Source organism: Gopherus evgoodei, chromosome 1, assembly GCF_007399415.2.
Source record: "Gopherus evgoodei ecotype Sinaloan lineage chromosome 1, rGopEvg1_v1.p, whole genome shotgun sequence".
Taxonomy (NCBI): domain Eukaryota; kingdom Metazoa; phylum Chordata; order Testudines; family Testudinidae; genus Gopherus; species Gopherus evgoodei.
The window spans coordinates 114,379,880-114,668,237 of NC_044322.1; the positions used below are offsets into that span (position 1 = coordinate 114,379,880).

The window sequence follows — 288,358 nt, forward strand, 5'->3', positions numbered from 1 at the left end:
ATAGTGAATCCAGTCCCAGAACCAGAACTGGAGAAGCAACCAGCACCAGAACCATTGCCAGCACTGACTCCAGCACTTGCAAACCCATCTACAACTCCAACGCCAGAGGGCACCAGTGGGCCTGAACTGGCAGAAGCAGTAGACAACCCTACCCCAGAGACTCAGCCACAGCCTGAAATATCACATAGTGCACCAGCGGAGAGCAGTTCACAATCAACAAAAACAACCCCATCACCTACCTCGCTTCCACAGGGACCAAGCCCAAGTCCACAGTCTAAGGAGGAACTGACGTCTCCAGCATCAAGAGAACAGTTCCAGGCTGAGCAGGAAGCAGATGACAGCCTTCAGAAAGCTTGGGTGGCAGCACGGAGCACCCCACTGCCTCTCAACTCTTCTAACCAATCCTGGTTTGTTGTAGAACAAGGACTTTTACACAAGGAGACTCTTTCTGGTGGACACCAGGAAGACTGGCGCCCTCAAAGACAGTTGGTAGTTCCAACTAAGTACCGGGTAATACTCTTGAGCTTATCCCATGATCATCCCAGTGGTCATTCTGGGTGAACAGAACCAAAGACCAGTTGGGGAGGTCTTTCCACTGCGAGGGAATGGGCAAGGATGTTGCTAATTATGTCCGGTCTTGTGAGGTGTGCCAACAAGTGGGAAAGCCCCAAGACCAGGTCAAAGCCCCTCTTCAACCACTCCCCATAACTGAAGTCCCATTTCAGCAAATAGCTGTGGATATTCTGGGTCCTTTCCCAAAAAAGACCCCCAGAGGAAAGCAGTACATACTGACTTTCATGGATTTTCCTACCCGATGGCCAGAAGCAGTAGCTCTAAGCAACACCAGGGCTAAAACTGTGTGCCAGGCCTTAGCAGACATTTTTGCCAGGGTAGGTTGGCCCTCCAACATCCTTATAGACTCGGGAACTAATTTCCTGGGAGGGACCAAGAAAAATCTGTGGGAAGCTCATGGGGTGAATCACTTTGGTTGCCACCCCTTACCACCATCAAACCAATGGCTTGGTGGAGAGGTTTAATGGAACTTTGGGGACCATGATATGTAAATTTGTAAATGAACACTTCAATGATTGGGACCTAGTGTTGCAGCAGTTGCTTTTTGCCTGCAGGGCTGTACCACATCCCAGTTTAGGGTTTTCACCATTCGAACTTGTGTATGGCCATGAGGTTAAGGGACCATTACAGTCAGTGAAGCAGCAATGGGAGGGGTTTACGCCTTCTCCAGGGACTAATATTCTAGACTTTGTAAGCAACCTACAAAGAACCCTCCGAAACTCTTTAGCCCTTGCTAAAGAAAACCTAAAGGATGCTCAGGAAGAGCAAAAGGCCTGGTATGATAAACATACCAGAGAGCATTCCTTCAAAGTAGGGGACCAGGTTATGGTCTTAAAGGCGCTACAGGCCCATAAGATGGAAGCATCATGGGAAGGGCCATTCACGGTCCAGGAGCGCCTGGGAGATGTTAACTACTTCATAGCATTTCCCAATTCCTCCCTAAAGCCTAAAGTGTACCATGTTAATTTTCTCAAGCCCTTCTATTTCACAAACTTAAAGGTTTGTCAGTTTAAAGCCCAGGGAGAAGATGACGCTGAGAGGCCTGAAGGTGTCTACTATGAAGGAAAGAGTGACAGTGGTGTGGAAGAGGTGACCCTCTCCACAACCTTGGAACGTCTGCAGCGGCAACAGATCAAGAAGCTGTGCACTAGCTTCGCCCCATTATTCTCAGCCACCCCAGGACGGACTGAACGGGCCTACTACTCCATTGACACAGGTAATGCCCACCCAGTTAGAACCCCAACGTAGCGAGTGTCTCCTCATGCCCAAGCTGCTATAGAATGGGAGATCCAAAGCATGCTACAGATGGGTATAATCCACCCCTCTAACAGTGCTTGGGCATCTCCAGTGGTTCTGGTACTCAAACCAGATGGGGAAATATGCTTTTGCGTGGACTACTGTAAGCTAAATGCTGTAACTCGTCCTGACAACTATCTAATGCCACACACCAATGAACTACTGGAGAAATTGGGACGTGCCCAGTTCATCTCTACATTAGACTTAACCAAGGGGTACTGGCAACTACCGCTAGTTGAACCCGCCAAGGAAAGGTCAGCCTTCATCAGCCATGCAGGGGTGTATGAATTTAATGTGCTTCCCTTCGGGCTGCGAAATGCACCCGCCACCTTCCAAAGACTTGTAGATGGTCTTCTAGCAGAATTGGGAGAATCTGCAGTTGCCTACCTTGATGATGTGGCCATTTTTTCTGATTCATGGACAGAACACCTGGAGCATCTGGAAAAAGTCTTCAAGCACATCAGGCAGGCAGGACTAACTGTTAAGGCTAAAAAGTGTCAAATAGGCCAAAACAGAGTGACTTATCTTGGACACCAGGTGGGTCAAGGAATGATAAATCCCCTACAGGTCAAGGTGGATGCTATCCAAAAGTGGCCTGTCTCAAAGTCAAAGAAACAGGTCCAATCCTTCTTAGGCTTGGCCGGATATTATAGGTGTTTTGTACCCACTACAGTCAAATGCAGTTAAGTGGACTGATGAGTGTCAGAAGGCCTTTAATCAGCTTAAGGCGACACTCATGTCTGACCCTGTGCTAAGGGCCCCAGACTTTGACAAACCATTCCTAGTAACCACAGATGCATCTGAGCGTGGTGTAGGAGCAGTTTTAATGCAGGAAGGATCAGATCAAGAATTCCATCCTGTCGTGTTTCTCAGCAAGAAACTGTCTGAGAGGGAAAGCCACTGGTCAATCAGTGAAAAAAAATGCTATGCCATTGTGTATGCCCTAGAAAAGCTATGCCCATACATTTGGGGACGACGGTTCCAGCCAGAAACCAACCATGCTGTGCTAAAGTGGCTTCATACTGCCTAGGGAAACAACAAAAAACTTATTTGATGGAGTTTAGCTCTCCAAAATTTTGATCTTGAAATTCAGCACATTTCAGGAGCTTCTAACAAAGTAGCTGATGCACTCTCCCGTGAAAGTTTCCCAGAGTTAACCGGTTAAATTGTCCTTAAAATGTGAAAAATCTTGTCGTTTTACATAATTAGCAGTATATGTAAAGGCGCATGTGTTTTATTAATCTGTTTATTCTAAAGTTCTAGGAAGAAATCACCGCCAGTGTGTTTCCACACTGTCTGAGATTTGGGGTGTGTGTCATAAACATATGGTTAAGGGTTAATGCCTCTTTTACCTGTAAAGGGTTAAAAAGTTCACCTAGCTTAGCTAACACCTGACCAGAGGAACCAATTGGGGAACAAGATGTTTCAAAAGGAAGGAGGGAAGTTTTCCTTTGTTGAGAGTTTCAGTTTCAGTCAGAGTGAAAAAGATCAAGGAACCAGCCTCTTATCAGAGTAGTAAGTTTATTTTCTTTGTAACTTGTCTTGGTATCATTAGGGAATTACCAAAATTGGGTATTTGGGTATTTTTCTGTGTAACTAAATTTGTGCCCAGGGGAACATCCTCTGTGTTTTAAATCTGTTGTCTGTGAGAGTAGCTGGTATGCTAATCTCTCCCAGAGGGTTTTATTTTACCTTTCTTTTCTTTAATTAAAAGCTTTTTTCTTAATACCTGATTGATTTTTCCTTGTTTTTTAGATCCAAGGGGGTTGGATCTGGATCCACCAGGAGTTGGTGGGAGAAAGGGAGCAGGATGGTTAATTTCTCCTTGTTTTAAGATCCAAGAGGTTTGGATGTGTGTTCACCAGGGAATTGGTGAAGTCCCTCAAGACTACCCAGGGAAAAAGGTGGTACTTAGGGGTGGTGGCGGTGATACCAGATCTAAGATAGTAATTAACCTTAGAAGTGTCCCCACATCTGTACCCTAAAGTTCAGAGTGGGGAAGGAACCCTGACAGGAAAATATAGTCCTTACTTTACATATACGATGGGGTCTAAATTAGCTGTTACCACTCAAGAAAGAGAACTTGGAGTCGTGGATAGTTCTCTGAAATCATCCACTTAATGTGCAGTGGCTGTCAAAAAAGCAAACAGGATGTTGGGAATCATCAAGAAAGGGATAGATAATAAGACAGAAAATATATTGCTTCTATGTAAATCCACGGTACGCTCACACCATGAATACTGCATGGAGATGTGGTCGCCGCATCTTAAAAAGGATATATTGGAATTGGAAAAGGTTCAGAAAAGGGAAACAAAAATGATTAGGGGTATACAATGGCTTCCGCATGAGAAGAGATTAATGAGACTGGGACTTTTCAGCTTGGAAAAGAGGCAACTAAGGGGGGGATATGATAGAGGTCTGTAAAATCATGAGTGGTAAAGAGAAAGTAAATAAGGAAGTGTTATTTACTCCTCCTCATAATACAAGAACAAGGGGCCACGAAATGAAATTAATAGGTAGTAGGTTTAAAACAAACACAAGAAAGTATTTTTTCACACAACGCACTGTCAACCTCTGGAACTCCTTGCCAGAGGGTGTTGTGAAGGCCAATACTATAACAAGGTTCAAAAGGGAGCTAGATAGATTCATGGAAGATAGGTCCATCAATGGCTATTAGCCAGGATGGGCAGGAATGGTGGCCCTAGCCTTTGTTTGCCAGAAGCTGGGATTGGATGACAGGTTATCATCAAGTGATCCATGCCCTATCTGTTCATTCCCTTTGGGGCACCTGCCATTGGCCAGTGTCAGAGGACAGCATACTGGGCTAGATGGACCTTTGGTCTGATCCAGTATGGCCGTTCTTATATAATCACACAGTGCCTATTCACAATATTGCTTAAGTGACAGGTATTATATTTTAAGCTGTCCTCAGTTTCATATTAATACTTTAAATCAGAGCAACTTTCAGATAGAGCAGTATTAAAGTTTTTGGTCATTTTCTATGCTGTTCATGCTTTTATCACAATACTCTGAAATCCCTATACAACTGCTCACATAGGATGCCTATTAAAGTATATTTTCTTCTCATTACATCAGCACATATACTTGATATACAAGAATGACAATGATCTATGGAAAGCATGTTTTGAATAAAACTGCAGTTATATCAGTGATAAGTTTGTGTTGGCAAAAGAGGGATCTGTTTTCTCTCTGCAGGAAAAACACTTCTGATTCAATAGTGGACTTTAGTTGAATTATTTCTTTGGACAAAAACAATGAGGAGTCTCATGGCACCTTACAGAATAACAAATTTATTTGGGCATAAGCTTTCGTGGGTAAAAAATACCACTTCTTGAGATCTGAAGAAAGAAGCTTTTTGCCCACACAAGTTTATGCCCAAATACATCTGTTATTCTTTAAGGTACCATTGGACTTCTTGTTGTTTTTGTGGCTACAGACTAACACCACTACCCCTCTGATACTTGGCACCTTCTTTAGACAGAAACTATCATGCTCAGCGTAGAAGGTTACAAAGCCACAATTTAAAAATGCTCCTTTTAATGCAAAATGTAATCTTAAAAAGTTATAAAATACTTTCAAACAACAGATCTTTTATTTGGCCTTTGTGATGCCCTACATGTTCAAGTCAGTTAACCAAATCAGACAATCCCCTATCATTAAAGATGATATCATAAAAATGTGACTCCTGGGAAACTTACTTGCATATAAGACTTTAAATCTAAGCCCTGATATAGTCTGAGTAGCACTGGTGTTTGCTTAGCACAATTTAGTGGTTTCTGAGACAAAGCCAGCATTCCCAAGACTCAAGTTAATAAAGCAGATGAAGTCATGCATTCTGGATGCTTCAGGAAGAAGAGGGAAATAAAAGAGAATCTGTATTAACAAAAAGATGTTTTCCTGTTAATTTAATGTATTAAAAACATACGTAGAGTTATCAGTCAAATAATAATATTTTGGGGGCTTAAGCTGTTGTAAATGAGAGGATCTTAGAGGAGCAGGTTGTATCCCTATCCATAGATTCCAGTGAGCCTTCCAGAAGTAGTGTTAAATTATTGCAGAATTAATACAAGATCAGAACAATAGACTTCTGTGACTGGCAATATTATCAGTGATATGGTGCAGTGTGGTTCAAAGAGAGAGGTGTGTCCCAGTAAATTATGTACATAATTCCAAAAGACCTAATGACTACCACAGCAGTGACATTTTATAATAAATACTAACATAATAATTGGAGACATACCAATCTCCTAGAACTGGAAGGGACCTTGAAAGGTCATTCAGTCCAGGCCCCTCCCTTCACTAGCAGGACCAAGTACTGATTTTTGCCCCAGATCCCTAAGTAGCCCCTCAGCGATTCAACTCCCAACCCCGGATTTAGCAGGCCAATGCTCAAATCACAGAGCTATCCCTCCCACCCGTTCTTTTGAAAAAAGACAGAACTATTTCTTCATTACTATTTAGTATCCTGATCCCTGCTGAAGAACATGTTATCTGTACACATACACAGTCAGCAGAAACAGAGACTCAAACCATCTGGGCACTACTTTGCTATGTCATCTGGTCTGGGAGCATACTGGATGGGGGAGAGGTGCAGAAGATCTATTAGCAGTAATACATCACAGAAGGCCAAGCTTGGGGTAGCAGATTAGGAAAACAGATATCTGTGGCCAAGATTTTTTTTTAAAGCAGCTAATGATTATGGATGCTTCACTTTTTGGGTTCCCAGTGCATGACTGCTAAAAGGGGCATGATTTTCAGAAAGTCACATATTAGACTTCCCAGAGACTGCATAATTATAATGTCTTTCCCCTCATCCCTTCTGTCCCCTACTCCTTCCATTTGTTAGACTATAAGTTCTTTGTAATACAGATGTAGACAGATTCCTTGCCCCAAACTGTCTATATCTGTATTACATGTTAATGAGTAGGCCCCTACCAAATTCATGTCCACGAAAAATGCATCATGAACCATGAAATCTGGTCTCTCCAGTGAAATCTGGTCTCTTCTGTGCTTTTACTCTAATGGGACTTAGGGTGACCAGACAGCAAATGTGAAAAACCAGGGGGTGGGGGGTAATAGAAGCCTATATAAGAAAAAGACCCAAAAATCGGGACTGTCCCTATAAAATCGGGACATCTGATCACCCTAATGGGAGTTGGATTGAGCCCTAGATGCCTCGAAATTCTATAGCTGCCTCAATCAGGTTTCTTGTCTATTATCTAAACATAACACTGCTTCTCCTAATGCTTAATCTCCATTATTTTTATTGCCCTCTTTGTGACCTTTCCCCTGTACTATGATCCACCAAAAATTGAGCAGAAGGCTCCAGGTGAGGTTCTGCAGGGCCATAATGATGATCATAATCTGATCTGAAACTTCAGCCCAGGATTTTATTCCAGGTCACGAAAGCAGAGGAAACAATTCAGCTCTAGCTTTCCTTGCTTCCAATTTTAGTTCTTAGTCACTTTTTTTTTTTGCATTCAATGTACACACTCAATAATGTATTCAAATGCAAATGAATAATCACTGTTTTTACAGAAGTCATTAATCCCCTGTAAGTACACTCCTGCATGAATCTATTAATTCTCATTTCCCAAGTTTTCAGAGTTAAAATAAATGTTTGATGTAATATGTGCTACCTACTCCATTTTAATTAAACAACCTTCAACTGCCTAAGTTGGTGAAATATTTAATTAGCCAATAGCACATTCAGTCCTCAAGGAGAAAGTTTTTAGACTTGTCTGACACATGCTGAAACAGTGTGAACAATCATCTAAGGTTTTCAGCTGCCACTAAATGTCCCATTTGCAACACAACCAGCTTTTCCTTCTTCACTGCAGAGTGTCATTCCACCACTGCCAGTGAATGAAAACACCTCCCGGCCTCCTGTTTGAAATCTACACACATACAACAAGAGGGAGACTGGATGATTCAGGGCATTTATATATACCCCCTCACAAGCACAGATTTGGTCTGGATCTAAAGTGAAAGAATACTGTTATGGCTGAGTGGCAGGTGCTCAGTGGCTTATGTGGATAGTCAATGGTCTCAGTGCAGTTCCTCATGGACATGTCCACACCACAGAACCATCAAAACTGGTGCTTTTGTTGGCAACTTCAGCAAACCAACCATGCAGTGAAGGGGAATGATTTCCCTTTTATCTCATGATTCCATAATTTTTACAGTGTTTATTATTTAAGACAGCTCATTAGAGGCAGAGTTCACATACAGAATCCCTGTGTGATTGGAATACTATAGCTCAGACACAGTGCTATTATATCAGTCTTGCACAGTTGGAACTTGTCATGGTATAATTCCTCACTCTGAACCTTAGCGTCCAAAAGATGGGGTACCAGCATGAATTCCTCTAAGCGCAATTACCTGCTTAGTACTTGTAGCGCTGCCACCAACCAGGAATTCCAGTGCCTGGTACACTCTGGTCCCCCCAAAACCTTGTCCAGGGACCCCCAAGACCCAGACCCTCTGGATCTTAACACAAGGAAAGTAAACCCTTTCCCCCACCGTTTCCTCTCCCAGACTTCCCCTCCCTGGGTTACCCTGGAAGATCACTGTGATTCAAACTCCTTGAATCTTAAAACAGAGAGGAAAATTCACCTTCCCCCCTCCTTCTCTCTTCCCCTCCCAGACTCTCTCTGAGAGAGAAAGTAATCCTAACAGAGAAAAATTAACCTCTCTCCCCCTTCCCTCCTTTCTCCCCACCAGTTCCCTGGTGGATCCAGACCCAGTCTCCTGGAGTCTCACCAGAATAAAAAAAATAATCAGGTTCTTAAACAAGAAAAGCTTTTAATTAAAGAACAAACAGTAAAAATTATCTTTGTAAATTTAAAATGGAATAGGTACAGGGTCTTTCAGCTATAGACACTGGGAATACCCTCCCAGCCTAAGTACATATCAAAATCCTTTCAGCAAAATACAAACCCGAACTCCTTCCAGCCAATACACATTTGAACTCCTTCCAGCCAAATACACATTTGCAAATAAAGAAAACAACCATAAGCCTAACTCGCTTTATCTACTTAGTGCTCACTATTCTGAACTTATAAGAGACTGTATCAGAGAGATTGGAGAGAAACCTGGTTGCACTTCTGGTCCCTCTGAGCCCCCAGAGTGAGCAACAACCAAAAACTAACAGCACACACACAAACTTCCCTCCCTCAAGATTTGAAAGTATCCTGTCCCCTGATTGGTCCTCTCGTCAGGTGACAGCCTGGCTCACTGATCTTGTTAACCCTTTACAGGCAAAAGAGATATGAAATACTTCTGTTCCATAAACTCTTAACTATCCGTTAATGACAGGACTGTATTCAAAAGGTAGCAAGAACCTAAGGAAATCTAAACCGACAAATCGTTTGTCTGATCTGAGGCTTGTAGTCCAGAAGAGGAGACTTACTATTCCTTAGAATTTCATTGCTAGCAGAAAGTTGGAGTCCTTTGCCCAGCACAAACGCACCTTGTATTATCTGAGACTGAGTCTAGCAAGGCTGCTGGTGAAAATTATAAGTCAAAGAAAAACTTAGAACAAGAGAACTGAACAATTTAATAATTGAATGGTTCTGAAAAGGCCACAGGATTCCTGAATCAGAAAAAACTTGAAACTTAAACAGCACACAAACAGTTAATGTCAAGGTAACCATGAAATCGGCTTTAAGATGATCTTCTTCGCAAATTTGTGACCAAAGATCTGTGAATTTTATCCTTCCATGAGTGTTGAAATACACTTGTGATAGTTTGGGAACTGCATATATGCAACTCAGTCAGCTATTCTAGCAGTTTAGAGGCTTACGTTTCCTCTCCTTCCTCTGAAGGTAGGCCTCAAACTCCTAGAGGTAAGTGCCTGAACTTTTTCTGACGTCAGACAAAGGTCGCGTGAACATTGAACTGTATTAGGGTCTGATCAAAAGCCCATTGAGGTCAGTGGGAATTTTTCTATTAATTATAGTGTGCTTTGGTTCAGGCCATTAGAAAAAATACAAAATAAATTGTTAATGCTTAGTGTGCAATGACTTAAGACTCTTTGTAAAGGCTGTGATAAATTCAGCTCTCCATCTACATCTAAGCCTACTGTCCATTAAATACTGCAATATTAATGAAGTCCAATACAAACTGTCAATTAAGGGATATAAACCCATAGTACTAGATGTGTAATACAGCAGTAAGTGCAAAGTGGTAGTTACAAGTCTAGCAAGCACATCTTCAAAATATAAAGTAAACTCTTACGTGCTAAACTGCATAATGTGTGATAGGAAATACAAAGCATAGTTACAAAAGTAATAAACAGATTTATGGTTTAGGAGTTTAGTGTTTTCACTTGCATAATAGTAACAAAAAAACATTGCCAGACTTGCACTGCACACATATTTGGTATTAAACAATAGGGCAACATTCTGAAAGGATACAGTATTTTCATTCAGTGCTCTCATTTTCATTGAGCTCAGTTACATAGTTTGTTAGCCTAGTGAATGACTCTCTAATCACATAAAACAAGATTGTCATTGCGTCACTTTTAAAAACTTGTTTAAACTTATTGACTTCAGCTGGAACAAGCCAGAAGGGTGGGAGGGCATCTCCATTTTTCACTTCCATCCAGAGCAACAGAGAGTTTGTCTGTCACTAGTAAGGCTTCTTAGACGTTGAGAGGTAATGCAGGTTGAAATTTTTGGAAGCACCAGTCCTGATCCTCACTCTTTCCCCTTCCAAGAATATGTTACAAGGCTGAAGAGCAGACACAAACCAGTTCCCCAGAGACAAAAGGCTAGCCAACGCCTCAACCAAGTGTCAACAAAATCAAATGGACCATCACCTGATTAAGTGGCCATTCTTTGGCAGGAAAGAGGATGTGGGCAAAAATCTACATCTTGTTAAAGGAACAGCTGAGGGTTCCTGTCCACACAGACTTCCCATCTCCTGAAACTCAGTTGAAGATGATGCTCAAAGAAGAGAAAACGCTATAGATGGGGGAGCAGACTCTCCCTCTTTCTCTACTCATGGCATTGACAATACTTGAACAAAAAAAGCAGCATTGGAATGGGGGAGGGATTCTGACAAAGGAATTCAGCCAGTAAGACTGCTGTGTAACATGGTGAGAGAGACCTTTGCTTTGAATTCACTTAGCTTGTTAAGTACTAGTTGCATTTTACTTTTTTTCCTGTAACCAATTCTGATTTTTGCGCCTTATTACTTGTAGTCACTTAAAATCTATCTTTTGTAGTTAATAAATTTGTTTTGTTGTTTTACTTAAACCAGTGTCTTTGAAGTGTTTGGGAAACTCCATTCGGGATAACAGGATTTGTGCAAATCATCTTCTATTAATAAAATGACAGACTTCATATGAGCTTATACTGTCTGAGAGAGAGCTGGGCAGCACAAGACATACATTTCTGGGGGAATGTCTGGGACTGGGCATTTGCTGGTGTTGCAGAGTAATTCATGAGTGGCTGGCTACAGCACTCATAATACAGATGGGAGTAATTTACATGCTGGAGGCTATATGTGAGTGGATCAGGAGTGGTCATTCTCACAGCAGAGCAGTGTAAAGGCACCTCAAGTTGGAGAACTGAGGGGGACACAGCTTTTCATCAGTCCAGATTGTACCCTGGGCAATGTCACACATACAGATTCTGGTAATGTAGTACATTATAAACTGAACTTTTGAAGATGAGCTGGCCAGTGAGGCCACTATACTGTCCTCATTCAAGTCCCTCCTTAACACACTTTTCTTCAAAGATGACTACAAGAAGTTAGTCAATTAAGCCATATTATATATATATATTTAAAAACCTTATCCCCTCAGAGAAATTCATCAAGCCTTCCACCATCACCTTTCAAATCCAACAGTCTATCCCCACGATTGGTTCTCCTGGACCTCACTGAGATTGTTCCAAGCAGATTCTTCATCGGTTATTCTTTAGACCAAAAATGGGGGTGATAGGCAGATTCTGCTCTGGCTGTAGAGTGGCTGTTGGGTAGCTCCTGGGTGGCCACTAGGGGGGGCTGGATGGTCAGCTGGAGTGTAGATGGAAAGAACAGATGCCTTGGTGAGTGTGTGTTGGGGGCTGGCTGGGAAATCCTGTTTTCTGTGGAGATGGGAAGAGCTGATGTGTAGAAAGGAAGGTCCAAGTTCTTTCAAATTGTCAAACCCTTTAAATTTGGGGTTTGGGGTGGGGCAGGGCATGAGAGATGAGCTGCAAAATTACTACTCAGTTCAACAGGACCTCTTTCCTGCTCCTCCATGCACTTCTGGAACAGCTAACAGGGAGCAATATGTAGGGGCTATATGATGCCCTCCAAATATACTTCTGGTAGCGTAGTAATGTCTCTCTAGAGCAGCTACCATAGCACAGCCTCTGTGGCCACAACTGCAACATGGCAACTACCTGTGCGAGCGGCAGACAGTTCAGAGCTAGCTTCAGAGAGTGCAAGAAATTGCAATAAAGAAAGCCAGCCTTTGAGGTTTGGGGCAGGCCTCTGAAACTTTTCAAATGTACATTGGTTCTGTCTACTGTGATTGCACTGTTGTGTGCAGGAGGAGGGCTAAGGATTCTGGGAAGGGTTAGAAAGCTCATTCTGAAATATATCAAAACTTAACTAAATCATTTAAATAAATAAAAAGTATCTGTGTACTGGGGACAGAAAGAGTCCTTAGGTGTCCCCAGCTTCCTGCTGCAGAAGTAGAATAGACCTGCTGCATGCACTTTTCAATTCTACTTCTCTGTATATATCCAGTTTGCGTCCCCACAGCTATCATTGCAAAGAAAAAGGCTAGACTTTTCAAAATGAAATGCAATATTCCCCTCCTTGGACCTCATAGGCCAGTCCTGTTAACAATGGTTTTGTGCAGTCATTTTTTAATTCTCCTCTGGCTCATCAGCATGACCATAAGTATAGCTACATTCAGCTGGGTTGGTACATTACTAACAGCATATCTGTCACTATCATCCCTTCACTACATTTCATTTCAATGGCTTCTTGGTGGATTCTTTTGTCTGTTCTCTATCTATACTGCAGGGTATATAGTAATTATTTTGTACTCTTCCTTTTGGTTTGCATTGTTCTTTCCTTTTGTATGTGGGTTGATATATTTTTAATCACAGGGTTGTGTTTACAGTTTCAGCCTTTGGAATGGAGGTTTATTTTTTCTGCATTAACAGACACTATAATTATAATAATCCCAATGTACTGTCATTTTACAATAACACAATGGTTTTCAAGTTATTTATATACCAGTACAATGCCTACACTTCGGTCAGGCTAACTTTGCATCAATTTGCTTCAAGCAAAATCATGTCGCTTCCTGAAAATGGCTACTGCTGAACCCCAACTTTCACGGGGGCTGCTCTTCTGCTGACAATTACAAAGAAAAACACCCTCTCTCCAAACACATGCAGTCAATTTTCAAACATGGCTCCATTTTTGGGTGCCCAATCTGAGACAATTTGGGTCTGATATTCAGAGGTACTGAGCACCTGCAGTTCCCACTTCCAGCTTCAGCTGGCATTGTGGCTGCTTAGCTCTTCTGAAGTTCAGCTCCAAGGTATCCGACATTGACACTCAAATATTGAGGCATCTAAAATCACTTTCCAAGAGATTACTTGGGTTATGAGAAGTGGTGGGTAGGGACAAAACAGACTTGATGTGTGACAGGAGCGTGGATCAATGCTGCTTTCTTACTGTCACATCTGCTGGCTCAGTGCAGCTGCTCAGCTCTCCACTCCCTGCTGTACCTGAAGCAAAGCAGCAGAGTGCCAGGCACAGAAGCCATTCCGGTTCTGCACAATACACATCTGGAGGAGCAGAACATTGATCAAAGGCAACGAAACAGTAGGGTAAGAATCCAAAGACCATAAGGTCGGAGATCGAAGAAGGGTCAAGATCAAAGGAGAAAGTAAAGGATTGGGTGGGTTTAAGAACCACAGAAAAGGAAGAAGTGGGGGCAGGAGAAAAGAAGGTAAGGGACAAAATATGAGAGAAGAGAGAGCAAAAAGGACAAGCCGCCAGTGGGGGGGAGTGAAAAAGGACAGACACACATGGTAAGGAATGGAGTATAGTAGGGGTTGGCAACCTCTGGCACGCAGCTCGCCAGGGTAAGCACCCTGGTGGGCCAGGCCAGCTTGTTTACCTGCTGCATTGGCAGGTTTGGTGGACTGCAGCTCCCACTGGCTGTGGTTCGCCATCCCAGGCCAATGGGGGTGGCAGGAAGTGCTGAGGAACGTACTGGCTGTGGCTTCCCGCTGCCCCCATTGGCCTGGGATGGCGAACAGCAGCCAGTGGGAGCCGCGGTACACCGAACCTGCCAATGAATCAGGTAAACAAACTGCTTACCCTGGCGAGCTGTGTGCCAGAGGTTGCCGATCCCTGGAGTATAGGGTGGGTAAGAAAGAAGGGAGCTCAACCACCTAGAATGAAGACCCAGTGTCAGACTCTGTGGATTTGCTTTAGAGAAAGAATAGCAGATTTCAGTCTCCAGTGCCATGAAATCTAGCACAAAGCATTAAATATGAAAATACATTGAATGTCTGTGTGAGGTGTGCCCTTGTTTTTCTTCCTATGCTTTTAAAAGTTTAAATATCTATATCTACATCTATAGACATAATTAAACATTTTGGTTTTAGAAGTTTAGAGACTTCAGAAGTTGTGTTTGTTTTTTAATTCTGTTAAGGCTGGGGAGTGGTACATATGGCCACTATGGCCTGGTCTACACAGGGAGTGGGGGAGAGGGTAGGAAATTGATCTAAGTTATGCAATTTCAGCTATGTGAATAACGTAGCTGAAATTTGATGTACTTAGATCATTTCACTGCAGTGAGTTGACAGCTGCCACTTGCCTGTTGACTCTGCCTGTGCCTCTCTCTTGTGGAGTACAGGAATCGACGGGAGAGTGCTCGGGGGTCGATTTATCGCGTCTAGACTAGATGCCATAAATCAACCCCTGCTGGATCATTGCTGCCTGCCATTCCGGGGGATAGTATAGACATACCTTAGAAATCAGTACTTTCACCTCATCAGAAGTTACTATACTTCCTGCATGTTATTAAGAGGATAAACACTGGCTTCCCTACTCTTTTGGAGTTACATGGCTAACATTACTTAAAAAATTATTTGTTTTAGTGGCTGGTACAGTTTGCCTTTCTTTGTACTAATGGGATGAACCATGCAGATTCATTAGAACAGCAGCAAAGTACTTGTTCTTCCAATAGAGCAACAGAAACTGGAAAAAACATCTTTGATTTGTATTTTTCAAAATATTGCTCATTAAAGTTGTGAAACTGTCTCAAATACACTTACCTCCCATTGGGCCTGTATTCAATAAAACCTTCAACTTTAGGCACACAAAATATCCCAGGTTTTCCACAAAATATCAATGGAGTTGTGCTAATTTGCAGGAAACTAGTATGCTTGCCAGAGGGAGACGTGTGTAGGCACATTTTGGGATTGGGACTGGATATAAAAATGTGCACATTCATTCATGGACACTTAAAACCCAAGGTACTGTTATAATATTGAAACAAATTTGAGAGGTTACCATGGTCTAGATAATCAATATGGTCACAAGACTTGGGTTGGGATTATTAAACCTAGACACTCTGGATGGTCAGAATCTTCTCCCATTACCACAACAGGATGCCCTAATTTCCATCAACGGATTAACTAGATTTGTAGTATCTGTGCTATATTGCATTAGGAATTTAAGTAAAAACTGGACCACAAATTTCCCTGAAACCGTTATGAATTCCACGGTACAAGGTTTTCAAGGACACAGGCTGGAAAAAATTAGCAAGTCCAGCCTATGTTAGCTATTACTGGGAAAAGTGACTCAGTATCTTACCAACTCAAATTCACAGAGTAGCCCAACAATGGGAATATTGGCACCAGATGCTGATCTAATGGGGACAAAGAGTTGAAAATAACTGATTAACGATCTTCCTACAGTACATAACATTTCTGCTGGAGGTTGATCCAGTAATTTCTATGAACTACTCCTGCCTCTTATGGAGCGAAGTCCTGTCAGCATCATCTTGGATATAAACAGGCTTGGAAGAATTTTATTTTAGTTTTTTTATAATGCTTATTTTTAACCTTTTTTTTCAATTTATCAATTTAAATGCTCACAGTTGCACAAAATTAAGGGTTTTAAGCTTTTAAATTGTTTTTATTGATTTTAATTTGCACAGTTACGGGAAAATATGGGAGGGTCAGACAATGGGGCAGTCGGACTACTTAATGAAAATGGACACTGAGATCCAGAAAGTTAAGGGTCTATAACCATTAAAACACAAATTGTCAACATCACATTTCAAAATATATAAAGTAAATATCCTTAAGTCAAACTCTAATAACTTCTCAAGCAGCATTTTCTTACTTTGTCTAGCTGTATACTTTGATTATTATCAATGGAATTAGCCTTTGTTGGTTTGTGTGCGTATAGTGAAACTGATGTTTACCGACATTTACTGTTAAAAATCTAATCTTAGATAAATAACAGACAAACTGCATTAAAAGAAATGTCAAGGGTGGGATAAAATAAAACAAAGAAGCCCTCAGTTAAAGAGGGAAATTGATAAATTAGTACATTTAAAGAGGGTAACTTTTTCTGATTAGGTATTATAGATCATATGATAATTTTCCCGAAAAAAGGAATTTTATCTCTTTTATTCAGTTCACATTTGCTCCCTAATTTGTTATCTTTGCTCAAGGTAGAGAGCAAATTCCTGTCCACATTAAGGAAATTCATACTAGTGGAACTAGATGTGCTGTTGCAGCTCAAACTGGGGCTTACAACAGCGTAGCATCATCTGTTAACATCAAAGCAAATCCCACTTTGTGCTGGAGCGAAGCAGCTGTATTAAGGACTTACAGCAATGCAACAACATTGATATTGATAAAATAGTGTGACTTTTTTCAACATGGCCTGAATGTCTGCTTTCTCTCATGCAGCTCTTATGTGTAGAACCTATTTCTAAGCCCTCCTCTCTCACTTATGCAAGGTTTATAAACTACTTTCATATATATTTAAATGAAAATAAGCAAAACTCTTCCATGAAACCCACAGGATATTTACACTACTCTACCGAGGGCCCACCTGCTCACATTGTCTTAACCTCTGTATCCCCAGTCCCAACCTATCAGTGTTGCTGTCTCCTGTTTTCATCTCAGCTAAGACCCAAATACTGCAAGGATGTGAATAGTTCTCACTATTCCACTCTAGGAGTTCTTCATAGCACTAATTACTACTGTGCTGAACTCAACGCTGGAAATTAAAATTTAAAATAAAATCTATTAGTGTGGTCCATTATTCTCCACTACACCTTCAATTACATTGAGGAGACTTATTCTAGTGGGTGTTAAGAGGACTGGCTAATTTCTAAGAGGATCCTGACCTGACATGCTGTGAAGGAGAGAAAATTCTGGCTGTTCAGAAACAAAAGTGGGTTGCAACTGTTTCCTGGAGTGAGACCTAAATAGCCTATCTTCTCCTCTTCTGAGAACTATCACCATTCCTGTATCTTGACATGAACACTGACATCACTTCTTCGGGCCTAGAACCCTCACATCCAGTGAATGGAGTTAGTGGTCACTGTCAGAATAGGGGATAAGGGAACAAGATTTACCTTGTAGACAGCAGAATAAATCACTTGAGAGGCAGATCTAATTCTCCTCTAAGAGTGCATAGGTAACAATAGGTTTGGAATTTGACATATTAATTTCCAAACCACATTGATATGGAAATATCACCACAATATCAGATGTCAAAGTCCACATACTAGACTTGTTCAAGCAAAGAGAAAAAAAATATTTCTTACCTGTAGTTTTTCTCTCAAATAACAGAAGTATCCATTGATATGGACATCCACTGTTGGGTTATAATCTGCCTGTTAGTATAAAAATCATACCTTTGTCTACCTTTTTAACCTCTTATTCTTATAGCTAACACTTAATATCATCATAACTGAAAGAAATTACACCAACAAAAATCTATTTTTCCAATTTGTTATGAATCAATTTTCTGTGGTAAAATCAGCTTCCTCTTCTATATGTGTGGGTATTTCACACAGCAACGGGAGAGAAAACCCATTTTAATATAAAGAAAAACAATTTTAAAATCACAAAAATTGTCAAGAGGTCTCCAGGGCAAGTGTGGTACCTGAAACTATTACTTAAACAGAAAAAAAAAAAAGACTATATTTCATGTCCTGTCCCTTTCTGTCCACAAACTGCACTCTTCGTTGGATTTTAAATCAGATGTAGTTCTAGATCTGAATGTACATGCTGCCTGGTTCTACTAATCAGCAGTGAGGGAATTAACCTACTGTTTTTGTAATATGCTCATTTCACAGGATTCTGCATGTATCAGATATCATTACTGTACAATGTAGCTCATCTATTAAGTAAATATTGGATTGAGATTTGCTACACAGCAATATACATTTCTGAAGTTCTCAGTGCACAATTGTGTTGTTACCTAAAATACTCCTCTACAGAACAGTAACAAGCAATGAAGCTAGGGTAACAATTCTGACTCTCCTCTCCCTCCAACAAAGCCTTTAGCCTTTTTAATGGAACAAGTCAGCTGTAACAGTAATCAGGACTGTGCATGAAGAGGGAAAAAAAATCTATTTATATGGAATTTTTCACTTGAGACACCTAATAATTTTTAAAGGTATATAAGAATTTACAGTTCCTGCTGTAGTTTAAGAGCTTGAGTTACTTCTGCAAATCAATACACCTTTCAGTCATCTTAAATAGTTTTACCAACAATAGTAAGCACTGTGAAATGAGTAGTTTAATTATGAACAACAATTTAGTGTGCACCAGTAGGATCTATGCAGACCAATTAATATGTAACATATTAATGCACTTTAAAAGATAAGGAACGTAGGCCATATTTGGATTTACACCTGGGTAACTTTGGTAGGCTCAATGTTCACGTCAGCATTTCGAAAGAATGCTTGAAGAAACTTTTTGGTACGTAGGCAAAAGACTACTAGGATAAGGCCACTGACTTGCCCTAAACACCATCCTCAATTCTTAAGACTACTTTGCAAGTGTCATAATTAATCTCCTGTCACAAGAATATGCTGAAATGAGTGAATGCTGACTAGCCATTAATTATTTCATCAATCAAGACATTATATCGAGAACCTAAGTAGAAGTTTGCCTACCAGCTCCTTATCATATGGCATCTTCTTGTGTCCTGTTTTTGAGAGATACCAGTTTGCTGTTAGCAACAAATAGGGTTGACACATACACGCTAGAATGGAATCTTCAATGCAACTCCAAGATTAAGGTGACAGGTCACTGGTTCACAAGGAGATATAACCAACATGCTGGAACTCCTAATTGGACAAGAGTGTCCGCTGGGATGGAGCAGAGGAATCAATGACCCCTACAAAAGATGCCAACTATGCAGACAGAAGGGGGGCCTCTCTCCCATCAACACAACACCCAAAGTGGTGTCCCACTCTCCTCTTCCTTGGACGGGCCACACAAAGGAAGAGAGAACACTGGCTGAGATCAGCCTAAAGGGCAGCTAAGAGAGAGGAAAGATCAAGCCCATCACATGTGAAAGCTTAAATTACATCTTATAATTGATGAAGATAGCAGTAAATATTAACCTGTCCCAAGCTAAAACCAATCATGTGAGACTTCGAGAAAGTGTGAAAATCTTTCTGTAGAGCAATTCGAGGATCTCAAATTCTCTAACACCCACTAGTGCATGGGTCTCTTTTTGTGTTACTGTTCCCCAAATTAGAGACTAAACTCATGAATCTGTTACTGAAACAGAAAGATCTCTGGATTAAACCAGTATCATTCTAAAACTGCTATAAAACTGGTAATTCAGAAATCACAGTGTCTGTGTCAGACTGCCAGAAAGATGCAGGCATTGTGGGGAGATAAATACATTAAACAAGACAAGCTTACTGTAATCTTTGTGAACAGTGAAGCTTAATGGGAGAAAAGTAGCCAAAAGAAAGCTATAAAGAAATTATTTTAAGAGTACTTCCCTAAAATCAAGGCAGGCAACAGTCCTTGTCTCTAGCAGACACTGAGATAAACTGCTCAAGCCAAAGGGAAGAACTTCTCCACTTAACCTTCCTATAAAATTTGAAGAGGACTGTTTTCCTCAAATTGCTCATTGCAGTTTGATTTAATTGCTAACTGCAGTAATTGGCAAGCCAGATAAATTGAACCATTGACTACTTATTGATTAAATCTCAATTGTAACCTCAACTTGTACCTTTGTAAATTAAGTGAGCAACACTATAAGCGAACTTAACTAGTAATATATTTCACTTAAATTTACATTTGTGTTATAACTGCTTGCTTAACCCTTGTAGCAAATTTATAAAATATACACTGAATTGGCTTATTATGCAAAAATTCAACCTAAGTAACAAAGTAACCTACCTAGGAGAAAAAAGGTAAAATAATTAAAAATAATTCCTGAGTCCATCCTATATTTTCATTACTTAAAACAATGCTCTGTTTCTACAGAAATCATACCCCTGTAGTGTGCATTCCTCCACTGTGTAGAAAAGCCCTAAATTTAATTATAAACTAAAATTTACAAACACTGACTTGTACACATTGATAAAGGGGTAAAAACTAGATGGACCAGGGATTGAAAATGACATAGAAATCCTTTCAAGTTTAGGTTATTGGTCCAACCTAGATCAGTAGTGAACAGAAATCATAACCAGTAACTATCCAGTTGCTTTTGCCAAGCAAGTTGCTAGTCTAAATTCCAAAAAACCAGTTACTAGGATATCTGTTTTTGGGTAAACAGACTCATTTTTAGGAGCAGAAACCATTTTTTGTTTTTTCCAAAATTGTTTTTCCTATAATTATATAAAAAGTTAGCCCTTTCTGAAGCCTTTTTGGTACCAATGGAGACGAGTGGGAAGGCATCATTGGTAATTTGATGTAGACGGTGCCATTTTAGAGAAGTGTTTGGACAGCCCGGTCTTTCACAATCAGTACCGAGGGTCTGCTAGAGCTGTTTTTCTGAAGTGCTCTGGGATCTCCCTGCTCCGACGATACCAGAGGCAGAATCTTTCACCTCCATGACACTGAGTCAAGTTGAATCCTCCCACACTTAGACTTAGGAGATTGGGACCTCTTGGAAACCAGTTCCTGTGGTGGGAGACAAGAGTTCTTCTGAAACTTCCCTGGGTCCTCCAAGGCCATCCCCTTCTTAAGGGAGACCTTAGCTGAGGTTGAAGGGGCCCCAGATCTGTCCAGAGACAGATGTACTGAAGTGTAGGGAGTGCTCCATCACCAGCAGCTTCAATTTGGTCTCCCGATTCTTCAATGCTCTAGATTTGAGAGCCAGCCAAAAATTACACTTCTGGGAGATATGGGACTCTCCCAAGCAGTGGTTACACTTAGAGTGGCTGTCAGTGATTTGGATAGCCTCCCGGCAAGAGATGCACTGTTTGAAATCTGGCAAGCCAGGCATGCCCAGCCAGGCCAAATAAGCTTCCCAGAAAAAAAGGATAGGAAAAAAACATCTCAAATCTCTTACTGCTATGTAATTAATTTTAGACTGACAACACTAAACTAAACTAACTAAAGAAAAACATGCTGAGGGACACATGAGGTGGACACGCCACAGCTCCATTTCAGGGTAAGGTAGCAGAGAAAGAACTGAGGGTGGTTTTCCCTCACAGCCCTATATACCCTTGGAGTGAAGCACAAGATTGTATAGAATGCATGCCTGGGCTGAATGGAGGCTGCTAACAAAAAATTTCCAATCAAGGCTCAAGGTACATGTGAAACTGAAGTGCAGCACCAACAGGGACACTACTTGATGAATAGGCATTACTGAACCATTGTAGAATGCAAAAAATCAATAGCATATATTGCTATACCAAGTCATAAATTATACAAGATGAACAGCATAAGGCAAAGGGGTGGCGGTGTAGCACTAGATTTAAAAAATTTGTGAGAGAAAATTTCTGAGTGGAAAAGACCATTCAACAGAACATAAATTCTAAAATCATAAGACTACAAATATGCCACACTAGATCATACTAGACCGTTGACACTCAAATATACAAAGGGCAGGATTTGACTATTTTTTATTGTGTTTGTAGAGCACTAGCACAATGGGGTCCTGGTCAATGACCAGGGCTCCCTAGGTGCTATTACAAAACAAATAAATAATAAAAGAAAAGAAGCAGCTAATCAAAAAGATCATAGTGAGGAAATTAGAATCCTTTAACTATTACAGCATTTAGATACAGCAGTGTACTTTAACGGATTCAGAGAAGATGTGCATATGACTAAATTAAAAAAAAAGTGAAAGGCAAGAACATTAAATGGCAGCACCAATAAAATTGGTTGAAATAATTAAAAATAGAATAAATGCACTTAGAAAAATCTGATATTTGGAAAAGCCAGAATAATTATGTAAAGAAAAATTATGTCTTTCTAATCTACTAAAATTCTTTAAGCCCTGTTAATGAAAAAAGGAGCTGAAGAACAAGTGGATTAATTTCTTTAATCTTAAAAAAAAAACCAAAAAAAAAACCCCAATAACCTCTGAGAAGAGGCTGTTATGGGAACTAAGCAGTCATGGAGTGACAGATAATGGTTATGTCAGGGAGCAGAAACTGGCTGAGAAACAGAAATAGTTTCCAATTATTCCTAAAATAGATATTCTAACGGTAGAATATCCCAGCAATCTTTATTAGGACCGGTATTGTTTAGTATAATCATTAAAAACTTGCAGAAGACACAAAATTATTTATATCAGTCCAGACTACAAGAGACTGAGGAACTGCAGAGGGACCCAACAAACCAACATAATTAAATTCAGCACTGACAAAGGCAAGCTAAAACTCATTAGAAAGAATAATATGAGCTACTCATATAACATTGCTGGCTTATAAATTAACTGTAACCACTCAGGAAAAAGACCTGTCCTCTCACTGTAGGCAGCTCAATGAACACCTCTGCTCAATACACAGCAGCAGTCAAAACCAAGCAATGTTAGGATGTATAAAGATTGGGATAGAAAACACCACCAAGACTGTGATGGCGTTATATAAACTTGTGGTATCCCCTCATTTAAAGTAAAGTATTCAGTTAGATCGCCATATAAAAGGAATCCAGAAAAGGGTGAAGAAAAAAACCTTAATTTGGTATGGAAATTCCTATGTTCCTAATGTTTGGCCACTGCCTGGAGAGGTCAGTACACAAATTAGGACTCTTTATGATAGCAAGGTGACTATACAGATCTGGGTCACTCAATCAGTGGTGCCACTACAGAGTTGTCCTACAGAAAGTCAAGCAGATGTCTGATTTTTACTAATTGCTTCATTTTTTCAATAGAATCTATCTAAAAGGGGAGAGAGGAAGGGAGAGAGAGAGCGTGAGCGTGCACACACAGGCATGATAAGAAAACAATAGGCTTGTAAAACTTCCAAAACAGTGTCTGCCCCTCAACATAAGAATGGCCATACTAGGTCAGACCAAAGGTCTATCCTGCCCAGTATCCTGTCTTCTGACAGTGGCCAATGCCAGGTGTTTCAAAGGGAAAGAACAGAACAGAAAATCATCAAGTGATTCATCCCCTGCTGCTCATTCCCAGCTTCTGAGAAAGCTGCTAGGGACACCATACCTGCTCATCCTGGCTAACAGCCATTGAGGGACCTATCCTCCATTAATTTATCTTGTTCTTTTTTTAACCCTCTTTAAAAGCCTTTCTTACACTGGGTTTTCAGCCACCTGTGCAAGTGCATAGCAAAGATGATTTAAATCAAAGTAAATCATGCTGCACTGGTATAATTCCTGTTCACATTACAGAGTCTCAGCCAGTGGCTGAATTCCCAGGGTAAACAAGGAATCGGTATTTCAATGACAGATAAAACAACAAATAAAACAAAAGGTGAAGGCCTTAGGAAATGGCTTCCTTTTGCATTTTCATTAAAGCAGTTTATGGTCTTCCTCATCATAGTAATCAATAGTGAAAACATTAGAGTATATCTCATTACCTAGTATGTTGCTAATTTTTTTTTCTTCTTAGATCAAATTCAAAAAACACAAATTCCATATTTACACTATTTTACCTTACTAAACCAACACCATGACTATCACTCAAGGATAAATCCAGTACTCCATCTTGACATAATATCTTTTTTATTACAATATCCAAAAAACTGGGTATGCAAGAATTTGAGATCTCAAGATCTCTTCTTCAATCTCAGGAATGTGCCATCTCAAGACTGTATATTTAAACCATAAAGGAGTTTAAATGTAAAGAAAAGAGGAAATGCATTTTCATCATAAACATTCTGTGTGTCTCCTACTACCAATCCCACCAATCCGTAAACCCTGAAGATTTTCTCTATAAAGCAAATATATATATATCTATATATAGAATAGTGTTGGTAGCCCGCCCACCCTACCCCAAGATCAGTTTTTATTAATCTTCTGTATTAGTGTCAACAATCAGCTACAGATACATATTACTTTGAGAATTAAATACATAATTGTTTAATTCAAACAAGCAGAAGGGCAAGAGGAAAAAGCATTATGTGGATGGCACATTTGGTTGTAGATTACCAAAACATTCAGCCTTTACAATTCAATGATTCTTTCTCTAGCAATCAATGTAAAAAAGAAAATTCCTCTCTGTTGCAATTACAGACCAAAATACACTAGATAGTTTTCTTTTACTACAATCTTACCATAGTAGATTAAGAAGTACTATTACAAAATGCTTTAATTAGTGTACTCTTTATAAAGAGTTAAAGAGGCAATGTAATAGCAGAGTACAGTGTAAAGAGTGCTTCTAGGAACTAGGAATTTTTGTAATATACTACTTGGTAAGCAAAATAGCTACAGAACTCACTGCCACAACTGTTATGTCTACTATATCTCACTTAATTAGCTGCAGCTTCAGTGCATTCAAACTGTGCCCGATGTCTCTCAAATGAACAGTTCTGTCCGCATGAGCAATTTGAACAGATTAACACTGTTCTGAATTGAAAACACCTCTCGTTTATTGGAATTAACTATGTAAACGTACACAGAAGAGGGGAGTTTAGAACTCAGGCATGAAAGTGAGTGCTTACAACCCCATTGAAGTGAAATTTTCAACCTGAGGGGAGGTCATCTGAGATTAACAGAACCAAAAAGATAAAATAGGCAAACAAAACAAAACCAAACCAAAAAAGGACAACAACAACCAACAGAGCAAACACTTTGGAAAGAGCCCATTCTTTAAGCCTGCTTCAGGGAGCAGATTGCTCTGCTCTATAAAAGTGAATTAGGACCTAAGGCTTGAAAGTTATATGAGGCCTAGGCGGCATAGTCTATCTTCAACGTCACTGAAGTGCTTTCACAAGATATAACTTTTCCCCGTGTTCACTGGTGAAGATGGGAGCTTTTTTGTAGTGTTCCACCAATTCATCCATTGAATGAAATCGACGCTGGCCAATACAATAGACATTGTCCACGAGCTGCACCTTGAAATGTTTGTTCTTCCCTGATGCCTTTAGAGATACTGAGAAGTCACTGGGCTGTTGAAAGAGAGAAAGAAAAAAATAATTATTGCAAAGTGGTCAACAAGAAAACACAAATTTGTGGTTTAAGGAGCAAACTGTGATATAAAGTAACTACAATATACTCTACTCTTTGTACAATAGTATGGTGCTTTAGCTACTTAAGAAATCCAAATATCTATTATTCAATAAATAAATTCCTCCCATTATTAATATGTGCAGTTAATGGAAAGCTCCCCAGCTACAAAGAATGACAAGACCAGAAAAAGACTTGTGTCATGTATGGTTTTTTCTATTGATAAACTCTTCCTAAAATCAATATTCTTATTACAATATTGCTTGGCTGAGGTAAGGCACAGAAGGGAAAATTCCCACGACTTTTAAAAATCATGACCACAAGAGGGCCTTTCTTGCTTGCTCTGTGTTACAAAAGAAAAAACTTTCCACTCTTTAACTTTGTTAAAAAATATATGAGGAACAGCTCTCGTTTATTTTCGTTTTAAGAAAGTAGTATAGGACATAGAATACACATTTACAATACAAATCACCCAAATATAAGACTAACCACATACAGTGAAATTCAATTTTTTTTAAAAATTATTTGAAAGATAAAACAGAACTATTCCATTTACTATTTTTGACATCTAGCAACTTTTTCCATGTACCAGCACATTGATTGCTTTTGTACATAGCACTAAAGTGAACATAAATAAAAGGCTGCAAATGTTGTCCATGTCTACAACATTTCCCCCTGCTCGCATGTGGTTTGGCCACTCCTTCATCCTACTGTCACTCTATTTTAAAAAAAGAGTCAACTTCCAATTTGTAGTTTTTATTTTATTAAACGTTCATTAAATTTAATACTAATTCTCACTTTAAATTCTTCCCAGTAGTTTTGGACCCAACTGTTGAAGCTGGGCTCTTCTGTAGTATAAATATTTAATAATGATAGCAACATTTATATAAATCAAAAGTTACGTAGTGAATGTCCACTTGACTATACCTCTAAGATCTGATCTACGCTACAGAGTTAGATCGATGCAAGACAGTTTACTTTGACATAATTATGGAAGAGTCCACATTTAAATTTTGCTCTCGCTGACGTAACTGCCCCCTAAATTCCACAATAACATTAATTTATTCCATTGTCACGAAAAACCATTTATTCCCATTTACTCCCACACAAAAAAAGAACTATGGCTATTTTAACTGAAAATTCATATTGGCATCATGAGAGATTATTTTTGACAGTCACTACTTCTGTGGATGAGTTTTCACTATGCTCTCCAGACAGCCCAACTCCACTCCCCGGGACTTTGCTCCTGCGATGCTGTCCAAGCAGCCCGGTTCAGGCCATCCCTCTGTCTGTCTGCATGTGTCAAAGAAATTTGGAGGACAGGAGTGCAGAGCTTGTAGATGGTTTTACATCTCATTTCCCTGGATCCAAGGGCTTCAGCTACTGCACTATTTCCCAGCCAGTCTAACTTGCCAGTTGAGCTGTGCAGAGAATGGTAATTCAGTTTCATTGAGGATTTTGATATTTCACAATTTAGTTTTGTTCCAATTAGGAATGAAAACCAATATTTTCTAAATTCTCTACTAAAGAGTCCTCAAATGTGGTCTGCTGAGGAGCTGGGCAGGGAAGCTGGCAGGGTTCTGGAGGATCGCTGCCTGGATTCAACCGGAACTTTGCTGAAATTGAACCATCTCAGTGAAACGTTTAGCTTTTAATGTCCACAAATTCTGATGAACAATATTTCATTGGAATTTTGCAAACTAGCTCTATTTGCCAGCATAAATTCTTAGATTCCATTCCCGTTCTCTTTCTCCCCCAACCCCCACCACCACTCCCTGGCTGTAAATTGTATGTTAGCCCTGGCTCTAACCCCCTCCTGCCAGAGCTCAAAGGAACAGTGCAGAGTGTTCACTGTAATCTGATTAACTCCCCCTAGTGAGGAAAACTGGAAGACAAGAGGCAGCTGCAGACTAGTCTTGACCAAGAAGGGAAATTGAATACAAAGTATCAGGAGCTTGCCCACAAAAGCCAGATGCTGTGGAACTGCAGAGTCCATGGGCCTTAACTGAGATGAATAGGGAAGTTCACAGTTTTCAGAGCTATTGTTGCAGGCTCTCTGCACTGCATTGGTTTCAAATCTGTTCATGATTTCAAAGATCATCTTCATAATCATAAGAACTAGAACCATTCACTTAAAAAAAAAAAAAGAGCTGAGACTGGAGCACGATTTTGCAGCAAGGGATGAATTCTGCAGAAAATTCTGTGACTGCCGAATCACAGAAGTGTCAAACGGCACTGGCAATGGATAGCATGCCACCAATTTTACTTTAAATACGAAAGCTAACACCACAGGCTTGTAGGAAACAATTGAGTAGGGCTAGCATGGAAGAGAGTAATAGAACACCAGCTTGTGAGAGTCTGAGAAACAAGACCAAACCTTAATACTGAAGTCCTTCTAATTCTTTCTTCTGTAGGGAACACCTAGGGAAAACTCATTTAAAAATACTACCAGAAAAAAATCACTATAATAACTGAAGACACAGGTATAAGCAGAATGCCAGAATATGGAACTGAAAAAGCTACGTCATGTCTGAAACAAAACCAACAACTAAGCTAAACCTTTTGAGCCTTGTGGAGATTTAGTGCCCTCCTATTGGGTGCAGTGTTGTTATCAGAGCCTCAAAGCTATGATCTCAAGTATACATGTCAAAGCTCTTTACAAAGGTAGGTAAGTATTGTTAACTTTATAAAGATGAACAGAGAGGTTATGACAGGGAGTCAGTGGCAGAGCTCAGAACAGAACCTATGCCCTGTGATTGTCAGTCCTGCGCCTGAGCCACTGGCCCACACTTGCTACCATGTCATGTAGCCACACAAACTCCAGTATGTTATTGCACTATTACCACATTGTTTTGCTTTTTCTGACACTTGAAATACAGTTCTGATTGAATATTCAATGTTTCATATTTTTTCCAGTCCCAAAGTTGCTAATTCGATTTTTGTATAATAGAAGAATTTAGCATTGCTTATTTTTCAGCACAGCATGTTGTGAAGTTGCACCCTTTTGATGAACTCATAGTCTTAAAACTGTGGAACAGCCTGTATAACTCTCTTGTGAGAGCTATCATCCGGTACAAAGAGATGGAAGAGCTTGAACAGCTGTTGCAAAAAATTTGAAACCCCTTTATTGGCCTCAAATTAGCGAGTAACAAGAATACTAGAAGAATCTGTGAAAATAATTGGACTCGTATTTATTTTGGTTCCTTCTCACTGCAAATATACAAGTTAAATATTCAGAACATGTTTTAAAAAATACCTATGTAAACTATTGCTCTTTAAACTTAATCTTGCCATGCTACAGTGTGGTGGTTGAATGTGGTGGTTGAACTGGTTCCCTGCTGTCCTTGGATTTGTTCCAAGTTTGTTTATTTTTAAAACTGTTTTTAGGCCATTCTCTTTCAGCTTCTGGCAGATTTTCTCTCTTCTCCCACTTGAATTAACTGCTACATTTAGATGGATTGCATGCAAACTTCTCTTGCATAAAAGCCTCAGAAGTTACATACACTCCCTAAAAGCACATTTCAAGTAAATCGGAGTCTCTAGAACCTAAAAGGTTGTCTGGTGATTCTGCAGCAGGATTATACAGCATAGCACCATGGCAGGGAGCCTGTGAGTGTTTCTCCCCCATCAGGGATTTACCTGAATTTCCCCATCACCCCCCCCCACCCTCACAGAGGTGGTCAACAGTACACACTTTAAAAACATAAACAATAGATGATAAAACATTGGTACCTGAAAAAGCATAATAGGTTTGAAAAGCATGAACAGGGACTAGCTTCCTCACATAGCTGTTGTTTTTTTATGAGAAGGTTGGTGCATTTGTTTTGGCGATGTTGGCCAATCTAATAATTTCAAATTATGATTTGAAAGCAAGTTCTGAATGAGCTCTCCCCTGACAGCTAATGATGAGCTCGAGGGTGGGGTTGCAGGAAGGCTTCAGGACCAGACTATATTTACATGAACACACTTACTCTGCCTAGGTATCTAGCAGACAGAGCTATCTTGCCCAAATGATCGATTTTGCCTGGTGCTGGGTTACAAATCACTTTAGTATTGAATGTGGGGGTAATGAAATGTTATCCTTATTGTATGAGTAAAGGCCAGAAGGACTGCACTTAGCCTGTCCTGAATGAGGGGTCACCCACCTTCAATTGAACTGCACTTGCTAAGCAGTGGGTTTGGATGGCAGATCCCAGTGGGGGGCGAGGGGGAGAGAGAGAAGGGGTGGGGACAGGTACTTTACTTGGTGGTGGGGGCTCTCCCTAAGAATCATAGGCACCATTTGACCTACTCTTCTCCCCTATTTAAAGACAGAGCTGATTACACTTGATAGAGAGGTTTTTTTTGTTTTTTTTTGTTTGTTTTTTTTTAAAGTGAGCACTACAGCTGAAATCACAGATAATCAGGTGTAAGTGCTTAGACCTGCTGGGGGACTGTTTCAGTGGAAGAGACAGCCCAGCCTCTAGCAGTGAGGTTCTCCCACTGAGAGCTGTGTGGAACCTCAAGGGACCGACTTGCAGAGGTCACAGTGGCAGGTGGCAGCAGAAGCTGATGGTGCAGCACCACTGGTGACTGAGCTAGTGGCGAGCAGCTGGGGGAATGAGCCAAGTGCCTTTTCCCCCACTACTGACCAAGGTGGGAGGTGAACTCACATAAAAGAACCTCTGAACTCTGGGTCTCCACTGACCAAGGATAACAACTTTGAGTGGAATGCAGTGGAGGGAAAAGGGAGAGGCATGTTAAAGGAACATTTGTTTATTGGACTATGTTATCATGATTTTGCTCCAGAATGCCAGCATTGTGACTGGGAAACTTATATAAATATACATTTCCTAATAGGCCAAGATTTGTAAAATGCATTATTTGCCAAGATCATTATCTCACATTGTCACTATCTCAAGAGACTGTTATGTTGGGTAGTTTCTATATTAAACATTTTTATTATTATATTACAATTAATTTTTAGATAAACAGCCATACTGGGTCAGACCAGGGGTCCCACTAGCACAGTATCCTGTCTTCCGACAGTGACCAATGCCAGTATTTCAAAGGAAATGAACAGAACAGGCAACCATTGAGTGATCCATCCCCTGCTGTCCACTCTCAGCTTCTGGCAAACAAAGGCTAGGGACACTAGGAGTATGGTGTTGCATCTGTGACCATCCTGGACCTATCCTTTATGAACTTAACTAGTTCTTTTTAGAACTCTGTTATAATTTTGGCCTTCACAACTTCCCTGGCAAAAAGTTCCACAAGTTGACTGTGCATTGTAGGAAGAAGTACTTCCTTTTCTTTGTTTTAAAATTGCTACCTGTTAATTTCATTAGATGACCCCTACTACTTGTGCTATGTGAAAGAGTAAATAACATTTCCTTATTCTCTTTCTCCACACCAGTCAAGATTTTATAAACCTCTATCATATCCCCTCTTAGTTGTCTCTTTTCCAAGATGAAAAGTCCCAGTCTTTTTAATCTCTCCTCATATGGAATCTGTTCCATGCTCCTAATCATTTTAGTTGTCCTTCTCTTCACATTTTCCAGTACATCTTTTTTTGAGATGAGGTGACCAGAACTGCACCCAATATTCAAGATGTGGGGGTACCATGGATTTATATAGTAAAAGTGGAGGAGCCTAGTTTGCCAAACTGAGCAGCAAAGCCAATGCTGGCAAACTATGTGAAAAGGAAGCAAAATACCAAGCTTCTGGACTAAATTGACATACAGAAAAAGCCTTATAAGCCAGTCACAGTCAAAGCCAATTTTAGAAGTACTTAATGAGGCCGTTAAGAATGTTGGAGACACAACACAGTTTATGCGAACAAACATGGCGGTCACATCATACTTTCTATTTAAGCAAGAGATATCACACACTACAAAATGGAGGCTAATGTTAAGTACATCGTCACTCGTTAATCCTGAAGTCGGACAATGGTTCCTAACAAAACTGGCAAATGCTCACCATTTTTCTGCAAAAAACTCAACTGACTGGTTAGAAGCATACTGTGCAACAGTGGAAGACTAAGCAGCTGAAAAAGTGAAGAACTCTCTCACCATATTAAAAAAATGTGCATATATGGCTGATGAATGCACCGATTCAAATAGGCATCAAATATTAAGTCATTGACTGCAACCATTATTACTGACTTTGGAAAGTATCTACTGAGATGGGACAGATCTAAATTAGTGAGGCTGGGGGACTACTTAAGTTCAGAGAGGACTATTGCCATTCTCTCTCATAAGGAGGGCTTTGGAGTGGAGCCCGGAGCTGGAGCGCAGAGCAGCTCCGGAGCAGTGCAGCTGCAGGTTTTTGCCTGGAGCTAGAGCAGAGCCGGAGCACAGCTCCAAAGCCCTGCTCATAAGGCTCCTGTTACAATGCCATCCAGGTATCTGCTATAATAGTAGTAGATCTTTGTCCAGCAATCAAAGCTAAACTTGGATCAATCAGAGAGATATCCATTGAAAACATACTCGAAAAAGCAAAGACTTCAGTCCAGAAGTTGACTTGCATATCTACAACAGCGACTTCTGGATTGTACTCAATCTCTATATAGCTTTTACAGATGCCTGTCTTATAAAACACTGACAGCTGAGTGGAGTGAGGCACTACCAGCAATAGGGCTGCTATGTGACCAGGACAGAACAGAGAATTTGAACACACAGTGGAATATCTTATGATGAATGAATGTAGATTTGACTTCAAATTCTTCTTTATCATGACTAGTGTTTCTACCCAATCTTTGTGCTGTTTCTGGGGATGAAAGAAGTAGGAACTCATCTCTTGCTACTTCCAGTCAAAACAGTTACAGTTAAGCATTCTTTTTCCTCATTGAATAGAATTTTGTGCAATTATAGAATCATAGGACTGGAGGGGACCTTGAGAGGTCATCTAGTCCAGTACTCTGCACTCATGGCATCCCTACACCATCCCTGACAGGTGTTTGTCTAACCCGCTCTTAAAAATCTCTAATGATGGAGATTCCACAACCTCTGTAGGCAATTTATTCCAGTGCTTAACCACCCTGACAGTTAGGAAGTTTTTCCTAATATCCAACCTAAACCTCCCTTGCTGCAGTTTAAGCCCATTGCTTCTTGTCCTATCCTCAGAGGTTAAGAAGAACAATTCATCTCCCTCTTTCTTGTAACAACCATTTATGTACTTGAAAACTATTATGTCCCCTCAGAGTACTCAGTCTTTTCTTTTCCAGACTAAACAAATCCAATGTTTTTCAATCTTCCTTCATAGGTCATGTTTTCCAGACCTTTAATTATTTCTGTTGCTCTTCTCTGGACTTTCTCCAATTTGTCCACATTTTTCCTGAAATGTGGTGTCCAGAACTGGACACAATACTCCAGCTGAGGCCTACTCAGAGTGGAGAAGAGTGGAAGAATTACTTCTTGTGTCTTGTTTACAACACTCCTGCTAATACATCCCAGAACGATGTTTTCTTTTTTTTGCAACAGTGTTATACTGTTGACTCATAGCTTGGGATCCACTATGACCCCCAGATCCTTTTCTGCAGTACTCCTTCCTTGGCAGTCACTGGGAGTACTTTGCATTTGTCCTTACTGAATTTCATCCTATTTACTTCAGAACATTTCTCCAGTTTGTCCAGATCATTTTGAATTTTAGCCCTATCCCTTCCAAAGCACTTGAAATCCCTCCCAGCTTGGTATCGTCCACAAACTTTATAAGTGGACTCTCTGGGCCATTATCTAAATGAGTGGTTCTCAAACTTTTGTACTGGTGAAACCTTTCACATATCAAGCCTCTGAGTGCGAACCCCCTTATAAATTAAAAACACATTTTTCTATATTTAACACCATTATAAATGCTGGAGGCAAAGCAAGGTTTGGGGTGGAGGCAGACAGCTCGTAACCCCCCATGTAATAACCTTGCGACCCCCTGAGGGGTCCCAACTCGCAGTTTGAGAATCCCTGATCTAAATCATTGATGAAGATACTGAACAGAACCAGACCCAGAATGGATTCGTGTGGGACCCCACTCGTTATGCCCTTCCAGCATGACTGTGAACCACTGATAACTACTCTCTGGGAATGGTTTTCCAACCAGTTTTGCACCCATCTTATAGTAGCTCCGTCTAGGTTGCATTTCCCTAGTTTGTTTATGAGGTCATGCGAGACTCTATCAAAAGCTTTACTAAAGTCAAGATATACCATGTCTACCACCTCCCCCCTATCCATAAGGCTTGTTACCTTGTTAAAAGAAAGCTATCAGGTTGTTAAAAGAAAGCTATCAGGTTACCTATCACCTTCTTATCTTCTAGATGTTTGCAAATTGATTGCTTAATTTTTTGCTCCATTATCTTCTCAGGTACAGAAATTAAGCTGACCGGTCTATAATTCCCCGGGTTGTCCTTATTTCCATTTTCATAGATTGACACTATATTTGACCTTTTCCAGTCTTCCGGAATCTCTCCTGTCTTCCATGACTTTTCAAAGATAATTTCTAATGGCTCAGATATCTCCTCAGTTAGCTCTTGAAATTTTAGGATGCATTTCATCAGGCCTTGTGACTTGAAGACATCTAATTTGTCTAAGTAATTTTTAACTTATTCTTTCCCTAAAGTAGCCTCTGATCTTACCTCATTTTCACTGACATTCACTATGTTAGGGCATGTCATCACTGGCAACGTTAAAGCGCTGCTGTAGCAGTGCTGCAACATGGCTGTGTAATCACAGCATAGTGCAGGGAGAGAGTTCTCCCAGGGCTATAAAACCCCCACCCCCATGAGGGGAGTAGCTACTGTCAACACTGGCGCTTTACGGTGATAAAACTTGCAGCGCTCAGGGGGGTGTTTTTTCACCCCCCTGAGCAAGAAAGTTGCAAGACAAGCCCTTAGACATCCAATCGCCACCAAACTTCATGGTGAAAACTGAAACAACGAAGTCATTAAGCACCTCTACCATTTCTACATTTTCTGTTATTGTTTTTTCCCTGTCATTGAGTAATGGGCCTACCCTGACCTTAGTCTTCCTCTTGCTTCTAATATATCTGTAGAATGTTTTCTTGTTACCCTTTATGTCTTTAGCTAAATGTGATCTTGTTTTGTGCATTGGCCTTTCTAATTTTGTCCCTACATATCTGTGTTAATTGTTTATATTCATCCTTTGTAATTTGACCGAGTTTCCATTTTTTGTAGGATGCTTTTTTGATTTTTAGATCATTGAAGATATCCTGGTCAAGCCAGGGTGGTCTCTTGCCATACTTCCTATCTTTCCTATGCAGTGGGATAGTTTGCTCTTGTGCCCTTAATAATGTCTCTTTGAAAAACTGCCAAATGTCTTCAATTGTTTTTCCTTTAGACTTGCTTTCCATGGCATCTTATCTATCAACTCCGAGTTAGCTAAAGTCTGCCTTTTTGAAATCCATTGTCTTTATTGTTCTGTTCTCCCTCCTACCATTTCTTAGAATCACGAAATCTACCATTTCATGATCACTTTCACCCAAGCTGCCTTCCACTTGCAAATTTTCAACTATTTCCTCTCTATTTGTCAAAATCAAATCTAGAACACCCTTCCTTTCCCCTAGTACCTTTCTCCACCTTCTGAAATAAAAAATTGTCTCCAATATATTCCAAGAACTTGTTGGATAATTTGTGCCCTGCTGTGTTATTTTCTCAACAGATGTCTGAGTAGCTGAAGTCCTCCATCACCATCAAATCTTGTGCTTTGAATGTTTTTGTTAGTTGTTTAAAAAAAGCCAAATCCACCTCTTCTTCCTGGTTAGGTGGCCTGAAATAGACCTCTACCATGACATAACTCTTGTTTTTTATCCCTATTATCTTCACCCAGAGACTTTTAACAAGTCTGTCTCCTATTTCCATCTCAACCTCGGTCCAAGTATAGACATTTTTAATATATAAGGCAATACTCTCTTCTTTTTCCCTGCCTGTCCTTCCTGAGCAAGCTGTACCCTTCATACCAATATTCCAGTCATGTGTATTATCCCACCAAGACTCTGTGATGCCAGCTATGTCAGAGTTTATTTACTACCATTTTGAGTTCTTCCGGCTTATTCCCCATACCTCTCACATTAGTTGCCTTCTTATCATAAAGGACTGGAAGCATCGGACACACGAGAAGTCACCAAAGATGAACGCACTGCATTCGAGAAGTTCGTTAACAGAGTTGTGGGAAATTACAACAAGAAACCAAGAAGGATTTTGATGTTGTGCTTCATAATAGGCCTGAGAAGCCAACTTTAATTTGTGACGATTTTAAAACATGAGTTAAAATCTAAAAATGGTCATGAAACATTTTTCAGTTTTTACTATGGTGCCATACAGCCCACTTTCACCCTCATGGTCTCACTTCTCTTGGGCCATCTCTGCCCTGTAAATTTGAACATCCCCCCTAATTTCAATTTCTGGGGAAAACACTGGCTCCAGTTATGATGGAAGAGAATTACAGAGTCTAACTGTAAATTACTAAAAGGGAAAATTGAAGATTAAAACCACATATTTACAGATTTTCAGTCCAAAATGCACTATTTCTTAAAACTGTGTTGGATTCCTGTGTGAAATTGCTGTTATCTATAGCAGTGCTTAAAGTGGAGAGAGAGGCGGATCACAAAGGGTGGCAGATCCAGCAAAAAATTAAAAATTGAGCCAAGTCAGCAAAGGATGCTAGCACCCTTTCCAAAGCTGCTGCTTCCAACTTATGATAAACCTCCAACTCTTTTCAGACCACCTTTAAGTACTGATCTATGGGATGACAGAGAGGTGGCTGGTGCCCAAAGTAAGTGAGGAGACTGCAGTTAGAAAGCTGTTCCCCCATCCCTATTTTTCTCCACTGCAGGTTGAACCTATTTTCAAAAGTAAAAAACAGGGACTTTTTTCCAACCCAATGGAATATGATTGTATTTAATGTTAAAAAGCAACCATAGACCTGAGACTAAGGCTTATTCACCAAGATTCTTTCTGAAATATACTCGTCTCCACATAGGCTAATGGGTCTCATGAATGCAGATTACAGTCAGAAATGTAACTACCTTGTTACTATATTAGCTCATACGTTTTGGGAGTGCTCCTATATCACAAATTTCTGGTATGAGTTGGTTCACTGGCCCAATCTGACTCTAGATGCTAAGTTGGAGTTATACCACCTTCAATTTTGTTCTTGGATATATTCCTGATACCTGAAGGTTATGTGGTAACAAGATCGCATCATTCTAACATGCAGCTTTGGTCACTAAAAAATGAATCCTGCAGAAATGTTTGGAAGGCATCAAACACCGATGACTGGCTCACCTTTCAGATAACAAATGACTGGGATTCCGCAGAAGGGGAATGCCCAAAACATACTAAGGAGTTTGGGCTGACTTTTTAGGGGTCTATAATTAATGTAGACTCTGAAGATAGATACGCTGCTTCCCCCCCCCCCCCTTTACCGTAACCCTCTTTACTTAGTTTTTGTATTATGAAGAATCTGGTATTTTGGTGCAGTTGGAAACATTCATAAATTATAAACATTAAAAAAAAGCTGGGACTTTTTTGTGGGGATTGCCACAGGAAGCATTTCAGTGGAGTATAAGGGAAGATGATGGGGAAGTAGGAAGAAAAAGGGATCTCATCTTCCTATTCCCCCTTTCAGAATGAAAGGGAAATGATTACTAACTTTTACATAACTGTTGTTCTTTGAAATGTGTTGCACATGTCCATTCCATGTTTGGTGACTCCCATGCAGTACCATAGGAGATGAGATCAGAGTTCATGGACATGCTGACCACAACATGGCTCGACCAAACCTGGCATCATCTCTAGCTTTCTGGGTGATGGTGTAGTGGGAAGAAAATGTATGTACTGATGACCAAGTCACCTCTCTGCAGATGTCCTGGATCAGCACCTGGACCTCATAGAATGGGCCATCACTATAGCCAGTGGTGGGACTCCTGTCTGCTTGTAGCATGTGTGAATGCATTGTGTGATCCAGGATGAGATCTGCTCAGCCAAAATAGGAAGGCCTTTCATCTTGTCTGCTACTGCCACAAACAGCTACGTAGCTCTATGGTATAGTTTTATCTATACCATACAGCTAACGTCCATTGTGTGGAGACGTTGCTCTTCCCTGTTTGTGTGCAGTTTCGGGGTGGGGGTGGGGGGAACGGCAAAAAAATAGCCTGATTATTAGGGCCCTACCAAATTCACAGTCCATTTTGGTCAATTTCACGGTCATAGGATTTTAAAAATAGTAGATTTCATGATTTCAGATATTAACATCTGAAATTTCATGGTGTTTTAACAGTAGGGGTCCTGACCCAAAAGAGGATTGTGGGGGACTCGCAAAGTTATTGTAGGACGGTTGCAGTATTGCAAAGTTTATTTCTGCGCTGCTGCTTATGGGAGAGCTGCTTTCAGAGCTGGGCTGCCAGGGAGCAGAGGTTGCTGGCCAAGAGCCCAGCTTTGAAGGCAATGCCGCTGCCAGCAGCAGGGCAGAAGTACGGGTGGCATGGTATGGTATTGTCCCCTTTACTTTTGCGCTGCTGCCTTCAGCCAGCAATTGCCGCTCTCTGGCTGCCCAGCTCTGAAGGCAGCAGTGTAGAAGTAAGAGTGGCAATACTGTGACCCCCTAGAATAACCTTGCAATTCCCCCCCTTCCCCTTTTGGGTCAGGACCCCCAGTTTGGGAAATACTGATCTCCCATATGAAATCTGTATAGTACAAAGTAAAAGCACACAAAAGATCAGATTTCATGGGGAGAGACCAGATTTCACGGTCCATGACACTTTTTCACAGCTGTGAATTTGGTAAGGCCCTACTAATTATTGTGAAACCGCAAAATCACCTTTTTTTGAGGAATGCAGGCTGCAACTTGTCCTTAAAGAAATTGTGTATGGGGGTTCTGATGAAAGGGCCTTGATCTTGGAGACTCTCCTGGCCAAAGTGATTGCCATCAGAAAGGCCATCTTTCAGGAAAGGTACAACAGGGGGCATGTTGTTAGTGGCTCTAACGGGGGCCCCATGAGTTTTGACAAGACCCGGTGAATGGGTTCCCGAATCTGAAGGCACAGTCTTTCTAGAACCTTGAGAAAATGAACAGACATCTCATTTGAGAAAACCAATGGGTGAATGGGTTCCCGAATCTGAAGGCACAGTCTTTCTAGAACCTTGAGAAAATGAACAGACATCTCATTTGAGAAAACCAATCAGCCATTCATGGAATACTGAAATCACTGCCAGGTGTACTTTAACTGATGAAATTGCCAGACCTTGCTGTTTCAGATGTAGTAAATAGCCCAAAACAGCTGGCAGAGATGACCGTGAGGGCAAGAGACCTTGCTGGGAAGACCAAATGGAAAAGTGCTACCACTTGGCAAGGCATGTAGAGCTTTGGAAGAGAGCTTCCTGATACCTTGCAGAACCTCGTGGACTTGTTCCGAACAGGCCAACTTCTCAGGATTTAGCCATGGAGCTGTCAGGTGGAGGGTGTTGAGGTTTGGGGAGTATTCGACTGTGGTCCTGCGATATCAGGTCCGAGAGGAGAGGTAGAAGCATGAGAGTCGATACTGAAAGCATAGCGAACTAGTGTTGATGGGGCCAGCCTAGTGCTATGAGAATGACTCGTGTTCTGTCTCACTTGATCTCCAGTAGGAGCTTATGCACTAGAGCAGGGGTTCTCAAAGTAGGGGTCAGGATCCCTCAGGGGGTCACGAGGTTATTATACAGGGGTCGCAAGCTGTCAACCTCACCCCAAACCCCGCTTTGCCTCCAGCATTTATAATGGTGTTAAATATATTAAAAGTGTTTTAATTTATCGGGGGGGGGGGTCGCACTCAGAGGCTTGCTATGTGAAAGGGGTCACCAGTACAATAGTTTGAGAACTACTGCACTAGAGGAATGGAGGGGAAGGTGTAGAACAGGTGTCCAGTCCAACGGAGCAGGACAGCGTCTGTGAGTAAGCCCGGGCTATGGTCTTCAGGGAGCAGAACTGGTGACATTTCCTGTTCTGCCTGGTGACAAACAGGTCTACCTGTGAAGTCCCCCACCACTGGAAACTGACCTTTATTATATCAGACTGAAGGGACCACTTGTGGGGACTTGTGCTGAGGTGATCTGCCAGCTCATTCCAGACTCCCCAGAAGGTGAGAAGCTTCTAAGTGGAACGAGTGCAGAACTCCCATAGTGGATAGCTTCCTCACATAGGGAACAGAGAGCTCCTCCCTGCCTGCTGGGTTAGAAAATAGCTTGTGACCACTAGAACATTCTTGCTCATGTTGTGGGTCAAGAACACCTGACAGGTCAGGCGGACTTCACTTAGCTCCCTGACATTTATATTTAAGGAGAGCTACTCCTGGGACCACAGGCCCTGTGTGCTGAGAAGCATCCAAACCTAGGGATAATGAGGTCTGGTGTTTTGTGAAAGGGACGCCTGAGTGGATTAAGAGAGGATCCCTCCACCAGTTAAGGGAAGCGAGGACTGGGGCAGAAACTGTGAGCACCGAGTACAGGTGATGGCGACTGGGTGAGTACACTGAGGTCAGCCAAGCGTAAAGAGATCTGAGGCACAGCCTCACATGCTGCTCTACTTATGTGAATGCATCCATGAGGCCTAAAAGTCCAAGGTAAGAATGGATTATGATTACCAGGTGGGCCTTGACTTGGGCTATTAATTACACCATTGTCTGGAAGCAGGCTTCTGAGAGAAAAGCCCTGCCTGTGAGGAATCAAGCACTGCTCCGATAAACTCTATCTTTTGTACAGGGACAAGGGTAGACTTCTGCTCATTTATAAGTGGGTCTAGCACCTGAAAGGTCGACTATATGGTGTTGGATAATGGCCTCCACCTGGGCCTGAGCCTGGACTTTGACCAGCCAGTTATCGAGGTATGGGTAGACTTGTACCCCTTTTTTCTCAGGAAGGCTGCCACTACTGCCATGCATTTTCTGAAAATGCTTGTGGCTGCTGCAAGGCCGAACCCTAAATTGATAGTGAATCTGATTTACAATGAACCTGAGAAACCTCCTGTGACCTTGGAAAATTGTGATGTGAAAAAAAGCATCTCTTGAGTCGAGGGTGGCATACCAGTCCCCTGAAACTAGGGAGGGGATGATGGAGGCCACGGAGACCATGCAGAAGTCAGCTTTTTGAGATAACCATCGAGATGGCGCAAGTCTAAAATGGGTCAGAGAGCCACCTTGGCCTTTGGAATTAGGAAATACTGGGAGTAAAATCCCTTCCCCCTCTTAAATCCTGAGGAACCTCCTTCACAGCTCTCACTTGGAGGAGTTGCACCTCCTGCACCAGAAATTGCTCATGAGAAGGGTATCTGAAGAGGGATGAGGAGGGAAGGAACGTGTGGGGAGTGGAAATAAACTAGAGTGTATAACCCTTTTGTACAGTGTACAGCGCCCAGCACTCCATGGTGATAACAGACCATGCCATGCCAAAGTGGGAAAGGCAGTTCGAAAATAAAAGGGGGACAGGATCCAGTGGCATGGGAACTGGTATAATGACCTCTGGCATCCCATCAAAAGTTCCCTTTGGCTGCTCCCACATATCTGAGCAGGCCAGGTAGAGACACTGAGGTAGACGGGGGCAGCTGCCTGTGTACAAAATACCTGCTTTGTTTCTTTTGCAAGTCCTGACGAGGAAGTGGAGCTGAGAAACGGCTGGAGTGCTGAGGCCTGAAGTGCTTTGTTGAAGGCTTCAGGCTGTAAAGACCCAGGATTTAAGGGTGGCTGAGTCTTTCAGGCCATGAAGCTTCACATCTGTTTGCTCTGAGAAGAGTGAAGTGTCTTCGAGTGGAAGGCCCTGAATCTATTGCTGAATCTATGTTAGCAGTCATGAGAATTGGAATCAAAAGCATCTTGCATAACTACTGCAAAAGCTAGGCATCTAGCCACCGAGTCTGCTGTGTCCAGAGCAGCCTGTAGGAAAATCCTGGCTACAGACTTCCCCTCCTCTGCTAGAGAAGAGAACTACTGCCTGAATTCCTGGGGAAGCGAGTCTTTGAATTTGAACATAATGTCCCACACAATGAAATCGTACCTCCCCAGCAAAGCATGCTGGTTGGAGATGCTGAGCTGTAGAATCCCTGTAGAATAAATATTTCTACCAAAAAGGTCTAGTCTCTGCGTCTTTTGCCTTGGGGGTCACTGCTTGTAGCCCTTGTCTGTCCCTCTTGTAGGCCACTGAGCCACCAGGAACTCTGGAGGGAGAAGGAGTACAAGTACTTATACCCATGAGAGGGATCAAAATACTTCTTTTTTGGCTCTTTTTGAGGTGGAAGGCAAGTAAGATGGGGTTTTCCACAGACCTTTAACTGGCCCATGGTGGCCTTTTTGAGAGGGAGAGCCACCTTTGATAGGGTTGCCACAGTCAAAATATTGACCAGGCTGTGGGAGGGCTTTTTAACTACCTCCATTTCCAGCAAGAGGTTCGAAGGTCATTCTTTTCAAGAGCTCCTGATGAGCTTTGAAGTCAGCATGGGGAGGTGACATGCCCACCCCTGACACTGCCTCATCTGGAGATGAGGATGAGGAGTTCTGCACTAGCAGGGGCGATCTTCTTCTTCTTCTGCTCTGATCCAATCCTGAGGATTGGTACCGGGTTTGGTACCGGAGTCCATATCCGGTGCTGCTCGATAGGATGGAGGTGCTCTCCTCTCTGAGACCACCGAGTATTAGCGCCTGGAAGGGAGCCCTTGCACTGGGGGGAAAAACCCAGAGTTTCCAAAATGGCCATTGCATCTACATAGGTGAATGCCCACTGTGCCAAGCATTCTGTTGTATCCCTGCACACGGATCCACAACTGGATAAGTTGATGTGCGTGTGGGGGCGTACTGAGAACATTCCTTGGCTGGGGATATGATTCCACTTCTGAGTCCGATAATGAGACTTCCTCCAGGGACCACTTGGTCCTGGGGAATGCTGAGAAGTCGGGAAGACCTGTGTTGAAAACAGCAGGAACGGTTTCCCCCTTAACAGTATCAAACGAGAGTTCAGGGCAACATGTTCCATTCTGCTCCCTGGCACCGACGTCGCTGACTCTTGTACTGCCATCATTACCAGTACCAAAAGCACCCACAAGTCCCTGGCTGCAACAAACACCTCCGAAGTAGACAGCACCCCCCACATTTGACTTTCTTCAGAGTTGGGGAATACCCCTTCTCAGCCAACAGCTTCTTATATTTTTTCTTTGGCACTGGTGATAGGTGAATGGTGAAGAGACTCTCATGGTGAGAGGAGCACTCTGCATCAAGGCCATCATACTTGGTGCTGAGTCTGACCGAACTGGCTATGATGAGGCATAGGTTTACTGCAGGAGGCACATAGCTTGAAAGCTAGGGACCGAGGCATGTTCGGTACCAGGAGCAGATGAAAGACTCCACTAACATGGTGAAAATGCTAACTATGTACAACAAGTTCACAACTGTCCAAATTAGAAATAAAGAACTGGGACAAAAGAAACAAAGGGAAGGCAGTAAACTAAGACCACAGAGAAGAGTCTTCCACTGAGGAGAGCTTGCTGAAGAAGAGCAGTTCCAGCAACCATCATGGGCGGAAAAAAGAAACTGAGGTTTGGCTGGACCCCTTATGAGCGCACGGCACCAGAGAGTACTAGGGCTGACCCGACGGTACCACTGAGAGAAAAATTTCTGGTGACTGCTCAAAGTGAGCCCACACCTAACGTGAATGGACACTGCAAGCACTCAAAGAAATAAGGTACACTCACTGTAAAGGGCAGGGTGGGGAAAAAATTACACTTGTACCTCTCTAACTCATTCTACTGGTCTTTCAAGCTCCCAGTTTCTCCCCAGCTAGTCTAGGTCTTAGATCTCGATGGCCAAGACTACAACAGGGTTCAAAAAAGAAGTAGATAAAATCATAGAGGATGGGTCCATCAATGGCTATTAGCCAGGATGGGCAGAAATGGTGTCCCTAGCCTCTGTTTGCTAGATGCTGGGAATGGATGACAGGGGATGGATCACTTGATGGTACCTGTTCTGTTCATTCCCTCTGGGGCACCTGGCATTGGCCACTGTCGGAAGACAGGATACTGGGCTAGATGGACCTCTGGTCTGACCCAGTATGGTCGTTCTTATGTTCAATCTTCCTTCACTGTCTCATCCCGCCCCTCCACTCTCACCTATCATCCATAAGTTCATTCACCAATTTATCTATTCAATATCTTCATCAATGACTTAGATGTTGGCATAGAAAGTACGCTTATTAAGTTTGCAGACGATACCCAATTGGGAGGGATTGCAACTGCTTTGGAGGACAGGGTCAAAGTTCAAAATGATCTGGACAAATTGGAGAAATGGTCTGAGGTAAACCAGATGAAGTTCAATAAAGACAAATGCAAAGTGCTCCACTTAGGAAGGAACAATCAGTTTCACACATACAGAATAGGAAGAAACTGTCTAGGAAGGAGTATGGCAGAAAGATCTAGGAGTCATAGTGGACCACAAGCTAAATGTGAATCAACAGTGTGATACTGTTGCAAAAAAAGCAAACGTGATTCTGGGATGCATTAACAGGTGTGCTGTAAACAAGACATGAGAAGTCATTCTTCCGCTCTACTCTGCGCAGGTTAGGCCTCAACTGGAGTATGGTGTCCAGTTCTGGGCACTGCATTTCAAGAAAGATGTGGAGAAATTGGAGATAGTCCAGAGAAGAGCAACAAGAATGATTAAAGGTCATGAGAACATGACCTATGAAGGAAGGCTGAAAGAATTGGGTTTGTTTTGTTTGGAAAAGAGAAGACTGAGAGGGGACATGATAGCAGTTTTCAGGTATCTAAAAGGGTGTCATCAGGAGGAGGGAGAAAACTTGTTCACCTTAGCCTCTAATGATAGAACAAGAGGCAATGGGCTTAAACTGCAGCAAGGGAGATTTCGGTTGGACATTAGGAAAAAGTTCCTGTCAGGGTGGTTGAACACTGGAATAAATTGCCTAGGGAGGTTGTGGAATCTCCATCTCTGGAGATATTTAAAAGTAGGTTAGATAAATGTCTATCAGGAATGGTCTAGACAGTATTTGGTCCTGCCATGAGGGCAGGGGACTGGACTCTATGACTTCTCGAGGTCCCTTCCAGTTCTAAAGTCTATGAATCTATGAATCTGCCCCATTGACGCACGCATGAAACTCTCCATGCATTGAGGCTCCTGCTCCTGCCCCACATCCACCATCACCAGGATCAAAGGCCCTCATTACAAATACTGCTTCTCCATATGAAGCAGCAACAATGACGACAGGAACTATTGCGGCAACTTACAACACGTGCAAGGAACTGTATATTCTATCTCATTGGCTCTCAACCTTTCCAGACTACTGTACCCCTTTCAAGAGTCTGATTTGTCTTCTGTACCTCCAAGTTTTACCCCACTTACAAAATTTGACATAAAAATACAAAGTGTCACAGCATACTATTACTGAAAAATTGTGTACTTTTTCATTTTTACCATATAATTATAAATTAAATCAATTGGAACATAAATATTGTACTTACATTTCAGTGCATAGAATATAGAGCAGTATGAACAGATCATTGTCTATGAAATTATAGTTTTATTGACTTCGCTAGTGCTTTTTATGTAGCCTATTTTGTAAAACTAGGCAAATATCTAGATGAGCTGATGTACTCCTGGAAGATCTCTGAGTACCCCCAGGGATACACATACCCCTGGTTTAGAAACACTGTTCTACCTCTGCAGGGGTGGAATTAATCTGATTAGCTCTACGGATCCATATGGTTGCATATGATGGAATTTTTGCACAATTTTCTTTTTAAAACCACTGACTTATGTATTTCACATGGTAGGGAAAGTCCGCTTAAAAACAGGAAGCTTGAAAGAGATGATACTTTATCTATTTCCCTGTCAAAAACATTTATGCACCCTTGTTTACTATATGGTTTCTAGAATTTATTAACACAATAGCAGTAGTCAAGAATGTGTTAGAACTTATATAAAAGAATGATACAAGCAATAACATGTAAAAAGATTTTTTAAATAAATTTTATTATAATAAGATACAGGCAACAAGATAAAAAATTAAGGAAGGTCAAATTTGGAATGAAATAACTGAGGGCTTGTCTACATTGGCAAGTTTCTGTGCAGTTAAGAGCTTTTTGTGCTCAAACTGCAGATGCGTACATGCTACCAAGCCACTTTGTGCGCAGAAACGCCTCAGTTGCAGCGCTGCCGAAAAACCCAAAAAAACAAAACACAACCCACCTCGAGGAGAGTCGTATGGCTATTTGCGCTGAGTCTCCAGTGCTCTATTGTCAGTGTGAACACTTGATTGCTTTCTGTGCTGTAACTGGCCCCAGAGCTGTCCCATAATGCCTCAAATGACCGCTCTGATCGTTGTTTTGAACTCAGCTGCCCTGGAGACATGCGCTCCTCCCCTTAGAAAGCACCATTACTGACAGCCATTGTGTGCTGTGCTGATCTGCTCCAGGACACTAAGCAAAACATTAATGTGGAATGCTCGTGCTGTTGAACACAGAGAGAGTGTGAGTGTGAGAGAGAGACCGAGCGCACGCGTGCTGTGCAGAGAGTCCAGGGAGAAAGGTGGGGGGTGATATCAGGGTTTCCCCCTCCCCTTGCCTAAGGACTGGTTGTTTCCTGCTGCTGTCTGAACTTACAAGACAGCATGCTGACACGCTTTGTGCCCCAAAACACATTGTCTCTCTCCCCCCCTCCACACACACACACTCCCCCCTCCCAACTTCAGTTGAAAAGCAGCCGGCAATGTAGGATGCCCATGGAACAATGGGATTGGGAAACCTGCACCATGTAACATTGTGCCTGCCCCATGAGGCACTGCAAACCCTTCCCAAAGCACCCTGCGGCCAGTTGCACAGTGGGATAGCTATCACAATGCACTGCTGTCTTTGCTGTTGCAAGAGCTGCTAATGTGGATGCGCTCCAGCGTCACAAGGAGCACAGCGTGCACACGCAACAGCTGTTTAATTCCAGCATTTTAATAAAAGTGGTATAACTTATCAGTGCAGACATACCCTAAACCTAATGCCTAACAAAAACATAATTCCTAAATGATACTAAACCAAAGGCAGACACACACATCCCAACTACCAAAGTATAGTGTTCTCTGTTTAGAGAAATGTAGTATCTGCAAGACCAGATTGAAGCATTTTGATTAAAGAGACTAGGATTGAAGAGAGAATGGAAATGTCAATTCAGAAGAAGCCTGAACCTAAACTTTCTGTGTAGCGTTGTAGCAATCATGTTTTTGTTGAAGAGCTGAGTAAATTCCATGGGGCACTGACTTACAGCTGACTAACTATACCTTGACCGAGTCTTGGTACGCCCCACAAGAGACAATTTTACTGCAGAGCGTGAGACTCACCATTTGGCAACCATTTTATCAAATATGAGGTCATTAAATAAAAAGGCTTATGTATTTTCTATATTCCAGATAGAAGTCAAAGAGTCTTTTTAGATCTAGGCAACAAAAAAGAGCTGTAATACAGTGGTCATTATGGGGCAGCATGTAGCCACGTTAGTAAACGTTGCAAAAGTGTTTCTGTTTAGCAATATTTTCAAACTGTTGTAAAATCCATATGAACAGTCAGATCAGCCTGAAAACTGGTATGCTGGTTCAGGGTCTGGGATAGAATTTGTGGTGCACAGCTGGGGCTAGATATTCCTGACATACAGCCCCCAACCCAATTTACATCTTTTTAAAAAAAATTACTTTTCTATAATACTTTGTTGTGTAGAGATAATTTTTACCTTATGGGCAGAATCCATATAAAATAGATAAAGACCTACAAAATATTCATCACCCTAGAGTATTGATCACTGAGGACTGGGAGCCAGAATACCATGAGCTTCAAGTTCTCTTCTTTCAATGACTGCTGTTAATATTTCTGTGAACTTCATAGCTTTTATTAACTAAGGCCTCATATCCTCACGACAGCAACAGGCAACTATTATTCCCCCCATTTTGCCAATAAGTTAACGGACAGGCTGCGCAAAGTCATGTCTAGAAAATCTGAGAAAAGAAACAGAAATGAACAGTCCCAGAGAGGTAGAGTTAAGTTGTGAAGCAGCACATTTTGATGGGTTTCCCCCAGAGAAGGAACTAAAACTCAGTAATCTACCAGGGGAAAACCGTAGGTTGTGAGGCCTGAAACCTACACAGATAATCATTCTGCAAGATATCATCGGTATGTCATCAATACTATTGTTTATGAAATGAGAATTATAGGGCATGGAAATACATGTCAGTCCTCACTTCTTCTAACCTCAGTAAGAATAAAGCAGCAAATGTGTTTCAGAAAATAAAACAATATTTTGTGAAAGTTTAATAAAAAAACGAAAGAAAAAAGTTGAAGCAATTTTTAAAAACTATTTTCTTGCCTTTAAATTGTCATTCCCTTGACACCAACAATCTTACCGGTAGAAACAAGGTATGCTAGCAAATCTCAACTTAAAGTACACCACTGAGTTAAAAAAACAAACTCCAGTAAACTCAAGAATAAATTTATACTTACTATAGGATATTTCTGCTAATCCTGGAAACACTCTCTCAGAAAAGAGCTGAGTAACAAGAGCTGTGTTCAGAAGTGACTATGATTGCAACCTGGCCATTCTACATCAACTTTTTTGGGGGGGGGGGAGGGGGGAAGGGCAGACTTTTGACTCCATTTTAAGAGCTGGATTTAAATTGACCTTCACCTGGCCAGCATATTATTGCATGTGAAATACAAAATGTACTTCAACAGAAGCATGAAGAACTAAAATATTCTCAATTTCTACAAGCTACCGAAAAACTTGTTCATAAGCCAAATTTTTTTTTTTAGTAAAAAAGGGAAGCACCAGAGATGGGGGTTGGCTTATGAATGAGTATAGAGTGGGAGAGGTGGGACACAGCCCCTCTCTCCAACAGAGGGAGCAAGGAGAGGCAGCACAGCCAGCACAACCAGAAGGGAAGAGGCAAGGCCAGAGTCTCTCCGCTTCTGGCCACGCTGCTCTCCCCCCAGCCTCCAAAGTAGCTGCAGCTCTGGGGCTGGCAGACTGCAGCCATGCTGCTCGGCTCCACCGCCCAGAGCAGGCTGTGGCCATGTCACTGGCCCAGCCTGCTGGAACAGGCTGTGTCTGCACTGCCTGCTCTGGCCCACTGGAGCAGGCTGTGGCACGCTGCCCAGTCTGCCGGAGCAGCTCCAGCCAGGTCAGAGACATCCTCCCCTGGCCCTCCCCAGATAAGGTGGAAGGGATGGGATAGAGAGAGTGTGAGGGTCCCAGGCTAGGGGTGGGGTCATGTGGGGGGTGGTCACAAGGGTTACTCCCCTGAGCCCCAGCTTCTCCCCCCTGCCAAAAAATTTCCTCACCAGTTGCTATCCCGGCCTGTCAGGGTAAGCAGCTGGCACGCTGGGACATTTTGTTTACTTAGGTTTACCTCTGTGCCTGCCAACGCTCGAGGTAAACAAACCATCTCGGATCATCATCAGCTTATCCTGAGGGCCCGGAAGCCAAAGTTTGCTGACCCCTAAATTATAGGGTTGGCTTCTGAACAGGTTATACAATTTTTATCCATCTGGGGGGGGCGGGGGGAGGGTCAGCTTATAAACGAACTATCTTATGATCGAGTATATAAGGCAATTTTAGATTTTTTAATAGTAACTAATGAAAAGCCACAATTTGTCAACTAGTACTTACACTAACATTAGAGTGACCAGATGTCCCGACTGTATAGGGACAGTCCAGATTTTTGGGTCTTTTTCTTATATAGGCTCCTCTTACCCTCTACTTCCGTCCCAATTTTTCACATTTGCTGTCTGGTCACCCTAACTAACATGTACTATTGTTCTGTGAAGTCATTTTACAGAACCTAAACAACACAGAAACAGTTATCATCAGATTAACAGGTAATATGAAAAATAATTTTAGTCAGAAATTCTATGTACTACAATTACTACAACTGATCTAATGCTCCAATAGCTGGGCCTATTTAAGGTATATATTCTCAGATAAAAAACTATACTAAGCTCTAGCCTCTACACAGTTTTTTATATTGCTTTAACTTTTAACTATACTGGTTTCAAAGTAATGATCATAATAACTCATAGTATGGATGCAATTATACTGGCATAAAGGTGCTTTAATACTGGGACCCTAAATTTATGGGAATTTATAAGTACTTTTAGAGTGCTATACTGTATCCACCTTATGGGATTGTATTTATGCTGGTTTCAGATTGATACAGTTACGGCATACATAAATAGTATGTATATAAACCCTAAGACAGAGTTAGGCTGATGCCATGCAATAATCATATGATAATGATTAAGGCTTTTTAGTATTAGTAGTCCCAGATTAGATAACATTTATTTTTAAAAGACACATTGAGGGATTTTAACTACATTTTTTTCTTGTCATGATGTCACTATAAGGCAGAGTTCATGTTGTTTGAGTGATTTAACTATGTATTTCCATAGGTTAGCATATTTGGAACACATTTAAGTGTAACCTTTTTCTGAATTTCCTGCATTTGTAATGCTTAGTTTGACATAATTACAACATCCCGCTGATGTCACTGTGGCTCAACTTAAGAGTTTCTTGACTCTGTCTGCAGCTTATTAAAATCCTAAAAATTAGATAAAAAATCTTTAATTACAACCTAATTTCCTTTATTAAAACCTAATTTCTTCAAATATAACCTATACATAAGATTTCAAGAAATTTTAACTATATGGAAGGTTTGAAGATATTATTTCATTATTAAGATCACTCAAGACAAAGATAAGCCTGCTACAGATGCTAAATTTGTTAAAGGACCCATTTTAAATTCATTTTTATACAGGAACTCCTCACTTAACGTTGTAGTTATGTGCCAGAAAAATGTGACTTTAAGCGAAACAATGTTAAGCGAATCCAATTTCCCCATAAGAATTAATGTAAATGAGGGGGTTAGGTTCCAGAGAATTTTTTTCACCAGACAAAAGACTATACACACACACACACACACACACACACACACACACACACACACACACACACACACACACACACACTATAAGTTTTAAACAAACAATTTACAAACAAACTGGTACACAGTGATGATGACTGTGAAGCTTGGTGGAGGTGGAGGAGTCAGAGGGTGGAATATTTCCCAGGGAATGCCTTACTGCTAAATGAACTAGCAATTGACTGAGCCCTCAAGGGTTAACTATCACAGCACTCTACAAGGCAGTAGGAAAGGAGGGAGGGCAGACAGATACAAGAGAAAAAATGCGCATTTCCCCTTTAAGTAGCTGACCCCAGGCTTAAGTACACTGCCTTGTTAATGAAATCAGCTTGCTGAGACCTGAGTTTCACAGCTACTGCCTAGAAGCTCCATCCGTCGTGTGTCCCCCCTGCTCTATGGAAAATGGGGTAAGCGAGATGCAAGAGCGGGGGGGAGACACCCTGAAATTAGCCCTCCTCTTCCCCCTCTCCCCATACAGCACACAGGAGTCTCTGGGAGCAGCTCCAAGGCAGAGAGCAGGAGCAGCACATGGCAGTGGGGGGAAGGGACAGCTGCTGCACAATGAACTTAGGGGAGGGGGGGAGCTGATAGGGGGAGTTGATAAGGGGGCTGCTGGTGCACCCTGGTTCCAAGCCCCCAGTAGCTAACTGCAATGGGCTGCTCTTCCTGCAAGCAGTGAACAAAACAGGCAACGTTACAAGGGAGCATTTCACAGCTTTAAACGAGCATGTTCCATAACTGATCAGCAACTTAACATCGAAAAGTTAACCGGGACAACTTTAAAGTGAGGAGTTCCTGTACTCAGACTAAGTGTGGTAAATTTGGGGAGCATATGCTGTATTTTTCATACCTAACAAGAGAATCCCTGCTTTAAGTTCAAAATGGAATTCAGTCTTTACTAGGGAATTATGACTTGTGACTCCACAACAGTACACAAACTAGTTCACAATTGTTGTGTTTCATTCCAAAGATGGTTGCACCTCAGTAGTGAATGAAGTGACCCCAGTATACAGCAAAAATATCACTTTGTAAAGTTTGTAAATTGCTTACTTCTTTTGGATAGACACTCACTGTACTAATGTAAGGTAATTATTCATTACCATCATTGCTACTTCAAACACTATATACCATGTGACAGTTTATTTATATAAAGCACATAATAAAAATTCAAGTGTCGAATGTCACTTACCGAAGATTCACTATCTCTAACAAGGAAGTCCCCTTCCACTCCCCTCTCATTTAGGGCACATTCTGCTTGATGCCGGGTAACATTCCCATAATACCACTCTCTTCCAGCAAACCGTCCTGTAGAAGATGGCCCCGTATAGCTTATCGGAGGTGGATGGGAAGTGTTAATGGCAGGACCATCACTTAAGATTACTACATAGTTTTTAGGAACAAGACCAATTTGCCCTCGGGAATTTTTACATTTCCACCATTCTGGGTCATTTTCTGGTTTTTCAATGACTTCCATTGTTTCCCCCTTTTCAAAATTGAGCTCTTCTTCTGTGACGGAGCTGAATGGATACAGTGTCTGAACAACATGAAGTAGTTTCAAGCTCTGACCATTACTCATGGATGCACCTTTCCTTAAACTTAGAAAACTTGGGGAATCTGCAGTTGCTTCCTCAACTTCCTCCACCACATAGTTCGAAGGAAACCAGCCAATCTGTCCATTGTAGCTACCTCTCCACCAGCCATCACTGCACTTTTCCATAACAATGACTCGGGATCCTTTAACAAGGGATAGCTCATCCTCCCTCTCTGCCACATAGGCAAATTTAACATAGGCTGGGATGTTAAGGTCATAAATCCGATCTGCACTGCTACCGTTGGATGGATATTCTGCATCTGTACTAGGAGTAGGTGAGGCATCTCGTGCACTTGTCTTCCTTTTTGTTTTACCCAAACCTGTTAAATAAAGAGAGAAATTTCTAGTAGGCATTTAGGATATAAATAGAAAAAATAAAAAAATTAGTCTCTATAATGCATAACTATGAAATTAGCCAAGTGCTTTCCCTGTCATTAACAAAAATGTTAGATGTACAGGTCATAACTATAACATTGGAAACAGACTGTCGGAAAATATCAATGTCTTAATATTTTAAGAAACTGCTGTTTGTCTATCGGTTCAGCTTCTAAATATAAGCTTTAATTTGTCCTTCAACATGTCTCTCTACAAAGTCACTTAATGGTAAGTGAGAAACAGAGTGGGTGAAAGACACAACATTTACATAAGCAATTAGTCCTCCAGGGATGTTATGTCTTCTAAAATCCAATCAGTCAATCATATATTTTAAATTATAACTACACCTCTACCTTGATATAATGCAACCCAATATAACACAAAATCGGATATAATGTGGTAAAGCAGTGCTCCAGGAATGCAGGGCACTCCGGTGGATCAAAGCAAGTTCAATATAACGCGGTTTCACCTATAACACGGTAAGATTTTTTGGCTCCTGAGGACAGCATTATATCGAGGTAGAGGTGTATAAGCACTTAAACTGGGCTGGAAAAAAGTAAAAATAAAAAAACAAGTTAGCACAGTGGAAAGGGTCCTCTGAACAAACTACATTCTGCCCTACTTCATTCTTCAGTCTCCAACAAACTTCAGCTGAAACTAACTGACAAGTTTCCTGTTGAATTGAGCACCTAGAATATGCCAGATATGAGGCTATATAGGTGGAGTGACTTCAAGCAACCTTCAGGTTCTATAATTTTCAAGAAATCTGCATTTTGAATTACCTTCAATGATATTAGGAAATGGAAAATATATTTAAAAAGGAATGAAGTTGTGTGTGTACGTTTAACTGGAGATTTTTGGCATTCGTGTGGCTTCTCAGAATGTCAATCAGAAAATTCCACAGTTCTGCAGACATTATCAAACACCTGTACCAAACACTGCCTAAGTATACATAAACAGACCGGTACAGAAGAGTAGTAGTTTGCTCTTCTGAATTTCAAATGATTTAATTAAATTCTGATTTTATTTGTTAAGATGGAACCCCATTACAGCACAAGCCAGCCAGCATTCAGAAATCAAACACAATGGACAGAAAACAAAGGTGATGCAAAATCTAACAATTTTGTACTTTTCTCTATGCTCCAGGGTCCTATAATGAGCATTATTCAACTAGCAGGGAGCAATGTATCTAAGATGACATGAACATAAACTATGACACACGCAATGAAAATCAAAAGTATGGCAGTATTTAAAAAAAGAAATTGTCTCAACAGATGTAGCCATGTGTGTGTAATTTAATGGTGATTACAATACCAATTTTGCTTGACATCATTGCTTAATTGTAAACAGAGCAATTGAGCAAAAGTGTTTGTCTAGTGCAAATGAACCCACCTGGTATATTCTTACAGGTTATTCTTTTGAGCAACATACATAAACGTCTGCTAGGCTGTAAGTATATTTAGGCAGCCTCAAAAAGAGAAAGAAATTAAGCTGATGTAATTAAGATCAAGAACTATAACTTTTGACTGAAGAAAGTTCCAACGATTTCAAAAGGCTTCTCTGACCTGTTCCAAATGGTTACCCATTCCCTGATAGAGCCTGCTCATCCAGCTTTCCCATCCTGCTAATCCTTCTGTAACCATATCACTTCAGCTGGAAATGAGTGGCTGTGCTCCTTGGCAAGATGACAGCAGAGAGACCAGTTTATTGACCTGTGGGATACAACAGGATAACAGCACTTCTACTCTTTGAGCACACTCCAGTAGGAAGTTGGCTAAGGTCCAATCTCTGATGAAAAATTCCAATCTCAGCTATTTAGCAGTGACTGTCAACCAAAAGAATACAAGAACTAAGTGAAGTTAATTAGGGAGGTTATGTGCAAACAAAACATTTGTTACTATGTAGAAAAGATGGACAAAAATACAAGTCTGAAGTTAATGACCTCATTACTTCTTCATGCACAAATGTAATGACTGAGATGTGATTTAACCCTCCCTCCCAATCCATACTAGTAGTTGAGATTTCAAAATATTTCTCTCTATTAGTTCCAGGAAACCTCAATTTCTGGTACTAACGTATAGGAAAACTTATCTAAAATTTTCCTTTCTTGAATAATAAGGTCCACAGATCCAGAAAAGTGGGAATTCTGCACTATGCACAGCCTTGGAGGCAGACCAAATCTGTCAATAAGAGGCATTGTGACTCAACCGCTAGTTGAGACACTTCCATAAGCCTAGGAAAAACTAAGCACTCTAAGGAAAATTAAGCACTTAGACTAAACAGAACAGTCCTTCTGTACAGCAAAGAACTCAGTGAATAGCAAACTGAGCATCAATTAAAAATTTAATATCTTTTTCCAATTAACAACCCAGTCAAAGATAGGTTTGTGAACCTCATTACTCTAAGAAAGGAAATTTTCAGGTAAGACACGGATAAATTTTCCTATTTATATTTGTAATGAGATCCATAGATTCATGACATTGAGATTTTTACAGCAGTATAAACTCATCGGAGAACTATACATAGACGTGTGTAGAGATGCAAATGGGGATAACACTTTCTAACAGTCACTGGGATGCTACAGGGAGAAGCACCAGTCTATTGATGGCAGCACTGGATGATGAGAACGTCCAACTTAAAGAATTCTGAAGGTCATATGAACAGACAACCAGATGGGTGTTTACAGTTTTATTCTAAAAGGCATGTGATTTTTTCCCCATTAAGCTTCCACAGCTTTGAGGGAGTGAGCAACAGAATAAAGTATGATCCCAGAAAAGAAATTCTCATGCACATCAGCAGGATGTAGAAGAGATGTGATTTCTTGTGAGAGCAATGCAAGACAATCCAATTGGATAAAATGAAATTCTCTGTCTTGTCTACTGCACAGAGGATGCTAGACAAAGCAGTAACTTGATCTATGAAAGTCGGAACTCACAGGCCTAACCCAAATCCATTTTGAAGAAATTTGAGAATCTGTGGTACCATGAAGATGATTTTCGGGAGGAGGGAAGAGAAAGATATACCAGAATTACCAGAGCTGCTTCTGATCATCATCTGCAGCATTCTGCTGAAGAGAGAAAAAGGAAAAAGAAGGCATATAAGAGTCCCCTTTGGCTATCTTTGCAACAAAGCATCTGTTGCCTTGGCTTTGTGATCTCAACTGGTAAGAGAAAAAACACTGAAACTTCATGATTCAGGTGGAAGGCAAACAGATCTGTTGCTGAGACACTAAATTTCTTTACCAGGAGATGTATACCTCTAGAAGTGTAGTTCCCACTCTGGATGATCTGACTTTGGTGTGTTGAGCCAGGCAGCCGTAATATTCAATTTTGCTTTGGCTGGGAAGGGAGTAAAGTGACTGGACAGTTTCCTTTTCCCAAGTCATCAGGAGGTGAGCTTCTCTTTGAAGGACTGTAGACTTTGTTTCCTTTGTCTGTTAACATATGACACGGCTGAGGTACTAACTTAAGTACTGATCATGACAGACAAGTCCAGATATGGGAGCAAAGCCTTGAGACCATATTGGATTGTCCTGAGCTCTCGCCAGTTTATGCTGTGCTTACTCTCATTTGAAACTGATTCCTTGAATGGTCCTTGACCCCCTGTGAATGACCCAAGAATCCTCCTAGCGTGGCTTAATGGGTGGATAAGAATAGTTTAGGGAGGGATAAGACAAAGCTCTGTGGTGGCCCACTAAGAATATCCACATGGGAGATCAATGGTCCCAGAAGAGACTGAAGCATATGAATGGGTACTCCTCTTGACAGGTTGACTGTTTAGATAAGATTTCTCCGCTTCTGCTTTTTCTGTAACAAACAAATTCGTAGAGGATAGTAACCATTCCCACTCACAGACTGGGAGTAAGATGAGACTGTTAACTGAGACTTTCACAGAATTGTGGCTTTGGAGCATCCTGTTTTGGTAGTATAGTCTATGACTGATTCTAGATGAGGCTTGGATAAGGTCACCCAGGAAGAGGTAGATAGAGATCACTTCCTTTCTGATGTGATATTAACAGTACCAGCACTTTTGTAAACACAGCAGTGCTGCTGCTAAATCAAAGAGCAAGGGCCCATACTGGTAATGTTGTGCTTCAAGAGCAAAGTTTAAGAAGCATCTGTGAGATTGCTAAATTGAGATATGTACACTGCTATTGTTCCCATGTATAGGTGTCATACAGTCCCCTTGGTCAGTGACAGATGGTATGGATTTTAAGGTCTCCATATTGAATTTTGATTTTTTTAAAATGATTTGTTGAGATACTTGATGTTGAGAAGTGCTCTGTAACCTTCTAACTTTTTTTTTTTAAACTAAGAATAATATGCAATAGGGCCTTTTCTCCGCTGAAGAGCAGGGACAGGTTCAATCATCCCCATTCACAGGAAATCTAGGATAGCTGTCTGCACACCCTGACTCTGTCTCAGGCAAAAGCTCTTCGGCTGTGAGATTTATTTATAGGCTGAGAGAGACTATACCTGCTATACTGTCCACCCATATTAGCATTGCTTCTGAAAGCACGTAGGAGCACTTAGGGTATCATATGACAATTCTCTTTGGTTTGTTTACTTATCCTTGTTGGCCTGCTGTCCGAAGGACAGGGCTGAAATTATGCATGCCTGGACTTAGCTGCCTGTAAAGGACCTATATAGTAAGGAGGTCACTCTTTCAGATAATTCCCCCCCCCCCCTTTAGAAATGATGAGCCCTTGACCATAGCAGGAAATGGCACACTTATCTTTGGTAATGACACCGGGATAAATTTTGACTGCAAACACCGAGGCCATGTCTACATCTAAAATTTTGCAGCACTGGTTGTTACAGCTGTATTAGTACAGCTGTATAGGGCCAGCGCTGCAGAGTGGCCACACTTACAGCAACCAGCGCTGCAAGTGGTGTTAGATGTGGCCACACTGCAGCGCTGTTGGGCGGCTTCAAGGGGGGTTCCGGGAACGCGAGAGCAAACCGGGGAAGGAGACCAGCTTCGCCGCGGTTTGCTCTCGCGTTCCCGGAGCCACCCTGCAAACCGCAGGGAAGGAGACCTGCTTGCTCAGGGTTCTGGGAACGAGAGAGCAAACCGGGAAAGGAGACCAGCTTCGCCGCGGTTTGCTCTCGCGTTCCCGGAACCCCGAGCAAGCAGGTCTCCTTCCCTGCGGTTTGCTGGGTGGCTCCGGGACCGAGAGAGCAAACCGGGAAAGGAAACCAGCTTCGCCGCGGTTTGCTCTCGCGTTGCCGGAGCCACCCTGCAAACCGCAGGGAAGGAGACCTGCTTGCTCGGGGTTCCGGGAACGAGAGCGCAAACCGCGGCGAAGCTGGTCTCCTTCCCCGGCTTGCTCTCTCGTTCCCGGAACCCCGAGCAAGCAGGTCTCCTTCCCTGCGGTTTGCAGGGTGGCTCCGGGAACGCGAGAGCAAACCGCGGCGAAGCTGGTCTCCTTTCCCGGTTTGCTCTCTCGTTCCCCGAACCGCCGAGCAAGCGGTTCTCCTTCCCTGCGGTTTGCAGGGTGGCTCCGGGAACGAGAGAGCAAACCGCGGCAAAGCTGGTCTCCTTTCCCGGTTTGCTCTCTCGTTCCCCGAACCGCCGAGCAAGCGGTTCTCCTTCCCTGCGGTTTGCAGGGTGGCTCCGGGAACGAGAGAGCAAACTGGGAAAGGAGACCAGCTTCCCCGCGGTTTGCTCTCGCGTTCCCGGAGCCACCCTGCAAACCGCAGGGAAGGAGACCTGCTTGCTCGGGGTTCCGGGAACGAGAGAGCAAACCGGGAAAGGAGACCAGCTTGATTACCAGAGGCTTCCTCCTTCCACGGAGGTCAAGAAAAGCGCTGGTAAGTGTCTACATTGGATTACCAGCGCTGGATCACCAGCGCTGGATCCTCTACACCCAAGACAAAACGGGAGTACGGCCAGCGCTGCAAACAGGGAGTTGCAGCGCTGGTGATGCCCTGCAGATGTGTACACCTTCAAAGTTGCAGCGCTGTAACTCCCTCACCAGCGCTGCAACTTTCTGATGTAGACAAGCCCCAAGAAACCTTCTAGCCTTGTAAAATGGAGGTCAGGGGACATGCTGGGTAGAAGAAAGTAATGGTGAGCCAAAAGCCCCTCACTGTCTGCTGCTTCTTCCCCATCTACCCTGCTGTCCCTCTTATCACTCTAAAGCCATGTACTGGAGACAGAGGTGGAGATGATAGTGAAGACTGGCAACCTGCAACAGAAGCTGAGAGCAATAACCCGGACATTAGGGCCTGGTGACCCACAGCAATGACTGGGAATGAAAGTCCAATAGTTAAGACATGGCAACCTGCAAGACAACAGCCCCGTTGTTGTCCCAGTCTTTAACCATGGCAGGACATCCCCATTCCACTATTACATGCTCATAGGGTATATGAGGAGGGATATCTAGCTAAAGTTAATCTAAGGTATCTACAGACCTCAGAACTGTAGTTCACAATACTCAGTACATTTTTCCTGAAAGTCTATTCTCTGTGCATGTATGTGGTAGGGAGGGGTGTATTTATTTAATTATGTGAGTTTTTAGCTCTGAGTTGGAGTGTTGGGCTTCCTCTCCTAGCAGGGAGACTTTCCCATGTGGGGGTTGTATGTGTGTGTGCCTAGACGAAACAGCACTTCTATTGCCTGATCTCTTCTGCATTGATTTGCCATGCTGCACTCTGAGACCTGATCTATACTGCAGCAGGATGGAGGAGAGGCTCCGCAGTGAGCAGATGCAGCTGTGAGTGTGGGTTCCAGAGGCTGGGTGGGAAGATTCCCTGGATCTCTGATACTTTGCTTCAACCTACACTCCCCCGTGCTGATGGAAAAGAGGGAGTTGCTGCTTGCTGGTCCCGGAGCTGCTGCTGTTGTCTGTGCCAGACCTAGTGCATTTTGCTCCTGATGTGTTGCCACTGCTTCCAGGGAAGAGGCTGCTGGAAATCCGGCCTGTCTGAGCACTTGAGAAAGGCCTGGATTTTTACAGAAAAGGCACAGATAGCCATGCAGGCATTTAATCAGCAGAGGAAATGGAGGAGACACAACATCTGGTTTCCCACTCACCATTCTCTGCCATGCTGCCCTCTGAGTGGGTGGGGGCATGGAGAATCCCAGCCATTGAGGAAAAAGGAAATAATCTTTGCCTACAAAGGCAGATTCTGACAGCCTGGAGATTTAAAGCCTTCCCCCCCTTACTTTTCCACCTTCTTTAAATTTGCTCTGCAGCAGGAGAAGCTGGTCTGTCTGCCTGCAACTGGAGAGGCAGATGGAATCTGGCAGCTTCTCTGAGATGGAGCCATACTTCCCCTGCTTCTGAATGAGAGGTTTGGTCTGCATCCAAAGGCTGCATAGAGCAAGCAGAGTGTCCAATGTCATGAGCCTGTGGACCTCATTGTGAATAAGGGCATGTCTACACTACAAAATTAAATTGACCTAAGTTACGTTGACATACAGCCACTGCAGTAATTGAATCAGTTTTACATGTCCACTCTAAGCTCCTTTTGTTGGTGATGCGCATCCTCAACAGGAATGCTTGCACCGATTTAACTGCCAGTGTGGGGCATTGTGGAATGGTTTCTGGAATGCAGTAACAGTCAGTGTAAGGAAAGCAGTGTCTACACTGACTCTGCGTCAACCTAAGTACATAAACTTAAGTGCTACGCCTCTCGCAGAGGTGGAGTTATTAAGTCAGTCTAGTAGGTGAGTTACTGTCGTGGGAGCTATATTTTAGTGTAGATGTTTACACAAAGTTAAGCCGATATAAGCTGACTTACATTGACCTAACTCCGTATCGTAGACCAGGCCTAAGAATTCACTAATGCCACACTGCTGTAGTGGAATCAACACAAAAAGACAATATGGAGATGTAGACCACTGGAAGGTCAACTACAATTAACCCTTCAGAGTTAAGAGTATGAATTTTAGATATAATTCATAAATAGGAGAACAAACATGGTTTCTTAGAGTCTCTGCACTATGGTAACTAGGGTGATCAGATAGCAAGTGTAAAAAAATCGGGACAGAGGGTGGGGGGTAATAGGTGCCGATATAAGAAAAAGCCCCAAATATCAGGACTGTTCCTATAAAATCAGGACATCTGGTCACCCTAATGATAACAGAATACGAAAAGCAAACATATCCTCTTTAAGCACTAAACTGCAAGAGCCTATTAAATATAAAAAGTTCACAGAAGTTCATGGCTGTAACGACTCCTAGAAGAAAGCGATCAGGCATGGATAAAATAATTCATGAAACAAAAAGATCTAGCAGCTAGAGAGCCAGAAGACAATTGTTTCAAAACCAGAGTGAAGAGTTAATTAGAAGGGGTGGAGCTGAACTGAGAGAACAATTGTAACAATGTGCGTTAAGAAGAAGCTTCGATTCTGAAGTGTAAAAAAACCCCAACAATCACTTTAAAGTCTTATTAGATATTTTAAAAGATGATCTGAAAGCTTTTTTGCTTGGAAAACAAATTGAGACTGGAAATCTCACAAGCTATTTTTTTCCACATGATTTCCAGAACTTTCTGGTTAGGCTGGGCTAGAAATACAACAAAAAACAACCTCTTGCATTGTTTTCAGTACTTTTTTTTCCTGGCTCATGCCACAAACCACAGCAAGGTAGAAAAACTAAAAGAAAACAACAAACAAGTGAAGTCTTTCAAAGCTCAAAGAAAGACTGTTTTACTTTCTGTTTGAACTTATGCACCTATTGATAATCAGAATCTCTGAGCAAGACAGTCAGTCACTGATTGGTACTTAGATACAGTACCAGAGTAGAGAAGTCAGATATCACTGCAAGGCAATTTTATTTATTTATTTTTTTAAACTTGAACGTTACCAGTAGTAGAACTGAACTAACTGTTAAGTCACCTACTGGCAGCAAGCATAGTGGGAGGGATTAATAACATCTCTAACTTTCATTTGTTTATTATGTGCAACTCTATTGGACAAATGATTCTGTAACTGAAAAAGAGAATTTAGCAGAATGGCCATAATAATGTAAAAGCAAAGTTAAGACAGTACCAGAATGTATGCGTACCTATGATAATGAAGATGTAATCACAGCTCCCTAAAAAAAAAGGTATGTAAACTCTGTATCGCCAAAACATTAATAGATGCATTTGTATGAAAAAAGCAACTTTGTTTTGGAGATCCCCATTACTTTTGTTTCTTACACCTCACTTGAAGTCATAATCATTGTAACAATTAGTTGCTGGTAAGGCAAATATAAAAATCACAAAGGATTAGATTTCAAGTGAAGAAAAAGCAGTGGAAGCAGATGAATTCCAAAGTAGCAAAGATCCTGTTTTACATAAATATGTCTAATAATGAAACTTGTATATAGATCGTTTAATTTGAGGGGCATCATTCAACTAGTTAATTTTCCTCCCTTTAAAATTTCCCCTTAAAGGGTTGGCAGCTCTAGTTTACAGGGACAAATAGGGTTGAGACAAAACATAGGTGGCTGGCACCATTTGAGGAGGAGCTTCAACAGAAAGGCCAGGAGCAGATTCTTATCTGCTCCAAGACCCTCACAGCACCAAACCAGGCTCTGGAATTTCTCAGAACCATGGCTCCCACAGTACTGAGATACTCTCTTGCACCTGAGGGGACAACTACTCCAAAGAAAACTTCAACAGAAGTGAGAGCATCAAGCCCACAAAAGAATAATCAGTGTCTGGCACTGACAACACTTCTGAATTCTCAGAGCCCCTTTAACAACGCTCTTAATGGGAATCTGTTGGTAATCCAGGGAAAGGGTGGATCAATCCTACAATCCAATGGGCACTTCAGAACAGAGGACAAAACCAAATGGCCTGGATGCAAGGAGGCCCTTTCTTTGTCAAAAATGGTATGTTCTGAGGAGGCAAACCACAACAAGCCCCAGCAAGTGATTTTTCCTTGTTACTTCTTTAGACCCACGGGAAGTCAGACCAGAATTTTCCAAAGCTCAAAGGGGTCTGGATCTTGGAGTCTGCAGTATCTTATGAAGTGATCTTTACAGACCACCTTCTTTTGAGATAGACCCCTAGTCTGCTTGCAGAGACTCAGCAGGCTTTGGAATCAAGGTGGGTTTCATAGCCACACTACATTGTGCTCAGAAACCCTTTTTTAACAAAGGCCTTTAAGGCTGCACTCTTAATGGACCCCAAGGGAGAAAATTTTGGACTCCAGTTTGGTGGCTTTTTGTCTCTTTCAAAAAAGGACTTGGAGAACATGACCATCTGAAGCAGGCTTTCTGACATGGCAAGATATGCATATCTTCAACCTTTGGTTTTTTGTTGTATCTTCCTTAATGGTTAGATTGATAAAGTTGTTCGGTTTATACAAAAAAAACTTGAAGTTACTACTAAATGAACCTTCAAGAACTATATAGAAATTAGAATTAACCGCTTTTCTCACTACTGCACAACTAATGTAACGCCAATATTTAAAAAGGGCTCTAGAGGTGATCCCAGCAATTACAGACCGGTAAGTCTAATGTCGGCACCGGGCAAATTAGTTGAAACAATAGTTAAGAATAAAGTTGTCAGACACATAGGAAAACAAACTGTTGAGCAATAGTCAACATGGTTTCTGTAAAGGGAAATCGTGTCTTACTAATCTATCAGAGTTCTTTGAAGGGGTTAACAAACATGTGGACAAGGGGGATCCATAGTATACTTAGATTTCCAGAAAGCCTTTGACAAGGCCCTCACCAAAGGCTCTTAGGTAAATTAAGCTGTCATGGGATAAAAGGGAAGGTCCTTTCATCGATTGAGAACTGCTAAAAGACAGGGAACAAAGGATAGGAATTAATGGTAAATTCTCAGAATGGAGAGGGGTAACTAGTGGTGTTCCCCAAGGGTCAGTCCTAGGACCAATCCTATTCAATTTATTCATAAATGATCTGGAGAAAGGGGTAAACAGTGAGGTGGCAAAGTTTGCAGATGATACTAAACTACTCAAGATAGTTGAAACCAAAGCAGATTGTGAAGAATTTCAAAAAGATCTCACAAAACTAAGTGATTGGGCAACAAAATGGCAAATGAAATTTAATGTGGATAAATGTAAAGTAATGCACATTGGAAAAAATAACCCCAACTATACATACAATATGATGGGGGCTAATTTAGCTACAACGAGTCAGGAAAAAGATCTTGGCGTCATCGTGGATAGTTCTCTGAAAATGTCCACGCACTGTACAGAGGTGGTCAAAAAAGCAAAGAAGATGTTAGGAATCATTAAAAAGGGGACAGAGAATAAGACTGAGAATATATTATTGCCCTTATATAAATCCATGGTATGCCCACATCTCGAATACTGTGTACAGATGTGGTCTCCTCACCTCAAAAAAGATATTCTAGCACTAGAAAAGGTTCAGAAAAGGGCAACTAAAATGATTAGGGGTTTGGAGAGGGTCCCAAACGAGGAAAGATTAAAGAGGCTAGGCCTCTTCAGATTGGAAAAGAGGAGACTAAAGGGGGATATAATAGAGGTATATAAAATCATGAGTGATGTTGAGAAAGTGGATAAGAAAAAGTTATTTACTTATTCCTATAATGAAAGAACTAGGGGTCACCAAATGAAATTCATAGGTAGCAGGTTTAAAACAAATAAAAGGAAGTTCTTCACACAGCGCACAGTCAACTTGTGGAACTCCTTACCTGAGGAGGTTGTGAAGGCTGGGACTATAACATTGTTTAAAAGGGAACTGGATAAATTCATGGTGGCTAAGTCCATAAATGGCTATTAGCCAGGAAGGGTAAAGAATGGTGTCCCTAGCCTCTGTTCATCAGAGGATGGAGATGGATGGCAGGAGAGAGATCACTTGATCACTGCCTGTTAGGTTCACTCCCTCTGCGGCACCTGGCATTGGCCACTGTCAGTAGACAGATATTGGGCTAGATGGACCTTTGGTCTGACCCGGTACGGCCGTTCTTAACACAACACAAGGGAAACGGAGGTACCTGGCAGACAGGGAGGAGCTGGGGGACCATTAGGATGTGCTATTTCAGGGGTCGGCAACCTTTCAGAAGTGGTGTGCCGAGTGTTCATTTATTCACTCTAATTTAAGGTTTCGCGTGCCAGTAATACATTTTAACATTTTTAGAAAGTCTCTTTCTATAAGTCTATAATACATAACTAAACTATTGTTGTATGTAAAGTAAATAAGGTTTTTAAAATGTTTAAGAAGCTTCATTTAAAATTAAATTAAAATGCAGAGCCCCCAGACCGGTAGCCAGGACCCGGGCAGTGTGAGTGCCACTGAAAATCAGCTCGTGTGCCGCCTCTGGCACACGTGCCAAAGGTTGCCTACCCCTGGGCTATTTATATGCTTGAGTTCAGAGTGAGGGTAGCATGTCCTTGATCCCAAGGAAGGCAGAGCTCGACAAACATCACATTCATCAAATGTAACTTCAAAAGAGATTCTATGATTAGGCCTGCAGTATCTGCAATTGGCCTCTGTGGAGGTAATATCAGGAAGAAGAACCTGTGATTTTCATCACGTATCTGGCAATTCTGTTCTAGCAGCAGGCAAACACATCCTTTTCTTCAGATTTATGTTCCATTTTCTAATTATAGTTTATACTACCTAATATTTTTGCTAAACAAAAGCACATTTACAAAGCAAGTCTATATTTACTAAGTCTTCTCATACTCCTGAATATTTGTCTTCTTGGTTGTTACTGATGATGAGTTATCACATTTTTGCACTTTGACTATTTCTACTAATTCAGATAAACAGAAGAGCAGAAACACTGAAGTGACTATGCCATGTATCTCCCTTGTCCTAATCAATACCCCAAATTTGTTTAACCTATAATCTTATTTTCTATTTCAAGTTGAGCTACTTAACATGCATCATAGAAACCAGAGATTGAAGAGATCTTTAGTCATCTTGTCTAAAACGTGAAAACCACAAAATTATTTCCTAAATTATATTCACAAATACTCTGAGAAGTTTAATTTCAAACATTAAAGTTTCTTTTTCCTCTAAAAGCATCCCCATTTTCTGTTTACTGTTGACAAAACTATGCTTCCCACACCACTCATGCTCCCCACACATTCGAAGCTATCATTAAATGCTGAATCCTCTTCTTACTGAAGACACTGAAAATACAATAAACCTTCTTTCCTGTCCCAATGGCTAAGTGATTTGTCTATGCTCTGGTCAACTCCTAAGTAGTTCAAACTATTTTCTTCAGTGTGAATTACCTGGCATTTGTGAATTTCATCTGCATCTTACAGTCCATTCATCTCACTCTGTTAGATCCCTCTGGAGAGCGTCAGTTTTCTCAGGCCATGACTAATTAAATATTTTTGTGTCTTCTGGAATATTTTAAATAAACCATTACTTTTATCCAAACATACTAACTTTCACCATACAGAAGTCACAATTCTACATCAAGACACATCGAAAGAAAAAACTTGAATAATGTATAGCTATTGCAAGAAATTTCATTCTTCACCTGCCACCTAAACTCATAGACTGCAATATGCCTGTGCAAAATACCACATGTTTAACGTGTGGAAATCACGTACAAACAGAGTGGGTGAATGATTCAGTTTCTATAGTTCATTTGTGTATCAAATCAATTCCAGGAAAAAGAATAAACCTAAACCAGGACCTCTGGCTGGTGGGAAGGCTGTGGGAGAAACGATTGGTATCAGCAGAAAACAAAAATATAGAAGGGTGGGGTAAAGGAGAGGGGAAAACATAGCTTAGACAATATCCTGAAATGCTAGCCAAAATACTTCCAAAATGTTAATTTCAAAACAGACACTGAACTTGCTTAAAAATGTGTCCATTTAAAAATCAGTTAGGTCTGAACATTTAAAAAAACCGTTTACTGTTACAAGTACTAGAGAGATTAGATATAAAACTATTTTTTTTGCATTTGACAGCAATTAATTTCTCTAGTTGTCTGTGTGGCTCTTTCAAAAACAGCAGGAGATAACAATTTCAATAGTAAACTTTTAAAATAGGAATTCAGGAGTAGCTCTATTACCTGAACCTACTTTTAACTCTTTGTTTAAAAATTACTAGATTTCAATTTTGTGGTGTCCCTTTCTTTCCCATATTATATAAAGTCAGTTTATCTAAAAGTAATACAATGTGTGTAATGCTTATCTGCAAATTTGGTAGCAAAAGCTGTTGAGCAAATGCAACCCGTTTTTCCCCCCAAGACAAGTTTTTGACAATACTTTGCTATGATTTATGTTTCTTATACATGAATAAGTTCATCTTTCATAGTAGTACAGAGCTAGTTATTCAATTAATAACAGCATTACAGTTTTATCCATTTTCTTGTGAAGGTATTGTACCGTCAAGCATATGATCTTGTACAGTTGTAAACCAACTAAAATTAACCTATGTCTGATAAAGATAATCAGATAGACACCCGTGGCTAAAACAAACATCAAACCAGGGGTAGGCAACCTATGGCATGCGTGCTGAAGGTGGCACGCAAGCTGATTTTCAGTGGTACTCACACTGCCCGGGTCCTGGCCACCGGTCCGGGGAGGCTCTGCATTTTAATTTAATTTTAAATGAAGCTTCTTAAACATTTTAAAAACCTTATTTACTTTACATACAACAATAGTTTAGTTATAGATTATAGAAAGAGACCTTCTAAAAACGTTAAAATGTTTTACTGGCACACAAAACCTTAAATTAGAGTGAATAAAATGAAGACTTGGCACATCACTTCTGAAAGATTGCCGACCCATGCATCAAACAGTAACTACTACTTTGTTTTACATCTGTTCTCTATATTTAGATATACTAAAAGCTTTTTCTTACTTCAGAAAATGGACTGCTCCCATATTACTCAGCCTATCCAGGAATTCATATTGTCTGGACTTCTGAATCAGAATACAACTTTCTTTTCACAGTCAAAAGTAGAGCTGCACAGAGAACGGCAATTCCGCTTCACAGAGTCTTTTGAGATTTAGAAATCTGGTTTGTTCTGATTTGGAAAGAAAATAAAAAAATTCTATTTTTTCTGAAAAATAGAATTACTGTTCTCTTACTGTCTTTTCTGGGAGCCAAGGACCCTGAGAGCCCAGATTGCCAAAGAGCTGGAAGCCCAAGCTCTCTGGAAAGTCACCAAGCAGGCTGCCAAGGAGCCAGGCAGGCAAACGCAGGAAACCAGGCAGGTTTCACTAGGAAATTTGTCTGGCAGGCAGGTTTCCATCAGAAACCTATCTGGTTTCTGGCAAATTTAGCTGAAATCAACATGGTTATGCAGGACAATTAGATTTTGATGAAACAAATTCAGACAAAACATATTTTAATTGAAATTTTTCTAGTCTAGTCATAAGGATTCAATATGAGGGCCTGCATAATTGTATCTCGAGTAGTTAAAATTATTTCTTAATTTGGACCCTGCACGAAGGCCTCCAGAGAAGAGGTTTAACTTTAGCTATTATTCAATATCAGGTAATCTAGACAGATATACAAGGATTTCTGACAAGAAAAATGGCCTTACTGAAGGCCCTGAGTAAAACCACAGTCTTCCTATTGTTTAGGCCTGAGATATGACTTCTCACCATGGCCCTGATGTGGGGTAATACACTACTTAACAAATATAAGAGATTGGCAGGAGATTAACATAGCCATTAGACAGCACTTAGATGTCAAATTTAAATGCAGTATTTCTTGTAGCTTTTAATAGGGAAGGAGTCAAGAGAAATGAATAGTAGATGAACATCCCAAAGCCAAATAACTCAATTTCTAGTCAGAAACTAACATTCTCCTTTAAATCAAACAGATATTTTAGCTATTTGGAATATTTTTCATTCACCACCCCTCCCCCACCCTCCTTTGGTGCCCTTCTCTTAGGGACCTTATATACTAAGGTGTCATAGGACCGTTTGTCGCTTTTTACAGATCCAGACTAACATGGCTACCCCTCTGATATTTCTTTTAGAGAAACTCATCTCAATGACACTTTCTGCTTAAAAACTGCTTCAACTGTCAATCACAAGTGGATGTCTAAAAGTTTTTGCTGGTTATAGTTTGGAGACCACATTTTCACTGAAAAAATGGTTGGCATTAATAAAAGCAATTAGAATTGATCAGGAAGTGAACAAGTGTGAAGAATAGCAGTTTATTACACTCACAGAACCCTTTCACATGGGAGGGGAGAGGGAGAGAGAGAGAGAGAGAAAGAGAGTGGAACATATTTTAGCATATCCTCAGGCTGGGAAAAACCCAACAGTTTCTTAATGAGTTTTCAGAGGCTAAATGTCTACACATTGTGTTCAATATTTTGACAGTTTATTCTCTCACACCCCCAAAAATAGCATTCTGTTTGAAGTATGCTGCGGTAAATTCCAGAAATTGCCAACTCTATTTATGATATAGAAATGGAGGCTTACAGTCCTAATAAAGATAATTGTGTATATTCTTCAGGAAGTTCATTATGTCAGGTACAGACATGCCATATCAATCAGAAAGCTAGAAGACCTTGTTGAAACCTCAATGTGAAATTATTCAGACATTTCTGCAATCAGACTGGTTTAAATCATGTCACAATCCTACTAAAATATGGCAAGGAATATTATTTAAAAGATTCCTATGGATCAAACACCACTATAACTAAGTTCTCTAGATGAATTCCACTCAATGAACTTAATAAAAATACTGTGCGAAAGCTTGTAACAAACTATGTTGTGCATCCAGATATTACAGTGAAAGATGGCATTTAAATACTTGCTGTCAGTACAAAATAATAATAAACATTCCATCACATTCCACTAAAGATGTTTTAATGCAACATCACCAAAATACAATAAAGGCATAATTTAAATGAAAGCAATGTGGGTCAGGGAATGTGCGTTCTTTTGTAATTTATACAATGTCTAGCATGCTGTGGGCATGCCAGAAAAGCCAACCAATAAAAATACATGTAGTATCAATGATTTCAATCTTAAGATTATAAATTAAATGCATATAAAATTAATTTGAGGATAAGATGTTAACTGTTTGAAAGATACAATCAAAATAAACTAGTCTCCAAAATAACAAAACAGTACCTCATGACTTTTTCCATTCACCCACTATACTCAGGAATTAAACACAGATACCCCTTTCTCCAGATCATTTATGAATAAATTGAATAGGATTGGTCCTAGGACAGACCCTTGGGGAACACCACTAGTTACCCCTCTCCATTCTGAGAATTTACCATTAATTCCTACCCTTTGTTCCCTATCTTTTAACCAGTTCTCAATCCATGAAAGGACCTTCCTTTTTATCCCATGACAGCTTAATTTACGTAAGAGCCTTTGGTGAGGGATCTTGTCAAAGGCTTTCTGGAAATCTATGTCCACTGGATCCCCCTTGTCCACATGTTTGTTAACCACTTCAAAGAACTTTAATAGATTAGTAAGACACGATTTCCCTTTAGAGAAACCATGTTGACTATTGCTCAAGAGTTTATGTTTTTCTATGTGTCTGACAATTTTATTCTTAACTATTTTTTCGACTAGTTTGCCTGGTACTGACATTAGACTTACCGGTCTGTAATTGCCGGGATCACCTCTAGAGAACTTTTTAAATATTGGTGTTACATTAGCTAACTTCCAGTCATTGGGTACCGAAGCCGATTTAAAGGACAGGTTACAAATCTTAGTTAACAGCTCTGCAACTTCACATTTGAGTCCTTTCAGAACTTTTGGGTGAATGCCATCTAGTCCCGGTGACTTATTAATGTTGAGTTTATCAATTAATTGCAAAACCTCCTCTAGTGACACTTCAATCTGTGACAGTTCCTCAGATTTGTCACCTACAAAAGCCAGCTCAGGTTTGGGAATCTCCCTAACATCCTCAGCCATGAAGACTGAAGCAAAGAATCCATTTAGTTTCTCCACAAGGACTTTACCGTCTTTAAGCGCTCCTTTTGTATCTCGATCATCAAGGGGTCCCACTGGTTGTTTAGCAGGCTTCCTGCTTCTGATGTACTTAAAAAACATTTTGTTACTACCTTTGGAGATTTTGGCTAGCTGTTCTTCATACTCCTCTTTGGCTTTTCTTATTACTCTCTTGCACTTAATATGGCAGTGTTTATGCTCCTTTCTATTTGCCTCACTAGGATTTGACTTCCACTTTTTAGAGGAAGTCTTTTTATCTCTCACTGCTTCTTTTACATGGTTGTTAAGCCACGGTGGCTCGTTTTTAGTTCTTTTACTGTGTTTCTTAATTTGGGGTATACACTGAAGTTGGGCCTCTATTATGATGTCTTTAAAAAGCACCCATGCAGCTTGCAGGGATTTCACTTTAGACTAATTAAAGATCTACAAGTCTGAGTCTAGCCAACTAATTAGATAATACATGAATTATACAATTACTCAATTCAGTACCAATATTTGTACTTGAAAGACAAGGTCCATAAACGTTGACTAAAAAAAGAGGATTTTCTTAGGACCAAAATGTACATTTAAAAAACAGACAAGACAGCTGTTCTGTCAAGAGACCAGGTGTGAATCAAGTCTTTAGATATAAAAAGACCTCATGCCATACAGTCTGTATCACAACCTGGAGTCACGAGGACTGAAAACTGTGATTTAAAACCCTAGCAATTTCACAGAAAGAGATGTCAGACACCCTAGAGCAGCGGTGGGCAACCTGCGGCCCATCAGGGTAATCTGCTGGCAGGCCACCAGACAGTTTGTTTACATTTGCAAGGCTGCCCACAGCTCCCATTGGCCAGGAACAGCGAACCGTGACCACTGGGAGTTGCGGGTGGCCGTGCAAATGTTAACAACTGTCTGGCAGACTGCCAGCGGATTACCCTGATGGGCTGCAAGCAGCCCACGGCCGCAGTTGCCCACCACTCCCCTAGAGCCACAAAGCTTTACTACAACTATTAATCCTCAATACTTTAAAACTGCACATTTTGGAACCACAGCATGCTAACAAAAAAAATCCAGACTATTTAGTTTAGTTATATGGCACTCAACACTATACGATCTGAGCACCACATACATTAATTATTCTCAAAGTCCCCAGGAAGTAGGGAAAATATAAGAAAATTTATCTTGATTTACCACAAATTTCCTCTTTGAGTTACAAGGTCCATAGATCTGTTAACCAAGACTCAGGCTATTCATCACTACATGGGCAGAACCAGACATGTCAGTCACTGACAGGGAAGGACACAACCAGCCACACTCAAGAATCCATCAATTAAAGTAGCTTCTACAGGAAGGAAAATTTCTCCTGGGGATGATGATCCTTATAAATAGTTATAAATTTAATTATTTTCTCTGGTAAGAACAATGAAGGAATTTTAAGTGTAAATATATCTCACCAACATATGATATACTTCAATGAGGAAGGCTCAGATCTGTAGACCCCATAACTCAGAGAACTGAATTTTTCCGTTAGGCAATATAAATTTTCCTATTCCCTTTCATTTACAAAGTCCACAGATCCAGCAACTATTGGGATTTTCATAGCAACACTCCTTGAGTCAAATCAAAGTATATATGGTCCTAAACTACTTCTCTGCTTCTTGAAAGCTACAGCATAGCCTTCCTCCCTACAGAGGCCCATAACGTCTGAATATCCAGCTTATAATACTTTAGGAAGGCATGAATGGACAAAGTGGCTGCCCTTCAGATCTCCTCATATGAAACATAAGTCCTCTTGGACAAGGAGGCTGGTGCTGCTCTGAGTGAGTAAGCTTGATGTTTGTTGTTGGAGAGACTCCTTAACTTGTAGGCTTCATGTAGATGCATCATCTCAGTCATCTGGAAACAGCAGATTTAGATACTTTCTCTCTCTCAGATGTCAGATGGAAGAGAATGGCTAGAGTATTGGATTTAGATTTAGCTAGGGATGTACATAGATCTTGAATGCTCCATATATATCCAAAGAATGCCAGAGTTTCTCTATTGAATGACATAAATTTAGGCAAAAGGGGAACACAATCACTTGGACTCTGTGATGACATGGGAATATTTTTATGAGGACTCTATGTCTCAGTTTCCCCTATGTGCTTCATTGTTACCCAGTGAGTGGAACGGGACCGTTTGCTTTCAAGTCAGGTGAAGAGACATTGGTGTGGGTATCGCTTAGGAGTCTACGCATTTGTCTCCATATTAATGGAGCACCTGAGAAAACAAACAATGGTGAACCCTTTCGCCAGGATGCTGGCACCTAACAACCAACAACCCAGAGGGCCTTCCCTAACTCTTCTTAGGGAAGCTGAACAACAATCCCCCAGCTCAAAATCAAAGGCCTAGAGAGGTATGAGATGAGGGTTAAGATCTGGCTGCTGAAAGGAGCCAGGGCTCTTACCTTGATTCTGACAAATGAGGTCAGATGGATAGACACCTTGGCTGGGTTCTCAGCTAACCAGAATGGACTATACTTTACCCTTCATTTCTCTATTCTATCCTAATGACTTCATATACTGTGTTCCAGTTAACGAATAAACACTACTGTTCTGACAATGCTGTGGGAGTGTTGCTGCAAATGCTTGGTGAGGTGCATTAATCCCTGAAGAACGTACAAGTCTCCATCAGGAGTCTGTCTCAGTTGGACTCGCTAAACAGAGCTCATGATGTGAAGCAGGTGTGTGGAAGGCCCAGAGATCTGACATACTGAAGGGGTTCCTCATAGAGACTGTTACAGAGCTGCGGGTATAGCACCAATTCTGTCAATCTGTGACAGGCTCTCTCTGAAACACTGAGTTAATTTTTGGTATGAAGGCGGGGTCTGTTCAAAGAACCACTTTATCACTGTGCAGTAATGTTCTTCAGTAGAAAAGGCACCAAACTCTGATACCATCTGGGAGGAACAGATGGTGACCAGACAGGCCAAATTAATAACAATGAAATGAATAGTTACTTTTTGAGGGGCTCACAGAAATGTGACACGTCAGGGCATAAAAGAACCAAGTTAAGGTCCCATGGAAAAGCTCAATGAATCTTAGAAGGATGATTTAAGGATGCAGTTCTGAGGAAATGTTTTATATCTTTTCTTGCCTACAGAGGTAACGATGCTAAAGAATGCAGACACTTGACATTTTAAGGTTGAAATTGTGATGTTCTTGTTCAAAAATCCTGGAAGAACTCCAAGATCTACAATATAGAAGACACAGAAAGAGATCACATTTCCTGCACCACTGCTCGAAATTTCAGCCAAGTTCTAAAACGAGAAATTGGTGGAAGCCTTCCTAAATGCACACAAGTGGAGATGATGCCTTCAGAATAGTGGTGTTCTTCATGTGAGACCACCCAAAAACTAGCTAATTAGCATGACCTGGTCTTTCTTATAAGTTTCCTCTAGAGGCAGATCTAGAATCTAAACCAGTGGTAGGCAATCTGCTGCCTGTCAGGATAATCCGCTGGCAGGCTGCCAGTTTGTTTACATTTGTTCAGCCACCCGCAGCTCCTAGTGGCTGTGGTTTACCATTCCTGGCCAATGGGAGCTGTGGGAAGTGGAGCAGGCTGCAGGGATGTGCTGGCCGCCACTTCCACTGGCTGGGAACAGTGAACCGTGCCCACTGGAAGCTGCGGGTGGCCATGCCTGAAACTGTCTCGTGGCCCACCATCGGATTACCCTGATGGACCATGTGCAGCCCACAGGCTGCAGGGTGCTCACCACTGATCTAAACTGATCTAGAATTAAAACTACTTTCTTAAGAAATCACAGAATTCTCACTGAAAAGGCTTTTCCACCTCCTGGTTCCTGTTTAAACTGAAAATTCTCTGTCTTACCATGCGGCTACCCAAGGGCTCCTGTATCTGCAAGAACTCTTTCTTGTCTTAAACCCTCTTAAGACAATGAGTATTGATATACTCTGGACCAAAATGCTGGTGAAGGACTCCTGCGTCAGCACTTTGATCTAGGGGAGGGCACCTTGAGGACCTCTGGCACAAGCTAATTATTCGAAGTTCCTCCTCATTGCTATAAATGCAGAGACCATTTGGGTACTTTACCAGTGGGGTGGAGCAAGAACACATGTTTTTTACCTTCATGTCTTTCTCCTCCTTGCTGCACTCCGTAGAGATAGGCCAGGAGCACCAATGGAGTCCCAGCAGTGGAGAGGAACTGGACCCTTAGATCTCCAGCAAAAGGGAGTGAGAAGTGAAGCTCAGAGGCACAACTGGGTACTACTGAATAAAAGTCTATACCTAAACAAGCTCTTTTTTCGTTTCTTTGGAGGGTGGGGGCGTGTGTGATCTTTCTTTTCTGCAGCAGAAGGTCTGCTTAAAGCTTTCTTGCAGCTACGGAAGCAGAATGAAACACTGACAGGATCTTCAGTGTGGCTAGACATGCCCTCTCTGCCAGTGGTTCAAATGGTCTGGTTCTGCCTACATAGGCCGTATGTTGGTCGGGAGTCACTGATTAATGGAACTGTGGATTTTGTGGACAAAAGGGTCTTAAAAATAATTGAGAAAATTCCACAGAACTTCAGAAAACCTTCATTAAATCAGTCAGCAACAGCTGCATCTAAGGACATGGGGGAAGTGAGGGATTTCCTGTCCCCACTGTTACACTCACCAAATTGATAGGAATCTACATGGGGCACTAGGTCCAACAGGCACCCCTCTCCAATAGCTTGGTGGAACCTTCACGTCCAGCTCACATAATCACTCAACTTAGAAAGACTGATTTCCCATTCTCCCACTGATTGCTGGTCATCCTTCATTCTGCCAATAATCACAACTCTCCAGCTGTGAATTGTTACTCTCTCTACCTCCGTCTCCCTCAGTTTCTCACCCACTCCAACTTCAAGTGTCCCACCCCAATATCATCCCTAAAACTAAGTAATCATAGAATAACACAAATATTTTTAAAAATACATGCCTTCACTCTGATCAGTTTGCTCATGCCATCCCACTGTCTGCTTACATGTTTGCATGTGACACAACAGGGCCCTGATCCTGACGGAGGCCTTTTGCGCTACCTAAATCTATCCTCCTTTTACAGATGAGAACTGAATAGCAGAGAGATTAAATGTCATGCTCAAGGTGCCAAATAAAATCTCCAAATAAATTATGATACTAGAAGAAACATGGAAACAGCAATAATAGAAAGATGTTTCTGCATTTTTAGTTCTACTATCATTACACCAAAGAAGCATGACAGTGCCATCAGCTAATCTTGTCAAAACCTATTTAGGTTATCCTAAATAAGGAGATAAAAATTTATTTAATTTCCAAGGTTGACCAGATCTGAGGTGTACCTGCACACACATAGTAATAAAATTTGAGTCTTCATGGGTACCATGGTGTAGCTTCAGAAACCGAAACAAATGTGAGGAAAAGAAAGAAAGCAATATTTCAAAAAGGGAGCTTTTAAAAAGGATTCCTCTACTAAAGGTAATAGATATTTCACTAATACAAAATACACAGAAAATGCAATTATCCAATGATGAGTTATTGTTCTAAGTTTGAAGACAAAATTCAATCATTAAATTATAAAACAAAAGGATTTTAATTCAGCTTTAAGTGCAAATCTCAAAGCAATTTTAACTATGAAGTTGTAACAGAAGTCTTCACAAGAAATCACTAAGAAACGATAAACTGGTCTGTTCCCTGGCCTGGGCAAGTGTCCTTAATCCTAAAAAACAGATCTACACATAGTTTATCTGAGAAAGAGGCATTTCATCTCTGTGGTAGATTTATAGCAACAAACTGTTCCTAAAACCTTGCAGTACAAGGTTTTATATTAAATTAATAGAATTAATATGATTTATTTAGAGTATAACTCTGATCTGGAACTACTTCTCATACATTGTACAGGACCGAGCACATTTTGGTGCTACTGTAACAACAAAAACAGAATTAATTCAGTAGTGTTCTTCCTAAAAACATGGATCAAACCACTTGGGACTTCAGTTTATTCAATTTTACAGTATTTTACTGTAATTCTATGTATTCTACAGAAGACTTTAAAAACGTATAGTAAATTATGATTTATAAGAAATTGTTCTGCTCAGACTTACAGTGGCAAATCCTTTAAGTGGTAGGGTATATGTTAGATTTCACATATTAATAAGATATACTTCACACAAGGCTACAATACACTACATGTAATTATAAATTGATAAATGTGAATACATGTTGTTCCATTTGCCACCTAGCACTGAAGTTCACTGGCATGGCACTATACAACAATTTTGCTTTCAGTACTGCTTTGAACATTTAATATATGATCAGATCAAGGGATCATCATCTGCATCTGGCAAAGTAAGGTAAAGGGAAAGTGTCTCTATGAAGCATTTTAAAAAACAAAGATTATTTTTCTCCTCAAATTCCTGAAAATAATTGCTAATCTGGAATCTCTTTCTCATCCTTCAACAGCACTCCTACAATGGGAGTTGTGCTAGTATCCACCACAATGCTTTATTATATATTTCTCTACCTTCACGTTTCCTGCTTCAGGCAATAAATGAGTACCATGATATTTCTTTTTTCATTAACTTGCTCACAACAGTTTCAGAATATTTTCCTTGGCTTTTTGTAGAAACTTTTCTTTAGAAATTGTAATGTCTTCATTTTCTTTGTCAGAAAACATTCCTTAGCCCAAGGGTTTCATTTCTCAGTAATCGATTATTTTACTGAACATATTTTATTTTTATGAAAATGCAGTTAACTTTATAGGCTTGGATTAGGCCCATAATGCTAGGTTTGTGACTATTTTACAGTCTCAAATATTTCATCTGATCATATATAAGACATAAATGAAATGTACTCAATGAAAATAAAACAAGATGTATACACTGAGTTCTCTTTCAAGTTCTTTTATTTTGGATATGGGACTCAATATAAAATCATGATGACCTGCTTTACATAGTTGGAGTAACACTACAATAGCACCAATCATTCCTCTCTAATAGAGCTCACAGAGTGGCAACAGCCAGCTGTTGTTCTTCCCCCAAATCCTTCATCTGAGGAGTAAAACAGGGATCAATCCCATCTCCTCTCCTCTTCAGTATATGAGATCACATGGAGAGGTAACAAGACATTATGGACTGTCTTTCAACATTATGTCAATGATATCCTGCTGTACTAATATTTTCTATAGATACAGCCAATGCTATCAAGATGGCTACAGTCTGCAAGAGAACACTTGGAAAAAGAATAGCTAGCTGGAAATAAATCTAGGCAAGACTGATGTGATGTTGATCATGAGGGAGAAAAGTTTCAATGACTGGTGAGGACGCTTAAATCCTATCATTGAAGAAGTCTGTCCCTATTCAAAAAAAATGGTACACACCCTGGACTCATCCCTAATGCTGCATGGCTGAGTTGTAGTAGTAGTGATAAGAAATGCCTTCTTCCATCTTTAAATTGCTAGGAGACTTCACTCCTTCTAATTCTTTGAATTAGAATCTGATGACGATGATCCACTTTCATCACCACCAGACTGAACTATTTTAACTTTGTATGTTTAGAGCTGAAAGTGGAAGCAATGTAGAGGTTCCAGTTTTTGTAGAATGTAGATGTCTCTTCAGCAGAAAGAGTCAACATGAGCACACTATCCCTGCTCTCCAATTCCTAAATTGGTTCTCTATCTACTTGTGTTGACAATGCAAGGTCTTAATCCTGATGATCCCAGATACATCTATGACTGCAACTCTACCAATGAACCACCAAGACAACCATACTTCTTTTGGATAATGCAGCTACAAAAATCAAGATGAAATGCAAGAGCCAGAGACAAAGTACTCTGGTAGGAGGGAGGGCCTGGCTGCAGAATGAGCTACTAAATAACATTTGACTAGCCTACAGTCCGGTCAACTTTAGTGATTTTTACTCATTTTAGCTCATTTTACTGCTCTCACCACAGCTGTTAAAATATGATGGTACTACCTTACATATCTTGGTGGATCAGGGATACAGGTGTGCTTACTGACGCATCTGGAAGTTGACCCACTGACAACATACACACTCTGACAAAGACAACATATACATATATACCCACCTACATAAAAATCATGCACAGTAAGCAAACTCTCCATAGAATCTGGTAAGGTCAAAATCCAGAATACCCGTGATTTCAGTATATCCTTTACTGGATTGATTGGATTTATAGTTTACTTCATTTCAAGTTATTAATGAGTGAGGGGGTTTTGGTCCATACTATAAAGGAGGTCCGAACTATATAATCATAATGGTTCACTGTGGCCTTAAAATCTATGCCAAAAATTAATAAAAGCATCATTTCCTTCAGTGATCCTTGGAGAAACATTTAATCTTATTCATAGTTCATCTGAGAAAGAGGCATTTAATCTGTGTGATAGATTTATAGCAACAAACTGAAACATGAAAAATTGTGTTCTTATGGGGCACTTCAGTTTGGGCGACATGCTGGAGATCTCATGCAGCTAGTGGTAAAACATCATTAAAGTTTCTGAAAATGATAGATAATTTTATAACATAAAAGATATTGTCCCCAACATGAGGCAAGTCTATTTTCAAATTCATTATAATGGATAAAGATCAATCAATCACTGGAATGGAAGTTGGTGGTTGCCTAGTGACCAGTGATCATGACCTAATTACATTCAATATGGGCAAACTGCAATCTATATAGTTGGTGCTTCAAAAGGGCCAATTTCCCAAAACCAAAGAAAATTATGAGAAAAATTAATTGTGAGGAAAAATGTAGGCAGAAAAATGTGAATGAAAATTGGGAGTTCTTTAAGAGCAGTTATTAGATGGCTAAAAAGCCATGTTTCTATAATTCAGAAAGGGGACAATTTTCGCTAAAAGACCATCCTGGTTCAGTGGTGAAGTGCCAGGTGCAATTAGAAATAAAACAGTAATGTATAACATACGAAAAATATGTTAATATAAATCAGACATTATGAAGTGCAGAAAATTGATAAGGGAAGCTAAAGACATCAGGGGAATTCCATCAACAATGAAAAGCTGAGAAATTAATAACAAAGAATTACAGGATAGATGTAATTAATATTAATCAACATGATTTTATGGAAAATAGGTTTTTGTCAAACAAACATGTTTTCATTCTTTCATGAGATTATAAGTTTGGTTGACAAAGATAACTGCATAGATGTAACATACTGCAGAACTTCACAGTTACAAACACCAGAGTTATGAACTGACCAGTCAACCACACACCTCATTTGGAACTGGAAGGATACAGTCAGGCAGTAGCAGAGCAACAGCAGCAACAACAAAGGCAAATACAGTACAGTGTTAAATGTAAACTGCTAAAAAAATAAAGGGAAAGCAGCATTCTTCTTCTTTGTAGTAAAGTTTCAAAGCTATATTAAGTCAATGTTCAGTTGTAAACTTTTGAAAGAACAACCATAATGTTTTGTTCAGAGTTACGAACATTTCAGAGTTATGAACAACCTCCATTCCTGAGGTGTTAGTAACTCTGAAGTTCTACTATACTGAGACTTCTGTAAGATATTTAATTTAATACTGCATAACATTCTGACTAAAAAGTTAGCACTACACAATACCAATAGAGCACACTTTAAATGGATTAAGAACTGGCTAACTGATGGATCTCAAAAAGTAGTTATCCATGGGGAATCCTGGGGGCCTTCCTAGTGGGATTCTGCAGGGACTGGTACTAGGGCTTGACATTACTTAATATTTTAATATATGATCTAGAACAGGGGTTCTCAAACTTCATTGCGTCGCGACCCCCTTCTGACAACAAAAATTACTGCATGACCCCAGGAGAGGGGGACAGAAGCCTGAGTCAACCCAAGCCCCAATGCCCTCGGGAGGAGGGCAAAGCCCAAGCCCCACTGCTCTGGGCAGGGGGACTGTAACGTGAGCCCTGCCACCCAGGACTGAAGCCCTCGGGCTTTGGCCCCAGGTGGTGGGGCTTGGGCTTTAGCCCTGGGCCCAGCAAGTCTAAGCCAGCCCTGGCCACTCCATTAAAATGGGGTCATGACCCACTTTCAAGTCCCGACCCACAGTTTGAGAACCGCAGATCTAGAAGTAAATATTAAAGCACTGGTGACAAAATTTGCAGATGATACAGAGTGCTAGAAGAGTAAATGATGAGGACAAGGCAGTCATAAAGAGTAACCTGGATCACTTGGTAGTCTGAGCCCATTAAAACAAAATATGTTTTAATATAGCTGAAAGCAAAGTTATACATCTAGATGCAACAAGTGCAAGCCATTGCTACAGAACTGAACTGTATCCTAGAAAGCAGTGACTCTGAAAAGGATTTGGGGATCATAGGAGATGAGCAAAAGGGCTAATGTGAGCCTTGGATGTATAAACAGAATTGTGAAGAGGAAAGAGATAATTTTAGCTCTGATACTGGAAAACTGTGTTCAGTTCTGGCATCCATATTTTAAAGAGGATATTGAAAAATTAGAGAGGATGCAGAAAAGAGAAAAAAATGTTTAGAGAGCTAGAGACAATGCTTTATGCTTTACAGTGAAACTTAAGGAGCTCAATTTGTTTTGCTTATCAAAAAGACGACAGAGGTGACTTGATCACAATATATAAGTACCTTCACAGGGAGGACATACTGGGTATTAAAGGACATTGCATATATAAGGCCCTCTGTGAGTCATATTTAAAAACACAACACAACAGTGCCCCAGTTAAGTGTTTTAATTTCACAGTAAAACCCTTTCAAGATTTACACTATTGTACTTAATCCAATACAGAATGTTTCTTATTCAGACTGCAAGAGTATTTTGCAAATGAAAGCAAAGAATTTAGTAGTGAAAAGATTAAACATGTGCATACAATGTATTACCTAATTTCCAAATACACCTCCCCAAAACACAACCTAAGTTCTTAAAAATGTAAACAGTTATACTTTTCTTTATGTGGCTAATGCATTCCTGTGAGGAACTGATGGGCAGATATAGATAGTGGCTGAAATATTCTGATATTCAATTCCATGCTTCCACTTGTACTTTCTTTGAGAATAGAAGAGTCAGAAAATGCTCTTAAGTTAATGAAAAAAATCAAGCACTATCATTATGAACATGTGGCATCTGAAAAGAAAAAAAATGTTTCTTGTTTTATTTAACCTTCACACGGATGTGAGAGAAATCTTTACTGATTACATCAAATATTTTTTTTCTGCAACACTGAACACTACCCCTCAGTATGAGAACAACAAAATCCCTCAGAGCATTAATTTTTTCTAAGACAAATTAGGATGTTAAAAATTAATTTAAGAGTTACCGGTTCTATTAGACCCCAGCAAAAATACCATCGGACTTACCCAATGTGTCTTTTAGATTTTTAACCAGGGAGCCTTTCTTCAAGCTGTTCTTTCGTTCCACGTAATTTGATGGCACATATCCCGTTTTGTTGGCTGCATTTCTTACCCTCCACCATGTTTTGGAATCATCCAGCAGCCAAAGACGCTCATTCTTCTTGATGTCAAGTTCTTGGTCCTGTTGTGCGGTGTAATCCCACTTTGCTATAACAATAACTTCTTCTGTCATCTTTCATGGAGTCCCTCTGCCATAAAACAGTGGAAAAGTTCATTAACACATTACATGTATCTCCCTCTATTATTTCAACATGAAAGCATGTAAACGTACACTCCTTTGGGGAAAAACAGGCATATACAGAAAAAAATTGAGGAAAATCATCCCAATCTGACCTCTCTTAAAACTAATATCATTATTTTATTTTCTCACTAAATTAGGATATCCTAGGAATAAATTCTAGTCACAGCATGTATTTAACTTTCTTCTTCTGGAATATTATATAATGTTATGAGGCTATAAGAATATCTATAAAAGTTTTTAAACTTAATACATATAGTCTCTATAGACAATTATAAAATTGTTCCTACATTCTTTTAAGATCCTGTTCTTAATAAGAAAACTAGTAGTACAGTCCAAATAAGATTTTTCCTTTCCACCCTCATTATCACACTTTCTACATTACATCATTCTATAATAACCTTCATTCTAGCATGTTCCTTATACACATTCAAAATACTTAGGTTTAAAAAGAAGAGTGTGGGCTTTTTTTTTTCTTTTTCCTAAAGAGGAAGATGTGACATTTTGGGTATATTTGATTATATAATGAATTTGTACTTCAGCAGTGAAAATAGTTATGTTCTTCTAGTCTAGAGCTTCTCAAACTGGGGCAGCCGCTTGTGTAGGGAAAGCCCATGGCGGGCTGGGCCAGTTTGTTTACCTGCCCCATCCGCAGGTCCAAGCAATCGTGGCTCCCACTGGCCATGGTTTGCTGCTCCAGGCCAATGGGAGCTGCCAGAAGCGGCATGGGCTGAGGGACTTACTAGCAGCCGCTTCCAGCAGACCTGTGGATGGGGTAGGTAAACAAACCGGCCCGGCCCGCCAGAGGCTCTCTCTACACAAGCGGCGACACCAGTTTAAGAAACACTGTTCTAAGTCTGTATCATTTTAAAAACTTTACTGCTCTTTGAGTCTTTGTTCAGTGACCCAGGTAAGGGATGGAAAATAGCTATGCCATCTTAGAAGCCCGTCTTCCTTTTTGTACCCTGGGTTGGCAAGACAGGAGGTGGCAGAGGAGAGAGTCAGCAAGCAGGGGGAACACACAGCCAAGGCTCCTCTCACCCCCCATCATTCTCTGCCCACTTATTCATGAGGTTTGACAAGACTGGGTGAGTAGCTCCTTCTGTCCACCTATGACTGGAGCTGTAATCTGAATAGCTGTTACTCAGTTGAGCAGGAGAAGCCTTACTCCTCTTTACTCACATCATGCTGAGTACGGTCTAGGAACTATTTAGCCCTAAAAATTAAGGCACTTTCTTTAAAATAAAATAATAATAATAATAATAATAATGCCTGCAAAGCATACGTTTCAAGAGATAGTAAGTATAGTAACATCCAAATAAATAATAAGAGTCTGCCTTATTTCATCCTCTCAATAACACTTTGGTGATCTTTGACTGAAAAGTAACATGAGATTTCTATATTAAACAGCATCGAATTATTGCTTTTTGATCTTTCAAGAACAGTACGGTAGCTTTTTTGAAAGCATGAAGTCAAATGTGTGGACATCTCAAATGTGTTACAATCTGGTAGAAACAGTTTTTAAAATACTTTTCAATTCCAAACTCTGAGCACATTTTCTTTATATCATTTGTCTTTAGTACCTTGTTTTTACCAGTACACTATTACAATTGTAACATGTTACAAACTATTTTAAGAGCTCTTATATGGCTGTAAGGTAATAAAAGCAATTATTTTGGCGTTTTCCACTCAGGAAATTATAATATTTGAATTGAGGCTAATTTTGAAATGTGATTGCATAAATAGTATTTTGGGGGTTTCATGTTTATGGCGGTCTTCATTTCCAGATCCAACTTGTGTAGTACCTACCTACAGTACAGGCTATGCAAACTCGGAGCTGTTGTGACAAAATGAAGGGGAAGTATGAAAAGACAAATGTATCTTTAAAAAATCAGATAACTGAATTAGGAGACCACAAACACTAAGATGTCCTAATGATGACGGTATGATTATAGCATGCTGCCACTACAGAACTGAGTTACGGTTGCCTAGGTATTGGATACTGCTGATCCATTCTTCCAACTAAAAAAAGATAAAGTAAACTGACTGTCACCCCAAAACAATGGCCAGGACAAAAATTTGTAGCTAACATCGAAGTCATGGCATGAAATTTTTTCTTAAATTCTAAAAGAGATCAGAGGTTTGTCTACATCCTCATTTCTCAATTGTCGGAGCACAGGATACAGAGTAGGAAGCATGCAGCAGCTAGAGATGAGATGGTGAGTTTGAACACGAGTCTATATAGATAATTCTTTCTGATTAATTTAAGAAAGGGTTTTGAAACTTTAAACAATTAGTTACAGACAATAAGTGGGGTCTTTACAATTCACAACAGCTGCAGCCTGCTGGAGGAAGAATAAGGAATAGGTGGTATTAAGATCCTTTGAAAACTGAATTTTTAAAATAATTTTACCCCTCTGATAAAGACAGACATAGTACAGTTTTGACCTTTTGAACCTAGTTCCTGATAAACTGACATCTCTGCCTTCAGTTTATATAAAATGGACAAACTTCACGGATCAATAACATGATGTAGCCATAGGGAGATTGTAGTTGATCCCATTCCAGTTGTTGGTGCTGTCAATACAATTTCTCTCTGGTTTAGATTGGTTTATTTTATTTTCAGCAATTGTGAACTGGGACAGGCAGCTCTCACTACTCCAGTGGATATGCAGAACATAAGGAAAGTTACTAATACACTACTAGTGACGTTAATTGACAGTATGGTTGTGCAGAAGAGCAGCAATTACCAGGTTTGGGGTTTTGATAAAGGTTAGCTCAAACCTAAAGGAAGGTTAAAATTGAATTTCTCACATACTTCAAAGATTACAAGTCTTTAGATAAACAAAAAATGTTAAGACAAAGATTCTCTTGACTGACATCTGCCACATTTGACATCAGGTGTCAAGAACTCAGCAGCCTTGTGCTCTCACTGATATAAGAGAGGCAGCTGTGTGAACCTTGTTTTTTTGTGATAAGGCGTAAATACAAAAACTATTTTCAGCGCTGGAAGAAACAGTGGTCTACCATATTTAATGTTAGGGAGCAGATTCCTGGATTTAGATGAGCAGTGCTGAACACAGGACACAGTGTGTAACGTGCACTGGGGAGCCTGGAAGAGTTTGTTCAGAGCAGATGGTACAAGAGGCAGTAGTGGGAAGGCATAGTTAAACTGGTCTGACTAGTTAGGGTGTTCCCCTGCAAATGGGCGCCTAATCCACCCCCCGAGCAATACTGGATGCACTTGGCATTGGTGAGATGCAAAGAGGTCCCTGATCGGGGTTCCTCATCAACTGAAGATGTTCATGACTACTGAATCGTGCAACTCCCACTCAGTGTCTGCTGAGGGTATTGGCAATCACATCCTGAGTTTCTGGGACTTAGGTTACCAAAAGGAGTATGTAATTTGACATGCACCACTTCCAGAGGCATATGGCCTCCACACACGTTGCAGGAGATCACGTGCCTCCCTGATTGTTTGTGTAAGATAACAGTGGTGTTGTCCGACATGATGAGGACATGTTGAAAGCGGACAGTTGTTAGGAAAGCACGGCATGCCCTGCGAACTGCTCATAGCTCCAGGATGATGATGTGCATTCTGACTTCTCTGGTTGACTAGTGCCTTGGGTTATGTGTTTTGCCATGTGGGCACCTCAGCCTTTGAATGATGTGTCCATTATGACTATGATGGTTGGGGAAGATAGGAAGAATGATTACTGGTAAGTAACCTCCCTTGTCTGTTAGCGAGCAAGGTGTTGATGCCATGGGCTTGTCCAGGGACAATGATCAGGATCCTTCCAGCTCCGCTGGTACCAATGGGGATAGGCTGATCGAGGCATCATTCAATCCCAGTTCTGAGTGTCTTCTTGGTGAGAGGCAGAGTATCGGCATTAGGGATTCCCCCTGTATCAAACGGGATGGTACTGATGGTGAATATTGGGCCCATGAGTTCCAATACGGCCAACCCTGGCTGATTCTGCTTTTGCACTTGTGGTGCCAAGGAGCCGGATACTAATGTCTTTTCATTTGTGGGAAGAAAGGGTATTGTCACAGTGTTGGCTGGACTTTATGATAACTTTGCCCCCTGAGAGGGGGTGGCAGCTTAAATAGAATGACCAGTTCCCTCTGCTCCTGAGAAGGAATCAGAGTCCGGCAATGCTGGCAGTCTGGATGGAGAGGGTGGTACCATATGGACACATCCCAATGGCAGCAAATTCGATGCCGAGGACTGAGACTTCATTGTAGGACGTGGTACCTGTGCCTGTGGAGATTGTCCCAGTTGCAACACAAACCGCTCGGGCAGTTCTGCATTAGAGCTGAGTATACTTGGAATCCAGGTGACTGAAATTGCAGGTGGTGCTGCAGCCAGTAAAGTCACTTGCATCAGTACCCACAGTGCCCCAGACACTGAGGGTGTTGGTTCCAAGCCTTGTGGGTCTGAACTGTGAACCAAAGCATCTGGAAAACACCGTGATTTCTTATAGCTTTTGTGAACCCTGGAATGATGTGCCCCTTCTTGGTCAGTAGTCCTCTCTTGGGCTTGGAGCAAGACATATTGCCATACTTCCATGCATGCTTCCATAGCTTATAGCTAGGCCCCAATGTGGGATCCACAGCACTCGTACCAGCGGAGTTGGACTGTGTCTCCACAGCAAGAGGTTCACTCTTCAATTATTCTGGGTGATGTACGGAGGGATCCTCCAGCCAGAGTCCAACTGTGGCCCCCCACGACCTCCAGGAAGTGCTTTTTTAAATGGAGAACTCTGCCTTCCCATGGACGGCCAGGGAAGGAGAGACAGAATGTGCACCTGGAAGTAGCGTAGGCTTCCCCTAAACAGAAGACACAACGTTGGGGCTTGTCATTGAGAGAGAACAAGCAAGGACAGGAAGAGCAGATCTTGAATTCTGGCCTCTTTTGCATAGTCCAGTACCCAGACCAGGGCTCTGGACGGAGGGAGAGAAGAAAAACACCAAAGCGGCATCCGTTTACAATTTAAAAAAAACAAAAAACACCACCAAAAAACAAGTGTTTAAAATATAACAAGTGTTTAAAATAAAATAAGAAAGTGCTTAGTAGAAGGAGAACCGTAGGAGCAATATCCCAAGTCCAGAGAACCTGTAGAACTTTCAGAAACAAGGAATCCCACAAATTCTTTCAGAAACAGTATAAGACTTAAAAATACTGAGCTAAGAGAGAAATAAAATGATTTTCAGCAAAATATGTCACCAAGGATGAGAAGAAAGCAGGAGCTCTGAGTCAGACCATGCATGCAGTGAGAAGGAACTGGAGACATGATTGGTCCACCCTGCCCTTTATCACCTCAGGCGAAACCATGAGGTAGTGCAAGGGCCCATGCATGGACTGATGGACACTACTATTTTCAAAAGCTCCGGCTTTGAGCAGATGCGCATTACCCTCAGTGGAATACAATAGGGACCATCACTCAAAGAAGAAGGTAATTTTATTAATGTATGTGAGGTATAGCATCTCTCAGTACAATATGTGAATATAACAGACTATAGATGAAAGAAATAAGTTGGGGAGGTTGCACATGGGGGAGAACCCAACCAGCAAAGTTTCAAGAGAATTAAACATCCATCCAAAGCATCAGTGTCCTTTGAAGATCTGCTATGTATATTATATATTTTTAAACAATCCAGTCAAGTGCAAAAGAGTCCAACAGCAATGTTAATGAGACTCCCGCATACCAGGAAAATCTTTGGCTGGGACCTAAGTTCCCTGTAAGCTGAGCGGTCATGCTCAGGGAGTCCGACCAGCTGGGACTGTCCAGGAAAGGGGCGCCTATCCCCCAGCCCCAGTCCCAGAGCTGCCACAGTGTCACATATCACCTCCATACTGGTGCACATAACAAAATTCATTCTGCACGTATGTGGGAAAAATTAGAGGGAACACTGGCTGGGACAACTGCTTTCTGGCCTCTTTATACTGCCAAAGCAACGCGAAGGGGCTGGATCAAAGTAAAGAATCTGGTCCCTGACCCCCTTATGGCTGGGGTCAATTATGTCACTTTCTAAAAGACTTCAGCACACATTTGGAAATGTTTATATAAAGAAAAATATAATTGCAAACACAGCTGACAATTTATACATGGAACTTAGCTGTTTCTCACCATATGAGTATTAAGGATGCTTTACTTTGCAGTACGGCTTCAGCTTTGTTTTTAGCTTTATTAGGGCAACAGATGGGTGATTATTTGTTTTTCTTACATATGTTACTCCAACTAAAGTTTCCATAAAATATTCCCTATGTTCATAGACATTCCTCATACTAGCTGAGAGAGAGATCAGGCTCCGCCACTCTCCACTCCCTCCTCTAGTCCTCGCCAGTTTTCCCTAGAATGTTATATCCTAAGATATTTTTTGTGTGTATTTCCCACAACTTTATAATTTTCTATTACATTTCATTAAGCAGTAGACTACTTGTAGTCTACTAAGTACATTAAAAAAAAATATCTTGCTCACCAAAGAGGGATTTTTGGAGCTCACTCATCTCTAGTTATAGCTTTTGTAAATAAGTTAAACACTGAAGTACAGGGGTTCTCAAACTGGGGGCCGGGATCCCTCAGGGTGTCATGAGGTTATTACATGAGGGGTCACGAGCTGTCAGGCTCCGCCCCAAACCCTGCTTTGCCTCCAGCATTTATAATGGTGTTAAATATATAAAAAAGTGTTTTTAATGTATAAAGGGGGGATCGCACTCAGAGGCTTGCTATATGAAAGGGGTCCCCAGTACAAAAGTCTGAGAACTCCTGTGTGTAGCAGTTTTAAAAATGAAATATTTTAATGGCTCTACTAGGCCCCACCTATATCTCATCTATGACCATATTGGAGATATGTTCACCACACTCCTACATTTCAATCAATCTGGAAGTTCTAAGATAGAATCCCTGCAACTAGGTTAAAGACCTGAGTTCAAGGTTTCAGCCCAGTTATTGAACATAGTCAGATTCTAATGATTATATAATTTTTAGCAGAGTTTTAATGAGGTCCTGATTCAGTTATAATAGCAGTGTAGACAGGATGTTAGAATCAGTGTTGTAAAGGATAACAAAGACAAGTTACTTGCTGGGAATAGAGATTATTCAAATATATTTCCTCCACAAAGCCATACTCTTTGAGATGCAATGTGTGTCTCTGGATATTAACCAGCAATTGAAGAAGAAATGAATGAAACAGAGTTAGAGAGAATGAGGACTGCCTGACTAAAGAAAGACTAATCTCATTATGAAACTGAGTTATTAATACTGAAAAGTTGCTCCCAATTGCCACTTTGCAAATTTCACCAATGGAATTATTGAGATAAGCTGTGAAAACTTTCAACTCTCTGGTATTGGGAGAAAGACTGAAGTTGACCAGGCTAAAGAGAGTAGTAAAAACAGGGAGAAGGGCTGATCTTTGAAGATCTCCTGAGAAAAAAATAAGCCTGATTTTTTCTTTTCACAATTATAAAACTAGGGATGCATCCTCATTTGGTAAGAATTGACTGAAAAATGGTTTACATTACTGTTTGAAGTTCATCTCCTTGGGAAACATAAAAGAAACTATTAGTATAAACTGAAGGATTCAGCTAGCAAAAAACATTAAGTCTGTTTAGTAAACTGGATAAATTTCAAGACATCTGGGTCTTAATTTCAGAACTAACATCACAGGTAATGTAATTAACTGATATGGAGGCTCTTACATGTTACAAAAATATACACATACATTCAGTGAGCGTGTTACTGCAGTTATTTATAGTTATGTTGGAAAATAAAACCTGACATTTGAGAGCAATTAGGACTATGCTGGTTAGGGCAGCATTTCTCAAACAAGCTAAGCACCCCACTCCAGAAAAATTAAACCAGTCATGCCCCCTAGTACTCCACCATGTGTTGTTAAAGGCCTATTCATCATAATATATACATGTCCAGTGCCCACTCAGTTACTCCTTCATGACCCACAGCAGGTGGGTGAAACTTCATGCCTTGGGGAAATGCTGGATGGCAAAATCACTCTCTCCACAACACTCATTGTCATATTAAGCAGCTGTGCTCATGGTGCAGTCTTACTCTCATTAGGAAGAATATCTAAAGAGCTAATTTATTACATGAATCTAACTCTCTCAAGTATAAAACCACACACACACACAAAGGGAGACTCAGCCTGGGTATATTTACAGTTTTTAACATAAAATAAGGAAAAAATTGGTGGACCTCTTCAGATGATTCTAAGTTTGTCTCAGTTCCAGGCTTCACTTGAACACAAAACTCAAAGGGTGAAACACCATGCGAACAGAAACTTGAAGAACTCATACAAAAACTTGTTAAAAAATACACTATTTCATGCAGGTCTAGTTATTAAAAAACACTCAGTTTCAGAGGTTCTTGTCAAATACCTCTCGTTACCAATAAAAAAAATTGATGAGAAAAAAGCAGATCTAAAGTCTTCATTTCAGCGAATAAAATCAGTTTTAATCAGTGAGGCCCAAACAAACAAAAAAAGGATACTTCTATAGCAACTTCAACAAAAAGATCTCTAAGTACTTAATTATTCAACACACGTGCAAATTTATCAACTAAGTTTTATAGATGTGGAAACAGGTTCAGAGATCTTAAGTGACCTGCTTAACAAAAGACTTAGTGACAGAGCCCAGACTATCTGACTCTTCAGCCTGTGCTTTAAAAGTAGACCACTAGATCCCAGCCCTTGCTGGTGCTCAACAGATAGATGACAGGTTCCATGATAACCCTGTTTTTTGGCTGTTTCTAAAGGTTTTAAGGCTGTTCACTATAAAGCACAACCTGTACAAGCACATTTGTCGATAGTCTGAAAAAGGAGGTGAACAATTTTCAAACAATACAACAAAATTTGAAGATCTCACTAAATTTAGATTAGTCAAGATTACAAACTACTGAAAGGGATAATTGTGGGACCTGACAAAACTTGATGATTATACAGCACAAAGAAAGATGGAATTCAGTGAAGACAAGAGCAAAGTAATACACACTAGCAAGAAAGTTCTAAAATGACTTCTGCACATTGAGTTCTACCTTAACTAACTATTCAGCAAAAGACCCGCATATCACTGTGGTCAACCTAACATCTTCTAAATGGCAAACTGGTCTTCCCTCCCCTCACCCCCCTCCACACACAAAAGCACAAAAAAGGTCAAAATGTGTAAAAACGGGATCAATGCTATTGACAAAAATAGCTATTTTATACTGATGAAACATAAAACATTGGTCATTATACAAGAAAGATGGTATGTCCTGAACTTGAACATTGTGTACAGTCCTAGTCACCCCACCTGAAAATTGATACAGCAAAAATAGAAAGAGAGCACTAGCAATGAAAATCATTCGCAGGATGGGGGATGAGGGGACTTCCATATGAAGAGATACTGAAAAGACAGATCAGGATTATTCAATTTAGGACAGACTAATAAACAGATTTTTTTTAAATATGCAAAACAAATGTGAAGGTAAATCAAGCAGTCCTATTTACTTTTTCTTACATTACAAGAATGTTTCTGTGGAAAATGGACTCAAATCTGCAAGGGGCTGGGCACTGTGACCTTGATACAATGAAACACTTGAACATGTTTAACTTAATGTAATCTGTAGTCTCTTTGAAGTCAATGGACTTAGAGTTAAGCATGTGTTAAAGTACTGATGAGCTGTGGTTGGAGTGCTCAGCACTTTGCAAGATGAAGCCCAACAGAGTTATAGTGAATAGGATAAAAATGTATAATTGATATAAATGCTCATGGCTCCAGGACATAAACCAACTACTTACAGTCTAGAATTAGGAAGAAGTTTCCCTGCTAGCAGAGAATTCTGTAATTGTCCCTTATGAGGGTTTTATATCTTCTCTCTGATATATATAGTACTAGTCATTGTTGAGTGCTTGGACTAGCCTGATTCAGTAGGGCAATTTCTACGTTTCCATATTCCTACCATGCAATTATAATGAATTACTGTAGTGGCCACAGAGATATACAATTACAAGTGGAAGCACAGGTGGTCAATAAAAGAGTTTCCATGAGTCTACACTATTAATAAGTTTGAGAATTTCTGCAATAAACAATGCCCTAAACCAGGGTATATTCAACTCTCCTGGGTATAATATGTTCTCTAATAAAATGGGCAGAACACTAACTTACCAAAATAATTAATTGAGAATTCAGATTCTGACACAATGAATGATGATTATTCAGGATAAATATCCAAGTAAGATTATAGGCAATACAGTACTTTTTTTTTTCAATTTTCCATTTACAGTTAAGGAACTTTTGTCCTTCAGGTATTAATTCTTGATGTAACAAAGATATCTTTAAAGTAGGCAAAAACTCTAAGAGGGTAACTAATTAAGATGAGCTATAATCAGCAAGAGAAAAAAAAAACTTTTGTAGTGATAATCAAGATGGCCCATTTCAGACAGTTGACAAGAGGTGTGAGGATACTTAACATGGGGAAATAGATTCAATCTGTGTAATGACTCAGCCATTCCCAGTCTCTATTCAAGCCTAAATTAATGGTATCTAGTTTGCATATTAATTCAAGTTCAGCTGTTTCTCGTTGGAGTCTGTTTTTGAAGCTTTTCTGTTGCAAAATTGCCACCTTTAAGTCTGTTACTGAGTTACCAGAGAGGTTGAAGTGTTCTCCTACTGGTTTTTGAATGTTATGATTCCTGATGTCAGATTTGTGTCCATTTATTCTTTTGTGTAGAGACTGTCCGGTTTGGCCAATGTACATGGCAGAGGGGCACTGCTGGCACATGATGGCATACATCACATTGGTAGATGTGCAGGTGAACGAGCTCTTGATGGCGTGGCTGATGTGATTATGTCCTATGATAGTGTCACCTGAATAGATATGTGGACAGAGTTGGCACAGGACTTTGGATAGGTTCCGGGGTATTGTTTTTGTTGTGTGGTTGCTGGTGAGTATTTGCTTCTGGTTGGGGGGCTGTCTGTAAGCGAGGATTGGTCTGTCTCCCAAGATCTGTGAGAGTGAGGGATCATCTTTCAGGATAGGTTGTGGATCTTTGATGATGCACTGGAGAGGTTTTAGTTGGGCGCTGAAGGTGACGGCTAGTGGCGTTCTGTTATTTTCTTTGTTGGGCCTGTCCTGTAGAAGGTGACTATAGCTCATCTTAATTAATTAGCTTCTTAGAGCTGATGGGGCTACTTCCACCTTTTCATGTCCTGTATGTATCTCCTTATTATATGTTCCATTCTATGCACCTGAAGAAGTGGGCTGTAGCCCATGAAAGCTTATGCTCAAATAAATTTGTTAGTCTCTAAAGTGCCACAAGTACTCCTGTTCTTTTAGTGAATACAGACTAACACGGCTGCTACTCTGAAATCTGTCATTATACAAAAATAAACAGCAAGGTTAAGTTATAGGGACAGGTCAGTGGTACAGGCTGACCCAAGGTGAGCTTATTTGAACAATATGCATTTTAATTCAGCAAATATGCAAGATCATACACACATCTATGAACAAAGAATGCATACTCTCACGATGGGGGACTGATCTTTGAATGCAGTGACACAAATGGGACAGTCAGTCTAGAAATTAGGTGCAATTTTTTTTCTTAAACTGTGAGGGTAATTAAACATTGGAAAAAACTTGCCTAGGGATGTCATGAATTCTCCATCACTTTACATCTTTAAATCAAGACTAGATATCTTTCTAAAGTTATGCTATAGCTGAAACAGGAGTCATGGGTTTGACATGGCGATTACAGTTCCTTGGCTGTGCAATGCAGAAGGCCAGACTAAATGATCATAGAATCACAGGATTGGAAGGGACCTCGAGAGGTCATCTAGTCAAGACCCCTGCACTCATGACCAGACTAAGTACTATCCAGACCATCCCTGACAGGTGTTTGTCTAACCTACTCTTAAAAATCTCCAATGATGGAGATTCAACAACTTCTCTAGGCCATTTATTCCACTGCTTAAGCACTCTGACAGTTCGTAAGTTTTTCCTAATGTCCAACCTAAACCTCCCTTGTGGCAATTTTATCCCATTGCTTCTTGTCCTAGTCTCAGAGGTTAAGAGGAAAATATTTTCCCCCTCCTCCTTGTAACAACCTTTTGTGCACTTGAAAACTTATGTCCCCTCTCAGTCTTCTCTTTTCCAGACAAAACAAACCCAATTTTTTTTCAATCTTCCCTCACTGGTCATGTTTTCTAGACCTTTTTGTTGTTGTTCTCTGGACTTTCTCCAATTTGTCCACATCTTTCCTGAAATGTAGCGCCCAGAACTGGACACAATACTCCAGCTGAGGCCTAATCTGTGCAGAGTAGAGCAGAAGAATTACTTCTTGTATATTCCTTACAATACTCCTGCTAATACATCCCAGAATGATGTTCACTTTTTCTGAAACAGTGTTACACTGTTGACTTATATTTAGCTTGTGGTCCACTATTAGCCCCAGATCCCTTTCTGCGGTACTCCTTCCTAGGCAGTCATTTCCCATTTTGTATGTGTGCAACTGACTGTTCCTTCCTAAATGGAGTACTTTGCATCAGTACTTATTGAATTTCATCCTATTTACTTCAGATCACTTCTCCAGTTTGTCCAGATCATTCTGAATTTTAATCCTATCCTCCAAAGCACTTGCAAACCCTCCCAGTTTGGTATCGTCTGCAAACTTTGTAAGTGTACTCTCTATGCCATTATCTTAATCACGGATAAAGATATTGAACAGAACTGGACTCAGAACCAATCATTATGGCCTTCCAGCATGACTATGAACCACTGATACTCTCGGGGAACGGTTTTCCAACCAGTTATGCACCCACCGTATTGTAGGTACATCGAGGTTGCATTTCCCTAGTTTGTTTATGAGGTCACGCAACACAGTATCAAAAGCTTACCAAAGTCAAGATATACCACATCTACTGCTTTCCCCCCTACCCACAAGGCTTGTTACCCTGACAAAGAAAGCTATTAGGTTGGTCTGACACTATTTGTTTTTGACAAATCCACACTGACTCTTATTCATCACCTTATTATTTTCCAGGTGTTTGCAAATTTATTGATCCATTATCTTTTGGGGTACAGAAATTAAGCTGACTGGTCTGTAATTCCCCAGGTTGTCCTTATTTCCATTTTTATAGATTGGCACTATATTTGCCCTTTTCCAGTCTTCTGGAATCTCTTCCATGACTTTTCAAAGGTAATCGCTAATGGCTCAGATATCTCCTCAGCCAGCTATTTGAGTATTCTAGGATTCATTTCATCAGGCCCTGGTGACTTGAAGACATCTAACTTGTCTAAGTAATTTTTAATTTGTTCTTTCCCTATTTTAGCCTCTGATCCTACCTCATTTTCACTGGCATTTACTATGTTAGATGTCCAACATTCTTGGTGAAAAACAAAACAAAGTCGTCATTAAGCATCTCTCCCATTTCCACATTTTCTGTTCTCCCCACCCCTGACAATTGAGTAACGGGCCTACCCTGTCCTTGGTCGTCTTCTTGTTTCTAAATCTAGATCACCTTTTGGCCTTAAAAATCTATTAATCTATGCTTATCTAATCATTTTCATATTCATTACAAGATAGTTTACATTACAGGTTTTTTTTTTCTTTTTTAAAAACTTACTAGTACTAGCTTGTATGTTTTGAAAGATGTTGCTTCACTTTTTATGTGCTTGGCTTAACAAAAAGCACATGAAGATCATTTTTTCTACCATATAACTGATATGAAATAATCACTGACCTTTCACTTTTCTCTTCTGGAGTTGTCACCACAATTACCGATCATCTGAGATGCAGGCCATCTCAAGATATTCTATTTAATGTTACCAGAAAAACTATTTAAGACATTGTCTCTCTGACGATTTTCAAATGCTCTTCATAGTACTGTTGGTAGTGGTTTTGTTTTTTAAACAGATGCTTTATGACAACTGTAACCATTGCCTGCTTTTCTCTCCAGCATTGCAATATATCTGATACCAAAATCTCTATTACAACTATAGCCTCCCTATAGTACTCACATCCTGTGCTGCAAAACAACTGCAAACAGGAAACCTCAGTTCTACTTTTGAGACAACGAATCTCTTTGTAGCTCCATTAGAGCACAGAAATGAAGTTTGTTTTGTACCCTACTAGTGGTTTAACAGTCTTTAACTGATATAAAATTGGAAGAGCAATAAAAAAAGATTAGCAAACTTGGCTCTGTTCGGCTCATTTAATAAGGTTAGTTTACTTTAATGCAGACCATAGCCCTTCTGCACTCTACAATTGAGAGAGAGAGAGAGAGAGAGAGTTGAAACATATACATAAACTGTCCCTGTGGACATATGCAGTATCCTAGACATATATCTCTCAACCTGTCCCCTGCCTAGGGTGACCAGATGTCCCGATTTTGGGGTCTTTTTCTTATATAGGCTCCTATTACCCCACACCACCATCTCAATTTTTCGCATTTGCTATCTGGTCACTCTACCCCTGCCCAGCACACTCATTACAATACAACTTATGTTATTAAGATGTATATTAGATTCAATTCATTTACTTTGTCCATAGAGTTTCAGTGTGCCACAGATTTTTGCACTGCAATGTGTAACTACATTGTATAAATTGTCAGCCATGAAACTGGAGGTTTTCACAACTGAGCAGTTGGGGTTTTTGATACCCAGAAACACCTGGACTGCATTTTGTGTGGTTGTGGTTGGTTTTTTTGTTTTGTTTTGTTTTTGGCACCCAGCAGGCAGTGAAGGCTTCTATACTTGAGAGGATGTATCTCCCATTTTCCTTCCTCTTTCGGGGAGGTGATGGAGGTGACTTAATTTAAGGGGTGAATTGGGGGGTTGAATTTCTTGTTTTCCACCCAGCACTGTTGACAGCAACTAATTCTGCATTGTATCCCGTTCCAATATCTGCCATTATTTTAACAATAAATTAGCATATTAACTAGATGTTTCTTCTAAAATGATCAGCAGTATAATAGATAATGTTGACATTTATATACACTACTACAATCCTGCTTGAGCTCCATCCCTTCTCTCCCCTGGTGAAGTCTCTCCAGGCTGCTGTAATAGACCCAAACTTTGGATCCCACATGCTCTTAAGGCTGCCTGGGTCAGGACAACATCAAGTTATTTCAAGGTCTGGTCTTCTAGACACATTCTTGGGATGAACATCCTTTATCCAGCATCTCTTCCTGAGATATACGACTCCACAATTCAACTAGCTAGGCCTGAAAACAGTGCTAGCCCACCCCAGTAGTAACTGCATGCTTCCCAGAGTTCCACCGAAGCTAAAAACCCTATGGATTACTGGTTCACCCTTCAGAGAGTATGTGAAAAATCTAGTGGGACAGAGACTTTACAAAGAAATTTCTAAACATTTTATTCATGGACAAAACACAAAAGATATACAACATATCTACAGAAAAACAACAAAACCCCTGCACACAAAATCCTCTCTCTAGCGTCCTCAGCGCTCTAGAGGCCTCTGGATTCTGATCAGCCCTTTCAAGGTTCCAAAACATTTCCCTCTCCTCCTGCCCTGGCGTATCTTCTTCAAATGGCCAGTGAGATGACCTCCCTTTTCAAAAAGTTTCAACCCCTTCTGTCATGTGAAAGTAGCTTCAGTGGCTTCAAGTCCTCGTCAAAGCCCACTTACAGACCAGACTAGTTAAACTGGTTTCCCTGGGCAGCAGCCAGCTTGTTGTTCTGGGGTGCTTCCATCTGGATGCAAAACCACCCAAGTTAATGACTCGATTGCTCTCTATTGTTAGCTCTTTACCAGTGAACACAGTCACTGCTGACACCTCCTTGATGGCTCAGATCAATATGAAGATTAAAAAGCAAAGGGAAGGCACTGTACACGTTACAATCAAAATGGCGTTTGCAGACTGACAGACATACAGAGACATACACTAATCCAAAACCTACATCATTATACTTGAGTCAACAACTGAGATGAATGGATGTAACACTTCTCAGAACTATTGTTTTAGGATGTTACTTTTCAAAAAGTGAACTGAGTGTATCTTTTCCACTGTAGGAACTGGAGTTCACCCCCGCTCCCCCTTTACTCCCCCGTTGTAAAAAACTTGAAGCTTAGATTATCAAGAAAAGGTATGTGAGATGCTTTAAAAATTGGATAATTATTAGACAATTTTGGTGGTGACATAATCACGGTATAAAGAGCCTAGTATATAATTCTAATGTCAGAGATATACAGTTGTTCATGGGTGCCTATTTTAATTAAGGTACACAGAATGTATTGGATCTTTTTCTTGAGTTCACTAATTCCATGGTAGGCTTAGAGATTAGACAGGGGATATCCCAGTAGTGCTCTAGCCAAGCTCTGCCCCACATCTCAGAATTTCCCGCCTCAAAGCAAAAATGTTTGCATGATTAAGGAATCTAAGCTGTTGCCTTCTTGTCTCCAAAGTCCTAGGAAATTCAAACTGCTCCATAACTACCTCAGAACAAAGCTTCAAATAATATATAAAAATCAAAACATATAGAGTAGACTTAGAAAGGAGATAAAGCATACTGTCTCACATACCTCAGCCCTAACAGGCTCAGCAGCATGTCTACTGGGCCAGAAAGGAGGAGGAAGGAGAAGTTAGAGCTAGGGTGACCAGACAGCAAATGTGAAAAATTGGAACAGGGGGTGGGGGGTAATAGGAGCCTATATAAGAAAAAGACCCAAATATCAGGACTGTCCCAATAAAATAGGGACATCTGGTCACCCTAGTCAGAGCTAGCACTGTGAGAGGGACAAATTTAAAAATTAATGTTAAGTGAAGACAGAGAGGAATATGGATACCAAGTTCCAGGTAACTACCATTCAAGTTTCACACCAGGGCTCTTTAATTGGCCTGTGGTGTCAATGTCAGTGACCAAGAAAGTTGCAGGAAAAAGATAAGGGAATTTGAAGAGCAACCAGAAAAGATGATAATGACTAGACAGGGAGCTAGAGGAATGAGATAAGATTGTAATCCAGCAGTATAGCTGCTGATAAAGCACAGAGTCACGTACCACCAAAATTCAATTCTCCAAGCCCTATGTTATTAAACTACGTATCTCCATTCTCTAAGCCAGTGTTCTTCAAATTGTGCGTTGCAACCCACTAGCGAGTTGTAGCATGTAAATCGCTGGGTTGCCTTGCTCTGGTCAGCACCACCGACTAGGATGTTAAAAATCCCATTGGCGGTGCTGACGAGCTAAGGCAGGCTAGTGCCTACCTTTTCCAACACTGTGCTGCGCCATGGAAGCAGCCAGCAGCGGTCTGGCCTCTAGGCAGGGGGGCCACGAGGCTCCATGCGTTGCTCCCGCCCCGAGTACTGGCTCCGCACTCCCATTGGCCAGCAACTGGCCAATGGGAACCGGGGGGCGCAGTGTGTGCGCTTGCACACCTCTGCCTAGGAGCCAGACCTGCTGCTGGCCGCTACTAGGGAGCAGCGTGGTTCGCAGTACACCCCAGCTGTGCTGCTGACCGGGAGCCGCCGGAGGTAAGTCTGCACCCACACCCCAACCTCCTGCCCCAGCCCTGAGCCCTTCCCACACCCCAACCCCTCATCCCCAGCTCTGTTGGGTCACGGACATCAACAATTTTCTTCAACTGGGTCCCCAGAAAAAAAAGTTTGAAAACCACTGCTCTAAGCAAGTTCATACTAAGACTGACTCAAAAAGATTATAAACATAGAAATGTTAGAAAAAATGTGGCTTACTACACACATAGCCCCAAACCTAACTAAAAATGCATATTAGTAATAGTTCATGCACATAACTGAACAGGAATCACAACTAAAGAAAGTTAAATATTTTTAAAAGAAGCACCCCTCACTCCCTGTATATGATCCCAAACGTAGAACGAAGACAATAAGAATGACCACACTGAGTCCAACCAATGGTCCACCTAGCCCAGTAACCCATCTTCCCATAGTGGCCAGCGCCAGATGCTTCAGTGGGAACAACTAGAACAGGACATTCTATCCACTCTCTGTCATCCAGCCTTAGCTTCCAGCAGTCAGATGTTTAGGAACACCCAGAGCATGAGGTTGCATCCCCAATAATAGCCACTGATGGATCTAGCCTCCATGAACTTATCTAATTCTTCCTCCCCCGCCCCACCTCCGGTTATACTTTTGGCCTTCACAACATATCCTGGCAACAACTTTCACAGGTTAACTGTGCATAAAACCTAAAGCTGCTACCTATTAATTTCACTTGGCAGAGGCAATGGGGGGTGGGTGGGGGAGCACAATGTAAAGGTTTGTTATGAACCCTGGCAGCAGAGGCCAAGTGTGTGAGGTAGGGGGCATGCCATACAGCTTTGTGGACTGCAGCATGGCCTCACAGTCACTTCTTAAGTGCAGAGCAGCTTCTTAGCATCTCCCAGCTCAGAGCCAGCTCCCGGCCCCCCTGGCTAGCCCCACCTTTGGCCACAGGCTCCTGGCCTTTGGTTGCAGGATCCCGGCCCCTCAAGCACTATTCCTGACTCCATGATTGATTCTGTGAGCTTGAACAAGGCAGCTGGGCCCAGTTCTCAGGGTTGCAGGTGCAGCCCATGCGCACGCACACACATGCCTGCAAAGCTGCATGAGGTTAAATGCATGGCCTCCACCTCTCTATAATGCAGGATCCCCACCTCACCCCCAGTGGTGCACTGCGGCTTGTAAAGCACTTTGAGACCCTCGGAGAAAAACTGCACAAGCAAGGCAAGCTAATCACTGCTCTAGGGAGACATGACCTGTGAGCCAGCCTTGGAGACCATCCATGTTGCACTGAGACCACCCAGATTTCTGCCAGCCTGAGGTAGCTCTGAATGCCCTTCGCTCCTCCCCCCACCTTCGGCAGATGGCTTCGGCTGTCCAGAGCAGGCTGAGCCCTGTGCCTGCCTGTGCCCCTCAACCCCCACGGCTAGAAGCACATGCAGGAGGCTGCCCTACCTTGCTGTTGCTCTCTGTGTGAAACGGCAGGTGGCACCGCCAGCCCAGGATGGCATTAGTGCCACTGGCAGGAAAGGAAAGGAGCCAGGCTGCACTGGACCCCTCACCACACTCTCCCCGAGCTGGGGCTCAATATCACCACCTCCTTCTCCTCTCTGCCAGATCCCAGCAAACTCTGCAGGTTCCCCAGGGCCCTAGTGCACAATGCCTCCTTAATCCCATCCAGCCCACTCTGCAGCCAGGAGATAGGAAGCAGCTGGGTTATGTTATTGCGCACCAGCAGCAGCCTGGAGGCATTAGCTGCCTTTCAGCACTGTGCAGGTGAGGAGGAGAGCTGCTTCTAGCCATTGGGGGCGGGGGGTAGAGAAGAGGAGAGAGAGAAGAATGAGCTCTGCAAGACACAGGCTAGAGGCAGCTCCTGAGCAAGGCAAAGGGAATAAGCACAGCATTCCTCCCTAGATGGTTCTGATGTTTTGGTGTAAACCCTGGCAGAAATTGGGGGAGAGAGGGGGGAGAGAGACGGACACAACACATGACCCCATGTCCCATCCCCCCGTGTTGCCTGTCATTCAGTGACCCCTGACTGGTGTGTTACATGAAGGGGCAAATAACACTTCCTTGTTCACTTTCTTCACACCATTCATGATTTTATAGACCTCTACTATCTCCCTCTTCCCATATCTTCTCTTTTCCAACCTGAGTCTTTTTAATCATTCCTCATATGTCAGCTGTTCCATACCCTTAATCAATTTGTTGCCTTTCTCTGTACTTTTCCCAATTCTTATGTTTCTTTTTTGAGACAGGGTGACCAAAACTAGATGCATTGTTCAAGGTGAAGTGTACAATGGATTTATATAGTGGCATTATATTTTCTGTCCTTTTACCTATCCCTTTTCTACTGGGTCCTAACATTGTGTTAGTTTTTTTGACTGCCACTGCACATTAAGCAGATGTTTTCAGAGAACTAGTCATGATGACTCTAAGTTCTTTTTCTTGAGTAGTGACAGCAAATTTAGACCCCATCATTTTGTATGTATAGGTGGGAGCATGTTTTCCAATGTGCATTGCTTTGCATTTATCAACACTGAATTCCATCTGCCATTTTGTTAACAAATCACCCGATTTTGTGAGATCCCCTTGTAACTCTTCATATTCTCCTTTGGACTTAACTATGTTGAGAAATTTTGTATAATTTTCAAAATTTACCCATTCCTCCAGATCAATTAGGAATATGTTGAACAGCACAGATACCTGTGAGACCCCACTGTGTACCTCTGCACTGTGAAAACTGATCTAGCCTTTGTTTTCTATCTTTTAACCAGTTAAAGATCCATGAGAAGACCTTCTCTCTTATCCCATGAATCTTTACTTTGCTAAAGAGCCTTTGGTGAGGTACCTAGTTAAAGTCTTTCTGAATGCCCATGTACACTATATCGAGTGGATCACTCTTATCCACATACTTGTTGACACTCTCAAAGAATTCTAATAAATTGGAGAGGCATGATTTCCCTTTGCAAAATAGATGGACACAGTATGTTGGAGAGGAGTCCATTTGTCTGATAATTCTGTTTTGTTATTGTTTCAACCAATTTGCCTGGTACTGAAGTTAGGCTTACCAGTCTGTAATTGCCAGGATCACCTCTAGAGCCTTTTTAAAAAAAAAAAAATCAGCATCAGATTAGCTATATGCCAGTCATCTGGTATAGAGGCTGACTCAAGCGATACGTTACATACTACACTTAGTAGTTCTGCAATTTCATATTTGAGTTCCTTCCAAAATCTTGGGTGAATACCATCTGGTCCTGGCGATTTATTACTGTTTAATTTACCAATTTGTTTCAAAACCTCCTCTACTGACACCTCAATGTGGGACAATTCCTCATATCTGTTATCCAAAAGGAATGGCTCAGGTTCTGAGAATATCCCTCACATCCTATGCAGTGAAGACCAATGCAAAGAATTCATTTAGCTCAGTGTTTCTCAAACTGGCGTCACCGCTTGTGTAGGGAAAGCCCCTGGAGGGCCAGGCTGGTTTGTTTACCTGCCCCGTCCACAGGACAAAGAATGCTGCTGGAAGCGGCGACCAGTACGTCCCTCAGCCTGCGTCGCTTCCAGCAGCTCCCATTGGCCTAAAGCAGAGAACCGCGGCGAGTGGGAGCCGCGATCAGCCAGAACCTGCGGACAGGGCAGGTAAACAAACTGGCCCGGCCGGCCAGAGCCTTTCCCTACACAAGCGGCAACTCCAGTTTGAGAAACACTGATTTAGCTTCTCCACAACAGTCTTGTCTTCCCTGAGGACTTCTGTAGCACCTTGATCATCCAGTGGCCCAACTAATTGTTTGACAGGCTTCCTGAACCTGAGGTACTTAAAGTTTCTGTATTAGTTTCTCTGGTTTTTTTCTAGTTGCTCTTCAAATTCTCTTTCGGCCTGCCTAATTATGTTTTTACACATGAAATCAGTCTTGAGAATTCTTTAAAAGAACAATTTTTTTTCCCCTCACCTAGAGATGACTTATGTAAAATTAAACATATCTGGAAAACTGACAGAAAATTATCTGACTTCTGTGAACTGCTCAGTAAACGCAGAATGTTAACTGCATTGCTAAAAACAGGTCCAGAACATTCTACAGCTTAACCATGCATTTTGTCCATTATATGGTTATATCTTGAAGTGTTTTCTCATTACAATGCCACAAAGTTTGAACAGTGAGTGGACTAGTATCCTCCACAGATTGCTGCTTCCAGTACTTATTTACGGACTCTGTTTATAAAATCTGAATTTAGAAATGTCTGAACGATTTTTTAATCTGGATTTTTGTTTGTTTTTACTTCAAATGTGATTACAGTTGGAAAACCTACAATATAAAAATAGCACTGTTACTCAACAGAGCTGGTTCTGTGTATATTTTACAGATCTATCTGCTGACTTGTGTGACAAAAATTACTACTGCTAATAGTACAGAGTTAATCCAGCTAGGGGAGAGTGAGACAGCTTCTATTCCAACTTGGACATCATCATCTATATGAAGCATGAGTGGCTGAGGTGGGATTGTTACATGCCATGGTCTAAAATGCCAGTCTAAGCAGACAAAATCCAGTTCCACGTTTCACTTACATCTGTTACCTCAGTCTATTTTCATGTATGGCTGAGATCAGCACCTGAATGAAAAACAGCTGGCTGAAGCTGAACACAGGCAAGATAGAGGCAAATTTAGGGTCTGTGTAGTCACTGCTTCTCAATCCACAGCCTACTTGTGGCCCAATCAGCACACAGCTGTGGCCCATGTGACATCCTCAGGGCCGTACAGATAGTATATATATTGTGTGGATGCAGCCCATATAACAAAGACCTGCATATGTGGCACACAATGGTAAATAAGTTGAGAACATTAGAAGAGCTTCAATTATTCCAGATCATAATAGCTCGCCTTCTCTTCAGCATCAGTTGCTGAAAGCACATCTTCTCTGGCCTGGTCTACACTACGTGTTTAAACCGAATTTAGCACCGTTAAACCGATTTAACCGTGCACCCGTCCACACGAGACCCCTTATATCGATATAAAAGGCTCTTTAAACCGGTTTCCATACTCCTCCCCGACGAGAGTAGTAGCACTGAAATCGGTATTGCCATGTCGGATTAGAGTTAGTGTGGCCGCAAATCGATGGTATTGGTCTCTGGGCGGTATCCCACAGTGCACCATTGTGACTGCTCTGGAAAGCGATCTGAACTCGGATGCACTGGCCAGGTAGACAGGAAAAGCCCCGCGAACTTTTGAATTACATTTCCTGTTTGCCCAGCGTGGAGCTCTGATCAGCACTGGTGGCCATGCAGTCCCAAATCCAAAAAGAGCTCCAGCATGGACCGTATGGGAGATACTGGATCTGATCGCTGTATGGGGAGACAAATCTGTTCTATCAGAGCTCCATTACAGAAGAAGATATGACAAAGCATTTGAAAAAATCTCCAGGCTATGATACAGAGTCCACAGCACAGTGCTGTGTGACAAGCATAACGGAAAGCCAAAGAATCAAATGGACACTCATGGAGGGAGGGGGGACTGAGGACTCCAGCTATCCCACAGTTCCTGCAGTCTCCAAAAAGCATTTGCATTCTTGGCTGAGCTCCCAATGCCTGTAGGGTCAAAAACATTGTCCGGGGTGGTTCAGGGTATACCTCATCAATTTACTCCCACCTTCCCCCCGTGAAAGAAAAGGGAAAAAAATAGTTTCTTGCCATTTTTCAATGTCACCGTATGTCTACTGCATGCTGCGGGGGACACGGTGCTGTGGCGCTAAACAGCAGCATCCCCTCCCCTTCCTTTCCTGATGGCAGACAGTACAAAATGGTGGAAAACCGTCATCAGCCCATGAGTGCTCCTGGCTGGCCTCGGTGAGGTCGGCTGGGGGCGCCTGGGTAAACATGGGAATGACTCCCAATCATTCCCAGCAGATGGTACAGAACGGCTGGTAACTATCCTCATCATAGTAGCTGGAGCCTGAGCTCCATCAGCCCCCCGCCTCCTTTCGTGTCTAAAGAAAAGATTCTGTACTCCCTGGACTATCATAGCAGCTGGAGACTGCCTCCCCCTCAATTTATCTCGCTAAAAAGTGAGTGTTTCTTATCCCTGCATTCTTTATTACTTCATCACACAAATGGGAGACATTGCAACAGTAGCCCAAGAGGGTTGGGGGAGGAGGGAAGCAACAGGTGGGGTTGTTGCAAGGGCACCCCCTAGAACAGCATGCAGCTCATCATTTCTGTGGGATCTCTGGGGCTCTGACCTGGAACAGCTGTGCTCGCTGGCTCTCTAGTAGACTTGCCCCATATTCTAGGCAGGACTGACTATTTTTAGACAAAACAAAGAAGGGAATGACCCGGGGAGTCATTCCCATTTTTGTCCATGCGCCCCCGGCCGACCTCAGCGAGGCCAGCCAGGAGTACCCATGACAGCAGCAGACGGTACAAAATGATTGATAACCGTCATCTCATTGCCAATTTACAATGGCATGGCAGACAGTACAATAGGGATGGTAACCATCTCTGCTACCTTGCAATGGCAAATGAATGCTGCTGTGTAGCACTGCAGTACCGCCTCTGTCAGCAGCATCCAGTACACATATGGTGACAGTGACAAAAGGCAAAACAGGCTCCATGGTTGCCATGCTTTGGCATCTGCTAGGGCAATCCAGGGGGAAAAGGGCGCGAAATGATTGTCTGCCGTTGCTTTCACGGAGGAAGAATTGAGTGACGACATTTACCCAGAATCAGCAGTGACACTGTTTTTGCACCATCATGCATTGGGATCTCAACCCAGAATTCCAATGGGTGGGGGAGACTGCGGGAACTATGGGAGAGCTACCCATAGTGCAACACTCCAGAAATCGACGCTAGCCTCGGTACATGGACGCACACCACCGAATTAATGAGCTTAGTGTGGCCGTGTGCACTCGACTTTATACAATCTATTTTACAAAACCGGTTTCTGTAAAATCAGAATAAACCCGTAGTGTAGACATACCCTCTGTGTTGCGTTCACTACACTGGCTCTTCACTTAATACCTGGCAAATTTAAAATCACAGTCTTAACTTTCAAGGTCTGTCCATGAAATTAACCTTCAATATCTCAGAGTGCGCTCACTGCTGACAAGGATTTCCTGATATCTACGTTCCTCTGGAATTATGAAAGTGTTCCACCTCAGGGATGAAGCTGATGAGAGTAGGAGACAGGGCAGGACAAGACTTTGGAACCCATCATCAGAGAAGATAAGAATAACCACTAATCTCACTACCTTCAGAATATATTAAATAATATTTTTAATTGACCACTTATCTAGGGTTATAGGAAAGAAAAGCAGACTTTGGGCCATTTGGGGATATTTAATTTACTTATTTTAAACATTTCAAGAAGTGCTCAGATACTGCAGTAATATTCTAGATCTACTGATCTTGATTTTAACAAAATTTTTACTACATAATTTTAATTGCTGTTGATGAAGCGCAAACCAGAAAACACAGTTTACACAACACTGATAGGAAAAAGGAACTCTCTCAAAACTTAATCTGGAAATCACTGAGAAAATGAAACATTACAAAATTTAGAGTCAAATTAAAATATTTCAGAGCCACAGAGAAGGCTGTCATGACTCTTTCGGCTACTCAGGCCCTTTCATTAAATCTCACTCCTGAGAGCCCCTTTTCCAGGATATGTCTGCAGAGGCCTCCAGTCTCGAGCCTATCAATTGTCTGACAAATCCCAAGCGATTTTGCAAGATAACGGTTTATTGTAGGAGCCTAAGGGGAAAAAAAATTGAGTTACAACTTTCCATTAAACACATGCAATAGTAGTCTATTGTACTGTGTGGAGTTATCTATGTCAAATTATGTGACCTTCAAATATGCTTACCTTCCCAGAGTCAGATTTAATTTTTATGTCATTAGTGATACTGCTATGACACAAAATTTCCTGCATGTGGGCATTTCAAGATGCTAATGCTTAATCAACGTGACACCATTTAAAATAGATAACACTAAGATCTGCCTTTCCTATTTACTCAATAAGCACTCAGCTGTTTTGGAAAATGAGGATTCTTAAATAACACTGTCTTTCATTAAAAAAAAAGGATATTCTTATTTCTTATTTAGAATGTTTCAGATCTATTTTCACAAATTGCAAATAGCTTCTCTCTGATTCCCATACATAGAATCATAGAAGATATGGGATGGAAGAGACCTCAGGAGATCATCTAGTCCAACCCCCTGCTCAAAGCAAGACCAATCCCAACTAAATCATCCCAGCTAGGGCTTTGTCAAGCAGGGCCTTAAAAATCCTTAAGGATTCCACCACCTCCTTAGGTAACCCATTTCAGTGCTTCGCCACCCTCCTAGTGAAATAGTTTTTGCTAATATCCAACCTAGATCTCCCCCACTGCAACTTGAGACCATTACTCCTTGTTCTATCCTCTGCCACCACTGAGAACAGCAGAGCTCCATCCTCTTTGGAACCCATCCCAGCCTTTCAGGTAGTTGAAGGCTGCTATCAAATCCCCCCTCACTGTTCTCTTCTGCAGACTAACTAAGACCAGTTCCTCAGCCTCTCCTCATAAGTTATGTACCCCAGCTCCCTAATTGTTTTCGTTGCCCTCTGCTGGACTCTCTCTAATTTGTCAACATCCTTTCTCGGGGGGGGGGGGGGGGCGCAAAACTGCATGCAATTCTCCAGATATAGCCTCACCAGTGCCCAACAGAGGGGAATAATCACTTCCCTCAATCTGATGGCAATGCTCCTACTAATGCAGCCCAATATGCCACTAGCCTTCTTGGCAACAAGGGCACATTGTTGACTCATATCCAGCTTCTCACCCACTGTAATCCCCAGGTCCTCTTCTGCAGAACTGCCCCTTAGCCAGTTGGTCCCCAGCCTGTAGAAGTGCATGAGATTCTTCCGTCCTAAGTACAGGACTCTGTACTTGTCCTTGTTGAACCTCATCAGATTTCTTTTGGCCCAATCCTCCAATTTGTTTAGGTCACTCTGGACCCTATCCCTACCCTCCAGCGTATCTCTCTCTCTCCCCAGCTTAGTGTCATCCGCGAACTTGCTGAGAGTGGGTTCATATTTCAATTGAATTACAAAGTGCAAATAGTTGTTATTCTACAGAAACAACTTGGTATTACTGACACTAGATAACCCATTTTAGGACCTGTTTATGCTAGGAAAATAATTTGTAGTTAAAAAGTTGTCGTGGGCAATTCACACCAAATAGCCCATGAGATTGAAATGAGCTTGGAAATAGTTTGATTACTAGCATAATCAAGGAGAAAAAGTTTAAGAAGATCTGTCTGAGAAAGTAAATGGAGATTACTTACTGTAACTGAAGGTTCTTCGAGATCTCTCGTCCCTATCTGTATTCCACACATGGTACACGTGTGCCATGTACCAGAGTCCAAAAATTCTTCAAAGCAGTGTGCACAAAAGTCAGTGCGGGTCAAAGCCTCTCCAGTTCCTTTTCTTACAGCAAGCCAATTGGATGCGAAGCAAAGAGGAAGGAGGGCAGGTAGTGGAACGTAGATTGGGACCATCCACCTCGAAGACTCTCCAGTTATAATAAGTAACCTCCATTTCTTCTTCAAGTGATGGTCTCTGTATGTATTTAGGGTGACCACATGTCATGATTTTATAGAGACAGTCCCGTTTTTTGGTCTTTTTCTTATATAGGCTCCTATTTCCCCCCACTCCATCCCAATTTTTCACACTTGCTGTCTGGTCACCCTATATGTATTCCACAAGTGTGCGACTGGCAAGCAGTTTTCAGATGAGAGGAGGGTGTGAGGGAGGTGACAGCAGAAATGCTTGTAGTATTTCCCTTCCTACAACTGCATTTGCAGTCACTGCTTGGACTAGAGCTTAGTGTGACGTGAACTTGAGAACAGAACTCCAAGTTGCTGCTCTGCAAACATCTTGCAGTGGAACGTCCAATAGATACGCCATGGAGACAGCTGTGCTTGCAAGCACTGAGCTGTAACACCATCAGGAGGGGGAATTTTTGCTATTTTGTAGCATTTTAAGATGCATCCTGAAACCCACTTAGAAATCCTGCGGGAGGATATGGCTTGCTCACATGATCTTTCTTCTCTGGCAATAAAGAGTGTCAGAAATTTTCTACGGGGGTTGATTTTTTGAAGGTAGAACACCAGCCTGAAGCGTTCTGTCTTTGGAAGAAGCAGAGAGTTTTGGGGAAAATACAGGTAAGCATATTGTCTGATTGATGTTGAACTCAAATACTTTTGGGAAGAAATTTGAGATGTAACTTGATATAAAAACTATTTTGAAATGTTTTATATTACAGTTTAAATATCGAGTGAAGGAGGACATGATTCCGACTCAGGACATGCAGGGGTAAGAAAGAACTGGAGAGGCATTGACCACACTACCCTCTACCTCCCTCAGTCGGGAACACAAGGGGAGCTAATACGCATACATGGTCAACAGACGCTGCTTTGAAGAACTTCTGGACTCCAGCACATGGAATAAACATAGGGACCATTACTTGAACAACAATACAGTAAAAAAGTAACTGCAACTGGTAAAAACCTATGCCTAAAGATGACCTGAATGATTTTAAAAAGGGGGAAGATGATGTTATGGAGACTGGAGAACTACTGAAATGATATCACAAGAGTATAGAACAAACACTGAGCAATAGGTGGGAAAGAATTTTTAAAGTCATATGGTTTTATAAACACCTAATCAATCACTTAAATTAGATAACATTTCAGAAAAAAATGTCTTTGTTAAAAGATTCTACCATCCTTCAGGCCTTTGTACTTAAAATAAGAAGGAAAAAGAGGCACAATCACAACTTTTAAAAGCATCTTTTTAAGTCATCTTTAAGATTTAGAGGAACTACATGGCAATTAAAGAGTTAAGTTGCAGTGAAGAAAACCTCTCACAAGAGGACCAAGCCCTTGTCCCTACTTGGGAATAGCCCCAGTAGAACAATCAGTAGCCAGCAATCAATGTCACTATGTAGATGCTTCTCCCTAATTATAAATAAGGACAAGCCTTTGTTTTTGCCTGCCAAGTTTCCACTCCTCTCGTTTACTTCATTCTTCTGAACAGGCAGCATATCGAAATTTATAAAAATAAAATAAAGTAGACAGAATGAAGGGGGAGTGCAGGGAGCATCCACTACACAAGACAAAGCTGGAGGGTTTAGTATTAGACCTACCAGCCTTCATATAACCCTTTAATGAAAAGGCTAAAGAATAAAGTGGAAGGGAATGTGACAATAGAGGAAAAATTATATACATTAAGTCATGCACAAGGAAACAAAAATTAGAAGGAAAATTTAAAGTGTTTATCTGTATGTTATACTGATGTGACATGCTGTGTGGAAGATAAATCCCAATAGACTTATTGCCGATCATAGACTGATGCCACCTATAGTGATTCTGTCAGTTCAAATGGAGAGCCATGTTTCTGTTCATCTTTAAATAAAAAGGTAAAATAATGAGAAACTACTGCCTAGGCTGGCAATATTGAAGACAATATATGGTAAATTTTATGAAATGTTAAAGAACCCTTCCCTGCCTGGTTAAGATTTCACTAAATCTTTAGCGATCTCAACATGTGAAATAGTTAAAATGATCTGGTCCTAATTTGTTCTTCCTCATGTTTCACTTCACCAAAGCAAACATCACTGGTCTCTGAATTAAACTTAATTAGAAGCATTAGCACATTCACTGATTTTAGAAACAAAGAATACAGTTCTCAAATATATGAATTTAACCTTGATCTCACATGAAAGGACACAGCTCAGAACCACCATACCCTGCTACATTTTACTGCTAATCCCTTGGAACACTATTATCCACTTTTGCAAGGAATTTCACTTTATACTGTCTATAAAATGCTGAAAATAAAACTGAACTAACCTTCTGTTCCCCAATAAAAAAAATCATATACTATATTCACTTTTTGTGTTCTAAGTAGAAAAGATGCAGGTATTTTAGAGTTTGATCAGAAGGATAAAGTGAGCATCTCTGAAAAGAAAAGAAAGATATTCTGCCCTCATTTTGTTCAAAGAAACCGACCGGATTACTGGGATGAAGTAATCTTTATCAATCTTGCTGTGTTAGGTATATAAATATTCCATAAAAATTACTGAATTCCAGAACTCTACAGCAGCATTACAAACAACTAGTGGAAATTTGCTTTCACACAAATTATACATTTTTTGGTTCACTATTCATTGTTTTAAATTGAAAATGTATGTCTAGATTTGTTACATTTTTCAACTACTGTTACTTCAAATATTCAGAATATTTCTGTTCCTTTAGAATTTGTAGTAAATCACTAAAAGCTGAATTCTATACCCTTTTTACGAAGGGGGGTGGGGCGGGCACAAATTCCACCCAGTTTGTTCATTAGGTTTCAAGGCCAAACTTCACCTCTGACTTATACCTCATTTATACCTGAACTTCACATAGCTGCTTGGAAAATCTCTGAGACTGGGACACCCCATAGAGAGGCATCAGAGGTTAGCTGAGGTCTGGTGGAATTAATGCTAATCCAGGTAGGTGGATCTAAGTGGGCCACCATGTGACTAATCTTAATGCAGTCCGAGACATATTTAGGCAGACTGAGAGAATAGATTACCCTTTCATTCTGCTGGCAAACACTAGGAACAGTTTGGAACTGTCTGGAACTACCAGAAAGTCCTAAGTGCTCTAAGGAAATCAGGTAGTCAAGGATGGCAGCAAGAAGAGCTTCCTTGATTTTCCACAGACCAGAGAACTTCTTCCATTTAGCAGCACAGGTGAAGCTAGTGTAATTCTTCCTGTTGCAAGCTAAAATGTTTTGAACTACCAACAAGCAGCCAGCCAGCATCCAGGCATGAGACAGAGGGAAGTAAGATCCAGATACAGGAACTGTATCTCCTATTGTGTGATCATGCTGGGAATATTGGGAGCCTGATCGGAGGCCATATTGACAAGTTCATGAGGTCGGAGTACCAGAACTGCCCTGTCTATTGATATGGTACATCACCATGGTGTTGTCAGTGAGTATTGTTACTGTGGTGGACTTGCAGCACCAGCAGCCACAGGTGATAAGGAGGAACTGAAGGGTGGTTATGGCTGTCCTACCCTTTATGTCCTTGGGACATAGGGTGTAGGTACAGCCCCAACAGATGCTTCTGTTCAGAAAGATTCCAGTCTCACACATACGGGCAGGGGTGCTGAAACAATCTGAATAGTGGGGATGCTGAGAGCCATTGAACCAACTGTAAACCCTGCATACGATGGAAACCGCTTCAAACCAAGGGTGTGGCAGCACCCTTAGTTCCAGTACATATGCATATGGGGACATGAACACCAGATGTGGAATGCACAGGGGCAATTGCTCCAAGAACCAGTCCTTTTTATTTTACTCTAAACATACTATTGTCTTTAGTCACTTTCATTTAAATTAAATTATATATTAAGCACAGTACATCTTCTTAGCTGGATAGTTTCATATTGCATAAAATTTGTATTACCCACAGGAGATTAAATTAGAAGCTACTCCAGGAATTTAACAAAAAATAATTATTTCTTTTTTATTGATATCTTTAAGACAGTCGATTCTGAACTATTGAATCTATCATAAATAAAATGACACAAGTAAATATTTAAAATGACCTAATTCATCACCTTGCAGAGTGTATAGTAATTGTATTTATTTTGCTATAAGATATGTAGTGGACAAAAATATATTTTAACTCCCTAACCAGCAAGAAGGGAGATTTTCATGAATTATAGTTAGGCATAATATTTGCAGCATACATTTGATGGTGTTGGATCATTTCAATCCAAGAATTAACTGATTTAAACAAGCTTGATGTTATCATACAGACATAATACACATACAACTAACCTGCTCAGTTTTATACACCACTTTTATATATATAACAAAATAAAAATGTGTAGCACTGAACAGAGAAAATACTTTGATATTTTAGATAGATTGTTATAGCAAGTAGCCAAACTACTTCAAACAAAATAAATCTACATGCACAAAGCAAATAGAATGGTCTGACATTAAAAAGGCAATATTTACAGTTACCATATCAGAGCACCTGAGATACTACAGTACTGTACTTTCCTATACTTAGAATAAGAAATTGCTGCAGTATGTCTGCTATTGTGCAGAGGCAACTTGGCTTAATGGTGACCAAGACAACAAAAGGATTTTGAACACTCACTGGGAAAGTGGAATGGGGGTGGGGAGACTACTAACAGTGCATAGTATATGAAATTATACTAATGGCAGTTAGGTGAAGCCTTATACTTAAAGCGTTAAAGTACAATGGGGAAATAACTATTCTGTAGTAATTCATTACTAGTATACTAGCGAAGCTGACAAAAGTCAAGTGATATCACTACAACTAATTGTTAATTAAAACACTCACTCAGAGGTGTCCTACTCAAACAACACCTTGTAAGTATTTTCTAAATATATTTAGTCTGATGAGCACTGAATTAATGTACACTCTATTACAGCCAATACTTACCATTTTTATTTGCCAGTCAAATCAATTTATCCTGCCTATTTTTGAGGTTTGGCAATTTGAAGAGAAGTGATCACACCACAATCTGCACTAATTAGTATCCTTGTTAATAGGTTCTACAGGGAGCCCAAGGACCAAATGACTATGGAATCCAAATTACTTTCTCATCCAAGAGATGCTCCCTGATGGAGATGGTCAAAGTACATTGGCAGGGCAGTGTGAAAAAGTTGGGGCTGTCAGTTCCATACTTATGCAGATAATCAATATAAGTGTAGACACTATCTGTGCCGATGGGAGGGTTCTCCCGCAGGTATAGTAATCCACCTCCTAGAGAGGCAAGTAGCTAGGTAGACAGAAGAATTATTTCATTGACCTAGTGCTGTCTACTTGGGGATTTAGGTCAGATTAACCATGTAACTATGCGGTGTGGATTTTTCATTCCCCTGACCAACATAGTATAACTAACCTAATTTTCTAGTGTAGACCAGGCCCAAGACTTTAGTATCTAGGACTGTCATTTCAGCACTTTTCATGTAAATTCTCACACTCACAAATTAAAAATACAGAGAGCAAAGATAACAGACTATGACACTGTTCCTAGGCCTGTCCCACAGGATGACTAATCTGTTAGAGGATAAAAAATCCTTAGGGTTTTTCCAGGTAGAATTTTATAGTTCCACTAACATTCAGGATATGCCAGAGGCCTGAAAGGGAAGAAAAAACTAGACAGACCCCCATCTTCTGATTAAGGTAGAACAGAAGCTATTACACAGTCCTGCTAGTGGAGAACACAAGGAAAACGTGTGCATGCATGTGCACAAACGAGAGAGAGAAAAATGGTGTGAAAAAGACAGCTATAGGCTCAGTAACCACATGTTATATTATGGCTTCAAGGCAAAGGTATTTTAACGACACTTAACTCACAGATAGCTAATGTTTCGGTTTAGGTTCTATGTAGAAATACTATGCTTTAACTGCAGACTTAAAGATGTGTGCTGCCCAAAAGAAGTGGAAAGAAAAATTTGCAAATCAACCAGATGTCTTGAATCTCTCTCCTGGATAGGACTAAGTGTGTAGTCTTAAGCTCAGCGGTTAAAATGACGATGCCTTTGTCAACACATTATTGTGGTTGCATTCTTGATTTTCTAAGGGAACAGGAAATGGTCTTGCACACCACTGAAAGGAAACCCTTTTTTACATATTCTGCAACAAATAGTGTTACCTTTCAATCATCTGGATAGTAGAACAGTCCTGAAACTGAGATGTAGAACCATATTTTGGGAAAGAATTTGGTACACAAAGCATTTTAGCTAGCTCTACAAACAGGACCCATATGAGCCAGAAATGGATGAGATTTATTATCAGAGAATATGTCTATCTAGATATTGCAAACAAACTTATAAGGCAGAACGTCCAAAGAATATATGCGATGATGATTATGATTCCACAGGTCACCAGAAGGTCATTGGTTGCACTACTGAGGCTGTCTGACTTTTAAGGAAGACAAGAACTGGTTTAAGAAGTGCATCATTTTGTGGAAACCATGATCCCCAAACACTATGGGAAGGTCGTTCAGACTTTTGATTTCCTGCAATATAATTGGCCATTGGAACCAGATTTTTTTCCCTACATAATATTCTACTTATCTCCATCCTTGCATGCCAACATAAATAAAAATTACTACACAGTCTTTCCTACCTGACATTAACTTTTGTTTTTAAAAGATTCTTAAAAATTCAGAATGCTTTCCTCATGGCCCTTGGTTCTAGCATACTGGCATTTATTTTTTTTTTCCTCTTAGTAGTACCATCTCTTGGATATTTTCCTACATTCCAAATGAGCTCCTCAGCCAAGTAGGCGAGCATTTGTGGATATTATGCACCAATTTAGTTAAAACAGAGATCTTCTTTAACTCTCCACTAAACACCACTAACACAGAGAGACTTTCATGAGGTGATATGAAAAGACATCTAGATAATTTGCCCTAGCAACCTAAAAAATTCCCTTTTCCTCCACAACCATGATCTTCCATGACATTCCATTGGAAAAATAAAATTGTTGACCAAATAGTGGAAGGTTTATGCATGTAGAAGACAGAACTTTTGCTGGAGCAGGATCTGAAATATCAAATTTTCTTCCATAGGAAGTATTAACCAAAAACTAATTGAGGTTAAAAATTGAGTCAGTTTTCATTTGCATTATGTTTCTGTAATGGAAAGACACTTATACCTTATATAACCTTTGGAGGTCTCAACCAGATCATGTGACCTTAAAACGGTGAGAAGTCAACTCCTCCCTACAAGCATCTCCCTACATGTACCTGGATCAATACTGACCTTAACCAGTACAGGATAGTCTTTCACAGGAAACTCTCCATAGCATACTTTTCTGAATGTTGATCCTTACAATTTGGCAGTGACATGTAGCTGTAATCTTAATCTAGCTATTTGGCATTGGCTGCTGCTTACTTCAACTCCCTTCCACCTAGAAATTATTATATTTTCTCTCTTAGTCACTGAAGAGATGGCACATTCACTGTTGCACACATACAAGAAGTGTGAATACACTTAAGATTTTAATTACCATCTGTTCGGAGGGAAGAAAATTGTTCAGCTACTATGGGGTCTAGCATCAATATTAGAATCCTGATAACAAAATGTGAATAATAAATCAAAGGTCAATTGACATTTTCTCAATCCTTCCAACTATGAAGAATCCATGTTCCTACTGATAGCATTCCCGGCAGTGAATCAGTACAAATGGCAACCTCATTGTTCAAATCTGACCTAAATTGAGAATCATGTAAAATAGCTACCCTCTGCCAGCTGTGTTGAGGCCTCAATACTGCTCCTAATAGAACCTTTGAGGTTCTATTTTGAGTCTCCTGGCTTTGGACAGTGTATGTATGTATACACACACACACACACACACACACGCTACATCTACATTTCGTACCACTGCTGGCTTAAATGAAATGAGTGAGATGATGATAGCTTCACTTCTCCTCCCCCCACCCCTACACACACACACACTATATAGTCTAATTATGCAAGGTTACTAAAAAAAATGTAGAATGCACATTCAAAGCACAAATGAAAATGTGCATGTTTATTTTTAATTGCATTTTCACTTTAAACCCCAGAGACCCAGGGTGGCTAACACTTTCAACTTAGAAGCCAATTAATTCTCCCAAAATCCCCAATCACAAAGTTCTGAGCCCAAATCTTACAACCTGAAGTCTTCAGCTTGTGTAATCAGTCACCCACCCTTTGGATAAAGCAGGGGTCGGCAACCTGTGGCACATGGCTTGCCAGGGTAAGCACCCTGGCAGGCCGGGCCAGTTTGTTTACCTGCCGTGTCGGCAGGTTCGCTGGAACATGGCTCCTACTGGCACTCCTTCTCCCACTGACACTCCTTCTCTGATGTTACCTAACTGTGTCAAATATCTAGTAGTGATGTAGCATTTAAAGATATCCAACACATTATAAGCCAAATCACTTGTCCCATGATACAAGTGTATCTACAATCAACTCACAAAACCTGTCACAGTTACATGCTTTAAATGAGATTACCTTAATTCTGGGTTGTTTCTACTTAGCGTATCACCTTATAAAAATTGGAACAAAATCTCCATCAATTTGGTATATTAGGTTGTTAATAATAAGTCCAGATCATGAGTTTAGGGCCAGCTCCCACTTCTGCAACTGGCTCTCTGTGTGACCTTGGTCAAATCAGTTAAGATTTGATTTTTTTAAGGTGCTAAACACACTGACCCCCATTCAGGAAAGCATTTTAAGCACATCCTTAATTTTTAAGCACATGAATAAAGTTAAGTATATGCTTAAATCTTTGCTGGATTGGCCAGAGTACTCAGCATTTTATAGGCATAAACCCTTAATTTCTTTGTGTTTCAGAACTAGGAAATCTGATGAATCAAATTAAGAGGTATAGAGTTCAAAAAGGCAACTTTGGCTAGTAAGCTACACACAGGGTGTCTATATTCACCAAGAAAAAATTGCAACTCCCCTTTTACCTTTACCTTTTTTTAAATGAACTGAATTCTCAACAATTAATTTCAATTGTATGGCGGTTTTGTGATGATGATGTGGAATCTGATAATTAGAAACTGGATTGAAATCACAACAGTATATCACAGAAACCACTTCAGAGCCATAAGAGGGTACTATCTGTCACAACAAATCAGGGGTGCATTTGATGCTGATATTTAAGAGTGAAAAGACTCCATATCAAATTATAACTATAAATTCTAGACTTGGTTCTGACAATGACAGAAAATGTTATAGTTCTACAAATGTAATGAGGATTGGCCAAATGTGCAAACATTGAATGTACAAACAAGTGCTCTTGAATGATCCATTTCTGATACTACTTAAAAACAAACATGGGTTTGATGTCCAAATAAGGACTTCTCTGATTATTACATTCACACAAAAAAAATCTGTTTAAACTGGCTAACTGTTTTAATCAAGAAAAAGAATTAAATAATTTATGTAATGTAAAACACAGTCAACTCTTTTCTCAAGTGTATTTATAGTTTGTTACTCTTTTCTCAAGTGTATTTATAGTTTGTTAATAAATTTTCATTGCCTAAAACAATTATTTAAAAATACTGTCACTGCGAGATGTTTAGTGCAGTATTCTTAATTTCAATCAATAAAAGAAACTAAATTTCAATAAATCTTTTTCATATAAACCTAGAGTTGCATTTAAGGGATTAGATTTACACCAGGTACATCTGTGCTGTTTGACATAACTGACTGAGGTTATGTCTACATTTAAACTGCTAGACTGGCAAAGCTGTGGTGCTTCAAATCTACCTCCATGAGAGGCAGTGGCAGAATTTTTCTGGCAGCCTAGCACTGCCTACGGGGGGTGGGAGGGGAGGTGGTTGGTTGGCTTGCTTGCTTAGCTATGTTGCTCAGACGTGTGGATATTTCACACCCCTGAACAACATAGCTGGGTAAACTTAACTTTTTAGTGTAGACCTGACCTGAATCTTGTACCTATTTGGTTTGTACTCTTTATCCTCTTAGCAATTTATATTATACCAAAATGTGTATAGCATCAAGCTAGAAGAGTGCGTAATATTTTCTTTAAAAGTTTTAACTGAATATAAATCCTGAAGCAGTCTCAACCACCTTGATGCCAAAACATAGTACATTCCAGGAAGCGTTCCAGCATCCATTGCCATCAGCTAGCTTTATTAAATGTTCTTATTTATGGTTCTTCTCCTTTAATGAACTACAGAGTTGACGTTTAAGATATTATAATAAGTGCCCGATCCACAAGGTGTTGAGTAATCCATACTTAGAGATACTTCAGCACTTAAATGACTTCTCCTACACAAGCCCTGGAGAAATACTTATTGGGGATGTCTGATCACAACCCAATGTGACATCATTTTGATAAGCCTGTTGAGTATTTTGAGGCTGTGACAATTTTAGTTTGTACCTGTTTACACCTAATCTTGTCCAATTTAAGCTACACTTGTCCAAATCTACACTAGAGCGTTTACAGCGGAGCAGCTGTACCAACGCAGCCATGCCACTGTAAGGATCTCTTGTGTAGCTGCTCTATGCTGACAGGAGAGAGTTCTCCCACTGACATAATTAAAGCACCCGCAATGAGTTGTAGTAGCTATATCAGTGGAAGAAGCTCTCTCTCACCGACGTACCGCTATGCACACGACTACTTATGCCGGTGAAAATTACGTCACTCAGAGGTGTGTTTTTTCAAACTCCTGTGCAACTCAAGTTTTGCCAACCTAAGTACTAGTGTAGACATGGCCTTAAACGCTCTCTTCTCCACTCATGTATATCATTAAATGAGCTAATTAACATATAGGGTTATGAAGAAAGATGCTCTTTAAAAAAAAATAAAGCTACCTATAAAATATACCTCCATATATCCATTTTCTCCAAGTGCCTATAACCAAATGAATTCTTGCCAGTACACCTATGAATATTATCCAAACTACTTTAGCAAATATCTTGTATTGTAAAACTGTGTAAAATGTAACCCTTTTTTTTTATTCAAAGGAATTAGTAACAAGTCTCCCCAGTTTAAAACTGCAGTGTAATAGTCTTGGCAATACTACATTCTAAGACAGACTATATTTACACCCTCATGCTGGGATAACAATTTTTTGCAAATCAATCTCTCAAAAATCGTAGATTAGAATTTAGTGATGTTCTCATCACAAGATGTTCTTTAATGTGGCATTTAAGAATTTCTCTGAGTAAGACAGAAATAATTCTACAAGTGAAAAACGAAGCCTATTCTACTTCTGGACTTCAAAATGATATTGCCACATACACTCGATCACAAGCCTGTTCGTTTATAAGCCGACCCTCCCAAGATAGATAACTAAAACTGGAAAATTTTTATAACCCGTTCATAAGCTGACCCTATAATTCAGAGGTCAGCAAACTTTGGCTCCTATGCCATCAAGATAAGCCGCTGGTGGGCCGAGATGGTTTGTTTACCTCGAGCATCTGCAGGCACAGAGGTAAACCTAAGTAAACAAAGTGGCCCGGCACACCAACTGCTTACCCTGATGGGCCAGGATAGCAACTAGTGGGGAATTTTTTTTTTGGGGGGGGGGGAGGGTGTGGGGGGGAGAAGTTGGGAGTCAGCAGAGTAAACCCTGTGGCCACCCCTCATATGACCCCACCCCTGGCCCGGGACCCCCACACTCTCCCTATCCCATCCCTTCCCACCTTATCTGGGGAGGGCCAGGGGAGGATGTCTCTGACCTGGCTGAAGCTGTGCTGGCAGGCTGGGCAGCACGGCCAGAGCCTGCTCTGACAGCTCAGACCGGGCAGCACGGCCACAGCATGTTCCAGCAGGCTGGGCTGGGCATCATGTCTGCAACAAGCTCTGGAGGCATGACCACAGACTGCTCTGAGGGGCGAGGCTGAGCGGCACAGCTGCAGCCTGCCAGCCCAGAGCTGCAGCTGCTTCGGAGGCTGGGGGGAGAGCAGCGTGGCCAGAAGTGCAGAGACTCTGGCCCCATCTCTTCCCTTCTGGCTGTGCTGCCTCTCCATGCTCCCTCTGTTGAGGGGTGAAGGGTTGCATCCCACCTCTCCCTCTCTATACCCGTTCATAAGCCAACCCCCTTCTCTGAGTGTTTCCCTTTTTTACTAAAAAATCTGGCTTATGAACGAGTATATACGGTAATTTAATTTCTTAGGCAAACAAGTATCTGTATACAATAAAATTTACTGAAAACCATTACACATTAAACTTTGTGTTCTTCAATGTAACAGACTATTTTGACCATGTATATGTTATAACTTACACTAAGTGTCCTAGTTTTAAATGCATTAAATATGAAAGAAGATATTCTCAGAACACGTGCAGTCACTATATTACGTATGAAAAGCATAAAAACCACATATGGCTACAAAAAATAAACCATGCGTATCACAAAATAATTTTTTTGCCTATGGGAACCTAAGTTTGAATTAAGTACATATTTTGGACTTGATTCAGAAAAGCACTTAAGCATGTCCTTAACTTTAACTGTGTAAATTATCCCATAAATGGCAACTGCACTAGTCACAGGTTAAGATTAAACATGAGTCAGTGCCTTGTGTACAAAAAGCTTCTAATGCTGTCTTCTACCAAACTAGTTTACGTACTTCTATCTCTACTATAAGAAGAAAGTCTAGAGATATGCCAAAAAAAATTTAAAAAAGTGTACGTATGTGTGCACATACACATACCCCTTCTTAATTTCACAAGGATTGTTTTGTGTTTGTTCTTATTTTAAGTGGTTCACCTAACATTGACGCACAAGGTCTACCAGGAAATGACAAAACTCTGAGCTAAGTGGTGTGTGAATCCTTGACTATTATGTAACAGTATACTACTACAAATAGTGGCATTTCATCTTTCATATGAAAAACAGCAAGTATTGTTAAAAAAGGTTTGGTAAAGTCAGTGGTATTTTTTTGTTTTCACTTTTGTTATTATGCATCTTTGCCAATTCACATACAGTGAAATGTCCCCAAATTTATGCTAAAAACGCATTACAAATTACTATGCTTAAGTTAACCACTACAAACAAGAAAACATAAAAAAATAAAAATTATGCATTACTAAGTACACTTGTGTATTTATTTAACAAGTGATGTTTAGTTTCTATCATTATACAGGTTCTTAACAGAGCTCAAAACAAATTAAAAGCACATTCAGTACTTCCATATTACCTTCCAGCTAAATATTTCAAATATTTTATACATTTTCAAGAACTCAGTCTCACACATTCCTCTTCATTTTATAGATTAAGAAACTAAGGAGCAGAGAGATTAGATTATTTCTTCTCAACAATTTAAGAAATATATGGCAGAGTCATGAACAGAAGAACACAGATCTCATGACTCCCAGCTCTATACAGCAGCCACAAGACTATTCAGTGTTCTGTCATATTTTTTTTTGTAAACCGAGGTCTTAGTAAGATGAAGCCTCTTCACACAGCATTCTGGTAATAAATTTCTGCTAAATCATGGTGACAGAGTACAGTTGCCATGTGCAAATGGTGTGGTGTGTGGATTACGAAAATAGAAATTAACAAGATTCCTCTGTACAATGAATCTTGTATAAAACACAATTTAATCAGGAACGTCATGTCTTTGGAAACTGCCCCAAAAATATCCTTAAAATGTACTCAGTACAGTTCTGCTCCTCCTTTATAAGAAGGCCATGTACATTAAGCAAGTGATAGAATTTTATTTGTCTTTAAACGTATACAATAGCATTTATATTACGGAGCTAGTTTTTAGGAAACCATGAGGAATCAGTGCTGAGCCTGTTAATAAAACAAAGCTAAAAAACTATGGCTGAGCACTGTAAAAAAGAACCCTGAAGCAAGATAACTGAAAATATAGGATAAGAGCCAAATACAGCTCTCAGCAATATCTAATTCTTAAATCTGACCCTCTTCACTTATGAAAGAGAGAGTTAAAATTTACTTGGCTCAAATTAGTGGAGGAAAAAGCTTTTAACAATTTATAAGCACTGAAGTACATTAAACAAAGAGAGTACCAATTAATTCATCCAATTAGCTTCCTATCCTCTTAAATTATGAGAATGAGGCCAGAGTCAACTCACCTTTGGCACACTGTTAAAAGATCCAGACAGCAAAAGGCAGGATTCTCCAATAAAATTACGTTCACAAGAAGTCACTGAAACAGCAAAGATGCAGACATTTCAATTCTAGCAATACATTTACCTCAGGATTTTTATATATGCAATTTGGATTAAGCTGTATAAATTTTCATAAGGAAATTTGTACAGCAGGGAAAATATAGTGTGGCACAATTTATTTAAGTTAATTTATTTGTTAGACATAATTTGGAATGATCCAATACACCAAAATTTTTTTCATTTTCAACAAGAAGAGCTATATATAGAAGAATTGTGAAGAATTTTAGTCCATCCAAATAATAAAAACAGCATGCTGTGAGAGGCAATCTGTGCATAAACTGAAGTAAAAATACATTAACTTAAGATGACCAAATTTGTCATATCAACTAACTTCTGCCCTTTCCTTTTTACAATAGTATATTAATTTGCTACCATGTTTAAAAATGCCATATAATAAACAGTGTTAATTATACCTGAGTAAATATTTTTAGTCATAGAATAATATTTTAGAAGGGTCTATGAAGGGCATGAACAGTCATTGCCATTTTTAATTACATTTCAAACCCTGTAGCATGTCTGATAGTTCACATACTGCAAATTCATTAATTCATGATTGGTAGTACTGTGCTCCCAAAATACTAACACATACCCACGGAAATAGCTAGCCTAGTTTTAATCAAACAAAAAAAATTCCAATTCAAGCAAGGAACAAAAATGACAGTTGTGTTTGGTTTCTTTTATGGTGTAATTTTTAGCTAATGAAAATTACTTCTCTGGTGGACTGCCCTTGTTTGGTGGATGTATAGATCGCATCATGGAACGGGTCACCCAAATACCACAAGAAAACCTGCTTCAGTACAGAAGTAAAACCCCCTCTGACTGAACACACTTAGTTGTTACCTACTACTCCACACTGGAACTACAACCCAGACTCAAGGGGGACCCCATCCTGAAAGAAATAATTTCTGATTCATCTTTTCTGGCCTTCAAACAAGCCCCAAATTTGTCCAAGCTCATCATCAGATGCAAGTTCCCCACAGATCAGGCCACACCAACTCAAAGGGGCACCAGATCCTGCCAAACAACAGATGCAAAACCTGCAGACATTATCTCCATTCCTACAATGATCAACACCACTCATAACTAGGTCCTGCTTTGAGCAAGGGGTTACACTAGATGATATCCTGAGGTCCCTTCCAACCCTAATAATCTGATTCTATAACACTGCTTTCAAGACCTCTGGGTCCTACACATGCCTATCACACCATGTGGTGTACCTCATCCAGTGCACTACATGCCCTGATAACAACTATGTGGGTGAAGCCAGACAATCACCACGCTCTCTAATGCAATGACACAGGACAATGATAAAAGACAAAAACCCCATGCCACTTGTGGGTGAACACTTTTCACAAAGTGATTCCACTATATCTGACGTATCAGTGCTCATCCTCAAAGGAAACCTGCACAGCCCTTTCAAAAGACAAGCCTGAGAGCTTAAATTCATTACTTTGCTAGACACTGTTCCCACAGAATAGTTATCAGTGATTCACAGTCATGCTGGAAGGGCATAACAAATAGGGTCCTGCAGAGAACAGTTCTGGGTCTGCTTCTGTTCTATATCTTAATCAATGATTTAGATAATGGCATAGAGAGTACACTTATAAAGTTTGCAAATGACACCAAGCTGGGAGGGGTTGCAAGTGCTTTGGAGGATAAGATTAAAATTCAAAATGATCTGGACAAACTGGTGAAATAGTCTGCACTAAATAGGATGAAATTCAATAAGGACAAATGCAAAGTACTCCATTTAGGAAGGAACAATCAGTTGCACACATACAAAATGGGAAATGACTGCCTTGGAAGCAGTACTGCAGAAAACGATCTGGAGGGTCATAGTGGACCACAAGCTTAATACGATTCAACAATGTAACACTGTTGCAAAAAACCGCAACAAATATCATTCTGGGATGTATTAGCAGTTGTAAGCAAGATACAAGCAGTAATTCTTCTGCTCCACTCCATGCTGATTAGGCCTCAACTGGAGTACGAGGGAAGACTGAAAAAATGGGTTTGTATAGTCTGGAAAAGAGAAGACAGAGGGGACATGATAACAGTTTTCAAGTACATAAAAGGTTGTTACAAGGAGGAGGGAGAAAAATTGTTCTTCCACACCTCTGAGGATAGGACAAGAAGCAATGGGCTTAAATTGCAGCAAGGGAGGTTAGGTTGGACATTAAGAAAAGCTTTCTAACTGTCAGGGTGGTTACGCACTGGAATAAATTGTCTCCCGAGGTTGTGGAATCTCCATCATTGGTGATTTTTAAGAACAGGTTAGACAAACACCTGTCAGGAATGGTCTTAATGCCATGAGTGCAGGGGACTGGATTAGATGACCTCTCGAGGTCCCTTCCAGTCCTATGATTCTATGGTGTTAATAGAGACATCAGATTTATGGCGTATTACAACAATCTGTAACACACTAACTCCTCTTTTTGTCTTATGAGTACAGGCGTGCTAACAGGCCACTTCACCTTGAATGGTCCCTTGGAATATGTGCACACTATTTACGCGAAACTATCTCTTTGCTCTTGTATTTAGCTGTGATACTCTGAGTATCTTTCCCAGACCTGAGGAAGAGCTCTGTGTAGATCAAAAGCAAGTCTCTCTCACCAATAGAAGTTGGTCCAATATTGCCTCACCCATCTTGTCGCTCTGAGATTCAGTAGACAAAGGGGAAAAGCAGAGAATTTTTGTGCCCTATTTTAGATTTATTGTAATTCTCACTGGAAATTAGCGCTCTCTATTAGCAATTATAAGATTAAGAGCGATCTTGAAGGGAGAAAATAAGTGAAGCAATATCAATTAGTGCTGGGGTGGGGGCAGAAATACCACCCCCCCACACACTTCCTGATAAAAATTCTGTAACATCCTGTTAGGTTTGTACCAGAAGAATACTCTGGATAACATGGGGAAAAAAACGTTTATTTTTACTCAAAGTCTCCCTCTAATCCTAGCTCTTTTCCCCCAGTCCTCCACATACTTTACATCTAAGTAGCTATTAGATAATTAATGTGTCTCCACAAAATATTGTGCCTATTTGGTACCAACTTTGATTTCTTTTTTCTTTTGCCAGTTATTGTATCCCAGTTCACTGATAAATCTGTTAGCAGATATAATTGTGTGTGTGTGAAATTTTGCTTCAAAAACAGTATTATGATTATTGTATACCTCCCCAGGCCTTTTTTTGTTTGTTTCTCATGTTTGATGGCAAAAGTAGTAGTTTAGATCAGAGAGGGGACTAGTGTTGCCAATTTTGTTTGGACGTATTCTTAAAGATTAATCTTTAATTAAAGATTATCATGTGAAAAAACCTTCAATTCCTGGAGACTCCAGGCCAACCCTAGAGGGTAATTTTTTCCAAATATCTAAAAGGAAAATAATCCAGCATTTTTAACTGACAACCGCAGTTCCATTTTCTACTCCTCAATCAACCTTCAGAAAAATAAGTCAAAATAATAAGACCACTTGATAGTGTCAAATTTTCAAAGGAAAAACAATACAACACAAAAACCTCTTTGCTATTACTGATTTGATACTAAGGTCTGGTCTACACCACTGTAAGTCAACCTATGTTGACAGGAGATGCTCTCCCGCAACTTATCTTCCGCCTCTTGAGGAGGTGGAGTACAGACATTGACAAGAGAGTGCTCTGCCATCAACTTGGCTTGTATTCACCAGACCCACTATATCGACACCGCTGCATCCACTGCAGCAGTGCCAGTTCAGCCAGAAGTATAAACAAGCCCCTAACACTGACACAAAACACAACAGAGGGAGAGGCACACAAGCACAAGATGGAGGCTGGTCACCATCTTCTCTTGGCTCCATCCTGGTTTCATTTTTGTACCCTGTGAAAATCTTTAGCTGGCTGGACATGGAAAGCTATCCTGTTACATATTAAACTGAGAACCACCTCCTTCAAACAACCAATTTTTGCCCCCAACCAAAATCTTCACAGGTTAGGATGGGAAATGTGTGAGCTGCAAAACTACTGGCAATTCAAGGATGGGAATTTGGATCTCAAAAAAAGCTGAAAAAACATAGAACTTACTAATAAAATACTCATTACAAGAATATTTCAGTGACTAGAAAAACATCATTTTCCCCAGGACTACAGAATACAGAAACAAAGATTTGGACTGGAGAATACCTACGTCAATACAAGATTTAATAACACTTACAGAACTCTAAAATATTAATTGTAAATAGGCTAAAATAATATGATCAGACATGAGCAGCTGAACTTTAAAAACTCAGCATGACCTGGAAAACCTTTTCTTATGGATAAAATGAACTTCTGTTTTGAGAAAATGATACGGGATAAGCTATGCTCTCATCTGTGAAAAGGATCAAGTCCTAATATTTCAAGAAGTATTCAGGGCTAAGGAGAAAGTCTTAAAAATAGTGCAAAATTTCTGGAACTTTAAATATCAATTAATAGTTCATCCTTTGGCTTGGGATAAAAAAAGTATGACGATCCAAAGAGGATATTACTTATTGTTTCGTATATCTTGCATGGTTAAGATACGTTTTGCCAGCCAAACACTTATTGTCCACATAGACGTAAAGCGGAAGATGCTGACAATGGAAAGCAAAAAAACCTTTATATGGAACTGATTTAAAACTTTAATGTTTCCATTTTATTCTCCTATTCTGGATATAAGCCACATGCAAAATAATGCATTTTGGAAAAAATCTCAAATATCATACAAATGATGGGGTCTAAATTAGCTGTTATTGCTCAGGAAAGATCTTGGAGGCATTGTGGATAGCGCTCTTAAAACACCCACTCAATATGCAACAGCAGCAGTCAAAAAAGCTAGCCAAATGTTCGGAACCATTAGGAAAGGGACAGATAATTAAGACAAAAAATATCAATCATGTAAAACCATGGTATGCCCATACCTTAAATACTGCATGCAGTTCTGGTCACCTCATCAAAAAAAGTTATATTAGAAATGGAAAAGGTACAGAGACTCAGACTTTAAGGTCAGAAAGGACCATTATGATCATCTAGTCTGACCTCCTGCACAATGCAGGCCATACAATTTCACCCATCCACTTCTATAACAAACTCCTAACTTACGTCTGAGTTATTGAAGTCTTCAAATTGTGGTTTGAAGACCTCAAGCTGCAGAGAATCCTCCAGCAAGTGACCCATGCCCCACCCATACCCAGAGAAGGGTAACAAAAATAATTAAGGGTATGGGACAGATTCTGTAGACCTGAGACCTGATCAAACCCCACCATACTAAACCAGCCTTGGTTGAAACTCAGGGAGTTCACCATTAACATTGAAATGAAAAGCACCACCTCAGAAATGTCCCTAATGAGAGTTATAACCACCAAGGTTGTAAAGGCACTGGAAAATTAGGGAGAATATAGAAAGATAGATACTCAACAAATGATAAGATAAGCTCTGACCAGCATTTTATGCTGACCATCTGCACAAATAGAGGTGGTCACAACTAAGTTACAATTTGGGCATGAAAGAAAAAATGTAAGGAACTTGGGTCGGAAAGAGGACACACAGGTCCCAGTGCATAACTGGTTAAAATTTGTTATTTAGGAGTGTGGGATAATGAGATAGGTTTAGTCAATTTGAAGGAGGTAGCTAGTTTTACCTATACAATGTAAATAAAAAATAATGTTCTTTGGGGACCATTTCCAGACTGTATTTCAACATCAAGCTGCTGGAACTCTGACCCTTCTGCATCTTGACTGGCCATCGGGTTAAATTTGTCTGTATATTGGGAGTGGTGAGCATAACAGATTTGTTTGGTAACCGTATTCTGTGTGTGTTACTAATAAATAGATGTTTAGTGAACAGCTGTTTAAAGCTCTTTCACTGGGAAAAGACCCGCAGACCCCTGAGTCCCGAGGGAAAGGGCAGGTACTTAAATTGACCAGGTTTCTTTCTGAGACTCACAGGCAAGGATAGGTGCCTTATACCCTGAGCCCTTGGAAGGGAAAGGGTGGGGGTGCCCTAACTGACCAGGTCACACCTTGACCCCTTGGTAGAGTATAGGCAGGGTGCCCTAGATTTTTGCAGGTAACAATTCCTTATGAGGAGAGATTTAAAAGCCTGGGACTGTTTAGCTTAGAAGAGAGAGGTCTTAAAATCATAAATGGTGTGAATAAAGTGAATAGGGAAGTGTTATTTACTCTGTCACATAACACTAGGGGGCACCCAATAAAATCAATAGGTTTACAACAAATCAGAGGAAGTACTTCTTCATACAATGCACAGTCACCACGTGGAACTCATTGCCTGGGGATGTTGTGAAGACCAAAAGTATAACTGGGTTGAAAAAAGAATTAAATACATTCAGGAAGGATAGGTCCATCAATGGCTATTAGCCAAGATGGTCAGGGATCCAACCTCATGCTCTGGGTGTCTCTTGGCCTCTGACTGCCAGATGCTGGGACTGGACACCAGGGAACAGATCACTTGATAATTGTCCTGTTCTGTTCCTTTCCTTTAATGCATCGGGCATTGACCACTGTCAGATAACAGGATACGGGGCTAGATGGACCATTGGTCTGACCCAGTATGGTCACTCTTTTGTTCACATTACACATTTAATTTTCTAAACTGTTTCTCAGTTTCCTAAACAGTATTATTCAAAGGTGGTAAGGATTTTGTGAAATGTATTTCTATTGACTCATATGAGAGAGTAAACAGTTCCCTTGAAACACTGCAAAACTTACCTGCTTCTCAAAGGATGCTAATAGCAGAATCAAATGCATACCACTGGCATTATTCTAAAACAAGGATTAGGAAATGAGGAAAATCTAATACAGGAAGATATACAAGACAACATGTCAAGGTGCCTCACAAATTAAGTTAATGGGACTCAAATAAAATTGTTTTTATTTACTGTGAAGGCTTGAGGATACAAATAACAACAAGTAACTGCACAGAGCACCATAATAACTCTAGCTCAGGAACCAATCCATGCAACAAACCTCGATGCCAACTCTGCCCACATATCTACACCAGCGACACCATCACAGGACCTAACCAGATCAGCCACACCATCACTGGTTCATTCACCTGCACATCCGCCAATGTAATATACACCATCATATGCCAGCAATGCCCCTCTGCTATGTACATTGGCCAAACTGGACAGTCTCTACGGAAAAGGATAAATGGACACAAATCAGACATTAGGAATGGCAATATACAAAAACCTGTAGGGGAGCACTTCAACCTCCCTGGCCACACTATTGCAGGTGGCCATCGTGCAGCAAAAAAACTTCAGGACCAGACTTCAAAGAGAAACTGCTGAGCTTCAGTTCATCTGCAAATTTGACACCATCAGCTCAGGACTGAACAAAGACTGTGAATGGCTTGCCAACTACAGAATCAGTTTCTCCTCTCTTGGTTTTCACACCTCAACTGCTAGAACAGGGCCTCATCCTCCCTGATTGAACTGACCTCGTTATCTCTAGCTTGCTTGCTAGCATATATATACTGCCCCTGGAAATTTCCACCACATGCATCTGAAGAAGTGGATATTCACCCACAAAAGCTAATGCTCCAAAACATCTGTTAGTCTATAAGGTGCCACAGGATTCTTTGCTGCAACAACAAGTTGAGCAGCATACACAGAGAAGGGCATCAGATGGAAGCAAAGGTACAAACATGGAAGGAGGAGGAAGGGCAGATGTAATATATATTTTAAGACACAATCTCTCACTGTCTTGTTTCTCTTTCAAACTTAAGATATTCAGGACAAAGACTATTGTTTGCGTCTTTTACAGCATTGAGCACTCAGTTTGCAACATCTTAAAAGCCAGGATAAGGAGTCTGAACTTTATTTTGTGGAAACAGGATTTAATGAACCGTCTTGAGGCAAGGATCACAGTCAAAGAGGCAGGAATAGTTTTTGATATAGTATCAGCTAACAGTATCAGACAAAGCAACTATTGTATTCCAAGCATCAAGAAATAAATATTCAATAATAAACTTTAGCTAAATTTACGCTGTTCATAATGGTTTTCATAATGGAGGTACAGTTTAAGATTGAATTAGTGTTTTTGTAATTATACTTTACTAAGTACATTTAAAAAAAGATAGTGAGAAAGGAGATAGATTAACAGATCTAAAATCTGCCCCTTCTTTATCCCCACTACTAAAAATCTAGGTTCTCTCTTGTAAGGATTGTTTTAAATGACATCCTTTCAGGCCTTCACAATTCTTGATTCTCCCCTGTTCAACCTCTCTGACATGAACTAAAACAATCTTGTTATGGTGTATTAAGTATCAATAGCCTACCCATAAACCTATATTGTGTAGCCTAGGGAATTCAATTCAAAGGATAATTAGTTCAAGTGACTGTTAATTATTGTAAAATTCAATGCTTCACATATAACCAGTAGCTTTCTGGGGAGCAACTGTAAAGCAACACTTTACCATGCACTCTTCCTGCAAGGATGATCATGTGGGCAGTTTGCCAGTTCACTGCACCACTAAAGCCAATTATCTCTATTAAACATTCTCTTCTTTGCAACTGACTGAAATATACTACTAATCAACTACATTTCTAATCTAGGGCTATTATAAGCGTTCCGATAAAATTTCCCTGCTAGACAGGCATTTCAAATCAGGTTACTATTTTAGCATACAACTGAATATGAAAGCTATCCATACATTTGTGGCAAACATAATTGGTATCCATGAAGTAGTACCTACAGAAACACTTGTCAGTCAAAAAGTGACTAAAAGTCTGGAGCCCAAAAGATGGAAAGAAAAAATTGTTTTATTTAAATATAAGTTCACTCAAGACATGATATATATTGAATATTTTCCATTTAGAATGAAGAATTTCTATGGAGCTATCCAATGTTTCTTTGCCAATCCTTTATGAAAATACCGGGGGGGGGGAGTGGGAGGGGTAAGAGATGCAAGTATCTGCTAACTAAAAAAATGTCCCTTCATTCATTGAATACTATTTTAAAAAGTTGGGCAAATAACATATAACTTAAGGCAGCAAGATGCAAAAACTTCAATTTACATAATATTTTTGCATCTTATTTTACATTAAAAAGGCAGAAATATCATTAACTGCCATGTTGCTATGTATCCTCTGATATAATCGGAAGAAACAAATTTGGAGTCTATCCATGTACTATACAGTCTACAAAAGTCAGTTTAATTTTTCTCTTTAAAAACATTCATACTATGTAAACAGGAAAAAACAAAAGAGGAGATGTGAGCTGCAGCACAAAAAAAGAATTCACTGCTGAGCAAACAGACAGTTGCTGGTTCCTTAGATTACTGAAAAAAGTGAAAAATGTGAATGCTGGCCTAACTAGTAGAGACAAAAAGCGTATTTGGCCTAAACACTCTCATTTTACTCCTGCACGTGAACTCATGTTCTCTTCAAACTCTGACCTGTGCATGATGCCATGCACTTAGAAAAACCACAGTAGATGTTTTAAAATCCATTTCACAATATGCCACCACCTATCCATTACTAAAATATAAGTAGTAACTTCAGATATAGTACAAGCAACCTTTTAAATAATTAGGGTCTGAATGAGTTGTTTTAAGTTCATTAAAAATGTGACTTCCTTTACCTTCAAAGGAAATTGACAATTCACTATATTGACAAGCTGAATCAGTTTGATAAGGAACTTTGTATTGTGTGCGCTCTTTGGAGTGTTGTTACAAAACTATTTCAAGCGGGAAAACAGGACCAGGTGTAAAGAAACCTAAATTAATTCCTTTATAAATTATACTGATACGGACTATAATTAAATGTTAAAACAAAATTTATAGTGGAAATGTTGTAATTTGCATCAAATTGAAACTTGTCAAAACAACTTAATCCAGACAGATCATATTTTTTAAAACAAATTTATTCAAATTGGTGTAGGCATTTTTATATGGAGAAATGGCAACACTCTAAGGTGTCAGAGTGTCACCATCTAACAAAAGAGAGACAGAAATAGCCAAGTTCTTTTAGTACTTAAAAGGGGAGGTTACTTACTTTTGGCCTTGTCTATACTACAGAGTTCTGTCGACAAAAGGCAGCTTTTCCAAACAAAACAGTGGAGATGTACACACTACAATGCAACTTTTGGCAAAAAAACAACAATCACCACCACCACCACCACCACTTTCTGTTTTGGCAACAAAATAAAACCACATCAACAAGAGGCATAGGACTTTTTGCAGCAAAGTTTTATCGATGAAGTGACAGTATAGACACCGTGCTTGGTTTTGTTGCCACAAATAGCCTCCAGGAGGTGCACCAGAATACCCATCTGGACCACTCTGGTCTGCACTTCAAAGTCGTGGACAAGGTGGTGAACTTGAAGGATAATGAGGAGTCCACAGCAGGGTCATCCGCTGTGGCGGCAAGTCAGGAATTCTTTGCCACTCGGAAAGTGTTCGGCCAGTCCCAGCATTCCCTCTCTGGCAAGCACGAAGCAGGAGAGGAGACCCCTGGTAAGTGATTTATTTGTGTTGATACTGTTTGGTTATATGACATACAGCTGTTCTTTGCTTTGTATACTGTACGACTCGGTGAAGGGATAGAAATGTGGAAGATTAGTTGGGTTTGAGTGTGCTTCAAATCACCCTGTGAAACTAAGCTGTGTGGTGGAAAAGTGTGCTGATGCACACCAAGATTTCACAGGAATCCTCCAGAGAGATCTCTAGGAAGCTTTCCTGGAGGTACTTGCCAATCCTCTCCCAAAGGTTCCTTAGCAGAGCTCCCGTCACTGTAGGAAACTTTCCTGCATTACTCTGCAATCATTTGTGCAGGGCACACAGGGGAGTAGCATAGAGACTAGGTCTGAAGCCGCACACATACAGTAGATGCACCCTTGCATACCCTCAGGAGTGAGATATCTGCTGCAATGAACCCCCCTTCCCATGGAAAAATGGTGGCAGAATTTACAATAATGTCCTTAGGTGCCTGCACCACTACCCTGGAATCACCAAAGTCTCTCTTTACCCCAGCTTCAACAATTCCCACCCACCTGGGCAGAACTCACCATTTTTAGGGTGTTAGCTGAGACGTGCGCTTGCCAAGAGTCAGTGAGAAAGTGCTTCATATTTTATATAGAGATGTATTTTTTACAATGTTTCAACACTATGCATGCACTAACAATCATACTTTTGTATATTGTTTCTTGTGCTTCTGCAGAGTTGGCCTTCAGGGGAACCCCCTATGCACCAGCGGAGTGCCTCCGCTCGATAAGGAAGCGATCAAGGCAGAGCAAGGAGGACATGTTCCAGGAGGTGCTGCAATTCTCTGAGGCAGAAAAAAGGGAAAGCAGGGAGTGGAGAGAAATGGAAAGGTGGGACAGAAAAGAAAATCAGGAGATCGTTCAAAAGGCCACTGAGCGGATGATAAAAGTAATGGAGGAGCAAACAGTGATGCTAAAGTCCCTAATCATGTTAGTCAGAACAGATGCATACTTACTCCCCTCGCCACCCACAGCCCTCTCCAAACTCCTCCCACATGTTCCTTTCAACTTTCTGGAACTTCTCGGTTTCTTGTTCACTCCACCCCTTTGGACAGCTTCCAAAATTATATCTGGATTTAGGCACAGCTATGAGAGACTTCCCTATACTGGTAACTCCCTTCCAACCAAGACTGTGTGTGCGTTAATTGATGTTTAATAAAAACAAAATCTCTGAAAGATAACAAATCTTTGTATTCTACAAATTATGATAGCAGCTGCTGGTAAAACATATAGATGCAGTTGAATCATTTGTTTATTGAAAACACTGATCGGGAATCATCATAAGTGTTTACAAACAAAAATTGATCTAATGAAGCATGGAAGATTCCTGCACAGAAATACACTTCGCTGGTTCTCAGTCTCAAAATGTCACCTCAAAGCCTTCCTGATTCGAATTGCTTTCCATTCTGCACTTCCAAAAGCCCTGGAATCAGGATGCTCAAAGTCAGCAGCCAGGCAATCTGCCTCAGCACTCCACTCCTGGGCAAAGGCAGTGTACAGCAGGCAGCTATGACCATTGGAATGTTTTCCTCACTGAGATCTAACCTGCCATAAAGGCATCTCCAGCGTGCTTTTAATCTGCCAAATGCACATTCCATGGTCATTCTGCACCTACTCAGACTATTGTTGAAGCCATCCTCGCTGCTGTCCAGGTTTCCATTGTAAGACTTCATGGGCCATAGGAATAAGTGGTACACTGGGTTTCCCAGGATCACTATGGGCATTTCAACATCCCCACTGGAATCTTGTGATCTGGTGAAAAAGTCCCTGCTTGCAGCTTTCTGTACAGGCTGGTGTTCCTGATGATGCATGTGATGCATGCATCTTGCTGGACCACCCCATGTTGATGTCAGTGAAACGCCCAGAGTTATTCACAAGCACCTGCAATACAATGGAGAAATATCCCTTTCTATTGATGTACTCTGTCGCAAGATGGTCTGGGGCCACTGCATTATGCATTCCATCTGTTGCCCCTCAATAGTTAGGGAAGCCTGCCATCCACACACACTGCCAGGAGTCACAGTCCTTTGGAGAAGGATGCCATTAATAGTCCTGCACACTTGCGTTAAAACTACCCCAATGGTCAACTTACTGACTCCACACTGATTCGCGACCAATCGGTAGCAGTCTGGAATCACTAGCTTCTGCACAGCAATTGCCACACGTTTCTACACCGAGAGGGCTGCTCTCATTTTGGTGTCCTGGTGCCTCAGGGCTGGGGAAAGCTTTGCACACAGTTTCAGGAAGGTGGCTTTCCCCATCCAAAAGTTCTGTAGCCACTGCTCATCAGCCCAGACCTGCACAACAACGTGATCCCACCACTTAGTGCTTGTTTCCTGAGCCCAATAGTGGCAGTCCCCAGTGTTCAGTTACTCCATGAATGCCAAAAGTAATCTGGTGTTGTTTCTTTCTATGGCATGCAACAGGTCAGGCAACTCTGATTCCTGTTCAGATAGCAAGCTCATGATATACTGCATGGCCATCCATGAAGTGTTAATGACAGTTACCACAACAGTAGAGAGCAGTGCAGGATCTATCCTTTCACACAGACATGGTGGGCACACACTAAACAGGAGCCATTGAAAAATGCCATGAAATGCAGTCGGAAGCCCACAGAATGCTGGGATGGAAAACAATGCATCATGGGACATTTTTGTTGAGCTAATATTTGCTCATTAATTTCTTCTACAGTGATTTTATAATGAATTTTTCATGAACTGGCAACAATGTCTTTCCAGAACCTTCACATAGATGAGATTATGCCAGCTTTCTCAGATACAGTCTTTTGCATCTGGATTTCTTACATTTGAGGGGGAGAGGGGAAGATTCACAGATAAACAGTCTCTGTGATATAGAATTAGAACGTTAGTGAGCCTCAACTTGAAAAAAATAAATAGTGATCTAATTCAAACTTGACTGAACTAAGCTGCATGGCTCCAAGGTGCTCTTCACATCTGATTTATCTGAGCATGCTGGAAGGAGATACTACAAGGTAGAGCAAGCAAAACTTGTAAGCCATAAGCATCAAGGACAAGGCTAAGAAACCACTCTTTTCAATTCAACAAGCCACATAAGGGAAGACTGGCATTCCAGAATCCCCAAGGCTGATCACTTTTGGGAGAGGATGTCATGAAAATTACTAACAGGCCACTCTGCCTTTGACCAGACTCTCTCTGCACCTGAATGAGGCTCACTAACAAGAATCACTGTGCCAGCAGATCATCACTGTCTGGCTCTTTGTCTGCAGTTCCACCTCCTACTCTAGGACTTCAAATGACTGAGAGATAAAGAAGCTGTGAAATGAAGGCTAGTTACTTGTAACTGAGGTTCTTCAAGATGTACTTTTGGGATATGCAACTGGTACCACTGAATGGTGGAAACTTCTGTAAATAATGTCTGTTAGAATGTAAGTGCTGGACATGCGCATGTGTCGCCTCAGCATTTTAAAGTGTTCTGAAGGGTGTGAAAAAGAGCATGGCAGTAGCTACCCATTGCTAATGCAAAGTATAGAATAATTAGGACTCCGTAAAAAAGGGGAAGGAGGATGGTGGTGTGTGTGAATATGCAGAGTCCATTTCAAAGAACCTCAAGAAACATTTATTTCTACTAGTGACCTCTGCATAATTCCACTTTTGGGTCAGTTTGGTCAGCAGTGCATATTAAATGGATGGTGGGACAAGGTGTCCTAATTAAACAAACAGTCCTTTCAAATTGAGTACAAGACCTAGCAGCTATGCCTAATGTTTAGTAAACATTTATTGAGCTCTGTTGTCATGGGGTGTGAGGGAGTCAAGGCCCTGCACCCCCGGCTTCCTGCGATTCACCACGACTCTCAGCCAGCCAGTAAAACAGAAAGTTTATGTAGATGACAGGAACACAGTCCGGTACAAACAACAGGATCCCTCTTTAGTTAGGTCCATCTATGGGCCCCAGGGAGGCCACAGTCCCATTGGGAAGCCCAAGCCCCGTCGAGGCACCCCTCTCCATTACCCAGCCAGCTCCAAACTGAAACTCCCTCCAGCCAACTCACTCAGCCTCCCCCCAGCTCCTCCCACAGCCTGTGTCTCCTTTGTCCAATTTCCTGGGCAGAGGTGTGACCTGGCCTCCAACCCCACTTCTAGGTTCCCATGTTACATCTTCCCTTCTCCAAAGGCAGTCCCAGCAAAACACTCCCCTGCAATCTTCCCGGGTCAATACTCCCCACTCAGTATTCAAATAACACATCAAGAACATTCCCACTTCATCACATCTGTGCAGCTGCTTTACACATTTAAATTACTGGAACATGTCTAAAGTATGCTACTGAAGCAGCAACTACACTAGTAAAATGTGTATTAATAGCAGTAAGTGGAGAATGTGAAACATTCTTGTAACTCACTTCTACACACAGTCTGCCCATCTAGTTAAAGTTTGAACAGAAACAGCTTTTCCCTTACAGGAAATGAACAGTTTATGTGAGATTCTGAACTCTCTAATTCAGTGGTTCCCAAACTTGTTCTGCCACTTGTGCAGGGAAAGCCTTTGGCAATCTGGGCTGGTTTGTGTACCTGCTGTGTCCGCAGGTCCAGCCGACCGCGGCTCTCACCATTATAAATGCTGGAGGCAAGGCCGGGTTTGGGGTGGAGGTTGACAGCTTGAGACACCACATGTAATAACCTCAGGACCCCTGAGGGGTCCAGACCCCAGTTTGAAAACCTGTTTTAGGTCATACCATTTTATAGTTTTTTGGTTTTTTTTAATTATGTAGTACAAGCTCAAGAGAAAGAGTTCTCAAAAGTTGTCAGAGTCCTGTTGCCCATGCTGTGAGATGTAGCGCTTCAGGTTCTGGATGGTACACTCTTCCCCCTTGTTATGATAGGAGATCTGGTAATACTGGTAAGCATTTGAATTTCCCTCTAGAGAGGAGAAACATGTCTGTGTCCTATTGCTGTCTTAGACATACTGGAGCAACTAGTATCATTTTGGCTGAGTCCTGTCTAATCTTTTTTGCCATCAAAGGGGGGCTGCTAGAAGTCCCCCCCGCTTCCAGCAGCTCCCATTGGCCTGGAGCAGCGATCAGCCATACCTGCAGACGGGGCAGGTAAACAAACCAGGCCGGCTTGCCAGGGCTTTCCCTACACAAGAAGCAACCCCATTTTGAGAAACACTTTAATAAGAATCTGAGGTGCGTAGAAAGGTCACATCGTGTATTGGAAATAGTTCTGTCCTAAGACAAAATGAAGGTAATTTCCATGAGATGGTTGAATGGAACTATGGAAGTAAACATCTTTGAGATTGGTACGCTGCTCTCAATCTAGAGAAGAGAGAGAATGGATGACTAAACTGAGAGTTAGCATCCTGAGCATATTTGTTTAGTTTTCTCAGACCAAGGATTGGTTGGAAGCCTCCATCCTTTTTCGGAATTAGAAAATTAGAGTAAAAACCTTGATTCCTGAGATCTTCCAGAACCTCCTTTTATCACTTCCTGTAATAACAGAGAATGGACTTCTGCCCTCAGAAAACTGGCATGAGAGGGGTCCCTGAAAAGGGAAGGGAAGAGATAGCAGAATGGAGGAATGGTCTTGACCTGGAATGGTGTAATCCTCTTCTATAATATCCAATACCCCTCTGTCCATACTGATTTTTTTTTTTTTTAAAGACACTCTCCAAAGGGTGGAGAATAAAAGTCTAAACTCGGTTTGCTGCTCTCGGCTGTAATCTCAAACTTGAGGTCTAAAATTAGGCAAAGAAGGAGTCACAGAAGAATTCTTTGGACTCACCTTGGGTTTGGAGGATCTTTTCATATATTGACACTCAGAAATTAGGAGGATGCTGTTATTGATACTGAGGTCTTCTTTGAGAGTAGCAAGATGACAAAAAAGATGAGTAATATTGCCTCTGGTATCTGAATGAGGGTGCAGGAGCATCCTGGACTGCAATATGCCTTAATTTGAGGCAAGAGAGAGGTTTCTCAGACAGCTTTAACGGGTTATTAAGGTACATTTTAGACATGGGTATTTTTACTAAAAGTCATGGACAGATCACGGACATAAACAAAAGTTCATGGGCACATGATCTGTCCATGACTTTTACTAAAAATAACCACTATGACTAAAACTTAGGCATAGGGTTAGGGGTGCTCTGGGGGGGAGGACCAGGGCACTGTAGGTGCTGGGGGGGGGGACCCAAGACCCCTGCTGGTGCTGGGAGAGGAGGGGACCGGGCCACGATACACAGCCCGGGACTCCCGCTGGTTAGGGGGGGGCGAGGGGGGCAGCTTCCTACCAGCTCCGTCCCTGCAGCTCCTGGGCAACAGAGGCAGGGGCTCCTCCGCTGCTTCCACCAAAGCACCAGCTGCTGCAGTTCCCATTGGCCAGGAACCGCAGCCAATGGGAGCAGCAGGGGTGGGGCCTATGGGCACAGGCAGCAGAGTTCTCCCCTCCCCCGGCCACCTAGGAGCTTCAGGGGAGGGTCTCCCACCCCAGGTAAGCGCCCTCCTCTCCCAGCCCTTTGTCCCTTCCCACTCACCCAAACTGCTGCTGCTGCAGAAATCTCAGAAAAATCACAGAATCCGTGACTTCCGTGACAGACTCACAACCTTAGTTATTGTACCAATGCTGCCTTGACCATGCTGGAAAGATGGCCTTTGTCCTATCCCAGCATGTATTCAGAACCCATCCAACAAAAGTTGGGGATGGAAGAAAATACATCCAGCAGATCCTTGCTCAACACTAGGAGGATTGCATCTGTCAAAGAACACTTGGTCCTTACTGCTCACAAGCAGTAGAGCGGATACGTGGCATTCTCTGGAGGCAAAGGGATTTGGTTTTGACACTTTCCCATCTGCTGAAAAAGTAGTTTACCAATGAGAGCTGCAGAGACTGCTTATTCTGGTCTGAATTACCCTGGTTTTGCATTCTCCTCTCCTATCAGATACAGACTAACTGAATATATGGGATGTTCCAGGCACTACTAACAAAATTTCATGGTTTCTTTGCAGACTGTTTATAGAATTAGATCTAACTTGCTTGTTCAGATAGTATATATCTATGGTGTTTTGGCAAATACCTGAACTAGCTAGCCTTAAAGGGATGATAGAAAAGACTTCATCATCTAGCCTAGTTTATGTGCAAGCACCATGAGCATGAGACCATGAGCTTCTAACCTCTACAAGCATGCCTCTGACACCCAGGCTGGATCACAGTGAGGCAGCTGCAGACTGACGGAAATTGTCTCAGGATTCCCATCACCTTAGTTACCCTAAGAGCATTTTGAGGAATTATGTGTAATTTGCTCAAGCTCTCCACATACAGGATGTGACACAGACACACAGTGCTGCGGGGGATTCATGCATAGATGGGCACATATCACAGGTGACGGCCCCCAGAAAAAAAAAAGTGTTAAATGTGGTTGGAGTTTACAATACAGAGTACAAGAAATATGCACAGATCTCTGTCGTATCATGGAATCCAGTACTGCTCCTATAAATATTATCTTTTGTGAGGGGACAAAGATAGATTTGTTCCAATTTGTCTGTAGACCAAGGGTCTGAAACTGCTGACATGTCAGGTTAATGGGTTCTATGAGTTCCTGGCTGGATCTTGTTTGATGAGCCAGTTGTACAGGTAGGGGACAACATACCTCCCTTGATTTTTAGGAGTGCAGCCATGACACCTAGGTACTTTGTAAGTACCCTCAGAGCCATGGATAGAGGGAAGGGCAGTACCTTGTACTGAAAGATGTCTTCTTCACTCAGAACTTGAGATACTGTGGCATGACTGTCTAATGAATAGGCATCACTGATGTCTCATGATATAGACCAGTCTCCTTTGGACATGGACAGATGACAGCTCCCAAGATCAGCATCCTGAACTTGAAGGTTTTGATGAACCTGTTCAGGTTTCTCAGATCCAGAATAAAGCGTGAGGCTTCTACTGCTTTCAAAAGGGTTCCAACAAGCTTGTGGTACCAGGATACTAGTTGAGTGGAAACACACAGAGGCGCTAGAAGATCTACCTATTTTTCCCCAACTCACTACCAGAAATGACTGAATTGTTTTTGCCTAAACATTCCCAAAAATAGTCAACCTGAAGCTGAGAGCAAGCATGGAAAAGTTTAGCATAATTTGAGTTATAATGGAAAGGCAACCTTTGCTACAGGCATTGCTATCAGCACTGACTAACACCACCAAATATTCCACGACCCATAAAATACTCAAATAAAAATATATAGACTGGATGATAATGATGAATAAATCAAAACTGTCACTATAATTTTATCTCCTTGATTTGTCTTGTATAAATTTGACTCAGTGCACTTTGGTGATATTTTATCTATAAATCTTATCATACCAATCTTTATCATACCAAGTCAGTGGCAAGAAATGGTGAGAGAAATACTACAACCCCAAAATAATGCAATGAAACACTATTTCCTATGGCAGCTGTCAAATTAATGACATCTACAAAGCTATTTGAAGACCGTGTCTGGGCACAAATCCAATTATGTCATTTTTGTTTGAATATCCCAAGAGTCCTGCTGAAGTTAGAAGTGGAAATAACTGTAAGTGCAGATTAGATATATAACCAGTTCCAAATCTGAAACCAGAACTAGAGCACTAAAATTTACATGCATGGCCTTTTATCTGGAAGTGAAGGGGGAGGTGAGAAGTATTTTAGCATTCAGTTGGCAAAAAGTCAAAACCATTACCTTGTCCAAATTTGTCCCTCTAGTTAGCTCTTATCAGGTGGACCTCTCAAAGTAAAATGTTTTGATTACAAAAATTTACATTTTCATTCTAAAATTAATTTCTGCACCACAAACTTCTTTTCTTTCTTTAAGGTTCTATGTTCACCAATTTTTTGTTTGTTCAACACTAACCTCTAATAGGAAATAGCAGCACTGAACTACACGTTCACACAACATAGCTCAATTTATTTCATATTATAGTGATTTCACAATATTGTTAATACACAAACCCCAACTTTTAGAAAGCTGTTCTAGTGGCAAGCACAAATGAAATAATACTGTTAGTAGAAAATTAGGAGGACACAGTATATGCCAGCAATATAAATAAAAAGGGAAAACAGATTTCTAATTAGTGCTATTGATATTATTAGAGAAAATAATATTCTGCATCACCTAAAAATTTCCCCAAGTATGAGGGAACAGTGACACAATATTTAGTGCTTATATCAGCTACTGTTTTACATAAGCCTTCTCCCCATAAACTAATAATTTTTTAAATCACTGATCTCAGAGTTAGAAAAAACAAAAGCCACAACTTTCCTCCTCTTAAACGTTTCTGTATTAGCACTCAAATATATGGAAACCTCAGCTTGCAAACTTTGCTGCAGGATTCTCACTTTACTTGCTGTTTTAAAACACCCAACAGTGCAAAAACCAGATATTTAACTCTGCACAACAAAACCATTGTGATCTCAGAGGATTGCTGTTTTGTTTAAGGACCTATAAGAAAACTTGAATTTACCATTTTTAAAAGTCTATTTAAAGTACTTATTTTCAAAGGGTAATTTTAAACATTTTTACGTTCCATGCATCTCAGCCACTGTGAGTAGGAAAGAAAAAAAATCTCAACCAACTACCTCACAAACGTAAAGGGCAGATTCTAACTTGCTGAAGCCATATAAACTATTTATATTTTAAATATGGCTAGAAAATCTCATACCATTTACAAATACATAAATAATGAAGTAAGTTAAAAAATGAACTGAATGCTAATGAAAATAATAGACTGACAGCTCAGGAGGCTTGAACATTCTTTAGCCAGTCTGTGAATTAACATACAGACTATATCAGTAAAAGCTTCCAACCTTGCTTCAACCATGTCTTGGAGGGACCACCTCTAGAGACCATGTATAGTTCACTCTATATATTCTTGGTACTTCTACAAACTGTCAACAGGTAATCCATTCAGGCCTGGATTAAGCATAGGTTATGGGCCTATTCCATGGGGTCTAGGGCCCAGGCTACTGTGATGTGATTATTATAAACAGAATCTTTGCTTTCATTTACAAAAGTGGCTAGGAGCCTAATGTGTATGAAAACAGAAGTTTAACACATGAACCGAGTGTATAAGTCAGGGGTCAACAACCTTTGGCACATGGGCCGGGACGGTTTGTTTACCTGCCGTGTCCGCAGGTTCGGCCAATCATGGTTCCCACTGGCTGTGGTTCGCCGCTCCAGGTCAATGGGGGCGGCGGGATGCAGCACAGGCCGAGGGATGTGCTGGCCATTGCTTACCCTGGTAAGCCATGTGCCAAAGGTTGCCGACCCCTGGTATAAGTGAGGCCTGAGTCTATGGACAACCTGAAACAGTACTGCTAAATAGTAAGAACTGTCAAATACTTCTTAACCGTGAAAGCTGCTAATCCCTCAAGGAGTAGAAAGGACACAGCAGGAAGGCAGGGCATCATTGCCCCCATAAGGCCTGCACTTAGAGCCCCAGCCTGCCTTAATAGCCTTATTTCTGAATTGTGACTATGGCTCTATTGAGGTGAGCACACTTGTCCAGGAACCACCAGAATGGCACCAACACCACACAGGTCATTAGACAGCTTACAACTGATGGATACCGCCAACATCGACCAGATTTGAACTAGGACAGACAAAAGTTTCTTATTCCATTTCTTTGAAGTTATATCATAACTAGGGCTACCAAAAATCAATGTCAATAAATAAAATTCTGCCAAAATTGAAGTAAATTTACCAGTAAACATTTATTTGCCATGACAAAAATTGCACAAACAAAAACATCTTCCTTGAAAGTAGCTTGCAAAATTAAATTTTAAAAGGACAACTAATAAGCTTTAAAAAAAAAAAAAAAAAAAAAAACCCTGCAAGCAGGAAGGTTGAACTACAAACACAAACTTCTTCTGAAAGCTTCAGATTTTTAAATGAGAAATAATACAGTTTAGGAATTTTATTTGTTACAGTTGTTCACTGTTATGAAAGATTTCATTTTTGCATCTGGTCACAATATACACACACATATCCTAAGGCAGCAGCAGCATGAATTTTGTTTTGTGTCACAAATGTACTGCAAATCCGACTACTTCTCTATTAGGTCTCACTTACATATGGTGTGACAAACTGAAAAAAATTAGTATCAACATTTTTTATCCATCTTCATAGCATGATATAGTTAGTAATTGTAACCTAATAAAACCTTCCTTTGTTGCTGAGGCAGGGCTGAATTCTGTTTCGGAAGACTAGCTCGTGAGAGATTTCAGAGTTTTTTCCACCTCTCCTTATAAATCAATTTGTTGTCACTACCTCATGCTGCTTTCTTAAAGACTTGAACATTTCTACCCCTAACAGAAATTTGTATTACACTGCGAGACGTTTCTGCATTTCCAAAAACCAGTGAGTTCAGCACTTTCGCTCTCAAAAAATGGCACTGTTTCTTTTTTTGGACTGCATGGATAAAGACTAATATACTACTTTGACATAGGGCAGCTTCAGAAGATATCTGCATTTCCCTCCCTTAAAAAACATGGTAGGCTTATATAAAGATTTACTTTAAAAACACTCACAAATCAAACTGCAATAAGCAAAGTGATTTTCAGTAAGTTTTCCTTTTAATTGCAAGATATCAGACACCATCAAGCTAGCAGAATACTGCATTGCTCTGAACTTAACATTTTACCTCATCTCTGGATTGAGTTTATAGATATATAAAGAGAGTAATCATGTGTTTCCCACTACTTTTACTACCTTATTCCCCAAATTGTCCTACTCCTTTGTTTCCCCTAGACTACTACAACTTCTAAATTTTCAAAAAGTATTCCTTAATTTTCTGCAGCTCTGCCCCTCCCCTCAGAAGATGTAACAAAAAACTCTCTCAATAGCATTTACCAGTAACTGCTACAGTTATTGAAAATGCTTAAATTCAAAAAGCTCTCTCTTTGGAACATGAGGGTCTTGCTTACTAGTGGCTTCCCTATGCCTAACCTGCCTAAATCATCTGCTTGCATGAGTTGGGAAGCAGGATGGCACGTTGACACTTAAATAATGTGTGCATCTGAGTCACAAACAACAGTATAGGAAAACATCTGTCAACTTTTTGAAAAGAAAATATGGGTAATCTAAATACTCGATAGCCCAGCTTTAAGTTTTCTGTATCTAGAAATTGATTTCAAGAACTATCAACTGTATCAGTTACAGTCTAAAGGACACTTTTCAAATGACCATTTTAAAAAGTTTTGTCCTCTCCATGCTGACTGCCAAAAACCCAGTACAACCCTACAACATATGTTTTTGTTTGTTTTAAAAGTCTGGTTCTTAAGTCACTTCAAGATTTATGCCCTGATCCTTCACTCAGAATTGCAGGAATGGGGACCTTAGTAGTTGCCTTGTGTAAAAGGGACCACAAGCAGCTGGGGGGTCTCAACCTTCCTGAAATAGTCAAAACAATAAAAAAATTACTTTGTCTTTTCCCCTCATTTATCATCCACTTTTCTTGCTCTCTACATATTGACTCATATGGTCTTTTCCAACATATTCTCCCTCTAATTTCTCTCTTTTTCCCATGCTCTTTGAAGTGTTTAATTTGTCCTCTTCCTCTTGCCCCCTGCACCTGTATTACTTTCTTCCTGGTTGATTTTGAATCCCCTTTGTTTTCTCTCACATTTCCATGCCCTGTCTTCTTTCCCCTTTTTCAAACCCCGTAAGTAATCTTATGACAGCTGAAGAATTCAACATCCAAATTCTCATCCGGCTCAACCTCCAAACGCATGCAACATGATAGCCCATAGGATGACTTAAATCATATTTACAAAGATATTTAAAAATATATTACCACCAAACTTATTTGCTTTTTAAATCTACATAGTAGGCCTAAAAAATAAAACTAGATAGTATTACTTTTAATTTTATTTAACTTAAAGGACTGAAAGCACTGAATTTAAGGTACAAAGTGCTAAATAAGGAAGGAGCATCTTTCAAGAAAATAAAAGTAATTTTGAAAAATAAGTTCCCTTTTTTAAAAAAAGGTGAGAGTTGTCATTCTTTCAGCACAGCTTGTAGTTATGTTTGCTCTTCTCTTCTATAGCACCATACAGTTCTGCAACCTGTCATAGGCCATGATGTCAATGCAAGTTACAGCAGCCAATGTTTATGGCTCAGGGGCATGCATACTTGTCTGCTTGTGTCAGTGCTGCGCATACTCATCAGGAGTGCTTGTGTCAATGTAAATTCCAGTGCAGCACGGGTACATATCCAAGTGTACCACATGCACCATCTGGCTCAATGCCTTTTCGGACATTTTAGCAACATTTTGTGGGATAACATCATCTTGTCCAGGAACCTCTGGGAGCCAGGGGTCAAGGTCCCAGCCTCCAACTTTCTCCATTCCATAATGCCATTCCTATCCCATAATTTTCATGTCCTTTTAAAAATATCCCACAAAACTGCATGGCACTTTTCAGTTTCTGCCATCTCTGACCAAAGCATGGAGCCTACAAATATATGCACTTGTCTCATAGACAGTACAAATAAGTCACATCATTCTCATCTATTCCACAAACCAAGTACTGCAGCAATCAGGGACAGGAGGATGTCCTCGAAGATGGTTTGCTGAGGGACACTGTGAAAAACAATTCAAGGTTGTTGATGGTGTTCATGGAGCAGCTGCAGACAGCAGAGCATCATTTCTGAGCAGGGGGATCACAATGTAATGCCGTTTTGGCACAATGGGCAGCAGAACTTTTGGATGTGAAAGCCTGCATTCCTGGATCTATGCAGAAAATCAATGTTATATAAATGTTTGACAAACAAAGTGAAAATTTAAAATTAGGAAGGTAGTAAACATTTATGTCCATTTGAGTACACAAATGTAGTCGGTTGTGGCTACATTACACCAACCACGGTCCTCACAGGTCAGTAAAGCTTGTTCCCTGGTATGGAGTGGTAGGGTAATTATGCCCAATAATGCTGAGTAGTATGTTGGAGGGTGAGTATATGTAGCAGAGACCATGGAGTTCTCCAAGGACCCTGAAGGGTGGGAAGTCTAGGATCTTTGCACCTGTTCATCCATACCAGGATATGCAGTATTTGGGTTTGCTGCCTGAGAAGACTCATTATGTCCTGATGCACTTGCAGCTTTCTGTCCTGCTGGGACTACTGGGCTTTTTTCCTGTCCTCTCTGTCTTTATGCTGTCAGTCATATTGGCCCACTAAGCCCTTTGTTCATAGTCCAATGCAGCACTGGCTTGCAGGATCTCACAGTACATGTCCTCCCTTGTCCTCGTCTCTCTCCTTCCCCATCAGGGTCAGGTGTTTCTGCAGGCAAAGAGGGGACACCAGAAGCTGCTGCTGACAAAAAATGTACCACTGGATTTACAGACACAAGGGGAAGATGAAGATAAGTTTCAAAACTCCCTTCCCTTACTCTCATAAACACTTTTAGTAAGAAATGCTTATTGACACTTCAGCTTTGACGTTCTTTGGCCATGGAGAGTATGGACTGCTAGGAGTGGGGTGGGGGATTATTGCTTGAAGCTATAACATTTCGGTCCTTATTTCATGGGTGTGAGTATGGGCAATGGCACTGAACATTGACACTATTTTCCACAGACAGTGGTGATTTTAGCTAATCTGTCTCTCCTAAGGATCACAAAGGCACAGAGAACACAGCTGCTACAGGTATCCTAAAGCCACCCCAGCTTGTACACTGCTAGCTTGTTGATTGTCATGGTGCCAGCCAAACTCATTCCAGAGTAGTATGGGAAAATGTCCTACAGTAGAAGAAGAAATAAGACAGCCACTCATAGAAACCTTTAAAAGGGGATTGTGGGGTATCCTCCATTAAAGTTTCATTGAGATGTCTCAGGATGATAAAAAGGACATCCCTATGCACGTAAACAAAGTGCTCTGCATATACCTCACTCCCCATGCCTAGCCCAACAGGAAATGAAAAGCAGATGCTAACTCTACCTCTGTTTATTCTACCTCTACCTTTCTCATATAAGTAGAATAATGAAAAGGCAACACTTATCTTGTTAATTTGGGGATCGGCCACACACTATCTTTAAATTTGAACATTCTAGAAAAAATTGCATCCACATACTTACCCAAGTTCCCTTCCCCTTCACCAGGCTCATCCATCCTTGCCTGATAGGACTACAAGGGGTCCCCGGTACACATCCCCCCCTTATCTGTTGTTTTGGATATCCATCACTCATCAATAGGGGAACATGTTCCGATTTATTTTGGTCCTGATTCATATATCCGTCATTTGCACAGATCGAGATCAACGTGAATTGGAACACATTCCCCTATTGTACAATACAGTACTGTACTTGCACCCGCCGGCCGTGTTCAAGGCTTATTACCTATGAGGGACGTTCTCCATGCTGATTAAAGAGACGGCAGGTGAATGAAAGTCCAGTGTAAAGGAATTTTGGAAGTCCTATAACAACTTAAACAGCATGGAAAACATTGATGAGTTGTAGGAAGAGGTCACTTCACAATGTATGAATGGCTTTTGGTGCCATGCATGGCCAGATGCTGTCCACAGCTTCATGGGATTTGATGCTGTTCCTGCTCTCGAGCAAGAAATTGTCAAGTTGAAAAAGGATGTCGGCTTCGAGGAGGTGAAGGAGGAGGATGTATAGGAGTTGTTGGAGTCTCATGCTGAGTAACTGACAAATGAGGAATTGATTGAGCTGGACCAACAACAGATATCTGAAGAAAGCAAGAACAGTGACGACGATGACATTGGCAGACTCCTGGCTTCCTGCCCTAAGTTTCCAGGGCTCTCAGTGATGCAGTGGCTTGCTGCAAGGGAGTTCTATCATTCAAAGATTCATGCATGAGAGCAGACTTCAATAAAATCCTTTTTTTTTAAAGACTTCTGCAACCAAAGAGCCAGCCACCGAAAAGCCAGCCGCCATTCTTACCTAAGTTTAGTATAATTGACACTGTTATCCTGTGTTACTGTACTGTATTTACTGTATTAAAACGTTCTGTGTGTTTGAACGGTGTTAGTAGGGTTCACCATTATTTTATTCAATGTTTTGTGTGTAAAAAGTGTACTGCAGAACCTGTCATTGTAAATTCCAGTTCTGCCTCCTTCTGAGCTCCAATAAGCTACCTTCCATTATCATTCACCCATGGCCACCAATTCAATACAGAGTCCTATAGAAAGAAAGCCTTGAAACATCACAAAGTCTACATAAAAGATTGTGCGTTTAAGTATATGAACTACCATTTGTTCAACTAAAATATCTTATCTTCCTTGCTCACCAACCGAATTAACAGATTCTGAAATGTAAATCAATGTTCAGTATTTCAAGTTTTCTGGAACAGTGATGAATGAAACATATCTTCAGCAGACAGTATTCATCCATATTAGGTTCCCATTTGAAATGAAAAAAAGGAGATCTTAATCTTTCATATTTTGTCTCAATTATCCATTAAAAAATTCCAACACAAAATTATCTTGGTGATGAATTTTATGCACCTATTGTTGACAATTAGTATCATTTTATGAAGACAGAGCTACTTATCTACAAAGCTAAAAGTCAGAAACTTTAAAAAACAAAAGCTACGCTTCTCATATTGATTTCAGTTTTGCAGTTTAATAGCTGATTGTGTCTGCTTTTAAAAGAAAAATTAACATCTTAACATGAGGTCTCCATTCTACAGATTAATAGGGTACAATTACAGATAAGACGGTTACTCACCTTTGTAACTGTTGTTCTTCGAGATGTGTTGCTCATATCCATTCCAGTTAGGTGTACGCGCCGCGCGTGCACATTCGTCGGAAAACTTTTACCCTAGCAACTCAGTGGGCCGGCAGGTCGCCCCCTAGAGTGGCGCCACCATGGCGCTCCATATATACTCCTGCCGGCCCACCCGCTCCTCAGTTCCTTCTTGCCGGCTACTCCGACAGTGGGGAAGGAGGGCGGGTGCGGAATGGATATGAGCAACACATCTCGAAGAACAACAGTTACAAAGGTGAGTACCGTCTTTTCTTCTTCGAGTGATTGCTCATATCCATTCCAGTTAGGTGAATCCCAAGCCTTACAAAGGCGGTGGGGTCGGAGTGAAATGTGGCAGAATAAAACTGCCGAGCCAGAGGCTACAGCCTCTCTTGACTGCTGAACCAGGGCATACTGCGAAGCAAAGGTAAGGACCGAGGACCAATGGAGCTTCGCGACAGGTCTCGTGGGTAGAAACACGAGCCAGCAAGGCGGCAGATGAAGCCTGAGCCCTGGTAGAATGCACGGTGATGTGGCTTGGGGAAATATGAGCCAAATCAGAACAAGTGGGGATGTCCGCCATCACCCAAGATGAGATCCTCTGAGAGGAAAACAAGCAAGCCCTCCCTTTGGCCCGCTACCGGGGCAGAGCTGGGGCACCTTAGGAAATGATTCTGTCAGCACAACATAATGCGAGCACTCCACAGATGTCCAAGGAGTGCAACGGTTATGCCCATTGCGTTGAGCTGTGGGTAACATGAAAGGCCAAAACACCTTAGGGAGGAAAGCCGGGTGCGGTCACAACTGCACCTTGTCTTTGTGGAACCTTCGTAAGAGCTCTGATCTCAGAGACCCGTCTGGCCAAGACTAGGTTGAGGCCCCAGGGCGGGGCTGGGCGGCGCACCCGAGGGTGCAAGCGCTCCAAGCCCTTGAGGGACCTCGAACCCATAGAGCGTGGGACACTGAACGTCCATCTTAGCCTGCTGGAAGGTAGGGACGGCTGCTGAGAGTATCCTCAGCGATGATACCGCCAGATCCTGCCGCTGAAGGCCAGAGGCAGGCCAAATAGAGGGGATCGAGACCTCAGCAGGAGCAAGATCGAGCGTACTGCAGCTGTAAAGGAAACGCTTCCACCTGGCTCGGTACGTTGACCAGGTGGAAGGCTGCCTGTCACCCCAACTCAGGTACGCAGGAGCCACCGTGAGGCGAAGAGGCTGCAGGTCCGAGTGACGAAGCCTGTCATTGCCCTGAGTGATGAGGTCTGGGCTGACAGGCCGAGCAACGTGGTATGTCAGTGCTGCCTGGACCACTCTGGAGTGATCATGATGACGCACGCTCCGCCCCTGCGGAATTTGAGCAGGACGTAACGAACCAGTGGGAACAGCGGGAAGGCATAATGCAGTTGGCCGTTCCACGGTATCAGGAATGCGTCCAAGATCGATTCCGAGGAGAGACCTTGGAAGGAGCAGAACACCTGGCATTTCCTGCACTCGCGGTGAGCGAACAGGTCTGTGTGAGGAACCATTTCCACTTCCGGAAAGCGGGACGCCTCACATGGGGCAGAGTGATGACTCGTAAGACAGGAAAGACCTGCTGAGTCAAAGAGATAAGACGTTCCGAACGCCTGGGAGAAAGGACGTCGCCAGCTCCATCGAGCGGGCCATGCAAAAGACCCGGAAATGGATGGCCTCCTGACAAAAAAAGGGGGGAGGACTATGTCCCCCCTGAATGCTTATGAAGCACCTGGCCATTGTGTTGGCTGTAAACACCGAGATACAACGGCCTCGCAGCTGCCGCTGGAACCCCTGGCATGCCAGGCGGACTACTCTGATTTTTGGGGCATTAATGAGGAATGCCAGCTCCCTAGAAGACCGAAGGCCTTAAGCTCGGAGGTGACCATGAGCACTCGAGCCGAGAGATGATGCGTCCGCCGTCAGGGGCAGTGAGGGCTGGGGCGGATGAAACCGCATCCTGTCCACACCAAGGAGGGGGTTAGCCACCACTCTAGGGAGCCTAAGGCGTTCGAGGGAACGGTGACTACCATGACCATTGGCTCCCTGTCCAAGCGGTACGCCGAGGTGGGCCGGACTTGGAGAGGACGGAGGCGGAACTTGGCGTGTTTGGTTACAAACTTGCGGGCAACCATGGACCCAGGAGACTGAGACAAGAACGAGCTGAGGTCGTTGGGAAAGCCTTCAGACCTCAGATGATTGATGCCATCGCCTAAAACCGCAGTTGCGATAAGCAGGCTCCGGCTAGGTAGGAGACCAAGATAGCCCCTAGGAAGCCCAACCTCTGCGTGGGAACCAGAGTGGATTGCTCTATAGTAATCATCAGGCCTTGATCTGTGAATAAGACCGTGACGATGCCCACGGCTGAGTGGGTTGTGTGTCAGAGTCTCCTCGGATAAGCGAATCGTCCCAATACGGAAAAACGCATATCCGACATAGCTACGGTAGGCGGCGACTATGGCCGTAAACCGGGAGTATTCACCGCTGGCTATAAAGCGGAGGCATCTCCCGTGCGGAGGGAAGATGGCATTGCGAAAGTACGCGTCCTTCCTATCCAGGGCGGCATAGTAGCCCCCAGGAGGCAAGGATGGAATAATGGTTCCCAGGGATACCATGCAGAACTTCAACCTTATCCCAAACCGGTTGAGTCCATGCAGGACCAGGGAGGTCTGAGACCTGTGTTCGAGTGGGGAACTAGGGCATAACGGGAGTAAAACCCCTAGCCCCTTTCGTCCGCTGAAGGGGGACAGGGCTGGAGCAATTTAAAGGTGGTACCTATGCTCCATCGTGCGCAGGACCCAGCGATCTAAAAGTAACTGGGGCCATGCCAGGAGAAAGCGGGATCAGGATCCCGTCCTGCGACTGGTACACCGCCCTCCGACGAACCTTGGAAGGTCCGTCTTTGGTCCCAGTGGTAATTGCGAGGGACCTCGACTCTGGCTTTTTAGGGGGCCTGACGTTTGTCTGCGACCACCTTGGCCTTGCCGTTTTCCAGAGTTCTGCCTCTGGCTAGGCACAGAGTATGGCGGCTGGGGCCATAAAGGCCTGCGTTTGGTCGCAAGCGTATACACGCTGAGACGCATTAGGACCCTATTGTCCAGCAGGCTTCGCAGTCTGGGGCTGTCTCTGCCGCGAAGATGCCTTTACCAACAAAGGGTAAATTCTTTCCCCCGTCCTCCAAGACGGCAGCGAACTCTAGGTGGGAGGTTCGAGGGAGAAACTCCTCCACCCAGGTGCTATAATTATCGCAGCTAAGCAAGGCTTGTTGCTTTGCTACCCAGAGGCGCAGGGCCCCTGCAGAGTACACCTTGCATTCGCCAAGGCTCTTTCTGCTTCGGGGCTGGCGCCCGCTGGCCATGATATCAGGATCGTGGTCCTGAGCATAAAATCTGCGCATATGGGATGACACGGATGCGTGTCCGGATGGCCATGGAGGTACTAAAAGAAGGCACGGGCCGAGTCTCTGACTCACTCGGACCTTGCCCAACTCGGCACCGGGGACCGGCATCGGGAGGCGTATCGGTACCTGGAACGAGATCCAGACCCGCAACCAGAACGGTGTCGGGAGGTCGACCGAGATCTCGAGGCTCGGAGAAGAGCTACAGGAGTCAAGGTACCTGCCCCGGTGCCAGATGTCGGAACGGTGCCGATAGCGGGTCGGCGAACGGGATACCGACCGGTGCAGCGAGTGTGACCAGTACCGAGGAAAACAGTACCGGGACTGCCAGTGGTGTCCGGCGTGCCGACAGGACTTGGAGTGTCTGCGGGACCGTGATCATGGACGGTGCCGCTCTGCTGTACTGACAGGGGACAGTCCCTTGAAGAGACTGTATTACCCGTACCGGCGGTGCCCGGGTCAGGCAGCACTGACTCTGTCATGGCACTGAGAGCCCTCGCCGTTGGTAACATCTCCGGCGTGCAGGGAACAGCAGGCTCAACCACAGTGCGTACTGGGGAGCTGTCAGGCACCGGATTCGACGGCCCTCGTGGGGCCGGGATCCACGGTACCGAGGTCATCAGAGCTTCGGTAGGTGCCGGTGCCGGGCGAACCGAGTTAGATAAGCTGTCTGGCTGCGGTGCCGTCAGCACTGACGCAGCGGGAGTAATACGCTCAACCACGGCGCGTGCCGGGGAGCCGTCGGGCACCGGATTCGATAGCCCTTGTGGGACTGGAATCGACGGTGCCGATAGAAGCAGCCGGAACAGGAGCTCAACCACGGCGCGTGCCTGGGAGCCGTCAGGCACCGGATTCTACGGCCCTTGCGGGACCGGGATCGACGGTGCCGACGTCATCGGTGCCGCAGCAGGTGTCGGTGCCGGGCGATCCGACTTAGACTAGCTCTCTGACCGCGGTGCCGTTGGCACGGAAGCAGCCGGAGCATTAGCTCGACCACGGCGCGTGCCGGGGAGCCGTCAGGCACCGGATACTACGGCCCTTGCGGGACCGGGATCGACGGTGCCGACGTCATCGGTGCCGCAGCAGGTGTCGGTGCCGGGCGATCCGACGTAGACGAGCTCTCTGGCTGCGGTGCCGTTGGCACGGAAGCAGCAGGAGCAATACGCTCAACCACGGCGCGTGCCGGGGAGCCGTCAGGCACCGGATTCTACGGCCCGTGTGGGACCGGGATCGACGGTGCCGACGCCATCGGTGCCGCAGCAGGTGTCGGTGCCGGGCGATCCAACGTAGACGAGCCCTCTGGCTGCGGTGCCGCTGGCACGGAAGCAGCAGGAGCAATACGCTCAACCACGGCGCGTGCCGGGGAGCCGTCAGGCACCGGATTCTACGGCCCGTGTGGGACCGGGATCGACGGTGCCGACGCCATCGGTGCCGCAGCAGGTGTCGGTGCCGGGCGATCCGACGTAGACGAGCCCTCTGGCTGCGGTGCCGCTGGCACGGAAGCAGCAGGAGCAATACGCTCAACCACGGCGCGTGCCGGGGAGCCGTCAGGCACCGGATTCTACGGCCCTTGTGGGACCGGGATCGACGGTGACGACGTCATCGGTACCGTAGCAGGTGTCAGCGCCGGGCGATCCGACTAGACGAGCTCTCTGGCTGCGGTGCCGCTGGCACGGAAGCAGCAGGAGCAATACGCTCAACCACGGCGCGTGCCGGGGAGCCGTCAGGCACCGGATTCTACGGCCCTTATGGGACCGGGATCGACGGTGACGACGTCATCGGTGTCGTAGCAGGTGTCAGCGCCGGGCGATCCGAGTAGACGAGCTCTCTGGCTGCGGTGCCGCTGGCACGGAAGCAGCAGGAGCAATACGCTCAACCACGGCGCGTGCCGGGGAGCCGTCAGGCACCGGATTCTACGGCCCTCGTGGGACCGGGATCGACGGTGCCGACGTCGTCGGTGCCGGGCGAGCCATCTTAGACGAGCTGTCTAGCTGTGGTGCAGCTGGCACAGAAGCAGCAGGAGCAGTAAGCTCTACCACGGCGCGAGCCGGGGAGCTGCCAGGCAGCGGATTCCCTGGTCCTGGGGGACTGGAATCGACGGAGCCGAAGTCATCGGTGCCTCTGCAGGTGACGGTGCCGGATAACGCAACTGAGGCGAGCTCTCTGGCTGCGATGCAGGTGGCACGGAAGTAGCGGGAGCAGGGGGCTCAACCACTGCGCGTGCCGGGGAGCCGCCAGGCACCAGCAGGAATCGTAGACTCTCTCGACCTCGGAAGAAGGGAGCGGTGCCGAGTCGACATCGGTGCCGGCGACGGTCGGTGCCGAAAGGCCTTGGTGGTACCGGCGGGGTCCGGTGCCGAAGAGGCGCTTCTGCCCGCCGCTTGAACATCGCTCCGCGCCCAAGGTGGAGGGGCAAGTGAAAGTCCCGCACCTTTTTGTTCTCGGCTTAAAAGCCTTGCAAATGGGGCACTTATCTGTCAAGTGTGATTCCCTGAGGCACTTCAACAGGAGTCATGTAGATCTCTCTTCGGCCGCGGCTTCTGGCAAGCCGGGCCCCTTTTTAAAACCCGGTGAGCCATGCATGGCTCCGGCACTGGGCTCATGGAAGGGGCTACTTCCTGAACCCCGCTAACTAAACTAACCATACAAATATATATATAAAAGTGTTATAACTGCATAATTATATACGAGAAAACGAGTAGCTAGGGAAGTGGAGGTCAGCTAAGCCGCGCTCCACTGTTCCAACGACCGACACGGGCGGTAAGAAGGAACTGAGGAGCGGGTGGGCCGGCAGGAGTATATATGGAGCGCCATGGTGGCGCCACTCTAGGGGGCGACCTGCCGGCCCACTGAGTTGCTAGGGTAAAAGTTTTCCGACGAATGTGCACGCGCGGCGCGTACACCTAACTGGAATGGATATGAGCAATCACTCGAAGAAGAACCAAATAATATACTAACAGATCCAAATAAGCATCTATAGTTCAAGGGCAAAATTCAATACAGTTGATACAATAAGGTGCAAATTTCTTCTGCTTGAACAAGCAAAGCTTTTTGGCACCTCCAGGGAGGGAGAATCACCTCAACAGAAGACAAGTACTGTTTCTTCATCTGCCCTTTGAGAGTATTCTGCCAAGGGATATTTTAATTAACATAGTGGGAGGACTTCCTGGAATGCTGTTGAAATAGCACAATCCTTGGCCAGCATCAAAGTATGCAATATGAGTGTTTTAAAGTAACTGAATAAGTACTTACATAACTCAACTATTATGAGCTACAGTATTTGTTAGTTTATTATGCCAAATTATAAAGTAAATGATATGCCTTTTGTAAGTATACACACAAGTATTGAAGAAGCAAATAGAGTAATAAGTACAAGGCAGAAGACTGCCTGCATGTACATTTATATAAAACAACAACTTCTTTGAAGTGACTACAGAGAGAGGGCAAAATTCTGACCCACTAAAATCAATGGAAAACTTTTACACTAACACTTGAAAGACCCTCTCTCACTTATGACAAGTTCCTGAACAAGTGTCACTGGCTTCTACTGAATAATCTTTCCAAAAAAGCTTCAAATCCTTAAGGGTGCAAAGAAAACCTTTTAAACCAAGTGTAACCCAATGAAGTATTGGAAGATAGACAGTATTAGTGCTGCTTCTGCTCCTCAAAATTTTTCCAACTGCATCCGAGTGAAAACTGACCAGTTTTGTCACATTTCACTGCCTCTATTTGTAACACTGTGTGGAGCAGTAAAAATGACAAACAAAACCACAGTCTTTCACTCTAAGCAGCACTGGAGCTATAAAACGGAGGGAAGGTGAGAAGTAAAGGGAGAGAATACATTCTTCTTTGGACTAGCCACAAAATTAAAAGGTATTAAAATAATAGAAATACACACCTGACCATCTAGCACCTGGGAGTGGTGAAGTAATAGATGAACATACAGATTTATGCTAAAGAGAAAGAGAAAGCTCCTTCCTTCCAGAAGAACATGCATCTCAATGTGTAAAATTGGTCAGAAAACTACAGTACTATCCAGAAGCCAACATGAAAGATGAACAGTGTTTGGGAGGAATCTAAGAACAGCACCTTAGCAGGAACTTCAGCACCTCTCGGTGAGAGGGGTTGAGTTTCTCAATTGAGCATTGCTTCTAAAAGCACTTACCCGTCCCCACCTTTCATATCAATGTTTGCTTAGCAGGTTTAGTCATCTGGCTATTAGATATCTTGTAATATTTTCAAATCCTTTGTGCTAAAGGGAATGGTAGGTGGAGAGATGAATGTGATAACCCAAAGGAAACAGATTTTGGTAGGAGAAGTAGGAAAGGAGAAACAAAACATAGGGAAAGTAGTAACACACAATGTAGGGGAGAGATAAACAACAGGGTATATGGAGATAGAAGGAAGGGAGGAGAAAATGGACGCTGCAGAAGTAGCATGGAGAGAGACACTATAAACTTGAGCAGGGAAGAAAAGGCACAGCGCAGCCAGGGAAAGATGTATAAGAAAAGAAAGATACAAAGTTACATTTTCTTAATTTAATTAATGTTGATTGACAGTAAATAACCATTAAATATATTATACAAGAAATAGTCCACAACTCTTATTTTTCTAAATTGTAGAGGGCTAGCAGCACAGGTACGTTCAACGCTGGCTAATGGACCAACACCTCAGGATGGTAAATTTCTGTTAATTTTTTCAATCCTGGATTACACTATTAAAAAATAAACTATTTAAATGAGGTTTTTACACCAAGAGTTCTAAATGAGTTTTGACCCCAAGCAGTCAGATGTTTTTAATGGACTCCATTTGTGTTTAGTAACTTTTAAAAGAAGTTCCTAAAATACCTGGCCTGAAATATTTGTGAGGTACTCAGTTTAGTAAATTTAAACCATCCAACATAATCAAATAATGTTTTAATCACGTGGTCGGAAGGTCCAGCATCCATGAATCCTGAAAATGTTGGAACTAGCCATGGAGTTAGCAAGCTGCTACTCAAAAGTATTTATTACCTATTTATTTAAGAAGATTTTCCAAAAATATTTCGGTTTATTTCATTCTGAGTTTGGAGGCAGATTTTTAGGATAGGTATGAATGAAAATAGCAGTTGTATCCATGAATTGGGAGATGAGACAGACATATGACTAGTTTGTTTCCTCACTATATTTACTGTACAACATATTGTAACTATATGAGGTTCTTGTACTGAAGGAAATATAAGACAGAATAATGAGTAAGACATTCATAGTCACCAACCATTCTCCTCATCTTCCACATCAGAGGAAGGTGAGCTCTCAGACTTGAATCCTAGGGGAAAAAATCTATTCATCCCAGCTGCTCTGAGCCCAAGATCAGCAAGGCTAAGGCTTCCTGGGATATTCATATGGCACCCTCCTTCACTCAGTTAAGAAGAATGTTAAGTCACAGTGAGAACAATTTAATAAATGAGAGATTCCAAGCATTGATAATATTTCTATTATCTAAACTTAAATTGCTCTCCATCATGCTTCCTGTGCTTGATGTGACCATTGCCACCCTGGTAAATCTACCTACCTTTCTAGCTCTTTACCTGGACATAAAACCATTATGGGGAAGGGAAGTATTATCCCCATTTCTTAGATGGGGAACTGAAGCACACAGAGACTTTGAGAGTATTCCATGGTCATACAGGAATTCTGTGGCAGAACTGGACATTTAACTCAGCTTTCCTGAGTCCCAGTCCAACGCCTTAACCACACTACCATCCTTAAATGAGTTAGGGATTCCCTCAGGAGACCTGAGAGACCCTGCTGACTGTAGGATGGAGTCAATTTTACAGCACAACTATGAAGTGGTAATATATGGTATGAAAATGTGGTAGTCAACAAGAATGATGAAAACAGTATTTATTTTTAAATGTTACTGTTAGAGGGCTTTCCTTTCAACCTCTCCCTTGGATCTTGTCATGTAGACAGAAAGCAGAAGACCAGAAGACCGAAGTGCAAACAATGAGATGTTTATTGGGGTTAGTTTCCAAGCAAGCATATTCCGAAGCCTTTCACACCAGTCGGGCTAGAGTCTGTTCCCTTGTGTTCTATTCCCAGCTCTGATGCCACAGATCATTTACGCCGTGTACCCTTCCCAGCTCTGACGCCACAGAGCCTTGCCTGTGTCCCTAATCTCCGATCCCATTCCCCACCTCTTAACAAGATTCCAATTTCCCTCCCCCCTCCACTTCCTGTTTGACCAGTTTAATATAGTAGTATTCTCAGCTATACCTTAACCAATCATTTTCCTGAAATTTAACTAACCAATCCTAACATCTGGCAATATAATTCTCTAACCAAACTTATCCCACTATCCTAATTAACTTACACCTTGCAAAAATTAATTATACAGCAGACAGAAACAATTAGAGAACCAGACAGATGAACAGTAGAAAAGTGGGGGCCATAAAGATAAAACAATACAGAAATGAGGGTTTCACAACCACCACCATTTGTAAGTGATTTCGTGCCAGACAGGATGCTATCAAACTAAGTTTTCTTTAACCATCTTAAGAACTGTTTCTTTATGTGGTGGTGATGGGCACTATCAGGACACGATCGTCTTCCTAACAGCCCAATACCACCTTATTTCATTGTGATTGGTTTGGAATGTGAGGAGTGACCATATGCTTCCCATCTTATAGCTGCCCCTGCTGCTTAGGCAAATGCCTTGGTCTAAGAACAAGGCCTCAGATTATCCTAACGAGAGAAAGTCTCTACACAGGCGGACTGTGATTTTGATTCTTTGTTTTTATATTCCTGTAACTAGCTAAGTGATAAAAATACACCTAAGTTCTTAAAGTACAGGCCTTTACAGACAGGCCTAAATATCTATATTCTAACAGCTACCATTGTACCAAACAGTAAACTTAAATTAAGAAATTACTAATTGATAGTTTAACAATATTTGACAAACCTTACACATGTACAAATACTCTAAATTCCATATATTTTATAGTAGTATATAGGCTTCCTTTTCCTGTTCAACTTGCATCATGAGTGGCAGTTAATCAAACTGCTTATTGTTCTTGGTACTTATTTTATATTTTTGCAAAAACCGCAATTAGAACATGAACTTCGTGGTATTCTTATTTTTTCCTCCTGGCTTTAGCCATTGCTATATCATACAACTCTATATATTTATTTTACTGGGTGATGTAGTGAGGCATTTTCCCCCTCAACATTTCTGCATGGGTGAAGTGGGTTCCCAGCTATACTGAACCATTATAATCTCACTACCTGGACCATATTTAATTTTTCTGTTGATGAAACAACTGAGGAACATTTGTAAAAGCAGCACAGAATCCTGTGGCAACTTATAGACTAACAGATGTATTGGAGCATGAGCTTTCATGGGTGAATACCCACTTCGTCGGATTCATGATGAGGAACATTTGACGCTCAGCTAAGTTATCTGTTTATAATCTGTTTATAATGCAATAAATCGCTTAGAACTCTTCAGTTTAAAAAAGCCATATCCAAGCCCTGTGCAGTGAAAGATGTTCCTTTAACACTATTTATTAAACTACTTCACTTATTTCTGTCATTCTGTTTTCCAAAATAGCTTGTTTGCATAATCTAGTTGCCACCCACTCCTCATGTCTATCACATAGCTGGCCATGAACCATGCATACATTGCTGCTTACAATTATCAGTTTTTCCTGTTTGGAAGAAGAGAGAATCATGTTATTAATTATCTTTTTTTATATAAACTAAATTGTGAGATGATTATGAATATAAAACATCTACAGCCCCAAATAGTGCAATTAGGAACCAATTTAGTCGTTGAAAGTGAACCTTCCTTCCATAAATATACTTTGCTAATCAGAATAATAGGAACTCTGAGGTATAGAATTTGAAGGACAATGTGATATGTGGAAATCGTTCCTTTCCCCCCCAATACCTATTATTCAGATATTTTCAAATATCCATACATGATGTGCTTTCTGGGAATTTTTCTGACTCCAGAAAGTGCTTTTCAATGGTATTTCTCTTAATGGACTGTAATTTGCCAATTTATCGAGCTGCATCATGCAGAAAATCTAAACTTTATAGAAAGGATCATTTCCCTTTATCATAAATCACTTGATACTTGTATTTGAAAGGTTGCTTACAAGTGGAAATTCTTGTGGGAGGATGAAGTGGCTGCTCTATAGCTAGTCTTCCATTAAAGTAGGACTGTAGATCAAAATGACTGAGCTGAGAGACTACAGATGATTATTTCAGCCAGCAAAAGAGCTCGCTCTCTTTCCATTTTAAATATCTGTATGCCAGTCTCCCTGTCTTTTAAATATTATGACATAACATTACCATGAAATCGTCTATGCAGGTATGGTTAGAAGTAATTGCCTCTCCTAAGATTTCTCATGAAAGTAAACAAAACTTTTGAGCCTGATTTTCCACTACTTTATAGTCATTTATCTTATGCTCAAAGTTGCAAAGTGCATGTAAAATGCTAACACTTTGACAGGACAACAATTTCACCGATTTCACATTCATGTGGCACAGGTGTAAATGACTTCACAAGGTGCAAAGCAGTGGTGAATAAAGCGCCTCTGGCTTTAGGCCTGGCCTACACTCAAAAGCTGCACCAGTAAAATTTTACATTTCTGACTTGTCTCTAATAGAAGCACACCCTGAATTATTATGAAATAGCTATTCCCTTTTCCAAGGGATAAAAGCTTCCTACCAGTGGAGTTCTACTGGCCCCGATAGTGTGGACACACAAGATACAGCTATAACAAGTTCACACACTGCACCACTCTCTTCAGCAGTGACCTACCTCCTGCCTATCTAGCCAAAGTGGGTTAACAACCCTCTTTTTCTTGCCATCTCTTTGCTGCTCCATGATTTTAATAAATACAAAAACTTATTTGAAAGAAAATACTCTAACAGCCTACATGGAGGAGCTTTCTCCTAGGTTCTCCCTCTTCAGGGTTGGAACTGGAGAGTTCACCCTCATCTGAGATGGAAGATTAAGAAAAATTTGTGACTAGATTTTTCTCTTTGGAGAAAGAGACATGGAAAGGGGGCTTTAAAAAAAAATACAAGGCTCTGTAGAGTTATTTGGCTAGCTCACTATGAAGCAAGATGCTATAGAATTAGAAACCCTGTTAGATCCTCAAGCAAGTCTTCCCCCTATTCTCCTTAGGCTGCTTCTTTGGACTGAGCTGGGAACAGTCTTGGCACCCTAAGAACAGAGTCTGACAGTGAGTGATAACTCTCCTGACAGGGACTCCTCTGGGTGAGATGCTTAGTTCTGGCTTTGGTTTTTGGGAAAGGCCAATCTAAAGAGAGACAGAGAGGTGCTACTTGATACACTTTGGGCCCTCAGCTTTCAAAGGAAAACTAATCAAGGCAATGGTCTGATTCCAAGTGGGCAGATTCTGTGAGGCTGCTTGTTTGAAAACAGGTTATATCTGCATCATTTCCAAGACAGAAGGTGGCTGAGAAGACTAAGATGGAAAGCCACAGACAAATGTATTGTGGTCTCCCAGGGTATGCTTACGTAGCCTGCAGCAGCAAGTGTCTGAACCCAGGTTGAGAAACTGGGGCTCAGGCTATCATGCTAAAAATAGCTGTGTAGACACTGCAGCTCAGAATGGAGCTCAGGCTCTGAAATCCACCTCCTCCCTAGGCTTCAAAGCCTAGGTTCCAGTCCGAGCTGCAATGATTACACGGTTGTTTTTAGAGCGGTAGCCCAAGCCCCTAAACCCAAATCTGTCGACCTAGGCTCAGAGATTCACTACTGCTCACTGTACTACCATATCATTAGAGGCCACCATGAGCTACTGTAGGGCTTCCATGGATGGGGCTGCTAGGTAGGGAAAGGGAAGTGTACCAGGGAGGAAAAGCACTTCATATCCAGCAAAAATGAAACATTGGTGAGTAGCTGAAGAACAAACTTTTGTCAGCAGCAACTGAGGTGGGTGCCAAAAGGCAGCACACCAACTGATCCATTGGAGCTGTTATGGTGCTTGTCCAGATTCCACAAAAGGTAATAGTGCCAATGTTTACTGCAAAGCTGAGAGCAAGCCACTTAAGCTGCTGAGTCTTCCAGTCAAACCACCAGAGTAGAACTGCTGCCTGAATCTCCCTGGGTGATGCCAGAGTGTCAGCTCATTTTTGTACTGCTGTCAAAGCCACCAGGAGACAGCCAGTGCTCTTGTCCCCAGGCACGACATGCACTGTGCTACCAGTGCAGATGCTAAAATCCAGGGGAGCTGAATCTAGAAGTTGAAAGAGTCAGGAAGAGGCTTCCAAGAGTAAAGAATACAGAACACTCTCCTACCCAGTAAGGTTTGGGGAGAAGAGCAGAGCAAGTACCTTTTTCATTCTTACTGGGCCTTTCAGGTATGTTGAACTTGGGGATGAGGTAAGTGGGAAAGGACGAAAGGCTATTGTACTCTGTAAAGCAAATTCCACTGGAGTCAGAATGTAAGCTAAAACCCCCATAAGTCTGACACATATAAGCTTCCTAGCAAGGAGGAACAAAAGGAAGAAACTTTTGAGTCAAATTAGCAGTTTTTAAGGTTTTCTATATACTCTAGTTTGAGAAGGACCATGTCCAGACACTACTTGTTGCTGCTGCCAGGAGGCACGTAGAACTGGAGACTTTTCATATAGTGTTTAGTGTTGGACAGGTCTAGACCCGCTCCAGAGAGATAAAATCCACTGTAGGAATAGCAAGCCTAGATAAGACAAAGCTCTCTAATCTTGTCAAGCAAGATCATTATAGTCTGCATAGAAGTAGATACTCATAAGAACCTCTTCCCTCTTTATCCGCCATTGCATGGAGTCAATGTTTTGGAAACTTTAATTTATACTTCAGCACAAGTTCACATCTGCAAAAGGAAAAAACCTGTGGCTATTAAAGCTATGTCTACCCTTGCGTTTTTCAGGAAAATCTCTCACCACTGCATTACCATTGGCACAGCTCCACCGGTAATAGCAACTCAGGGAGCAGAAGTGTAGATAGAACACAAGTGCTTTTACTAATGTGTTACCTAACCTTGCTCAGGACAAGTCTAGAAGTCACAATGGCAAAAATGTGTGCGCCTTGTCTACATTAAGGCTCTCATGGATGTAATTGCATCAGTGTGAGCAAAACAGACTTCCAGAGATATAAAAGAATGTTTTTAAGAAACAAAAAAGAGTTTTGAAAGGGACTTAAAGAGTTACACTGCAGGACATTAACCAACCTCTAGCTAATGGGAGTTAGGAACTAGCTTTCCCTGGGGGCAGATTATTTCATATATGCCTATTGCAGGGTTTCTTCCACCTTTCTCTGAAGTTACTAGTGGTAGCCACTTTTAGAGACTGAATACTGAATTGGATGGACAACTGGGCTGATCTAACGTAAGCAGGTTCTGAATGTGCTTCCCCTGGCATATAATGATGAGCTGTGGAAAAAAAAAAAAAAAAAGACTTCAAGAACTGACCTTGTTTGCAGAGACATGCTTACTCTGTCTAGGTGCACAGCATGATGGAGTTGCTTTGCCCAAGTGATCACTTTTGGCTGTTGTTGGACTGCCAATCATTTTGGTGTTTGGTGTAGGGCTGATGAAAGATTGTTGCCCTTGTTGCGTGAGTGGGAGTGGCAGGGCTGTGCTTGACCTGTCCTGGGTGTGGGGGCCACCTGGTGATATGGGCTCCACTTAAGAGTCCTAGACACCATCTGACCCTTCCCCTCTCCCCTGTTTAATGACAAAACTGGTTAGACTCAACTGAGAGTCTTTTGTTTTGTTACAGATCACTAGAGCTGAAATCACTGATAACCAAATCCAGGTGATAAGCCTGCTATGGGACAGTGTCTACAGTGAAAGACTATCCAGCCTGCACTAGCAATGAGGCTCTCCCACTGAGAGCTGTGTTAAGTGGTAGGACTTCAAGATACAGCAGAGGTTGCAACAGAAAGACCAGTGGCGGCGTGAATGACAACACAGCAGCCAGTGGCAGAACGGATGATGACGCAGCAGCTCATGGCACACTGACACAGCGGAGGAATGACAGCAGGCAGCGATGCAGATGCAGAGTGAATGGCATGGCAGCAGCAGCTGAGGCATAGAGTTAGGCCTCCACCCTCACCCACTGGAAGTGAACTCACACAAATGCAGCTCTTAACTCTGGGTCTTCGCTGACCAGACAACCGTGAGTAGGCTTTCACGCCTCAAGGTGAGAAACTGAGCAAAAGGACACTGCCCAACGTTCTCTGAGTGGGTTTTTTGCTCATAGTCATGTTTTCAAATCATACTTGTGGTGTTTTCCCAAATCAATGTCGGGAACCTTTCCTCTTTTTATTAAAAATGTTCTTTTCTATACACAGACTCCATATTTGCAAGAGGGGAAGTACTGCCTCCTACAGGCACCCAGAGGTAGTGTGCAATTGTCCCAGACTACTGGTTGGGCTTCAGCCGGTTCTGTGTTGTATTAACAAAAAGAGCCCCCTAGATATTGAACCTGGCCCTCGCTGCTGCCGACTCCACCCAGTAGAAGGGTTACACTAGGATGGCAATTCCTATGTTAAGATTCGTAGGAAACTTGATTCTCAGCTATAACTGCTTTTACTTTAACCAATATTTTCTTTATTCCCATCCACAGAGATGTACTTTTCTTACTGTAGCATTAAATCCAATTCTAAGAAGAGTAATTCAAATGTATTTGCACACACACACTTATATTGATTCATAGTTTAATTCAGTTCACAGAATGGTTGAAGAATTCAACTGGTGACTTTGCGCTGAAGCAAAACCAAAATCAGTCCCATAAATGGAGAATAATGGAAATACACTCAATCCTTAAGCACTTAATGTCAGTTTGGTAACAATCCTCTAATGAGAGATTCATGCTAGATATGAATAGAAAGATAAGCAATGCTGTATAAGTAGAAGATAAACATCCTGTAGCGAGTGGAAGAGATGCAGGAAATTTCATTTAAAACCATATATTACATTTAAAAATTGTCAATGTTATAATTAGACACAGTACACAACTTTTTTATTCCTTTAATTCTCAAAGTATGTGGTGACAAAGCTATTTTGCACTCTTAACACGTTTAGCCTCAGGTTACCACAGTGTTCTCGAAACTTATGTCACATACACCCCTTACTTGTAATGTAATCTGTCCACCACCACAACATCTCCACCCCTCCAGGAGCTGCGGTCAGGATCCAGGGCCAGGAGTGGGGCCATGGTCAGGGGCCGGGAACCCAGGCAGGGGCTGCACCTGTGGGTAGAGGCATGGCAGGGACAAGTAGTGCTCCCTTCCTACCCTTCATGGGGGCTCGCTCAGGCTTCACCACTCCCCCTCCCCCAAACATTCCTCTGTGGCCCCCGGGGGGGGGCCATGCCTCGCAGTTTGGGGGCCAATAAGCTACCAGGTGTTGCATACATTTTTTTCAAGCCTCTGTACATATATTTTATATTTATAGATAATTCTTCCCATAGTCCAAGGCTATTGCTATCTTGTTTTTGATGTTTTCTTGAACATCTTCCAGATAAAGCTTTGGATTAAGTTAACCAAGGTGATCAAGAGCACTAAATTTCAATAATAGGGAACAGAAAATGTGGCCTTCAGCATATTAAAACTCACTGCTGTGAGCTATACATGAAAATATATTACTCACCTCAGAAAACTCTTCATTGCTATAATTGTCATTTCACACATCAGTGATCAATCTTAGCTGAGCACATTCTGTAAGTCCACACGATTATAAAAAAATACATACCAACGGAAAATTAAAGCCCTTCCTCCATGAGCAAGTTTACTCACCCTATGAGTTTACGTGAAAATGATTTTTCTGCTGCTTTCTGGTACAAGGACAAACTAAAAAAATGTAAATAGCTGATGGGAGGGGACATGAAAATAGTTGATGGGAGGGGACAATGATTCATCAATCTACATTGTGCATACTTCTAATCAGAAACACATACAAAGACAGCAAGATTACTTGAAAAACAAAATCTTCGAAGTAGGTCCAATCTGTAGTCTTAATAACCATTCTCTCTCTCACACACACATATACCCGGTTATGGAGTACAACTTATATATCCCTGTCTCTCCTTCCTAAGAGGTGTTAGATTAGGATTCTTGATCTCCAACTTGTCCTCCTTTTTCCACTCAGCCAACTGCAGCTTGAAACCTCCAATCTTACACATGAGCCTCACAATCAGAAGCTGTAGCTAAAGACACTGAAGAACATCTGAGAGGTAAAAATTCCAGGCTACCTTTAAGTGACTGCCAAAAATTTAAAGATATTTCTTAATAATAGGAGGAAGGGTTTGGGTAAGGAAAATAACTAAAGAGTGACACTAAACTGAGAGGGGTGTAGATAGAAGATCACAAACAGAACTGGACAGGTATTTACTGATTTTGATATAAAATGAAATTTCTGCAAAATATACATTTTCAATGGGAAAATTTTGATTTTGCTGAAATTATTTGTTTAGATTTTCTTGATTCAGCCCAAATCAAGAACAATTTGGCTTGTTGAACTGAACCAATGGATTTTGTTTGGAGTCAGTCTGACAACTACATTTATAGTTCGGTGATTCACGCCACCATTCTATCCTCTGGGCAGGGCTCCCTGGTCAGCCTATATCTCCCAAGGTAGACTGCAGCTTCACTTACTAACAACATGATGCCTCATAGTAGATGCTATCAGGCCAGGTAGCCAAGCCATAGGCAACAGTGACAGCATGAGGCATTGGAACTACACTACACACAAGGCACTGCAGCACCATTAGTAGATGCAGTTTAACGTCAAACCAACACAAAACAAAACATCTCAGTTCTGATAAACATACCATAACATTTCATTTTAGGAATGTCAAAACATTTTGTTCTGATCAAAAATGGAAATGTCAAAATTAATTTTTATTTATTTATTACAAATTAAAATTTTACAGAACTTGTCACTCAGCCAGAAAAAATGCAACACTTTGATTTTTTGCCCTGATTCAGAAGAAAAACAAATGTGAAAAAATCTGTTAGTAACCTTTCTATACCTATTGTTCTTTAAGACGTGTTGCACACGTCTAGTCCACTGTAGGTGTTTGTGCACTCCAGTGCATTGCTGTCAGAGTTTCTCTCTTGCTGGTACCTGTCAGGGCAGCACTAGTGCCACCTGCTACTTCATGCACTACGCACAGGCATAAAGGGCCAAGCCACCTGTCATCCGCCTGCCCTCCCACTTCCTTCTTACTGGAAGAACTCCACCGGAGAGGTAAAGAGGGTGCAACACATCTTCAAGAACAATAGATACAGAAAGGTTAGTAATCATTTTTTATTCTTCAAATAATTGCACATCCATTCCACTGTAAGTGACTCACAAGCAGTACCAACTAGGGCTGGGTTTGGACCAGGGACTTAAATACCACTCGTTAAAATCTGGCATCATCTCTAGATTGTTGAGAGATTGTACAGTGAGAGGCAAACGTATGACATAATAACCCGGTTGCCGCATTGCAAATGTCTAATATTGGCATGTTAGCCAGAAATTCTGCAGAGGTTGCTTGGAATCTAGCCAAGTACTCAATCCGGTGGCATCATGCTAGCCAATTGGTAACACAGGCAAATACAACCAGATATCCATGATGAAATCCTTTGCATGGAAACAAAGGGAAATCCTTTGCCCTTCATTTTGTTCACAAAAGCAATGAACAATTGAGACAAACCTGAAAAATGTAATAATTCCAGATAAAACTACTAATGCTCTTCTAACATCTAGAGTATGCATTCTCTCCTCCCATTTATTACCACGAGGCTTTGGGAAGAACGTTGGTAAGAAAATTGCATGGTTCATATGAAAAGAAAGCTTTTTTACTATTTTATCTGCGTAAAAAAATGGTATGTGGAGGATCTGATATTGGCATCCTCAACTCTACCAGTCCTCTGACTGATGTAATGGCTACTAAAAGCTCTACCTTCACTGAAAGATGCAACAGAGCAGGTCGGCAGGGTCTTGAGGGGAGGGAACTAATCAGCTTTGTTAAGACTAGATTCAGGCTCCATGGTGCAATAGAGCAGTGGTCCCAAACTTTTTTGATCACATACCCCTATCAGTCAAAAAATTTTGAGCACACACCCCCTTGCCGCACTGCAGGGCCGGTTCTACCATTTTTGCTGCCCCAAGCAAAAAAAACAAAAAAAAGCCACCCGAACTGCCGAAGCGGCGCTCCTCCTGCCGCGCACCCCACTTTAGAGACCACTGCAATAGAGTTCTGTACATGTGGAAACAGTCTGTCCAATCCCTTACAGTGAGATTGGGTTGGAAAAAAGGGAACAGTTATCCACAGAAGGGTGGAATGCTGACACAGCCACTAAGTGTACCCTTATGGGGCTAACTGGGCGATCAGTATAAGACAGGCCTTGTCCTGTATAACCTTGCACAGAACTTCAAATAGGAGACAGATTAAGGGGAAAGGCATACAGCAGACCAGTAAAAAAGCCTCTGTCCATGAACCCAGGCTGTGTCCCGCTCTGGAGAAGAACTGGTAAACATTCTGCATTGTCCTTTGTTGCAAACAAACAGCTTTTCCCAAAACTGGAAAAAGGATTTTTCTATGTCTCACCAAGGTGATTGATAAATATCCTGGTCAGGCAATCTGTTAGTATATTTCTGAACCCCCAAGTAGTAGGTCATTTTCAGAAACAGAGTTGCCATTGCAGAAGTCCCAGAATAAGACGGTTACTCACCTTTGTAACTGTTGTTCTTCGAGATGTGTTGCTCATATCCATTCCAGTTAGGTGTACGCGCCGCGCGTGCACATTCGTCGGAAAACTTTTACCCTAGCAACTCAGTGGGCCGGCAGGTCGCCCCCTAGAGTGGCGCCACCATGGCGCTTGATATATACTCCTGCCAGCCCACCCGCTCCTCAGTTCCTTCTTGCCGGCTACTCCGACAGTGGGGAAGGAGGGCGGGTGTGGAATGGATATGAGCAACACATCTCGAAGAACAACAGTTACAAAGGTGAGTAACCGTCTTTTCTTCTTCGAGTGATTGCTCATATCCATTCCAGTTAGGTGAATCCCAAGCCTTACAAAGGCGGTGGGGTCGGAGTGAAATGTGGCAGAATAAAACTGCTGAGCCAGAGGCTACAGCCTCTCTTGACTGCTGAACCAGGGCATACTGCGAAGCAAAGGTATGGACCGAGGACCAATGGAGCTTCGCGACAGATCTCGTGGGTAGAAACACGAGCCAGCAAGGCGGCAGATGAAGCCTGAGCCCTGGTAGAATGCACGGTGATGTGGCTTGGGGAAATATGAGCCAAATCATAACAAGTGGGGATGTCCGCCATCACCCCAGATGAGATCCTCTGAGAGGAAAACAAGCAAGCCCTCCCTTTGGCCCGCTACCGGGACAGAGCTGGGGCACCTTAGGAAATGGTTCTGTCAGCACAATATAATGCGAGCACTCCACAGATGTCCAAGGAGTGCAACGGTTGTGCCCATTGCGTTGAGCTGTGGGTAACATGAAAGGCCAAAACCACCTTAGGGAGGAAAGCCGGGTGCGGTCATAACTGCACCTTGTCTTTGTGAAACCTAGTGTACGGCGGAACCCCCGTAAGAGCTCTGATCTCAGAGACCCGTCTGGCCAAGACTAGGTTGAGGTCCCAGGTCGGGGCTGGGCGGCGCACCCGAGGGTGCAAGCGCTCCAAGCCCTTGAGGGACCTCGAACCCATAGAGCGTGAGAACACTGAACGTCCATCTTAGCCTGCTGGAAGGTAGAGATGGCTGCTGAGTGTATCCTCAGCGATGATACCGCCAGGTCCTGCCGCTGAAGGCCAGAGGCAGGCCAAATAGAGGGGATCGAGACCTCAGCAGGAGCAAGATCGAGCGTATTGCAGCTGTAAAAGAAACGCTTCCACCTGGCCCGGTACGTTGACCAGGTGGAAGGCTGCCTGTCACCCCGACTCAGGTACGCAGCAGCCACCGTGAGGCGAAGAGGCTGCAGGTCCGAGTGACGAAGCCTGTTGTTGCCCTGAGTGATGAGGTCTGGGCTGACAGGCCGAGCAACGTGGTATGTCAGTGCTGCCTGGACCACTCTGGAGTGATCATGATGATGTGCGCTCTGCCCCTGCGGAGTTTGAGCAGGACCTAAAGAACCAGTGGGAACAGTGGGAAGGCATAATGCAGTTGGCCTTTCCACGGCATCAGGAATGCGTCCAAGATCGATTCCGAGGAGAGACCTTGGAAGGAGCAGAACACCTGGCATTTCCTGCTCTCGCGGTGAGTGAACAGGTCTGTGTGAGGAAACATCTCCACTTCCGGAAAGCGGGACGCCTCACATGGGGCAGAGTGATCACTCGTAAGACAGGAAAGACCTGCTGAGTCAAAGAGTTAAGACGTTCCGAACGCCTGGGAGAAAGGACGTCGCCAGCTCCATCGAGCAGGCCATGCAAAGGACCCGGAAATGGATGGCCTCCTGACAAAAAAAGCGGGGAGGACTATGTCCCCCCTGAATACTTATGAAGCACCTGGCCGTTGCGTTGGCTGTAAACACCGAGATACAACGGCCTCGCAGCTGCCGCTGGAACCCCTGGCATGCCAGGCGGACTACTCTCATTTTTGGGGCATTGATGAGGAATGCCAGCTCCCTAGAAGACCAAAGGCCTTAAGCTCGGAGGTGACCATGAGCACTCGAGCAGAGAGATGATGCGTCCGCCGTCAGGGGCAGTGAGGGCTGGGGCGGATGAAACCGCATCCCTGTCCACACCAAGGAGGGAGTTAGCCACCACTCTAGGGAGCCTAAGGCATTCGAGGGAACGGTGACTACCATGACCATTGGCTCCCTGTCCAAGCGGTACGCCGAGGTGGGCCGGACTTGGAGAGGACGGAGGCGGAGCTTGGCGTGTTTGGTTACAAACTTGCGGGCAACCATGGACCCAGGAGACTGAGACAAGAACGAGCTGAGGTCGTTGGGAAAGCCTTCAGACCTCAGATGATTGTTGCCATCGCCTAAAACCGCAGTTGTGATAAGCAGGCTCCGGCTAGGTAGGAGACCAGGATAGCCCCTAGGAAGCCCAACCTCTGCGTGGGAACCAGAGTGGATTGCTCTATAGTAAACAGCAGGCCTTGACCTGTGAATAAGACCGTGACGATGCCCACGCGCTGAGTGGTTTGTGTCTCAGAGTCTCCTCGGATAAGCGAATCGTCCAGATACGGAAAAACGCATATCCGACATCAGCGACGGTAGGCGGCGACTATGGCCGTAAACCGGGAGTATTGACCGTTGGCTATAAAGCGGAGGCATCTCCCGTGCGGAGGGAAGATGGCATTGCGAAAGTACGCGTCCTTCATATCCAGGGCGGCATAGTAGCCCCCAGGAGGCAAGGATGGAATAATAGTTCCCAGGGATACCATGCAGAACTTCAACCTTATCCTAAACCGGTTGAGTCCGTGCAGGACCAGGAAGGTCTGAGACCTGTGTTCGAGTGGGGGACTAGGGCATAATGGGAGTAAAACCCCTTGCCCCTTTCGTCCGCTGAAGGGGGACAGGGCTGGAGCAAATTAAAGGTGGTACCTATGCTCCATCGTGCGCAGGACCCAGCGATCTGAAAGTAACTGGGGCCATGCCAGGAGAAAGCGGGATCGGGATCCCGTCTGCGACTGGTACACCGCCCTCAGGCGAACCTTGGAAGGTCCGTCTTTGGTCCCAGTGGTAATTGCGAGGGACCTTGACTTTGGCTCTTTAGGGGTCCTGACGTTCGTCTGCGACCACCTTGGCCTTGCCGTTTGCCAGAGTTCTGCCTCTGGCTAGGCACAGAGTATGGCGGCTGGGGCCAGAAAGGCCTGCGTTTGGTCGCTGGCGTATACATGCTGAGACGCATTAGGACCCTATTGTCCATCAGGCTTCGCAGTCTGGGGCTGTCTCTGCCGCGAAGATGCCTTTACCAACAAAGGGTAAATCCTGAATGGCATACTGCAGCTCCGGCCGGAGGTTTAAAACCTGAAGCCATGAAATGCACCTCATGGCGACACCCAAGGCCAGAGTGCTGGCCGCAGAGTCTGCTGCGTCCAACGAAGACTGGAGGGACGCTCTGGGAACCTTCTTTCCCCCGTCCTCCAAGACGGCAGCGAACTCCTGGTGGGAGTTTTGAGGGAGAAACTCCTTCACCCAAGTGCTATAATTATCGCAGCTAAGCAAGGCTTGTTGCTTTGCTACCCAGAGCTGCAGGGCCCCTGCAGAGTACACCTGGCGGCCAAGCAGGTTCATTCGCCAAGCCTCTTTCTGCTTCGGGGCTGGGGCCCGCTGGCCATCATATCAGGATTGTGGTCCTGAGCATAAAATCTGCGCATATGGGATGACACGGATGCGTGTCCGGACGGCCATGGAGGTACTAAAAGAAGGCACAGGCAGAGTCTCTGACTCATTCGGACCTTGCCCAACTCGGCACCGGGGACCGGCACCGGGAGGCGTATCGGTACCTGGAACGAGATCCAGACCCGCAACCAGAACGGTGTCGGGAGGTCGACCGAGATCTCGAGGCTCGGGGAAAGGCTACAGGAGTCAAGGTACCTGCCACGGTGCCAGGAGTCGGAACGGTGCCGATAGCGGGTCGGCGAACGGGATACCGACCGGTGCAGCGAGTGCGACCAGTACCGAGGAAAACAGCACCGGGACTGCCAGTGGTGTCCGGCGTGCCGACAGGACTTGGAGTGTCTGCGGGACCGTGATCATGAACGGTGCCGTTCTGCTGTGCTGACAGAGGACAGTCACCTGAAGAGACTATATTACCCGCACCGGCGGTGCCGGGGTCAGGCAGCATTGACTCTGTCATGGCACTGAGAGCCCTCGCCGTTGGTAACATCTCCGGCGTGAAGGGAACAGCAGGCTCAACCACAGTGCATACTGGGGAGCTGTCAGGCACCGGATTCGACGGCCCTCGTGGGACCGGGATCAACGGTACCGAGGTCATCAGAGCTTCGGTAGGTGTCGGTGCCGGGCGATCCGAGTTAGATAAGCTGTCTGGCTGCGGTGCCGTCAGCACGGAAGCAGCGGGAGCAATACGCTCAACCACGGCGCGTGCCGGGGAGCCGTCGGGCACCGGATTCGATAGCCCTTGTGGGACTGGAATCGACGGTGCCGACGTTGTCGGTGCCTCAGAGGCGTCGGTGCCGGGCAATCCGACTTAGACTAGCCCTCTGGCTGCGGTGCCGTTGGCACGGAAGCAGCCGGAGCAGTAGCTCAACCACGGCGCGTGCCGGGGAGCCATCAGGCACCGGATTCTACGGCCCTTGTGGGACCGGGATCGATGGTGCCGACGTCGTCAGTGCCGTAGCAGGTGTCGGTGCTGGGCGATCCGACTTAGACGAGCTCTCTGGCTGCGGTGCTGTTGGCACGGAAGCAGCAGGAGCAGTAGCTCAACCACGGCGCGTGCCGGGGAGCCGTCAGGCACCGGATTCTACGGCCCTCGTGGGACCGGGATCGACGGTGCCGACGTCGTATGCCGGGCGAACCATCTTAGACGAGCTCTCTAGCTGCGGTGCAGTTGGCACAGAAGCAGCAGGAGCAGTAAGCTCTACCACGGCGCGAGCCGGGGAGCTGCCAGGCACCGGATTCAGTGGCCCTGGGGGACTGGAATCGACGGTGCCGATGTCATCGGTGCCTCTGCAGGTGACGGTGCCGGGTAATGCAACTTAGGCGAGCTCTCTGGTTGCGATGCAGGTGGCACGGAAGCAGCGGGAGCAGGGGGCTCAACCACGGCGCGTGCCGGGGAGCCGCCAGGCACCAGCAGGAATCGTAGGCTTTCTCGACCTCGGAAGAAGGGAGCGGTGCCGAGTCGACATCGGTGCCGGCGACGGCCGGTGCCGAAAGGCCTTGGTAGTACCGGCGGGGTCCGGTGCCGAGGAGGCGCTTCTGCCCGCCGCTTGAACATCGCTCGGCGCCCAAGGTGGAGGGGTAAGTGAAAGTCCTGCACCTTTTTGTTCTCGGCTTAAAAGCCTTGCAAATGGGGCACTTAGCTGTCAAGTGTGATTCCCTGAGGCACTTCACACAGGAGTCATGTAGATCTCCCTTCGGCCGCGGCTTCTGGCAGGCCGGGCCCATTTTAAAACCCGGTGAGCCATGCATGGGCTCCGGCACTGGGCTCATGGAAGGGGCTACTTCCTGAACCCCGCTAACTAAACTAACCATGTTAGCAAAGAAAACACGTATAACTATACAAATATATATAACTATATACGAGAAATACGAGTAGCTAGGGAAGTGGAGGTCAGCTAAGCCGCGCTCCACTGTTCCAACGACCGACACGGGCGGTAAGAAGGAACTGAGGAGCGGGTGGGCCGGCAGGAGTATATATCAAGCGCCATGGTGGCGCCACTCTAGGGGGCGACCTGCCGGCCCACTGAGTTGCTAGGGTAAAAGTTTTCCGACGAATGTGCACGCGCGGCGCATACACCTAACTGGAATGGATATGAGCAATCACTCGAAGAAGAAAGTACTGTTTCCTGACAAAGTAGAGAAAACATGTCTCCCTACTGCTTGTTTATATAAAACACAGCAGTCATATTGTTGGTTAGCACCAATACAACCTCCCACTGATGCAAGGAAGGAACACTATTCAAGCTTGGATAGCCTGCAACTTCCTGATGTTTGTGTGTAGACTGATATCTTGGGGGAGACCAGCCACCTTGTGTCTGTACGGGCCCCAAGTGAGCTCCCATGACCCAGGCATCCATGACTAAGGTAAGAGATTGTCGAGGGTGAAAGGAACTCCCTTGCAGATATTGGTTGGGTCTATCCACAAATCTATAAAAGACAGGATGTAACTTGGTATGTACACTAATGTATCTATGTGATACCTTTCTGGAGAATACACATCTGCCAACCAGCCTTGAGACACAACCTGGTGTACTGGCCCACATAAGTGCATGTTGCCATGTGCCGAAGCAGCCTTAAACAGTTTCTCTCTGGGAAGACAATCTGTAGAACCATGGCACAAGGAGATGCTGACAACAGTGCTTTAGGAGCCAATCTTGACCAGCCTGTAGTGAGCTGAAGAATCAACAAGCTCCTCTATTTAGAGGTGTAGTCTGGGGAGTGCTTCCCCCTTAGATGCACTCCCAAATCTTTAGAGAGGTCAACCTCTTTGTGTCTTTTGATAAGTCTGGCACCAAATCGTATTTCTGATGCCTCTTCCTTGGTATCAGCAATGTCAAGCTGCATCTTGGTACCAGCAGCCGCTGGCGAGGTGCTCAGCACCCTGACCAAGGTAGATCACTCAGATGGAGGACACAGTGCTGATGTGAGCAACAGATGTTTTAGTCTGGCTGCCCTATCTTTTTTAGAATGCGGCCTAAAGCCCTTACAAATGGCACACTTGTCACTTCGGCAATGTCGACATACCTTAGGTTGAGTTACTGCAGGGTCTACACCGCTGGGGTCGACAGGAGAAAACAGCCCGTTGACCTACCTTCCTCTTCTCGTCGAGGGTGGAACAGGTGTAAATTGGAGAGCGATCTACAGTCATTTTGACGGGTCTTTACTAGACCCACTAAATTGACCACCAGTGGATCAATCTCAGAGCGTCGATCCCAGCTGTAGTGTAGACCTGCCCTCAGTGAGCCTTTCCCCGAGCACTAAAGGCAGCTGGGGAGAAAGTCACTATTAGACATTGCCTTACCACCAGAGAGGCAGGGCTTGAAACCCAGAGAGCATAGAACATCTCCAGTACCAAGGCCACTACCCAAACTGGGTGCCAGAACCACACAAAACAACAAATATTTTATGAACTACTAATTAACTACACAACGTGTAATATTTACAGGACTTCCCTAAAGACTTGCAGAAGCAAGAGGAGGGAGCTCCAGCCACTGTCATGGGAAATAAGAAGGAAGGAAGAGGGGTCAGGGGCAAGTATTCCCTTTATGCATGCACAAGGCAGCAGAGGACACTAGGGCCACTCCATCGAGTATCACTAAAGGGAAAAAAACTCTGACAGTTGTGCACTGGAGCACACAAACACCTATAATGGAATGGACACATGCAATCACTTGAAGAAGAATACTGAAATTTCCAATGAAATGGAAATCAAAATTTTGGCTCAGCTCTAAGAAACCAACAGGTCATTTGAAGGGAAGAAAGGAGGGGCCACCACAGAAAGCTGCTGCTCACCATCGCTCCTGCATTTTGTAAGTGAAATTCACCCCAGGGCAGAGGCCCACTACCAGATTTATATGTCATGTAAGTGGTTTACAGGTCTGACCTTAGCCCTCTGAACAGGTAAATTTCATGCAATGGCAACTTCCATCCTTGTGTTTACTGATGTCTCCCCTCCCACAGACACAAACTCCATTCGTTATCCCTATTTATTCACCATGCAGTTATTTCCTTGTAGTGGTCTAATTCAGGCTCCTATCCCACAAGCTATTCCACAAAATGGAACTCCATAGTGGTGCAGATTTGCCTGATATAAGGTCCATTTCAGATGCAAGGCTCCACCCAGAGTACAGATTGCAAGATGAAGCCCACAAAATAATGACTGCTAAAGAACAAAGGCCATTGGTTCTATTGGCTTCAGCGCACCATGAGCACCCATAGCTTAAATTAATAAAACAAGCAATCATCTAAAGATCACTAGAGCACTATCCCACACAGAAAAATGAGAAACTAAAACCAGGGTAAAATAAATATACCTTCATCCCAACATTCTGTACCATTCACAGTTATTTTAATGGAATGGCTCTTTCCAGATTAAGGATCCGTGTAGAACAGCCGCTTCAGTGACCCTACAATGTACATCTTTAACAGGGTACTCCATAACAGTACCAGGCAGGATTTATTCAACTGCCTATAGACCTCAACATAACTTCAGAAGGGGCTTAATGAGAGCACATGTAGTTCTAAGGCAATTTACAGTGGCAACCTAATACTGGTCACCACTCTAAGGCAGAAGGGAGTTTACTTGGGACTGAGAAAATGAAAAAGGAAACCAAGCTTCAAAAGAGGTCTGCATAACAGGCTGTACAGTGTAATTAGTAAAGGAGAAAGGACAAAGTGTGAGAACAATGGAATTAAAGAATAAAAATTAGTTGTGGTAGCATAGAAAACTCTCCACAGGTATGTAATAAAACATGACATTCATTTTAGATTCTCTAAAGTTAGATGTTTTAAAACCACTTGCAGTAAACCCAAAATGTACTACTTAATACAGAACAGTATAAAACATTTATGATTTTTCTACATCTGAAAATGTTACTATATGTAATGGAAAGTATTTTGGTACGGTTTAATAACTGGAAATATTTGGGAAACTAGTCTCTAGCTGAGCCCAACCTAATGCCTTGATGCCAGGACAGAATACATGTTACAGAAAAAAGAAAAAAGTTTTACATCTACGTAATTGTTTTTGTACCTCTGCTTCACAGAGGAGCTAAATGTATCCTCATCTCAGTACTCTCAGATGCCTCTGAGCATTTTGACCATTTAATTGTATAGAACAGGGTTCTCCTCTTCGGCCCGAGAACCTCTCCACTGCGGCCCGCGGAGGAGAGATGCATGCAGACACGCTGCTGGCAATGTCTGCTGCAGGCACTGCCCCCCTGCAGCTCCCACTGGTTGAGGGAGAGGGACAGAAACACTATCACTAGACGGAGTCAGCCATGGAGGTACCATCTCTAGTCACCAGGCACAGTCAGCCATGGAGGCAGTGTCATTTTTTTCCATAATGAATATAAACGAGTCAAAATACCAAACACAACTATCTGATACACACCTTGCTGCAATCCTGAAGGTTTCAACTGTTCAGTCACTGAGGCCAAACATCAACAAACTGACAGAACTGAGGCATTGCCACGTGTCTGGCAAACACTAAAAACTCTCTGGCAGGCGAAGAATTATATAAAGTTGTATGAATGACAGTTTTATTATTTCTAAGAAATTTGAAATAAAAAATATAATATAAACATTTTTTTTCTGAACACCATCTTCAGTGACATTATTGGACCACTGGGAGGATTTGAGGACTGGCACTGGCCCTAAGATAAATTGAGTCTGAGACCCCTGGTATAGAAAGTACACTTAGTGAGCATTCATCTGTAGGGTCAAACCATGCTCACATTATTCTTATTTAAGTCAATGGAACTAACTTCTCAAATAAGATAAATAGGTTTTGGCCCAAAGTTTACAATTTAATGTTTTCTTCTTTTAACTGGTGATGTACTCCTCCCTATCTTGTATGTCAGTGGAGTTAGAGGTGATCCCAAAATATGTCATTCAGAGTCAAGGCATTCAAGGTCTTCACCATACTAACACTATTCCCAGTTATATTTATGCAAAAAATGGTGCAGAAGAAAAACAGTGGTGGGAAAAGACTGACCAATGACCAGAATCTAAGGCCAAGTAGTATTTTTTCAATTTTCGGTTAATAAATAAATGACATGCCTACTAAAATTCTACCATAAATAAAAGCAAATCCTTCTAGAATCAATTACAGAATATTTATAATATTGGCATAAGTCTATATTTATGAAGTGTTTTTACCTATGTAGACATGTTGTAGTTATCACTAAGATATAACCTTAGCCAATCTCCACATTTCAAAGATTAAACTGCTAAGGAAACTGACCCATTCTCTACTACAAGAATTCCATGTAGAAGGAGAGTGAGGAGACAATGAGAGAGAGAGAAGAAAAATGGATCTGCGTTACCAGTAGTTATGGAGTTGGTGGTAGAATCTCCTTCCCCACCCCACTAATCATTTAAGTGATTATTTACAACACATCCATCTCCAAATGAATTTTTAATCTATTTAACTGGGTTTGCAAAGGCTGAAAGTTCAGTTTTAGAGCATAATTATTCAGTGCTGTTAAAGTAAAATGTTATTTGCCAAAAACAACTCTAAGGGTGCATCTACATGAGAGAAATGTGCCTTAAGACAGGTGTCTGCCAGGGCTCTCAGTGTCCGTTTTCACTTTTTTTTTTTTTTTTAAAACATTGTAAGGGTGCACTTCATTATAACCCTGTTATAGAATAGTATTATACAACCATATTGCTCCCAATCTATGTCAACAATTAAAAAATGCTGTTAGAGCATGGATGCCTTAAACTGTCACAGACACATACGCTACAGAACAGTAATGCTTGTAGGGCAGAAATTTCCTAGAAGTGGCACTGTGGGGTTCTATATTTATCCACTTGCAACAGCTTACTTGTCAAACTCACTCCAACTGCCAGAACTGTAAACTCCACTTGGCATCTGAAATATCAAGTTGTGTTCTTGCTATCTTATATATTCAATAGCAAGAAAGATTTTGCCATCAGATATTAGTTGACAATTGTGTTGATGTAAGAAGCAAAAACACATCTAACATAGATGTAACAGGATGCTCTCTTTTTATGGTAAGCAAGTAATTCAGATACATAGGAAATGCATATGCCTTCTTAGTCAGCCATGTTTTTATATAGATTTAGAACTATACCCTTTAGCTGAAGAACAATGTGTAAAACAGTGTGCTGACCAACTTCTAAAAATCTGATAAAAAAATCTTTAACATTATAATGTCTTAAAACAAAATATTCTTGAAGGCTGTGGAATAGTTTTAAGACTATTTTTAATTGGATAGCTTTTGAAAAGACTTATGATATTTCTGGAACTTACAATTTAAACAATACAGAAACAGTGCCACTAATAACTTATATAAATATGCTGCATTACTTTTATAGTACTTAGAAGTTAAGCATTTTAAAATTAAGAAAGTTACATCTATAAAAATTAGTCATATATAAATCTATATAAACCAGGCCAAGTTTAGCCTTAATGGAAGAACTGCCACAGCACACTAAATCTACTCCTAGTACCATCCTTAATCAAAGTATGGTGTTTAGATGATTTATCTAAGGTACTACTGACATATTATTAAAATAATCAGTTTCTGTTGAGTGCAGTTTTTTCACAGCCCTCACCACACACCATCCCTCATGTCAAGCTTTCATTTGTTTCTACCTCCGAGGGGGAAACAGCCTTTTAACAAATATTTACCTTTACACAAAATTTTTTATGCTATTATTTCTTTTACATTTACTATGAAAAAAACCTTTAAAATAAAGTTTATATGAATCCTCAGAATCACACAAAAATTACCTCAATCTTTGAGTGTATATAGCTATATAAATACTAGTTTTGGCATCTGGAAAAGTTATGAAATATGCTTCGAGTAAGATATCAAATCTATTTTCACTATGTAACCTGAAGCAATATCCCAAAATGGTTTATTCCAATATCAGTTCTGTACTAATAATTAAAAAAAAAAAAACCTCACAATCCATTGAGGAAAATAGTTGTGTATATATATCATGTGATTTGCCAATTGTTTCTCCCAAACTGTATGCAATCTACAAGTCCAGTATAGTGGAAGTAGTATCAATTACCCAAGTCTTGTAATTTTAGAGTTAATAGCCTCCCAAAAAAGCCACATTTGAAAATGGGTATGAAAACCTGCACTTTCCTTCCTCCAAAATGTCTTACTTATGCTGTTATGCAGGGGAGCAACAAATCTTACGATTAAGTCTATAAACTAAATCTCTCCTCCTGTGACAGCACACTGAGAGCTCCCCCATCTTCTGATAAGCTTCAAACGACAATTTGTAAGGTACAGCCATATCCACATTACAAGAAACACTGTCAGCTTGAAAAATCATACCGCGACCTGAAAATTTTGTACCAATAGCAGATTAATATTTAACACTGCTGAAACTGAAAGACTAGAGGGAGAAAAAACTTCCAGTTTGTTTATTTTGGTATTTGATAGCACTCTACAGAATCAGTTTTGTTGATGGGCAAGTACACTTCCCATGTCATGCACTAAAATGGCACTATCACTCTTATGCATTGCTCTGAAACAGCTCATATGGCTACTCTCCCCCAAAGTCCTTCAATAAGGTGTTAAGTAGGAACATTGCACTGATGAAACTAAAAATGCAGCAGGCAGGTGCACACACAAAGAGAAGAGCTGGACCTGAGAAAGTCTGAACTTAATTATCTAAAGTTTCCAAAGGCTCTTTGTAAATATCAGGGAAGCAGAAAAAAAACATTTTTTTTTTAAAAAGTCTCAAGCACTAATTTCAGAACAAACTCTGTAAAAAGGTGATCTATCAGAAAAAGGTTTTTTTTAAATCAGTTTTTAAAAATGCATAGTTGTCAATGTCCCTTTAGTTCATATGATGAATGTGTTGAAATGCATGTATATTCATGATTGCTCAATTTCAGTTCGGGGGCCCAGGATTGAAGATTCAGAAACAAACAGGGCATAGCCCCTGGGGAGGGGAGGGAGGAAAAAAAAACATTATATTTTTTCCCAGAGGCTCTCAAGTTCTTCCACACTACTAACCCCATTTTATAAAACCAAAACGGTTTGAGTCTTTTCCCATCTAGTAATAAAGAAAGAGAAAGTGGTCATGATACCCCTAGATTTTATGCAACCCTCAGGCCGAAAAGCAATCTTTCCGGAAAGTAAAAATAAAAAACAGAGTCTAGGAAACTGGCCTAACATTGCCATTAAGACTTTTGCGATTCTCTCTGTAATATAATTCAAACAATTGTAACACAACCCTGAGTGCCTTACATTTAAAATCATTATCTATGACTACTGGAACAGTTTGGATTATATACTAGTAGAATAAATGGAAACTGGCCCAAACGATGTACTCCTCCCACATCCAGATCGAATGTGCATAAAAAGTATTAAGTTGCAAAAATATGATTATGCAACAAAGAAAGAGGACCCCCATCCCTAGATGTTTTTCATTAAGCTACTTCCTGGTGTGGGAAAATACATTAAACTGAGACTCTGCTGTAGTCAGATAATTTCAAGTGAAGGTATACCAGATTTTAACTCTTACTTGCAACAACAATATAGTCTATTGAATTCTAGACTGCTTCTAATGTTATCTATTAAGCATATTAATGATTGAATGCAATTCTGCAAAAGTGGTCTCTATTATATTAAAGGTAAAATTATATAATACATATAAAAATTAGACTATATCCATTTTAATTAATCCTTCCCAGCCATGACACTAAGCGACAACCATTTTTCATCATCTGCTTTACATTGTGCTATCACAGACTTGTTTGTTTTTTTCCTTAAACCAAAGTAAATTTCAGGAGAACCCAAATTCCCAAACACCTAAACTCCATTTCAGTAGTCAAAAAAAGGAAATCAAAGAACAAAAATAAATTATGACCAGACCTATTCTGAAAGGCAAATTAAAGGAATTTAACAATTGTTGAAGATCGGAAAGAAGTCTTTTACTCTAGTTAAAATATCTATTGTGATTTTTTTTTAATATATCCTATTTAGAAAATAAAGAGATTTGGGTACTCTTTGGAAGGTCAATGTTCAAGACCATAAAATTTCATCAGCCCTGAGCTCACTAAGATTTACATATTTATATCTTTATACTGTACATTCTGAACAATCTCATAAACTTAAGTGGACCACTGAATGGGTCAACTTAAATGGGTTTTTATTTTTTTTTATTTTGCTGTTTTATTTTAATTTATATTTTTCAATTTTTAAAATCCAATACCTATTTTCAAGTTAATTTTTCTGCTTTTTAATCTATTGCCTATGTTTTATCCTTGCCCAGTTTTCCAGTTTTTAAAAAAAACCATCCATATAGTACAGAAAGTGTTCCTTTTCCTATTTTCCCCCAGTTATCAATCCTTCTCTTTCTCTATTGACTTCAGCAGGCATTGGATTAAGCCATCTTTGATTCATTCATGTTCTTTAATGGATTCTGAAAATACTTAATGAGTAAGGGTATTCTCACTCCACAAGCAATCCCATTAAATCAATCGCAAGGTACTATGCAGGGGTACAGAATCTGACTGTAAATATAAGTTGACTACTTAAATTGCATGGCTACCAAATGTTCATCATACAACTTAGCATATGCACTTTGACAAATTAAAGAAAGCACGACTAGAGAACATCTGATCTACGATGCAAGTTAGGCCCTGATCCTGCAAAGATTTTCAAAAGTTCTTAACCTTACACACTATGAGTAGGCCCATTCACTTCAGTAGGACTACCCACCAGGCATAAAGTGCCTAAGTTTTCCCAGATCACTGTCACAATATGCTAGTTAGGATGCAAATGATAAAGAAAAATTAAGAATGTTTTGACACTGCTTTTAAATCACAGTACGACTATCTTTCTGATTCCCCAGTTCTGTGAGGGGAAAGAAAAAAAGTTTGTTCATTTTGCTAAATTTTTATTCACATGTTTAAAACAGAAAAAGAGCAAAAGATTATAAAATAGCTATGAACAATGATATTACAAGACAGTAAAGGTAAAAAAAATGCACATCAGCCATGCAAACAACTTTACTCATCACAGCTTAATGGACAGGCTAGTGTTCTTTTTAAAGTAAGACTATATAATTTCCGACAAAGTGGGTATTCATCCACGAAAGCTCATGCTCCAATACATCTGTTAGTCTATAAGGTACCACAGGACTCTTTGCTGCTTTTACAGATCCAGACTAACATGGCTACCCCTCTGATACTATATAATTTCAGATCATTAAGATTCCACATGCATCCCTTAATAGCCTGAGCGCTTATTAAGATGGGTCATCTTCTGATACTTGTGCTAAACACAAGCTTGATTACAACCCAATTTTAAAACAAATACATATTACATAACCCTTACACAGATATCTAATTAAAGTCCTAATATTCTCAAATTAGGTCATTCAGAATCCTCAATATTATAAAACAAAGTCTTTTGATGTAAGAAAATGTTAATCATTCAGTGTCAAGCAGAGGGCAGATCCCTTATTATAATGTTTATTATTTGAGATAGTAGTGTTAATTTTCCTCTTTACAGATGTTAAATGGAATTCAAATTTTAATGTAAAAGTAAGTCCACAATAGAAATATTTTGTACAATCGCAGCACTGTTAACAGAGTCAGAGTGACTACAAAACCCGACAGAGCTAAGCAGTGACAAGTCATCAAGAAATTAAAAACTGGAAAAAAGGGAGCACTTGGTAAATTTAGATTCTTAATGATTCACATTTCTTGTAAAGAAAATATTTAACATTAAGCGCTTACTTGAATATTTTTGTATTCAACCTCTATGCTTGAAATTCTCACTGTTTTCCTTTGGTAGCCATAATATTGTACCCATTTTGTCATTATTTTTAATTTAAAAACACAAGCCTGTTGAAAAGAGACAAGAAAAGAAAAAAATAATCATTGACTTCAACATATTTTATTTGACAAATCTATAAATTTGACAAAGTAAGTCTTAAACAGGATTATGGGGGAATCTGTGTAAGGCTGACTAACAAATGATATGGTATCAAAACAGAACAAATGGGAAGAGGGTAATTGCAACAACTAGCTGCCACCAATTTCTAATTCTTTAATGCTACAGAAGGTACATAGATGACATTTTTCACAGATAACAGAATACACAACTGTACCAGAAAACCTGTATACTGCTGTCAGTTTCATCTTATTTAAACTGAGTTGCCATGCAACAGTACATACTGAAGTACTATGCCTTCAAGTTACTCTGTCATTACATATAGATTCTTTTCTAGGTTTACAAAACTTCTGAGTTTTGGTTTAAGCCAAAAGAGATGCCCAACTGAAGCTGCAAGTTTACTGATAAATGTTAGTCAAAGCTAAACAACAAAAAATAGGAACTTTTGTATCACTGCTGGGTTTCTTCTCTTCTCCTTCCCATGACCTCCACGTGTCAGCTTCTTGCTCCTCCCTTAATTGCAAAACTGAAGAGTGAGGTTGATACATTGACTAGTTGTTGCCAACGCTTCAAAAATTTTAAATAAAGCTAATAAATGCTTTCTTCTGACACAATATACTCAAATTTTTGCTGCTTCATACTTTTTCTAAAAGGGAATTAACTAAATATTGTACGCATTTGCAACACCTTATACATTTTTAAACTGATTAAAAGGGAGTCTTAAAATGAAACAAAATGTGGTTTTATCTGGCAAAAGTAAATTTTCAATGCCAATTTTATGAATTTAGCATTTTTTCCAGCCAATCCAATTTTATACGTTAGTTGTTGGACAAATGCAAACTTTAAATTACAATAGGATCTTGTATTTCTGCTCCACTGAAGAGATGAAAGAATTCTACAATAAACTTTACTAAGCTGTGGGGCAGCATTAACTTATAGCCGTCTGCATTTCCACTCCATAGAATCCAGAATCCTTGTCACTTCATCATACAATAGTTGTGAAATTTAGTAACCCTTTTAGTATGTTTGGAAGTACATCATACGGCCAGGAAAATGAACATGTGGTTTGTCATTATGACAGATTAACAAAGTGCAGCCCCAAAATGTTGTCTACAAATACATGTACTGCTTTCTGCACTTAAAGGTTGAAAAATCCTTCCCCGATCACTATACAAAATGGCACCAGCTTTTCACAAAGCACTGAATTTCTTTCAAACTGCATTCATTTAGGTTGACACTGGATGTCAACCAAGATGCATAATGAAGATGAGAAACGGAAAACACCAAATCAACACACACTGCAATTTGAAGAAAGGAAGGGGAAGACCTTACATCTATACTACATTGGGTTGTCATCTCACCAGAACTAAAAGCTAAGGAGGATACATTCTGCTCTGTACTCAGTTTTTCTCTAAGAAGTGGTGCTATTGATTCAGCAAGTGGCAGTCTTAATTCATTAATGTCTCTAAGATACTTTCATAGTCTTAGATAGAAGCTCAAAATAAATTATTATTAAAATGGTAAGTTATACTCTGCCTTCCTAAATTACTCCTGTAATGTCAACTGGATATAGCGGTCTTCATTTTTTGCCCTATATTCCTAGTGTACCGTAGCTGAGGGCGGTTAAACTGATATATTTTACCACAGAGGTGGCTAAAACTGCAGTGATGACTGAAGTAATATTGTGTAGTTTTTTAAGTACTTTGGGAATCATATGGAATGAAAGGCTTTAAAATATGGTATTTCTTTGCTGTTCAGATCTTTATAATAATACAATACATATAATTTGATATATTTAATATAATTTTTAAAAAATGTTTTCTTCTCAAAATTATCTAAGCCAATTATAAATAGCCAGATGCTCTTCAACATTTAATGACCTCTTTTAAAAATAAATAAAAGACACTATAGCTGATAGCTGCAATCATTCCAAAAACAAACTCAGTCCTTTTCTATGGAGATCAGTGTTGGTAACTTTCAGCATTAAGCAGCTAGCAACCTCCAGTGTTAGTAGAATCTAGCTTCTTGCCGCAGCATAAGAAGCAGTACACTTCTCTTTATCAAACCCCGCCCCACATCCATCTTCCCACTGATGGCTCCAAGTTGGACTGAATACCCATATTTGTGTCAGCCTGACCCACAGCTACTGTAAGAAGACTGCTGTCATTACTAAGGAAAGCTGCCAACTCCTGCGTAAAGCAGAAGCTGTTAGCAGCTGAGAAAATGAAAAGCACCTACCCACGTACTAGAAAAAAGGATGAGATTTAGTGCACTTGCTTTAGTGAACACAGTCCTCAATCTCTGTCCCTTAAAAAAGCTTCTAAATCCACCTGTATCCCTTTTTCTATTAAAATAAAAATCAACCACAAATAATCTGGACCTTTCAGCATCCCCAAAATATTAATCCACATCAGGAAAAATGCTATCACTCTCCCCTTCTTAAAAAAAACACACAGTAAAATAAATTTGTAAAACAAAATGTCCCTTTAGGTTTGCAAGTGCTTTTTCTTTTATTGTTGATCAGTTCAAACTAAGATATTTGGGATAGGAACCAAGTCTTATACAGCATCCAACCCATTATGAGCACTTAAAAAATAATCCAAGTAGAATCCTTTGACAAGGCGGCAAAAAGGAGAAGGTGTGCTGCCCACCACAGTATCCAAGCTGTTCGCTAGGAGACTTACTGCACTACTGACAGATTATGGACCATATCCCAGCTCCCAACCTACCTTTCAATCAGGAGTAAAGACATTTATTTAAAAATAAAAGCATTCATTTCAAAGGGCCCTCCCTGATTTGAAAAGCAGACCTATACTATGTTTCCTAGATCAATGGATCTTGACCATACTCGACATACTGTATATCTCAATATCTGCATTGCACTACACAAAGAGTTACCTAAAACACTTCTTAGGTGCAACATGGCTGAGGTTAAAGTTGCTGAAGCAACACTTTTCTGATTTCTACGTATTTAAAATTTTCCAACTCAGACACTACATTAATGTAATGTGTATTTGTATCTACATTCCTTAGCAGACTTTGAAAGTTCTCCTTCCTAGACCACTGCATGGTCATCTTGAGTTTTACCTACTTCAACTTGTATGTGTTTATACTGTGAATATCACCACATTGAAACCTATATCAGTTTTGACGCTGACTTCATCCACCAGGCAGGAAAGAAAATCACATTGCCATATAAAGCTTATTTCTGACATGCACAACACACTGTTACAGCCTACCTAATAAAGTGGACACTTTTGAAAAATTCTTGGCTAGTTACCTAACATTCAGTATTTTTCAAATTCAACACTTTTAGTAATGTGGCTGGTACACTCTTCTTGTTTCTACGGATATTTAGAACAGTTTTAAATTAATAATGTTGATAACTTCTAATAAAAAAATGCATCCACACTTGAGCTTATACACTTAATAAAGCATACTAAATCTTAAAAATGCATGCTGCTGAACCAACTCGCTATACAAGAAGCATTTTTTCTCATGGGTTCAAAATTTAGGATCCATTCTTTTGTTAACAATGGAAACAAATTCATCTACTATGTAGAAGATGAATACTTTACAGATCTGTTCTTATAATTCAACTTTCTATTCCATTTCATGCACTATAAATGAATTTGTTTCATTTGTATTAATTAAAAATAACAAATCATACATTTATGTAGCCCCTTCAGCATGAGAAATTTCAAATCACTTTAAAAAACTAAACACCATAAAGAATTGCTTCACCCACTATTAAAGTGAAATATATCATCAGTTTACCTATACAGACCTCCACTACAGAATAATTTATGATAAACTGGCTAATGTATCTAATAGCAACTGCAGGCAGATTTTGGTAGATAAAATGGAATTATCTAAAATGGAAATTGGCTTGGAATACTTGGGTCAACAATCATAGTCTTGCAAAAAGTGCTATGGGTTGTTTAATGACCACAAGTCATCGGGACCTTGTTTAACATCTCTTCCAGAAGATGGTAACTCATAACAGTGCCGTACCAGCACAGGAAATTGATTTAGCTGACTGGGCTTTTCTATACATCTAGTTACTGCACAGCAAGCCAGGTTGTGAATAGCGCATCAACTTCCCATGCATTAACATCCTGTGCGTACACTGCTACTGTGCACTGAAAGTTCTGGAGTGCAACTTGGCCTGAAAGCATAGTTAGCCAAGCAAAAATCCTGAAGTATGAGACTTGGCAAACTATAGTTTCAAGTCAAGCTGAACTCCAAGACTTTAACTGTACTGTAATAATGTCCACACAGGACACATTACTGAACAGCAAGCTGGTGTGCTATAGTCTTACCCTGGTTTGCCACACAGCAACTTGCTGTGTAGGTCAGCACTTAGAGGAAAAAATGCTACCTACTAAATAACAAACAACAGCTGAGTTTTCCATGGAGATATTCCATCCAAACATTAATAGAGGTACCACTCCACTTAACTTATGAGTGTTTACAACACCTCACCCTATGGAAACTGAAGGAATTGTGGTATTTATGCATACCTTAAATATGATAAAAAGAAAATGCATTTTCTTTAGGTATTTTCTTTCAAGGGAAGTGAAAAAGCAGCTCGCCTCCACAGCAACTTAGCCCATCCCCAGAGGCTAGCCCTCCAAAACCGAACTAAGCTATTTTGATGGAGCACTGTGTCCAATGGGGTCTATCCAGGATCTTTCACCACAACTAAATTCACTTTGAACTCAAACTAAAAACACTAGAGAAACTAAATTTATAGCAAACCACTGGGAAATTACTTCAAATCTTTTAACTAGTTCCACAACTAAAACTCCTAACACAGAAAAAGTAATGATTATAACCATGCCACGAAAAATCCATTTATCAGGTTAAGTGGAAAGTTTTCCCCGATAAGTGGGCCTAAAGACAGCCTTTCAACCCTGAACCAAATGTACACTAATACAGTATTGTGTCCATGAGTCTGTAGCCAGCTCTGATGCTGCTGCAGCTCACAACTTGCCAAGCAGCAGCACCCTGAGTAACTCCACCAAGAAGCAGCCCTGTTAAGAAATAGACAACTCTAGTCAGTTTCATGATCGCTGTTCAGAAATGAAGCTGCTGGAATCTCAAATTTTAGGCTGCTGCTGAGGAATATCAGCAAAGGAATATACAACAGCTATCAACAGTGGAAGAGAACGCAATAAGAATAAATTATAGGGAAGAAAAGAATAGCAGACCTTTGTCCTGCTCTCTCCCCTTGCAGCAGCCAGGAGATGCTGGGAGAGGTGTAGACTGGCACGGACCTTTCTCACTCAACTACAGAGAGCTATCAGGAGGCTTTCAAGAGAAATGAAGGGCGGAAAAGAAGGAGATAGTAAGTTCCCTCTGTTACAGTAGCCAGTGAAATGCTGGAGTTTCAAATCTATCAGACACCTACTACCCAGAGGTAAATATAAGGAACCATGCAGAAGGTAGATGACTAATTACAACCTTTGTTTCTTTTGCAGGAGAGCAAGTGAAGGAAGATCTGGAAGATTATTATCGGGCTCAAGAAGTTAGAATATGCTTTTCACCTCTGGGCAACAATTCAAATACAGCTGACAAAGGCAGTGTCAAAATGTTTACCATCTTAAGGCTGTTCACTGACCTATAAACAATTATTTGCAAATTTTAGTCTGGATGATAGTAGGCAAGGATGCCTCCAATCTCCACCCCTACTCACAAATATCCTCTGCACAACTGGCCTCCTTGTTGAAAGTCACAGCAAAGAAAACAAGGAATAGTTATGAAGACTGAAACGCTCTCCATTGGGACATACTGGTGGGATAGCAAAGCTTGAAATATAAACTTAAAAACCTGACTTCTGGGGTCAGACAGAAGATTTCAGTTTTCGGAGTTGTAAAGACAGTATCTTTCAGAAGCACTAAAATCACTAAGCTACCTAAATCTTATTTTGTAGTTACAGTTATGTCTACAATGCAAATATAAGATGTATTGGCATCATAGTTCCTAAGCGGTGATGACAGGCTAAGATTGCTTAAGAGCAGTTGCAATAGACAGCAGGGTAACGACACTTCCCAGAGGAAATATTGTTAAGCTAAAAAGAGACCCTTTCTCAGAAGCTCTCATCTGGTAAGCACTTAAAAACCTAGACTCCTCCTCCATTCTAAGTTACTGGCCCAAGTTCTGGAGAACAGAAGCCAAACATGGCAGAGCTAACTTGTATATATGGCAGTAGGACAACACTACTGTGCCATCACTGAAAAGGAGTCTGATTTCCTATTGTTCAGTAAGCTGCTACAGCAATAGTATGCCTTCAGAGACAACTACCACTCCAGTCCAAATAAGAAAGTGGAAACAAATGGAATCCAGATACACAAAGGGCAAAATTAAATAAAAAATGTAGCTGGCACTCAAATTTTTAAACCACCACAGGAAAAAAGAACAATTTTAAGGTAAATTCAATATTTAGTTTACAACTTCATTTCAATATACACAGCTATTTACAGTGCAACGGTCCTCTAACAGGAGACATGAAATACCATATAAACTACATTACATGAAGATTAATCGAAGTTGCAATTCTAACCTGAATTACTAACCTATTCCGCCCACACAGAGTCTCACAGGAGGATATCTGTAGGTTTGTTTTTGGATTGTTTTTTATTAACCTACATCAAACCTTTAACTGAGGTATTATTTTGATCCCCCCATCCCCAGCACCTGTAGACTGCTCAGTATTACTGATTATTAGTCTGGCTACCATAACACTAACATAATTGGGAAGTATCAGCCTACTACAATGTACTGACTTTAGTGGCATTAAATGTAACAGTTTCTACAAAAGTGAAATACAGTTTTAGATACATATACAAAGTTAAAAATCACCAAATATAAACATCAGAATATTCCTATGTTGAAGCATCTGAAGGTTGTTTTGGCTTTGTTTATTTTAATTGTGTCATGTGCTGGGTTTGACTTATTAAATAGGTACAAAGGATCTAATATTCTCTAAACATGTTTTATAAACATGTATTACCATATATGAAAATGGAGTTCCACTCCTAGTAAACAAATGAGTTAATTTTTGAATACTAATGCTTGTCAACGTTTCGAATACCACATTAAACTCTTCTGAAAACTTTACACGATACCAACTTCCCATTAGACTGTAAACTTATTTCATCTTAAATGTTAATGTACTAGGTGCTACTTGACCTCGGCTAAATATTCCTACTAAATTGCAGATGCTGAAATTATTAAAAACAGAAATGCAAATAATCAGTTTTGCCTTTGCCGACTTGCTTTTATTATACTCATACAATCTTTATTCGGGATTTCTCATCTGGCCATATTTTCAGACTGGTTATTTTATTGACGGGGTTATCACTGGAGTCCTAGCTGAGCACTGTTTTCTGCCCCTTTGCTCGTCGGGCTGAGCTACACAGCGAGACCTGGGCTGCACTTAATTTAAACCATGTTAGAAGCAGCTCACCTCCGGGGTCAGCCCGCAGAGCAGGCTGAGGCGGCGAGCCCGGCGGAGTCCCAGAGCCCGGCTAGAGACGCAGCCGCCGCGCGGCTCTGCCCTGCCCCTTCCCCAGCACGGACCCGGCTACACAGCAGCAGCAGCTGCAGCTGTCAGACACACACACAAAACTCCGCGAGGACGAGGCGCTTGTGCGGCGGCTCCATCGGCCGGACCGGCCGGCCTCCCCGCAGACACAGCGGCCGAACGTGGCAGCGAAACACCCTCCCCCCGCCGCCTTCCTGCGGCCCCGGGCTCGCCGCCCCCGCCCGAGTCCCTCCCATCCCGCCCCCTGGGGCTCCCCCCCGCGCGGGGAAAGGGGCTCTAGGCCCGGCAGCGCCCCCCGGGGCCGCCCAACTCCCCAGCAGCGGCCGCCACAAGTTTGCGGCGGGCCCCGCTCTCACCTCGGCAGCGGGGCGGGAGCGGAGCAATAATGGCAGCGGCGGCGGCGGCGGAGCGGATGGGGGGGGGTCTCCCAGGCGGGCTCCGCTCTTTGTCTCGGCGGCGGCGGTTGGCTCCCCCGCGCGTTCTGCCCCCTCCCCGGCGGATGCGTCCTCGTGAGGGGCCGAGTCCCCCCCTTCCTCTTCCTCACCCCTCCCCCGGGCCGGCCGGACGTGCCCAAGGCCCCGGCGCTGCTGCCTCTCTTCAGCCCGGCAGCGGTGGCGGTGGCAGCAGCAACAGCCCCTCCCCCCGCTACGCACCCCTCCCCTTCCCTTCCCTTCCTGCCTGCCAGCCGCGGCCGGGATCGGCCGGGAGGGGCGGGCCCCTAAACCCCCCCCGCGCTCCGGCCGGGGGCGGGGCGGGGCGGGGCTGGCGTGGGGCGGTTCCCTCCCTCCCCTGCCCCCCAGCCCGCAAAGTTTGGGGGGGTCTGGGCCCCGCTGCTAAGGGCGGAGCCGCTAAAGCTGCCGGACGGCCAGGATCGGGCCCCCGGCTGGGCCAGGACCCGGACCCGCTGGCGCACACCTGAGCGCTGTGAGCCGGGGCGGCCCAAGGCCCAGGAGGAGCTGGGTCGCCAGGGCTGTACTGCCCCAGGCGTAGGGACCAAGCCTCGCCGAGTCCAGGCTGCGTGTTCCCGGGTGAGGGGAGCCAAAGCAGGTCGCTGTGACTGTAAACTGAGCAAAACTGACCTGGAGCGACTGAGAGAGAAAAGATGGAGCCGCACAAAGCCGTTCCCCCACCCACCCTCTTTTTGACTCTAGCAGCGCTACAGAGTTAGCAGCGTGATATGTGCCTAAGGCGTCCTTCGCGAGGGACTCTGCCTAACATCCTTTGTCAGGGATTCACTCGAGAGGATTTCAGTCATTTCTCCTGCTGAACTGCAAATGTTTCCCTCTCCTGCCCGACAAGTTGAATTGGGGTTAGCTAGCAGGGCTAGGGACAAAGCGCTTGGCCTGCCCACTAAAAATAGAAAGCATTCAATGTTATTCCCCGAAGTGCCACCCTAGGGAAGGGAACTTTCAGGAATAGCATCACAGCGTCTAATCGAGCGGATTGGCCAAGTCTGTGAGGTCACTTGCAGAAGCTCTGCCTCCTGGAAGCAGGACTGGAGCGGAGGGAATACACCAGCTCAGAGAGCATCCTAGTTAAAAGGTAATGGGAGTGCTGCCTCTGTGCAAGAAATTAAATGCAAAATATGGTTACCGCAATAGCACAGTTGTGACTTTAAGAGCACAAAAATAGGAAATGCCTCAGTTAAATCCTCATAACTTTAATGTGTCCATATTATTACACATCTAGTATTTTGAATTTTATGTTGAGATGCTACAGTAAAGTAGTAATAAAGTTCAAAACGTGTAGTATGAGAAAATTAGCATTGCTGCTTCCCACGAGAACCATAAATTCTGCATTTCCTGGCTTTTTTGCCATTGTAAACATTCAACATCTATATTTTGTTAACAATTTTTTGTATTTAATTTTCCTAGGTTCTCCTATGCTCTTCCCCTCTCCAAAACAAAAACAAAAAACTCTGTGCAAGACAGGAAAACTTCTGAAATCACTGAGACATTTTCCACAAAAGACATACCACTGTATAAGTATGCAACACACCGGTCCTGTTATGACTGCATCTCTAACTGAGTAAAGTGTGCCAGGTAGAAATGCTTATGCCAGATATACCTTAAATGAGTCAAGCAACCCCTTTGTCAATGCATGCACTGACTGTAGGTTCAGTGACGTGCTCTCACTCGGCCCCATTGAAGTCAGTGGGGCTCCACCCAGATAGAGGCATTGGCAGGATTTAGCTCCTAATTGTTTGACACTAACAATTATATATATTGTAATAAAACAAATGTCTTTGCCCACATCATTAACACTACCATATCAGTTTCATTTTGCTTTAGAGTCATTTTCACTTCAATGTTCTTAGTAAAGCAATGCTGGGGTTTCAAATATGTTTGTCTGGAGAACGTTTTTAAACAAACAATGTTATAGACACTTTTAAATGGAAAAACAATGTCTGTTGGTCTTATTTTATAAATGTTTAAAATAATTGAAAATTTCGGCCAAATCTTAAATGCATGCTGCAACATATCATGAAAATGTCTATTGCCCATGCTCAGATCAGCATTTTTTAATGTTAATAACTATGGGCGAATCCTCCTTCAATTGAAGTCAATGGGTGTTTTGCTACTAACACCAGAGGAGTCAGAATGAACTCATTGTTACATATAAGAGGCAGCATGGTCTAATACAGTGGTCTTCACCTTTCAGGATCTGCAATTCTCAAAATACCAGCAAATCATCAGTGCCTCACCCTATGCAGGAATAACCAGGGGCTATTTTGTGGGGGTAGGTGATAACAGGGTAGGAGCTGCTGGCTGGAGTCCTGTAGGGGAGGCTGACTCTACTGGAAGGTGGGTGGGGGTTGATAATGCCTGGGTGCTGTGGGTTGAGGCTGCTAATACTGCTAGGTAGGGGGCTTATGGGACGGGTGAGAGGGACTGGTGCTGTTGTGTTCTTCCCTCATTCTCTCCTCACATCCCCCTCATTTTCAATGAACATCACTCATTTTTGTCCCAAAGTTATTTACATTGCACAAAAATTTGGTGTCCTCTCACTTTTACTGCTGAAAGTTATTTGAATCAAAATCAAAGAATTCTGAAACTGAAGTTATAGCAAGGTTATTTACACTAAAGAAGGGAATCCCACAGCGTTTGGACCTTGGGAAGTTGAAAGGTACAAATGTGCCTTCTCCCTGTTAAATAGCACTCAGGTTCGAGGGCAGAACTGCTCTGGCTGCACACATTGTTAATTCAGCTCCTTTTCTCTGCCTTAGAGCTGTGCATTGTGGGGTGGGAGGGAGATGGAAAAATTCCAGTGTTAGTTTTAGAAGTGGACCAACAAGCGATGGGAGGGAAGTAAAGGAACTGTACCTTTCTCTATCCTCCTCAAACTATGCCTGAGTCCTAGTACCCAAGAATTTTTTGGCCTTATCTGGTGGGGTATGCATCATTTCCTGGTGGTGGAACCCAAGGGGTTGGCAGGACTCATAATTTTGCCAACCCCAAATGTTCAAAAATAATGAGAATGGCTTTAAAATCATGTGATTATATAAAAACAATAGATTTGGTGTTCTTTTTATTTGCCTTCTGCTTTTTGAGCCTTTAGGGTCCACTGAGGTCACATTTTGAAGCTAGCTTCACAGCCACAAGGGCTACAAAATTACTTTTTCTTTAAGAGTGAAGGCTGAATTCATCACATATCCGCTTGACTCCAGGAGCTGAGGCTTTAAAAAAAAACAATAATTATCATGAGACTCATGACAAAATCACGAAAGTTGGCAACACTGCATCTATATACAATGATCATACAGGATTAGAAACTGGGAACCCTTGAGTTCTAATCTTAGATACTGATCACTCCTGGGCTATGGATAGGCCCTACCAAATTCATAGCCCTGAAAAACACATCATGGAATGTGAATTCTAATCTCCCTCATGAAATCTAGTGCCCAGCAGGGGGCGCCAACCTTGCTGCTAGTCCCAGTCGGGGATGGGGAGGGACAACACTTCCTATTCCCTTGCAGGGGCTATTCCTGGGGTGAGTCAGACCCACATCCAGGATCTCCTCTAGCTCCAGCTGTCAGCCCCCACAGCTGACAGTTTCAGCTGGTAACCCACCCCACACCACAGGGAGGGCACGGCTTAACCTTCCCACCCTTTGACACACACCCTCACCCTGGTGCCTTTTGGATTGGGACTCCCACAGTTAAAACACTGTGAAATTACAGATAAAAACATCTGAAAATGTGAAATTGACTAATTTTAAAACCCCTGTCCATGAAATTGACCAAAATGGACTGTGAATTTGGTAGCGCCCTAGCTATGAGCAAGTCTCAATCTTTTTGTGTCTCAACGTTTTCATCTGAAAAATAGTGATGATACAACCTTATTCATTAGGGGACTGTGGTGATTAATTAGTTAATATTTATGCAGTAAGAAGTAGAGAACTGTGTAAGTCATAGATGCTACTATTAATTTTAAAATGAAAGTTTGTAAACTTAGCAAAACCTGCATTCCTCAGTAATGACTACTTACACATAAGCTGGAAGTTTAAAAGAAAAGTTCTGTCATTTTCTGCATACAACCTGTATTAAGGTAGAGATGCATTCATAACAAGTAGCACGCGGGTATATTGCATACATATTCAGTGGCACATTTTTGTAAACAAATGTATCAGGATAAATTTTTTGTTAAGCTTTGATAAGTCAGAAACGGCTAAAGGGATTTTCCACAAATAAAATATGAAAAAAAAAAAAACCACCATATTTGGGCAGACGCAAAACATGGAAAATTTCACCCTAGAAGATTTGTTTTGAAAAGGTATGATTTGGGACCTGATTCTGGAACTGTTTCTGTCAGGGCAGACCCCTCTGCCTGTTTGGTAAGTCATTGGGGCTCTATGCAGAGGAAGAGTCTGGCCTTGTGGAGTAACTTGCAGGACTAGGTGCTTAGCAAGTAAAAACCAAGTTATAATAAAAGTCATTTTGCAACTATGCAGTAATACTCCTATGAATGCTACAATAACTTAATAACTACACTATATTAACTAAATTTACATTTTGCTATGAGGAAAGAGGGCTTGCGCACTTACCAATACTTGCTCAGTCTCTCTTTCACCAGTTCATTTTTCCTGGCTCTTGAGACAATAATGCATAATCCTGTCACAGGCAGCTCAAACTAAACTCATCGGATAATGAAAAACCTCCACGGATTCTTCCCTAATCAGGAAAAAACAGAAGAGGGAACTTAGTACTTATCCACCATATAGGAGCTATCAGCTTCTGAAACAGGCCAATTTTTCAGAATTATTACTTTTCCTAGGATCTTTCTGCTTCACTAAACTAAATCATATTCCTGTTTAAACTAGGTGTCTTATAATTATTCCTAAAATATGTGGATAATTCCATTTTACATCTGTTAATTTCTTCCCTTATCCTACTCATTTCTACTTTTAATTAACTTTCTGAATTCTTTAGACCTAATTCCTCCCTGATGTGACTCCATAGAAGTCAGTTGGCTCCTTGTTACTTTCAACTATGGTTCTGTCTACATGAACCAGGAAGCAGCAAAAAGACCCTTTTCCTACATGACTGTATTCTCTGCCTTCACACTGGAATTTGATTAGCCCGTCTGCCTGCCTTCTAAGTATCAGTCAGTGTGCAGATCCCTCGCCTAAGACAATGCTTAAGTTTCCAGGAAATGGAAAAGAGTAATGAGTAGTTACCCTTTAGACCAACAATGACCTGGGACAGCATTTCTTCTTATGGACTGATCCTGCACACCCTTACTATTTCAATGGAATCAGTTAGTAAGGGCTTTTGTTTTATCAGTACAAAATATACTGCAGGTGTAATTACAGAGAGATGGATAATTTCTGCTGTAGTTAAGGTTGAAGCTAAACTGCCTATTATAAACTCAATTTTGACCCTTCCCACCACACCCAATCCTTCATATTATTTTTGAGTGCTGCAGTGTGTTAGGTGCTGTACAGAGGAATACAATACCTGCACCAAGGAATTTACAGTCTAAATCAAACAGACTATACAGTTCAGCTATACAGTACACCAAATAATGGTTCAAAGTGGCATACGTATCTTAGATATTTAAATAGATATCATAGATATTTTAAAATACAGTTTTAAAAAGCACATTTAGTTTTGGTGAATTAATATTCATATGATTTGTGGAGGGAAAGTGTTTTAAGGAGGGATTGAAATGAATATATTGTCTTAATGCAAAAGACAAAATTAAGGTATATTTAATTCTATTAAGAAATAAACCTTTAAAATAGGTTTTCCAAACTGTGGGTTACTATGACCTACAAAAGGGTCACGGAAGGGGTGTAAGATAAGTAAAAATGTAAAATTTAGTTTTAATAAAAATCAATAAATGTAAACTTATTTTCTTTGGCTGCCTCTGAAGGCGTGGTAGTCAACTGTAGTTGCAGAAGTTTGAAAGTTTTCATCCCATTTCATCCTGCTATCTCTACAAATCAAGTTTCTCTTTTGGTGGGGGCAATAACAATGAAGTATTTCAATTGCCTATCTGCTGAAAATATCTCCAAATTCAATGGTCCGTGTTTCATTAGCAAGGCAGGCTAAACCACCATGTTTAATTATATTTAAAATGTGTCATCTTGAAAATTGAAGTTTACTTTCTGAAACGTTATAATTAGCTGTTATTTCTGAAATGGCTATTGTTAAAATTTTTGCCTGCTCACTGTTAGAATTAGAATTTAGTGTAGAAGGCAGTCAACAGCTCAGAAAGTATGAGAAACCCTGCTTAAGCGTAAAATGAATATTCACCATAGTGAACACACATTATTGTGAATAAAAAAAGTAAAAATGCAAAAAAAAAATCTTTGCACATACTGTATATAAAAATGGTGCAATCAATATGAAATAATATATACAAAAGAGAAAAGAGTATAAATATATAAATAGCGTCTGGTTATAACTGTACAGTAAGAATAAAAGAGAAAACCCAGTAGGCATTAGAAAGCTCTATCTTCAACTTTGTTAAAAGAATGAACTACTGGACATGGCTACTTCCAAACAGGCTGAGTTTGCACAACATATGGACATCTTCCTGGCCTACATGAAAACAGTAAACCCATTTTCAAATTTGTGAGTTGCACAGTACAGTTATATTTAATTGTCTTCATATTTTTATCTTTTTTCCTTTCACTTCTTTTTTCTCTCTCTTTGTCTTTTTTTATAGAGGTTTCTTTCTTTTAACTGTTTTCTGTTTCATAGCTAATGTTACTTATTGCTCTTCATTGTTCTGTGCTAGTTTTTTTCACAGAAAACAGCATAGATGTGGTCCCTGCCATGTAGAGATTCTCTTTTAAGATCTAAGACATATTAATTTATTTATATTTGATAACGGATAAGACATGGCAACCACCTCAGAGATCAGGATCTTTTCCAAGCTCGCCACTAATTGCCTGTTTTACCTTTGTTGAGTCACTTACACCATTCCATCTGGAAAATGACCTAGTGTATGCTCCCTATAGGCCAACAGGAGGTTTTGGTCTGGACTTCAGGAAGAAGTCATTTTACCAGATCCCAAACTTTCTTTTCCAAGGCCGCCCAGAAGTGGGGGCAAATGGGACAATTTTCCCCAGGCCCCGGGCCCCGCAGGGGCCCCCACGAGAATATAATATTCTATAGTTTTGTGACTTTTTTTTATGGAAGGGGCCCCTGAAATTGCTTTGCCCCAGGTCCCCTGAATCCTCTGGACGGCCCTGTTCTTTTCAGTTTTGAAAAGCAGCCTGGTCTAGTTCACAGATGGACAACAAAAATATTCTGTCTCCATTCTGTCTGGGTTTTAGTCTATTGGCATCACTGACAAAAAAAAAAAAATCACATATAGGTTTCAAATAATGGCAACCTCTTAAACAATTCACTATTCCTGTCCTTCAGAACTGCACCTTGTACAAGCCAATGTTATACACTGATCTATCTTTAAATTGTTATGGTATAATTTAATTAACCAGAGAGAGGGACACAAAGAAACACTAGACACTTTGAACAAATTTCAGAGGAGTAAATTTTAATTTGCCTAATCTAAAAAAGAAACTCCTTTTCAGAAAACATCATAATTGTCAATGAAATTAACTAAAACTTTGAAAGCCTATTCTTTTTTCTCCAAAAAAAAATCTGGACCTTAGATGAAATATGTTACCAAATATTAATTGCAATGGTACATAATTTCTGCTTAATACATATGCTTAACTTCCACTAACACTACAGGGAATTAAGTGGGCACTACATGGGTAGAACATATCTGTAATACTCAATTAGTTACTGCCGAGTCACTTAAGTATACTTGTACAATGATTCTAATTCAGCCTGACAGTCACAGAGCTGCTTTTCTCACTTGTTGCATGACTGTTGTATCTTCAATGACATTTACAAAAACCACTGGGGAGGAGAGTGTCCGTAGAGCTGGAAATATTTCCAAACTTTTATATTCAGTTTACCAAACAACCCAAAGATGCTATAATTCTGTAAGTTAAATTTATCAGCAGATGATATTTTATTATGATAATTTATATCACTATCTTTTTCAGACAGGTGCTAAAATTCAATGTGTTTCTGTAAGCAAAACATTCTTGTCTTTTGGGCTTCAGAAATGTCAAGGCCCTTGACTTACTCGTTTATCTGAAGGTGACAGCCCTGCGAAGTATGCCTTTTGAACCTTGTTCAAAGCTCATAACTAATCTTTCCTATTGTTCTGGAATTCAAGAGACCGTTGCTAAATGACATTACTCAGAATGGTATAATAATATAGTATGATCTTACACTTATAGCACCTTTATTGCCAAGCACATTAGGATCCTTCTGGTTAACTCAGTGATACTCATAGTTCAGTGGTTCAGGAGCCAAATTAACAACCAACATTACCCAAAAGAGCCACAGTAGTGTGCATTCATTGTTTCATTTACTATTTTTATATATAAGTCTCACAGCAAAATGACTGACTAAGTATTATTATTTTATCAATTACAATTAGTTAATAACATAGTAAAAGCATCCTGATTGGTTAACAACTTAAATTGGTTAATAATTAAATGACACCATTTTAATGTAATGTGCTGCAATGAGCTGCAGGAAACACATTAAAAAGTCACTTGAGTCTCTTGAGGCTCAGTCTGAGTATCACTGGGTTAACTATAAAGATTCAAGAATCACAACTTCCAACACAGAAGTGCAGCCACCTCATAGATGGAACACTATAATTGTCTATCACACAGCAACAGTACACAAGAGTTTAGTTCAAGAAGTGAAGAACATAGAATACAATTGAAACTGCAGAAGGAAATGTAGGTAGGCAGAATATGTAATGTTACTGATTGTTCTTTATTGATCTCTATGTTCCTCACAGAACACAGCATATATATGATCCTTGCCCACAAAGAGATTAGACATTAATATTTCTTAGATCTTAAGTTATTTATACTTCCTGGTGGATAAGATGTACCTCTGAGCTCAGGATCTTTTCCATGCTAGGTAGGCAAAATTGGAATTTACTCAGGACTGCAACCTAACATCCCTACTAGTAGAAAAACAGTTATATGAGATCTTTACCCATGACAACAGAATACAACAGGTCTTTTAAAGTAATTTAAAGAGGTCAATAACATTTTGTTTGACGACATAGAGTTAGTGCCCTCAACTGAGTTACAGATCACATATGCTCAGGAAAATAAGGGGCCTGCTACATTTCACTCATGAATAAAGCTGTATCACTTCTTAAGCCATGATACAGGCTTCATGGGGGACTTCATGGGGAACTGACAGAGCAGCTGCACAAGGGTGCCTATCCAACCCCTGGATGCCACTGAAAGGATTTCTGCTCTGGCCTGTGACAGGTTGGTGTAGAAAGCCATAATGAAAGTGGGGCTGGAGAGGAACCACAGATCCACATTGATATGAATCCAGTAGCCAGAGGATCCTATGCTAATAGCATGGAGGCACCACTATTCCAGTCTATATGTTTGCTCGATATGGCAACAGAGGGCTACACAGCAGCCCTGCACAGTGAGCTTGGGTTGGATTTCATCTCCCCACCTGTTTTGCATGAACTATATTTTAAAAAGGCACCAATAATCAACTTTATGCATTGGGAGTGGATTTCAGCCTGAATAACACTAGTCAATATTAATGGGAAATACACAGATTTAGAGGGGAACATATACTCCTTTATTAGCATTTACAACTCCCAAACAAAAAGTGATGACTAATCTGCCCATATTTCCTGTAAGGTTCTGCATTGCCAGCTCACAATTTTATCAAGAATCTCATGATATTTGGTATGTATTTTAAAGCATCAGCTCTTGGAGTCATGTGATTACACAAGAAATGCAATTTTCCTTAATAAAATGGTTCTAGTACCAACTATTTTTTAGAAAAGTTTGAAAACCTGACCCATCAGAGATTAGAAACCAACCTGCAGATAAAAAAGAAGCCAATTTTTTTTTAAATCATGATTTTAAGTCATGATTTTTGGAGTCTCGACTCATGATTTTTGGATGCTTGGGGTTGGCAATGAATTACATTGGATATTTTAAGAAATCCTCCACTATTAAATTCCAGCACTGTTATGGGCTTCATTCCTTGCATCAATTTATATTAGAATACATATTTCAGGCTACCAGCTATCAGTAAACTAAGCTTCAATCTGCATCCTACAGGGATCATATCCTCATCTGTTTTGTCCAGCACAGGGGACAGACTGAAAACATAACCTGCATTTCACATTTCAAGAGGGAACAATTAAAAAAAAAAATAATGAAAGGCAGCTATGTTCAAAATCTAAGCAGGAGAAGGAATCAAAGAAGCCAGGTTTTTTCTGCCTTTCTTCATCTGGCAAACAATGCTATAGGGAAATTGTCAGAATCAAACCTGCCACGTACTCATGATAAAGAATCCAATTTCAATAAATTTCACAGGGCCACACACTTTTTAATTTTTTTTTAACATGATAGAATATTGTGATGGGGTATCACCTCTCCTGACCTCTTAGCTCCACACAGGCTGCTTGGAGATATTATTCCCTTTTGTAGATACTATTGGGAAGTTTATTTATATTGTTTCACACCACCACCTTTACAGAGTAGTGAAGTCACAGTATTCACAATGTTATCTAGCTTCACTAGACCATCTTCTAAAAGGGTGAGTGGTTAAACACGTCTCCTCTCTTTTTGTCCCTAGGGTTGCCAACCTTCCCAGTTTGGTTGGGAGTCTCCCAGAATTAGGCTTAATCTCTCGGAGGCTACCGAAGTCAATCCAAGAGATTTGAAGCTGCTAAAAGTCTGACGGCACAGTGGGGCTAAGGCAGGTTCCCTACATGCCTTGGCTCCAATCTGCTCCTGGAAGCGGTGACATTGTCCAGCAGTGGCTCCTAGGAGGAGGCGCGGCCAGGGGGTCTGTGCATGCTGCCCCTGCCCTGAGCACTGACTCCACAGCTCCCAATGGCCAGGAACAGGGAACCGCAGCCAACGGGAGCTGCAGGGGCAGTGCCTGCAGGCAAGGGCAGCTCACAGAGCCTCTTGGCAGCCGTGAGCCACTGCCAGACATGCCGCTGCTTCCAGGAGCTACCTGAGCTAAGCGCCACCTGGCTAGAGCCCGCACTCCAAAACCCTCCAGCACCCCCTACCCCAGATCCCTCCCACACCCAAACTCCCTCCCAAAGCCCTCACCCCAAATCCCCACCACACCCCAACCCCTGCCCCAGCCCTGAGTCCCCTCCCACACCCAAACTCCCTCCCAGAGCCCTCACCCCAAACCCTCTGCTGCACCCCAAACCCCTCCTGCACACCAACTCCCTCCCAGAGCCCTCTGCCCCAGGTTGGAACCCCCCTCTCACCCCCAAATTCCCTCCAAGAGCCTGCACCCTGAATCTCCTCCTGCATCCAACCCCCTGCCCCAGCCCTGAGCCCCCTCCCACACCCAAATGCCTTCCCAGAGCCCACATCCCCTCCTGCACACCAACCCTCTGCCCCAAGATCAGAGCCCACACCCCAGCCCCCTGCCCCAGCCTGGTGAAAGTGAATGAGGATGGAGGAGAACAAGCGACTGAGGTAGGAGGGCTGGAGTGAGTGGGGGCAGGGCCTCGGAGAAGTGGTGGGGCAGGGGCATGGACTTGGGGAAGGGGGAGGGCAAGAATGTTTGTGCAATTAGACAGTTGACAGGCAACCCTATGTCAGGCCCTGCTCTCCTTCCTTTCTTTAGACCTTGCTTTCCTCTACTGTGCTGTTTTATCCAGTCTCCTTGTTAAGAGGGCAATTAACTCATTAACTTCCCAGCCCCAATCTGATCGGGTAGTCAGGGACTCCTCTCCTTCATCAGGCCCTCCCTGTGGTCTAACTAGTTAAACGGTGACCAGCCTTCTGGTTCAATTGCAGATTCCCAGCACTCTGTCATAAAAACAAAACTCCACTCTTCGTAAATTAAACTGGGTTTTTTTGGTAGTGTTGGGTAAAGGGACGTACTTTATAAAGTGATGTATGATAAACTCTCCTTTGGGTATTCTTTTTAAACAAGTTTTGTTACATTGGCAAACCATTCAGCATAAATTAACTTCATTTAAAAAAAAGTGTAAAAACATCCAATCAGATGTACAGCGTGATGAACCATTGTTTCCAATGGAGCCAGCACATAATTACTGCAAAACATGGTATTTTGCTGTCACTCAAAAAATAACGTTGGTCACCACTGTGAAATTAATGAAGAGTGCATCTGTACAATCAATTACAGCTGTAACTAATTAAGCGTGGATTTAATTGAAAGAAAAAAATAGTCAAGAAATAATATATGATTGAAATTGAGATGGTCCTGTAACGCTACCAATTATAATTCAAATTCTAAACTGCTATGTATAATAGAAAATCAAAGTAACCAGAGTTCTATAAAATTATTGGGTCAAATATAAATATTATTGAAAAGACAGTGGAAATACTGATTGTAAAGCCTGATGCTAGGAATCTGCCTCCTCTGTAACAATATGAAAAGCTTTAATGTAAGTCATTAAATGAAATTAAGATAAAGTAAGATTTCTTTTATTTTAAAAGTTAATAGCTATAAATTTAATTTTAACTGTCACACAAAAGAGATGAATAAAACAATCAGGTTATACAATATGGTTACAGAACTGATTTTTAGAGTTTTACACTGATCTGCTTCAAAAGAGCTGATGCAAGTAGAGCAGCTCTACTACAGCAAATGTTAGAGCATATATAATGTCAGAGCTGCTCCACTACCATCTATTGCATGGATAGACCTGACTCAATACTAACAATAAGTTATATTCCTGATTTGAACTTTTGCAATACTGTTACCTATGCATTCATATTTAACTATACACAAGTAGATTAGCTTGTCACATTTTTGCACACTGTGATTTTTTTTCTATTTATTTATTTTAGGGTTTTCTGTGGTGGCCAACACAAGAGCATCTAAGTTCTTCTTTGGGTAAATTTAGTATACCTGGTGAATGGGCCTAGTGGCCATCATGGATTGCATAATCAACTAATTATTCCAGTGCACTAATTGCATCTCATTTACTTTATATTAATATTGGTTATTCTTGATAGTTCTCTCTGAGATCATTTCACCAGGGGAAAGAGGGGGATTTGCCCTTCTCCTCAGCAGGTTTGGTTACCATAAGCCTTAGATTCCTTGAGAAAAATGTGGATCACAGGGAATTTGCTGGGGGGTCCAGGCTGTCAGTGTAGAGGTCCTATGTCTCTGCAGTTCTCCATCAGTCTCCTATTAGGACAGAACCAAGACTCTGATCCACAAAGATACAGAGGCACCTAAACCCCCAGATTTAGGTGACACTGCAATCCACAAAACTCCTACTCAAAGGGAGTGGTGACCACCTTGTAACTTTCTTCTCACTAGTCAAGGCACTTACCTGCATGGGGAATGCAGGTTTGATTCCCTGCTCTACCTGAGGGGGAGCAAAGATATGAAAAGGGTTTTCCCACCTCTGCGGAGAGTGAGTTATGGTGGGCTATTCTGATATGGTGCTCTCTCAAACTCCTTTGTGGAAGATGGTCCACTTTATATAAATCTGGAAAGAGTCATTGGGCCAGAGAGAGAGAGAGAAGAAGTGAGAATGACTTTAGAGTCAGGTGGTTTGAGCACCCACCTGGAAGGTAACATACCAAGGGCCCTTTCTCCTATCATTCTTTCATTATTGATACATAGTGGAACAGCTTCACCAGGAGAGACAGAGGAAGCCTCACATCACTGAGTGGGTCAAAGACCCCTATTCAAATCTTCTCTCCTACTCAGGGATTGGGGGGAATTGAAGCTGAGTCTCTCACTTCTCAGGTGAGTGCTCTAACCTTTGGGCTAAAAGTTATAAGATCACCATTTTGTATGGAGTGGGGTAGGCTTCTAACTCTTACTAGAAATGACGTAGGTGTCTAAATCGTCTGACTCCAGGAGAGGGGTTCATGGATCGCTTGCAGAGATAACTGTCTATCTCTATGAGAGGGGTGGGGCTTAGGACACATGCATTCTAATGCACTTATCTCTCCGCATGCATTTTAGGGGGAGCCTAGGTGCCAAGCTCAGGCTTTGTAGATCTCAGTGTTCCTGTGATTTCCTAGGTGCCTAAGTCGCAAAGGCTAGGTCCCTTTCTGGATCTGGGCCCAAGCTGAAAGGGCTTCTGTAGACAGCTGCTGACACTGGAACTCTTTCTAAAGCAGGGGGAAGGGAGAGATTCCACTCCATGAAGGGGCATTCTTGATGGGAAGGACAGGGGGAAGAATGATAGTAGGAGTGGTTGCATTCTCCCTATTCTTTCCCCAGTCCTGCAGTCCAGGGGCACCTCATCCACAGGAATACTCCTAGAAGAAGTATCCATAGTGGAAGTAACCAGCATGATGTCGTACATTTAGATTCACATGACAACCAGAGGTGTGATCTGGTCTTATTTCACTGATTTGCTCCATGTACTGCGGAGCACTAATCCACTAATCTTGGGTAACTAACCTGGGATACTTAGGCCTAATTTTCAAAAGAACTGGACATTCACAGCACTCACTGGAATTGTAGGTGTTCAATGTTAACAACTCTCTCCATTTTATTGTGTCTTGCAATACTGTGTGGGTTTTTTTTAAATCCCCAACAACTAGAATTGGGTTATTACCCAATGAAGTCAATTTTCATTAAAGAAATCAAGTTTCTAGCCCTCAAGGCTGTGGAGAAAAGTTTTAAAATGTGAATCTTAAGCCTTCCAGTACTAGAAAGCAAATTTAAAAAACCCCAACATTTGTTGTTATTTAAAACTAATGGTATTTGGGGATGTCATTTAAGATTTTTTAATGCCTTAGGTTGAAAATCCCAAATGTCTCAATTTGGCGATCCAAAATTTGAGTTACTCAGAATCAGTGGGCACTTCTGAAAATGTGAGCCTTAATCTTTGTGCCTCAGTTTACCAACTTGGAAAACAGACATTATAATAATACCTAACTCATAAGGGTATTGTGAGACTTAATTAATGTTTGTAAAGCACTTTAAGGTCCTTAGATGGAAAGCACTATAGAAGTGCAAAATATTATTCCCATAAATTGTAGCTAATTATTCTGGGGTGTTCCAAGTGCTTCTAGCCAGCATAAATTTGCTTCTCAGCTGTATTAAAAGTTTACTTTTTTTAACCAGTGTTGCACTAAATTACTCTGGGAGTGAATCTTTACAACAGTTATCACGTGATCACGAATAACAACAGAGCAGAGTCTGTTTATTCTCCAGCCCCAAAACTCACACAATTCTTTCAGAGGCTATTGGTGAATAGAATACACACCACATGGTGCCAGAAAGGACTCCTGTGGGAACCTTTTCAGAGCATAACAACTGTCTGATTACCTTCCATCCCATAGTTTCACATTCTGCCTCTAACCTTTTGGACAGAAATCAAGGCAATGTATCTCACTAGCCCACCAAAGTTGAACCTACTGAGAGCATGAAGTGAAAAGCCTTAAACTGAGTTTGCAGTGGGAAAACCCTTTAACCTTTTTTTTTTTTCATTTGTTGATGCCAGGAAGTGAAGAAACTGTGAGACAGCCCTGTCTGAATGGAGATGCTTATGAAAAACAAAATCAGTACTGGTTTTAAGGATAAAATTTACACACAGGTGTACTGGCCAGGTTAATTGAATAGTAGGTATTTCCCCCCCAGTTCGGCGAATAGAAGTATAATTATAGAAGAGCACTTCACCAAAATTGTTACCTTTGCAGTTGTAAACAAGAAAGCCGTGCCAATTTTCCACTCAATGGAAAATTTCTGTGTGCTTTGATAGCAATATACCAGAAATGGCACCTAATGGAAATGCTATTATGGTTAGTGCCAGCACAAGAGGAGGGGAAAAGGTAGTAGTATTAACTCTTGTCAGGACCTTTTCTTTTTTAACATTACAACATCTTTATATCGACAACAGGCCCATATGTCTTTTCAATTGTAATTTAAGATTATATCTACAAGCAGGGCCGTCCCTAACTATTTTGGTGCCATATGCAGCCCCCCCCGTGGGGGGGCTGTATGGGACCCCAGGCCTCCGTGGGGGGAGGAGGCTGGTCCAGGCTTCGCAGGGGGGTTGTGTGGGGCCACATCCCAGGCTTCCACGGGAGGAGCAGGGCGGGCTGGCCCCAGGCTCTGTGGGGGCTGTGTGGGGCCCCGCCCCAGGCCTCTGCGGTGAGGGGAGGAGGGCTGGGCACTTCCTGTAGGAAGTGGAGTGACTCGGCCCCAGCCTCCTCTGCTCCCCTGGCTGGGAGCCAGGGGAACGGAGCAGGCCGGGGCCGGGTCTCTGTGCTTACTGGTGATTGCAAGCCCGACCACTTCTGGAGTCCTCAGGAAGTGGGGATGGGGCGGAGGCAGGGCTGGGGCGGGAAAGAGATGGGGCAGAGCAGGGGTGGGGGCTCTGCAGAAGAGCCAGAGCAGGGGCTGGAGCAGCAAATTTGAGGCACCAAATTTTCTGGTGTCCTATGCAGCTGAGTACTTTGCGCATGGGTAAGGACGGCCTTGTCTGTAAGAGGCCCATCTGCCTTTTCAGCTGTAATTTCCAAGTTATTTCCTACTTATGTCTTTTAGTGGTGCTACTTGAATAATGAAAAAGCAGGCTGAAGGGCACTCAGATATCATGGTGTGGAGTATGGCATAAAAACCTTAACAGAAGAGAACAAAACAGATTGATGAATATATTCAAAGAAAGTATTCACATTTGATAACTGCTGCTATTTGCAGAAATAGTATCTATGGGCCAGACAAGAGCTGCTTTATGTGCCTTCCCAAAGAGCCCTCCATATCATGGGACACTGCGTAATGGGGGGAGGAGCATCCATGGGGTGCTGCTCTCCCTCCTGAGCTTTGCCCTCTAAATGTGCCAGCAAACTCAGCTGAACCAACATGGAGGAGGAAATAATGTGTGCCAGGGACAGGGAGTTAGGAGAACTCTGAGTCATATGCTAGTCCCTGGTCTGCTCCTGGGGCAGTGCAACTCTATGGTTTGTCTAGATTAGAGTCTGGGGTCCTTTTTAAATTCACATTAGTTGATTACCAAATTTGTCAAATCACATGCCTTCAAGTGCTAGTCTAGACATTTGCGGTTTACCTGAGGCCAAGTCCTAGGGTAAATCACAAATGTTTGTGCCCTGGGACAACAGTTAACTCAAATTAAAAGAGCACTTCAAACTCTAGTGTAGACAAATCCTCCCTTAGGGCTTGTGAAAAAGCCACAGTCTAGGCCTGTATGTGAATATTTGGACAACTGCCTATACTCAGGAAAATATTTGTGAATCCTAAAATGTGGGCCAGAGAAAGAGGGGGGAATGACTCTGTAGTCCAGTGTTTAAGATACCCACCTAGGAGGTTGGAGACCCATGCTCCAGTCCCACTGCTCCAATCACTCTTTCATTATTTATCTGTAGTGGAACCACTGCAAAAGGAGCGATTAAGGGAGCCCAACATCACGCTATGTCCCTCCACTCAGTGGTTAGAGCACTCCCCTGAGAGGCGTCGTTCAAACTCTTTCTCCCCCTCTGCCAAAGGGGGGAATTGAACCTGTGTCCTCCACATCCCAGGTGAGTGCTTTAATCATTGAGCTAAAAGTTATAAGGTGAGTACCACCTCTTCTTCCTCCTCAATTCTGAATGGCACTCAATACAGTAGGCATATTCAGAGACCGCTTACTGGATTGAGCTCTGCACACAAGTCAGGTAGTCAAACGCTTGTCTTCCCCCTGGTTTGTGGATCGCTCTGCCGCTTAGGTAGGAGATAGGCACCTAGACACAGAAGAAGCAAAAACCTGCACACTGAAGGAACTTATACCCTGGAAACTGATACTGAGTCAGTTTAGGCACCTGTAGAGTTTGGCAGGAGTTTTGTGAATCACAGTGGAGCCAAATCTGGGACTTAGGTGCCTAAGTCTGGGATTTAGATACTTAAGTATCTTTTGTGTAACCCGCATAAAATAGTTAAATCAGGGGTGGCCAACTGGTGGCTCCGGAGCTGCATGCGGCTCTTCAGAAGTTAATATGTGTCTCCTTGCATAGGCGCTGGCTGACTCCTGGGCTGGAACCACAGGTGCCAGGGGGGTGCTCAACCTGCAGCTCTGCCTCAGGCCCCATTCCCACTCCCACTCCACCCCTTCCCCCAAGGAGTAGGGGGTGGGGCCTGGGGCAGAGCAGGAGCTGAGCAGCTCCCCCGGTGCCTGTGTCTCCTTGAATCTTTGCACAAGCACACAGTGACTAGCTTCCATAGCCGTTATGTCATGTTACGCCTGTGGTAAGGCCATGTGTCTTCTTTGCCAGACATATATCTCTCAGTTCAAATCTTCAAACTTGCAGCGTCATTTTGCTTCAAGCCATGCACATATAGATCAAGAATTCCCACAAGGTTCTGAAGTCCGCACTTTAAAACTGAAAACTTTGAAAAAACAAATGGATGTAGAAGCCCAATTTTTCACCGGATTTGCCAACCGATCGCAGACTGTAACGTTAGTCTCCTATTATGTGGCCTGGCACATAGCCCGTGCGAAAAAGCCCTACTCTGAAGGCGAGTTTGTAAAACCATATCTCACTGATGTGATTTCAATCCTGTCACCAGAGAATGAGAATCTACAGAAGAAAATTTCTGGTCTGCAGCTTTCACCCCACACAATTGAACGCAGAATCTCCGACTTAAACAGTGACATCAAATCACAACTGCACTCACAACTTTAGCAGTGTGAGTATTTAAGCATCGCTTTGGGTGAGTCATTTGATGCATAGGATAAACCTCAATTATCGGTATTTTTGTCCACACTGTGTCTTATGACTGTGTTGTAAGGGAAGAACTCCTCAATATTGTGTCACTAAGGGACAGAACTGGTGGATGAGATCTAAAGGAGGCACTGATGTTGGTAGCTGCGAAAAGCCACTTGCCTGTACAGAGGCTCACTGCCATTGCAATGGATGGGGCTTCGTCCACGTGGGGATCTGTGAATGGGTTAGTAGGGCTTTGTAAGTCTGATGAAAGCTTTCCCAAATTTTGGACATTTCACTGTATTATTCATTGGGAGCAACTGGTATCTAAGAATCTCAAATTTGATCACATCATGAAGCTTGTCTTGCACATTGTGAATTTCATTTGCTCAAATGCACTCAATCACAGACAATTTCAAAATCTAACTAAAGAACTGGATGAAGACAACTCCCTTGCCAATTTGCCATTTCACTGCGCAGTTCGATGGTTCTCGAGAAGTAAAGTTATTTCCTGTTTTTTCGAGCTCCTGCAACCAGTAAAATAGTTTGTGGAGGAGAAGCACAGAATACACCCCAATCTTAGATCCTGGGTGGGTTCTAGATTTGGCATTTCTTGCAGACATGCTGCTGCATTTGGATAAACCAAATGTGGATTTACAAGGAAAATTCTGGTTACTGTCTGATCTAGTGCAAAGCGTATTTGCATTCATGAACAAACTGCAGTTGTTTCTCAGAAAAATGGTTGAGGGAGAGCTGACACACTTTCCCTCAATGTCACAACTTCAAGCCAGATCAAAAGAGAAAGGAGCCGAACCCTTAAGATAGAGCACAACTAGATATGTGAGTGTAATTAAAATCTTAGGGACAGTTTTGAGGAAAGATTCCAAGATTTGCAGCAAAAAAGACCTCATATCAGATTTCTGATTGATCCTTTTAGTGCTGAAGCCGACTGTCTGAAGCTCACTGCCTTTAGTCACTGACAAAGCAACATCCCAGATGGAAATAATAGAACTTTTGGAAGATGACAGATTGAAATCTGTTCAGAAGACAGAGGGGACCCTTACTTTCAGGAAATCTGTACCAAAGGATAAATACCCCAACATCAAAGGTGCAGCCCTAAAATTAATCTCTATGTTTGCCTCAGCCTGTCTGTGTGAGTCTGTTTTCTCAACACTCAGACATGTGAAATCCAAGCACCAATCCATTTTGACAGACAGCCACTTAAGAGAATTGCTGCATGTGAGCACAACTGAACAAAAACCAAATTGCAAGGGAATTGTTGAAAGCAAGGATTGCCAGAAGTCCCACTAAGTAAAAGGATAAGTTTTTTATTATTATCGTTAACTAGTCATTATAAATATATAAAATATACATTACCAAATTATATAATTATGTGTGTGCATATATTTACACATACACATATATAATCATTACATATTACTGTGGCTCTTTGGCAATGTACATTGGTAAAGTCTGGCTCCTTCTCAGAATCAGGTTGGCCACCCCGGCTTAAATGGTTATTCACTAAGTTTCAGCCATACTACCAGGGAGCAGAATCAATATCATGTGACTAATCCCACATCACAGACTGCAAATATTGAGTAGCTATAGGGACCATTTGGTGGGCCACCCAGAATAGTATAAAAATGATTCAGATAAACTATTGGGTGAATACTTGAGAATAAGGGATATATTTGTACAAGTTATGAATGGCTCATAAGTGATTTGTGACTAAAACAAAAAAGGCCTACATTTCTGGACTGTTTGGTTCACTGAATACTACTTGATTAGCTCTGACTTTTATTTATGTCAATCTAAAATTGGCAACTGTGTTTAGAAAAAAAATGATATACAATGCCAGCGGTTTGTCAGATTCCTAAAAATTGGGAGAGAGGATATCTTGTGCGGAGGCAAAGGTCTAAAATCTGCAGCCTTAGGCAATTAGTATTTTGATACTTAAAAATGAGAATACTAGCTGTAGAGGAGGGGGAAATTCCTGACAGCAAAATTATTAAAAGTTTACAGTCAGAGAATAGTTTATGAGGGTTGAGAGGAATTGAATTTCTCTAGCTCCTCTTTGTCACATAAATCACTAGAACACAGCTGACCATAATAGTGAGAAAGAAAGGAAGCATGCAGTACACCCACAGCTTGCTTCAACTTAATTTCATTGACCCAGAGATCTTGAAATCTGTGGCTTGTTCTGACCTGCAGGCCTTTGCTTGTTCAGACAGTTCTTGAATAACTTGGATAGTATCCTATCTTTAAAGATTTAACTTTTTTACATGACAGCTTATGCATTTCTTCCTATTCTTGCTAAGCTGGTCTTCCTAACATTCATTTTTTCAGATAACTGGGTGTATTCAAATACCAGTGCTCAGATATAACAAAGTGAGTTTAATAAAACTCCCATTCATTTAGCACTTGTGAGAATTCTTCCTTACTGATTAGATTGTTCATTTTGCATGTCCAATAAAGGGAAATGTTCAAGGGAGATTTTCACACTAGGACAAACTTAGAAGAAAAATCATTTATACAAGAAGCAATTTACTGTGCTAGTTTTTTTTATATTTCACCTTCTATTGTGAATGATTCAGTGCTGCCTCTTCAAGTGTAAATGATCAATAAAAGACAGACTTCCAAGCATTGAATTCAGAGAAACAAAATACATTCGGTATTAAATGGAACCAGGAGCCAACGGTAGAAATTTGAGGAAAGAAAGTAAGAAGACATCTATGCATATAATTAACTTCTTAGAGAAAATATGTAGCAGTGACTATTTGGCCTGAGTTTCAATTAAGAGTAATACCTAGATTTATCTAGAAAGCAACATATGTATTGGGGGCTAGATTCAAATTTGCTTTATTCATGCAAAAGCAGGATTTGGCTCAGACTTGATGGCCAAATACTCAGATATAATGGTAATGACTAATGAGTATGGTATGAAAACCTTGACATATTAGTATAGATAAATATCTCTTCATAACCTAGGCACATGGTAAAAACCGGAGGCCAGCTCCTCAGTTGGAGCACATTAGCATAATTCCACGTGGGTCTAACATGGAGTCCCATTTTCACAACTCAATGGGGGCACCAAGACACTCTTGGGAAGCTGCTCTGCCTCCAGTCCCTCTACACAGCACTATTTTGGGCTGAAGTATTGTGTAGATCTTGTATTGGCCCTCTGCACCATGGATGAATTTCACTCTGTATGAACAGTACTATTACTCCAGTACACAATGAATTAAATGTACACATCCTAGCATAAAGCAAGAATAAACAGGGAATGCCTGCGACCTACGCATAAGTTATGGAATGGAATCTGCCCCTCAAGCTCGCACACGCAGAATGATACTTTGCTGTCTGTGCTCTCTATGTATAGGTTCCTACTCCCTTCCCCCATCTCAATCCCTAACATTTCCCTCTGCACCAGATTTTTCAGGGCTGCTACAGAACTCATTTCTGCAGCATATAAAAAAGGGAGACAGGTGCTTCTGCTGAGTTACTCCATGGTACCCCCACCCCTGTGCAGAACTATGGTGCCCATATTAATGAGAATGCAATCTAAAAAACACAGATACAAAGAGCAAAATAAACAATCTATAACAGTGGTTCTCAAACTGAGGGTCGGGACCCCAAAGTGGGTCACAACCCCGTTTTAATGAAGTCGCCAGGGCTAGCTCTGGCTTGCTGGGGCCTGAGGGCTTCAGCCCTGGGTGGCAGGGCTCAGGTACAGGCCCCCTGCCTAGGGCTGAAACCTTTGGGCCTGGGATTTGGCTCCCCGGCCTGGGGAGGTGGGGCTTTGGCTTCACCCCTGTTCCTCCATGCCCAGGGTAGGGGGGCTTGGGTGTGCTCAGGCTTCAGTCCCCCATTCAGGGGTCCTGTAGCAATTTTTGTTGTCAGAAGGAAGTCGCGGTGCAATGAAGTTTGAGAACTCCTGCTCTGTAATGACACCGTCATGCAGTGTAATGCTTTGGGTTATTCTACAGCACTCCAGCCAAACCACAACATTTTGAGAGAGAGAGAGAAGACTTAAATGCTCATGTTCTTAGAGTCAGCACAATGGTAGAAGAACAATATCAAATAAAAGCAGTGCACTCTTGTGCAACAGGCATGGTTGTAAAGGACAAACACTCCATTCTGGAATCATTTCCCAAACCAACTATTAAATGAAATACATTTTTCTGTTTATGCTTTGGACTTCTGAAGAAAGGGTAGACCTTGTGACATGAGATGGTAACTGAGGAAATGAAATAGAAAATCTACAGAAATTGAATTTCCCCACAAAGTAATTCCTCCATAAGCTATGTAAACTTTCCTTACTTAAACAAATACTCTAAGGCACAAAGGTGTTTTCATTTTCAATGAAACTCTCAGAGTAACCTTTGCCTGTGTTGTGACAGTCCAAGAATCTTAGCAAATAACCCGCACATTTACCTCCTGCTTACTATCTTGAATTAGATAAGGGTTGGGAGCTACAAAACCATGCCAAACATTCCCAAAATGTTGGGGTGTTTAAAATGATCCTGTGACTGACTGCACATAAACTTAAATAAGCATACAGAATAAAAGCAGGAGGGAACCTAAGCAGGAAAGATTTTAAACCATACATTTCTTCCATAGACACCCTTCTCTAGTCTCTCTTTCTCACTGGCTGTGCTTAACCACTTGTGTGTGTAATAATAAAGCCACCTATATGCAGAAAAAATAACACTTAGGAAAATGTTAAGTGCTGAGCACCTTGGAATATAAACAAATACAATTAGTTAAATAATACATGCAATAATATAATACTTTGAATGTATATAGTTCCCTTCATTCTCACAATATCCCAAGAGGCAGGAAGGCATTATTTATCGCTGTTTTACAAATAGAGAAACTATGGCACAAAGAGGTTAGGTAACTTGCCCATGGCAAAAAGCAAGTCATTGGGTAAAGCTAGGAACAGAACTCAGACCTCCTGATGCCTAGTGCCAAGCTCTAACTGGCAGACAATATTTTCTCTTATATGGTCCATCTCTCTAACTTATTTTCTGTCTCTATGTTCCGTCCAGCGTCTCAGTATTTATTTAAATATCATATTCTCTATTTACATTTATTAATTCTTGTTTAAAAGTACTTTGCTCAAGGTACCTTTGACAATATTTTAAGAACAAAAATCAATACAAAACAACAAATCCAGCACCTAACTTCCTCATCTAGCCAAGATTAGCCAACCAAAATTTATCTTAAAAAATCTGTAATATCTCCCCTCCCCAAATACCAATCTTCATGTCCATCTCCTCCATAGTGGCATAGCTACTAAGAGTATCAGCCATTCGTGAATAAATAGTGGTTAGAAAAAAAAATCTTACTTTCTTCTTTCCCTAGAATCAGTCTTTGGGGGCTCTGTGTTTTTAATTTTATATTTCTCTTTATTAAAAGCACACCTCAAATCCAGCAGGTTGTTTCAGATAAATTAATTTTGTTTTTCTCCACTGAGACTGTATTGTTGAGATGGACTTTGGAAAAACAATCAACAGTATGAGCTCCTATGCCACACAGGCTACTATAAAAGCTTTATTGAATCCAACACTTCATGTTTGCAGAATTCAAACTTTAACAACATTCTGGCTACAGCATCTCAAAATCTGATCTTGGCTACTGAAAACTGAGTCATGACCTCTCTCTTAGGCAAGGAAAGGCAATGAATCATGACTTGTTTACAAAAGGGCTTTCCTGCTGTACTTCCTGCACAGTAGGTGTCAGGGCAATAACCCAATCAGAACTCCATATGACCTCCTCTCATTCAAATTTAATTAGAAATTGTCCTTGTCATCATGTGATTAATGTGCCCAATGAAATGACAATCTGAGACACTTAAAATAGTATTTTATAGTACTTAGAGTTTACCGATGTTCTTTAATTAAACAAAGGAAATTTCTTAAATGAAAACATACACAAAACAGAAAGATACAAAAAGGCAATAAACTGTAGTGTCATGTCTCTATACTTCTAAACTGTCCTTCATTTGGGGGAGTTTGCTCATTTTTAGTCAGAAAGTTCAGTCAATAGAGATTTGGCATCCCTCACTTTTATTGTTGAAAATTTTTTATATCAGAAACAAAGAATTATGAAACTGAGATTTACTGAAAGAATTATTTAACCTAAAGGAACAAAACACAGCATTTTAAATTTCCCGCATGAATAATTTTTATGTCCCTCATTTTGAGTCTTCACTACACATTCTGCCCTATATTTGAGCCTGGGTAGGTTGATATGTAAGTATATCTTAATCTTACTGTGCACTAAAAGTGTCTCTTTAAGGAAAGGGAATTATATATCAAGGGGCAAATTCAATGGAACATGCACACATGTAACTGAAAGGAGAATTTGGCCTGGTAACTTCAAAATTAATAAATAATTATATGAGGACTATATTATTGATGCTAACTGCATCCATATTTCTGTGGTCTTCATTACCAGGAAATCATCTTCATAGCTTGGAATAGCGTCAGATAAATTATAAAATTAGAAATGGTACATACAGCAATATCAAAATGCAGACTAGATGTTAAATTCAGATAAGAAGAAAGGTTTTATAAGAAAGCTTTTGATAGTCCATTTTAAATAAGGTGTTTCCTTTATTTCAAACAATTAAGCCGAGTATGCAAGAAAAACGTGTGTGAACCATCTACACCATTTTCCTAAAAATCTTCCTCTGTAAAACATTCTACATAAAGAGAAGAAAAAAATGATGGGATATTTATTGGAAAATTGTATAAATAAGAGTAATATTTGAATAATTTCATTATTTGGGGTAGATCTCTGCATCCCTTCTTCCATGTTAGGGAAAAGACAAGAAGCAATGGGCTTAAACTGCAGCAAGGGAGATTTAGGTTGGACATTAGGAAAAAGTTCCTAACTGTCAGGGTAGTTAAACACTGGAATAGATTGCCTAGGGAAGTTGTGGAATCTCCATCGCTGGAGATATTTAAGAGTAGGTTAGATAAATGTCTATCAGGGATGGTCTAGACAGTATTTGGTCCTGCCATGAGGGCAGGGGACTGGACTCGATGACCTCTCGAGGTCCCTTCCAGTCCTAGAGTCTATGAGTCTATAAGTTTAATATCCAGAGGAAGCAGCGCTGGCATTGCCTATAGATTCAAACTGTACTGACACAGCTTTAATTTAAATCATAACGATGCCAACAATTTCCTAGTTTCCTCAGTACATTTGGTGTCCATCTGGCCTGGAGTGAAGTTAAAGGGGTTGAAATAGATGTAAAGAGTCAGAAGAGCATTTGTCAGTTTTAGGAAAGTCACTAGATGTTAAGGTGAGATTACTACATCAAAATTTTATTTTCCGAAAGAATGGAATGAAAAAAGGAGAGATCCTATGACATTTGGACGTGGGCAAGAAATGTGGAAAGTGGGAAGAGTATTTTTCACTTACTGTGGCACTATTCTAAAATGCAGAATTGCTGGAAAGGAATTAGAAGAACAGATCGGTTTTTAAATAATTAAATCCTTAGAGAGCCATGGTTCTCCATATTGCAAGTTTTGGAGGCTGTACTTAGGGGGCTGAGTAAATCTCAGAAGTAATTCTCATTGAAGGTATCTATACTGTCAAAAGATTTAAGACAGAGTCTTCAAATATAGCCTAGAAATGTCCATCATGTTTTGAAAAATCTGTATTTCTGCATAAACTCTAAGAATTCCTTTTTCCTAAAGTATAATGGCAATAATGTGTGAATAGATGGACACTGAATGAAACATATGCTGAGTTGGGTGGAAACAGTGAGTCATTGTCCTGACTAAAGGCAGTTAATTTATTTACTTATAAATTCTTTGTAATCTCATTTTCCCTCATGGTCAATGAGTCACCGTTTGTTTACCAATGGAAGAAGATCAGACACTTTCTCCATAATATTGGCCCAGCTCATCCTACTGAGATTTGTAAATAGAGGAGATCTTCTGAGCATGGATCTCATTCCTCTCGTGCAGAATGGGGGCTCAAACTCAAGCAGCACTACCCACCACCTCTGGGATCCACAGAGGATGTTCGGTGGATCCCAGGTCTATGCTGGGGGGCAACGGGTGGAAAATGGGTATCCAGAGGCAGACTGTGGTGGAAGATAAATCAGATCCTTCATCCCCACAGGGAATACCTATAAAAGATAACACAGTCTGGGATTGCAGTATCTTTCTGTGGCAGGTGGGGCTGCTCTATAGCACCCTTTGTAGGGCCAAGCATGGGGGTACTTCAGGGGCTCCCTGCCCCAATCCACTGGATATGGCCATAAGCTTGACATCAGTCTATGCCAAGTTCAATAACAAACTCAAACTTTGTCAGTCTATGCCTTTAACTACACAAAACACTAAGGCAAACACCTATCTGCAGTGCTTGAGGACAAGGCCTTGACCTAGCCATCACTGAGCAGCTCCCCCTTTGTCCCAATATCACCCTACTTCACTGCCTGAAAAGAAACAGGCAAGCCTTCTTAACTCTCTGCTGGCTCTTGTTTGGTCAGTATTTCCTCCTGTCCCTTCTAGACCTCTGGAGGACTGTTTAGTTGGTAACCAAGTCTGAGTGGATTTTCCTTGAGCAGTGGATGTCAGGGTGCCAATGTCTCCAGCAAGGGGCAGAAAAGGCCAGATAGACCCCATCATAAACCTCCTCCCAAAGAATAAGCAGAAGGGGCCAATCTCCCTTCTCTGCAATAACCTCACTGTCCCGGAAACAGAAGTTCACATTTTGTGAATCCGGTTGGTGTAGCACATAAAAGGCATATGTTTGCAGTGCCAAATACCACTAAGTAATGTGAGGATTCACAACCTTCATCACTTGTAATCATTTAAGGGGTACATGGTCCATTATTAAATCCAAGGGAGCCCCTAAACGATAATAAGTAATGCCACTACAACCCATTTGAAGACCAGGCATTTTCTCGGTTGTAGAGTATCTAGTCTCTCATGGCTGCAGTTTCTGACCTAGATATAGTATTGAATGCTCTACACCCTGAAAGTTTTGTGATAGCACAGCTCCCAAACCAAGTGTGGAAGTGTCAGTTGGGAGTACAAGTCTGTCGCATCTTAGGCACATTTAACATGCGCAATTTCAGCTTTATGCGGTCGGCAAAACGAAAAAAAACAACAAAAAAGAAAAAAATAATTTAAATACTGTTTCTGTAGTGTGGGCGATTCCGCTCGCCATTACACTCAATGTAATTTTGACTATACGTGATTTTCGCTTTATGCACTGACTGCAGAATGTAACCCCAGAGTAAGATGAGACAGACCTGTACAAATGGGAGTGAGAAGTCTGGACACCAAAATACAGGCCGTTGACATAGGATCTCCATTATCTAAATGACAGGTTTCAGAGTAGCAGCTGTGTTAGTCTGTATCCTCAAAAAGAACAGGAGTACTTGTGGCACTTTAGAGACTAACAAATTTATCTGAGCGTAAGCTTTCGTGGGCTACAGCCCACTTCATCGGATGCATGCAGTGGAAATACAGTAGGAAGAGATATATACACACAGAGAACATGAAACAATGGGTGCTACCATACACACTATAAGGAAAGTGATCAGCTACAGTGAGCTATTATCAGCAGGAGAGAAAAAGAACTGTTTGTAGTGGTAATGAAAATGGCCCATTTCCAGCAATTGACAAGAAGATGTGAGGAACTGTGGTGGGGTGGGTGGGGGGAATAAGCATGATGAAATAGTTTTACTTTGCATCCAATGAAGTGGGCTGTAGCCCACGAAAGCTTATGCTCAAATAAATTTGTTAGTCTCTAAGGTGCCACAAGTACTCCTGTTCTTGTTCTAAATGCCTCATCACATTCAGTTGTTCAATGGACTGCTTTGAGTGCAATGGCCTTTGTGAAGTCCATCAGTGATTCTGGGATTGTGAAGTGGGGCACAAATGTTAGTTTTATCTGGCCAGTCAGGAAAGTCATTACCTGTTCCTTGGTGGTGGGAACTGGGGCCCCGTTTGAGCTTCCATCTTATCTTGCAGGGATTGAATCCAGCCGTACACTGTGAGATACACCAGGTACCAGATTTCCTGCTTCCCAAACTTACTTTTTTTGAATTAGTAGTGATTGCAACACAGAGACCACATAAAGCAGATGAGACTGCCAATTTGCACTGAAAATTAACCATATCGACCAAATAGGCCAACACAAACTGGCTGTGGTGGCATAAGATGTGATTCATAAGCCTCTGAAAAGTAGCTAGGGGCCCATGCCACCCAAAAGGTCCATGGCAATACACTGAAAAAACCCTAGAAGTGTGGCAAAATCTTTTGACTCTCTGTCATAACCTATTCCCAGATTTGGACCTTAGCGTCCAAAATATGGGGGTTAGCATGAAAACCTCCAAGCTTAGTTACCAGCTTGGACCTGGTAAAGCTGCCACCACCCAAAAAATTAGAGTGTTTTGGGGCACTCTGGTCCCCCCAAAACCCTTCCCTGGGGACCCCAAGACCCAAATTCCTTGAGTCTCACAACAAAGGGGAATAAACCATTTCCCTTCCCCCCTCCAGGTGTGTTCCCTCCCTGGGTTCCTGGAGAGATACACAGAAGCAAGCTCCGTGAATCTAAACAGAGGGACTCCACCCTTTCCTATTTCCAGTCCTGGAAACACAAGTACTTCCCTCTTCACCCAGAGGGAATGCAAAGTCAGGCTAGTAAATCTAACACACACAGATTTCCCCCTGACTTCTTCCTCCCACCAGTTCCCTGGTGAGCACAGACTCAGTTCCCTGGAGTTCCCCACTAAAGAAAAACTCCAACAGGTCTTAAAAAGAAAGCTTTATGTAAAAAGAAAGAAAAATACATAAAAATGGTCTCTCTGTATTAAGGTGACAAATACAGGGTCAATTGCTTAAAAGAAATATGAATAAACAGCCTTATTCAAAAAGAATACAATTCAAAACACTCCAGCAACTACACACATGTAAATACAAAAAAAACCCAACAATCTCTTTGTACTTACAACTGGGAAACAGGAGATTAGAAAGCAAGAGACAGAAATCCTCTCATAGCCGAGAGAGACAGGCACAAGACCAGAACAAAGGACTCACACACAAACTTCCCTCCACCCAGATTTGAAAAAGTCTTGTTTCCTGATTGATCCTCTAGTCAAGTGTTTCAGGTTACTCCTTTCCAGGTGAAAGAGACATTAACCCTTAGCTATCTGTTTATGACACGCCCCCCAAATTGCAGACAGTGGGGAAGCTCACTGGCAGCGATTTCCTCCTAGAACTTTAAAATAAACAGATTAATACAACACATGCACCTTTACCTATACCACTAAGTATATAACTAACAGACTTCTACATTTTAAGAACACTTTTTAACTACTGGATTCTGGGAAACTCTCACAGGAGAGTGCATCAGCTACTTTGTTAGAAGCTCCTGAGATGTGCTGAATTTCAAAATCAAAATCTTGGAGAGCTAAACTCCAACGAAGAAGTTTCTTGTTGTTCCCCTTGGCAGTATGAAGCCACTTTAGTGCAGCATGGTCAGTTTGTAGCTGGAACCGCCGTCCCCAAACATATGGGCGTAGCTTTTCCAGAGCGTACACAATGGCATAGCATTCCTTTTCACTGACTGACCAGTGACTTTCCCTCTCAGACAGTTTCTTGCTGAGAAACACGGCAGGATGGAAGTTGTGATCCGTTGCTTCCTGCATGAGAACTGCTCCTATACCACGCTCAGATGCATCCGTGGTTACTAGGAATGGCTTGTCAAAGTCTGGGGCCCTGAGCACAGGGTCAGACATGAGCATTGCCTTAAGTTGGGTAAAGGCCTTTTGACACTCATCAGTCCAGTTAACTGCATTTGGCTGGGTCTTTTTCGTCAGGTCGGTCAATGGGGCAGCGATTTGGCTGTAGTGTGGTACAAATCGCCTGTAGTATCCGGCCAAGCCTAAGAAGGATTGGACCTGCTTCTTGGACCTTGGGACAGGCCACTTTTGGATAGCATCCACCTTGGCCTGCAGGGGGTTTATGGTTCCTCGACCCACCTGGTGCCCCAGGTAAGTCACTCTGTTTTGGCCTATTTGACACTTTTTGGCCTTAACAGTTAGTCCTGCCTGCCTGATGCGCTCAAAGACCTTTTCCAGGTGTAGTAGGTGTTCGGGCCAGGAGTCTGAAAAAATGGCCACATCATTGAGGTAGGCAACTGCATATTCTCCCAGTCCTGCTAGTAGACCATCTACCAGCCTCTGGAAGTTGGCGGGTGCATTTCGCAGCCTGAAAGGAAGGACATTAAATTCATACACCCCCGCATGGGTGACGAATGCTGACCTTTCCTTGGCAGGTTCATCTAGCGGTACTTGCCAGTACCCCTTGGTTAAGTCTATTGTAGAGATGAACTGGGCACGTCCCAACTTCCCCCATAGCTCATCGGTGCATGGCATTGGATAGTTGTCCGGACGAGTTACTGCATTTAGCTTACGGTAGTCCACGCAAAAGCGTATTTCCCCATCTGGTTTGGGTACCAGAACCACTGGAGATGCCCATGCACTGGTAGATGAGCAGATTATACCTATCTGTAGCATGTTCTGGATCTCTTGTTCTATAGCAGCTTGGGCATGAGGAGACATCCGGTAGGGTGGGGTTCTAATGGGATGAGCATTACCTGTGTCAATGGAGTGGTATGCCCGTTCAGTCCGTCCTGGGGTGGCTGAGAACAATGGGGCGAAGCTAGTGCACAGCTCCTTGATTTGTCGCCGCTGCAGACGTTCCAGGGTGGTTGAGAGGTTCACCTCTTCCACGCCACCGTCTTTTTTCCCGTCGTAGTAGACACTGTCAGGCCACTCAGCATCATCTCCCTGGACTGTAAACTGACAAACCTGTAAGTCTCTGGAATAGAAAGGCCTGAGAGAATTAACATGGTACACTCTGGGCTTTAGTGAGGAATTGGGAAATGCTATGAGGTAGTTCCCAGTTCCCAGGCGCTCTTGGACTGTGAACGGCCCTTCCCATGATGCTTCCATCTTATGGCCCTGTTGCGCCTTCAGGACCATGACCTGGTCTCCTACCTTGAAGGAACGTTCTCTGGTATGTTTGTCATACCAGGCCTTTTGCTCTTCCTGAGCATCCATTAGGTTCTCTTTAGCAAGGGCTAAAGAGTGTCGGAGGGTGCTTTGTAGGTTGCTTACAAAGTCCAGAATGTTAGTTCCTGGAGAAGGCGTAAACCCCTCCCATTGCTGCTTCACCAGCTGTAATGGCCCCTAAACCTCGTGACCATACACAAGTTCAAACGATGAAAACCCTAAACTGGGATGTGGTACAGCCCTGTAGGCAAACAGCAACTGCTGCAACACTAGGTCCCAATTATTGGAGTGTTCGTTGATGAATTTACGTATCATGGCCACCAAAGTTCCATTAAACCTTTCCACCAGGCCATTGGTTTGATGGTGGTACGGGGTGGCAACCAAGTGGTTCACCCCATAAGTTTCCCACAGTTCTTTCATGGTCCCTGCCAGGAAATTAGATCCTGAATCAGTAAGGATGTCGGAGGGCCAACCTACCCTGGCAAAAATGTCTGTTAGGGCTAGGCACACAGTGTTAGCCCTGGTGTTGCCTAGAGCTACAGCTTCCGGCCATCGGGTAGCAAAGTCCATGAAAGTCAGTACGTATTGCTTTCCTCTGGGCATCTTTTTTGAGAAAGGACCCAGAATATCCACAGCTACTCGCTGAAATGGGACCTCAATTATGGGGAGTGGCTGGAGAGGGGCCTTGACCTGGTCTTGGGGTTTTCCCACTCTTTGGCACACCTCACAAGACCGGACATACTTGGCAATGTCCTTGCCCATCCCCTCCCAGTGGAAGGACATCCCCAACCGTTCCTTGGTTCTGTTCACCCCAGCATGGCCACTGGGATGATCATGGGCTAAGCTTAAGAGCTTCCCCTGGTACTTAGTTGGAACCACCAACTGTTTTTGCGGCTGCCATTCTTTTCGGTGTCCACCAGAAAGAATCTCCTTGTATAAAAGTCCTTGGTCTATAACAAACCGGGATCGATTAGAAGAGCTGAGAGGCGGTGGGGTGCTCCGTGCTGCCGCCCAAGCTTTCTGAAGGCTGTCATCTGCTTCCTGCTCAGTCTGGAACTGTTCCCTTGAGGCTGGGGTCACTAGTTCTTCCTCAGACTGTGGACTTGGGCTTGGTCCCTCTGGAAGCGATGTAGGTGATGGGTTTGTTTCCGTTGCTGGTGAACCGCTCTCCGCTGGCGCACCTGAGGGTATTTCAGGCTCTGGCTGAGCCTTTTGGGTATGGCTGTCTGTTGCTTCTGCCAGTTCTGGCTCGCTGGCGCCCACTGGTGTTAAGTTTGAAGATGTGGTTGCAATTGCTGGTGCTGGTTGCTGTTCCAGTTCCGGGCCTGGGACTGGAGGTGCTGTGGCTGTTTCAGTGGTTGGCATGGAATCCGGGTCCACTACCTCTGTCTGGGTCTCTGGTAACACAGACAGGGCGTCTGTGGACGGCTCAGGAACAGGAATGGGTCTGGAAGCTTGCCTGGTTTGGCTACGTGTAACCATTCCCACTCGCTTGGCCCGTTTCACCTGGTTGGCCAAGTCTTCCCCCAGTAGCATGGGGATGGGATAGTTGTCATAGACTGCAAAAGTCCACATTCCTGACCAGCCTTAGTACTGGACAGGCAGTTTAGCTGTAGGCAAGTCTACAGCTTGTGACATGAAGGGGTAAATTGTCACTTGGGCCTTTGGGTTGATGAATTTGGGGTCTACGAAGGATTGGTGGATAGCTGACACTTGTGCCCCCGTGTCTTTCCACACAGTAACCTTCTTTCTGCCCACTCTCAAATTTTCCCTTCGCTCCAAGGGTATTTGAGAGGCATCTGGGCCTGGGGATCTTTGGTGTGATGGTGGTGTAATGAACTGCACTCGGTTGGCGGTCTTTGGGCAGTTGGCCTTGATATGTCCCAGTTCATTACACTTGAAGCATCTTCCATCTGACTGGTCACTGGGCCGAGGTGGGTTACTGGAGACTGGTGAGGTGGAAGAATAGTGTGTCTGTGGCTTTACTTGGGTTGTAGGTGGGGTTTTTGGCTGCCCTCGGTTGTAGGGTTTATGGTCAGTTTGCCCTCTGGAGTATTCGTTCCCCTTGACAGTAGCTTTCTTGCTTTCTGCCACTTCCATCCATCTGGCTCCAATCTCATAGACTCATAGACTCATAGACTCATAGACTCTAGGACTGGAAGGGACCTCGAGAGGTCATCGAGTCCAGTCCCCTGCCCTCATGGCAGGACCAAATACTGTCTAGACCATCCCTGATAGACATTTATCTAACCTACTCTTAAATATCTCCAGCGATGGAGATTCCACAACTTCCCTAGGCAATCTATTCCAGTGTTTAACTACCCTGACAGTTAGGAACTTTTTCCTAATGTCCAACCTAAATCTCCCTTGCTGCAGTTTAAGCCCATTGTTTCTTGTTCTATCATTAGAGGCTAAGGTGAACAAGTTTTCTCCCTCCTCCTGATGACACCCTTTTAGATACCTGAAAACTGCTATCAGGTCCCCTCTCAGTCTTCTCTTTTCCAAACTAAACAAACCCAATTCCTTCAGCCTTCCTTCATAGGTCATGTTCTCAAGACCTTTAATCATTCTTGTTGCTCTTCTCTGGACCCTCTCCAATTTCTCCACATCTTTCTTGAAATGCGGTGCCCAGAACTGGACACAATACTCCAGTTGAGGCCTAACCAGCGCAGAGTAAAGCGGAAGAATGACTTCTCGTGTCTTGTTTACAACACACCTGTTTATGCATCCCAGAATCACATTTGCTTTTTTTGCAACAGTATCACACTGTTGACTCATATTAAGCTTGTGGTCCACTATGACCCCTAGATCTCTTTCTGCCATACTTCTTCCTAGACAGTCTCTTCCCATTCTGTATGTGTGAAACTGATTGTTCCTTCCTAAGTGGAGCACTTTGCATTTATCTTTATTGAACTTCATCCTGTTTACCTCAGACCATTTCTCCAACTTGTCCAGATCATTTTGAATTTTGACCCTGTCCTCCAAAGCAGTTGCAATCCCTCCCAGTTTGGTATCATCCGCAAACTTAATAAGCGTACTTTCTATGCCAACATCTAAATCGTTGATGAAGATATTGAACAGAACTGGCCCCAAAACAGACCCCTGCGGAACCCCACTTGTTATACCTTTCCAGCAGGATTGGGAGCCATTAACAACTACTCTCCCCCGCCTCTGCGAGATTTATGGGTTTTCCATCTTGTATGTACCGTGTTATGTCCTCAGGAACACCATCCAAGAACTGCTCCATTTGTATGAGGAGGTGCAGTTCTTCCAAGGATTTAACATTGTGTCCTGATAACCAGGCCTCATAATTTTTCCCAACATAGTAGGTGTGTTTGGGAAATGACACATCTGGTTTCCACTTTTGGATTCTGAAATGCCGACGGGCATGATCCGGGGTTATCCCCATTCTGTATCTGGCCTTGGTTTGAAAAAGTTTATAGTCATTCATGTTCTCCTTAGGCATTTCAGCTCCCACCTCTGCTAAAGGTCCACTGAGCTGTGGCCTCAATTCTACCATGTACTGGTTTTCAGGGATGCTGTACCCAAGACAGGCTCTTTCAAAATTTTCCAAGAAGGCCTCAGTGTCATCACCTGCCTTGTAGGTGGGAAATTTTCTGTGATGTGGAACCATAATTGGCGAAGGGTTGTTAGGATTGGCTGGGTTTTGTTGCTTAGCCTTTTCTAATTCCAGTTCATGTTTTCTCTGTTTTTCCCTCTCTTCACTTTCTTTATGTTGTTTTTCCATTTCTTTTTGTTGTTTTTCCATGTCTTGGCAGTGGGCTGCCTCTTCTTCTTCTTGTTTCCTTCGGTGGGCCACCTCTTCTTCTTCTAGTTTTCTTTTGTGGGCTGCCTCTTTGGCTGCTTGTTCTCTTTTGTAGGCTGCCAGTTTGATGCTTTCTTCCTTTTCTTTCAGCTCCACCTCTTTTTGTCTTTTTTCCAGTTGTCGCCTGTGTTCAGCTTCTTTGATTTGTTCTTCTGCCTCCCTTTTTTCCTTGGAAATCATGGTTCCTGTTTTCTTGTGTTGGGGTGCCCTCTGGTTTTTATTGTCTGAACTGCAGGCTCTGTTGCCTCCTGGGGTCTGCCTAGCAACAGTGCCTTTTTCCCTTTCTTCCTCTAGCTAATCTTTTCAATGTAAAGTAAACCAGAAAAACCACTTTATTTGCATGTGTACTGTGCTGGTAATGACTCTCAATGGGAGTGCTATTGTCACAAAACACCCTTAATAGCTCCTTAATGGTTCCTTGCTTAATATGCAAGCCACAACTGCCAGAGAGAGCAGAAAAAAAAATTCTCTCTGGTTCCCTTTAAAACCAAACTGTTTCTCTCTGCTTAAAAGCCCCTAGCAGAGAAAAGAAAAATAAACCACAGGAGGAAAGTCTGATGGAATGTAAGAACTCAGAGAGAACAGATCTGAGGAGACCTGGGAGGTTGGTGTCAGCCTGTGAGGAGTAACTAGGCTAGTGGAAGCCAGGGTGAGATCTTGTGCTTGTGGGCAAGCTACTGGTATCAGGGATCTGAGCTTTGCGTGATCCCCAAAACATCTCAGATACCTCTTCAAGTTATCTGACAAAATAAGAAAAATTCTGCATAATTTTGAGTGAAGAGAAAAAGCCTGTCTAAACATGGTAATATGCCACGATGGTATAAAAACTCATTATTACTTGATCTGACTTCATTTAGCTTTGTTCCCCTTGTCTTTACAATAAGTTTCTTGAACTGATTTATAACAGCCAGTTGTCATCTAGCTATATACAGGGCACATAGCATGGAAGAACAGAATTCACAGCCTTCTTTCCCCAAACCAGAGGCCTTTTATGCTACAGGATAGCCCCACTTCTCTGTTGTAGTGCTGGTTGCATCACCTTTTCAGTCCTCCAGCCATTAAAGGAAGCACATTGCAAACTGATGTGAGATCATTAGACAAATGCTATTAATTAGAAGGGAACATTCCACATATAGGGCTAGTGATCATAGATTTAGTAGCTGTAAAAGAATAACTGGTAATAGTAACAGAGTAGATTACAACATGAAAGCTTTTAAGGCCAAAATGGAATATAATTCACCTGAGAAATCCTAGTAAAACTTTTAAAGGCCAGTCTGCAACTAGACAAGAAAAGAAAAGAAAAGAAAAGAAAAGAAAAGTATATTTAAGGAATCATCATGATTCACAGGACAGAGCACTAGGCTGGAAGTCAGGACTCATGGGTCCACACCTGAGCCACTGACCCACTGTGTGACCTATGGCAGTTCATTTAATTACTCCATGCCTCAGTTTCCCACATGTAAAATGGGGCAAATATACTTACCCTCGTTTGTAAGGCCTTTAATAAGCTATAGTTGAAAAGTGATATATAAGTTCTAAGTATTATTTGTATTACTATTAGCCTTTGAGATAAAGGAATAGTTTTACTACTTCAGTAATTTTAGTACCTCAGTATGGTATATCTTGAGGTAATCACATTTAATACTGACTGATTACAGACTCTAATAGTTATCTTGCTGGATTTTTCTTTATATTTCATGGAAATGAATAATTTCCTAGACTGATCTTTTAAGATCTGCCTAGTATCAAAAAGTTTATGGGCAGGAAAAAAACATTTCAGATGAAATAAAATGGGTGAAAGAATCTTTCAAAATGAGAATATTGTAAACCCTCATAGCCTAGTAGAATCAGAACTGAAATATATTATGCATATTCATTTTGGAACCGTTGTCTAAATAAATATTCAAAAAGGGACAAACAGTCTAGCTGTAAATAACCTAAAATACTCCAGGGTCATTGTTCATCTAAAACATAGACACACACACGCACACACACCAATTTTAAAAACTAGGTTTGTGTAGTTGTACATCTGATTTGTTTGTGCAACCACTGTGATTGAGTGCTCAGTTCTAGCAATCGATCATTCCAATACCCAAATTAATGTCTAATCAAGCTTGCTATATTTGTATGCAAAAAAAAAAATGAAAAATTGAAAGCACTCCTTCACAAATCAACAAAAATGCTACAAATATATACAGTGCACTGCAGAGATCTTTACAAAGAAAATGTGCACAAGAAGAAAAATTCCAGTTACAACACTACTAAGTGCATTAGGTCCAAAATAAGAAGTTCTAAAAATATGTGTGCTGCAGCTGTAAGTGGGAGCTATCCATAGCTGATGGTCACATTCTTAACACTAGTCTATGCTAGTTGTAACTATAAGCATTCCCAACTGTTATTTTACAAAGAACTACCCTGTGTTGCAAGAGCACTTGAAAATGAAGTTGTGCTTACTCTAAAGTGGCAGTCATGCATTTGATTTACAGGATGAAGCACAGAATTAGATTGATGCTCTCCTCAAGCTCTATTTAAGTCTGAACTTTACAGCAATTTCACTAATGTCTAATGTCACTCCTAAGGCACTAACATCAATTGAGTGCAGATTTAAACCTGTATTAAAGGAACATGAACAAACCAGGTCACAAGCAGAGGATTTCTATAAGGAGGTAACTGACAGATATTGCAACAATATGCAGTATTCTAATGAACCATTTTGTATTAAGTGTATGAATGGTTTATGTATCACCGTGGGCCAGGGATTGTATGCAACTCCATGGTGGGAAGCATTGCTACAGCTTCTCCAGAAACTAAGGACAGTGGTGAGTGATTAAGGTAAAACACTCTGATTTTAAATAACTCCAGAGAGGTACCACCCCATGGAGAGCTTTGCATATGCTGTGTTTTCTAGAGACTAGGAAACAAAGAAAGGGGTTTTGGTATAAATGGAACTGACTCATGGCCTTCATTTTGATTCATCAAACAGATAGGACTTTCTAAGGGAAGATCCCCAATCCTTGCAGAAGAGTTGGAAAGATTTTGGCCTACTAGGGCCCCGTAAGACTGGTGGTAAGCTTTTAGCATGTATGTAGGAATTTTTATGGCTTTTAATATTTTTTCTCTTTAATGCTTTTACCTTGAGAATAAATGTGCTTGCTGAGAAGGAGCTTTTGGTAGCCTGTAACTGCTGGCAATACACTGTTCATAGCCCTTGAATAGGAAGCAATGCACAGATACTAGCATTAAAGCAAACTGGCTTGCTGGAGATATCAGTGTGCGGCCTGAAAATCCCTGGGCAGGAGATAGAAAGATGAAGGTCTCCACCCAAGAGAGGTGACAAGTAGGAGCTGGAAACCTTAAGTGAGTGCCCTCGAGAGACCATGGAGGTGGAAATACAGGTACAATGTCTCTTAAACTATGATGGTAACTATCTTATCTGTGCACAAACGGATGCTATACATATGTATCTTTGTCAATGAGTGTTCTGTCCCATATGAGACCATATGGAGACTACCAAGTCATTGAAACAAAGACATTACTTACTAGAAGCCACTTACCTCAGAATGAGCCATTCTATTCTTCAGTGCTTTGTGCAGTTTAATTGTAAATAATTCAAGCAGTGGGGCTTCCCAGATTCCTTTTTATAATTCTGTAGATGTCATCTGTCTGGAATTTTTTCCATGATGTTCAGTCTAAAAATTCTGAGTTTTGTTTAATTTCATTCCATTACACTGAGCTATACCCCTTAGGATCACTCTGAAGTATTCTCCTCTCTTCTTGGTGTTTTATTTACCCTTCACACTGGTGTAAATGTCTGAGAAGCAGTGCTGTCTTATTATTGGGTGGGATCACCCCCTTCACCCCCAGATCCACATGCAGAAGGTACCCTCCATGCACTGAGCCGCCTACCCCCTTCCATATGAAAAGGGAGTCAGCCATCTGTGCAGCATCATTTTCTCTTCAGGTTCCCCTAGAGGTCACCAGAGACATCCAGGGTCCATGCTGGGAGAAGGGGTGGAGATTGGGTAGACTGAAGTTATGGGTAAGCGGGATGAGGGGGGATGAACATTGCACTTCCCCCTCTCTTTTGGCCTTTATGAAGATTCCTATGAATTGATAGTACAGTCTAGAACTCTATTATCTTTCCCACAGAATCCCCCTGTCACCACCTCGCCTGCAGCCAAGGACACAACTGTGGCCAATGGAGTCCCTAGGAGCACAGCTGGAGCTATGCTGATGGCACTGGGAGAATTGCAGCTGTGGAAGCGCCAGGCCTCTGAGGAATGGCCCTCATTTCCTATGGAGCTTTGGAGAGCCTCCTGGTTTGGGAGCAGGCCCCATGGCCTATTCTGTGGCGGCACAAACTCCATCCTTCCCAGTGCAACACAGATCTCACAGACATTTCCCACACACTCCAGCCCCCTTCTGTAAGTTTTGCCATGGGAGGGTACAATCTAGCCCCAAATTATTATTATTTTTACACCCCCCAAAAATGTGCTAGATAAATTGCACATGGGCCTTGAGCTAAAGACCTTACCACCTAACTTAACACAAAGAGACAACAAAATTGAGAGTTGGGAATAGGAAGGAGAGACAGGGATCACAGCAATAAAAGTCAGTGGTTACTAAGGGCTGTCTACACACTGTTTTTGTACCCTTTAACTGGATCAGTTAGGGGTGTGATTTTTAGCTGAAGTAATTATACTGGCACAACCCCTAGTGTGGACACAGTTATATTACTATAAGGTGGATGCAAAACTGGCTGAAAGACTTTACTCAAAGAGTGTCAGTGGTTTGCTGTCAAATTGGGGGCACATATCTAGTGGTGTCCCACAAGGTCAATCTTGAATCTGGTACTATTCAATATTTTCATTAATGACTTGGATAATGGAGTGGAGAGTATGCTTATAAAATGTGCAGATGACTGCAAACTGGGAGGGGCTGGAGAATAAGATTAGAATTCAAAATGAATTTGATAAGTTGCAGAATAGTCCCGAACTCAACAAGATGAAATTCAGTAAAGACAAGTGCAAAGTACTGTACTTAGGAAGAGAAAATCAAATGCACAACTACAAATGGGGAATAACTGACAGGTAGTAGTACTGCTGAAAAGGATCGGGGGGTTGTACTGGATCACAGATTGAATATGAGCCAACAAAGTGAGGCAATTGCTAAAAAAGGCTAATGTTCTGGTATGTATTAAGAGGTGTGTCATATGTAAGACATGGGAAATAATTGTTCAGCTCTACTCTGTAGTTGTGAGGCCCTCATCAGGAGTACCATGTCCAGTTCTGGGCCCCACACTTTAAGAAAGATATGGACACAAAACCTGACCTCTGTAGAAAGGTTAAAAAACCTTGGCAAGTTTAGTGTTGAGAAAAGAAGATTGAGGGGGACCTGACAACAGTCTTCAAATACATTAAGAGCTGTTATAAAGAGGAGTGTGATCAATTTTTCTCCACTGTCCATTGGAGGCCAGACAAGAAATAATTGGCTTAATCTGCAGCCAGGGAGATTTAGATTGGACATTAGGAAAACTTTCTAACTATAAGGATAATTAAGCACTGCAATAGGCTTCCAAGGGAGACTGTTGAATCCTTGTCATTGGAGATTTTTAAGTATATGTGAGACAAACACCTGTCAGAGATAGTCTAGTTGGTACTTGCTCCTGCCTCAGTGCAGGAGGCTGAACTAGATGACCTCTCGAGGTCACTTCCAGCCCTACATTTCTATGATGTCAGACTAAAGATACCTTATATTAATATAGCTTATTTCCCTTCCACCTTTATACTGATATAACTGTGTTGAACTAGGGAGGTTATATCACTTTAGCTATACTGGTATAGTTAAAGCAATACAACTTTTGTGTGCAGACAAGTCTTATGCAAAGGCATGTGCATATATGTAAGTTTTTAATAAATGTATCTATGTACAATAAACCAAATTAATGTCCCCTATAATAAGAATTACTAGGCTGACTCATTTCCTGTGAGCGTTGCAGCAGGAGTAAATCTTAAAGGGAGATTTGAATGATAGGAGAGTTGAATCAATTCAGGGAGGGGAACAATCAGAGCATTGGAATGCAAGTCAGGATTCTGGGTTGGGTGCTGTTCCTGACTCGGAAACTTGCCGTGTCACCTTGGGTGGATCACTTAACCATTCTGTGCTACAGTTTCCCCCTCTGTAAAATAGACTTATTTATAGTCCCTTACCACACAGGGTATCATGAGAATTAATTTGTGTTTGAAGAGTAGTTCATGTTTCTCAAAAGGAAAGGCGTTAAGTACTGTTATCCTTATATTCTCTCTTGATTATGGGAGTTGTACTCCTTCCTCTGAAGCACGTGGTACTTGCCAATTTATAGAGATAGGCTTTCATTGGTCAGATCCAGTATGGCAGTTCTTGTCTTTCTAACTTTTGCTTAGCTATGTCATATTTATTTAGCAATTCTAGTACTTCTCCATAAGAAATACTCCCCAACTTCTTAATTCCTTTAACACTCTGGGAAGTATGTCACCAGGGCCTGCTGATTTACATACACTCAGGTTTGTCAAGTATTTTATGTGCTTATTCTCAACAGCCACAAAGTTGCCATTCTTGTAATTGCCCATATCTCTTTTCCTCATTTTTCTTGCTAAAACCCAATTAAAAAACCAATTCAGTATCTCTGCCATTTTATAATCATTAACTTTATCTCCTTCCTCTTTAAATTATGGGTCAACTTTCTTCAGCACGGTATTTCTTATTCTTCTTAACCCCTTTGATGAGCATTAACTCATTCTGCTTTTTTGCTGTCCTGATCTTTTTTCCCTGTGGGCCTTGACTGAGTCTGACAAGCAGTCTTTGGGAAGCCATATTGGCCATTTCCTTTCAATATGCTCCAGCTTTCTTCCAAACGCATGATTTTTAAAAAAAATATTTCTTTCCGTGGCATCACACTCACTATTTTACTTATAAAGTAAAATGTGGCACATATTATCAACTCATTGTCTTTAATATGGGCCTGAGCCAAAGCTCAGTGCAGTTAACTGGAATCTTTCCTTTTACTGTACCAGGGTTTGGATCAGGCTCTTTGTTCCCATAGCTTACTTTGTTTAATTCAAGCAGCTGTAGTCACTCGCGTCAAGCTTTCCTGTTACAGAACTTTCACATATCTTCTCTGACTGAATACCTGTAGTGCTAAACCAGAGCATTCAAAAATCATGAATCAGGCCCCCCCAAAACATGAGATGTTAATAAAATAATGAATTGTAGGTTCTTTTTATTTGCCTTCTGGCTTTTGATCCTGTTGTTTCAAGCTCAAAGGGTATGTATACACAGGCAGCGTGTGTAGAGAATGGACCTTGTATGGCCAGCTAGCTCAGGTATAAATGGCAGTGTAGACAGTGAAGCATGGTTTAGGCTATGTCTGCACTTACTGGGGCTCAACACTGCTGCGATCGATGCTAAATTGACGGTAAGTTGAGGGGGGGCATCTCTCTTCGACGCAGCGCAGTGTAAGACACTGCAGTAAGTTGACCTAAGCTACATCGATTCCAGCTACGTTATTCATGAAGCTGGAGTAGCGTAACTTAGGTCGACTTACCCTGGTAGCGTAGACAAGACCTTAGATGAGTAGAGTATAGTACCCTGCATGCCTGAACCCATAGAGTATATACCCACAGGGTATATTAATGGCTAGCCAACTACAAAAGCAGTTTCTCCTTCCTTGGTTTTCACACCTCAACTGCTAGAAGAGGGTCTCATCCTCCCTGATTGAACTAATCTCGTTATCTCTAGCCTACTTCTTGCTTGCATCTATATACCTGCCCCTGGAAATTTCAACTACATGCATCTGACGAAGTGGGTATTCATCCACAAAAGCTCATGCTCCAATACGTATGTTAGTCTATAAGGTGCCACAGGACTCTTTGCTGCTTTTACATTCCATACATAGGCTCCCTGCTCACCCATGAAGTGCCTCCATGTCCTATTGCCTCCCCACTGCTGAAGCCTTTCTTTGCTGCAGTAAAAGGCTCTGGCAGTGGGGGAAGCAGGGAAAGTCAGTCCAGGAATTCTTCAGATTCACTCTCTGCCAGTCTTTTATCTCTGTAACAAATGCCCACAGCAGTTTCTCCTTTGTCTATCATATATAAAATGTCCTTACACCATGTATTTGGGTGCCAGTCTTTTCATTATCCAATTAATTGTACACAGTGTTTTTTTTCCCATCCTAAACCTACCAAAGTTAACATTGTCTTTGTGCCAGAAGCACTGGAAGATTATATGCGACCAAAGTTTCTAATAACCAAAAATTATACAAAATCAAGATTTCCCCCAGTAAATCAAAACTGTCCTTTAATATTTCTAAGATTGTCACAAAAGGCAGGACCCAAATCACCAAGAAGAATTGGCATCAGAACGGGTAGTCTCTACTGTTCCCTCTTAAAAATTGTACTTTTTAACTGTCATCAGGGCTACAGAGATCAATAATCTCATCTGTGAGGAGAGATACTGGAGCTCTTTGTAGCCCCTAATAGGATGGCCAGAGCAGAATCCTCCCCATCCCCCACTCCCATCCTGTGGTATTTATTATATTGTTCAACTTGATTAGATAACTCTTTGGGCACGACCCAAAGCAAAACAATTACACTTCCCATATGTTGTGCAGACTGGAGGTAGGGAGATGAATAATCACGTTCACTCTACCTAATATTCAGCTATGATAAAAGCTTGATGAAGCAACATTTGGACTAATGGAAACTTTTAAAAATAGATTAGGTAATAACCTCCCTATTTTCAGTTCAGTCTATATGCACATTATCCACCCACCTACACACCGTACATATATGCATAGAGATGTATAGAATATGTGTAGTTCTCACACACACACACACACACACACACACACACACACACACACACACACACACGTTCATGTGGGGGAGGGGCACCTGTGGCTGTCGAAGCTGATTCTATGTCATTTGGGAGAGTCTCAAGTGCTTCCAATCATTATGCACTCTGACAGACTACAGCAACTGCTGAATTTTTCACAGATGACTATAAATGTGTATGTATAGATGTATATATACATTATAAATATATATTAATTTTTAAGTGGATGTGCGTACGGTGTATCTATAAGTGACTTATCACATAGATAGAAGTGATAGTCATGTGGTAAATTGCATAGCTATGTCATTAAAACAGTATGAAAAATTCACTTTAAAATATCTGTACTGCTATTGAAAGATACAATTCCCAGGTTCAAAGATAATGTGTTACAAACACAATTCAAAAGGGTTTTGTCTCCATGAATAGCCCAAACAATACAGAAAAAGGTTTTGTCTTTTTTTTTAAAAGTCATTTTTTTCTCTACTTATTATTCCAATAAATTTAGAGAGAATGGAAAGAAATGAGAGCGAGGAGGAAGCAAAGTAAAGCAAATAAAATAAAAAACAGGGACCTAAAGGGGAAGTGAGAAGCTTCACCCTTTTTATTGGAGGCTGTCTCTGCAACACAGATTGCAATTTACTGATCTTTTTTTTTGACAAAGTCATCTGCAGATATACTTATACAGACACATGCTCAAATTTCTCTCTGTATCTAAATAAATTCTTACAAAATACAAATCCACCTCAAAGAACTGGTTGCAGGGAGGGAAAATATTTAATGAGGCTCCTTCGAATCTTAGAAAAACTGGGCATTTGGCTCACATAACTCTATCTCCATACAACCTTAAGTATAAAAGACTGAGTCTGCTTTACATGTAGTCTTTAAAAGCAGTGCCTTAAAGGCAGATTTGCAACAAACAACAACAACAATGAGCGGGTGTAAAGTCACTGAAATGCTGACACAATCTCTTCAGCTAGAAAAGCTTCCACCAAGGCTCCCAAAAAAGATCAGCCAATTCTTTCCTCAACCACGTCCTAAAACATATTGCTGTCATACCTTGGAAGAAATTCAGGGTTTTCTACTGCAGGAAATAACAAAAGAGGATACATTTCTACATCTCTGGCAAAAAGTCGAGTGGGATTTCTATAATATTGCCAAAGACTGCTGCAAGCAGTGGGTTTCTTCATATGTATTCAGGCAATTATTTCACTCTGAAATGGAGGGACCAGAAATATTTCCACTTCTGAGTTTTCAATTTCTTCAGAGACCTTTGTCAGGAATGAAGCATTCCAGAACTTGCAATCCCTGATATGTGTTTTAGGGGTACTACAGTTCCGTCCAACCCTTTTTTCTTGACCAGGAGTGTTGTGCCCTAGGTTTCGTTTTTGTGTACCAGTTTCCTTTCTCTCCATGAAAATGCAGCAATTATCCCTCATCTAGATTCAAGATTTCAAATATGTGGAAACTACGATACAAACACCTACCATTCTGGTTGCAAACATAGTCAGGTCACCCCTCTCTCTGCTGGACTCAAAGATTTTGCCAGTTTCCTAAACCAATAATTTAAGTCTTCTCTCAAAGCATAAACATGTGAACAGAGTGTCTGTATTAGAGTTCTTTTCCCCTGACATCTATACCCTTTACAAAGTCTAATTGTGAGAGCATGATGATAAAATAATTTGGAATGCTAGACCTGATAAGCATAGACTCCTAGTTCTGCCTTTCTAATTAATATGGGTTACCAATACTTTCTCTGACAAATAAAAAACATTTATTTTTATAAATAAAAAATGCCTACCCCCAAGAAGTTGTGGAGGCTAAAAAAACTTTTCCTAGTTCCTTCTTGCAAAGCACAGCAAAAAACTCAGGATAGGCACATCAAAACTTTTTAGTTTATTCCTAGCCAGAGATGAAACATGTACACTGCTCAGAAACAGACATAATCTTTTAGAGCAGTTGAGTTAATGGCACTGTTGTGTGTTCATGTAAATAACAAACCGACAGAGGAATGCACTGGATGTTAAGCTTCCTGTCTTTCAACCACAAAGGACTACCAAACAGAAATAGTAAATTAAAGATACAGTTCAAAATCACTGCCATCTAGTGGCCAAAATATTAATGTTGGCTATTTCTGAACAAAATAGTATGCATACAAATAAGATAAATTCCATGAAATTATTTCTCTGTCAGTACTCAGAATGCTCTTCTAGTTCCCTTTTAATTTCTGGAAGTGCTCCTGAGTGTGAACCTCACGAGTAAACCAAGACATGAAAATGAGGCATAGACATTTTAGGAGCCTGTATTTGTAATAACTCCTTTTATTATTTAGGAGCTTTGGGGTAGCACCTATGGTCCCCAATCATGGATCAATCACAATCACTTTGTGCTAGGCACTGTACAAACACATCACCCAAAGAACTTACACCCATTTAAAGGTTTGATAGAGACCATCTATTCTGCATTTCCTATTGTCTTGTTTCAACCTCATTCATTTTTTAAAGAATACGTTTTTTCTTCTTCTATACAAAATAATTAACAACAATGCTTTGTACTTCAATGAAAAGTCTTTCTAAGACAAATATTGTAATCAGTGGCCAAAGGTATTCCTTTGTATGAATTATGGTAATTTCATTAAAGGAAGAGATCAGACGATTGAACTTTTGCACCAAGCTGATTTATAATCAGCACATATAGTACTTGCTTTCTATAGTATTTGATCAGATTTATTATTCAGAGAATTTTGAATTAACTGTAGCACATCAGGTTTATATATTAAATTTCTAAATCCTTGAATATCCTGGTGAATGAATCATAATGTTGTAAATATGAAAAACAAAACTGGACAAATGAACTTTAAGTATTGAATTGATTTTTCTATTGGAATAAGTATTCATCTGATTCTATGCTGATCAATTGGAAATAAAATTGTGAGGGTCACAGATTAAATTTCTCAATCTTTAGCTTGTCAGAATATTTATGATCTTCACCTGAGCTTTCTCATGAATTCCTAGCTCTGAAGAAGGGGGATAAGTTTTAATTCTCAACATGTCCTTATGTAGTGGCTGAATTTCAAGATGTATTTTTAACTACATGACAGCATTCATAATACCAAATTACTTTTCAGTTTAGTAATTGGCTTCCTAGTATGTTGTAGGAGAACAGGATGTAACTCACTGTTTTATTAACCATTTCTTTGCTAAGTAGAAAACCTATTTAAAATCATAGACGTGACGTTTGGTGATCTGTGCAAAGTTACAGGGTTAGCTATATTACATCAAGTATTTGTGCACACATAATCCTGCTAATAACTTACACCGGCACTTGACATTTTCCAAGTGCAGTACATATATTAACTAATTAAGCTCCACCACTAAGTAAAATGGTTCTTTCTCGGATTCTTGGGCATAGAAGAGTGAAGAAGCTGTAAAGCTGCCCTAATTTGCTGTAACTTCTCCTTTATTTGTAAAATGGGCGTGTATGATCTTTTCTGTTTCATAGGATAGGGATAGGAACATGGATAATAATGGTTGTGAACTGCATAGACATATTAACACCAATTAGTCAATGGAGAGACCAGAATGCAGGAGCTCACAGCCCAGTACACCGTCTCCTAGGCCAAAAGTCTCTCTTTCTTCCGTTGACCTGGGGTGCTGGACAGGCATGACGATCTGTCAAGTGCATAGTGGATGTCATGTGAGATGTGCAACACTTCGTGGCCCTCTACAAATAAATAATGGTGATGCTGCTGGAGTAGAGAAGGGCTATAGAAAGGTTCATATTTGTGGGACTGCTCAGAGGTTTGGAGCTTATTGGGACAGGATTATGAATCAAATCAGGACATCTTAAGGGCCTATCAGTGATAATTTTAGGTCTCCTATTAATTATGTGACCTAAAGAACATAAATCTTTAACAGCAAACTTTAAGTAGTAGTCCGTCTCTGTTAGCTGGAAATTGAGAAAAGAAAACACTCTTCTCTGTTAATTCTTGATGCCGTAGTGGTTGGGATATTAGTGGTAATGGAAAAAAAAATGCATCAGATTAAAATTCAGAAAGAGAGACTAAAAGCTAACAAATACCTAGGTATACTTGCTTCTTGTTCCTGTTTGGATAAAAGTATGTTCAATGAAGTACTTACATAATTTTCTAAGTATTAAATGAGATGCTGAGTGAGAAGAAACTTTCCACTGACTGAGGACAAGAGCAAAAAATACAGAAGAAGACTCAGCTGGAGATAAGATTTTGTCTGAGGATGAAAACAAAAACAATACCTGGTACAAGCCATGAACTGTAAATCAAGCAAGACATAACTTTATAACACTGTGTAATGGAAAATATCACATCGATTAATATATTGGAGAAATACTACAAGAATGTTTTGTTTTCTTTTATTACTTTCACTCCTATTATATTTGTAAGGCATTCTGCAAAATGAAATTATTAAAAAAATTCTTCTGAAATGTCAACAACAGTTTAAAAATTCAAACTGCCAGCTGGGTGTCGGGGCAGACAGGAAGGGAACCAAAACATGTACGAGGGCATTAGAGAGAAAAGCTATAGGTCATGGAGATCTGAGATTCAGATTGGAGAAGAGAGTGAGAGCACAGAACAACTGATGTGGATAGAGGGAGAAGTTTGGGTAACTATGTATATACTGAACGTGCTTCCATACAGACTTATAGATACTAGCTTATATCTTAGGTCTCTGATGATATGAACAAATCAGTTACACTTCACTCTCACAGCTGATGTCAACAGAACACCCTGATGAAATTACATATTATTTATTTTTTAAACAGTTTGGGTATATTTCTTACATTTCATGGACAGGAATCTATTGAGACTTCTATCACAAAAGGAATCATTTTATTTCAGTGCATTAATGGTATGCAATTCCATCTCAGTGTGCTAACTGAAAACACATATGCACAGCTGCTCTTTCAAACCAGAAGTAAGCAAGGCCAGTGGTTATGCACCACGGAGAACCACCTCAGACTATTCACGTTTGCAGAAATTAACTGAATAACACAAGTCGCAGATGTGTGCAATATAGATAGAGAAAGTCTATCGGCAAAGTTTGAAAACAAGTTTTGGGTGAGAATCTCAGCAGAAAATATGGCTCATACAATTCATAAAAGGGAGCAGAGAAAGGATTGTGCTGCTCTTGTTTACTATAGTGTTCCACTCCCACTTGCAGATGTGCTCTCGCCGTTGTTTAAGCTCAGCCTTCCAGTGCTTGATGTTGCTACTGCCTGCTCCACAGTGAGGCCTAAAATGACCTGAATCCAAAGGGGATCATCAAGCAGTACTTCCCTGCTTAACTGATTAAGACCTGTTGTCACTTTTTCCCTGGCAATTGATAGATCTAGTAGTCTGAAAGACACACACACAATGGATCAATCGACAAGAAACTATTTAATGACAAAGCTTCTAAATGGATCTAAGGGCTTGGCTACATTGGAGAGTTGCAGCGCTGATGGTGGGTTTACGGCGCTGCAATTTAGTAACCGTCCACACCTGCAAGGCACATCCAGCGCTGCAACTCCCTGGCTGCAGCGCTGGCTGTACATCTGGTCTGCTTGGGGTATAACGATTGCAGCGCTGGTGATGCAGTGCTGCTCGTCAAGTGTGGCCACCAAAAGTGCTGTAATTGGCCTCCAGGGTATTCGGAGGTATCCCAGAATACCTGTTCAGCCACTCTGCTCATCAGTTCGGACTTTACTGCCCTGGCCTCAAGTGACCCGCCCTTTAAATGCCCCGGGAATTTTAAAAATCCCCTTCCTGTTTGCTCAGCCAGGTGTGGAGTACAATCAATCAGTAACCATGCCTCCACACTCCAAACGAGCCCCAGCATGGAGCAATGGCGAGTTGCTGGACCTCATCAGTGTTTGGGGGGAGGAAGCTGTGCAGTCACAGCTGCGACTCCAGCCGTAGGAATTACTGATACCTATGGGCAGATATCAAAGGCCATGATGGAAAAGGGCCATGAACGGGAAGCGGTGCAGTGCAGGGTTAAAGTAAAGGAGCTGCGGACTGCCTATTGCAAAGCCTGCAAGGGTAAACTGCCGCTCAGGTGCTGCCCCCACGACCTGCTGGTTTTTACAGGAGCTGGATGCGATACTTGGGGGTGACCCACGCCAATCCGAGGACCACGATGGACAGTTCAGAGCAGGGAGAGGAGAGGGAGGTGGATGGAGCGGAGGAAACTGAGAGTGAGGGTACTGGGGTGGGGGAGACACTCCCAAGTCCCCAGGAGGCACGCAGCCAGGAGCTCTTCTCAAGCCAGGAGGAAGCTAGCCAGTCGCAGCAGCTGGTACTTGTTGATGAAGAAGAAGCAGAGGAGCGGGTTCCCGGTAAGCAGTTTTTATTTTCAGGATGGAAATGTTTCGGGGAGTGAGGGAGGGTTAGGGCTGCATGCATGCATGCCAAGATGTGGAATAGCCCTTTGATGTGGTCTATCACTCGCGGTAATAGGCCTCGGTAATCTCTTCAAAAGTTTCTGCCAGAGCAGTGGGAAATGCGCCTGCACAAGTTTATAGGGAGAGCCACTGTGGTCTTTGTCCCAGTCAGGCTAATACGCGTTCTGCACCACTGTGCGGTGAGGAGTGTGTGGGGAACATATTGCTGCACACAGGCAAGCTGCATAGGGGCCAGGGCGGAATCCGCATTGCTGTAGAAGACCCTCCCTTGCTTCCCAGGTGACCTGCAAGCAGTCAGATATCTTCCAGATTAACTCCTAGTGAAAATGTAGGGATAGTGTTCACTGCAGGTCCCCCCGCAGCTCTCATCTGCTTTCTCCAATGCACAGAAACCCAGTGCAGCCCTGAACCAATCAGTTTCCCCTTCCCAGGTGAGCAGCAGCAGCGGAGTATGGCTTCTAGGATTAACTCCTGTGGAAATGTAGGGATAGTGTTCACTGCAGCCCCCACTAGCAGCTCTCTGCTTTCCCACAATGCAACAGAACCCGAGTGCCGTCCTGAACCAATCAGTTCCCCTTCCCAGGTGAGTCGCGGCAGCGAGATGGCTTCCAGGAATTAATTAACGCCTGCCACTCATTACCCCTTACTCACCATGTCTTCGCTGCTGTGGGCTGTCTGGCAGTGCTTGGTACAGTGAAATTATGCTACAGTGAGACTGTGAACTTCTTCACTGTGATTATACACAATGCTGCCTTTCTGTTAAATGTTTCAATTTTTGTCTTTTTTCATAATAACGTGTCCTTGACTACTGCTAGAAATGGAGCTGGCCTTATCACATGACACAATGCTGTGAAAAGCGACAAAACCTGAGAAAAAGCCACGAAAACGCAAAAAGAAGATATGGATGAAAGTAGTTTATGAATCAGTCTGCCAGAGAGAGTAAGAAGCTGCAGGACTGGAGCGAGCAGAAATGCAGCACTGAGGGAAAGAGAAAGCAGGAGAAAGGAATTGGCTAAGAAGAAAAGCACAAAGCAGCTGATAAGCTTTCTGGTGCGCCAAATTTACTGTATCCAGTCACTCGTAGCCATGCAGGCAGAGCACTACTGTGTTGCCCCCCGCCCGTCACAAAGCTCTGTCCCCTGTTTCCCAATGTCAGCTCAAAACCCCCTTCTCCAGCATCCACCACCAGCTGCCCCCAGCCCCTGTACGTTCACCCACCAGCCCTGAGAACTACAACCCTTACCCTCTGCACTCAACCCCCAGCACCATGCAGCATTTTCATCCTGAAGTGCAGCAGTCATTGCACAGTACTCCAGGCAGGACATATTCAAACCTCTGACTGTACAGTTCACCACCCTACTCCCCTGCCCTTTTACTTACTTTCTTTACAATAAATGATTTCTTGGCTTTTAAAACAGTTTTTATTATTGCAGAAAGTGAAAGATACCGTACCCCAAGGAAAAAACAGGCACTGCAAATCCTTGTAACCATTGCACTTCACTCCTGTGCAAGGCACCAAACATTACTCTTGGCTTTCAGCCTCAAATTCCTCCCTCAAGGCATCCCTAATCCTTGTAGCCCTGTGCTGGGCCTCTCTAGTAGCCCTGCTCTCTGGCTGTGCAAATTCAGCCTCCAGGCATTGAACCTCGGAGGTCCATTCCTGACTGAATGTTTCACCCTTCCCTTCACAAATATTATGTAGGGTACAGCACGTGGATATAACCGGAGGGATGCTGCTTTCCCCCAAGTCTAGCTTCCCATAAAGAGAACGCCAGCGCCCTTTTAAACGGCCAAAAGCACACTCCACAGTCATTCTGCACCGGCTCAGCCTGTAGCTGAACCAGTCCTTGCTCCTGTCAAGCTTCCCTGTATACAGTTTCATGAGCCATGGCATTAAAGGGTAAACGGGGTCTCCAAGGATCACAATGGGCATTTCAACATCCCCTACTGTGATCTTCCAGTCTGGGAAAAAAGTCCCGGCCTGCAGTTTCCTGAACAGGCCAGTGTTCCGAAAGATGCGTGCATCATGCACCTTTCCAGGCCAGCCTGTGTAAATGTCAATGAAATGCCCACGGTGATCCACAAGCGCCTGGAGAACCATAGAGAAATACCCCTTTCGATTAATGTACTCGGATGCTAGGTGGGGTGGTGCCAGAATAGGAATATGTGTCCCATCTATCGCCCTCCACAGTTAGGGAAACCCATTTGTGCAAACCCATCCAGAATGTCCTGCATGTTCCCCAGAGTCCCGGTTCTGTGATTAATTGCCCTGCAAACTTGCATCAACACGATTCCAACGGTCGACTTTCCCACTCCAAACTGGTTCCCGACCGATCGGTAGCTGTCTGGAGTTGCCAGCTTCCAGATTGCAATAGCCACCCACTTCTCCACTGGCAGGGCAGCTCTCAATCTCGTGTCCTTGCGCCACAGGGTGGGGGTGAGCTCCTCACACAGTCCCATGAAAGTGGCTTTTCTCATCCGAAAGTTCTGCAGCCACTGCTCGTCATCCCAGACTTCCATGACGATGTGATCCCATCACTCAGTGCTTGTTTCCCGAGCCCAAAAGCGGTGTTCCATGGTGCTGAGCATGTCCGTTACTGCCACAAGCAATTTATGTGTCAAACTCATCAGGCAACTCGATATCATCGTCGGGACTCTTCACTGTCACCTTTGGAGCTGAAGGAATAGCTCAACTGCCAAATGTGATGTGCTGGCGACACTCATCAGCAAAGTCCTCAGCAGCTCGGGCTCCATTTCCCACAGAAATTGCACTGCACGCAAACCGTTGGGAGACTCACGATGGCACCAAACGTGGACGGAAAAACAGTGAGTGATGGGATGTGAAGCGTTGCACCACGAGGCGTTGGGACAGGAAGCGGAATGACCCGCACCCTTCCGTCCCCTTCCCACAACCCACGGCGCCAAAATGGGACGAGGTGCTCTGTGGGATAGCTGCCCTCAATGCACCACTCCCAACACCGCTGCAAATGCTGCAAATGTGGCCACACTGCAGCTCTGATAGGTGTCAGTGTGGCCACACTGCAGCGCTGTCCCTACACAGCTGTACGAAGACAGCTGTAACTCCCAGAGCTGCACAACTCCAACTGTAGCCAAGCCCTAAGTTCTTCTCAGCATGTTAATGCCAGAGACAGGGCCAGCTCCAGCTTTTTTGCCACCCCAAGTGGCGAAGCAAAAAAAAAAAAAAAAAGATAAAGCTGCAATTGGCAGCACTTTGGCAGCAATTCTACTGTGCCGCTTCATTCTTTGGCAGCAATTCGGGACTGAGAGACCCACCACCGAATTGCTGCTGAAGACCTGGATGTGATGCCCTTTTCCATTTGCCCGCCCCAAGCATCTGCTCTCTTTGCTGGTACCTGGAGCCGGCCCTGGCCAGAGACAACCTTATTCGAGTCGATGAATGTCATTGATGCTGCACTGCGCAGTTGAACTGCAGCAGCTTCTTGGTAGAGAATGCATCAGGGCATATGTTATACAGAATTTTTCTGACAATAGTAACTGACAGGATTCAGTGCCTTGAAAGCTATGTGTCTGTGGGCAAAAAAACAGGCTTCTGGAAATATTTTTAACGTGATTTAGTTGATCTCAGATTGCTAGCACCGGATCATTTTCGGTGTGTTTCATCCCTAAAGGGAACTGTTCAAACTTCAGACTGGTGTTGAGCTGCAGGTTAGTATTTCATGCTGTAATAAACATTTAGGTGCTTCCTATGACTTTCATTGGCTTTAAGCCCAAAGCTTTGCTTCTGAGCTACTCAAGAACTTTCTAGGGCCAGGGAGTTTGATCACGTTTTTTGCAGGACATGCTTTCTCTCTAAGTTTTGGTGGGTTTTTCCCTAGGTTTATCAAACTCAAACCTCACTGGATTACACCTTCAAATCAATAATTTAATTTTATCTCTCTGTCATTTGATATTAGACAATTGTGAATCAAAGTTGCTTATTAAAAATGCTCTTAATTTCATGAGGGCTCAGAAGTAGCAGTCTAGGAGATCTTACATTATAAATAATGGCAAATTTTCACCCTGGGACAAATTTCTTTATATTAATAATCCTGCTCAGGTTGGAATTTCAGTAATTCCACTACTACAGAAATTCTGGTTCTCTATCAAGTTTTCAAGTATTCACTAAAAGCAGTGTAAACAGGGATTCTGCTTCCCTTACTCACATTGAGTAGTCCCTCTGACTCCACAAGGAGTCCCTTTGACTTCAATAGGATGCCTCATTGAATAAGTCACTACTCATTGTGAGAAAAGGTGCCAGAATCTGGCTCACATTCAAACATTCCCAAAAGGAATAAGAAGCAAAGAGATTTTTGGATAAAGCAGCTACTCACTGTGGGCCAGATTCTGTCACCCTTGCTCAGGTGAAATAGTCTCTTACTCCAAAAGTAGTTCTATTCAAGTCAATGGGGCCACTCACAACACTATTCAGCACAAATAAAGTGGCAGAACACGGCCCTGTGTGAGTTTGATTATGTTGCTTGCTTCATGTCAGTAAAAGCAGAACCACACTAACATATGCATGCTGCGCTGTATCTGAGATTGGCAGAATAAAAGCAACCCAAGAGCAAGAATCTGACTTGCTCTCAGAATTTTGCCTTTTTTATCATACTTTTTTTTTTTTCAAAGGCAGGCCATGTCTGTTAGTCATTAATGCTTCCATTGTTCCGTCTGAGAAGGAAAGAAGCAAAATGTATAATCTATTCCAATGCTACGAATTGTCAAAGAGTAAAATCTAGTCTCCTGAGGTGGAAACATAGAATTCTGTTTTGCATTTATCCAGTTCAATTGGTCTTTCTATATAGTCTCCTTCCCATCCATGTTCACTAAGGGAGTTTGTCTTTTTAAGCACTGACGTAAAGTTTATTTGCTTGAAAGACAGGATGAGATTAGGTCATGTCTTATGTCATAGTCTTTCTTAATCATCATCCTTATTTAGTGCATATAATTAAAAATGACCTCATGATTTCATTTCCAATTTATCATAGAAGGATAGTCTGATAGGTCACTTTGTGATTCCCCATTTACGCTACTAGCCAGATGCAAGGGAAAAAACAATAAACCTCGAAAATGTTCTTCCATTGACACTGTCCACGTTATTGCCCTAAAGTGGTGTCCATTGCTGCTACGTTTCAACCACTACCAAAGCTAGAGCTGCTAACCCTATCACTACTGCTAAGTGCTCCTGACAGCATCCCCACCCCACAACAGAGTTTTGGCAATCACAGATACCTGTAATACTTCACTTACTACAGTGTTCACTTACAAATCAAGGTATAAGTAAGGCTGCAAAAGAGTTTCCATTCTAATCTTCATTTTCACATACACACCATTTTCAGAAACGCCTTTTGGGCCTGAAATTTAATCTAAAGATGAATTTTGATTTTTAAAATTTGAACAAAAACTGTTCCACTATTTCTGAGTTACGATGAGGTGAAAACAAACCAAAACCAAAACCAACCACTTTCCCAGCATTACAAAAATATATGTTCATATTTCCGGGTGGTGTGATGGGGTGTCCACCCCACACAAGCCCCGAGTGGGTTAATATGGGCTAAGAGGAGCCAATTAACCTTACATGCTGCATCTGGAGGGGAACAAGGGATAGATAAGGATGGATGAAGCACTGCTGGGGGAGAAGCTGGGATAGGATGATAGGCCATGAAGTGAGAGCAGGAAGGGGGCTGCAGAGATGAGGTTGGCAGTCACCTCCTAAAGGGAAAGGGAATTGGCTAGGGACAAGGAGGAGATCCCTGGCAAGAGAAAACCCTGAGATCCTGCCCTGGACTAGGGAGTCTTATAAGAGGCCTGTGGGGTGAAGTAGCCACAGGCAGTGAAGGATGCCCTGCTGGTAAACCCAGAGATAGGAAAGGAGATAAAGAAGAGAGGTAGGAAGCAGCCCAGGAAAAGAGCAACAGGGTCTGAGACTGAGCAGACCTAGGCTGCTAGTCACAGTGTCCCTGAGCTGGTACCAAATTAGTGGCCAGACCTGCATTCCCCTGCCAGACTCCAGGAAAGCGACACAGGACCTGGAGTCAGAACAGAAGACTGCCTGAAATGGCAGACAGGCAGCTTATCTGGTTGGACTTTGTTATCCCAGAAGGGGAAAACTATATAGTGAACTGGTTGGAGGGTTGAGCCATGAAGAGAGGCACCCCAAGTCATGGAGAGAGTGAAGGGTCAGAGAGTGAGTAACTGATGGAAGGGGGTGCCAGACTGGGTAAGAGCTAATTCTCAGATCTAGCCACAAGGAGGCATACCTGTGGTGAATGGAACCCCTTCACAGAGGGAGAAGGGGCAGATGGGAGTGTACTAGGGACAGCTAGACCAAGCAACCATCCATGCCACCACAGACACACTGCTATTTTTAGATGCTGGGTACACCTATGTGAGTTGGGAATCACACCTCCCAGTCCCATAGCTCTAGTGTTAGCCACGTGTATATAGCTAGTTTATCTGTACAGTGATCTAAACCAGCCTAAAGTCCTGAGACAAGAGACAATTATTAGTTTAAGCTAAACCACCAGCAGCTGCTGCTATTCCAAAGATGTAATAAGGTCTAATAGTGGCTTAATATCTGGGTTAGGCACCAGGAGGTTCTCAGTTTTGTCCCACCAAATGACACTAGCTAGACTTAAAAAATATTTGCACATATATGGTACCTCACAAAAAAAACATTTTGTTAGACATTGTGATGCCTCTGTGGAACAGGCAAATATTATTAATCCTAGTTTGCAGATGGATAACTGAGGTTCAGTGAGCGAAGGCTAGGTTCTGCCTTTATGAATAGTCCTGAGTAAGATGCGATGCATAAGACATACCACTGCAGGAGTAGCCCCAGGAGGCAATGTGTCCTGGAGACACCTTTTAGACACACAATGCTTCCAATAGTCTCCTGTTGTGCTAGAAAGGCATTAGATTCCTACATTCCTTTTACAAGGTGAAGCATACTTTCCTCACTGCCCCCTTACATCCAGCCACCTCTGCTGGCTGGGGTGTGTGCCTATGGGTAGGTGCGTGAATCATACCCCCTACTGCTCATTCCTACAGCCATGATCCAACAGGTCCAACATGACTAGAGAGAGAGAAGTGGGTGGAAGGGCCAGAAGTGTGTGTGTGTGTGTTCCTTCCTTCCCCCTTCCCTCCTGCATAGCCCCATTGCTGTCACGACACAATCTATCCCTAAGTCCAGCTTCACACATTAAGTAGACTCAGGACCAGTAGTCCAGAGGGTAATGCCCACACGTTACCCACTCAACCCCACCACTCCCCAGGCAAATCACTGAGCACCCACAAATCACACTGAAGTCAACAGGAGCTGAAGCAGCTCAGCACCTTTGAAAACCAGGCAATGAAATAAAACCTCCCTGTGCTTTGTTACCTGGGTGGTCTGCAAACTGAGCCTAGTAATGCTGAATCAGCTTTCTAAAACATTTTGCGCTCTACACGTGAAAAAGCCCTGTGGAAGTATGTTGTCCTACTTTTCCTGATGGGTGACCTGAGACAAAGAAAAATTAATTAACATGTATGGGAGACACTGGACTTGTTTTCACTAGGAAATTAAAATGTATTCTTAACCTGAGGGAAAATCCTAGTGAAGACAAGGCAATCTGTCGTTTTTCACATGAGTTAGCAGATTAATTTAAAGACTCAGGGGGGCCTTGGGTGCATCTAAAGGCCCACGTCTAAAGGCCCATCTCCCAGCCTAAGGGGAGAAGCCACTGAGCCCAGGGCTCAAGTAAAGTCGGGGGACAACTGTCATAAACAGATAGTTAAGGGTTAATGGAACAGAAGTACTTCATGTCTCTTTTGACTGTAAAGGGTTAACAAGTTCAGTAAGCCAGGCTGTCACCTGAGCAGAGGACCAATCAGGGGACAGGATACTTTCAAATCTTGAGGGAGGGAAGTTTTTGTGTGTGCTGTTAGTGTTTGGTTGTTGTTCTCTCTGGGTTCTGAGAGTGACCAGACGTGCAACCAGGTTTCTCTCCAATCTCTCTGATACAGTCTCTTATATGTCCAGAATAGTAAGTAAGTACTAGGTAGATAAAACGAGTTAGGCTTATGTTTGTTTTCTTTATTTGCAAATGTGTATTTGGCTGGAACGAGTTCAAATTTGTATTTTGCTGAAAGGATTTTAATTTGTACTTGTGTACTTAGGCTGGGAGGGTATTCCCAGTGTCTATAGCTGAAAGACCCTGTAACATATTCCATCTTAAATTTACAAAGATAATTTTTACTGTTTTTCTTTTTTTAATTAAAAGCTTTTCTTGTTCAAGAACCTGATTGTTTTTTTATTCTGGTGAGACCCCAGGGGACTGGGTCTGGATCCACCAGGGAATTGGTGGGGAGAAAGGAGGGAAGGGGGACAGAATGGTTAATTTCTCTCTGTGTTAGGATTACTTTCTCTCTCAGGGAGAGTCTGGGAGGGGGAGAGAGAAGGAGTGGGGAAGGTAAATTTTCCTCTGTGTTTTAAGATTCAAGGAGTTTGAATCACAGTAATCTTCCAGGGTAACCCAGGGAGGGGAAGCCTGGGAGAGGCAACGCTGAGGGAAAGGGTTTACTTTCCTTGTGTTAAGATCCAGAGGGACTGGATCTTGGGGGTCTCCAGGCAAGGTTTTGGGGGGGACCAGAGTGTACCAGGCACTGGAATTCCTGATTGGTGGCAGCGCTACAAGTACTGAGCTGGTAACTGACCTTAGAGGAATTCATGCTGGTACCCCATCTTTTGGACGCTAAGGTTCAGAGTGGGGAATTATACTATGACAACAACAAATGATAAAACAGGGACGGGAGTGAAGGCTATAGGGCCAGAAGCAGGGATCTAGAGGGAGACACTGAGCAGAGAACCCTGGCCAGTGCACACTGCTCCTCGAAGGTGCCAGGGAGCCAGTGGTCATGGCCCAGAGGCACACAGCCACAGCAGTTGCGTAGATTCACCATTCCTCTTAGTAGTCAGGATACCTGGGTTCTTATTTGGCTATTGATCGGAATCTGCTGTGTGATCTTGCGCAAGTCATTTAAATGGCTGGTGCCTCAATTACTCCTAATATGTAATAGGGATGTTGTGTCTTTTGCTCTTTACACAACAAAGATAACATGAATGAAGCACATATAGAACACACGAGGCTACTTTCATATATCAAACGCTGTGAGGCCCACTAGAGCACTCACGAACTACGTAAAGGGATACTACCCAATTCCTGTACACTACCAGGGGTTAAAATACTTATTTACCTGCTCTGTGTGGGGGAGAGGCACTTTGAAGATTAAATTGTTCATATTGGCAAAGTGCTTTGAAAACTGAAGATCACTAGGTAAGTAGTATTATTACAGCAGCGCTATGCAGGGGAGAACAAACATCTATGGCTGTAACCAGGGCTGGCTCCAGGCACCAGCGAAGGAAGCAGGTACTTGGGGTGTCTGTTAGCGAGGTGGCACAGCTGGGTCTGCGGTAGTAATTTGGTGGCAGATCCTTCAGTCCCTCTCATCCTCCTTGGCAGCAACTCAATCGCTGCACTCCAGTCTTCAGCGGCAATTCGGCGGCGAGTCCTTCAATCGGGTTTGTCTTTTTTTTTCTTCTCCGCTTGGGGCGGGAAAAAAGCTGGAGCCAGCCCTGGCTGTAATCTAGCTCTGCCGTGTTACACAAGCCTGTGAAAGGGGCAAGATTCTCAGGGTTTATAGGAGCAATAGGGGTTTTGGGTTGTGGCAAATACAATTGAAAGAAAGAAGAAGAAGAGGGAAGATAGAGAGCAGATAGGATTTTTTTGTGGTTAAAGCTTTGAACAGGGACTAAGGTGATCTAGTTTTACTTCCTGGCTCTGCTACAAACTTCTGATGTAATTTTGAGCAAACTCATTTACTCTCTCTGTGTCAGAGTTCTTCATCTATAAAATGGGATTGATCGTACTTTCCTTCGTTCTATCCTTTGCCTATCTTGTCTACTTAGACCATAAACTCTTCAAGGCACAGACTTTGTCTCATGTGTTTATCCTAAAGGGAGGTTACTATGTGGCTTTTTTAGATAATATTTGTAATACTGTATATCCATTTGCTGCATTTGGATGTCCTCTGAGCAATAATTTTAATTCCTGCTATAACAATCTCAATTTGGCTAGCAATAAGTAAACGTAATTCTGGTGCAAGCATTAATCACCGATGTATGGCTGTTTTCTCCATGAAAGGGTCTCAGATTGTCTCATTAGTAATATTACTGTACTGGCAATTAGCAAGTTTCCATGAAGTAACAGCAGATCGGTCAATAGATATGCCCTCTTTCTGGGCACACTGGTGATAGCGATCTAAAGAGATCTCTGCCATTCATTTTAGGAGTGACCAGAAATTAATGCTTAAATTACTGTAGCATATTGGTCATCCAGGAAGAAATATATTAAAATACACTGCTTTTTTTTTTTCAGTATCTAGGTAGTGTACTAGAAAAGTTTGATTCCTAGTATCTGAGAACTGATCCAAATGAATAATATAATAAATATGTTTAAATGCTCATCAAGGCAAGACAGCAATGTGATGTGTAAAGGGGAAGAGTAGCTATTCCTGTTGCATAATTATATGTTATTATTAGGGAACGCACTAGCACCTTACATGTCATAATTTCTTTGTTTCAAGGATTCTAACAAGAAGGTCTTATCTGCATAACAATTTAGCTATGCCACAGCTGACCAGGTAACTCACAGTCACAGACAATTTTCCCCAGTACTCCTCCAAATATAGACCTCAGTGAGGATATGCCTACACTGCAATGTAAGCCCAGGGTTGGTAAAACTCAGGTTAGCAGACTATAGATTTGTTAACCTAGGGCTTGAGCATCTACTGTCATTTGTAACCCCTGGTTAGGAATTGTTGAACGCTGGGTTCCAACCTGAGGTTCCAGTACCTACTTTGCATTATGCAGGCCTGAGTCCAACTGCCTATATCCCAGACTTGCCAGCCCTCCCCAAACATGGCTGCTCTAGCTATTTGTTTGTGGTGCAGTGTGGGAAAACGTGACAGTCTAGAGGACAAAGAATGTCAGCCTGTGGGATACTGCAGAGCAATAGGGCTCAAACCCTGGATCCCGGATTGATTCAGGCTTAGACCCTCCACCCCCGGGGGTCTTAGGACCCTGGGTCAGCGTGATCCATGTGTAGATGGAAGGGGGATCAGACTGGAGCCTGAGTTTGAAGCCTGAGTTTACACTACTGTCTAAACATACCCTTAGTGGCCCTCCTTAGAAGTAGCATTGAATTAAGCAAACGTTGGACTCTAAGTATAATTCAAACGGTCTCCTCATGGCTCCACCTGCACACCATGGTCCCGCCTTGTGTCATTGCTCCACCCTGTAGGCATGGTAGCAAATTTAATTTAAAAGGAATAGGGCAGTTCACACCTCCTGGAGCTATTGTTTCAGGCTGACTACAGACTCTCACAAGCACCAATTACATGTGGGTCACATTTTCAAAAGTTTCAGCTATTTTACATCCAGGAGAAGTAGAAACTTTTCTTTTTTAAATGAAAGCTGAAATTTAGATTTCACATGACTCCTGGAACTGGGGCCCTAGGCACGGGCCTATAATTTTTACACCTTAATCTGTTCCTGTTTAGAACCTTTCCCACTTCCCTTGGGTCTTTGAAGGGATGGTGGGGAAATCTATAGAAAAGCTCTACATCTGTGATTTCTTTATATTTCCACCTGCCCATTTTTAGGACAATTTCAGGAAAAGCAGTGCACAGACCCAGAGGGTAAGATGGGGTCCCTGAATCTTGGGAGAGGGAATAGTACCTATGTGTGAATGCCTCTGGCTTCCTATGGATCTCATCACCAAGATCTCTGGGGACCAAACTCTTTGCTTATTCTGCAGGGGCTGGGGGCCAGCAAAGGCCTTAATGGAATGATCTGAGGGAAATGTCATAAGGGGAAATTGACAGATTTTTCTGACTATGTGCACCCCCTTCCCCCCAACACACACACATTGGAGGGAAGATTGTGACTCACTAATTTGTAATGTTTTAATATTTTGTTTAATATTTTTGATATGGTTGGTGTTGGGAACTTTATAGTTCTGATACAGTCATTTATTGGGGGGTAATGAAACTATTTCTAAACCTCTTTCAACCAATCATATTGGAGTCTTCATCCAAGCCATTCTATAGTACTTGTTTGTTTTGCAAACCTTATATTAATATTTAAAACTATTCCTTTTTTGTGTTTTATTTATCTATAGATCCAAGATAAGTATTCATCTGAGACAAATCTCATGTGGCGCAGATTCTCTGTCCCAAAACTCAAACACGTGAGAATTTACTAACCACTAACATTAGAGACTCGTTGCCAGACTCCTCATTAAATATGGATATACAGCAGATGAAAGCAGGCAGTATTGCTGAGGCAGTTTGCTACTATGGTGCTGAGAAATGAGAAGCAGCTAGTGTAAAGACAACTATAAGAAGGAGTTAGTGAAGCTCATTTGCAAGGGAAATGCAACGCCAACACAGAACTGACTGCATTCCCTTAAATGCAAAAGCATGTTAAATCTGATAACAGCCTTCTGTCTTTCAAAAGTGTGGGCTTCTTCTATCATTGCTATTGACTGCTGTTCAGTGAGGGAAGGAAAGAATGTGCACAGGTGAGAGAAAGAGCTGGCAGAGCTAGCAAAGACATTACACTCAACTTGATGGTATTTCTGTGTCTGTCTGTAAGGTGATAACTTTGAAAAGCCACATCTGACAAATTCCAAAATTTCGGGGAATGTTCTAGGCATCGATGGGCAGAACCCTACTGATTTTGGGCAAAATTGGAAAACCAAAATAGAGGGTGGGGCTGGATGGGGCACACAGGGAGCTTCTGTCAGCTCTTTAGCACAGCTGCAGCCTCAAGCACCTCTGCAATTGTCTGTTGCAGGGATTTGGCACGTGATCCACCAGGATAAGCACTCTGGTGGGCCAGGCCGGTTTGTTTACCTGCCATGTCCACAGGTTCAGCTGATCGCAGCTCCCACTGGCCAATGGGGGCAGTGGGAAGTGATGGCCAGCACATCCCTCAGCCTGTGCCTCTTCCCACAACCCCCATTGGCCTGGGACAGTGAACTGTGGCCAGTGGGAGCCACAAACAGCCAAACCTGTGGACGCGGCAAGTAAACAAACGGGCCTGGCCTGCCAGGATGCTTACCCTAGTGGGCCACGTGCCAAAGGTTGCCGATCCCTGGCCTATAGATCAAACACATGGTTGCTAGCCCCTGTTAAAACCTTCCAGAATAACAATATCCCTAACTCATTTCTGCATCTTCTCTCAATAGAATTTAACATGTTGACACCCTGCATGACTTATTCTTCTGTCTGGGAGGTAAAAGGTGAGGGAGAAGAAAGGAGTTGGGGGATACACACAGGCCCTGGCATAAGGGCTCAGATAGGGTACACAGAACTCCTGGCAGAGGGGAGATTGGAGGGAGTTTCAGAAGATTCCTGAAAATGAGAAGAATTAAAGGGTGGCACAAAGGAATGGAGGAATGCAAGAAGCCCAGGTGGGTGCAATAAACTCTGCCTGTACAAGCTATGAATGTGAAAAGCTCTAGTTTATGCAGCTACTGGGAGAAGGTAAAGGTAAATAGAATTTAACACCTATATATCCTTAATATCCCTTTATATCTTTAAAGCACTTCACATATACACTCAGGCTATGACACAGTAAAGAGTTTCCAACAGCACAGCTTTAAGCTCTCTAATGTAGCCACCCTAAGCCGACAAGAGAGCTCTCCCGTCGGCTTAATTAATCCACTCCCAATGAGCGGTGGTAGCTATGTCGGCAGGAGAAGCTCTCCTGCTGACACAGCACTGTCCACACGGGCACTTAGGTCAGAGTAACTTACATCAGTCAGGGTGGTGCACATCTCTGAGCAACATAAGTTATACCGACATAAGCAGTAGTGTAGATGTAGCCTCACTGACATTCACAACCACATTCTGTTGAGAGGTAAGAACATATTATCCCTATTTTTAAGAAAGATTGATGGCCTGGGGCCCAATCCAGCAAAGGAGTTCAGGCACTGAAGTCAAATGGACTTAAAAATAAAGCATATGCTTAACTACTTTGGTGGATGGGGACCTTAGTCCTGTGAAGTGCTGAGCAACTTGCAGGATCAGCCTCTAAGGCAGGGGTGGCCAATCTGTGGCTCCAGATTGCATGCGGCTCTTCAGAAGTTAATATGCAGCTCCTTGCATTGGTGCTGACACTGGGGCTGGAGCTACAGATGCCAACTTTCCACTGCTCAACCGCAGGCCACGCATCCATTCCATCCCTTACCCCAAGGCCCTCAACCCTTCCCACTCCCTCCCCTGACCCTGCTGCACCCTTGCTCCTCCCCCCTCTATCCCAGAGCCTCCTGTACACTGTGAAACAGCTGATCGCAGTGGGCAGGAGGCATGGGGAGGGTGGAGTCCTGATTGGCAGGGCTGCCAGCGGGCATGAGGTGCTGGGGATGGGGGCTGATGGGGACTGCTGTTGTATTACTGTGGCTCTTTGGCAATGTACATTGGTAAATTCTGGCTCCTTCTCAGGCTCAGGCTGGCCATGCCTGCTCTAAGGATATGTCTTCACTGCAGAGTTAGCTCAGCCTAGTCTAGCCTGGGTGGAGCATCCCCACTGCAAAGCTCTGTCCGAGTCAGACCTGTGTGGCTGTGTCCCCGGTGGTGCTGTACTAGCCCCTGTGCTGGGATGGAGTTCTGATAGGGTGACCAGATGTCCCAATTTTATAGGGACAGTCCCAATTTTTGGGTCTTTTTCTTATTTCCTATTACCCCCCACCCCCATCCCGATTTTTCACACTTGCTGTCTGGTCACCCTAAGTTCTGATGGCCTGTCCCATGGTTCTTAGCAGTATATAAATGGGGCCACTCCATGAGTTCACTTGCAAGGTGCTCTCCCTCTTGCCTAGTGTGGAGCTGCTGTCTGGCGGTGACATGAGAACAATGCTATATGGCACGGGTAGGCAACCTATGACACACGTGCCAAAGGTGGCACGCAAGCTGATTTTCAGTGGCACTCACACTGCCCGGGTCCTGGCCACCAGTTTGGGGGGCTGTGCGTTTTAATTTCATTTTAAATGAAGCTTCTTAAACATTTTGAAAACCTTATTTCTTTTACATACAACAATAGTTTAGTTATATATTATAGACGTATAGAAAGAGACCTTCTAAAAACGTTTAAATGTATTACTGGCACGCCACACCATATATTAGAGTGAATAAATGAAGACTAGGCACACCACTTCTGAAAAGCTGCCAACCCCTGCTATATGGTAATAACTTCCAAGTGGAGCTCCTCCTTATTAATGCAGACAGCTCTGAAGGCAAAAGCAAACTGCATTTGACAGCAAACACTTTTAATGAGAATTGTCGTTAAGGAATTCAGTCTGCAAACCACAACGTGATTCGTAGTGCACTAGGCTGACTTCTCTGCCTCTCCATTTCTTTCCTGTCCACAAACCATAAAAGTGTGGTGCTGGGTACATTTCCCCAGATTATGTGTTTTACTTGCACACAGCATTACCAGAAGGCCGGCGTCAGCTTTTGGCCAAATGGCAGCTTGGGAGGAGGATTTCTTGGACAGCATCTCTGTTCAAATGCAGTGGAAGCAGTGCAGAAATGGAACAAGCAAATGGGGTTAAACACTGAGCCAGTGCAGGTGATTTATAGTGCAGAAGAAAGGAGGAGATAGACAAGAAGTATAGTTCAGGTGGAACCGTGGAATAGCATTGGAGGACTAACCGCACCCACACTTGATTAGCCTAAATTCTCACTGCAAAGTGAGTAGGTTGCCAGCCCAAGCTAATGTGAAACACAAGCTCAAGTCTCAGAGGGTAGCCGTGTTAGTCTGGATCTGTAAAAGCAGCAAAGAATCCTGTGGCACCTTATAGACTAACAGACGTTTTGGAGCATGAGCTTTCGTGGGTGAATACCCACTTCCTCAGATGCATGCATGTATTCACCCACGAAAGCTCATGCTCCAAAACGTCTGTTAGTCTATAAGGTGCCACAGGATTCTTTGCTGCTTTTAAAGCTCAAGTCTATACTCTCAGCTGTGCCTGTACCTTCAACCCTAGATTAGAGTTTTTTCTGTGTAGACAGAGGGAAGGTTAGGGGCAACATCTGGACTAGAGCCACAGTGCACTCTGCAGTGAAGACATACCCCAAGGCCAGAAGGCACAAAAGGAGTTATGTGCCTAGAAAATCGCCATGATTCATAAAGCCTGAGTTAGGCGCCTAAACAATGAATGGGGAAAGAGGTGCCTTGGACTGTGATTCACAACAGCCAGCATCAAGCTAGGCAGGGGGCCTCCTAAGCTAGCGAATGGGAGATGCTGACAGGAGGGCTCAGTCAGAAGATAAGTGCCAGGCTGAAGGGAGGTGCCTCCCTGTGCTTGGGATTCTCAGCTGCAAACCCTCTGTTAGAGTTAGGGGGTCTGTGCTGTTAGCAGGAAGCTGAGAAGAGGAGAAGAACCTTCTTCATAACTTTTAGTTTAGGGTTAGCGTGCTCACCTGGGATGTAGGAGACCCTAGATTCAAGTCCCCTGCCTTTTCCAACCACTCTAAGCATATATCCTCCTCCTGGGCTGTGGGGCCAATCCAGTAGGCACCCTCTGAGCATGCCTACCACACTGGGCCCTGCACATAACTTAGGTAGAGGAATGCCTATCTTCCCCTCATTTGTGAATCACTCTGGAGCTTAGGCAGGAGGTAGGTGACGGGATGCCTAGAGGGAGGCAGCAGCGCACATACTCCGAGGCAGAAACAGGCTCCTAGGGAATTTTTATTTCAGAAACTTAGGCACTAAGTTTAGGTGCCTACAGGGCTCAGCAGTTTTGTTGCATCTCAGTGGTCCCCAGACTGGGACTTAGGTGTCACAAAAGCCTTTGTCTCAGGGCAACTAACACGCATGAGCTATCCGGAGGTGAAATCATAGTGAAGCCACTTTTAGTTTTACTATGAGGTAAACTCACCAAGGTCAGCTGCTGAAAGGGGTGTAGAGCTGCTCCCCTCACAGTAAAACTGAAGTGCCTGCTCTTCACTCTGTTTTTTACCTCATGCACATTAGCTCTCTGAGATAATAAACACACCTTTTTTAGCAGTGAAGACAAGGCCAAAGGGAGTAATTGGGGGAATGTGAGTTAAGATAAGAACTCAGGAGGCCTTGGCTTTCAGTTTGATACATTAGACTATAACTGTCCCTCAAAATGAACTCATAATGTTGAGGTACTTAGCAAAATAAGTAAATAAATAAATTAAATAAAACAGCTCTCACGGGAAATACAAGCCAATACTGAGAAGCGAAGGGAACAGGTACCTCAGGCAAAAGGTACCTAAAGTCTGCCCCATGTGAGCTGTACAGCCCTGCTGCAGTACTGAGTGTCCAAGAATGCACTGTAGGAGTTTGGTGTTACAAAACAGCACTGTACTTTAACACCACATGTAGTGGCTGTGGCAGAGAACACTAGCCAGCAGTAAATTTATACAAAGTGCATAAAGATCTGAGTAAACACACCATACCTTACCACTTTTCTATAAAGAAAAGGTCCCTTTCCCCAAGATTGTTGGAATTGTTACCTGGTCTAAATCCAGAAAAACATGAGCTACCACCTGCTTTGACAGGATAAATTCAAATTGAACAAAGAATTTATCTGCTGTCAACTAGTGGGTAAATTTTGACTGACTTATTTTACATATATGCAAAAAGACTGTTCAGTGTCAGAGGGGGAAATCTACACCTGAAGCTTTAGCAAGCCGCTAAAGAGTATAATGTCTCTTTTATCAAGTTCAGTACTGATTCTATATCAGATGCCCAAGACTTACATACAGCATTTCCCTAGTTACTTCAATATTCCTTCTCTCCAATTTTTATCTTGATAAATAATAGCTCCAATTTTTTTAAATCACAGTCTAGGGGACTATCATGTACTTTTGCAAACTGAAACCTGAGCTACGTTCAGAGACTGACGCTAATTCACTGTGAATCTGTCTTGTGGTGGACAATATTTGGGTATAAATATTAATCAGTACCAGAATACGTTGAGCACTTTCTTTTCTAAGGAAATGCTCTTTCTGTTGACATTAAAATAAATGTTAGAGACTGGAACAGACTAGTTTATTGTAATAGTTCAAAAAAATTAGGCTGTCTGATGATTCACTGGTAGGATATTAACAGAGCAAGATAAGTGTTCCTTGCTTTGCAATACATGGTTTATCTAATTGGATTATTGACTTATTTGGAATTAATTTCAAGAAGGAGACAGGTGTTGATGGGGTGAGTGCAGTCATAGAAACTGAAGAGGGCTCGGCTCAGCAAGCAGTAGCCTGTGTTGATAAGCTAAAGAAAAAGGAGAGCAGAGCAATTGGGCAGGGCAGCTTGGGAAAGCCTTGTACTAGTAGGTGAAGGAGGAAGACTTGGTTCCGCAACCAATGAAACCAAGTGATTCAGATGTAGTGAATCAGAATCTACATGCAGCTCCATTCTGTTCTAATAAAATTGTTGAGATCAACAGATGGGCTTAGTCATAAACAGATAAGTAAGAGTTAATAGAACAAAAGTGCTTCATATCTCTTTGCCTGGAAAGGGTTTAACAAGAACAGTGAGCCTGGCTGTCACCTGACCAGAGGACCAATCAGAGGACAGGATACTTTCAAATCTTGAGGGAGGGAAGTTTGTGTGTGCTGTTAGTGTTTGGTTTTGTTCACTCTGGGGGCTCAGAGGGATCAGATGTGCAACCAGGTTTCTCTCCAGTCTCTCCGATACAGGCTCTTATAAGGTTAGAATAGTGAGTACTAGGTAGATAAAGCGAGTTAGGCTTATGGTTGTTTTCTTTATTTGCAAATGTGTATGGCTGGAAGGAGTTCAAATTGGTATTTTGCTGAAAAGATTTTAATTTGTACTTGTATACTTAGGCTGGGAGGGTATTCCCAGTGTCTATAGCTGAAAGACCCTGTACCTATTCCATTTTTTAAATTTACAAGATAATTTTTACTGGTTTTCTTTCTTTAATTAAAGCTTTTCTTGTTAAGAACCTGATTGTTTTTTTTTTATTCTGGTGAGACCCCAGGGGACTGGGTCTGGATCCACCAGGGAATTGGTGGGAGAAAGGAGGGAAGGGGGAGAGAGAGGTTATTTTCTCTCTGTGTTAGGATTACTTTCTCTCTCAGGGAGAATCTAGTAGGGGGAGAGAGAAGGAGGGGGGAAGGTAAATTTTCCTCTCTGTTTAAAGATTCAAGGAGTTTGAAACACACAGTGATCTTCCAGGGTAAGCCTGGGAGAGGCAACGGTGAGGGAAAGGATTTACTTTCCCTGTGTTAAGATCCAGAGGCTCTGGGTCTTGGGGGTCCCCAGGCAAGGTTTTAGGGCTACCAGAGTGTACCAGGCACTGGAATTCCTGTTGGTGGCAGTGTACAGGTCCTAGCTGGTTAATTGAGCTTAGAGGAATTCATGCTGGTACCCAGGCCGTCCTTAGGCATAGGCAACATAGACAGCTGCGTAGGGCCCCTGAAAATTTGGGGCACCACTGGGGTATTAGTGTCCACCCTCTGTTTTCCTATCCCTGTTTTGACCCTTCCTGCAGGCTCCCACAGATGGCTGCTCTAGCCTGGTGAGTCTTCCTTGGGGAGGGAATCTAGTAGTTAAAAGTGAAAAAAACCTCCAGCCTGCCAGACCTATTAGCACAACATTGAAACTGTTAAAGAGACATTCAAGGGGTAATAAAGCCATTTAACAGGCATTTGCCAACCCTAAGGATATATACTGACAGGTTTCAGAGTGTAGTCCTGTTAGTCTGTATCAGCAAAAACAAGGACGAGTCCTTGTGTCACCTCAAAGGACTAACAAATTATTTGGCCATAAGCTTTTGTGGACTAGAAACCCATTTCATCAGATGTCACGAAGCTTATGCCCAAATAAATTTTTATACTGTCAGTTTCTGACTTTACTGACAAAACAGTTGTGCATTAATGTAATATTACACAGAACATGTCAGTCTACAGGACCTTAGTTTAAAATTTGCTTTAAAAATATTTCATTAGTGAGCTGGTGAAGATATAAAATCACATTTCTAAAAAATGCTTGCATAGAGTTTTAGATGCACAATCATCTTTAGCCTTTAAATGTGTGGATCTTCACACATAGTTTTTAAATAAAACCTTCAAAAGACCTCCCTTATCTAAAATACACATTTTAATTACTATAGTTAAAAAAAAAAGTGCTTCCAAGTCTTCCTGTCCTTCTGTCCATCCCTTCACCCACCTCTCCCCCCACTCCCCACTGAAGAGAGCCCTGAAAGGGACAACAGTCCTTCCCTTCCAGATAGCTGGACAAAGAGTTCCTTCTTTACTTCTGACTATCCGACAAACTAGTTTTAAAGAACCCTCCAGCAAAAATCAGTACCTTAGTAAGACAAAATCCTTGTTATACCTAAAATCCTTTGGAAACATATTTTTTTTAAAGTTGGTGAAATTTCATACCATGTCTCTTGTTAGGAGATCACACAAAGTAAATTACTGTTCCCTTTTTTCTAAAAGCAATGAACATTGTTATGAACACACTAAATCTCTCTGATTAATTTAAAAGAATGTCTTGTTTCAGTGAGTTAAATATGTAGTAATTGGAATGCTAGCCTTCAAGATTTGAGTACATTTAAATATAAATTCTACTTAGAAATACTGATTGAAGAAAATGTAAAACAGAGAAGAGCTGCATCATGTATTCCATTATATGTAATGTGTATTCCGCAGACAGCTGACTCACCCTTACTATGAAGTTTTTGCCAAATAAATCTCTGACAAACTTCAGGGCATATCAAAAACCTGTGACTGCATTTTTTATTCCCAAATTTTAGTGCTTTTAATTAGGTACTTTCTTCATGTCCATTCTGCATGAGGGAGAGTGCATGGAAGTCTCTGCGGGTGAACTGTGACTCTCCGCCACCATGAGGCAGGCTGGGCATCTCATTATCCTTTGTCTGTCAAGTCCCTCCTCCCCTACCCCCACCAGGCTGTGAGCTTGAGGCTGCATCCGGCATAGGGGCACCAGTTTAATAATACTGCCTAGGGCCCCATAAATCCTAAGGACGGCCTGCTGGTACCCCATCTTTGGATGCTGAAGGTTCAGAGTGGGGGATTATACCGTGACAGGCCTAATGTACGGAATGGTGCATGAACGAACTGAGTTGCAATGAGAGGCAATAACAGGCATCTATTTGCCAATGATAGTAGCAGTAGGAGTAAAGTAATGAAATGAGGAGTGTTCCAGGGGAGCGTTGGTGACACACCAGAATTAATGTCAGCAGTCTTAGTGGAGCTTATGATGATGGGCACTGTAGCAGGGCTGGCTCCAGGCACCAGCCAAGGAAGCAGGTGCTTGGGCGGCCAATGGAAAGGGGCGGCACATTTGGGTCTTTTAGCGGCAATTCGGCGGCAGGGATGGAAAGAAAGAAAGCGGTGCGGTAGAGCTGCTGCCGAAGCGCTGCTGATCGCGGCTTTATCTTTTATTTTTTCCCGCTTCTCTGCTTGGGGCGGAAAAACACTGGAGTCGGCCCTGACTGTAGGAAACACTAAAAGATAGCTAGTACCCTTCAACATCTCATTCCCTATCAGATGAGGCATCAGAGTGTACAGCTGACATAACAAGTCTACTCTCAATACGGTAGTGTTTACCTGGCTATTTTTTGGTGGTTTTAATTTTCTTTGTGCAATAAAAAATACAATAGGTATGTATGAGGTGAAGGTAATCTTTGTTATTTAGCACGTCTCCCTGGTATCATAGTTCTCACTCTCGAAACTATGTAGCTCTGTTCTTTGTAATAGTAACTAGCTTAATACTGGCTTGGAATGTAGATAAATATACTGAGTATATGGATTTCGCTCTGTTCGGGTCATACTGTATGCATCTTTGTCCTGATCTCTGTTTTTTCACATGAGTAATTATCTCTAATATTGATTTGGAACATAAAAGGATAGAAATCCATATTGTGTATTTTCAATCTCTGTACGATCTCTGCTGGTTTGGACTGTAGAAATTCATAAGGATGAATTTCTCATGGACTATCTTTCCATGTGTATAGAAAGAAATTACCTAGTGCAGTGGTTCCCAAACTTGTTCCGCCACTTGTGCAGGGAAAGCCCCTGGCGGGCAGGGTCAGTTTGTGAACCTGCCGCATCCACAGGTTTGGCAGATTGCATCTCCCACTGGCCGTGGTTCACTGCTCCAGGCCAATGGGAGCTGCTGGAAGCAGTGTGGGCAGAGGGACATACTGGCCACTGCTTCCAACAGCTCCCATTGGCCTGGAGCAGTGAACTGCAGCCACTGGGATCCTCAATCAGCCGAACCTGTGGACATGGCAGCTACACAAACTGGCCCGGCCCGCCATGGGCTATCCCTGGACAAGCAGCGGTACAAGTTTGGGAACCACTGACCTAGTGCATTGAAAGTGACCTATTGTAATATTTGTTTTTCAATCTCCCTATCACTATTTTAACATCTCCCCTACTTAAACTCCTCCTTCTTAGCATCACAGCTCAGTTACTTACACTCCCAGTAAATTGACATAGCAGGGCACTTTTGCAATGAGACATACCATCTGTCTTCCTTTCCTACAGTATTTCAAATGGTCTCTTGCTTAAATACATGTTTCTGAGTCTGCCTTTCACATAATGCTGCATGCTCATGGTGCAAGCACTGCTAACATGTCAATCTCTCAGTTTTTCTGATGGCTAGATTGTACCTTTTTATTTTAAATCTACCTCTCTATCGGCCATGGCCCATATGTGGGATACGGTATGTGACAAACACTCAAAATGAGGGACACAAAACATTATTTATGCAGGAAACTGAAAATGTGTGGGATCCATTCCTTTGGTCTGGAGTACACCTCTTTGACTCTGAATATCATGATTCTTTATTTCTTTATTGCTGATTTTTATTAGTGAAAGTGAGGGGACACCAAACTTGTTCAGAATGTAGGGGACATCTTAGGCATGATTCCAACTTAGTTACTCAGGTTCAAACATAAATTGAGCCTGTATTCATTTTCCTGCCTTTCATGACTATATGTTTTCAGATTCTCTGTATAAATCCCAATTTTTCTGCAGACAATAAGTTAAAGTATAATGAATTCAAATTAACATAACATTGGGATACAATAGATGAGTGGCAGGTTATATAACCATCCTTTTCTCCTGTTCTCTCTTGTCTAATATTATAGTTGATCTCCTGGCTCCATCAACCCCTATGTTCTTGTGCTAGATTCATTAGTGTTCCAAATTCCTATAACTTTACCACTCTCTTTTATTATAATTTTTAGTTATTTAATACAGACTCCCAGTAGTATTCTAGGCACTTTATAGACGTGTAAGAACACTAGGTCTCTTTCCCGCATAGAGCTTATGAGAAACATACAAAGGATAATTACTTTATCAGGCATTTCATTTCCACAGACCTGTGTGGGCACATGTGCAATTGTCCTCATATTTTATAACTGTATGGGTAATAAGCCCTTAACTCCTTCTGCAGAGTTTCAGTCTACTCAACATTTTTCCCTTGCTCTTTCTGATATCGACTATGCTGTTTGTAATCCACCTGGTTACGTTAATCGGATTTATTTTCCTAATAGGCTTCCTTTTAATTTTATTAATCACTGTTAGTTTCCTTATCAGATCATCCTTTTGCTGTTCCTTATTACTTCCTCTGCGTCAGAATTAGTCTTAGTCTTTTGAATGTTCTCTTATTCTCTCCTTGGATATTAGCCCCAGAGCTCACTGCCATTCCACTCTCTCACATTAGTCAGCCTCTTAAAATTATGCTCCAACTTTATAAGTAAACACCAAGATATATATTTAGTGGTTGCTCTCATGATCAACCCTCAGAACGGCCCCCTGCCCGTGCAGGAAGGAAGTAGCACCACCTTAGTGTGCCATCATCCCTCTCATGCTGCTTATGGATGTCCTTATGAAAACAGCTCCCATGTGGCTGGAGCTCTATGGGGAATTCAGGAGGAGGACTGGGGCAAGAGGAGGTAGAATAAAGAAGGTGCTGTGCTCCGCAGCACTGTTCTATTCAGGGCTCAGGATTTCTTTGTGGAAGTGCAAGAGGCAGGTAAGCCTGGCAGCCTGGAGTTGTTATCTCTCTATAGATCCTCTCCGTGGATCCCACAGCACATGGTCAAGGGAAGATCCAAGTCCAGCCAATCGTGCTGGATCTGTTTATGCCAGAGCAAGTGAGCCAACAGCAGAGCAGCTGTCCCACCAGACAGCTGTTGTCTTCTCATGGATGGGTGCTCCTTTTACTAGGAATCCCAAGGAGCCATGGGGCTGGGTCAGGGTACAGCTGCCAAAATTCTCCAACCTTTCTACTGGAGAGAAAAGTTCCAGGAATCTTATGTTCGTTTTCTGTAATTTTCAACCACAATCCCTTCTAGCGGGTGGGGAGAGGGGGTCAGGGGCAAATAGGTGGGAAAAGGAGAGGGATTTAATAGGCAAGGGTAAGAGGCTTTTCCTCTGACGGTACAAGAACCAAACTCAGCATGTGGCTCTTATACATCTGTTAAGACCCAGAGAGGCCCTAGATGATGTAGGTCCCAGATTATAGTTTATCCATTCCTTTTTGGGCTAACATTTTCCATGCCCTTTGACTTCTCTCAGCCCTAACGGTTTGTTTTTGATAGTTGAAGCAAAAAAATCCCTTAAGCAAAACTCAGTCGTGGCTGTATTGGCTGACCTATTTTGTTTGGACAGATATCTTTGAGAGCTAAGGAACAAGACAAGTTGAAGGAAATTGCTTCAGTAGTTTTGAAATTCTAAGCACTGTAATCTTGTGCTATAGGTTTAGCTATAGATACCAGTAATAGGTTTAACTGCTCAAACTCACCTAGCTCTGAACATTGAAAGCACTGTTATGTGCTTTAGCTTAATCTTACAAGGACTTTTGAAGTCTGATAAACCTTACAGAGGCTTCAGGAAATTAACAACAGACAGGGCAGGAAGAAGAGAAATCAGTGATGATGCTTGTCAGAAAACCAAATGATCCAGAGAATGGGTACAAGGTTGGAAGTGTGGCACTTCTGAATTGTGTTCCACTTCTGCCATCGACTGTCTTTCATCATCTTTGGCATCTGAAGCCAATATTATTTAATTAGACCTCAAAACATATATTATGAGACAAATATCTTTACCCTACTTATACAGAGGTGAAAACAAAAGTACCAAGAAATTAAGTGAGTCAGCCAAGGCCATGCTGTCAGAATTAGAATTAGCATTAGAAGTCACTACCAGTCTTACGCTTACATTTACTAGACTGTCATGTCTATAGATTCTAAGAACAAATGAGAAAGATATTCCACCTCCCAAAGACAAGTGGGCCAGCGTCAGAGTGCTGACGCAATATGTCTGAGTGAACCCACTGGATCTGCTTTGTAGAGGAAACTTGGTCAAAGAGAAGGGCAAACAGTGCTGCAATACCATCCAGCAGGATGCCTTACAGTTTCCATACTGCTCTAAGGTGATAGACAAATGGCAGACCAGCTCCTCCCTCTCTGCTGGGACTGGGTTTGTTGCCTTCAGCAATGGGGACATTGTAACACATGCAATGTAAGACTGGCACGGCGAAACAGACACAGAAATGGTATGTGACTTGCTCAGAGGGCATTTTGATGTACTACATTTGTCATGGGTCTGGGAGGTCAGTACTAATCCTTATTTTGAAACTGACTTTCTGTGTGACCCTATTCAAAAAAAAAAAAGTTTTCTTCAGAGGAGCACTGGAACTTGCAGGCTGCGGTGGTGAAAAATGACGTAGTGGTGTAAACACCAGGTTTGAAATATTTGATCTCCATAGAGCCAATCTCGGCAAAGTTGGCTCAAGCTTTACATAGTTTTCTGTGTAGCTTCGGGATGCTTCACCATCAGGATTCAGACCAGAGCACAGCACAACTCCAGAAGCACCGAGAGATTATACCCTCCAGTCTACGGATGGAGGTCACATCTTCATATTCATATCACTTCACCTCTCTGCAGCTTTCAACACAGCTAGCCCCAAAGTGCTACTGTGACCCACTTACATGACACAGCTGGGGTAGATGGGGCAGCAATACATTAGCTTCAGTGAATTGACTTGGATCAGACCCAGCAAGTAGTGAATGTTCCCCTTCCCAATAGCAAGCAACTAGCATTCATCCCAAACCCTTTCCTCTATAATATATATATGAAATCACTTGGTGAGTTTGCCATTGACTCTGCTGTCAACAGTATGCCGACGACACTCAGCTAGATAGCTGATTTTCTGTAGACGCAGCCAAGACCATCACAAACATGTTCTAATACTTACCGGAGATCAATGCTAGATGAAGAGCAGCTGGGGCATGCTGAATCAACATGGCCACTTGGACTGTGACTTAATTAGAACATTATCAGTGTAAATTCTGCTTAATAAGGATGAATTTAGCTTGTGCTAATGACTAAGCAGTCTTTAATGAGATGTAATAGGTTGAAACAGAGTTCAGATATGGACAAACTTAGATGACAAAAGGTAACTCCCAATGGAGAAAGACTCTCACAGACATGGAGTCAATGAAAAGATGATTACTGTCTTCGGAGGAGCCCAATCCAGAACTACTGAAGTCAATAGGATTTTTACAATCAACTTCAATGGGAGCAGAATTAGACTCTGTCTTTACTCAGGCAAATCACACATTGACATCAGTGGAACTGTTTCTCTGAATTAAAATAATGAAGAATTGGGGCATTCATTGAGATACCTATGGCACTAAGTAGTTTAAGTGATGCAGTGAACATTCCTATTGTAGTGCCATTTTCTAGATCATTGTCGACACCCTCTGTGGCAATGAGATATGGGATTACTGCTAGGAAAGGGCATACAGAACAAAATGGAATCATTCTGCTAATGGCCTGTGAGACTGCAAAAGCAATTTTTTACCTTATTAAAGAAAGCCAAGTATTGTTCAGCACTTCTGGACTTCACTCAAGATCTGTCACCAAGAGCAGATGCTAATGATTAATAAATACAGAAGCATTTCCAAAAATGCAGCATGTACCAACGAGCTCTTTCTGGTTTGCATACCAATTATGTTTCAGAATAACATGCATTATAACCAAGAGGAAAGAAATTATTATAGCATTTTATACGGCCAAACCTATAATACCACCTCCAGTTTTAAGTACATTATCCCTATAGGGATATACAAATTTTGGACCAAGAACCACAGAGCAAGTGAACAATTTGGAGATCTTGAGGGTCTTCGCTATGAATCATGCTTATGATGGTTTTCTTTCACTTCTTTCTGGAGCACTGAAAAGGGGATCATCCATTAGAACGAAATAGGTGTAATCTCAGATAATTTAATTACCTTTGTTTTTTTAGGGAGCAGACATTGGTATTCCTAAATTCTTCTGTCTTCATATCGAGCAGCTCTGGTTTAATTTTTCTTTCCAAAAAGGATGTGATGATTACCTATAATGGTCTAAGAGGATATTACACAGCAGGATTCCCGGCAAGGCTCTTCTGTTGAGTCATCCTGGTGTCAGGTGTTTGAAACCTGTTTATAGGTGAAGCATAATTACTGCTGAGTCACAGTAGCAGGTGCCTCTTGCTAACTCCATCAGGGATACAAGAGGGGCTGGAGTCTCTTTCAGAGACAGAAAGAAATAGTGTCTGGGACAGAGAGGACTCTTAATAATAAACAACCTTACTAAGAATGTTTAGACAGAGATTTGTGTGAGGTGGTTGTTACTAGAGTTACTATTAAAGTCAACCCTCTGGACGGGGTAAGATTTTCCTATATACGTTATATGTATATCCTATTCTCTGTCAGCAAAAAAGAGCCTGTGTTTTAGTTCTGGGCTCAACTCCTGTTGCATTATTTTAAGAAACCTTGAAGATTTAAAGCTACCATGGGAACCTGAAAGAAGACCAAACACCCTTAGTTTATGCAGATTGACTCCAGAAAGCTTAGAAACAATACTCTAGTCATTAGTGCAGAAAAAAAGCATTAGTTTACTTTTGATGTATCTTGAAAACTGTACACCTCCTTTGTAGTTTCAAAGTGGTTTTATCAGTGAATACTATAGAATGCTGATACTTGCTTTAAAATGTCATGTTAAATAAGAGGCCTTGTACCAAATGGTGAAAAAATGATTGTTGGATCAGCAAAAAGCATTAAAATATTGTGAAAGGTCTGATCTGAACTGCTAGAAACCTGGGATGAAAGATGAAAATTCTTCCCAGATCACCTTTCTAAGTGAGCTGTACTGCAGGGCTAGGGAGATAGCATTATAGCAGGTGAAATAGTCAGCCTACCAACTAAGGCAAGTACCAGTTATATTAGTCAGGTATCTGATGGATGTTAGCTATCTCTCAATGCAATTTAGCAGCTTTCAGTATGGAGGAGAAACAAAAACACATGATTAACCAGTTCTTTACAGACTACCAACAAGTGGTACACATGCCACAATTTGAGTTGCTGACCTAATCTCTATATGAATATATAAATAAATAAATAAAATTCAACTTCTGCAGATCACTTAAGTTTTGTGGGAGTGCAGGGAGATCCAATGGACAAATTTATGAAAAAAAACAAAACAAAAAACTTATGCTTCTGTGAGAAAGACCAAATTCAAGTTACCAAAGTCTCAGATAATCTACTGAGTGTACTAGACATCACTTTGATCACATCATTTGGATCAGAGATATTCTAACATATGTGGTAAATGCAAGAGGAGTTGGAAGTAGAAAACATGGGCCTGTGAATTCATATATGAGCATTGGGAAAAAATCATCAGTGCTATAGAAGAAATGATATGTCTAGATTTACAACTTGTATTAAATGGCATCAAAGACATACCTGTTACTTTCTCTGCAAACCACATCTGGATTAAATCATCATACTAGTGCTTATATATGTATAAAACATAAATCTAATAATGTCCTGCCTTTTTTATTTTATTTAATTTGGTTTCATGCTCATATTTATAATTTATAAATTTTGTTCAGATATTTTATATAGATATACTCTTATGATTTGTTTGTGGTAAATGATTTGAAGTAGTATATTGAGATAGCTTTCATATCTATACTATTTACCATCTTTATGTATAAAAAAGTTAATGTAAAGTACTTTTAAAGATTGGTTGTAAATAGATGTCGATTTCCAGAGACAAAGTGTCATTAAAAAGTAAATACATAAGTAAAGCCATATTACTGTATTTAAAAAGCCTTATAAAAACACTGAAAACTAATATTTGAAAGCCAACCAAATAAAAGTATAGATTCCACACACAGCCTTAGCTTTCGCCCTCTCATGCCACTCTATCAGAAAACTTCTGTATGGCAACCCACTGTACCACTAAAACATCACTTTCACATCACCAGTATCCACCACAAACCATCAACTTAAATAAAGATCCCCAAGGTATCTCACATCCTAGAGATATGGGACACTAACCCAAACCCAAACACACACACACACACACACACACACTCTTCTGCCACCCACCTGCAAAGAACAAGGATATCTCCTCTCTTACTCATCATATACCCTCCAGGAATAACTCTACTTCAGAGCCATCATTTTGCAATGTGTTGTGCAGGCTAATTAACTCATCTGCAATCACTCTTCCAAGTATATATTAGCATAATACCACACGTAAACCTCCCTTATTCACTTCCTGAAATAGTTTAAATAAAAACACCTAGACGTGTGCACCCTAACATTATGCTTGGGTTACTCATTCACACAAATCAAATTTAGTATTAAATACATGCTACGTGGGGATACAGGATGGAATTGAAGTTAGTTTTTGCAAGCTGAATTTCCAGACTTCCAAACTTTTTAAAAAACCTTAACACATTGAGTAGGAAAGGTACTACATGAAAATTATTCTACCTTCTTATTTTAAAAATGGATACACATAGGAGATATACGATATATTACTTTGTAAACTTTTATTGAAGAATTTAGCAACACAAGCAATTTAATTCTGTCTCAACTTAATTATGACCATATCAGAGGTGAATCCCATCTGATTGTGGTGATTTATTGGTGTTCATCCTTCCCAATGTGAATTGAATGTTTTTGGCAGTGACTTAAGTCTCATCTGTTTCATCTTGGTACACATCTGCTCAAAAGTGTCACATGTAGGTCAGAAACAGCCAGAGCCACAAACAGATCGTATGAAGCCAGATGGTTACTGATTGCATTCTGGGAAAGATTTTGGCTGAACAAACTAATCATTTGCTCTGCTCTCATCAAAAATATTTCTCGTTTCTAGACATTTTCACCATATTTTTAATAGTATTCAAATTTGGACAATGTAATCTCTCTTAAATGCTGCAGCTTGCTATCGTCAATGGTCTTTGTTATTTGTCAATTTCTCTTGCATCTCATGTTATTCACTGTAGTAGAAGGTTTTCATTTTCATCAAATTAAAGAGGACAAAAGGTGGCCACTTTGTGACAAACCAGACCCGAACTAAATTCTTCCACACTGAACTCCAAACTAAACCTAAAACCCATCACATTCTGATTCCTAATCCATGAGTTGCTTCGTATTCCTGAGCATAAAGTCAACCTGATAAATTCTTTATTTGACTTTTCCAGCGGAGCTAATAATATCCATGTTCCAGCACTAGTGGCTACCAGAGTCCACATCTCTGTTCCTTCATAAGTTATTATCTCTTGAAAGATATCTGTCATAATAGCTATATGATATTTTATTAAATAATATTGGATAACACATTTGTTTTATAGGCAGACAGATCATTTTTGCTGTATGGACTAATCTACAAAATACTCGATCAGTTGAGTAGATGGTCCTGTTTTATTTTAACTGGGATTACCCCTTATTTTAATCAGGACTACTACTACTTGTGGTTTTGGTATTTTCGATTTATTTCTCATGTCTAAATGGTACACATGACAGTACTAATTATTATCTAAGAATTATGTCTCAAACCATCATGTGATATAAAATGTGCCATTTCTATATACTGTAATATTCTAATCAACTGGTAAATTCCACTTGTGTTAATCACAATTTGCTGTGAAATAATGTCATGTACGCTCAAAGACTGACGACAGTTTCAAGACAGCCATATATACAAAGTAAGCTGGTAGGAAAATAATATTTTTTCCCCATGAAAAATTTCACAAAAACCAATTTTTTCACAAATTTCTTTTTAGCTGAAAAGCTATTTTCCACTGAAATAATGTTTCAATGCAAAATGTATTACCAGCTTTATTTTACACACATATATATACAGTGTTCTTCTGAATTGTTGAGGGTAAATGTTACACACATTGTTTAATTCAGCAGGTCTTAAATAGTTTGGTTTCCTAGATATATTTTAAAAAACCCATTTGTGAGTGTATCTACTATAATTTTAAGCATCTAAGACATTTTATAGAGGATGCCTTATCTAGCCCATAAATGAAACAGACCAACTATCAAAAGCTTGCTGGTTAATTAGGTGTTTATAACTTTGGATAAAAGCTATAGGGACCCTAGCCTGAGGGGCAAATAGGCAGAATTAACAGAATTTTATAGTAATACAAACAAATAATCATAGGGATTCCTGGATCTCTGGAGTTAACAGCAGTGTAAAGACAAAGGTGGATAGATATACACACAGATAACATACGTACCACAAACAAAATACTGCAAAGGCAAATACATATCAGTACCTCAGTACAGCTGGGTCTGCAATAAGAGTAATTGTGTTGGGAATGGGAGTCCAGTGCTTAGTTTGTGACAGGGCTTTCCAGAGCTGAGCCCCAACACCTTTAGCCTTGGCAATTCATAGCCCTGGCACCGCTGGGCCTGCTGCATTAGTCATAGGCGCCAACTTCTGGTGCCGGTGGGTGCTCGCACCCCACTGTCCCGAGACTCCACCCCTGCCCAGCTCCCATTCCAACCCCTTCCCCAAAGTCCCCATCCCAACTCCGTCCTCTCCTGTCCCAATGGACTCCTTCCCCAAATCCCCACCCTGCTTCTTCCCTGCTGCCTCTCCTGAGTGTGTCGCATTCCCGCTCCCTCCTCCCTCCTACAGCTTGTTACGCCGTGAAACAGCTGTTTTGCTGTAGCAAGCACTGGGAGGAGAAGAGGGGAAGCGCACTCAGGGCAGGAGGCAGAGGTGAGCTGGGGCAGGGGAGTGGGGTGGGGAGCTGCTGGTGGGTGTAGAGCACCCACCAATTTTTCCCTGTGGGTGCTCCAGCCCCAGCGCACCCATGGAGTTGGCGCCAATGGCATCATTTATTAATGTAAACAAATTTCTTCAGCCCCAGTACCTAATTGCTTGAGCCCTGGTACCTTTTTCCATTACAAATTAAGCATCTGTAAGCAGAGTCAGGATGAGCGTTACCCTGACATCTGGTGGTGAATTGTAGGGAGTGTTCAAAGAATTTCAAGGAGTGTGGAAAGAGATTTCGAGCATTTGCATTGGCACCCGCCCCCCACTTAGCATAAGCCCACAGCAGACTGGGATGGTTATTTTAACAGCCCTGGGATCCCCAATTTCTTTGTTATTGGGGCACGAGGAAAAAAAAGTTTGTCACCCTGATTGTGTGAATGGGGAACTGTGGGACTGCTTTGTGACAGAGATGACTCAAACTCAGTTGGGTGGTACTTGCTAAACATGGGACATGGGTTCCAAAACCCCATGAACTGACAGAGGTTGGGGACTGGTGTGTGTACCTGATGGTTTGGGCCCCTTTTGAGGGCCTGGAACACCATTTGCACATCCTCCTCTCTCCAATGTTAAAGAGTAGAGCTAATTTTGATTCCGTTAGGAGTTCCTCTGGAGACTGCTGAGCTGAATTCATGTTGAGCCAATGGTGCACCAGCACCAGGGCTCCCCTACTAAGAGCTGAAATCACTGAGTGCTGTGTTAACCAGTGGGGGAGCCTGAAGACCTATCGTTAAGTGGCTGGCAGAGCGGAGCAGTTTGCAGCGTGTTGGAGCAGCCTATGGAACAGTGAGCGGAGCGGAGTGAAGTGGTTTGCAGGGACAGCTGGAGGATTGGCACAGCTGGTGTGGTGGAGCGGGTTGTGGTGAAGGCTGCAGCAGAATTCCACGGAGAGGTGGAGCAGCTGGCCTTGGTCCACGTAAGGTGCCCCTTAACATCCTGTGTGGACTCCCCCCCCATTTCCACCCAGGCTGGGGGGCTAAAACTCTGCAGATAAACTCTTGAATTCTGGGGTGGCACTGACCAGAGACTTTTGGGTTGTTGGACTTTGGGGTAATTAGACTTAAGACCCTAAGGGGAAAAGGACATTGCCAAATGTACTTGGGGGTGGGTTTTTGTCTATGGTTTGTGTTATAATCCTGTCTGTAGTGTTTCTCCAATGGGATGCCGCATTGTTTCCTTCCTTTATTAAAAGGATTTTGCTACACTCAGACTCCGTGCCTCCTAGAGGCGCCCAGGAGGGTGTGGTATGTAAGTGTCCCAGGTCACTGGGTGGGGGCTCAAGCCGGTTATGCATTGTGTTATTGAAATGGAACCCCTGGATACTGAACTCGGCCCTTGTTGCTGCCATCTCAGAGGGACAGAAGGGTTACACATCTGGGTGGGGGTCCATTGAACTCCACAGTCTCCGAACCCTCAGAGACAGGTTTTATGGTTTCTTTTACATCTGCTTAGATATTCCTAGCTACTGGAGCCACCTAGGTCCCCAAACCCTCCTTTGGCTCACCACCAGTGGCCTCTCCTTACCAGCTTTTCTGGAATTATCAGATAGTTCCCATTCAGCAGTTTTGTTCTGTGTAGCCATATATGGGATGTAAATGCCTTGGATGGCTTTACAATGCCCCTGCACTTGGATGTATTTCAGCCTACATGAATAATTCAAGACAGAATCCCCACCAATCTTTCAGTTAATGTTTCTCCCCAATAATCCGCCCCCTCCACCCTTAGGGTATATTGTTGCACAGTTAGATCTTCTTCTGGCACATAAACAGGGTGTGCGAAACACAAAGTACTAAGAAAGGGAGAAAAAAATCTGGTTGAGATGAGCAAATTACATTGATTGGTTTTTAGATGCAAAACATAATTTGGGAAATTCTTAGTCATCTCCTGCACAAATGTTTGTCTTTTCAATACAGCTGTCTCTCACATTGGGTTAGGCCAGGGAGAGATAGAAGGCTCAATAACATCAGTTGAAAGGAATGCAGACCTTATCTCATGCTTACATTGTCAGGCTTCAGAAGGGTGTGAAGATAGCCTTTTTACACTATGGGTCCAATCCTGCTGTGTTCATTCATCCAAAATTCCCACTGACTTCAGTGGGAATTTTGCCTGAGTAATTGGTGCAGGATGAGGCCCCCACATTAGGAAACCAGCTGCATCCTATGCACTGCATACTAACTGTGGCTCCTGCCTTGTCACTAGAGACCTGGTGACGTGTTCATTCATTTTCAAGGTTAGAACTGCCTTTCCCTGCGTTATCTGGAAAAAGACTCCTTTTTTCCATGTGCAACCCCCAGCTTACACTCATCTGTGCAATCGGCTAGATCACCTTCTTGCTGAAAACCTCTTGGCCAATAAGGCATCCAGAAGTGGTCAGCTCAGATTTTTACAATTTTGCCCACCTTAAGCATTTCTATAGTGTTCAGTATAGTGTCCATCAGGCAATCCCATTATTAATTATACATAATCAGATCAAAGGCAAAATTCTGACAGAATAAATTCTGGAAGGTTTGTGTATAATTCTAGATTTGGAGGCCCTATCCCATGGAAATAAAAGAACAAAAGAAAGTGTTCCATCTTCTCTGGCTTTTTGAAACCTGACAGGTGATTTGGTATTGCCGTACATTCAATATTCAGTGCCAAATGGCTTTCACTTAGTTTAATGGTTGCAAAGACATGGGGTGAAGGCCTGGCCCCACTGAAGCCTATGGGAGTTTTGCCACTGACTTCACTGGGACTAAGATTCCATCCGTGATCATTAAGATATATATAGGATGAGGAGCAATAGAGAGGGACAGGAATTTAGATCTTAGTGGATCATTTTCAGAGTAAATGTATGGTTTAGAGCATGACAAACTCCACTGAATTGTGGGTAACATTTTTTTTATTAAGAATAAGGAGAAATAGAGATGTAAAGTACAAATACTTTAAAGGACAAAATACATTACATACAATTGATGGGCAAAATGACCCATGCAGCACATGTGAAGTTTAGCCCAGTGGTTCTCAAACTTCATTGCACCTTGATCCGCTGCTGACAACAAAAATTACTACATGACCCCAAGAAGAGGGACTGAAGCCTGAGCCCAAGTAGTGGGGGTCTGAAACCAAAGCCTGAGGACTTCAGCCTCAGATGGGGGGGCTGTAACTTGAGCCCTGCTGCCCATGGCTGAAGCCAAAGCCTGAGCCCCGCCGCTCAGGGCTGAAACCCTCAGACTTTGGCTTCAGTCCCAGGCATCGGGGCTCAGGGTTCAGCTTCAGCCCTGAGTCCCAGCAACGCCAGTCCTGGCAACCCCATTCAAACAGGGTCCTGATTCTTTTTGGGTCCCAACCCACGGTTTGAGAACTGCTGAGCCCAATGAAGTCCAGTGTTCCAAATATACTTTACTATTAGTGAAAAAGTTTGATCCATTGCAAAGAAATTAAATATATAGGATACTTTGGACTAGAGGCCTAATCTCTTTAAGCAGCTTGCCAGTGAACTACTGTAGTGCTTAGACAGACTAACAGTGCAATCCCCATTCACTAAATTCAGACTAATTCACTAAGAGCACATACTGTTCCCATTTTTCTGCAAATAAATAGATTATAAAGTGATTTAGGTCATGTGTTTGATATTAGAAGTCTGAAGACACCCAAATGTGGTCAGCTGGAGATGGCGTGGGAGATTCTATTCACAGCACTGTCAAGAATTTCAGGCATGATCTTGAGCACGTCACTTGACTTTCCAGTGCTGTGTAATAAGATTAATGATACTCACCTTTGTGAAGTGCTTTGGGATCTATAGATGAAAAGCACTACATAGAGAGATCTAATATTATTTAAGTATGAAGTGCCAATTACTATTTTGTTAGCTTGTTCTGAAATTGCAACAATCAATACAATTTCAATCCATTCTCAAGTGTAACTGAATAAAGCAAATAAGTCTTATGCACAACTAACTTTTATTCTCATATTTCTCAACTCTGCTACTTACCTGATATGATCTATGAATAGTTCTTACACTTCACTGATCAAATGTGTTTTCTAGCCCATCAATCCTCTTATAACATAATGAAATGTAAATATTTTCTGCATCAATCATTCATGTAAACCATAATTTGAACTTCAAATAGATGGCATGCAAGCCACTTTTAAGATTTAATCACTTCCATGCTGACTGACAGGCTAGCTGCCTGCCACAGATGTATTTGTCCATTGCTACTGAATATACCTGATATGTCCAGAAATTCCTTTCATTTGTGGTTTACTAGAATTTTTCAACAAAAAGTAATATATGTTCTAGCATGACAAAGGATGGCTCTGAAATTACTATGCAATGTCTAGGCTGCTACTTATTAGAGTAGTACTAGGAGAGTATATGATAGTGGCTCTATACAATACAGAATGAGAGACATAACTGGTGAATTCATTTACTTAGCTTTACTGTAAGTGTGAAGTGATGGGAAATTTATTATTGCACTACCATTCTCACTAAGATAGTTAATGATCCATCAGAATCACCTTAATAAATCTCTCTTTCAGGGGTTGATTATTGTAACAATGATTCACTCCAGAATGAAACTCGCATATTCAATCATTGCCCGGAAACGTAAATGCTTTGCCAATTTTGAAAAATAAAATTGTTTTTACTTGAACTTTTATCTCTTTGTAAAGACTCATCATGCTCTTACTCTCTGATCAAAAGATTTCTCTACATATGATTTTAATTACTCCTTTGTACATCTATTGAAACTAGGTGGGTACACTTATGATTTTATATAGCATCAGAAGAGTGCTTGGCTGATGGAGGAGAGAGAGCTCAGTAGTTTGAGCATGAGCCTACTAACCCCAGGGTTGTGAGCTCAGCCCTTGAGGGGGCTACTTAGGGATCTCGGGCAAAATCAGTACTTAGTCCTGCTAGTGAAAGCAGAGGCTGGACTTGATGACCTTTTGGGGTCCCTTCCAGCTCTATGAGATAGTTATATCGCCATATATAATTCTGGTTCACTGATGTTTCTCTCTCTCTATATATATATATTTGTGCTCCTTGAAAGGAGAATATTATTCTTGGTCAATAATAAGTAATACTGCAGAATTCTGACCTGAGTCTGATGGTACCATACTACATATATAAATGTTAATGTCTCTGCAGGGGCTTGGATTTTTGAGTCAGTCCCCCACCCCCACACGCATTTTCCACCACTGCAATTGTCTCCACTTTTTTTAACCAGATCTACTCAGACCAAACCTACCTGTTTCAGAGTGTAACAGGTAGAGATGATGACATTATTAGTTGTGAATTGTATGTCTGATAAAGTAAGCACTTTTTTGCAAATTATGTTTTGGAAGTAATTTGTGAGAATATATTTGAGCCTATGTTTTCTTCACAAACTGGCCAGAGTATTCACACTATCTGATTGGTCACCTAAGCCACAGGGCATTGTTTCTTTTCCCTGCTTTGGTGAGACATGCTTTATGGCTTTTTTCTGATTATTAGCAAATATTCTTTACTGTTCCATAAATTAGCTTACAGGAGACTACAGAAGTTTTTCAAAAAGACAATGAAAACACTTGAGGTGCAAATACTTTTGTGATTATTTATTTATGTAGTATTGACAATGCTTTTAGATTCTGCAAACATTCTTGCAAAAAAAATTGCTAAGTGTTCATTAATAAGTAATTAAAGAAGGGTCTCAAATACCAACAGAACTATGTGCTTTATTTATTAGAATATTATGTTAGTTTTTTTGCTCCATTCCCCCTTTTATAATGTGTTATCAGTACAGCCAGTAAGCTCGCCACCTCCTCCAAAAAGTCTTGGGAAGCCTTTGTATCATAACCATAATTTTACTTATGATATTGTGAATGGAACATTGTTTTACTGTTACTTTGTTGTATCTCTCCTATGAATAGTTATTTAAAGAGATCACAAAACTTATATGGAGTTATAGAGAAATGTTTTGCTTATGACCTCTAGCGGCGGGAGACAAGCTGTGCATTAAATTACTTGATATACATACATTTGAAAAAAGAAAGTTATAAAATCTTGCCACAACAGTTTCAACATAGTCCAAGTTAGAATAAAGTTTAGCCATGAATGTATTTTAACCATCCATTGCATTTACCCTAGGATAGATAATTACATCAGATTAAGTCTGTTACATTAAGATAGCCATTCACATAATGTGATAGCTATAGATATATGTAGGGACATGCTGTTAATTCATGAGTGTCAGCAATGTGGTGAGGGTGCTGCCTAAAACAGTTGCATATTGCCTTGGAAAGAGCCCCTTCAACACTTGAATTTGTTTTAAAAAAAAATCAAAATAAGTTTATTTGTACGAGTAGAAATAACAAACTAAATTCTGAGGTGGATCTGATGTTTTATTCTCTGTACAAGAGTGCTGAGTCTCACACCATTGCTCAGACATGGTAGAAGGGAGTTTGAAATGTCAGGACCCTAGCCAGGCACAAGGAGCTTTCAAAGCTGTTAGTGACTGAAACCACAGATGTTCTACAAGTCTCCTGGGCTCCACAACTGCCAAGAGTGGCTTATGTATTCTGTGGGAGAGAAGCACCCCTTCTCAAACAGCCTAACATGCTCTATCCACACAGATCTGCATATGAGAAGTAGGGTCATTGAAATGACATCAGGAAGCTGTATCACAATTAAATACTATATGCACTACACCAGCACATGCCTATGACAAAACCTATCAGCTCAAGTAGGACCTCGAGCCTCCAAAGCACTTAAGCACATGCTTAACTTTAAACACATAAGGAATCTCATTGACTCCAATGGAACTATTCATGCACTTAAAAGTAAAGCGTGTGTTTTAAGTGCTTGTTAGTCCCAATCCAGACTCTTAGTATTAAAGTAATGAGGCTAGAAAGTTTTTTTTAAAACCTTTGTATTTTATTTTCCCTATTCTAAAAAAAGATAGTACTATCAATACAATTTTATATTATATTTATAGTAATAGAATTTTTATATATTGTTCTGGTCTGTGAATTTAGGGAGTATGATATTTATTCTGAGGCTAAGTACCTAACATTCATAAAGGGGAGAGGGGGAAAAATGTCTTCACAAGTGAGTTGAAGTAAGATTTGCATCACATTTAATGTGATTTGTTGCAGATCATTCATCTCTTCAATCACTTTTACTGTTGTATTTTTATTATGGTGTAGGCCCTACCTGAGATCATTGTGCTAAGCATGCTATGTTACATGTTTACATAGTAAAAGACAAAAAGCTTTCAATCCACATAGGACAGAAAGGGCAGGAAAAAGGAAATAACATCCCTAATTTACAGATAAGGAACTGAGGCACAACAAAATTGAAATTATTTACTCAAGCACACAGTTAGGAATTGAATCTGTAGTTCCTGAGGTTCAGTTTAGTGCCTTAAATACGAGACCATCCTTCCTTGTTCTAGCTGTCAAATTCTCTCTCTGTTTTTAGTTATCTGTTTTCCAATAGCTCTTCCTGACATTGAGTGAGGTAAAGGAGGAGGAAAAAGGAATCAAAAGACACAAGCCTACTAGTGCACCTCCTTCCCTTACTAATGTTCTAAGATCTTTAGGATAATTATGCAGAAAACTGAACGAGGCGTACTTGTGGCACCTTAGAGACTAACAAATTTATTTGAGCATAAGCTTTCATGGGCTAAAACCCACTTCATCGGATGCGTGCAGTGGAAAATACAGTAGGAAGATGTATATACACACACACACACAGAGAACATGAAAAAAATGGGTTTTGCCATACCAACTATAATGAGACTAATCAATTAAGGTGGCTATTATCAGCAGGAGAAAAAAAACTTTTGTAGTGATAATCAGGATGGCCCACTTCCAACGGTGGACAAGAAGGTTTGTGTTACAGTAGGGGAAAAATTAGCATGGGGAAATAGTTTTTACTTTGTGTAATGACCCATCCACTCCCAGTCTTTATTCAAGACTAATTTAATGGTGTCCAGTTTGCAAATTAATTCCAATTCCATAGTTTCTTCTTGGAGTCCGTTTTTGAAGGTTTTGTTGTTGGTTTTCCATGTTCCTCCAGAGCATGTGTCTGGTGTCTGCTTATCGTTATTTTGCCACAGTTCTCTCTCAGATGCTTTATAAATATATATTCCATGCTTGTACATTTAAATTATCCAGTACAGAGACATGCATTTGAAAGGCAGGTTCTTCTTCCTATTAGACAGATGTCACAATATCCAGTAAAGTGAAATAACAGACTGTGTCACTTCAGGTATATCAGCACATTGCCATGGTAACCGGTTTATGTTGCAATACCAGCAAGAGCCCTTTGGGGGATCTCTATTGAACCAAGCAACACACATTAGTGCTTTCATACACCACAGGTGACATGCACAAGTAATTTTGACTTGAATAGGGGACATTTCTGAAGCTTGAAAATGGGCCAAAGGCTTGGCAATGCTGAATGGGTAACATCCTTGGGGAGCATCAGGCTTTGCAGACATATCAGATGACAAGAGGCCAGTCTCCAAGCTACACCAGCAGAAGTTAGGAATAAATTCACCAACTCCTGCCCTTTCTCTAGTACTGACAACATAAACACTGTTGATATGATGCCAGGAGGCCAGACTTGCTATTCTGCCATGCCTTCTCACTGCTCTCTACATAGCAACAGCTGCTGTGTGCATGGTGTACAGAGTAATAAGGACCCTGGCAGGACAGGTTCAGTGACACCAGAGGAGCTCCAGATGTGCTGTTAGATCACTGCCATGACTAAATTATACCACTAAGGAGGTGTCTACATTGCATCCTTCTTTTGGCAGCGTGTGGTGTGCGTACCTATATAATCCCACTAGTACATGTTAAAATAGCCATGTAGATAGTGAGGCCTGGCTTAGATGAGGAAAGACAGGCCTGAAGGGAGTGGGCACTTAAGTACATACCCTGCAGGGCTGTGTCTGTGCACAAGCCATGTGTTTCTATCTCCATTGCTAGTTTTAAACAGTGTACTGTCCCACTGCCTCCCCTGCTGGAGCCCTTTCCTGCCATAGGGAAAGGCTTCAGCGTGGGGAAAAAGCTTAGCCTTTCCTTGCTGCCTCCCCCGCCAGAGTCTCTTTGCCATAGTGAAAGGGTCTCTCAGCAGTGAGCTGCTGAAGCTTTTCTCCATTGTTTCCCCTCTGCCAGAGCCTTTCACTGAAATGTGTAGCTATGCACCAGCATGGATTGAGCCTGCTTCTCACTGCAACACATAGCTAAGCATACACTACACACTATGGCGGCGGCATGCAGTGTAAGATATAGCCTAATGGGGATGGTAGTTTGTGTTGTGTTTGGTTTTAATTTCCTCTTGACTTGCACAAGGAGGGGGCAACAAGCCATGAGATAGACGACAGATGAAGGTAGCAAAAAACCTAAAGAGCATTCAAATGTTAGGTGTGCAACAGACAGAAGCACAAGACAAGACTAGAGAAAATGGAAGAAGAAGGTGCCAAAACAGGAGAACACGAAGAGGCAGGTGCTTCACCCAATACAAAGCTATTGCATGGTTTTGACATGTATTTTTACTATTATAATGCACAGCTTACAATTTGCTAGCTGTATCACTCTATTTGTTGTTTTAATTTAGAGGCAATATATGAGCCCAAAGAGTCAAAAGTGTTAATGCAGCAAAGAATCCTGGGCACCTTATAAACTAACGGATGTTTTGGAGCATGAGCTTTCGTGGGTGAATATCCACTTCGTCAGATGCATGTAGTGGAAATTTCCAGGGGCAGCTACATATATGCAGGCAAGCTAGAGAAAACGAGGTTAGTTCAATCAGGGAGGATGAGGCCCTGTTCTAGCAGTTGAGGTGTGAAAACCAAGGGAGGAGAAACTGGTTTTGTAGCTGGCAAGCCATTCACAGTCTTTGTTTAATCCTAAGCGGATGGTGTCAAATTTGCAGATGAACTGAAGCTCAGCAGTTTCTCTTTGAAGTCTGGTCCTGAAGTTTTTTTGCTGCAGCATGGCCACCTTAAGGTCTGCTATAGTGTGGCCAGGAACGTTGAAGTGTTCTCCTACAGGTTTTTGTATATTGCCATTCCTAATATCTGATTTGTGTCCATTTATCCTTTTCCGTAGCGACTGTCCAGTTTGGCTGATGTACATAGCAGGGGGGCATTGCTGGCATATATTACATTGGTGGACGTGCAGATGAATGAACCAGTGATGGTGTGGCTGATCTGGTTAGGTCCTGTGATGGTGTCGCTGGTGTAGATATGTGGGCAGAGTTGGCATCGAGGTTTGTTCCATGGATTGGTTCCTGAGCTAGAGTTACTATGGTGATGTGTGCAGTTACTGGTGAGAATATGTTTCAGGTTGGCAGGCTGTCTGTGGGTGAGGACTGGCCTGCCACCCAAGGCCTATGAAAGTGTAGGATCATTGTCCAGGATGGGTTGTAGATCCCTGATGATGCTTTGGAGGGGTTTTAGCTGGGGACTGTATGTGATGGCCAGTGGAGTCCTGTTGGTTTCTTTCTTGGGTTTGTCTTGCAGTAGGAGGCTTCTGGGTACACGTCTGGCTCTGTCGATCTGTTTCCTTATTTCCTCGTGTGGGTATTTTAGTTTTGAGAGTGCTTGGTGGAGATAGGTGTTGGTCTCTGTCTGAGGGGTCAGAGCAGATGCGGTTGTACATCTCAATACTTGGCTGTAGACTATGGATCGTGTGATGTGCCCAGGATGGAAGCTGGAGGCATGAAGGTAGTCATAGCAGTTGGTAGGTTTTCGGTATAGATCCAGACTAACACGGCTACCCCTCTGATAAAAGTGTTAATATGACCCTGTAACTGTCCAACACTAAACAGCTGGAAACATGGTTTGAGGGATTGGTATACAGATATCTCAGCCTGCTTAGGCCCTGGCCAACACCACTAAACATCTTTTTAACCTTTTATTAAAAAAAAAAAAAAAAAAGGAAAACAGTTAAACACATTTGAAATGTAAGCTTTACTAAGTAAGGCTCTCTTTTTATCTCTCTTTTCTTCTAACTGGAAAGTTATTTAAAAAACCTTCCACCCCCTTGTCTGACAGTCATTTAGATGGTATTTGTGACAGATATGGCAATTTCCCCACAATATCTATGGAAGATCTTCTCAAATTAAGTTTAAGTATCTTTGAGATCCACTGTATTAAATGAATGGTTTAAGTATTATTGTGGGCCGGGATTGTACATAACCTCTTGAAGGGAAGAGATGAGATGTGAGATCTCAGGGTGCAAAGGATTATAACTCAACTATATGCCAGATAACAGACTTTTGGAACAAAACATGTTCAGTGGTT

At 41.8% G+C, this 288,358-nt stretch overlaps 1 protein-coding gene across 5 annotated transcripts; it reads right to left on the minus strand.

The window, feature by feature from the left end:
* Positions 1 to 24,024: 24,024 nt before the first annotated feature.
* NCK2 (NCK adaptor protein 2) lies at positions 24,025 to 194,075 on the minus strand. Of its 5 annotated transcripts, none has more exons than XM_030569684.1 (6): positions 193,833 to 194,075; positions 134,220 to 134,357; positions 122,986 to 123,059; positions 81,584 to 81,825; positions 51,641 to 52,362; positions 24,025 to 25,432 (listed from the first exon to the last, which is right to left on the minus strand). In XM_030569684.1, exons 4-6 carry the CDS (start codon positions 81,807 to 81,809, stop codon positions 25,238 to 25,240), a joined length of 1,143 nt encoding a protein of 380 aa, XP_030425544.1. In that variant the 5' UTR covers positions 81,810 to 81,825; positions 122,986 to 123,059; positions 134,220 to 134,357; positions 193,833 to 194,075; the 3' UTR covers positions 24,025 to 25,237. The 5 variants fall into 5 exon arrangements, with proteins under 5 accessions (XP_030425544.1, XP_030425536.1, XP_030425529.1 ...); XM_030569676.1 differs by lacking the exon at positions 134,220 to 134,357 and adding an exon at positions 185,771 to 185,878; XM_030569669.1 differs by lacking the exon at positions 134,220 to 134,357.
* Positions 194,076 to 288,358: the final 94,283 nt, after the last annotated feature.

Bases quoted from the DNA above. Each gene is read 5' to 3' on its own strand.
- NCK2 (XM_030569699.1), bottom strand. From the start codon at position 81,809: ATGACAGAAGAAGTTATTGTTATAGCAAAGTGGGATTACACCGCACAA. The intron at 52,363-81,583 runs GTAAGTCCGATG...TTTATTTAACAG, and splicing joins AAATCTAAAAGACACATTGG to GTTTGGGTAAAACAAAAAGG. The intron at 25,433-51,640 runs GTAAGTGACATT...CTCTTTCAACAG, and splicing joins TTAGAGATAGTGAATCTTCG to CCCAGTGACTTCTCAGTATC.